Source organism: Zalophus californianus, chromosome 3, assembly GCF_009762305.2.
Source record: "Zalophus californianus isolate mZalCal1 chromosome 3, mZalCal1.pri.v2, whole genome shotgun sequence".
Lineage (NCBI taxonomy): Eukaryota > Metazoa > Chordata > Mammalia > Carnivora > Otariidae > Zalophus > Zalophus californianus.
The window spans coordinates 8,796,451-9,084,808 of NC_045597.1; the positions used below are offsets into that span (position 1 = coordinate 8,796,451).

General features: G+C 40.2%; 1 protein-coding gene and 1 long non-coding RNA gene across 3 annotated transcripts; one reads left to right on the forward strand and one right to left on the reverse strand.

The window, feature by feature from the left end:
• Positions 1-85,647: 85,647 nt before the first annotated feature.
• LOC113920741 lies at positions 85,648-205,703 on the reverse strand. 2 transcript variants are annotated; one of them, XR_003519359.1, is made up of 9 exons: positions 205,559-205,703; positions 203,586-203,683; positions 192,297-192,402; positions 192,014-192,161; positions 130,556-130,643; positions 119,916-120,034; positions 111,307-111,480; positions 89,785-89,906; positions 85,648-85,976 (listed from the first exon to the last, which is right to left on the reverse strand). It is a non-coding gene; the product is annotated as an uncharacterized LOC113920741 (long non-coding RNA). The 2 variants fall into 2 exon arrangements; XR_003519360.1 differs by lacking the exon at positions 203,586-203,683.
• On the forward strand, positions 142,666-162,685 carry SLC10A2 (solute carrier family 10 member 2). Its single transcript, XM_027591033.2, has 6 exons — positions 142,666-143,102; positions 149,736-149,854; positions 154,043-154,131; positions 155,252-155,427; positions 157,784-157,941; positions 160,593-162,685. Exons 1-6 carry the CDS (start codon positions 142,726-142,728, stop codon positions 160,718-160,720), a joined length of 1,047 nt encoding a protein of 348 aa, XP_027446834.1. The 5' UTR covers positions 142,666-142,725; the 3' UTR covers positions 160,721-162,685.
• Positions 205,704-288,358: the final 82,655 nt, after the last annotated feature.

The following is a 288,358-nucleotide window of genomic DNA, read 5'->3' on the forward strand; positions in this document are numbered from 1 at the left end:
TAAAAGCATTAGGAAAAAATGGGGTAATTTTTTTGACATATCTGAGTAATGATAGACTTTCTAAATAAGGTATATAATCCAATAACCATAAAGTGTGACATTTTGAGCTACATAAAAATTTAATATGCGGGCGCCTGAGTGGCTCAGTTGCTTAAGCGACTGCCTTCGGCTCAGGTCATGATGCTGGAGTCCCAGGATCGAGTCCCGCACCAGACTCCCTGCTCAGCAGGGAGTCTGCTTCTCCCTCGGACCCTCCCCCCTCTCATGCTCTCTTTCTATCTCATTCTCTCTCTCAAATAAATAAATAAAATCTTAAAAAAATTTTAATATGCACCAACACCTATCATTATACAGCCTGGGAGAACATTTTGATATATACATATATATATATATGTATATATATATATATATATATATATATATATATAACACAAGCAAGTGACCTATAACTATAATGTAAATATGGATTTTAATCCAAATCAGTATGAAAAAAATAATAAATTGGGAAAGTGGGCTAAAGCAATATAGAAAGAAAAATTTCAAATAGCCACAGAACATAGGAAGACATGCTTGAACTTATTAGCAAGGAAAGGGAAGCAAATTAAAACACTGAGATAGTATACATATATATATATATATATTTTTTTTTTTTTAATACCTTCAGATGCCTTCAGTCTGGGAAGGCCCCTGCTTTAATAGTGGTATTCTTAAAAAGGAGAGGAGACCCAAGAAAGAGACAAAGGCAGCCCACAACTCCCTTATTTTCTGCAGCATTTTATTGTTCATGTGGATGTATATTGTTTGGGCAATTGGATTTTATGTATAAATTTAATGGAAAAGTCATCATGGAATAATATAAATAATCAAGAGAGGCTTCATGGTACAGGTGACATTTGGGCTTGAGGGATAAAAAGGAGTTAGGGCAGTGGTTCTTAACTGCCAGAAAAGTTGCCCCTGAGGGGACGTTTGGCCGTGTCTGGAGATATTTTGTTGTTACTTACAAGGGGAGGGTTCCACTGACATCTAGTAGAGAGCCCAGGGATGCTGTTTAACATCCTATAGTACACGGGACGGCCACCCACGCCAGAGAATTATCCAATATGAAATATCAATAGCGTTGCGGTTGAGAAACTCTTACTTAGAGAAAGAGATGGTGCCTTTCTCAAAGGGAGAATGGCCTGAGCAAAGGCATGGGAAAGAGAATGCCAACAGTGTAAACACCGATTACACCAGTTATACTGGAGCAAAGGGCTCAGGTATTCTCAGAGGGCCATTCAATACACCACTAATATACTCCTAAGAATTTTATGCTCTTCAGGGGATGAAGCAGAGGGAAATGAGAAAAACAGCATTAAAGCTGCTTTGGTTGAGTTGCATTACTTCAGACTTATTCCATTTGATTTTATACCCCATGATTATTTAAAAGGTTTCCATTTTAATCAAGACTATTTACTGCATTTTAGAAATCTGTTCTGCATAAAATAATACCACATGTACATAATGACATTTTGAATGTTCAATTTGATGCTTTTTTAAAAAATGAGTTCCACAAAAAAAAAAAAAAAAAGATTAGCAAATGCTCAGTTCTAGCTGGTAAACTAGTAAAGCCTGGCATGAGGGGGAAAAAATGACTAAGAGAATAAAACACTAATTTTTAATGAAATTTCTAGCACAGAGTGTCAAAATATACCCTGGCAAGGATTACCATGCAGAAGGTGAACCTAGGAATCACCGGATCCAAAACTATTGCTCAGGAGATAAAGTGCCCTCCTTACTCAAACTCAAATAGATATTCCTGCAATTGAAGCCCCTCCAAGAACAAGGTTTTAGTCCACATTCTCTAGGCAGTTCCGCTAGCTTAACAGTGACATGACTTCCTCTGGCAAACATCTTTTCAGGTTCCGCTGCACATGAACGATTTGGTAGTAAAAAAGGGATCCTTTGGCCATACTCACATTTTTTTTTTTTAATGATTTAACCGGGGTTGTCAGCATACAGAGCATGAGACACAACTGTTTACATTTTACCAAGATATATCTGGGCCGTACTATGACCCTCCCAAGATTTCAGTCCCCAATTACCTAGCTTACTAGCGATACAGTCCAAAAAGCCTTGATTTACCACTGTGTGCCTGTACTTTGACAGAATGCACCAATAAATCACAAGGTCTGGGCTAACCTGGCAGATGCTCTAAGCAAATGCATCCCAATAGTCTAGTGGGACCATTTGAAACATCTTCAGTAACTGGAGAAAGAGAGAAGAGACATCCATCTCCCTTAGCTTAGGCAGCTACAAATGCGTGGGTCCTTAGTGCAGTTGAACAGAGCCTTGCGCTAACGAGACCAAGGTCACAGATCTGATCGCTGTGTGGCCCGCTTAATTCTCTTCTCTTACGTGGCCACAATACATACATAAGTAAAACTCCTTGGGCTCCATGGGACCCAATGGGAAATTGTAGAAGGAAGAAAACAAAAGCAGGACAAAGAAGATTATAATCCCTTTGTATGGATTAGAAATGATGGACGCACAGAACTCCATTAATTAATCACTTCCGACGTAACATTTCCTGAATCTTTCCCTACAAATCTGCATCCAAATGGTAAAAGTAGTCATTTTGTGGAAAAAAGACACTTTTGTAAAAACGGACAATTGAGTGAAAATCAAGTGTCCAACTTTCGTGCTACCATGAAGATGAGTAACTTTTGAATGAATTTTTTTCTTTATCATCGGCTTTTCTTGTCATCATAGGAAGAGACTAAAATGGAGAGTGAGATTTAGAAAGAAATGAGAGAAATCCCACAAACTCTAGGTTGTATGCCCCCTCCATTGGTTCTCTTCTTGGTAAAGAGATGGTGAATGAACACAGTCACCCTGCCACAGAATCTCGCCCACCAAAAATTCTATAGCACTGTCACACCTTGCTTCTCCAGGTGCGATCCCTGAGCCAACAGTGTCAACACCACTTGGGAATTTGTTAGAAATGCAGGATGTCAGGCTCCTCTCAGACATATTGATTCAAAATCTGCATATTGATAAGGTGCCCAGGTGACTCTTACGTCCATGAGAGCTGGAAAAGCGCTGTTCTAATGGAGATCCAGTAAATGACGGGCACTGTGGCTCATACAGGTCACATCTGTAGGGTCACCTGTCCTCAGCAGCCATTCCTTGATGTGCCAGTCACCTGCTTTACAAGGCTGACAGCACCTGGTGGTGTTTTGTCATTGACTTGTTTGATGAGAATCCTTTTCAGAGCTCAGTGGCACTTCACGTGGTGTCACAGTCATTGAGATGTCTAAAAGATCAGCATGAGCAAGCAACCAACAAAGCTTTCCCAGCTCATGTTCCTTCACATCTGAGTGAAAATCAAAGGCTGCCATTGAATACAAATATGACTTACTACGTAGATGTTGACTAACCAGTTAAATGTGAATGGCTTACCTGTAGTACCATTTAAAGTGGCCACAGAGTATAAGCTTGCCATTTGAACCTGCTGTACAGGGGAAAACATAATTTTGTGATTGAACTTGTTAGCTAATAAAAATAGTAATTATGGAAATACTGTAGTTTTTGATGATTTCACATGCAAGTAACCCTTTTCAAAAGTTTAGAACCAGTGATTACATATGGGACACAGGAAAGCCCATTAAATTTTTTTTTAACAAAAAAAGCCCATCTTTTTAATAAACTATTAAAGAATTTGTTAAAAATAATGTATCAAATATTCCTACATTTTAAAACCTAAACCCAAGAATGAAACAACTCTTAGGGAAAGGCATCAAGGTTCAAGAGATCAAGGGCACTGAACATAGAATTCAATATTTACACTCAGTACCTTTGTCTCAGTATTTAGTGAAGTAAATGTAAACAGTTAAATGTCACTTATCTTTGTGACACACATTTTTAACTTAAAATGCTGAAGGTATAGAACACGTTTCTAACGTAAATTCTGACTCGTTACTCTCTGTCCTCTAGTGTTTTAACACTGTTATGCTGTGCTATGTTTTTTTCAGAGACAGAAAAATTCAAAACAAAGGTCATAAAAAATAACAAGTGTGATTTCTTTGATCTGGCAACAATCAGTCAAGCTGATGTTGTTTTTTTCTTCTTGGGTGGTTGTCTATTGCAAATCGTCCCTTGTTAGGAAGACAGATTTCTCCATGTCCGTTCTTCTGCTCGGGCTTGGCCCTGTCTTCGGCCCAGACATCTGACTGTTGTGTATTGGGATATCAATATGTATGCACGAATGCTGCAAGTTTCCAGGGCATGGAGAGGGGCCCCCATGGCGCCAGGATGGAAGTACTTACTGAATAAATAAGCAAACGAGTTACCGTGAAAGCAGGCTAACAATTCAACTGGCAGGCTCACACTTTAGACCAGTCAGCCACACTCGGCACCACCTTCATCTTTTTTGCCACAGGCCACCAGCACACATTCCATAGCAATTTTCAAAAACATTGTCAGAGTAGGCTTATGTCTCTTCTGATTTGGCAGACACACTGTATATTTACTGCGATGAAAGAACGTTGTCATTAAGCCCACAAACAGCTGACAGTTGGAAAAGGAATTCCAAAGTGGAAATCCCCACTTGTGACCCTTTCTCATCATAAAGACGAGACCTCTGACTAATTCTTTTAGGGAAATTAAGGGAAAGGGAGATAAACTGGACTGAGCTTGTACTGATTATAGCAACCTGTAAAGCAAATGCCTATGTTGATGAGAAGTCCCCAAAATATTCAAGCAGATTCAGACTTTCTCCAGGAAAATGCCTTGACATAACTTTAGTGAGGTTGGTTTTTGGTCTTGAACCTCTGATATGATTTGAATATAAATCTCCTGAAATAAAAGGTTCCTCTAAACATGTTAGTCTTGACCTCATATTAGAAACTTGGAGGACAAGCGTACGTGTCCCTGAGATTCATCTCTTTTCAATATGCAGGCAAAAAGCTATCAAGTTTAGACCTTTGGAATTTATCTTCACTGTTTACAATTTTAATAGCTACCAGGTTATACAGAAGTTAACGGTTGTAAAATCCCCTTCCAACAGGCTCTCAAAGTGCGTTTCCAAGCTGAGTTGATACAACTGCTGAGGAAAACCTATTCCCCTTCCTTTACTTTTCTCCCCAGACCAAGTGTTGAGGCATTTCAAGTCTACAGAAGGTGTAAAAAGAAAAGTCAAGGTAAAGTTTATAAAATGCATCCATTCAAGTTTTGATATGGATGTGGTACTTCCAGGAAGGAATGTGCTGTAATTACCATTGTTGCTTCGGTTGTTTAAATTTTATGTTGGGGAAAAAAACTGTTTTAAGACTTTGGTATAATCTCTCACTCACATCAATAATGAACATAAATGACATTTGGTTAGAAAACAAACCCAAATCACGGATGCCAGCATGCTGTACGAAGTTATTTTTGCCTGATAATGTCACCTCGTATTGAATTACTGTCTATCAACAGACCCCATTTATAGACTTTATCCAAGAGTGACAGTACAACTCTCACACAGGCATTTATTTCTTTAGATTTATATCGCCAAGGCCTCTGGGCAAATGCACAGACAGAAAGTTCATGTAGTACCTTTCCAACAACTTTTCTCTGTGACATTCTAGAAAGGACTGTGGTAAAAGCAGTCTTGTCAACAAATTTGAGCTTCAATGTTTAATTTACATCAAAACCATCCATTTTCACTTGGTTTCATGTAATAGCGTTCACTAATCTCGGTGATAGATATTTACACAGTATTCTAACAAATAATTGTGGGAAAGAATCTATCCATTACCCACCAATGCAGAAAACCTAACATTTGTTATTGTACGTGTCTAAAAACATGTATTATGTCAAACTACAGAATCAACACAAAGGCCTTCAGTCCCATTAATATTTAGCATAATCGTTATTTTAAAAGACACATATTTAGAAATATGTATATTCTATAAGTATATTGTAGAAAATTTAGCAAATATCTTTTCATGACATTCTTTTTTAGTTTGACTAAAATGTTGATCTATAATACAAGTCATATAGTACATAATTTTGATTTGTTGGTATTAGCCAATCCTCTTATTTTAATGGGAATTTTCTTTTACTTACTTTACTGCATTTATTTTATTTTGTTTATTTTTTAATTTTTACTTGTTTTTTTTATGTTATGTTAATCCCCATACATTACATCATTAGTTTTTGATGTAGTGTTCCATGATTCATTGTTTGCATATAACACCCAGTGCTCCATGCAGAACGTGCCCTCTTTAATACCCATCACCAGGCTAACGCACCTTTCAAGTATGATATAAATGTCAAAAATGATGCTCCATGGAACAGATGTTATGAAATGAAGCTTTATCTTCTCAACATCAATAAAAAGAAAATTTAAGGCCTTAATATTTTGCGATGCCTCAGACACATAAATACAATTTTAGAGCTGAAAGACACATTTGAAATTCAGTCAGTTCAAGTTCATCATTTTAAAAATTAGGTCTAAGAGCTAGAGATGTTAGTTGACTTTCTCAAGGTCACAAGAGTAGTCAGAGACAGATTGGGACTTCAACAGCCCAGCCAGTCTGCATGTCCTTCCCTTCTCAGAGTTTGGCATTTGACCCTGCCACAGTGATATCTTTAAAGATGCACACACCTGGCTCCAGCTCTGTTAGTCTACTAGAAAGAAAAGAAGTGGCACAGAGGCCCTTTCATTGTCCAGGGTTATGTTTTTCAGAGACAAGACAGGTCTATGCTCTGTTAAGCCAGATGGGCTAAGTTGGGCCTGAAGCAGACGTAGATGTCAATCTATTAACCTTGGTATGGAATCACTTTGATGAAATATTAAAATATTGACATCTTCCTGGGCAAGTGTCAAGGAGGATTCAAGCTTCTGAGGTTTCTCAGTCCCGTGGTATCTGTGGGAACCTTTCAGAATCCAGGTGCAGTAACAACGTTATCCAGCAATCCAGTTAATAGGTAAAAAATGAACAAGAACAATAATAATAATAATAAACCAACACATTTATGACTTATGGAGGGTGTGGGACAGAGAAAAAGCAAGGTTAGGCCAGTGCTCTTTGCCTTTCCCAATAAACCTACACTTGTAAATAAAGAAAAATTTCTCAAAATCTCCTTTAGGGCATCTTCTCCGTATCTCCAGTGCCTAAAAGAATGCCTGTCATTTAGTGAGTTTATTGAATGAACTACTCATTGATGTTCGTTCATTAAGTAATGAACATATCAATACAAGAAAATACGTCCAATGCGACTTTAGGCAAAGACTGGCTGGTTTTGGGGGTATGAAATTTGTTTTATGGCTGGTAACTCAACTTAGATGAGAAAGCCCAGATCCAGGTACAAGGTCAGCCAGATCGGAAGGTTGTCTGGGATGTTTATATTCAGGAATCAACAAAACTAAGCACCATTAATAATTTGAACACAACTCAAAACCAGAGGTAAAAGAAAGAAAGAACTTTCAGCCAATTAGCACTGGCCTATGAAAAATGAATGGGTATCTGGAGATTTTGATTAGTAGGAGATGGAGACATAATCCCTCTCCCTGTTCTGCAGATACACATGTATTTAGAAATAACAGATGCGTTAAATATTCTAGGTGTTTCATCTGCTCTTTCTTTTTCTGCAGTTAAACTGAACGGTGCTGTAGTTGAGTTGTGTGAATCATTAAATTTCTCTCTCCAGCTCTATATCCAGATATGGCATAGGAACAAAAAGACAAGATTATAATGGATAAGAAATAAAGGTTCAGAACAGGACTTTTAAGAGTGTTGGCCATGGTTCCTTCTGGCAAGTCCAGTGAATTTCATAATAACACTTTAAGTGTGAAAAATACACACACATATAAATAAAAATATTTAATATAAATATAAATGTAATGCATATAATTAGTATAAAACATAAAACAATAAAATACTGAGAACTACGAAGGAAACCAATTATATTGAAATGCACATATCGGCATATGAAAATAAACTACTATGATTTCTCAATAATAACTAAGTAGTATTTCAAGCCTGCAACAACTGAATTGTGATAAAAAAAATCTGTGATTTTGTAGGTGATACAATCCACAGCCACTTGGATAATCCTGTGATTGTTTGCATTCATAATTAAAGAAAATGTTCAATTTCAGTCAGAGGTGAATGAACACAAACATGCAATTTTTTTCCCATCCAAGTTCTTGCAAACCCTAAATTCTTCCCACAATTCTTTGCAGACATGTAGATCCAGATTACAGACGCCTGATTTGGAGTAAGACAAATCCTGAGTTGGAAATCTAACTCTGCCATGGGCGATTTCTGTAAAATGGGTAGGCTGCTTACTTTCTAAGAGCTTCATAAAAAGGGAGGCATAACTACACATCATGCGGAGCTGTTGAAAGAAATAACGTATGTGACATGATTAGCACACTTTCTGGCATATATTAAACTCTCATTATGCTTTTGACATCCAGTGGGACAATCTTCCTTGCCTGATAGTGTGGTCTTTTACCATGAGTTCCAAATAAGCATATAATATTCCTTCTCTGTTGCTGAGGATTGCATTCCTCTTCATTTTAGCAACTTGATTCACAACAAATAAAACGGTGCTGAAAGGTCAAGGTCACAAGTGATTCTAGAAGGGTCCTAATACAAACTTGGCTAACCCTAAAATTAAAAGAATGTTTCATAAATAAAACAAAATAAAAAGTAAGCTTTCACATGTCCAAATTCACACAGTTGGGGAGAAGGTGGGCATTGAATTTAGGGCCCTAAATCCCTTAGGTGAATGAGACAATATGGCACCTCCAAGAATATATATATACGAATTTTGCATTTGCTGTTCTTATCAACTAGATATTTGTACTTAATTGATCCAAAATTCTTTAGTTTCCGAAAAACTAAGCAGAAGAAACTCTCTGAGTAGGTAATTTAACTTTCATAGGGAGCCTTCCATTTCTAGAATGTATAACCAACCAATGGCCACTGTCAATCTAACCACCACTGACAGCCATCATGTGGAGGCACAGTCTGGGGAAAAAAGAAAAGAATTTCAGCAGCTTCTACATCATGATTTAAGTGAGAAAATGCATGTGAAAGCATTGTGAAAGTTTTTTTTTTAATCTTCAATTCAAATGTATTTTCTTTAATGACACTGAGTTTTGCACCCTCAAATTAGAGCATGGAGAGTGGGCCAGCATGTTAAGGACTTTTTGGAAACAGTAAAACCTGTTATCTCCAAAAATAAATGGATAAAAAAATTACAGTTTTCTTCTCTCAGAGTTTTGGATGATGCATTAGTATATTATTTAGTGCTAGAAGAGATACATGAAAACTTCATCAGCATTGTTGTTAATTATAATACATTCAAATTTGGAAACCTTTCAGTGGGGGGATTTGATTTTCCTGAGACATAAATTATGCCTACAAGCCCTTAAAAAGTTTTACTCTTTCTAGAAAATGGGAAATATCCCCTTTAGCTAGTAAAGTAAGAGTGAAAAGTGTCCTTTTTATTTCCATGAATAATTTGAATCTTACTTGAATCTTACATTTACTTCAGACTTTCTTTTTTAATTTCTTGTCTACCAACCTTAAATTCCAAACTGAACGAACCTACAAAACCTTATATGCCCTAGTTGTGTGACCTTGGATAAGGTGTTTTATCTCTCTAAGACTCAATTTGTTCAACTGTGAAATGAAAATAATAATAGTAATCAAATAGGGTTGTTTGAGAGTTTTGAGTAAATCTGTAACAGGTAGCAAGGTGCCTGGCACATAGAAGTATCAGAAGCATTGATAGTCTTGGCTTCTGGGTAAAACAGCTGTATTGTTTAATTACATCTAATATCCTAAATGCCTTACTAATCACCAATCAGATACTGTCTCCATAAATCACCTAATTGAAACCCATGGAGAAAGTCAGGAATTTGGCTTATATGTTTTTATATATGAGTCAAGGAAGTACCTTTAAAAACCATATTGCAATTAAAAGAAGGACTTTTGCTTCATGTTCTGTGGTTCCAAATTTCCTTTTTGTATTTAATTCTATTTTTATTATATATTTTTTTCTCTGAATGGGGAAAAGAGTGATATAATTCTCCATGACTCATTGAAATTGCAAATAGAATTAGTATTCCAATTTTTAGCAAAATTATTGCTTTTTAAAAACTTTTGTTTTAAATATACTTTTCTAGCATAATAAATGATTTAATGTCAAAAATAATAATTACATAGGATTTTACTCTTTATACAGTTACATGTATAGAACAAAGTGTTATAAAATGTTTACCAGACACTATAGAATTTGTAACAGGGACAAGCATTATTACAATCATACAGATAAGAAAGTCAGGCTTCAGAGCCATTACATGATTCCCCAGAAATCCAGTCCAACAGCCAGTTAGTGGCAGAATTGAAAATGCAGGCATAGCAGGCTCTAAAGTGACTTTCAAAAGAAAAGATCTAATTTGTCATGTTTTTCAATACCCGTGGTCCAACATGGCCCACTATGGCCAATTTCAAGCCACCAATGATTTAACAATCAACTTGTAAAATTCCTGAATATTTAATAATTGGCTCTCTTATACAAAAGCACTTCTGTGCATCACTGAAGGCCCATCTCCTGATTTGTAGACTAGTACTCATTCCACTTTACTAAGCCATCTCCTCAACATGCATTGCTGTTATGTCCCCAAATCACGTGAGTGTGTGTGTGTTTTCTGCATTTTTATGTTTTTACATCTACGTGTTTCCTTTGTGGTTATGAACATAAGCTCTGGAGTCAAGAGCTGCCTCGGTTCAAATCCTGGGTTCCACCACATCCGTGTTGTGGACCTGACCTGTGGCAATTTACTTAATTTCTTTGTGCTCAATTTACTCATCTGTGGAATGATGATAATAAAAGCAAATAATAGCACTTACTTTATAGGGTTGTTGGGGAGCTTAAATGAAATATGTGCAAAATGCTTAGAACAGTGCCTGGAGGGGGGTGGGGGGATGGGTTAGCCTGGTGATGGGTATTAAAGAGGGCACGTTCTGCGTGGAGCACTGGGTGTTATGCACAAACAATGAATCATGGAACACTACATCAAAAACTAATGATGTAATGTATGGTGATTAACATAACAATAAAAAATTTAAAGGAAAAAAAGAACAGTGCCTGGTATACAGTAAGCACTCAATAAACAGTAGCTCACTGATATAAGCTACACAACTTGAAATAAATATAGAAAACATTAATATATATCAGTTAATACTTATAGCTTGTAAGTGACAGAACTGAGACTAGAGATTCCATACTCTTTACCAACATGTCATACTATCTCTCAAGGCATGTATTAATAAAATGAACTAATACATTAATAGGGAGAACCAATATATGGTAGGATCATGGGTTATATTTATCATTTTCTTTATGGTATTTTTCATATTTTCAAGACTGTTCAAATATTACTTTTACATATCCCTGAGGATGTGTGTGTACATAGACACACACATACACTTTTATAGGTAGAGATATAGCTGGCTTCCTAAAGGCAATCTCAACCCATGTTTATGTGTATGTTTATCTTAAGGCTCTAATATATAATACAATATACATTAATTATATATATCAACTTTATATAATCTCCTTCTACCTAGCCTTCTCAATAGACATACAACTCTACAAAGCATTAATGACAAATGTAGATTTTTCTGAAAACATTGATGGGAAGACATCACTTACAATAATCCCAAAACAAAAAATTCTTATGAGATTTCTTCCTTCCTCCAAAGTACCTCTCCAGCCCCATCTTCCCTCTCTCTCCCCTTCCTCCCATGGACTCTAAAGGCCACTGTTATGTGCTGAGTGCTTTAGATTTCAAACATCATTCAGCACCACAAAAATCAGTTCGGGCTCGGCCTCCCTCTGAAGCAGCTAACTAGCTATCTGTGGCAACTCCAGTGGGACCCTGAGCAGTTCATTTTCACCCCTACTCCAAAGCATTGATAAAATGTTCACTCAGCCTGTACCCCCCAAAGAAAGAAATTAAAAAGCACATGTCACATTGGCTGGAGGGGAATCTGAGACTAAGAAAATATGATTTGTTGGCTTTTTGCCCATTGAGAATACTACCAAACACCAAATTTCCCAAACTAACTTATATTTGTCATCAGTACTTCCATTTAGCTATCATCTTAGCCTTTAGCCACACAAGAGTGATTCAGATCATTTAATCAAGCACATTTTGAAGACTATTATGTCAGTCATTCATATTCAACAATTGCTTATTGGTGTCAGCTACAGCATTAGATTCTGGAGGCTGCAAACATGAATGAAAAATAGTCTCTATTTCAGAAAGCTTATAGTTTAATGTGCAAGATATTAAGCATACTCAGGATTCAAAAATGAGCCCTGGTTTCTCAACACTGGAAAGTAGCCTTCTGGAACTAAGAGCGCTTGTTTCTCTGGTTAAAAAGATACCAATGATTTTTTGGAGAATGAGCAAGTGAATGAATGAATAGATGCAGGAAGGGTATTTCCAGAGATATTTGTAGCTTGAATATATTTATACTCAGTGTTTGATGAATATATACAAGGATTTCTTGCTATCTCAAAGAAGTGTTTCCAATATCAGAAATATTCAAGACCAGAGGAAGGCAATAAACTGATTAGCTTTCAAGAGAACACAAAATTAGTCTGAAAAGGAAGGCTTTCTTTTTATTTATTTTATTTAGAAGACCCTCAAGAGTCAAAATTCCCAAAAAGAAACATTACTATTAGTTGGAAGAACTAAAGAAGGAAATATATAACTTAAAAAAAAAAGAGTTAAAATGAGTTGCAGAGACTGGCCAAAGAAGAAAATGACAGGGAGGACCTTGGTGACCTACAAAATAACCCATCTATGGACAGCAGGAGATGAGAAGCAAAAAGCTTCGACACGGAAAGAACCACACACGGTTCCAGCACAGGCTTTTGTCAGAGAAGATTAAAAAAAAAAAAAAAAAAAGGAAACCAGAATACGGGAACAAATACTAGGAAAAAAAAAAGCAGACTGCTTTATGAAGTAATACATCCCCATCTCTGAAAGCATCAAAAGAGGGCGTGGATAAGCAAGGATAAGGTAGAGGTGATCCAGTCATCAAGTACAGGGTTGGGCTAAGTGACACTGGAGCACTTGAGGTTCATTCTAATGTGGAGAAAAGTCTTTGTATGAATACTTTGAAACAAAAAAGCATGAGGGCATACAGTGAGAGCAAAAACAGAGACTTGGAGAGAAACTAAGTGTAAAAAAAAGGGGGGAAAGGGGGGGGTAGGGAAAGAACCTGTCATCCAATACAAAATGCCAATCACTCCAAGTTTTCCTTTGGAGGACACCTCTGCATGTCCAAGAACACCCACTCCCCGGGCTACTACAAGGGGAACTGTCTGTAACCTGGTCTGATGCAAGCCCAGAATAAACCCTGGTTCTGATTATGCCACAGCAGCTGCCAGGGGGCTCCACAAACAAACTGCCCCAAGAGCCCAGCCCTCGGGTTCATAACACGGGTTCTCAAGATGGGTTTATGAATCCCCTGGAGCACACAAGTAATTCACACCATTCTAGTTACTAGTCCAATAAATGCCTTTCCTTTGCTTAAGAAATTCACCCCTGCTGGGATTTGAACCATAGACCCTTAGATCCAGAGGAACTAGAATCAATATGGTGATGACCAGCTCCAGAAACATTCATTTAATCAGCTCCCTGTTAACTCCCCAAGTGTTTATAAGTTGCTAACTGAGAAAAGGTTCGTGCTCACTGAACATATTGCCTTGAACTAACTGAATAATCATGGCTTTGTAACAAAGAACTGACAGGGAGGCCAAAGATTCTGGTTCTTTCCCATTTCCCATTGTCCAAATACTTCCTCTAGCAACAAAATCAGATGCAGGGAATTAATTATTTTGTTTTCCCTTCATAGGGAATCTGAATTTAAAGTTTCCTTATCCTCTGAGATAATCGCTCTTTCTAGTAAGGTAATTTTTTTCCCTAAAAAACATTAATTATAGCTACTTTCTTTGGAAAACAAGTGTGTAATGTTTCAGAAATTGAGCGTTCATTTTTATCAAGAATTCAAGTTCTTTAAGAAAGATCAACACTTGCAAAATTAACATTATAAATTATATGGAGAGAGAGACTCTCAACCGAGTTACATTAAAATCCCTATTTCCTTATAAACTTCCAGCACTTATTTTCTTTTCTCTAATTTTATTACTCTAAAGTTCACTTTAATGCAGTTGTATTAGGACCAGGAAAATTAATATTAAACTACTGGAAATGAAAATCAAGACACTTTTGATTTAAGGATCTTTGTGGTTTGTTGTTGTTGGTTATTGTTTGGGGGTAGGTTTTGGGGTTGTTTTTTTTTTTAAACGGTGCCTCTGAATTTGTTTCCTGGCTGTTTGGCTGTTTGGCTGTTTATTATGTATCTTAGCAAGAACCAAACTTTCTTTCAACAATTTATACATAATTCAGAGGCTAGAACATGCCAAATGAGAATGATAATGTCCTCATTTAGTATAACTTCTTCCATTTCCCCAGACCCTACAATATTTTGAAACATTTTTACTGCAGCAGTAATATATTCAATGCAGAAGGTGCTATCATGCACCAACACAGAACGCGTGATATCTCCTGCAGTAAACACACAGATGATGCAGAGACCCTGCCCCGAATCCCTGTTTCTGCTTTCCACAAGGTCTGGTGGTCCTGCTAAGCCTGACATTAAAAACTTCATCTTTGTGACACTGTTTTGATTTTTAAGCCAGCTACAAGAAAAGAGCTCCACAATTTGCAACTTTGATAGCTTACTGATAATAAAATACCAATTAGTATTCCTCACTTTCTTTGAGAATAAAGATAGAGGATGGATTTCAAAAGACGACAGATTTTAATTATTTCCCTTTTGTGAAAACCCTTTTTTCAAAGTACAATAAAATGCTTCTAGGCATAAATGTACTATTTATGCCAAAAAGGAGATATAGGTAGATGTGGAAATAGCATCAACAAATTTTATATGTTGTGCACATTTTCCATTTGCCTGGTCTTCTGCTAGATTTTTAGGACATGATTCTTCATTGAGGAGAATATAAATTCACATAAATCTATTACAAATGAAATAAGGTGGTGAAAACTGTCAGAGGGGTCCAAAGAGATGTGATTTACATTTGGGGGAATAAGCAGAAAAGTTTTTTAGTGGAGGTCCTAGGTGAAAAAGGCCAGTTTCTCAGATGAGAAAGGCATGGAGAATGAGACAGGAATTCACACTAATCTTAAGAATATAGTGAGAAAATGTAAGGGATCAGCCACCAGTGAACGCTCAAGGCAGATTCAGGGAAAAATTATAGGCTTCCCTGATAAAGTAGAGAATAAGTATATGATGAAGCTCTGAATGTAGGATGCCATGGGTGCTTGATGGAAAGAGGTTATTAAAAGCACATACTCCCTACAGCCAGTTAGAGGTCAAAGGAAAGACTCAATACAAGAAATGGCCCCTGGGAACGGAAAGGTAATTTTCTCTCTAAAAGTTGAACCAGAAATATAAAGTGCTGATGACAGTATCCATATGGTGAAGTCATCATAAGGGAAGTATTATCTCAAAAGGAAGAAAAAAAAATTAGGGAATCCTGGCCATCTAAAGATGGATTCTACAGTAAAATCTATCAAAAACAGTATTTCAGTAATGGTAATAACCCAATAGAAGAAAGAACATGTGAGTAGAAGAAATGTTATTTCATTCAGAGAAAAGGGGCATTCAGAGATCTTGGCATATTTCACTTTATATGGGTCAAAGAGAGATGCTGAATCATTTGTCCATTAGGACAACATAATTCCTAAGGACAGGAATCATTACGTGTCCTGGCCAGGAGGAACCCGGATTTTATCTCCTCTTAACTTACTAAATTTAATTGTGCTTCCTTGGGATAGTCTATCCGGACTGTGGATGACAATATCAATTTGCAAAGCTTCCCATTGCAAAATCAAGAATTTGCATTCCAGTATATTCATTAGTTTCTCATAAGCAAGGTGAGCATCGGCCCTTAAAGGCTGATCAACATTTAGGACACTAAAAATTCAAACTGAGGTTTTCACTAAGATACTTGTGTCTTCATAAAGCTTGTCTGGGTCACAGCCCACTCCACTCTGTCATTTTTGTCATACCATTCTTTAACTTCAGCAAAGGTTTGGAGAGGCAAAGCCTATTAATGTTGTATGTATGTGTGGTGAGCAGAATAATGGCCCTTCCAAAGGGGTATGTATTAGGTTACACGACAAAGGGAAGTAAAGCTGCAGATGGACTTAGGTTGCTAAACAGATGGTCTTAAAATATGGAGATCATTCTGAATTATTGGGTGGCCCAAGGTAATCATAAGGATCTGTAGAAGTGGAATAAGGAGGCAGAAAAAGAGAGTCAGGTGAGATCTGATGAGGGAAGCAGTCAGAGAGATGCCTCCTGGTAGGTTTGAAGATGGAGGAAGAGGCCACCAGCCAAGGAAAAAGAGCGTCTTCTAGAGGCTAGAAAATTCAAGGAAACAGATTCTCCCCAAGAGCCTCCAGAAGGAACGCAGCCCTACCAGCACCTTAGTTACAGCCCAGTATGACCCACAATGGACTCCGAGTCCACTGAAAGATAATAGTGTTGTTGTCTTAAGCTACTGTGTTTATGACCATTTGTTACAGCAGCAATGGGAAACTAATACCGCATGTATATAGCAGAACCACATCACGATTCCATTGAGTTAGACTTAAGCAGGCTGTGTAACCAAGAATCTAAGTCACTCTGTCTACTAGGACAATTAAGATAATAGGCTTTGATAGGAGCAGAGTCTGCTTGAGGAGTCTGTCTCTCCTTCTGCCTCTCCCCTTCTCACTCTCTCTCTAACATAAATAAATCTTTAAAAAAAAAAAAGATAATAAGCTTTGGAAGTAGACAAACCCAGATGCAAATCCCATTTTGGACCATTTAACAGCAATATGAGTAAATTATTTAACCTCTCCAAGCCTCAACTTCCTCTCTTCTTCATAAAAAGAAAACCTACCTCACAGACTGTAGTGAGAATTTAATAAGATAAAGTTGCCTAGTCCAGTAAAAAGGTCTGTGAAGCACTCACATTTGGGAAGTGTTTGATAAGGGGAAGTTATGCAATGATTTAAAAGAACTAATTAGCACTCCTATTAGTTGCTGGGGCTGCATCAGTGAACATGTCAGACACTGAAAAATAACCACATGATTTTAACATCCTATTATAAACATTTAATGAGCATGCAGGAAGTTCTATTACCACATGAGGGGCACGTTGGCTGGATTTATACATCAGAGAACACTTCTTAGGGGAAGCAAACTCTAAATGGAGGCCTAAAGAAGAAAGGGGAAGTAGACAGAAATGAGCAGAGGGAGAATGGTAGAGTTTTCTAGACCAAGGGAACAATGTGGTCCAGGGCATGGGACTTTGGCAATCAGGGGAATTGGAAATAGCAGTGAGGGACATTCATTTCTGAGCTAAGCAGAGGCCAAAACATGAAGTGTCTTCTATCCTGATTGCCATATTGATTTCTTGCAATGTTTTATTTTTTCATTTTTATTTTTTTTAAGATTTTATTTATTCATTTGCGAGAGAGACAGAGAGAGAACAAGTAGGGGGAGAGGCAGAGGGAGAGGGAGAAGCAGACTCCCCGCCGAGCAAGGAGCCTGATGCGGGACTCAATCCCAGGACCCTGGGATCATGACCTGAGCCGAAGGCAGATGCTTAACCATCTGAGCCACCCAGGCGCCCTCTTGCAATGTTTTTTTGGGTTTTTTTTTAAGATTTTATTTATTTGACAGAGAGAGACACAGCGAGAGGTGGTACACAAGCAGGGGGAGTGGGAGAGGGAGAAGCAGGCTTCCCGCTGAGCAGGGAGCCCGATGCGGGGCTCGATCCCAGGACCCTGAGATCATGACCTGAGCCGAAGGCAGATGCTTAATGACTGAGCCACCCAGGCACCCCTCTTGCAATGTTTTAACTGGAGAAGAGACATGGATCACGATTGTGTTTTAGAAAGATCACTGTAGCCACAGTGTAGAGAATGAATTTGAAAAACTAAAAAGACAAAAAGTCAATGGGAACTAGTTGGGAAAGTGGTGTAATAATGCAGACAACTGACTATTGCTTTTATAACAAAGCATGTGAGCATTAGCAATGGACATGAGAGAAAGAAGCCGAAGGAGCACACGAAAGCAAACCCATCTACGTGTGTTTCATTGTAAGAAAATATCATACCACAGCACAAGAGAGCAAATTTTTGGAGACACAGGGAAATGGTTCCTAAGCTATTTCCAGACAAAGGAAGAGAGTACCAGGATGAGATTGGGCTATGGCCTCCAGACAAAATCTCAGACCCAACAAAAGACAAGACTATCCTAGTTGAGAGCAGCTCTGTGTCTCACTATCACTGGGCTCTCCCAGGAGAACTCCCCATGGAACTCAGGCAATGAAAAAGCAGGATGTGACTTGCCACAGAAAATTTCTGTAGAAATTTGGGCTTTGGAGTAAAGAGCCATCTTGAGAAATAACACTCAAACCCGCAAATACCTCAAAACCCTTCCTAATTCTGAGCCAAGGTGGAGGGACAGAGACTTCACTCCATTGGGCTGTTCTTCAGTCAGGGTTACCTGGTGCCCTCCAGGAAAAATGTATGAGCTGGAGCAGAGGTCCAGGGGAGCCCATCCAGGCATGCACACCCAGGTGCCTAGGGAAATGGGAAACAATACACAGGGAGCAGGAATGGAGAGAAGCAGGGCCATTGCTCATTAGCACTCAGATGCAACAAGGCTTTCATTAACAAGGAATCTGGCAGAAAATGTCCTTGTTTCAACAGGAAAACCTGTCTATGTCAATAAAACCTTTCTACATAGGCAAATAAATCCCTCAGGGACAAGGAAATGAAACAAACATGCTATTTGAGCAAAACTGAGAACCAATACTATAGGATATAATATTGGATAAAGGGCAATTTTCATAAAAAGGGTTAAAGCAGGACTCGTGTAGATATAAAAATGAACACGTGCTTAAGATGTTACTTAACACATGAATGGAGACAGTGATGGGGTGTTACCACCAATTCAAAGATAAAACAAACAGACAGAAACAGACGCATGTATAGATCAAGAATATGGAAATAAATGTGCACATGGAGACAAACTGGCTCCTTCCAGAATCAGAGTAGGGAAGTCGATTGAAATGAACCTCCACTGGACAGAATTGGTGTGTCTACAGACAAGTGGACAAGTGTTCTTGCTTTGCTATGAGTTATCCGCAGCTTACAGAGTTGTAAACCAGCACCCGGAGAATAGAATCATGTGCTATAGATGATCGTAGCTTTCCACCGAAACTCATTCCTGAGTGTACTTCAATCGGCATTTGTCTTCAGCAATTTACCAAAAAAATACTTGCAGGTGGTCATAGAATTAAAAAAAAGAAAGAAACCAATCTCCAGTCCACCATTTTATGCTGAGGGCAATAAAGAGAGGGAAGAAGAACTAATGAATCATTGAACTCCACATCCAAAACTAATGATGTACTATATGTTGGCTAATTGAATTTAAACTTAAAAAAAAGGAAAAAGATAGGGAAGAAGTCAGAGAGGATGATAGCAGACAACACCTAGAGCACCTTGCTGGTGCAACTCACTCCCGTAGCATTTTCTTAAAGATCTATTAATACTCAATGGTAGAGCGTGCCTGCTCCCAGTTCCTTGTTTCTCAGCTGGTTGTATTTTTCCCGTTGCTGAAGCATGCTGTAGACCTTGAGAAGGTCTGAACCTGGCCCCCAGTCCTGACACCATCCAAACACTAAGACTGGGTCTAGGAGATTCCCCAGCACTGACATGAAATAGGGAGAATCCAATCTGCCAGTTGTTTATCCATAACAGCCAACATGGAATCCATGTGCCATTTCCAGGGGCAAGGCCCAAGCCTCTCCTATCTTACTGAGGCTGCAGATGTTAACAGGATGAGAGCTCGGGGAGGTTGGATCCTGGAATACAAGACAATGACTGGAACAGCTTACAGACCAGAGCAACTCCACAGCCTGCCTTGGTAAGTGGATAATTTGTTCTGAAACAGAAAACAGAAAGCATGCAGGGCAGACAAAACAAAACAGTAACTTCCACATGAGGTTTATGAGAAAAAGTACATTTTAAAACTCCAGGGAACTCCCAGAACCTCAGATAAGAACAAACAATATGCCAATATGTTGTTTCAAAGGCTGTGGATTAAAAAAAAAAAAAAAAAGTTAAGTCTAGGTTAAGAGGCAAATTTTGACTCTAGATGCCAAAAGTAATTGTAACACAATATGGGATAAACATTGAAAAGTTCCCAGAAGCAATTTTACATACACAGGGTGGTCATTTCCAATCCTGTAGACGGAATGACAACAAAAAACGGCTGTAAGAAATGAGAATATAAAGTATCGAGAGCAAGAGATTTTAGTGCCCTCAGATGTGGATGGTTGTACACAATTTTTTTAAAAAAAGCAGTTTTCTTATTTATGTTAAAACTGTCTTTCAGCTGAAGTCAAACAAAATAAAGACAAGAGTAATATATTTATGAAACTTCGTAACAAAGAAGTAGCTACTTGTCTTCCAGGTTAGAATCTGAATGCTCTGTTAATGGAAAATCCATTATGGCGTTTGGAGATAATGCATTTTGTTAAAATAAGTAAGAATATTTCCCATCTCACTGACACCACTCAGAGTCCAGAAACTTTGCAAATATCAATGGTGGCACATTATAAGCTGACATATCATTAAGTCAAAAAGAGAAGGAGAAACAAATACTTATCAGAGTGGCCAGGCTTAGAGCTAAGTGTCCTCTCCATTATCTTATTGAGATTCAATCCTAGATACATACAGAGGAACATTTTTTAAAAAGAAGCAAACTCAGAACTGAACCCTAAATAATCATGGTTGCACCCGAACAATTAAGCTGTAGAGTTTGGATGCAAACCTGATTCTGACTGGAAAGGAATTCACGCTGCCCTAGGTGATGGGTGGAATGTAGTCCGGGTTATCTTCTTGGATCTGTCAAAGTGATACTCCTCTAGGACTCAACAAAAAATATTTTCAGCACATACTATATGCCAGACATCGTTCTAAGGTCTGGGGACACATCAACACACTAAAAAGAAAAAAAAAGGGGGGGGAAACAAGTGGAGGGGGACAAGAAGAAAGGTCTGTTCTAATAGATTTACATTATGTAAGGTATAGGTTTTCTGATATCTTTGGGGAGAGATAAAACATTTTACTCATTTTTTTTTAATTAACATTCCTAAAGCTTTCCAAAGGAAAGAAATTAGACCAAGCAGTAGTGTGGTTACATTAACAATACTATGGTTACACCCCCAAGCACGGTGAGGTGTTGCTCTTAGGAGCGCTCTTGTTCAGGTAAAACAGATGATCCCTTACCCACTTCACTGTGTGTGTGTGTGATGGAGTCAGAGGATAGGATGCCCCTTTTATGTGTGTTCCAGTCCCCACTCCTCCATTGACTAACACGAGGCAAATCATTCCAGATCTCTAGGGCCTAGTTTCTCCAGCTGTAACATGAGATAATATACCTCCTCCTAGGGTGGGTGCGAGAATTAAATAAAGCTCAAGCAGAGAACGCACTGGGCTTAGTACAAAGCACTTGTAAGCTTCAACAAATACTGTCACAACATGAACCAGACCATGACCTTCTACCTCTATCCAGTGTAATTGTCTTAAAAGTTAACATCTATGCAATACCATTAAAGCTTAATACTGAACTTACATGGTAATAAAGTACCCTTAACTCTATTAGCCATGATAAAGGACAGAAATAGTAGTAGAAATATTTGGTGTACACACACACACACACAAAACGAAAAGAAAATAATGTGTGTTCTTCACATTCCCAGTTCCTCATGCTCACCATTATCCTGCTTGGCCTATATTACATTTCTCAGAAGATGAAGTGAAGGATCAGGGTGGTTGATAATACAGCCAAGACCACAGAGCCCTTAAATGTTGAAATGTGAAACCTAATTCTCGTCTCTTTTATTCTGACACCTAGATGCTTCCAGCTCTACCATGCTTCTCTCACTTTAAGAGTTAATAATATTTAGTTCTGTATTCCCCCCCATACTTACATTTGAAAATGTTTTTCCCTCATATTCTGAAACTTCCCAATGCCTCCATCTAAAAGCATGAAGCCTCTCTGTGAAAATTGTTTATGTCCCTAGGAGTCCTTTATTGGCTAAGAATCCCTAAATCTTCACTCCATTTTAGGGGGAGGCGAAGCCATCTCTGAGATTGACAGCTCAGCATAAGAAGAGCTTTCTTCCTTCTCTAAACAATTTAGAGCCACAGCCTCAATGTGACTCATCTGTGATGATCTGGGGCCATCGGTGGATGAATAAGTGAATGAATCAACGAATAAATTGGATGTGATTAGTTAAGGAATTTATTGCTCAGCAATTACTGCAGATACTTAAGTTCTCCTGCTGTCCACCATCTTGCTAGTTTCTTAGTCTGTCCCCAAAGTGGATCAACAGAGATTACTATTTAAAGCACATTAAGTAAAGAGTGATAAATGTATGCACTTTCAAATGTGTCCTTATTTCAATGACTCTAATGTAATGTAAATATTTGTAAGCATATATTTTGTACATCGAATTGTAATTCAAGCAAGCTTTGTACCTTGAGAGTCACACGATTTGCTTTAAGAACCAACATTACACTTTCACTTCTGATTTGGTCATTTACAAAGCCACACACACAGTTCACAGTTTGTGTGCTTGGGATTTGCCTTGATTACCTAGAGAAGGATGCAAACAGAACTGTCCTTGCCAGAGGGCCATGGGCCCTCTCATGTCCTCCAAACACATGTAACCACCAGCCACATATAGGAAGTCTCCAAGATCTTCTGAACGTCGTTATTTTACCCATTCTGTTTATAATCAATTTCAGTTTTTAATTTCATTTTGAAGTTGTAGTTAATCAAAGGATATTTTACTTTTAGTACCACATTTTCATTTCCTTCCAGCCAACACTGCAATAACTGGAGTTTCAGCAACTTATTCCTCATTAAATGCCCATTAGAAACACCTTCTCCTCTGTATGTTTTGGATGATAGCTTGTACTTCTGATCCCTTTTGCCTTTTTTATAGTACTCAGAATTTTTCACTGATAATCATACATTGGTTCCTTTTCATATGAAAGTTGAATTTTTATTTTTCTTGTTTCATTTTCCTTGTCAACATTCCAGATTAAGTTTTATGTAAATGCCTCTTGGAAAATACATAAATATTACACCAAAACCCAAAAGTAGGAAAAATTGCATTCCAATAAAACGGTACTAATATATACATATAATATTCTGATTCGCTTTTACTAGGCTTCTAGGCATGCTAGGGGGAAAAAAAAAACCTACTCCAAAGTTGCCAAAATCTATATAGTTTAAAATATTAATAATTAATTAGCCCAAAGGTCAACTTTCTAATAGAAAATACTTGATCATTCTTAATAAAATATTTAAAGAGTAAAAAAATACCTGGAATAAAGCATTTTAAAAGAATTTGTGATGTTTAAGGTAATCAGCATGCTCTTCTCCTTGGGGGTCAATATTCAGAAAAAGCAGTTCATTTGATTTTATTGACAGTAGAGTGATACTTGGCAGGGTAGGTATTTTTCCCCTTTTTAAATTTTTAGAAATGTAGTGTTGAATACCTGCCAGATTGGCAGCACTGGAAACCTAAGTCACTTTGTGGAATTGGCTCTCCTATCACTGTGCTTCTCAGTTTAGGGAGGTAGATTTTATGGGGATTTTTTTCCCTCCTTTAATTACTTTCCCCCTATAACACAGACATTAATGAATCAGAGAAACCACTGGAAAAGTGATTGACCCACTCCGTCCCCAGTGAGAAATTATACTGACTTCTTAGTATTGCAGGAGAGGAATGTGAACAGAGAAAAGGAAGACTTGAGGCCAGGGAAAATGAGAAGAAGGAAAAAGAGAAACAGTTATAGATCATGCAGTCTTGGTTGTTAATATCATTTAATAGTCTGAGTGCATGGTTTCTAACCCCATCTGAGTGAGACACAGGAAATACCTGAGCTTCACAGAAGATCCTGCTTATTCCCATATGCAGAACTCCAGAAACTTCAACTCCAGTGGTTAAGGGAGGCTTGGGCAAAAATACCACTCAGAGCTAAAGTTTGCATCCCTTGTAACAACACATGCTTCCTGGGTGATCATCTGTTCTTCCAGGGACAAGAAACTTTGTATCCCCTAAGGAAGCTCCTTGGAGAGATAAATAGTCCTTTTATTGCATTAAAATGTCTCTTCTTCCTAACTCAGACTCTAAGTGGGGTGCTGGTCACTGTACCTAATGCTGTTCCTTGCATCCCGTTCCTCAGAAACGTATGTGTTGGGTGTTAGACTGTCTTCCTCTTTCTAGTCAAGTCAAAGTTAATAAGAAAACAATCGGTCTCATAAACTATCAGTACTTCTGTCTCTAGGCTTGTCTCCAAATGAACCCAAGCTACAAGACAGCTCTTCATTTTGCTCTTAGGGATTTGGAGTTTGTTTTGAAACCGAGGAACCCATTTTTATTTGCTTATTTTTTATTCCAGAAGTGTGTATCATTGTGTTTTCAAGTGTCCTTTATATATCTTTCATCCTGGGGAACATTTATAGACCATTTCCAAAGTGTAAATAAAATACATCTGTGGGTAAGGGGATATTATTGAAAAAATGCAAAATCCTGGTTTCACAAGAAAATGAGAAATTTTCTATTTACATGTCTAAACACATAAAACGCCAAAATAACTTCTCTCTAAGTGCTGATTATAACAAAACATGCTACAGTCCTCGGTGTGAACCGAAAAGCCCCTGTTCTAAGATGCAAACGGGCAATATCATGCAGAAACCTCCTCGGATGACTTTTTCTTCTAAACATATGGTCAAACCAAAATAAGCACATATATTAGCTAAATAGAAATTAACAGAAACCATTGAAAATGGGCTTCTGTTTGCACTCAAGGAAGTGCACAGAAAGGCAGGATGCATAACCAATTAAAGGCTTATTTTCTGATGTCTAAACTGTTAACATATACGCTATTTATAAAAAATGTCATAGTCCGTAAACTACTGCAAAATGATACGTGTGACAGTTGCACATTTTTGCCCTGTAATACATGTTGTTGATGATTAAAAAATTTACAAGAGTGACAAACATTAATGAATTCTGCATGTCATAAATAGTGAATTACTCTTTTTAGAACAAAGGCCAAAAGAGAACCGTGACAGAGAAGAGATTGGAAAGGCACATCTAGAGAATGTATACAATAGGCTCTCTCTGTTTACTGATGCCGACACCACGAGAAGCCCGCAGCTTCAAGGCTAAAATACCTAAATGCCTTCTAGCCTCTAAAATTTACATTGCCCACCAAAGACACTTGGCAATACAGATTCCATTTCTCTACAGCCCACATGATTGACCCTCTTGGAAAACAAAGCAGAAGTTGAAAGGAAGGTAGTCTGAGTAGAAGCAGCAGTTTCTGCAGCTTCTTCCAGTAATGGCACATGGTCTCACCTCCCCCCTAAGGATCTCCACAAATGCCTGAGACGCCTCCTCCCAGGGCCGCAGGCCTCCATTGCCACCAGCCAGCGCTCCAAAGGAGGTTGTGTCATGCAGGCTTTCCAAGCACGTGTGAGGACAAACGTCTGCGCTGGAGAAACCACAAACCATAGTGTTGGTCTGTCACTTTGCAGGAGCACGAACACCGGAAGGAACGGATGGACACCAACACCCCTTTTCACAATAAAGCAGGTCAAGTTCACTTAGCTCAAAATTAAGTTTGTGGCTAAATGTGACCATTTACTTGTCTTAAGTTCCTCAGATCCTTTGACCCAGTTGCTTCAAAAAAAAAAATGCTGAACGAAATGAATGTAAAACATCTTCCTGAATTCAACAGTTTGCCCCTTTTCTAATACCGTGGCAGGAAGATTGACATGCATTTTTTCGTGTATTGTATATTTTCAATGTATTGGATAAATTCATATATGTGAGAGACCTTCAAATTAATAGGATAATATAATCGTTTTTCAGTATAATATAATCGTATTTTCAATCGATAATATAATCGTTGAATACCCTCTTTGGAGTATTCAGAATATGAACCATCTACAAGGGATGTTTTTACAGTGCAGTTTGATATAGACAGAATGCCCTCTATAAAGATGAAGAATCGTAATTAAAAATGCAGTCTATGTGCTACTTTAAAACATTTTCTAGTAAGGAAGCTAATCCAAACTTACAGAGCAGAGATGAGTAAAGATAACTTCCTATCTACTGAAGACCTCTGGGAGAAAACCACTTCACTTCCCCTCTCTACATGGGTAATATTTTCACTAAAAAAGAAAAAGTTTCGTGTCTCTTCCCTATACCCACATATACTAACAGGCAAGAAGAAGTACCATAGATATAAGTCAAGGAAGAAGAAAAATCTATTGAGAGCTTATCAGCATCATTTTAATATGACCCTGGTACAGAGGACTTACTAAGAACAGATCAAAATCTTGTCCAGAAAAGGAAAAATAAGCAAACCAATGCTTAGAAATAAGATAAAAACAAACATGGAAAAAGTTGACAAATTAGTTTCCACAAAAATCCAATAAATCCCTCAACATACATAAATCTTGCTTCATTTGAAGGTCTTGCTTGCTTGTCAGGCAGAGGCTGCTTACAGGGTAAGCGATATTGACCATTAGTCCATATGCCAAGCCTTTTTTCCTAAATTGGATCTTCTACATTTCCATCACAAATGAAACCAGCATACCTACAGTTAGAATTTACTTCTAAAAGGAAGTGGAGTTTCATATTCTCTTTTAGTGACTCTGTAAATCATACAAAATACAATGTCATGTAAACAAAGCAAATTTATTCCCAAGGAACAGATTATAAAATATGACAATGTCCTTTGGGAGGCCGCTTACCTGATTCAGACAACTTTACCATAGTCTTTACATCACTGTACCTCAAATACCTTCCTTTAAATACTTTAGTTTATGTTCAAATAACCATCTGTTTTTCAAGTAACCAAGTGAACATAACCTGATCATGTGGAAGCTATTGACTTATATAGCCAGTAAATAGTACACAAACCAAGGAAGAGTAGAAGTTTATGACAAATGGCATTGTGTTTCCTTTTAGGTGTATTATAATACACCAAAATGATTGCCAATACTATACTTTAAACAACACAATTGAGTCTTTTCCAAAATAATATTTTTGACAACATATATGTATATATATCAAATGCATCATGAGGTAAATTGATTTGATTTTGTAGGCTACTTCTTCCCATAACAATTAGAAAAAGGGAAAAAGCACTCTGTCAAAATTAAGAACTAAGCAGAGGGGAAAAAAAAACATGGAAAATGCATTTGAATTAGTGGTATTTTAAAAAAAAAAAGTCTAGTAAGAAAGTCCAGGTTGGATTTAGAAATTTGCTCTGGAGGAACTGTACAGATGATCGTAGAATGCCTGAACCATAACTGGAAAGTTTACAGCTTGGATCAATTATGAGTAATTGATTCTCTCAGTTGCATTGGCCAATATGTGTGTGAACTCATTATCCATAACATAAATAGAATGTCTGTCTCTAATATAGACTAAAAGCAGCTACTTAGACAGGGACACTTGAATGACTATGCACATGCATGTCAGTATAGGAAAAGTGTCTTACAAGATACTCAGCATTTTAACAGGTCAGGTTGATTTTTTTTTTTTTTTTTTTTTTTTTTGCCCCAGCGATGTGCAGAGGGGGTTGGGCACCACAGCTGAGCCCTAGCAACATGTTTGCTGGAGAACTGACAAGATATCTTGGCCAAAGGGCGGCATCCCATTCTCTTGGCCTTTCCCAAATTCCTAAATTCATTTCTTTCTCTCCCAGAGAGATTCACTGAACAGCTAAAGATCATGCCTAATAGCCCTCTGATATAAGGAAAAGATTATATTTAATGGATTTAAATATCCTTTCCCTATCATGCTTAGCATTTCACAATTCAGGAACTTAATTGGTTTGCAAAGGTATAGGATGGGAAAAGAAGGGCTCTCTGGATTTTATATGTAGTCCTTTCCTGCCCCCTACTGGGACAAGTGAGCCTGGCAGCCCAACAATTCTAATTTTAAAGTATTTTCTGATTAATTTTTCCTATACATCAGCTCACAAACCCGTGTCTATTTCAAGAGAAAATGAAAGGTAGTAGAAAGGTGCAGAAAAGCCTTAATATCATTAGCTATGCATTTTATTGAAAAATAATTTCAGAAATTCAATTTGTTTAAAAAAAAAAAGAAATCCTCAGGAGCACAAAAGTCAATTTTCCAATTGCATAGTAAGAGTAAATCCACCATATCAAGTTGAACATTGGTGGAATTCTTTGTAAATAGAGCTTAAGGGGAGCTTAACATTCAACGGGATTTGCGAAAGATTATAAAGGAAGTATGTTTTCTGTTTTTAAATATTATTCATGACTTCTTGGGCACCAAGAAAAATAATTCCGTTAGAAAGGGTATTTCAATAATATCTTTATTTTTGAAAGCACACTTGCCGTTTTTCTTCAGAACTGTTTTTTGCCACAGAGCACCTGGGGCCTGTGGATCTCTTTTTGATCATTTTTCCTCCAGCAGTAAATTATCAACGTCTTCTCTTATTAGGATGATGACCATCCGCTATTTCTTGGGTATGCTTTTTAGTTTTCATGGTTCAAGACCTCTGAACATTTTTATACAAATACAGCTAATCACAAATTGAAATCTGTGCCATGATTTATGCTCCCCTTAGACCAGCATTCTTTTTTCATCAAATTCCAGTGGTTGTGAGGTTGATAATAAGTATGAGCGGCCATCAAACACAGAAGAGGTCACTGTTCCCGGGGTAGCTGCTGGGATGAGCCTCTCTGACTTTTTATGCCTCTCTAGGTCTTTCAGACAACACTGGTTCCCTCCTGGGTGTCAGGAACCTTTGCAAAGACTTCTCAGTCGTAAGCAACACGGAGCTTTTTACTCAGTGACCTTAATCTTTCAAATGACAGGTCACTTCCACGGTGTAGAAAATGTTCTCCTGCACTCACATCCAGCAGGGAATGGCTCACATGGGCAGGCGAGTGCACCCCATGAAGAGAAGGGACCCTTCCTTTCTGGCAGCTCTCCTTTGACACTGAATGTCTTCAAAGGCCACTTCTTAGTGTGATACCAAGTCAAGTGCTATGCCCCAAAGGCACCAAGCAGACACAGCTCCCCCCCAGACCTTCATTGGCAGCCTCTATCTAGGCCCTTGGTTTCAGTGTATGGAGGGTTCCCATCTCCTGGAGGTGAACATTGCACGGATTCCTCTTCTGCTTACCATTTTTCACGAAATTCTTTCCAAACAAAGAAGGAGCTAACCAGGTGAGACAGAGGAGGATTATTTTCTTTGATAATAGTTTTGAAACCCAAATTGCAAACATCTGCTCCAAGGCAGCAACTATCCCTTCCTGGTAAAAGGCATCCCTAAGGGGGCAGGGAGAGGGCAGAAATTCAAAGGTTTAGTTTCGCAGAATGCCTGAGAAGGGTCTTGAACCTTTTAGGGCGAAGTCATTCACTTCAGTTATGGGCACCAGGGATGCTTCCCCAGAAAAATTACCTGTTCCATAAATAGCAAGTGCCAAATCTCTGGGCTGACTTTGCTGTGACCTGTACAAAATGAGCATCTTCCAACAAATTTCCTAGCAAACAAGGATGTATATTACCTAACTCGGGTTAATAAAACCTCCTAACTCCTCCACAGTGGTAAGGTTTGGAAACTGGGGACACTCAAAAAGTAAACGTCTCAAGTTGAACCCAAGTGAGGCACCTGGGTGGCTCAGATGGTTAAGTGTCTGCCTTCAGCTCAGGTCGTGATCTCTGGGTCCTGGGATCAAGCCCCGAGTCCTGAGTCCGGCTCCCAGCTCAGCAGAAAGTCCGCTTCTCCATCTCCCTCTGCCTCTCCCCCTGCTCATGCTCTCTCTATCTGTCTGTCTTAAATGAATAAACAAAATCTTTTTTAAAAAATTTAAACCACCTATGAATAAACTCAGTTCATTTATTACTCTGCCCTATATCCTGCTACAGAAGAAGTGAGGGTCAGTTGTAAACCAATTTCAAAAGCACCAAAAGACCAGCCTTGTCTCAAAAATGTATCTTCCAGTCTTACTCCACCCTGATATTATTACATCTTTGTCAAAAGCCTGTATTTTTTCAACGAAATAATGAGAGCGTTGTAACATCATGTTTTTTGTTTGCTTTTGTCTTGCCTTCCAGATAATTTAGTTCAAAAACTTTGTCCTTGATGGTGGTTAATTTTCCTAGTGCATGAATTTTGATGCAAAGACTCTTTATTCCTTGAGTGATGCATTGTGCAGTGCCAGGCATGTAGTAATTGCTCAGTAAACACCATTTCCCTACTTGCCTTCATCACAGACGTTGAGCAAGGTAAGTAACCTAAGTCTGGGTTTCTTTATAAGTAAAATAAAAATACGAATATCATTTACTAAAAGTGTTATTGAAAAGATTTAGTGAGTTAATACCTGGAAAGTGCCTGCAAACATTTTTAAAGAGCAAAATAAGTAGCGATGTTATTGCTGCTTTTGTTACATTATTAAGTGTCTTTGTTCTAATGGTGGTATTGTATATTTGTCTTATAATCTGCTGCAAATCCATCTATGAGGTGGATACCATTGGTAGTAAATAAATAATATGTAGAAACATATCTAAGGCAAAAAAGTTCAAAAGAATATCCGATGGTGTGTAGTAATCATAAAGAAGAAAACCTGCCTTTATTGGAAGACTTTCTGAGCTTTCAGGGAAAAAAAATAGTACAAGGCTATTTCAAATTCCCGAGGTGGCCATCAAAAACTTGTATGATCACAAGTGGGTCTATTTTATGGCCTGAAGGCACCTAGAAGAAATTTCTGCAGGAGGACACTCTGGAGAGATCCTGGGAAGGTAGAAAGATGACCTGAGACATCCAGTTGTGCATTTACGTCCAGGGGCCAATAAGAAAGAGGCATTTCTAGGGGCGCCTGAGTGGCTCAGTTGGTTAAGCGACTGCCTTCGGCTCAGGTCATGATCCTGGAGTCCCGGGATCGAGTCCCACATCAGGCTCCCTGCTCGGCAGGGAGTCTGCTTCTCCCTCTGACCCTCCCCCCTCTCATGCTCTCTCTATCTCATTCTCTCTCTCAAATAAATAAAATAAAATAAAATAAAATAAAATAAAATAAAATAAAATAAAATAAAATCTTAAAAAAAAAAAGAGGCATTTCTAGGTATCTCCCTCCGCTGCTTTGGGACATCTGCTACAGAAAACACATAGAGAGTGAGACGTCTTAGACTCAGCAAGTCTAAATCTTAGCAAGACTTCAATGTTATTACTTCACCTGTCACTAAATTAGTCAATGACACTGTGAATAAAGGCATCGATGTGTCACTTCTTCGAGGCTACAGACATTTTCTCTTCCTATGTCCTTGCTCATTTCATGTTATTTTCCACACTGCTGGAGACAATAGTCAAAATTCCTGGTTTCATCTGATCTGCAGCTGAGTGTCACTGAAAAACCAGAATACCATCAGAAAACAAGAAAACAAACGGGCGTATCCTAAAATCAGTCTAAATAGCTGAAGGGTTTCTTCCTTCCCCAAACACTCATCTGGCCCTCCATGTAGGGTTTTATAGAGGACTCTCGTGGTTCTTCCCTATGATTGTTATCTGATGGAACACGTAAGTAAATAAGAACAGAATAAATGAAGGAAAAACCAGGAGCAATAGGAAAGAAATAAATTAAAAGGGCCTTTTCAAATTGGTATTTTTCATCTGAAATGCCGTGGTTCTTCCCCCAGTCCCTGGACCTTTGCCATCAATCAGACCCTTATTCACTTCACCCTCTAGCTTCTGGTTCTTTTTCCTTCGTGCTCCAATGCTCCCAGCCATTCGTTAACACAAGCTATTTACAAATATTAACTAAAATTCGGGGAAGCGGGTATTAATGAAAAGACAAACAACTGGTGTCGTCATTTACTAACTCATCATTTCATCTTAAAGAAAGCACTATATTGCCATGATTTCTAGATGATTCCTTCCTCCTTGGGAGAATCAGTGTTGTGGTTAAGCTGTTCCTTTAAAAAAAATAATAAAATAACTATGGCTTATTTCAGAAATAAAATATGAATAACTGAAATGAATTTTGATTTCTTTTGACTGCACAAATTATTTTGAAAGCTAACAGCTCTGCACATTTTAAAATAGATTCAATCATTCAAACTCAATCACAAATTTTCTACCCCATAATAATTTCTAATCATTTCACAGTGCACACACACCCGCATCTAAATGCCTTCTTCCACATGTCAAAATAAAATTCATATCTATTACCACACCTCTGAACCATCAAATCATTCAAAATGAAGATCACAAAATGAAGATATATGGAAATGATGTGTAATGCCACAGTGGAATGTATTCTGCAGAGGTGAGCTAGCCAAACTCCAATATTATACTTCTAAAACTCAACAACAGCATTTTGCCTTTGAAATAATTTATTTTTAACTTTCTAAATAGTCGGTAATATTTACAACTTAAGCCAAACTTTGCTGAAAAGAAAACAGCTCCAATTTTTACTGAACACAATATCACTTCCAAAATCATCTACAGGGTAAACACTATTGATATCGTTATTACTGTCCCTCATCCCATTTATAAGGATGTTGTAGTAATTCATGCAGAAACTCAGATTACAGGGGAAAAAAATAATCTACCCCAACAAAAATAATTCATTAGCAGATAACTAGAAAATTGTATTAAGATAGAATCATCTATCTACACTTCCCTTCCTCCAATAAATGACAATTACAGAATGAATTACCCCCTTCAGGATTTCCACTCCTGTACACACATAAAAACAAACACTGAAATTCCCAAGTACACACACCCACACACACCTGCACTTGCACAATATACACACCTTCACACACACACACACACACACACATGCACACACACACAGGTGGTATATCCAAATACCGCCTCTCCTGTCTTCTCCTGATTGATGACATACAATGAAGGGTGCCAGAGGCTTGAGCAGTCCTTCAACTGAAGGCTTCAGTGGCAGATGACGCACAAGTAGGGGAGTCACTCCTTTCCTCATGATCCATCCCATGGACCACTCAGGAGGACAAAACCCAGAACAGACATCTCCTTCCTCCCTCCTCCAGCTCTTCCCACACCATACTCCTGCTAACTTTAAGCCTAACCATGTTATTTCCCGTCCCCAACTCATGGACCACACCTCTCGGTGATAGAAGTGTCTCTTCTCTAGTATTTCGCTCTGTGTCTTACCAACTCAGCCACGTTGACTCTTCCGTGGAAGGCCAATAGTATCTTCAGCTGGTCTGTCCAACTTAGAGTGGTTCCATGAAAGGAAGTGCCAAGAGTGACTTCCTTTACCACAAACTAGCCTTGTTTAACTGTTCGTAACTTAGTCCATTTTCTTTCCATTTGGTCATTCAAGAATGCCCTTAAACTTCCACACATTTCTATTACACTTGTGCTACTTGAATTAATACAGCTTCTCAAAGCATCCTATTTGGGCACCCTCTGTGAAATCCTCTTCTTTTACAACAATATGACAAGATTGGAGGAATCATGTGTGTTACTGCTTAAATGAAATATTGTCTGATGCATCAATTAAAATAACCTAATTTTCATCTAGAATTTGCTCTTTCCCCTCTTAAGCTCTCCTAAACTCCAATCCAAGAAAGGATATGGTAGGGCTCACTTTGTGTTGCCTGATTCTCTCCAGAATCATCAAACAGTTTACCTTCTGATGGTGTCAGTAAGAAAAGGAGGCAGACTTGTATGCAGGGATATCACAGGGAATGACAAAGTCTACAAAAAGAATGTTGTTGTTTTTTTCTTTCTGAGCAAATTTCAGTATCATCATTTAGCAATCAGAGAAGATGACTTTCCTGGTTAACTGAACAAATGGGTAAGCAAAAACGAAAGGAAATAGTAATGACCAAATGTGCAGCCTTATGGAATTACAGGCAGAATGTATGTCTGCTGACCCAATCCCCCGAAATAACGTTTCCAAAATAATATGCTCGATAGCTTGCATTAATCTTCTGTATGAATCACCATGCTATCATTTACCTTTCCAGAAGGCATTTTAGCAAATAACTTCCTCTCCAATCAAACTATTTAGATGTACAAGTTTAGCTTCCCCTTGAGTTTCTTCTAAATCTAACTCAAACACCCTGCAGTTTTCTTCTTTGCATCTTTCATTGTCCTGGGACCTACTGAGACCAAGTTATACCCACACAAAACCTCTGTCCATAGCAGTATGAGCAGCAAAATTTCTAGCACACATATTTGTAGGAATGGATACTTGTTCTTTATGTCATTCATTTACTAATTCATTCAAACAGTATTTCTTGTACATCATCCATTGTATTGCACTCTGTTAAGAGCTAGGTGGCTACAAAACTGAACAGACTATATACTCTTAACCTTAATGACATTTCAGTCCTACAAGGGACTATAAAACATATGCACAGTGAAAACATAAACTAAGGTAAGTATAAATAAAATGCCTTGGAGTTCAGGAGAGGTAAAGGTGAATTCCATCTTAGCTATTATGATGATGGGTGATTGCACAGAGGACACGGAATTTGAACTGGGGCAGAATAGGTCAGATCCAATCATTTGAAAGTGGTAGAGGCAGAGTTGAAAGGAGAATGCCCTAGCAGAGGGAAGCGGACCAACGAAGGTGGGAAAATGGGAGGTATGGCCGCAGAGAACAGCACTCCCCTTCATTTGCCTGCAGCGATGGCTCATGAAGAAGGGGAGTGATGAGAAACACATTTGTTAGAACATATTGAAACTAGATCAAAGACAGCCTAGCACGCCAGCTGAGAAATTGCTCTTTATTCTAAAGGGAATGAGAAATCTGTGAAAGGTTTGGAGCATGTGAGTAAATAATCAAAGGTTGGTTCGGGAAGATTGCCAACTCTGAGTAAAAAGCAGAGTGGAACACAGCTGGAGACAAGACGGGTTAGGCGGCTAGCTACGGCAATGGACCGCACAGAAGGAGGAGACAGCCAAAGAGTGTGAGACAAACCGCAGAGACAGAGCCAAAAGGGCTTTAACAATCAAATGGATCTTGAGGGAGACGCAGGGAGAATCATGGTGCCCTTCATAGGGAACACACTGGAAGGAAACAGAAGATAGTAAGTTCATTTTTCATGTGTACAAATTTGTGTGGTATTCCTGCTGAGTTTAGGTGCATTCCCCCGACCCTGGAAGGCATGCCAAACCATCCAGAGAAGATATCTGCATTGGATAAATGTAACTTACGTTAATTCTAGGGCAGCATCTGCCCTATCAACACCTCAATATGGTTTCCACCTAATCCGCTTCTTTCTGACTTCCCAGCAACTAGTCTTTCCAACTGATGGTTGGCTTAGCCATTTGCCCATGGCTCACACCCTCCATACTGGCCATCCACTGACCTCAGACGGTACAGCCCCAGCCACCTCTCACCAGGGTTTTCCTGACAGAGTCACCAACTTAACGGACCCGTGCCAACTTAAGTCCTGGATGGCTGGGCCCAGACATAACCTGAAGTGTCACAGGGGATGACCAAATGAAGGTGGCTACCATCAGCTGGAAATGCAAGGTTGGAGTTGAGAGTTCTAAAGAGTTGGGAAGTCTCATGACAATTGTCTTCAGTCACCACCACAGTGACGATGACGGTGAAATGTGCCCGCCCATTCTGCGGGACAGCCAGGTGTCCAGGAGAACAAGGAGCCCTCCGAGGGACGGAGGACAGGAAAGCTCACCTGCCTGGTCTCCTACACACACCTTGGATGTTTTCGTAATAGGAGGATGGATGGGGTTTAAGGACTATTTTGTGGCATTGATTCTGCAGCGTGAATGTGCCCTCTGACAGCTCGTGGACATGGAAGGACCACTGGTGGCCCATTCTGGCATGAACAGCATGCACGCCCTGCAGAGTGGAGCCCTGGGGGGCTCTGAGGAGCTGAGGTGGAATGAAAGAGGTTAAACGCCCTTCCACGTACTTCTAAGTGACAGGTTCTAATTAAACATAATTCACACCTCAATTGATCCCCTCAGCTCTGCGGAGAGTCCAGGTTTCCGCTGTGGCAGACCTGAGGGCTGACAGTGGAGGAAGCATGAGAAAAGAGGCCAATGTGTGGATGGGGCTGGAAGGGTAAGAGCTAGGACTTGTATGAACTTGTGAGAATTAGGGGAGGAAAGAAAATATGCTAAAAGAAATACGCTATAAAATAATGTGGTTTTACTATACTTGGAGTGGTGATTTCTAGGTGTTCATTCTCTTTAAAAAGTAGCTCTATAACTTGCCTTTGTGAAAAAAATATCTTGTATCCCAATGTTACTTTCTTGCCAGATCCAAAAATTACTGAAAGATTTTTTTTTATTTTATGAATGCAGAAATATGATGGATGCAAGCATTCCCATTATATAGATTCAACTACCGACACTGAGAAACAGGGACCAACTCAAGTGGAGTATGGGGGCCAGAGTGACAATGGAAACTCTGATTCCTCCAAAAAAGCCCCCAGCCTGGCTCTAAACAGAGGACACTCTATCAAGACTAATGGCTTTTGCAATTCAAGCCATTCCCCTTTTGTTTGTCAAAGCTAAAAAATTAAAGACATAAAAAAATTATTCCTGCTAAAATTCTATTTCTGGGGTCACAGCTGCAGGATTAACATATGCTAAAGCTAGAACCACTGAAGGTTGATTGTGCACATCTTTTCAAGTGAGGCTTAATCGCCCAAGAATGCAGAATCACATTTCAGATGTATTTAAAGCGTGAAAAATATTTATATAATTATTGTCTCATCAGATTAATATTAAAATCCTGAACCACTTCTACTTAAGGTCCCTGAAGTTTTTGTGCAGACTCCTAACTCCATATTAGGCAGCGCTTCGCTGCTTACCAAAATTCTCTCCAGCCACACAGGTCCTGCTCAAATTCCTCATCCTCCGTGAAGCCCCTCCCAGTGCCCCAGCAGGAACTAACTCTCACCTCTGTGAAACCCCAGAATGCCTTGTCTCCCTAACGTGCCACTTATGTGCCATGGATGGCAGTTACCTGGACATGCACACAACTTATTTCCTCTCCATCCCCGCCCCCCAGCATCATGCAATCCCCAAGGGAAGGAACCATAAGTTACACATCAGCATATCTGCTCTATGAGCCTAGTGGAAGACATCCTGCTTAGGAGGTGTTAAATATATTTTGCAAATGAATGATGGTAGCACGAAAATTCTCCAGGGTCCTCAGGCTTCCCTTGTAAAGTTTTGTCTAGAATATGGAAAGCAAGCTTCCTCCATTGCACCTAGCCCACAGTGACGCCTTCTCCACTAAATCACAAATGAATACCATCTGCTGCTCCTCTCCACTGGCCCCTCCAGAGAGTCCCTTTAGGCTAATTGGTCACTCTTTTCTAGCTTGGATTTCTCTTAGTTCTTACTCCTGGGGAAATCCCACTTGGGCCAAGGGTCTAGGATGCTGGTTTCTAAGTTATAGGCTCAACACCATATGCTTTTCCTCTTTAAACTCCTAATTATTACTTTCTTTTTTGTTACCTTCATTTCCCCCCTCCTGAAATGTTCTGTTTCCAAGACTCTCCTAAAACTATCTCCTTTGAGCCATCTACAGAACATAAGGCAAGCAGATGGTACTCCAATTACACTGGTAATTACCCCCTGAGAAAAGCATCCTTGTTCCCAAAGCAGGTAATTTGGGCTAAAATAGAACTTTCGGCAGAATAACCCAGATAAGTAGGGCACTGAGCTATATCCATATATAATCATATTTTATATAATAGGAATCATTATCATTAGTTTTTGACAAAGCCACGCTGTCGCTCCCTGCGAAGAAGGGTGGCCAACATCTAAAAACTACAATGAACAGTTTTCTAAGGTTCCACCCACTTCCATACCCAGCTCTACCTCTACGATGGGTTTGAGGTGCCTGAATCACAGTTGAGAAACTCTTGAGATCCATTCTTACCAACCATCATTAGGCTGCTCCTCATATCTGGTTTCTAAGCACAATGACTTTATTTTTATTTTATTTTATTTTATTTTTAGAGAGAGAGCACGAGCAGGGGGAGGGGCAGGGTGGAGGGAGAGGGAGAATCTCAGACTCCCTGCTGAGCGTGGAGCCCTACTCCCCGGCTCAACAGGGGCTCCATCTCATGACCCTGAGATCATGACCTGAGCTGAAACCAAGAGTCGGATGCCCACCTGACTGAGTCACCCAGGCACCCCAATGACTTTATTTTTTTAATGATATTTATCTTTTTTAATTGCTGAAACGCAATTTCACCAGCATGTACATTATTTTGACTTTTTGGCAAAGCCAGTATCAAATCCTTGAAACTAGGCTTGGGTCAAATGAGATAAACAAAGGCTTCTCTTTGCTCCAGGGTAAACAGAATTCTGCCCGCACATTCATTGGTCTCTGATCGTAACTGCAGACGAGGATCTGCTGAAATTTTTCTGTAACAGCAAGACTAGCTAGAGTGCCTTCAGTCCCAAAACAGCGGACTCTATGTCACTTGGCAAAAATGGCAAAAGGTCATCCAAATGAACTTCACATAAGAGGAGAAGCAGTGAGAAATGGTAATTACCTTTCCTAACCCAGACCAGGTGCAATTACCATCAGTTCTTTGTGGTGGTGTTTTTTCCTGTCTTTTTTTTTATATCTTGTATAATAGTGTGATCATCCAAACACTGCAATTTAGATGTAAGATTCATTAAAAAAGAAGGTTGGATCTTAATATGTATATCCAACACAAAAGCTAGGTATTTATTGCACTTGGCACATGGCAGAGGTTAAAATTTCATTGAAAAGATTTTTCAGAGATTAACATAACTACATATCTTTTTCCTTCTTCCCTTCTCCTAGAAATGCAAAAGAGAGCAGGAAAAAATCCTGAAGGATTTAAAAGCTCCTGCTCAGCTTGTCAGCTTCATCAATATTATGGATAGATGATAGCCAATTTTATAATAAAGTGCCTGGGGTTTTTGTGTTAGCCTTTTGGATCTTAATTTAGAAGGCTGTTTTGTACTACTTGGTAATATTCTCTTCCTCTGCTTTTTCTGACATTACAAATCATCCAGACTACTTGTGTTTTCTGTTATTAACCTTCTAAACTCCCATCCACTCTGCAATAAAATTGCTGGGGAAAATTAAAAGTGGAAAAAGTGAACAGTTTTTTTTTATTATTATTATTCTACTTAAATCTCTTAAGGAAGTATTTTGCTATTTAAAAGTTACTCACCTATATCCATGGGAGAGAAAATGCATGTGGCCTGAAACAGCACCAGAAGCTCATAAGCATTCGCATTTCAAATAATACATAATCACCTCAGTCTGGTGACTAGGAAAAAAATAACTCTCTTGGTCATTCGTAAGAATAAATTTAAACCAAATAATTCTGGTTATGAGACTAGCTGATTCATGAAGTAGTGAGAAAGCCAGCAGAGATCCTTGCATAGAGGAAGTAATTGATTGATAAAGGATAATTAACCAATTAATATTATGACTAGTAGTCAGTAATTGGCTAATACCTTTTATGTACTCTGCCAATGCAAATAGCTTTATTTTCAACCCAACTGATAACTGTGCTTCACAGTAACTCAAATTAGTACTTTGGAACAGTCCTTGATAAAGTAAAGCCATGAGCTGCACCTCCTGTTCATGGTACTTTGATGTTATTTATAGAACAATTAACATGTTAAATCCATTTTAGATAGGCTACGTCATGCACTGGACACTCTGTGCGCACCCTCTAAAACCTGTACTTCGTGGGCGCCTGGGTGGCTCAGTTGGTTGAGCGACTGCCTTCGGCTCAGGTCATGATCCTAGAGTCCCGGGATCGAGTCCCCCATCGGGCTCCCTGCTCGGCGGGGAGTCGGCTTCTCCCTCTGACCCTCTTCCCTCTCGTGCTCTCTCTCTCTCATTCTCTCTCTCTCAAATAAATAAATAAAATATTTAAAAAAAAAATAAAAAAAATAAAACCTGTACTTAGCAATGTGTTCAATTAGGGTCTCAATTTGAAGTTCTGTTACGAACAGTGGTAACTCATTGCCTAAAAGGGAGCCTATGTTTGATAGGAGTTGGCCTTCAACAAACTGTAGACTGAGGCATTAAGCCTTCATACCCCTCAGAATTGGTGGTGTTTGTCAAAGTCTAAGTCCCCGCTGACCAAGGGACGACCTTCCCTGGAATACTCAGGGGCAGTGGTGCTCAAAGTGGAGTCCCCCGAAGAGCAGCAGAAGCATCACCTGGGAACTAGTGAGAAAAGGCCAACTATGGGGCCCAGCCCCAGACCTACTGCATCAGAAACTTTGGGGCTGGGGACGAGCAATTTGTGTTTAAGAGTCGCCTAGTGATCCCGATACACGCTTAAGTTTGAGAACCATTGTCCTGGAAAGAGATTGCTCTGCATGTGGCGGAAGCACCCTGGGCGTCAGAATCACCCAGTGCTAATTCCTGGAGCCTATCGCACCCTGCTAAATTACAGTATCCAACAATCTACACGTTTGTAGGCTCCCCAGGCCACTCGGTGCCCCAGAGAGTTTGAGAACCACCCAGTTGAATTTAAATGAATAAAAGATTCTTCCACAGAAATGCAAAGGGGGGGTATGAACCCAACAATTGGATTCACTGAAAATGTTTCCTATTTGAAGACATTGGCCTAAGTCTCTTCTAACTTGGGTGCAGGCTGAAAGATCTTCTGCACTGGTTAGTATGAGAACTAAAGTATGCCTTCTCATTGCAGCTTTTAAAAAGTCGTTAGCCAACGAAAAGAGCGATTATTATCTAACTGAGAAGAATAAAGCTGGAATAGAACCAACGCCTTGGTGTCCCCAGATCATTCTGCAACAGGAGGCTGCAAGTAGCCCAAAGAGTAGGCATTTTTTTTTGTAAATCAGGTTGGTTTGGGTTTTGTTTGTTTGCTTGCTTGTTTGGGGGGGTGAGATTTATGTTTGTCTGCTTGTTTTGTGGTCTAGAATGCTTGCTGGGACAATACAAAAATCCCACACCACTCATCAAGTTGCCACACCTTCCATCAGTACCATAAAGACTCTCCCTCTCCACCAAACACGGGCAGAATTAGTTAAAAAATACTTGCCAAAACTAACAAGTAACTTTACGTATGAGGGGGGGCAGCAGATATTGAGATGGGGGAAGGAGGAAAAGGAAAGAAAAAGGTATAAAGGCGACAAATTCAAAGGCAGAAGCCAGGCTCCATCTTAGCCTTAGTAAAAATCAATCCTCTCCCCCTTTATCCTTCTGACGGAAAATAAAAATATCTGCAAGAACATTAACATTCCTCTAACAAAGATTATAATCATGGCAGCAGCCTCAAAATCCCACCCTCTTCCTCTGAGCTCTCTGAAAATAAAAATCCACAGAAACAAAACATCACATAATTAAAAAGCTGCACAGTGCAACTGTTGGACCGATCAGGTTTTCCCAGCAACTTCATACATCACGGAGCCTTTATCAAGGCAACACTTGGATTTGGTCAAATTAATCCCTTTTAGCCTTATCATTGTAAATGTATGTGTCTACTCTCCAATAGTGCAAACAGCAACAAGAAACAGATGAATCTTTCAGATATTGTAGGAAACTGCTTTCTCACAGACAATGTGATATTTTGGAGAAAGCAAGATATTTGCAGCAGGAGGGGCTGGGTTCAAATATCTGTTCTCCCATTTAATTGCTATGTTAAGGGGAGCAAGTCGGTAAAACCAATCTGCGTTTCAATTGTCCCGTATAAAAAGGCTCTCTCAGAGGGTTGTATACCATATCAGATAATGCCTGTGAAAATTCCTTAAGTATAATGGGTTTTCAGGCATTTCACTAGACTCTAAGTTATAATACTAGCAATTGGGTCTTTTTATCCTTTTCCTTCGAATGTACAGAATAATACATGTTTATTTAATTAGTAGAATAATTAATTAGCTGTTGTCTGAGCCGGTCAGTGGGGATCAGAACTGGCCCCAGAAAACTGCTAGCCAAGTAGACCCAGACCCCAGGGTCCAGAGCCAAACCAAGAAAGGCAATTATCCAAAATGGAGCTGCCAGTTAGCACACACCCATGTCAGAGTTTGAAAGGGGAAGGTCCAAAAGCCGATATTAAATCTTCCATCGGGCCCAAGAGGTCTAGCAGATCTAACAGAGATCTAGCAGCTCTCCTTGGCAACTCTCTTAGCGGTGCACGTGGATCTGAGTTCCTTCCATCTTCTCATGCCACCATCTTAAACACACAGCTTTCTGGATCTTTAAAGAAAGAGAAGAGAGTAGGCGGTCAATAGACCACCTGCCTGGATGTGATTTACACTTTACCCACATCCCACTGGCCAAAATCCAATCACACGGTCCCAACCTACTATTATAAGGGAGGCTAAAAATGTAGTTTTTGTATTTGCCCAAGAAGAAAAAATTACAGTGGGATTCAGTGAACATATGAAATTACATTTGACACATCTATTTGCAAGTTGCTGTGTTGGATAGTAAGAGACAGATGTGTTCCTTTATCCTAGCTCCTTTCCAGGAGCTTCTAATCTCATGAATGGTGACAAACATATACATACAAAACTGATTAGAGACAGATTTGACATATGTTATTATAGAGGGTCCAAGCCCTGGAAATATTGAGCTACTGGAGCATATTGATAGAAAAAATTCAATAAAGAAAGGGATGAACTTCCATAAGCAAATAAGAGGAGTTTGCAGGTGAGGAGAATTTGAGAAAAGGAAATGTTCAAGAGATGGCAGGGAGCCCAGTGTGGCCAGCATAAAATGCATATGACATGTGATAATTTCTGAAAGGAAGGGCATGGGTCAAGTTGAGCAGGGTTTTGAATGTCACAGCTCAGAGTTTGAAATTTTCCATATATACAGCAGGTAGAAGTAGCAGAAGGTTGTTTCAAGAATGCAGTCAAAAGGGACTGAGGTTCTCAACTGAGAATATTCCCATGCCATTTCTTAATCCCATGCCCCTTGAAAGTGAGTACTATGTCTCAGTCAATTTCTTTTCTTTTTCATTTTGTGTTTAATATCCCTCAACACTCACCTAGGACATAGACTACTCACTTAGGTAGGTGCTGACTGACAAAATGGCTGCTGGGATAAATGTATGACAACAGTGGAAACCATAAGGACACTGATAATGCCCCCTGTGTAGGGGATTCATATGCAAACTTGAAGAAGGGGAACAAGTAGCAAATGGCCCATTGCTTGGGCTTATTTAAGAGTTAGGACCACACATCGCTTGTTCTGCAATGAAAGAGTATGATTCGTAGGCCAAGGCCCAAGAAATGGGAACAGAAAGTCATTTGTCTGTTCTTACTTTCGCATCTCCTGGGGTGAGAAGGGCCTGCATGCTGGTTGCTGGGAATGCTGAGCTCTAATCTGCCTCCGCGGGTTTCTGGATGATTAGCCTTAGACAAGCCCGTGCTCTTCCCGTTTCTCCATCCAAATGCACTGATGTGGACTGTTACCCAGATTTTAAGGAGGTAAAAGAAGATGTATGTAAAAGCACTTTAAAAAGATGAAAGTCCTAAATAATGTATAAAGTACCCATTTTGATGAAAAGTGTGGCCTTCAAGTAGAAAGAGCAAAGGGATAGAAGCAGGACACTGGTTAAAAGAGGGTTGAATTCTAAAGCTTTATTCTCCCCAGCCTATGAAACATCCAAATGCCTGGCCCATCTGTGACGCAGGCTTCCAATTCCAGCTGATTCGGACAGGTCGCATCCACATCAGCAACAGAACCAATTTCATAGCAGCTTCTGCCTTGGGCTTTGTAGTTGTGATTAACTTCTCTTATTTAGCATCCAGAGGGATTGGCTTGAACCACACCGTAGGGCAACTTAATTAAAGAATTAGATAAACAAAGAAATGCCTCCCTCTCTGAATCAAGCCAAGTGTCATGAAAAATAAAACAATTAAGCAGAAACAAAGACACCAATAACATATTAAAGCAGAACAAGTTTATACAGAAATGTAATGAGGGTTCATTACTACAAATCAGAAGGCTGAGAGGCAGCATGGTGAGCTCTCCATGGCTACCTTTATCAGACTTACCTGTAATGCAACAACAGTGCTGCGAAAGCAAAATGAACACTTACTCAGAAACAACAACATGCCCCCATCTGTGTCCTGCATTGAGATTTCCAGAGTGCTTCCATAGGCAACATCTCATTTAATTCTTACAGCAACCTCTCTGAAATGGGTATTAGCTTCATCTTACGGAAAATGAAACAAAGACTTGGGGAGTTTATGTGACTTGCCCAAGTTGCATAATGATGAAGTAACCACCGGAACACCAGCCTAGACTGGTCGCCTCAAGACTCAGGTGCTTCCCATTATGTGTCAATTAAATTCTAAACTAACCCGCACTTGCTTGATGGGTGTTATGGAAGGGAGCCATATTTTCTCATTCAACTAAAAAAAAAACAAATATTCAGTGAGCATCAGCTATGTTCACAACACTGTACTAGGTGAGAGAGAGAAGATAGTGGGGAAGTAGACACAGCCCTAGATCTCACAGAGTATACATCTCTTCTTAGGAAAAATTCAAATACTTAAAATTTTCTCTCTTGTACAACAATTTCTAAAATTAGGCCCAGAAATACTTGGTCTAAGAAATAAAACTACAATGTACCCCAACACATACCACACACACAAACACACATACACACAGTATTTTCTAGAATTCAAAAGTGAGCATCACTTGCTGATGTAATAAGATGGCCATATGAACACCAAAATAGAATAGAATCAAGATCACCAATAGGTTCTGACCAAGAAGGCCTTAACAGCATTCCCCTCAGCCTGACTGAAATTTAGACAGGTTTCCTCATGACTATACCACTGACCACACTTTCCCTAGAGCATTTCCTTTAGAAAACTTGGCAGTTGTCATTCTTTCTCTGCCCCTTTGAGATCTAAATATTCTACAACCCAGAGATGTCTTTCTCAAGGACCTGGGAGACATCCCTTTGATGTGTGAACAGGAAAGACTTTACCCTATCTCCCGGTCTCTGTGGGAGGGTAGGAGCTTCACTTCCATAAGCACCAGTCAACAAACACAGGTGGCCTCATCACGGTGACCAACCTCCCCTGATGTCCTCCAGTACTTTTCTAGGAGCTCAGCCCAGGGCTTAAAACCTTTCCACCTTTTGTTTCAGTGGAGTTGAGGTCAATCTCTCTCCCCTATGGTAACTGTCTTGATTCCATCAGTCTTAAATAAAGACTTCCTTGTTATTTAACTAGTCTGGGGCAATTTTCTTTTTATAGTTCCTATGTGCTAAGTAAGATGGAAGCTGCTAGTCTTGTAGATATGAACAGGACAGGCTTCTGCTCTGAAGAGATCAAGATACAGATCTGTGGAAGCACTACATCAAGATCTATAAGGAGACACCTGCAAAATAACTCCAGCTTTGATAACAAATCACCAAAGATTCATAAAATGTAACCTATAAAACATAGCCTTAAACTTGAAATTATGTACCTTGTTAACTGATAACTTCCACAGAAGAACCTAGAGATAGAAATTCTGTCAGGGGTGGGGGAGGAGAGGGAGGAGAGGTGAAAAGCAAGGAAAAATGGCAGAAACACCAACATCTTCCGTTCTCTTGCTTTTAAGAGATTAGGCTTACAAATCTCTGTCTGGGTGTTTCTAATAGCAAGAACAAGGTGACCATCAGGAGTTGTGTTTCCCCAGACCTGTGTCCTGATTATAGGCTGAACTTCCACCCTCCCCCTCCCCGCTTTGTGCCGACACTGGACCCCACATCACCACGATGATGCACTCCATTTGTATGACTCATCCTTGAGGCTACAATTTTGATGTGAGAGAGAAGAGATGAAATATAGAGCTGTTGTGACCTGTCAGAAGGCAAGACCTCACACTTTGTAGTTTGAACCATTAGTGATTCTTACATAGGAAATCTCAAAAGAGGTAGCAGATGCTATTAGGAAATATTTCTGGGCAAGCAAGGTCTTGAAACGTGCTGCAAGGAAGCATTGTCCATTTCTGCTCCTGAACCACCACCAACTTTGCATCTTACTCTGAGGCTCCTTCCTCTCTGCCAAGTACTGCTGACATGGGGGGCTTTGTTCAGTGATAATGGATGTGTATGAGTGTGAAAAATTGATAAATACTAACCTCAAAGGTAGTGTAATTTGTGAACTTAGAAAATGCCTTCTGCTGCCAGACCACGTTTGTTATTGCTGGTGTTGCTGTTGTTTCGCACTAGAGGAAATGGAGAAGAAATGCCAGATCTAAGACACTGAAGAAAAGGGGGGGGGCAGAATATGAAGATGAGAGATAGGCTGGTGGTGAATAGAAGATCTTATAAATGTGAGCATTCATGTCAGCCAGGACGTCAGCCTCATAACCAGGAGAATATGGGTATTGACGGCAGCAAATGGGAATGGTGGAGTCAATTTATAGCTGAGGTGGGGAATACCCAAAGGTTTCTGGAGACATGTAATCATGAGAGTCTTGAAATGTCGATGGTAACGGACATGACAAAGAGAGTAAAGGCAAAATCAGAAAAACAAAAGTCAAGTTCAGACTCAAAGGTAAAACATGGATAATCCATGAGAAAACGTAGAGAGCCAAGGAGAAAAGTAGTCAGTGAAGGGTAGCAGGATAAAACAAAGAAATCAAGAAGCAAAATCAAACCAAGAAGACAAAGATCCTCAGATCTCTATCAGTCAGAATCCCAGCAGGGAACTGATAGCATATTCACATTAGGATGGTGGAGGTGGGGGGAGGTGAGGGAGTGTTAATAAAAGAGCCCTTACTATATGGAGGCAGGGCATTGGGAAACCACACCAGAGAGTACAGAATTCCAGGACTCTGGAGGTCAAGGAGCTGCTCCCATTCCAAGGTCTGAAGGGATATGAAGAGGAAGTAGTGACCACATTCTGTATGGCAAGACTTACGGAGCACCATCTTGAATGGAGCCATGACCTTTGTTTGGTGAGCACAGCCAGCTTGAACTTACCCTGCAGGGCAGGTTCCTGGGGACTAAGGACTCCAACCCCACTCCCTTCTCCCTCTCAGATCTCTTCCTGGGGCTCCCCATTGGCCAGCTCCAACCAGAAGCCAGACAGCAAAGGTGTAATTCTTCAAGTCGCCTTCCTCAGCCACAGAGTCAGGAGCAGAAAAGTGGAAAGGTGCAGATGGAAGATGCCCAGCATAGAAGCCAAGAGGGCAAAACTCAATGCTTCTGACCCAGCATCTAACCCTGCTACAGACAGCTGAACGGTTTCTAGCTATGAAATCTGAGTGCAAAGGAGAGCACTGAGGGTCTAACTATATTTCAAAGCTCTGTGTGGAAGAACACAAAACCTGCTTCCTTTATCAATCATCTGCTCATCAAAATGAATATATATATATATATAATTTACTTTGACATCTGTTATAAAGCATATTAACACCAAGAATAGAATTTACTCTAATGAATCTGTTGAGGAAAGCAACAGAATATTACCAGGCAAAAATTCTAGTCCTTAATTAGTAAACACAAAAGGCCCTACCATGGTTTTCCACCATGAGTTACAGAGACCTTATTCAGCCTACAGGAATGAAGTCAGGCTCTCGGCTGCCAGCCCTCCGTGCTCCGGGGCCCAAACACTCTTTGGGCAGCCTGCCTATGTTCACCGCACCAACTCATTAGTAGTCTCTCTCCCTAAATACAACTCTCCCTCCCCCCACCCCCCACCCCCCTCTACCTCTTTCAGCCACTGGAGAGTTCTCTCTGGAACGTGGCATGCTGAGGTTTAGAAAATAAACACAGGCACTTTTATTTTTTACATGCCAAAGAATTATGGATACCATTATTGCTGTCCCACATGGCCACCGTTAGTTTGCAATGATCGTGCGCCTCTCATTTATTGAAGACTATTTGATTTAGAATGTAATAGTAAAAAAAAATGTTTTTCTACCTATGGCATCAATTATGCAGATTTGCTTTTCTGGGGGGAAAAAAGTAACGAGACATCATCAGTATTCTTTGAATTTCTGACTTAATTCACACAGTTACCGTGAGAGTATAACTTATTATTTGGTACCTGAGGTTGATGAATTCTCCACAGGCTGTCAGTAATTATTCTCAAGTATCTATTATGAGGACACAGAAAATTGCTATTATGTGCTGACTCAGTGGTGTGTGTGAGTACTCTGCTCCCTCCCTACTTGGTCTCTAGGCTCGAAGATTTCACTGTGATATATCTTAGCTGATTCACACTGGAAAGTTCTATTAAATTTCAAATTACCTAATCACACTACTGATGTTATGCTAAGATATAAATAAAAGGAAGTATTGACATGATTTATCTGTGCATGTCACCCGGTAAGGAAGAAAATGCAAAATGAAACCTCAGAATGATGTAAGTAACAACCACAAAAATATTTCAGGGGATCTCTGTGGTTGCCTCTTCTCCTTAGACTTCAATCTCAAGTTTCAGTGGAACATGAGAGGCCCAAGCACAGCACGGCCCTCCCTGAGACCCTGCTGAAGTTAGGACACTTCGGGTGCAAGTGAACACAACCCAGCTGGTTCCCAAGGAAGCAAAAAGGGAAGTGGTGTGGTCCCATAACTGAGAAGTTGGGCGACGCTCAAATTATGCTTAGGTTGCTCTCCTTCCACCTCCAAGATGGTGTATTGGTCCTCCTTTTCTTCCCTGTGTATTGGTTTTGCTCTTGCTTATTGCAGTGATATTTGTCCTTGAGGCATGAGGAGGAAAGGCCTGGATGGAAAGTTTAAGGGCCTGGAGTGGAGAGCCGAAGATGAGCCACACTGCAACTGACCACCCTGTCGGGACCACAGCAAGTGGGGAGCAGGCAGCTCCTCAAGGAAGACGAAGTTATTGCCAACTGACAAGCGGGAAGGAATGATCGAGTGGACAGGGTCAGGAAATGTCAGTGTGGATCCTAACACCACATGCCCTGAAGCCACCCCTCCAGACGAAGGTGGCCGGTTTCTGTGGGAGTTCAGGGAGGCAAAGACAGGATCCTGAACACATTCACTGAAAGTCCTGGGGCCTTGAATAATGGCCTTCAACCAAAGCAGTTGCTCACTATGTCCTTCCTTCCCCTCCTGTCCCAGAAGAGAAAACAACAGGACTCGTGGGGGAATAAACAGATCATGGAACAGGAAACCTGGAGAACCAGCACAAACTCCTCCAGGATCCTTTCCTCAGGCCTTTAGGTACAAATTAAACAAACAGCCCCCAACACAAACCAACCTAATTTTCTTTTAGTTCTTTTAGCCTTTTAATAAACATTCAGAACCTACTGGGAGCCTATATATCGCCTCATAGTCCTTTAACAAGGTAGAAGAACATAGGATATTTTGATTGGAACAGTTTATAACGGCTCTCCATGCTGATTTCTGGTTGTGGTTTTTTTTTTTTTTAAATGATGAACACCCTTTTGTTGTTGAAATGCTGGTTGTGTATTTAAAAGGTGGCATCTGATAGACAGAGTGCCCTTCCAGACTCCTCTCTCACTGGCAGACAAGGTTAGTCTGACACGACGAAACAGGCCCCGGGGCTCCTCCCTCCTATGAAAAGGAGAAAAACAAAACATGTATTTGCGGCCCTCTCCAGTTCCTGCTTCATTCACTCACCAATGTATTCCTAAAGCCCGCTGGGCAAAGAGAAATGAGACATGGCCCCCGCCCTCCAAAATCTGGGGAAAGACAGTCACAACCACCAATGAATCCTAATATGAGGGCAAGTGTGTCCGTGGGAGAAGCCCAGAGGTCAGGCAACAAACTGCCTGGGAAACCGGTGGGGGCTCCAGAAGAGATGATCCCAGGCCTTGAAGGACAGGAAGGACTCTGCCGAGCACTGTGAAGGGTATGTGGCAGTGAGATTGAAGCACTCCAGGCAGACAGATCTGTGTGGGAAGAAGCCTGGAAATGGACAAGGGCACAGTGTGGCAATTCAGATATGAGTACTAGGTGCTGACAAAAAGCACTGGAAGATGACACTGCTACAGGAGACTGGGCTGACAGGTGAAAGTCCATGTCCCAAGTGCATTAGCTTCCTAGAACTGCCATGACGATCCCAAAACCAGATGGCAAAACAACAATGATGCTCTCTCAGTTCTGGATGCCCAACGTCTGAAATCAAGGTGGAGGCTCTGGGGGAAAAACCTCTTCCATGGTCTCTCCTATCTCCTTGTTTTCCAACAGTCCTTGGAGTTCCTTGGTTTGCAGCTACATCACTCCAATCTCTGACTCTGTCTTCACAGGGCCTTCTCCCCTCCTGTGCTTGTCTCTGTGTGTTTTCTCTTCTTACAAGGACACCACTCATATTGGATTAAGAATCCACCCTACTATGGTATGACCTCATCTTAATTATGTCTTAATGACATCTACAAAGACCCTCTTTCCAAATAAGTTCACATTCATAGGTACCATACCTTTCTGGGGCCAATGCAACCCACAATACCATGGTAGTCGGTGTCAAAGAAAAATTGTACCTAACAAGCTAAACAGGTAAGGAAGACGTTATTCAAGATTATTGTAATAGAGTTCAAGACTATCATAATAGAAGAAAGAGCTTGAACTGGACCCCACTGAAACCAAAGGTGCGAGAGTTTTAAGCACTGGGGTGAGCTCGTGGAAAATACTGGAAGACACCAGGTGAGGTTGGTCACTGTGATGAGGCCATGTGTTTGCTGACTGGTGCTTATGGAAGTTAGGCTCCTACCCCCCCACAGATATTGGGAGAGGGGGCACTATCTTTCTTGATGATGTCATTTCAAAGGGATGGCTCCCAGGTCCTTGAGAAAGACATTTTGGGGCTATAGATCTACATCTCAAAGGGCAGGGAAAGAATTTACAGTTGCAAGTTTCTAAAGTAAATTCTCTAAGGAAAGGTAGGTCAGGGGCCTGTAGTCAGGAAGAAAGAAACCTATCTAAAATTCAGTCAGGCTGAGCGTCCATTGGTAACTTGGAAACCATTATCACCTTTGCCCTCTACAGAACAAGAGAAGGAAGAATGGGTGGGAAAAGCAAAGGAAAGATGGAGGTCTACAGCTGAATGACAATTGGAGTGGTTATTTTTCCAAACTGAAAGGCAGCACTCACTCAAAGACATCTTCAGCAGCTCTTGATAAACTCAAGAACCCCCAGGGACCATGGGTTTGTGAAATACGTGTTGTCTTCAGTCCACAGATTTTAATGTCCCTCAATTTTTTTTAAAAAACGTGATGCAATGAGCCTCTCTAAGAGTTCCACAGAGATCTCACTGAATATAACAATCATCTTGTCCTTTTCTGCTTGCAAGGAACTCAACTATTATGCATCTTAGAAGATCTAGAGACACCAAGCTGGGCAATGTTACATCATAACCAGTGTATTTCTAGCAAGGCCCAGGCTCTCAGTGAAGGGTTAGCAAATTTTTACTGAAAAGGGCCAGAGAGTAAACATTTTTGGCTTTGCAGGCCACATGGTCTCTGTCACCACCACTCAACTCTGTTGTTGTGCAAAAGTAGCCAGAAATAATGTGACAATGAATAGGGATGCCTGTGTCCCGATAAAAAAATTTATACACACTGAAATTTGAATTTCATATGCAATATTATTTTTCTTTTGAGTCTTTCCAATCATTTAAATATGTAATAACCATTCTTAGCTTATAAGTATACAAAAACAGGCAACGGGCCATATTTTGCCTGCAAGTTGTAGATCACCCACCCTTGGTCTAAATGAAAAAGCAATTGCAAATTCCACATATTCCCATTACATCTCATTTTCTTGCCTCACATCAAAATATGAGACAGTCATGGGGGGAAAATATCCCAGCACCCATGTCGACAACAAGAGAAAGAGGGTCAGGTCATACCATTGCTTTACCAGTATCCAGCCTCACAAGAGCCAAATACTACACAAAGCAATCATTAATTAACATATTCAATGCACGTTTATTGAAGGACTGCTCTAAGCCAGGCACAGTGCCAGACACTAAGAATATATACAGCAGTGACCAAAACCCTTAGCCTCACGTAGCTCACCCCCACACATAAGTAAGCGTTAAAGTCACCTCCATCAATTTCAAAAACCACAGATGGTGGATATTTTTCAAAATATTCCCCAGACCAATTAAACCAGAATCTTAAAGGTAGAGCCTCATCATTCTCAGAGTGTTTTGCTTTTTGAAAACTTCCACTGGCCACACTGCAGCCTCCAAAAGTGATTTGCTTGCTCTGGGGTGGGTTTGGGCACAGGTAGTTATTAAAGTTCTCCAGGTAACTCTAAAGTCCAATCAGGATTGTGAACACTGGCCTACCCCTTCTAAGTAGGCAAGTTTGATGCCTGAAACTCATGGGGCCCAAAATTTATGCCCACAGCTGAAAGCAGTCTGGGGAAGAGCCGCCCACACTGACACCCTCAGCCATGTCTTCACTTCCATGGGGCCAGAATGTTCAAGCTTTGGCTGGTCCCTCAGATCCCCAGACCTTCCATAACCAGGCTCAAGTCTTACAGCTTCTTACCTTGAGAGTCAACTTTCTCAACTACCTCCCTTGTTCCACGTGTTCATATCTCAGTTCCTTCTTTCTCAAAAAATATAACCTTTAAAACATAGCCTTCGTACTATTGAGATATGTGTAGTTCAGTGATTCTCAAAGGGTGGCCCCCAATCCAGCAGCATCCAGATCACCTGGGACCTCGCTAGAAATGTATATTCCTGGCCCCACCCCAGACCTATGAATCAGGTGCTGTGAGGGTGGGTCCCAGCAGCCTGTGTTGTAACAACCCCTCCAGGATGATTCTGAAGCACATCTAGGTTTTGAGAACCAATAGCACAGAGAAGTGAAGAGTATGGTGAATTTTGAAGATACCACCAAATCAGTTAGCAGGTTTTGTTTTTTTTTTTTTAATTAACCAATGGACTAAAATTTGAGGAGCTAAGTGTTTCAGAATTGTAGCTCTTGATCTCTTAGGACACTCAAACTTGAAAGATAACAGAGTTCTTTCAGCCTTAGAAAAAGGGAATCCTGCCATTTGTGACAATAAGGATGAACCTGGAGGACATTATGCTAATTGAAATAAACCAGATGCAAAAAGAGAAATACTGCATGATCTCACATATATATGGAATACATATTTCTTAGAAAAGTCAAACTCGTAGTAACAGCGAGTAGAATGGTTGTTACCAGGGCCTGGGAGGTGGGGGATATATGTTGGTCAAAGGGTACAAACATTCAGTTGTAAATTTTGCTGATCTAATGTCCAGCATGGTGACTGTAGTTAACAACACTGCATTGTATACTGGGAGTTTACTGTGAGAGAGGGTCCCAAGTGTTCTCACCATACACACAAGACAATGGTAACTATGTGAGGTGGTAGATATGTTAATTAGCTAGATGATAGTAATTGTGTCCTAACGAATATGTATATCAAAACATCACCTTGCATACCTGAACTATGTACAATTTTTATCTGTCGATCATACCTCAGTAGAGCTGGGGGAAAAAAATAATAAGGTTCTGTCAGCCAAAAACTGCAACTCATGGGGATCACTATCTCCAGAATTAGAATATTCTCTCCAACTAGATTTTATAAAACATATCACAAGGACGTTTCCATCATTTTTTTTAAGAGAGAGAGAGAGCAGGGGTGGGGAGGTGGCAGAGAGAAGGGGAGAGAGAGAATTTTAAGCAGGCTCCATGCCCAGTGCAGAGCCCGACTCAGGGCTTGATCTCAAGACAATGACCTGAGCCAAAATCAAGAGTGAGACACTTAACCGACTGAACCACCCAGGTGCCCTGGACATTTCCATCATTTTTAGGTCACCAGCATAGAACCTAATTTGGAAGTGGAAGATAGAGCTCTATTGCTTGCTGGAAAATTAAACTCCTGATGAAGGTTTGGGTTGGCTGGTGGAGTGGGCATTGGGTGGTGGCATTAGGCTTAAAGCTTCCAAGAGCAGGTCAGCATGGAGCTAGGGAGCTGGTAACCACAGGATTACTCCCCAGCCTCTCTACCTTGGGTCCTATCTAACCATGGTAGTGGGGTATGAAGCTCTGTTCCCTTTTGTTTTCATTGCTACCATGTCACAAAAATGGAGGCCTCCAAGGGACACAGAATATGGGTTCTACACAACCATTGTCATAGATAACAAAGCCAGGCAGTTGTTGAAGTAGTAAAGACAGATTTGAATCAGTGACACACTATTGCAATGGGGAAAGAATCCAGGGTGAACTCAACTTCAGTTTGTGCAGAGGTGACTAAGTGTTCTAGAGGGAGGAGAAAGGTATAGAGAGAGGGGACAGCAGGGGCTCCAGAAGAGTCAGGAAGTGAAAAATTACAAAAAGCAGGGGGAGGTGTTAGTCCCTAGGAAACCGTCCAGATTTGCTAACTGGCGCTTGTGGAAGTTAGGCTCCTACCCTCCCATGGAGGTGGGGAGACAGGGGCCCTGTCTTCAGGTGCCGGCTGGGACAAACAGTCAAATGAGGCCACCCTGTTTGTGCATTTGGGGGCATACCATCCCTATGTCCTGCAGTGTGTGTGTGTGTGTGTGTGTGTGTGTGTGTGTGTGTGTGTGTGTGTGTGTGTGTGTGTGTGTGTGTATAAAGAACGGTGCCAAAATCTCCCCAGTCCACTGAAGAAATGGTATCAGGGGGAAATGAGCAGAGTTAAGAAACCTTTCAAAGGTATTTTTATCTCAGAGAAAGTGGGGCTCCACCCACGGCTGCCTCTACCCAGGAGAGAGCCTGTTTAGAAAACGCTGATACACTGTGAACCTTAGAAGGGAGGTTCACAGAGACATTTCCTTTTTAACTTCAGAAAGAGAGACACAGCACTAAATATTCCAAACTGCTGCTCTAAATTTGTCAAAGAGACAAAAGAAACAGCCGAAGAGTTAAAGGCACGGTCATCTAAACACAACAGACAGTAGGAAGCCTGTCTCTTGGGGTTTGGGGGGAGCGGAATCTTGAAAAATAATCAGGGTACAACAAATATTGAGTGGAAAAAGCAAACACAGTAAAATACAGGTGGAAAATATATTCCCAGCTGTAACCAGGCTAGAAAACAAGACAAATAAGAAACTGTAAAAGACTTCGGAATATAATTAGAAGGGCAGTAAGAAATACCTGCCAACTAACAGAGAAGGTATGGAGGGAACATGCACCCAGGGTGCGTAATGAATGAAGTACAGGGAGAGGGAGAAAATATGTCACAGATTTTGCCCCTCATCCTATTGTTCCTATTAAATTCCAGTTGGAATCAAAGTTACACATGCAGAACAGCAGGCTTAAGAAGATGTAACATGAATAGATGTATAAAATTCATTCTTTACCCAAGAAATTAAATTCAATCACGATTCTCTCCAGTACTTTCCCCCCATGTTCTGTCCAGTTTTATATTTGATCACCCCTGTGCTCAGAGAAGCCCATACAAGTAAGGACATGAAGCATGATAATTGCTCTACATACCACCTACAAGGCTCAAGGGATACTACAAGTTAAAGGCAGCAGGTCACAGGCGGTGAAAACTTCCCACAGGTTCTATGGTTAAGTAGGGGCAAAAGGGGACCTCACAGCTGGTGCTTTGAACATTTTCCTAGCTCAGGTGCGGGGCATTCCCAGAACGCGGGTATGACCAGTAGGAGGGGTGCAGAGGGCAATCAAAGGAACAGCTCCATGAAGCAAAAAACAGATATGTCTGCACAGTTCTAGAGGGTATATGTAGACCAGTGGTTCTCAGCAGTGGTGATTTTATCCTCCAAGGATAAAATCTGGCAATATCTGGAGACATTTTTGTCACACTGGGGGAGGGTGCCACAGACATTTGGTAAGTGCAGGCCAGGGACACTGCTCACACAGCCCCCCACAAGGAAGACTTATCCAGCCCTAAATGTCACGAAGGCTGAGATCAAGAAACCACGGTGCAGACCAAGAAATAAAAATATAGTAATAATAATAAAAACTGCTGAAGAGTGAAAAGGATTTGGCTTGTGGCAGAAGGATCAGTATTAAATTTGGGGTGATGATGGAGAAATGGCAAATCAAATCGGTAGCATAGCATGCGGATGTTAGGGTGGCAGGTATGTTGAGCGAAAGAGACAAAGGCATTGGAACAGGATGAATAAGAAGTCACACTAGATCCTTTACTCAGTGCATAATAGTTGGACAAGGTTGCACTGGATGTTTGGGATTTCTTACGAAGTAAGATATGCAAAGAGTGCAGAATGAGGGGGATGGCCTGACCCCTGTGTGAGTCACATGAGGTAGGCTCTGAGAAGAGAGAGGTTAGTTGGATGGAAAGCACCTGAGTCGATGGCTGGCTGAAGAGATGGAAGGCTCACAGTCCCTCCCCGTCAGGGACCAGGTATGCAATCCTTAGATTGTAGATTTATAGGTTCTTAAAATAAACCTGTTTACATGGTTGGGAGAGCAGCTTCTGCCACAGAAGGAGGCTAAAAGGGGAAGTTTCTGAAAAAGTAGGACTTAGTCTGAATATATTGATTCTCCTGAATAGACAACTAGAAGCTAAGGCATCAGTAGCTTGTGAATATTCTATCAAGAGTTTCTTCCAAGATCCTTTATTTAAATATGGCATTTTGGGGCCTCCACCATCACTCTGAGACTCTGGGACAGAAAGCTCAACCAAACCCTAACAATTAAAAGCAGGACAACAGACCACATCAGACCAAAGCCATTCCCAGGGCTGGGTTTCATTCTGCCTCACGCTGACATGTCCTTATGGAGCCCAGGCCAACAGCAAATTTAATAAATCCCATAGATTGTGGTATTCAGTCCAAATCTAGTGTGTCACTCTAGAGGATTTTGTTTTATCATGCTTTAAGCAGTCTCTGTGGAACTCTCTGAGTAACTATGATTTTTTTTTTTTAACAAATTTGTGTTCACTGATCCATAGATGTTGTGATACCATCATAAATCCCTACAATACCAGGCACGCTTTCAGAGGTTTTATTTTTGGTTGCTCCTTATATTCTCATCTACTTTGATGTGAAGCAAAACCTTTACACAAAATTCAAAGGTCTACAACATTAAAAGGATTACAATGGCAAAATGTCAACAATTTTGCACAATGAGCTGAGAAATGTTTCTGAAAGCTGGTCTCTTTATCAAAAGAACATACACATCTAGTTATTCTGAATCTGTGCCAATCTTCTTGCAATGCTGTCTTTAAGAGCATTTAAAAGGCCTTTTGTTCCATTACTATGGCTAGAATGATTAAAAAAAAATACAGTTGGAAATGACACCTCAGTAAGTGAATTAAAAATGAAAGTGGGGGGACTTAATAAGGCCAGGACACATGCAGAGTACCATCATCTTTCAAAATCTGTTCACCTGGCTCTCCTAGATCGAACCACCAGAAAATGTCATATCAACGCAAAGATACCCTAAAAAATTACACTAAAATAAAAAAAATGGCTGCTTCAAAAAGTTTACATATATAATTTTTCTTTTTGTCAGAGAGTCTTTTTCAATAACTGTAACATCGTAACTTTCTTTGGAGAATTCCTTAGTTTTCATCAAATGCTCACGAGTGCCACTTCTTATAATCATTGACCTCAATTTTCTTTTAAAAATAAGTTCTAAGAAACACACATAAGCATGCCTTGGGAACTTAGTCTTCACTTCAGATGACCAGATAAAACCTATGAAAATGTTAAAGCTTGTTGCAATCTTAAAAAGTTTGGTTCTAGACAAGAGCAAAATTATATCCAACTTAGGACAACCTGCAGCCTGTGTTAAATAAATTTGAGTATCACCTATTTAATATTCTATTTCTATATTTACTTATATCCAAGTAATTGACATTAAGACAAATAATAATCATCCTAAAAACACTTCGAATCTACTGTACACTTTTATATAGAACTTTTTTTTAATATTTTATTTATTTATTTGAGAGAGAGAACACGAACAGGAGGAGGGGCAGAGAGAGAGGGAGAGGCAAACTCCCTGCTGAGTGTGGCTCAATCCCAGGACCCTGAGATCATGACCTGAGCCGAAGTCAAACACTTAACTGACTGAGCCACCCAGGCGCCCCTATATGGAACTTGTACCATATCATTTAAATATGAATCTTCACACAAATAAGTTCATATAAAAGTACTTTAGAGAAAATGTACAAAAGCATGATACTCATCAAGTGTGCAACAGGAAAGGATTAAAATATTTCCTATTTAAATAATGCTAACAAATGTTCTTTGGAAAGATCTATAGGCCAATGGATAAAAGTCAAAATTACAAAATATTAATTTCTATTTAGTACTGGTCTTAACTTCTTGATTTTCCAAAGAGCAAAAAGAGAAAAAGTAAAGGAGGGGAAAAAAACAACATTCTGGCAGCACCCATCATGTTCCAGACACTCTGCTTGGTGCTTTGTATCAATGACCTCATTCCATAGCAGGAGTAACCATATGGGATAGTGTCTTGCACACAAGAGTCTAAGTGTATTACCCTAACATACTCAATTGCTGACAGCTAAACTCGTAGTAAATACAACTAGTTTTCCCCCAGTGTCATACTTTTTTGACTATGCCAAAATTTTCCACAAAGACCTATAGGAAACAACACTATTTGATTTTACTTACTTCATCATTTCTCAAATTAATTTGACCACAGAACACTTTCATTTTCCTACAAATGACTGTTGAGGGAACATGGTGCCATACCGCTCTTTTTAGTGTGGGTAAACTGAGCATATTACTGGAAAATGCAAACTATACAATTTGTCAAGGACACTCAAAACAAGTCCATATGAAGGAATATTGATCTAGGTACAATGCTACTTTTACTTCTTGGCTGTTTAATACAGACATACCTCAAAGATATTGCAGGTTTGGTTCCAGACCATTGCAATAAAGCAAACAACACAAAAAAGTGAGTCAAATGAATTTTTGGTTTTATACTGCATGTAAAAGTTATGTTTACACTATGCTGTAGTCTACTAAGCGTGCAATAGCATTATATCTTTAAAAGTGTACATACCTTAATTTAAAAAAATACTTAATTGCTAAAAAATACTAATTATCATCTGAGCTTTCAATACATTGTAATCACTGATCACAGGTCACCATAACAAATATAATAATAATGAAAAAGTTTGGAATATTGTGAGAATTACCAAAATGGGTCACAGAGACACATAGTGAGTAAATGCTTTTGGAAAAATGGTGCCAACAGATTTGCTTGATGCAGGTTGCCACAAACCTTCAATTGTAAAAAAAAAAAAAAGTGCAATATCAGAAGCACAATAAAGCAAAGTACAATAAAATGAGGTGTGCCTGTATTCTAAGAATCTCAACTTGTCCCAAACAATTCACAATAAACTGTTATGGCATAATTGGCTACTCTCCCCAGAAATATCTGCACATTAAAAGAAGGGAATGGTGAGAATTCTCTCCTTTAACACAAAGGTAAGATCTGAAGAGCTAAGGGTTTCATTAGAGTAGCTAAGCTCTACTGAGCACCTCATATCTCAACACACTTAAGATGACCTGCTTGGCATATCTTGGGACAGGCACCCACTTGACCCAAATGTATCTTAGTTCCCTCAAGAAAATATGAGTAACAAGATGTTACTCTGCACAGACATACAGAAATACTTAACAAATAAGTGAACTGTTTGTAATGCAATTGGAGCCGCCCATACAAAACGTGTAGCAGAGAAGGAGGCCTACAAATGTAAAACACTCCTATCTGGTAAAGTCATTGATTAAACTTAAAAAAAAAAATAGCCTGAACAGTGAAATGTAAAACTTAGTAAATCCAAAACACATCATATGAAAATGACTTTTTAGTAAACTGGGAAGAAACTAAAAATATTTCTGACTATGAGTTCACTAAAGGATGACATTGTTACCATAATTTCCATATTTAAATATGAAATAAATGCATAATTTTCATTTGTCAAAGTGAATATCAGGAAGTCAAAGACAATTTAAATTGAAATAATCTCCTTTTTTTAATTTTCTTGTTACTGAGTTTTCACCGAAAGGTCAGCAGAAAAAGCGAGAATATATTACAGAATTTCAGCTCTAATATTTCACAGATTCTTTTATTTGTAGGGTATTTTTCTCACATTATTCTGTGTGAAATACTGTGCTAAAATGTGACTCTGAAAAATTCAAATCAAAGTTTTAGAAACTGCAGGGATTCACAACTCTCCAAATATTTACTTATTTTGCAAAATTAAAAACACACTGTTGCTATAAAATAATTCACATAGTCTAATGCCTGTATCCATAGGTAATTCTTTAAACATCAATTTTGGGCCCAATCTGTGCTAAAGGCACTGCAGGCACACACCCACACAAAAAGTTTATATAACATGGTCCCTGCCCTCACAGAAGTAAGAATCCAATTATGAGTTAAAGTAACAAGAATAATAATAACCAAACTCCTCACCACAGTAGAGATCCTTGATATTCTTGAGAGAGGCGTCCAGATTTCTTCATGGGTCCCAAAACATCAGGCTCTCCCTACAGCACTCTTGGTTTACTGAGATGGGTAACACATCAGCTAAGTGACTTTCAGAAGTTAAGCAAGAAGAGGAGAAATGATTAAGAGAACTTTCATAGATTCCCAAGTCTACTTAAGAACAATTATAAAATTGTGTGATACTGACAGTAATGCTAATTCAAAGAGGAAGGACATATACCACCATGTAATCACAACAAACATTATTGCACAACCACTATGTACCCGGCAGCTGTTGTTGGTTGATATAGTAGTCAATAAATATATTTGTAATAATGTATTAATAATATATATTAGTCAATAAATACCAAGACTATTCTCTTATGAAACTAACATTCCACTGGAAGAAGACAGAAAGTCAACTGATAAAGATTTAGTTTATCCACTTATGCTATGAGTGCAAGAGACAGAGGCAATGCTGGAAACAGGGATTGGTTACTAGTTATATAGAATGCTCAGGAAATATTTCTCTGATACTTTGATATTTGAGTAGAGAACTAAAAATGTCAAAGAGAACATGCCCAGGAAAGAGAAAAGCATGTGCAAAGGCCCTGAGGTGGCAGTGATGTTAGCAAATTTGAGTAACAGCGAGGAGGCCAGTGTGGCAGGAGTGAAGTGTGAAGGAGAGAGGTGGCAATGATGTTAAAGAGAGATGTGTGTATAGGATATGGGCAGCAAAAGTCAACAGTGCTGGCCCAAAGCAAACATGATGTGGAGTCATATTAGAAAGTGTCATAACACACGACACCTTTGCACAGACCTTGAAAGATAAATGAGATTTGTCTAACCTGAAGGGAAGGAAGTAAATTTTGATTTGTACTTAGACCTATTCGCTGCCTGATTTTTAAATATTTCTGATACCTTTGAGAACATTAAAAGGAAGACCAAAGCTTCTCCTCAGACTTCTATTCAAGATGACTCTTCCATTCCTGGCCATTTTCTCCCACCAGAGCATCTTCTAGGAGCCCACTGAATTCATCTGGCTAGTTTGTGGCTTTCTTACTTTCTTCACTTTATTCTGAAAGTCTCTCAAAAAAATAAGAAAGCATAATCAAACTACTCACATATGGTTCCATGTAAAAGAAAAACTTCTAAGAAACAATTTAAGTGTCTGATTAACATTTTTTAAAACTCCATGGTGGCCTCGTTGCTACCAGCTTATGGTAGCAGAAACTTTAATAATGTAAAAAAGGTGAATTTTCAGACTGCTGTCTGATAAAGGTGTTCAAGCATGGTTTGGGGGGAAAAAAAGGCGAGAACTAATCATGCAAGATGATCTCATCCTAAATATATATTAATTTATGAGGTGTTAACAGCATGGGAATTAACCTATGAAATAACTGCTCATTTTATTAAGCAAAAAGGATCAAAATGTGCTACTCTCATTATAACAGAAATATGAAATACATCATACCAAAGGACAACTAAATAATGACCAAAGTGGGTTTTATAAGGGCATCGTGCCTACTAAGTGCTCCAACCCCTCTCAAGTTCAAGATACTAAGCCAGGAACTAAATTTTCAAACTCACTTCTTTAGCCTGAACAGGCATACACAGGCAACTGGTGGCTGTTTCTGTGTTTCAATTTCCTTAGCTATTCATTGAGGAAAGTATCATTTCTCTCCTTCCCAAGGGGTATCTTTTAAAGTTGTTCGTGTCTGCCAACTGCTAAGTATAATGGTTTTCTCTACTGTGTGTCTGTAGACCTCAAAACAATTATTTGCAATTTTCAAAGCACACACACACACACACACACACACACACACAAATCAATGCATCCTAGTTTCATTTATTGGAAATCTAAAAGGTCATTGGAGTGCATAACCCAATATCCTGAACACCAGTTCCTTGGGTCTGAGATTCATCATAGAGTTTTCCGTTGAACTTATATAAATGAAAAAAAAGAAAAAGCAAATCTGAGCATTTAATTGGAAATGGGAGTTTTAAAATTCTGCTATCTTCCTAAAGCATTTCCCAATCAGCTACATAAAAGCCATGTCTCCCTCCTCTGAAATCCTGTAGCAATTGTGGTCTGCATTACTCATTTGTCAATATATTTTATACTGCTTTTGGTAGCTCTTCTATTTGTTTTGCATTTAAGTGTTACTTTAATATTTCATTGTTACATTTCTCCATACTTAGGACTTATTTAACCAGATTTTTAAGCCTTATAAGATTAAAGACTAAAAATTAAATATCTGTATAACCCCTCCTTTGTAGCTGGGCAATCAGGGCAATATCTGGAATATTGCAGTCCCTCCTGACAATACATTGATTAGATTTTTGATCTTAAATAAATTGTTGGAGAAAAGTCTATAGCGGCCTTGTATTAAGCATAGATATTGACTCCAAAGCAACTAAGTCTTCCAGAAAATATTCACTCAGGCCTGACTAAGTCAACTTGTAAAAATAATCACAATCTTCAAAAAATGAAGATATAAGAGGTGTGCGTTGAGGGACATTCCAGGAAGAAGATGGAAGAATAGGAAGCACCAGGGGATCTCTCTCCCCACCTAGACAACAATTACACTTACAGCATCTGTGTACTGTAACTATTTTGGAACTCCAGAGTCTATTGAAGGCCTGCAACTTCCAGAGGAAGACTTGGGTGGTAACTTGTGGTTAATTTTGGTCCATTCCAGCTCTTCACACGGTAGCAGCTACCCATTCCCTAACCCTACCCCTGTGGCAGGTAGCTCTCTTCCTGGAGCAGCTAGAGTACAGCTTGTGGGAGCCACATGGGGAGCACAAAGGACTCCTGTCATTTATCAAGGGATAAATATCCAAATACCAGAAATCTGTGCTGTGATTGCTAATGCTGCTTCTAATCACAGAGGGGCAGACCAAGAGGAGGACAGCCACCGCTGTTGCATCTCTCTCCACCATTGCAAGACCTTCCTCTACCAGTTGAAGTGACTTCCAGAGAACTTAAATGGTCAGTGCCCTTGGATTCACTTCCTTTTATTTTTCTCTTTTTCTTCTTTTGGGAACCAGACACTAAAGACTAGGGCATGCAAAAACAACTGCATAATGGGGAGAATTAAAAAGTGACTGCACATGCACAGAGAAGGCACAGGCTCAGAAAAGAACTGAGATTACCTTAACTTTACACCTCAGGCTGATCCTTGACACAAAGACAGCCTATAACAATCAAAACAACAATAAACAAATAAACAATAAACAAAAACAATGACAAAACCCAGCAAACCCTGGGGGACAGGGAGAATCTGATTCCCAGAGTTACCATTATATTGGATTCAAATATGTACCATTCAAAGGAAAATAATCAACAGAAACTGTCCTTAAAAAAGACCTGAGAGCAGATCTACTAGACAAAGATTTTTAAAACAACTGTCTTAAAAATGCTCCAAGATCTAATAAAAGAAGTTGTATAGAAAGTCAAGAAAATAATGCATGAGTAAAATGGAGATATCAATAAAGAGACAGAAAACCTAAAAAGAAACCAAAAAGACATTCTAGACCTGAAAAGTCCAATAACCACAATGAAAAATTCACGAGTGGGATTCAAAGGCAGATTTGCACAATAGAAAAAAGAATCAGCAAACTTGGAGATAAGAAAAGAGAAACTTTCAAGTCTGAGGAACAGAAACAAGATTGAAAAAAAGTAAACAGAACCTAAGGGACCTGTGGGACACCAGCAAACAGGTCTACATACACATTTTGGGAGTTCCTGTCAGAGAAGAAAGGGAAAGGGGCATAGAAAATATTTGAAGAAGTAATTACTGAAAATTTACCAAGTGTGATTAAAAACATAAATACTTACATCCAAAAAGCTCAGCAAATTCCAAGTAAAATGAACTCAGAGAGATCCACACTAACCCACATTATTACAGAACTTTCAAAAGCCAAAAATAAAAAAAAAAAAATCTTGAAAGCAGCAACAATGAAACACTCAGAGGAGATACTTAGAGAAATCAAAATCGTAGGCCCAGAAAGAAGACTGGTGGTTGCCAGGGGCTGGGGTGGGAGCATGCAGGGGAAGGTTATTGTTTAATTGCTACAGAGTCTCAGTTTTACAAGATGAAAAGACCTATGAAGATGGATGTGAGGATGACTGCACAACATTATGAATGCATTTAATACTGCTGAACTGTACTATAGTTCAATTAAAAAGGTTAAAATGGTTTTTTAAAAAAATGCTATGGATTGAAAAGCAGAATTCTGTAGAGAGCAAAACATATGCTTTGACCTCAGAGAAACTTGGGTTCAATTCTCTGGAGCTCAGCTTATTGCTTCTATGACATTGTGTAAGTTACAAAAGTTTTCTAAGGCTCCATTTCCTCATCTACATAAAGGAAATGATAATATCTCCTTTGGAAAATTATTTTGAATATGGGAGGAATACATTTAAAACACCTGGATAAGACAGAGGCTCAAAAAGCTGTCCACAGATATTAGGGCCCTCTCTGGACACTCCCAGGTAGCATCTGTCATTAGCCAGATGGTCTTAGAGACAGGAAAAAAATCTTGTAACAGAGAATATTTTCTCATTTAATCATTATTTTTAAGGAAATGTAGAGCTTTTAGCCCAACTTTATTACTGAACAAGCTCTGCTACATGCACTTCTGTGAACTAACTTTCCTTCTAAACTCATCTGACTTGTCTACTTCTGTTTTACTCAGTATAATATTTCTAATTATGTTGTGCTTTATTATATTGTATGTGTTTGTGCAGCTGTAAAATTTTTAAGAAATTTCCTAAATTTTTATTTGGGAACAAGGTAAATCAGCTAAATGTTGGATGTTGCTGGATTTCCTAAAGGATTACCTAGTTCAATTATTGTTTTTTAAGTCAATAAGCAAGAGAAGAAAAGAAGCTAAAAGCAAAACAGTCAAGTTTTCCACTTTTCAGTTGATGGTTGTGTCATTAAACAGAAAACCTGTGGTTCTGGCAGTGGCTTATAAAAGCAAATATTTTCATGCATTAAATTAAATAGGCTCTTACAAGAGCATTGCTGTGGTATAGGGAGAAATCACTGCAAAGGATTAAGAAGAGGATATCATGGTTTTCACTGGTTCCCTCTGTGTCACTCATCCTCCATGAATGTCATGATTTTCTCATTTTACTAGTTCAACAGGAAACCAAAAATTTCTGGAAAAGCTGAGATTTTTAGGTTAGCCCTATCACTTTATAAATGCTCTTAACAGCTTGAATCATACAATTTTGTATGCATGGGAATACCCCCCAAGTCACAGAGGTTGAAATTTTGACCTATGTCTCTTACTTAGCACAAGATATCCCACTGCACCTGGTCTACAAATTAATGTTTGTAAAAGTCCCCAACACCCCCCCCAAAAAAACACATTAACTTTTAAAATTGTGACTGAATCATTTCTTCGAGACTTTTTCAGAAAAATGCTGATCCTAACAGATTTACTTTCAAAAATCTGGATATGATTTCCATAACATTTTGAAGGCAAAATGCCAAATGCTCAGAACCATTAAAGACAGTGCAAATGACCAAGCAGACGTACAGAAAACGTTATCAGCTATAAAAGTCATTGACTGGAAAAGTTTCACTGTTAACTCTTGCATTTCTTCAGCTATGACTTTTCTGGATCAGCTTTTTCAGTAAATCTGATTATCCTTTGATCTGAAAAGGAATCACAGTGAATGGAGAGAAAATCCTTGGCGTAAAGTCACAGTTAAGGCATTACCACCTATATGTGTTCTCATGAGGGTTGCTATTTCCCCATTTAGGTAGTGGGTATGCTTTGCGAACATTTATAGAGCCATGTAATTATGCGTTGTGTGCTTTTGATATGTAAATTATAAAGATAAAAGTATTTTTAAGTGGTTCTTAATAAGTGATATTGATATGAGGCGAAGCAGTAACTTTATTTTTCCAACACATTTAGCTTTACCAAGACAAGGTTTATTCATCCATTTAATTGAAGAGATATTAAAATAGGTTAGAGATATGAATGTTTTATGTGCATGTCAACCTGAGACATATACTGAATCCTGCACGTTTTGAAATACATATCAAATTCATTACAAGCAGTAATGATCTAGTACAAGACAAGGAAAAGCTGGGATCAGAGTACCCTAACGTTTTGCCACCATAATGGGTAGACCAAAAGTCTCTCATTATAAAGGAAGTAAAATGTATTTCCCAGAGAGAAATGGGGATTGAGAATTTAGTGATTACCACTGGGATTCCATGATTCAGTCTAATGCTCACTCATTTGCATGATACTTGAGAAGTATTTGTAAATAAAATTATGACATCTACACAGTACCTATTGATAATTGTTTTATACTTGGATGTTCAGTCATCATTTACTCTGGATTTTCTCTTTTTTCCTACTCTGAATGTCGCGCCAAAGAACTCCCCTTGATTTCTTCTTCTGTTTTGGCTCCAGAAAGGATATGGCAAAGCTAATCAATCCTTATAATGATATTCGTATTCACTTTTAAAATGATAAAAATGGGGATGCCTGGGTGGCTCAGTCGATTAAACGTCTGCTGTAGGCTCAGGTCGTGATCCCAGGGTCCTGGGATCGAGCCCCGCATCGGGCTCCTTGCTCAGCCAGGAGTCTACTCCTCCCTCTCCTTCTGCCCCTCCCCCTGCCTGTTCTCTCTCTCTCTCTCTCTCTCAAATAAATAAATAAATAAAATCTTTAAAATAAAATAAAATAACAAAAATGCTATTCATTTTCAGGTTGATTTCCCAGATTCCATCTCCTAGGGCACTGGTTATAATAGCCCACATGTTTCTCTTGATCATCATGGGTTAAGAAATCTATGTATCAATCTGAATGATGGTATATATATTTCTCTAACCAAGAGTTCAGCCCATGTGGGATTTAGGTCTATTTATAGGAAGTATACATAAAAATACATCCAGTTAAAATGTGTGTATGTGGGGCGCCTGGGTGGCTCAGTTGGTTAAGCGACTGCCTTAGGCTCAGGTCATGATCCCGGAGTCCCGGAATCGAGTCCCACATCGGGCTCCCCGCTCAGCGGGGAGTCTGCTTCTCCCTCTGACCCTCTTCCTTCTCGTGCTTTCTATCTCTCATTCTCTCTCTCTCAAATAAATAAATAAAATCTTTAAAAAAAATGTGTATGTGCTCTATGTGTCAGAGAGAAAGAGACAGACACAGGGAGAGAAGCAAGAGACACAGGGAGACACAGATAGCAAGCACAAGAATGCTGGTTCTTGGAAACTGATCATTCCACACATCTATCACAACCTACCGAGTTCTATTCAAAAGCTACAGATTTTATAGCCCATTTTCACTGATACCCAACAAAAACAAATTACATACCTATAAAGCCTTTATGGCTATAAAGCACTTTTAATATGTATCGCCTCATTTGATCATTACGACCACCATTCTATAATGTAGGAGGACAGTCATTAGTCTATCAGTTCCGTGGGAAAGAAATTTTTCGGTAAATGCTTTAGAGAAAAAAAAACAAACCCACAGTCAGCATGGGAAGCATTGCTTATAATACAAAGTCGAGAACAATGGAAATGTCAAAACTCTGTTTAACTGAAAATGTATAAAATTGCTGAGAAGCCTGTTTAAACAATTCCACTTTATATTTTATCTGATTTTTTAAAATCTAGCAAATAAAACAGATTAAAATGTTCAAATCAAACCATTAATTGGGTTTTCAGAATATCTCCCACAATTAGAAAGACTTTTCTCTTCTTAAGATGGACAGCTAAGAACCTATGTTAATGGAGAGATGATAAGGTTGTTCTGAATTATCCAGACTGACTTCACTCACACCATATTCACTTATTACTGATTTTTCCATTTTAGATTATTATGGAAAGCAAGAGCAAAAAATTCAAGTCAATTTTAAGCAGGCAATTTTTTAGTATGTAAAAGTTCTATTTTAAAACAAGACCCCAATTTTTTCCAGTCGCATATGATAGTTTTCACAAAAGTGTCATATGCAGCATGAAAACTTAAATTATAAAGAATTACTTATGAGATTAGCAGATTCCAAGTTTTAATGGACTAAAATAAAGGTCATAACCTTGTCAGCACAAAGTGCCTTTCACATAGTTGATTAATAACAAAAGAAGGTATTTGGGACTTAATTTTTTTCTAGCTTCCCAGTGTTAGATTGTGATAGACTTATCACAAATATGATAGATATTCTTAATCAGCGATACTAGAGTTCTCATTAGGTACTCATTAAATTCCCGCATCTTAGGATAACCTTGAGAAGTGTATTAGATACTAATGAGTAAATGCCTTCATTACATAACTCTTATTAATGATAATGGAATGTACATGCCTGCAGTAAGCAAAGGTGGTATCAACTGTAAAGAAAATAGTGATTAGAATGTCATATCTCAAGACCAAAATAAATGATAAGTCTGTTGATTTGTTAAGATAAAATTGTCTGCATAAAGCCACACATGGGATACAAATTAGTTGAATGAAATAAAAAAACTTTAGTGTTTGTCTATAAAGATTTAAGATAAAACATGATTTTTTTAAAAAAATTAGAATGATTATTTAAAAACAAGGCACTCTGGGATTCTGCAAAATGTTACATTGAAGTTCCTTAACATATTAGTTAGCAAAACAGTTGATGAATTGATAAACCACTGACCTCCCTTTTGCCCTTTCTTTTTAATGTATTCTTATGGTTATTGTTTGTCTTATTTAAAACATCCCCATGCTCAAAACTAACAGTCTTGCTGTGGGGACAGACATCATATAGGTCAAATTAAACCATGAGTTGAAGGTAATATGAGCCTGCCTATTCACTTCCTCTTGATTTTGAACACAAGTAACAAAATTATTTTAATAAATGACTATCCAAACTATTTTTCAAGTTAATCTGCAATCGAGATTTCCATACACTTCTGACGGACCAACTCATGAATATCATTGTCTTTCAGGAATTTCTTTTTCCTTGCTACCTAAATTACCCTAATATACTTAAATTCCATTTCTTCTTGAATCCTCTCTGGAGATGAGAAAAATAAGAATGCCATCTTTGAACAGTAGAATCTCAGATCTGAAAGAACCTGAAGAGATATCTACCAAATAGTAATCATTCATCCTGCGCACCACTAGCTTTGAGACATACGTTTATATAAAAGGCAGCCGTTCCAATCGTTAAAACATTATTTCTTATAATGAGCTGAAATTTATTCTGCAGGTAATTCCTTCCCAAAAAGCCTAGCTCTGAAAGCTTAATGGAATAAGTTTAATTTTTTTCCACATAGCAGATCTCAGATACATGAAGGCTTGTTTCTGTGCTGATGTCTCTTTTTCCCACTGAACAACCATAGCACCTTCAACCATTGCTTATGTAAGATAGGGTTCATTACCCACTGACCTCTCCACAGAGATGTCAGAGAGATGCTCTCCTTCCTCAATAAGGCACCCAGAATTAATCGCAATTCGCCTGGGGTGGGTTTAGTAGTGCTGAGTGCAGGGAGCTTATTATCCTCTGTGAACTGGATACCATTCTTCTCTCTATTAATGCAGCCGAGGATTGCATTAGATCTTTTGTTGGCCTCATCACCTTGGATAACCCTCCATATCCCTGGATATATTACCAGGAGGGAATTGAGAGGAACTTTTAACAGACCATCTCATCTGCCCCCCGATCCCTTGATCAAATAGCAGTGCCTTTATAGCAGGCTATCTGGAAACCTATATAAATGGGTCACTAAAAACTCTGTAGTTTTTGAACCACTGAAGAACGAGGGGGAGAAAAAGATTGTTCAAATATCCCTTCTTTCATTCCTGTCCTCACAAATTCAGTATTTATTATTGAGCCACAACCATGTGTCTGGCTGGGACAGAGAGATGAAGACCAGACCCCTAAATCTCAATTCCCAGGTTTTCCAGACAAGCAAATCAACAATAACCTACTGTGCTGAGTACTGTGACGATGATTTGTAATACTGATGTGAGCACACAGAAGAGGAACACCCAACTCAACCTCAGAGGGTAGCCTCAGAGGAACCACCCAGAATCCTGCGCTGAGTTGCACCTTAATGAAAAGCGAGTGTTCTCCTGGCTCCCTCTCTTCTGTATCTTAGAACAGAGCCTGGGTGCTGAAAAATAAATGAGTAGAAGTATAAAATAACATAAATGAAAAAGGTGGATGAATTCATTAATTGATAGAATTATTGATCGATGAATTAATTAGAAGTAGACTGGCATAAGCAGTCACAGAGATGAGAGTTTAACCTATTCCTAGGTAGGGTAAGTGGTCTGGTTATGTGACAGCTTGACCTTGTAGAGGAAAAACAAGCGGGATCAGAGAAATAAGTAATGGAGAAAGGAACGTGAGGGGAATGACCGGCTGTGGGAGAACCGGCTAGTGCTTCTTTGGCAAAAGTCTGGGAGAAAGAAGAGAAGGAAAGGTGGGGCATATTTGAAAGATACCAAGGGCCAAATATATGTCAGAGGTAAGGGATAGAGATCAGAATTTCTTTGTTTCCTGCTTGGGCAGATGTAAAGAAGAAGACTGCATTCAACAATCTTTGGACCACAGGTAGCACAGGTGGGGAAGATGACAAATCCAGTTTTATTTGGATCGAATTGAAGATGGGGTACGCACAGGAGATACCCTTGGGCCACCTATGCCCCACCTCCAGGTGGGGAGAGAAAGCTACTAAACACGGTTAATCTGGCTCATCAGAGGTTTTAAGTAATAACTGAAGCCCTTGGTGTGGATAAGATTGTTCAGAAAATTGCCCGGTGTGGAGAGAAAAATGCCAAACAACAAGCACTCAAGAACATAAATATCTAAGGGGCGGCCTAAGGAAAAGAGTCTGCAAGCCAGACTTCAGAAAGCAGTAAGAGGCTTCCTGTGTAAGAGAGAAGGACTGAATATATTTGTATGCGGAGTCACAAAGGCCAACTGAGTAGAATTTGGAAACATAGGAAGGACAGAATAATTAATGGATCAAGGCTTCTTGCATTTATCCATGGTTCTGAAAAGTTCTACTATCCTACAAACTTTCATTATAAAATAAGAACTTTATTCTCAAATAATACATTTTTCTAAGAAATCAGCTAAAAAGGTGGTTTCTTAATTATTCATCACTTTTCCTTTGACATCTTTCTCATATTCAGAGTTTCCACTCAGCTACCTTCTGATGCTAAAAACTTCTAGAACCTTCTGGAAAAGTTAAGATAAGAAAGAAGGCTGGATCCAAATATGGGGCATTGAAATGGAGTTTGAATTCTAGTCTCTGTGAAGTAGGAAGCTCTGAATGGCTAACATTCAGCAGCTCTGGACTGCAGTGCCCAGACTTCACCAGTAGATGCTGACATCTAACAAGACACCTCTGCTTAGGCCCTCAGCCCTGGAGAACCCCAGAGATGTGGATCATTCTAGAGAGCTTGATGGTTTACCTCTTTAAGGAACCAAACTGCTGCCCACACTGCTTTGCATTTTGATGGATTTTTCCCTAACATTTGTCTACAAATATTTCTATCTTTAGGTCTGTTCTTTATCATCTTGTAGAGAGAAAATGGAAGCCATGAGGGGACTTCCTTTATCTCAACACCACCAAGTTGACTAGCCTTTTTTTTTTTTTATCTCTATCATTGTCTACCCTCCCTGTCTATGGCCTGGATCAAGTGGCTCAGACTATCAAAATCTACACCTCCTTCGGTGCTCTGCATCCCACCCTCACTTACTCATTTCACAAAGACTTTGCCTAGCTCTTATCAGAAATCATCTCATCTCCCCTCCCTTCTGCATCTTTAATTCTCCCTCAATACTAGAACTTTCCTTTTAAAATACAAATATACTATACATCTCCCACCTTACGATTAATACACAAATACCTTGACCAGTCAAGGTCCATGCTCCCCCTCACAGGACAACTTCTGAGTGCAGACCGTTCTGTCTCTATTTTCTCACTCCCATTTTCTCCACAACGGATGTTGTATCCCAATTTCCAATTTCGAAGTAGAATTCTGCTCAGATTTTCAATATTGTAATAGAGCTCCAGTTGGGTTTCTGTTCTGTCTATAAACTGACCAAATGAAGAACACCAGTGAACTCCATGTTGGGAGATCCAGTGGTCCCTCTTCAACCATCATGGTATTCTGCCTTATCCATGATAGGTGGCCACCCCTCCCTTCTTGGACCACCTTCTTCCGTTGTTTTCTATGACAACACTAGTTCCCCACTCACCTGACTACCTGCCCCGCCCAGCTTCCCTTTGTTCATTTTTCCTCCTCCTCCCATGACCTCCACTTCATGTATATGATGAATCTCACACTCTGCACTGCAAAACAAAGTCTGTGATCTATATGCCGAATCCTCTCTTGCTGTTCCCCATTGCAGTAAACACCACCACCAGCCAGTCACGCACACAGTTGCCTGAGTCAAACACCTGGAAATCTTCCTCCTTCCCTCACCTCCCTTCACTCCCCACATGTGATCCACCAGCAAATCCCAGCAGCTCTAAATTTTGAAATACACCTGGACTTCACCACTTCTCCCCACCTCTATTGCCTCCTACCTGGCCCAACGACCCTCCTGTCCTGCCTGGGCTTTCCTAACTACCTGACAAGATCTCTGCTTACACTTTTACTTCCCTGTAATCCAGAGTAATCTTCTTAACTGTTTTCAACTTATGTAAGCTTCCTGAATAACTCTCCAATGCCTTCCCAATTCATATAGACTAAATCCATATCAGGACTTTGTTTCTGGGCCCAGCATCCTCCTCTATTTCACCTTTTCCAGAATTCTCTCTACTCACTGTGCATCCCCTGAGACACATGAGCCCTTCTGTTCCTTGAAATCACAAAGCCCACCTCAGCCTCAGGGCCTTTGCGTTTATAGTCCCTCTGCCTAGAACCCCTTTCCCTGGTTGGCTCCTCTTCATTCAGGTCTCTGCTGAAAGCTCACCATTGTTTTTTGTTTTGTTTTGTTTTGTTTTTTTTAAAGATTTTATTTATTTATTTGACAGAGAGAGAGAGAGACAGACAGGAGAGAGGGAACACAAGCAGGTGGAGTGGGAGAGGGAGAAGCAGGCTCACCATTGTTAACAGCCTTCCCTGGTCTAGACTCCCCTCCCCCAGCCATAAGTTGGGTCTCTATCACATTATCCTGTTTGCTTCATCTCACTTTTCACTATCAGAAATTAATCTTTTCTTTCTTTTTTATAGCATTATCTGTCTCTCTCCACTAGAATATAAATTTAATGAAACCAGTATCTTGCCTGTTTAAGTCACTTCTGGATCTCCCCAGTGCCTAGCATATATGAAGTGTTTAATAAATAATAAATTAATAATAAACCAGGGATAAATGCTGCCTGGATTTGCTTCTGAGATACCTGATAAATCAAAATAACATTTATGGAGATAGTAGGTTTCTCTCTTAAATGTTAAAAACCTCATGCCCTAAGGTATTTGAAAACCTCTTATTTAAAATTGTAAAGATGGGCATGGAGCCTGAAGAATTTATTCTGACTTGAAATCCATACAAGACTGTGTAAATACATTTATACATGACCTCTCCCAATGACATCAAATACTTTTTAGAATTTTAAGCATTGCTGATTATTGTTTAATAGTAAAGGGTGAATTAAAACATGTTTAAAATAGTCTAATTCCATTTTCAAATCAGGAAAACAAACTTTGTTGAAACCACCCAAAGTAACATACACCAGTGTGAAGCAGGGACCTTGAAAAGTTTTAAAACTTGCAATTACTCACAAGAGAGAAGTAAGCATCTAAGTGGCTATCCGTTGCCCTCTCCTGTTACGACCCCATTATAACACCAGCCCACAAACTAAGACATAAAAGACAGGGAGATGTAGCCTCCAGCAGAAGTTGTCTTAATAGCGTGGCCATGGCCGTTAGGCAGTATCCCTAAGTTCAAGAGCTGCCTGATGTGTTTGAGTCCCTCCCCACCTATATTCCCAAGGTGATCCATGCTCTAGATTAGAACACAGGTGCCCTACACTTGTCTTAGGGGAGCGAGCTGCAGAGGGCCAGGTGGGGGCAGGGGTGGCTAACAAGGCTGATGGGGATGCTGTGAGCTTTACAGACAAAAGAACTGGTGAGAATCACTCAGTCCTCCAGCAAGAAAGGAAAGGGAGCGTGGGGATCCAATCTGAGTCTAACAAGCAGTAGAAACTAGATTTGCAGTAAAAGGGCCTGTGATTTCTCCACACTGCTCCGTCAGCCTTAACAACTGTGCAGAGCCATGGAAACACCCTCAGGACGCCCCTGTCCCCTCCTTGGCCTTGAACCTCAGGGAGTTGTTGCTTGACCTTTTGGAACTCAGCATTCTCATCTGTAAACATTTGTAATGGTCACTATTTTCTCACAGGCTTGCTGAAAGAATTAAATGATGTTAATAAGGCCATAGTAAAGACTTAATTGAGCTGTTATTATCATCACACAAGAGAACTAAAACCATGGCCTCTGTGTCTGCCTTCCACAGCTCTTTTGCCCCCATCTTTGCTTTTGGGCCAATATCTCTCAGAGGATCTGCTTTGGGTGGCTCTTTCCTACCCATCAGACTCATACTACTTATCTGCATAGGGTCTGGTTTGTCTCAAAACTGACAGTAAATTTATAATCTTTCCCCTTCGCTGTAAGCTCCATGAAGGCAGGCAAAGTCTGTCCTGTTCTCCCTGTACCCTTCCAACCTTGCTCTCCGTTGAAGCAGACTTCTATCTGACTCCTGACTCAATAAACATTTGTTGAACTTGCTGAGTGAGTGGCTAGAGATCTGGTAATCGGATCCATCATCCTAGTGATAAATGAGAATGTGAGTGACGAGCGGGGGGGGGGGCTCTTTTATGAGGAGCATGTGCGGGGGCGCCTGGGTGGCTCAGTCATTAAGCGTCTGCCTCCGGCTCAGGTCATGATCCCGGGGTCCTGGAATCGAGCCACTCGCTGGGCTCCCTGCTCGGGGGGAGTCTGCTTGTCCCTCTGCCCCTTCCCCACACTCATGCACTCTCTCTCTCTCTCTCTCTCTCCCATAAATAAAATCTTTTTTTTTTTTTTAAAGATTTTATTTATTTATTTGAGAGAGAGAGAATGAGAGATAGAGAGCACGAGAGGGAAGAGGGTCAGAGGGAGAAGCAGACTCCCCGCTGAGCAGGGAGCCCGATGTGGGACTCGATCCCGGGACTCCAGGATCATGACCTGAGCCGAAGGCAGTCGCTTAACCAACTGAGCCACCCAGGCGCCCCAAAATCTTTTTTTAAAAATTGTTTATGAGAAGCATGCATAAGCATTTGTGTATGAAATTTTTTAAAGATTTATTTTATTTGAGAGAGAGAGAGCATAGTGGGGAGGGACAGAGGAAGAAGGAAAGACAGTATTAAGTAGACTCCACACTGAGTGCAGAGCCCAATACAGGGCTCAATCTCACGACCCTGAGATCATGACCTAAGCCGAAACCAAGAGTCCGATGCCCGACTGATGCACCACCCAGGAACCCCATGTACGAACTTTTTATATAACTTCTCAGAGGCTTCTTTTCTTACTTCAGTGGAAAGAGCTTTGGAGAAACACTGCCTGGGGTTGGGGGGACATTTATCAGCCTGTGTCTCCACGCCAACTGACTACTCCGAGCCTGAATTAATCCGTCTATGAAATGGAGATCATCATGAACCCACAGGAATGTTGTGAAGACTCAGTGTGATATAGAAACAATGGGCAAACTTACTCTTAAGCAGGAATAAATGTTTTTTGAAACACATAGGACAAGAAATCCCAAGTTACAATGGATCCAGTCGAGCTTCATTGAGGACAACTCTCTGCTTGGTGCCCTGGGCAGTCCGCAGGAAACCTCGTCAGAAGCCAGAGCTCAGGGCCCACGCTGGCAAACCCACTGCCACCCAGGCTGAGGGAGAGTGTAATAGGCTTGCAGTAGATTCCCTTGCTCTTTTCCATTGCATTTAGCTGAGGTTGCTCATTGATAAATAAGTTATAGGTCAAAAATCAGTAATAGATGAAGTCATAGATCAGAGGAGGGAATGGGTGTGTGACTTTCTTCCAGTATGAAATTTAAGTTCTCCTCTTAGAACCGTACAAAACAAATGACCAGTCCTCTAAGTTTTCAAATTGTCGATATTGTATTAAAAACACTCAAATCATTAAACATAAACTACAGGCATAATAAAAAGAGCACTTGCACATGTCATCTAAACTAAATTACATAGATAACAGTGAGCCCCATCTAGGGATAAAGCAGGAAGCATTATTTGATCACATCATGAGCATGTCATGGTGCAGGGCCATTTCTAGTAAAAGCAACCAGCAAAAAAATATATATATGTATTTTAACAGCTACACATTGACTATGAAACACACAGGTGATATTCAGTTTGTTGTGGTTTTTTGTTTCCCCTCCATCAAGAAGAGAGAGGGAGAAAGAGCTGGTTCCTGCTGTTTTCTGGCAGCTGAACCCAGTCCCAGGATCAATGTGTTTGCTCTTCTCTCCTCCCCAGGCCCAGACCACTCGGCTCTGCCAGAGGATCCTGGGTCGGGCATAAGCTCTACAGTTTCTGCCTGTCACTCAGGGCCCAGGAATCTCATCCAGCCCCTTGGCTTCAGCCTTTCTAGAGGGGGGTTGCCATCCACTAATTTCATGGGCCTCCAGATAAAACAGTTCAGTTCCGCATGCACCCAGGGCACCGTGTATTAACCTTTGCATTTGTTCATCCTTCACTTTAGTTGACGGACCTTGGTTTGCACTTAACGGTGTTTTTACTCTGCCAGCAGGCATCGCTCCATCTATTCTGTGTACAAAAGGTCAGCCCATGGAGTCAACTTGGTGGGTGGTCTGTACGGCCTAACAAGAGTGTTGGGATGCCTTTTTTTCCCCCTCTTAGCTCATGGGAAGCTCTCCCAGCACCCCCATATGGAAATGCCTCTCTACCCCATAGGCAGCTCAATATTTGAGGACATTTCCTAGGAACGCAGCAGAGCGTCCAGCTAAAATATCCTCTTAGGAGACCACAACGCCCAACTTGAACAAGAACTCAAAAAATGACCTGGAACTTTATCTTTGTCTCTTATCCAAACCTGCGCAGTGCCCCAGAGAAGACATCCAAGACTTATAACAAACACATTTACATAATCTTTTGAGTTTCCCAGTCTGAGGGGGGAGAAAAAAGTGGCAGGAAGCCAGGCTTAGGTAAAGCCTACTGATGCTTATCATCTACCAGTTTAATTTTTTTTCTTTAAATTTTTTTATTCTTACGTTAATCACCATACATTACATCATTAGTTTTTGATGTAGTGTTCCATGATTCATTGTTTGTGTATAACACCCACTGCTCCATTCAGAATGTGTCCCCTTTAATACCCATCACCAGGCTAACCCATCCCCCCATACCAGTTTAATTTTAAAAGGAGGAAAAATACCAAGTGCTTATAAATGATTTCTTAAGGTTGCTTTGGAGAAGGCATCATAGACTATCATTGCTTCACTCCCTGCAATTCCTTTTATGCCAGGCAAGCATGGACCAGAACCAGCCAACCCTTTCCTTAGCAAGGCAGGTCTTAAAGTTGATTACTGCTTACTGCTCCCCAGGCTGCTCTGATCAGGAAAGCTGAGCTGCATGCTGGGGGCCCCATTCCAGCAGCAGACTCCTTAGCCAGGCTGTGTCAGGGAGCAGTGCCTGTGGGGTTAACACGCTGCATAAGAGACATAGTGAAAAGTGTCTGGGGACAACCAAGGAGGAGTCTATGGCCTCAACCATACAATACCAGGAGACCCACGCCATGTCAGAGACTGAAAGGCAGGGCCAGATGGGCCCTCCACCAGTGTGTCTCCTTTGCCCTAGACTAGCACTGCCTGAGCTTCTTTCTTAACCAAAAACAAAGAACAGTGTAAGAGAAGTCAGAAAAGCAGGGAAAGGAGATGGAGATGGAAGGGAGAAGCAGGGACCCATGCCCTGGGTGACTATGTGATTCCTAAGCAGAAGGCAGTTTTCCTTCTCTAAACTAGCCTCGTGTGCATGACCACAGGGGAAGCCTCATGGAGTCTGGCAACCTTATTCCCGACTTTATTTCCCCTTTCTACTAGTTGAACAGAAGGGAGAACCACTGATCCAAGGAAGAGCAACCAGAGACTCTCCCAGGGGTATGAAATTTGGAAACAGAAGAAATTCTAATTCTTTCTGGAGGCCAAGATCTGTGACATACTGGTTTAAAAACAGTTGGCAGCCCTTGTTCTAAGCACTTTAAGTGCAGGACCTGTTGGGTCAGGTGGGGAAGCATTTCCCACCCACCGACTAGGAAAGCAGAGAGCCACACTACAGACGCGTTAGAAATGAGGCAGATAGATGCACAGGGTCAGGGCCCAGACCACTCGTCTCCACAGGCAAGCTTGCCAGAGAATATTCCCACTCTCCCAGACTGCTGAATCTCCTTGTATTTCATGACCAAGTGGAAGTCTGCCCCATGCTTAAATTCTGAGCAGAAAGTCCTCCGTTCATTCACTTGGGAGTATTTGTTGAACGAAGCACTGTTCTAGGCAGTAGACAAACTGAACAACAACAGTAAAACACTGTGTCCTTTGTAGAGCTTACATTCTTGTGAGAACTGATTAAGAAAAAACAAGATGATACAGAAAGCCTATTATAGAGCCTGTCGGGCTTGTGGCAGGGGAGGGGGATGCTGTAGGACAAGAACCACAAGTGTTGGGGGAATTCTAAAAAGTTGAAATTCTAAGTTTCAAAATAAACATTTCCTCAAGTGAGAAAAGATTTTAAGGGAGTGAGGAGGGAGCCATGTGGGGATGTCGGGAAAAAGCTCTCCAGGCAGATGAAGCAGCCAGGGCAAAGGCCCGGGGGTGGAAATGGCAAGGGGGCCATTGCGGCCAGGTAAAATGGGGATGCGGGAGAGTGATTCAGTCAAGGTCAGGAAAGGGACACAGACTGTGTGGGGCCTTGCAGGCCATTGGAAAGACACTTTATTTTGCTCTGAAAGAAATCAGGAGCCATTGGTGGCCTTCACTAGGAGAGTAACATCATCGGACTTACACTTCAACAGGACAGCCCCCGAAGCTCCACGGAGAACACTGAAAGGGACCAATGACATTAACAGCGTCAGGGAAAGACAAGAAACGACAGTGGCTTGGATCTGGGTACTAGCGGGAGAGGTAGTAAGGGTTCCTCGACACTTAGATAGATTTCCAAGGTGGAAACAAAATTATTTCTTCATATTAATTTGGGTTATTATTTTTACATGATCCTCAATACTATGACCACCCATTTATTCGCTTTGCCTGATTGAGCATCTACTTTGTGTTCAGCCCAGGGTTAAGTTTTTAAGCAATGAAATAAGATTTAAAACAAGGATTCCAGACTCCATGGAATTTACAGTCTAGCTGAGAGACAAGAATGACCACTATTTAAATAATTATACTACTTGTGGGGGTGGGTCCTGGAGAAAGCAGTTTCACCGAAGACATGCCTCCTTGCCAGGGCAACCCAAGCTCCTTTCTCCCATTCAGGACAGCTCTGATGAGTCCTCCCAGCCTGAGCGCACCACAGAGAGTTGCCTAAGGCCTCACAGAGACTATGGCCTGGCCTGATTTCTCTCTCTGCCCAATCCTGCTATTTTCTCTTCTCTTCTGGAGGCGATGACCTCAAGAACACACCTGGACAAACTTTCTGTGCACTAAGCTCCTTCTCAGAGTCTCTCTCGTGATGAATACAACATGGAACACCTTTGTGTAACATCATCCAGTGAGCTAGATACATGGACTTCTATACTATGCTCCCATCAGCATCTGGCTCCAGATTAAAGTTTGTCCTGAGTGAATTTCTATGACTTATTTTGTCAGGAAAAACAACTCTAACCCCAAATCTTTCCTTTTTGTCTACAGCTGCCAGGAAACATAAAGCTAAATACAGTGATTGGTTATAAATAAAAACACATTTCTTCTGTCTGGAAGCATCTACTCCCTCTGATCCTATTTTTCAACCCAAGTGTCCTTCTTTCTATGATGTTTATTCTTATAAGACCCTCAAATCCCTTTGCAAGAAAATTGGCAAATAGTCTGGGAAAAGATATTTGCCACAAGGGTTAATCATTTTTTAGGTATTTCCAGCTGCCTGAACTAGGGCCCAAAGACCACTCATACAGAAAATACTTCTTAACTTCTGTAGCCTGAATGAGCTTTGGCTTCATCTTTAAAGATCATTCAGAAGAGATGCAAATCCAGATCAAAAACCCTTGAAGAGTAAAGCACATTTTTACTGAAGTTGAGGAAACCAAGTGAGCTGAGGTGACACCAAGGGTACAGAGCAAAACCTCTATAATCCTGCCATTATCTCTCATCTTGGAATAGTCAGGACTCTGTTGATTACAGGTTTTAGAGACCCAATCAAATTAACATGAGAAGATATAGAATTTCTTTTCTCAAATACGTGGAAAGTCCAGGAACGGACCTTCTCCTATCATGGCCGAATCCAGAGTCCCAGTGGTGTCATTAGGACTCTGCGTCTCCCTCTGTCACTAGGCTCATCTCACCTCTGCATTGGCCACCAGCTCCTGTGCGACTACATAGTCATCACAGCCACTTGATCCCAAAGAAGAGAGGCCCTTCTCTTCCCCCAAGAGTTCCAACAAATGGTCCAAAGAGCTCTATGACTGACACTCTTGGGTTCACATGCTCACCTCCATGATGGGGTGAAGATGCATCTACCTAACTCAAACCAAATGAAACAGATTTACTATAAGAAACAAGGGTCCACGGAAGTGGAAAAGGAAATGCACGCTGGGAAGACAAAATCCTCAATTTCTATAATGCTCAGGGGCTCTTCTTATGCTCTTAAAATTCTAGCACAAGGTCGTTTCCTCCCCATTCTTTAGTCCTCCCTTTGGATCAGCTCATCTAAATCCCCCCAACTCCAAGATCATATTTTTTCATCTATCTATTCCCTCCCTCTTCTTTGTTGACCATTGTCTCCAGTTTTCTAATGTTTGTCTTTATCACTCACAAGGGTCAACACAAAGGAGGCTACGTAGCTAAACAAGCAAAGACTCTTTTATCTTCAGATGGTAGAGAAAGACAAGAGATTGTGGATATTATGTTTTAATATGATTTGGACTTATTGTACCGCTGGGCCATATGTTTGTATCTATTGACATATTCAGCAGCTCTTGTTTCATGAGTGAGGAAGGACTTTGGGTTGGAGGAGAGGGTCCAGATCAGGCTTTGAGCCTGTAGTGAGGGGAGTAAGAAACAAAATTCAATGGAATAGTCCAAATAGAATTTGAATGACCCTAAGCTCCTGAAGTCTAGGAGGACCACGTGATAAACTGGGAAGAAGAACATTCCCCCAACCTCTGAACCTAGCAATGCTCTTATACCTGGAAAAACAGAAGTTTGGGAACATCTGGAGATAGCATCTGTGGCACAGCCCTGGGCATTCTTCTGATAGCCAGCAACAGATGAAGATTCTCTAAGGGGTCTCATGGGCATGGGCCAGAGAGCACCCCAAAGTTGTGTATCCTACTCTGTACCATAGCTGGCAACCTGGGCCATGGCCAACACCAGGTACGCCTTTGAAGATTCTAATGGGAGGCACTGAAGAGTGGCTGATTTCTGTCAGTCAAACCAAAATGGCCCCATCCATGCTAGAATTATTTCCAGATTAGGTCTTACTTTGTAGCCATAGGCTGATGAGAGTAGGAATATTTGAGTTTCGTATATAAAGAGTTCAAACACATTTCTAAGAAAACCACTGAGAATAGAATAGATAGATACACAGAAGATAAATTTTATAAATGAGGAAAGGTAAGGAACATTTTAAAATGTTCAACACCAATGGCAATAAATATTTCCAATCAAAGGAATTTTTTAACACAGAAACGTAGTAAAGACAGGTAACCCTACTAGATTAACAGACTAATACATTACCATTAACAATGAAAAGTGGCCAAAGTGTATTGAAAATTGATTTAATCATATGCATTAAAAGTTTTTAAAAGTCTTTTCCTGTGAAATATCTCTTCCTTACCTTAAAAAAGTCTTAAAAACATAAAAGCACTATGCAAAGCAATGTTCATTATAGAAATTTTTGTAATAAACACATGCACTCAATTAAACTTCATGCAGTTATTAAAAGTAAGGACTATGTAGGCTACATAATAGTTTATGGGAATAAATTTATGGGGCTAGTTTGTAATACAATGTAAGGTAAAATTACATATCCCATATAATTAAAAGTAGTATAAAGTTACATGTTGTAAAAGAAGAATATGTTAAAAAAAAGAAAGCAACACACCTAAATTCAGATCTGTAGGCAAGATAAACTATGGAAATATTTCCATTCTTTTCTCTATACCAAATTATATCATTTTTATAATGGGAACATGGGTCTGGGAACATTTTCTACTTGGAAATCGGCACAAAGTAAATAAAAATAATCTAATCTTCCTATACTCTTCTGCATTTATTTTGACTAGTTCTCATGCATAACTGAATTTTCTATATTTTGTAGGAGTGCAAGTGAATAATTAAATTGTTAACATAAAATGTTCATCATCAGAGTGTTTAGAATTTATAAAAGTGACTTATTTAGGATCCTTACAAAAGTGAGAAAGATACATGGCTTAATGCTCCAGATGGATATGGGATTAAATGTGTATGAGGTTTTAAAGGAGCATTGTAGGTATGCCAGTGACATGCTCCATGCATTTTTGCAACGTTTCTGAGGCCTCCTTGACTCTATCCTCTTGGTGGGAGTTAGTTCACCACATTCAACCAAAGAAAGGAAAGAACCCAGATGTTGCTCTTCCCACCCCACCATAGTGAGGGGAGTGGACCTCTTTTTGACCTACACCCAAGCCAGCAAAATGAGTAAGTTGTGCCAAGAGCAATAGCAGGTTGGAGCGCCTGGGTGGCTCAGTTGGTTAAGCGACTGCCTTCGGCTCAGGTCATGATCCTGGAGTCCCGGGATCGAGTCCCGCATCGGGCTCCCTGCTCGGCAGGGAGTCTGCTTCTCCCTCTGACCCTCCCCCCTCTCATGTGCTCTCTCTCTCTCATTCTGTCTCTCAAATAAATAAATAAAATCTTTAAAAAAAAAAAAAGAGCAATAGCAGGTTGGATTGTCTTCCCACTGCAGAAGTAGTAACAAAGGTACCTTGCGATGTAGTAGGGACAAAGAAGGCCTGACCATGCCCCGCTGGAGAAACACTGATCGTGTTCCCTAAGTCCCGACACCCTGCTCAGATGTTGTCTTGGCCACCATCATAATAAGAATTTATTCAGATAAAAATCATTTCTGGATCCTCAAGCGGCTGAGTGAAGGTTGGTGAGGAATAAGATATTTACAACAACTCTAAATGCCTTCCAACAAATTGTATACTAATCACAAAAGGGAAAATGGTAACGTTATTGTGGAGAAGCCACTGCGAAGCAAGTGATCAAAGTTAATGCCATGGATCACAGGAGCCCTCACCAGGCTGTGAGGCTGTAAAAAAGGCCCAGTCTTAACCACCGTTGCCCTCCCAGACTCCATAAAACACCACGTGTCGTAGCAAAAGTGGAGAGAACCAACATTTATTGGAGGCCAAGTAGGTACTCACAGTGTTCTGTCAGGTGGTAATTTCCCCATGTGATACAGGAAGAAGCTGATGGTCAAAGACAGCAAGGAACTTTTTCAAGGTAATTGGACCAGTCACATCCAGGATCCAAATTTGAGCCCAGATCTGCCTCACTGCAAAGCCCGTGTTTCTTCTACAATGTTTCTGGTATGAAATTTAACCATGAAACCATTGAATTCATCAGAGGAAATTTACTCATCACAGGAATCAAGAACAAAAATTTTGCAGAGGCAGGTGTCGCAAACTCAAATGCCATTGATTGGCCTCTTAAAATACAAAATGAGTGAGTTAACAAGAAAATGGTGCATGGCGAGGCTGGGGTGAGCTGACAAATGGACAAACCATCCAAACAGGCAGCTGCCTCCAGATCAGCTAGTATTTGTGGATGAGAACCCAGTGTTGCCAGCTCTTCTAATGTTTCCTGAGGGAAAGAAGATCTGGATGTGCTGGGAAACTTCCCTTTTTTAAACATCGGCAGCTAATTTTTAAAAAAAGTAAGACATTTAGCGAGCCAAACTCTACACATCTATGTGCCGTACTTGGCCTGCCGTCACCACTTCACGACCTCTGGTGTGGAGCATCGTCCTGACGACTCTTCACACCGTCGGCGGCGGGCCTGTCTTCCCACGTGATGTTGGTGTGGGGGCGTCTCCCTTGGACCCATCCTGGAACTGCGGCCACAGGAACACAGCAGACTGACTTGAGCCTCAGCAGAAGTCAGAGTGAACGTGGAACAGGTTGATGCGATGGCTGGTGTTTCCTAACCGATCATCGGGGGGGTGAGGAGGACTGGAGAAGAACCTGAATTCCTTGCTTCACAATGTCTCTCTCATCCCACTGATTGACATCTCCCACAGAGTCCTGTGGCTTTGATTTCGTGACCACCACCCCCCACCATGGGCCCTTGTAGGGACAACATTGCTAAGAAATAACAATATATGCCTGAAAAATGCGTATCCCAAGTATTTGTAATGCTCTGACGTTGTGTTAAATTGGCAAACAAAGTAAAAAGAAATACAATTGTCTAAAATGTTTGTGCACTCTGAAGAGAGAATTTGGAGCTTTCCTCCTTCATGTATCAAGGAAATAAAGCACAGGCGCCTCCATTCAAATCCAGGTGCTATCATTCATCACCTATGACCTTCGGGCAAGTTACTGAATCTGTTTGCTCATCTCCAATATGCAGGTAATAACAGTATCCACCTTAGAGTGTGGGTGTGAGTTTCAGATGGGGATCTGATGACACAAAAGCAGTATGTTTTATGTTGTTGTCTATTATTATTATTAAGCTTATAAGAAAGTGGCTGATTAAGAATAACGTAAGGAAATAAGTGAAGGTATGGCCATAAATTATAACTTGTGAGTCTTAATTTGATAGGAAAAGAAATAGCTTCTTACAAGTTTGTTTTAAATACAATAATTTATTAAGAATCTCTTTAGCAGTAATTGAATGATGATAGCTACCAAAGTCATTAGGATTCTGCATAATTTGAAAGCAGATAACTTTCTTTATAGATATTCAGGATGAATTAATAATAAGTGGAAGATGATAGAAACGGTGATAGATACTTTTCCCAGCATAAAAAGTCGATGTAACCATGACTCTGTATGGAGGTGACATAAAATATCACTTCAAGAAAAGGATGATAAAAACTTTTTTTAAAGCATTTTGTCGGATACCTCCTAGAACTTCTAAATTGCCTTTCTATTCTCAATAACATGAGTCAAAGGCCTCAAAGCCAGTATAAAAAAATGTGAAACAATCCATCTCTGAAGCAGCACCTGATAGGAGAAAACAGGGTTTCCAAATCAATTTGTCATGATCCAATATGGATTAAGCAGTTTATTTGTTTTGACATTTCTCATTTGCTAAGTCCAGCATGCCAAAGTAATCTCCCTGTGATACACACACAGACCAGAACATTTATTATTATTTATTTGGGGGATTTATAGCCCCTTTTCCTCCAGAGAAGTCATTTGAAGGCAAAAATACTTTGAAATTGGGCCTGCAGGTGGTTTCACCTGATAATAGTTTAATCTCGTCACTTTGCTCCTGCAGGGGAAAACCTTGGAAAACCTTTACCACCCTGGACAAAGTCAGAAAGACCTTCCAGATTTATGTAGTGAACACCACCACCCAGGGGTAGACTTGAACATCCACCCCTGACAAAAAGTGATGGACTGTCATTTGTATTCTAGAACCTTCCGAGTCCAGCATATTTTAATCCTTTCCCATCCTTCTTCCTGTCGAACTGGGACAAGTAGAGACTTAGAGACTGTTTATAGGGTCTGTTGAATAGAATTAGAACTACAGGAGCTAGAACAGGGGTAGTGAAATGATCACCTGATCTGGAATCAGACCAATTGGTGTTTGGACCCCAGCTCTCCATTTATTGGCTATTTGACAGTAAGCAAGTTACATAGTCTCTTGGAGCTTCAGTTCCCTCATCTACAGAATAGTGATATGATACTTTTCTCGTTAGATTACAATAGCATTGAAATCAAAGTCTATGAGTAAAATGGCGAGCACAGGGCCTGGACCCGGTACCTCAAGAAGTGCTTGCCCTCTCCTTCCAGCACCCCGGACTCCCCTGGGCCCTCATGTTGTGAGTCTGACAAGGTGGGAAGTGGGAGAGGAGAGGGGAGAAACAAAAAGAGGGAATGGACATTTTCCAGTGAGGTGCAGACTCACATTACTTAAAATGAATCCCAGAGGCCCCACTCCCCAAAAGGTTCTCTTCAGCCCACTTGAGGGAAGCTTGGAGAGATACACAACAGGTCATAGAAGATGAGAGAGAGAAGACGGAGGAATCAGAGCAAAATGACTAGATTAGTGTAGGGGCTTTGCCCTGACACAGGATAGTGTATCTCCTCGCAAGGGAAGAATGCCAGAAGAAAACGGGCATGTCCAGTGTCTCAAAGCCTCCTGTCCCAGGAGGGCTCTTCTTGGTGTGAACATCAGCTTACACAAACTGTTGCCACTTTCACTTGTGTGTATTTGTATTCTCTTTTGAACATTATGTGTGTTTATTATTTCTTGAACGTACTGGTTTGGGCGCACTTTAGAATTGCCATGTATAGTTTTACCCTGAAAAGAATGGGCTACAACACCCAGCTGGAGTGCTTCTGTCTTAAAAAAGGGTGTTGGGAAGGGAACAGATTCAAAACCCAGCATTTCCAAGTCCCAAAAAGTCAGCAGAATGAGTTAAGGGCATACCCACGTAGAAGCTGATCTCTACCTGGTAACCAGAGAGGGAAGTATAACTGGGGCTCTCCCAGACTGAGACCAACACCTCTCCCTCCCACACTCTGCATTCCAAACGCCAGCATTCTAGAAGGGTCTGTGTGCTGGGTACTGGGCTGAGCATTTTCCTGCACACACCTGTGTCTGGTCCCCCAGTGACCCTCGGAGGGCATTGCTGAGATCGGGAAACCCAGCCTTGGAGGTAACACATCCGTGCTGTCACTGAGGCTTTTCTAGTTCTGAAACCCACACAAAATTTTAAGTAAACCACCTCCATATCAGTCTGTATCCTGCAGGATGGACAGAAAAGACCCACAAAAGAACTAAGAAAGGAAATTCGAGAGGTAGCTATAAAATAGGGGACAACGAGAGGGCTTCAGACCAAGGATTACAGTCATGAACTAAAAGCAATGCTTAAAAAGAGTGACTCGGGGCTGAGGGGAAAAAGCAGAAGACGAACTCTAAATTCGGGATGAAGGTCGAGCTAGCCCACATGGGTGGTGCAGGCTCTGTTGGAAGTGCAGCATGCGGTGGTGGATCTTTGAGGTGAACGATCACTAACATCCTCTGGTTCCCAGTGGCTACACAACTTAGCAGCCAGGAGAAGTGGTTCCTGCCAATGGCGGTGAATGTGCCACCTGCTGCCACCTGAACCCCTGATCTTGCTCCAACCACCGCACATGAAAATGGAGCCTCTGGTCCTAACTCTCCACAAGGAAGTCATGATTCAGTACTCCTAGCTGCAAAAGGAAATAGGAAAGTGTGTGTCTGGCATTTTTCCTTCTATATAGTGGGAGGCTGCCTCTCCTCCACAAATACTCAGAAGATGGGGAATTCCCTAGGCACAGGCAGGGAACTCAAAGGAATAATAAAGCCCACTGAGGAATTGTTTCAAATTATGCCACTTTACTATGGCCTCTGAACACTTCACAGATGGTCCCAGCAGGCTCTCTTCACTGCATTCCAAAACTCCAGCAAGTCGCAAGATTCCATGGCCTCCTGTGGAAAGTATAAATTGCTTCCTAAGCCTATCTTGCGCCTAAGATTATCCATGTTGGATTTGATGAAATCTCAAATTCCCAGACCTACCACATTCTTCCCCGGAGTGGTTGGAAATGTCTCAAACCTCAGAGTTGTTTTGGAATGAAACATTCCTAAGGAAATCACAGAACTAAATGTATCCCAAGGTCATGCCACCATTCAGAACTATGCCCCTAAATGGTCCCATGGGGCCATGTTGCTGCCCTACCTCCCCCATCACAGACACTTTGCCCTATAGGGTGACTGAAATATTGAACACTCTCAATTCTGGGGAACCCAGTATATGGTGAGGCCCCTTTTATTTGTACCTACCTGGCCTCATTCCACAACATCACTTAAATTTAAGTATAGCTATGTTTTAGCACCAAAAGAAACAGTAGATTAAAAAACTATGTTGTGGTTAAATAGTGAGTCATAATTAAGAGTGCTTGGCTCCACCACTCACTAGATATATGATCTTGAGCAAACAGAACCTTTCTGAACCTTAGTTTGTTCATCTGTAAATTAGGGATGCTAACAGTTTCTGCCTCATAAGGTTTTTTGAGAGGATTAACAATACTACATAATGATGCATTTAAAATTACCTAAAATGGTTTCTGACATATTCAATGCCTTGAGAATCCTATTATCAAAATTGAGGCTTAAGAAGATTAAGTAACTCATCCAAGATTATACAGCTATTTATGTGGAGGAGTGACTTTTTCTAAATTAATTCCAAAGAATTGGCTGAAGACTCATGGAACTATGGAAAAATAAGTGAAAACCTAGAGCAGAGGATATAATGGACAACAACAAATCAAGAGGTCCAAACCCCAGTTTCTACATCTCTAAAATTGGTAGACTGAGCTTGATTTCCAGGTTAAGATGGCATTTGTGTGGCAATTCCTGGTCTTCTCCAAATTTCCCTCATTGAAAAAATTATAAAGAAATGGGAAAATTTTTAATATGCAATACTTCCAGGAAATTAAGGCCAATAGCAAATCATTTGTGGATTTGGGAGGAACTTCTAACATATAGAAAATGGTCAAGAAGTTAAAAATAGAGCTACCTTACGACCCAATAATTACACTACCGGGTATTTACCCCAAAGATACAAATGTAGTGATCCAAGGGGCACCCGCACCCCAATGTTCATTGCAACAATGTCCACAACAGCCAAACTGTGGAAAGAGCCAAGATGTCCATTGACAGATGAATGGATAACGAAGATGTGTATATATACATTTGTATATATGTGTATATGTATATATATATATACACACACAATGGAATATTACTCAGCCATCAGAAAGAATGAATACTTACCATTTACATTGACGTGGATGGAACTGGAGGGTATTATGGTGAGTGAAGTAACTCAATCAGAGAAAGACAATTATCATACGGTTTCACTCACATGTGGACTATAGGAAGCAGAGCAGAAGACCCTAGGGGAAGGGAGGGAAAACAGAATAGGAAGTCATCAGAGAGGGAAAAAAAACATGAGACTCTTAACCACAGGAAACAAACTGAGGGTTGCTGGGGTGGGGGGGGAGGGATGGGGTAACCGGGTGATGAGCATTAAGAAGGGCACGTGATGTGATGAGCCCTGGGTGTTATACACAACTGATAATTTGTTGAACACCACATCTGAAACTAATGATGCACTATAAGTTGGCTAACTAAATTTAAATTTAAAAAAAGAAAAGAAAATGGATAGAGATAGACTCATCAACAAAACTGCCGGCCTCCATATGTGTTGTTCTCTAAAGTAGAACATTATGTCATGCCCAGACAATGGTAGGAAAATACCAAACCTCATACCCACTATCTCACTGCCCGCTTGGAGTTAGAGGATCTGCAAAATCATAAATAAATAAATAGATAAATAGATAAATAAATAAATAAGTGCATCCATTCCCACCCACCTTGCCTCACCCTACCGTGCACACAACCTCGTTTTATGAAAGTTATATCCCCCCATGTGGCTACCACCATACCACCATATCCTCCACACACATATAAGCATACTCACTTAACAGACACTCTAAGAGACCTAGAATTTCAAAAACCTAATGACCAAGAAGACAGTATCATTTTGGGAAATAGAAGAAGACTGTCAGATGAGAACAGGCAAAGGCTACTTATTTAGAGCTTGCTATAATGAGAGAGGGAGCCACCATCACTTGGGTTTGGCAGAGACTCAAAGGCAAGCAGAGGATGGGAGAGCTTGACAGAGTTCAAAGGGAAGGTTCCAGGGGTGCCCTGATTGGAGGCTGCTGGCCTGAGGAAGCTGGGGGCAGGCTAACTAGAACTGGGGTGACGGATGTGATTGGCTAGGGTGCACATTTGGCTTTCTCTGATTGGTCCCAAGTTGGAAGTGAGTTAAAAAATTAAGGAAGCCATCAGTTATTAATTAAGCCCTGGCCATTTGGGGCCAAGTGTTACAAAGGTTATTGCATGGTTGCTAGAGATAGTGGTGGAACTTCGGTTAGGTTTGACTTATAGCTAGAATGCTGGCTTCCTGGACTGGATACTCTGGATAATTGGGCTGGTTGCTACAGATCTTTTATACATGGTCTGGCCATTTTCTTTTTCTATATTCAGCCTCCCAAATTTATTACATTTTGGGATGTGCACATAAAGGCAGAGACAGGGAAACTCTGGTTTCTGAATATGACAGAAATTCTAATTTTTCATATAAATGTTTCTGATTAGAAAAGAATCATGGACAGCCACAGGTGATCTGGGGATAGAGTTTCTCAATCCCGCAGGCAAATCACTTAAGCTGCAGGGAAGGAGAAAATCTCATCCTAGTCTAGGAGAATATGACTGGATAATTTCTGTTTTCAAGATACCAGACCCTGGTTTTGGTCTGAGATAGGTTTTCAACAAGGCAACTAAGTGGACACGGAGCACCGTTAAAGGAAGACTTTGTATTCTATCTGTTGGCAAAAACTGAAACTAGACCTATGTCTCCTAAATCTAGATGAAGACACAATAAAGCCTCATTTTCCTTATGAATGATTATTCTATGGCCTAAAGTCTTAAAGATTTCAGAGAATCAAATCTCTGAAAACGATTTGCTTTAATTAAAGGAAGAATTTTTAGAAAAATGTTTTCCTTGTTTGCAGAGATAAGCAAGAAATCATAGATTCCACTGAAAAAATAATGATATAGAATAGACTGCCCTAAAAAGAGACCAAGGTAAGACAAGAAGACAAAGGCTGAGATTTAATCTGAGATAAGAAAAGTTGTAGACCCTCCCTAAAACCACAAGGGCAGAATTAAAATCCAAAGGCAGCCATCTTTTTCCCCCTTTAAATTTTTTTATTGTTATGTTAATCACCATACATTGCATCATTAGTCTGTGATGTAGTGTTCCATGATTCACTGTTTGGACATAACACCCAGTGCTCCACGCAGAACGTGCCCTCCTTAATACCCATCACCAGGCTAACCCATCCCCGCACCCCCCCAAAGGCAGCCATCTTTAAAAAGAAGAATCTATACATATTTAGCTCCTACTTAAGGAAAAACTAAAGTTACCTAGAATGCAAAGGAAAAGATAAAAAGATTAGGAGTAGGTGATACAATGGAGGGGAAGTGGCAAAAGGAGCAAAAGAAACTAAAATATATATATTTTTTTAGAAATTAAAGAGAAATTCCCTGAGCTGAAAAAAAAAAAAAAACTACCTCTGTAGATCAAAAGGATTCACCTCATTCCAGGAAGAGAATATAAAACTTGAGAAAACTGTTAAATTTCAAAGGTCAAGAACAAAATTCCTGGTTTTCGGCAAGAGAAGAGATACCATATTAGCCTCATATGTCTCCTCCATCAGACTAGATTCCAGGAGAAAATGGATCTAGGTCTATAGAATTGGATAAGAAATCAGAGACTTTCCTACATCAAAATAGCTCGTTTATTTACAAGGGAAGGAAACATTTTTTCAGACATATGCTAGGAAAATGAAAAAATAGTTTTCATGTACATTGCCTAAAAAACATATATTATAGATGACCAAGAATTTAATCAAAATGAAAGGGCCAAAAATATTCAGGACAGCATAAAGAAAAATCTGAGAATGAACACTGAAAAAAAATTGAGTAGTTACATGTCTAAGCTTTTTTTTTTTTTTGGTAAATGAGATAAAATTAACATAAAATTTAAAAATTATCTTCTATAAAATAAAGCAAAATATTTTTTAAAATCCTGTACTTTGCCATTAATAATATGTACCAATAAATTTCAGATTTATTAAGAAAATGGTAAAAAATATAAAAGTTTGCTGAAAGCATGCTGAGTTTAGCTTTACATAGATCAGAGTAAGAAGTTATTATATTGCTGTTCATTGACAATTAGAAAAATTGACATTAGAGTGTGTTTTCGAAAAACTTAAAAGATAATCATTACTGACATTAAGAACAGGTTGCACACCTGTTTTCCAAATCATTACAGAACAAAAAAGGAAAATTCAAGAATCTGCAAAGAATAAAAATAACTAATATTAATTTAATTCACTCTATGCCGGGTGCTATACATACTTGCTTTTTTTTCCCTCATTATTCCTTACAACTATTCTATAAAGTAATTCTATTATTTTTGCCATTTTTTAAGGAACGAAATTGAAGGTTAGAAAGCTATAACAATTCATTCAGTGACAAATAGTGATAGAGCCAGTATTTTAACTCAGAGAGTTGGGCTTCAGAGTTAACGTTGACCCATTACTATGTGTTGTCCCCTCTATATGGTTACTGAGAGTTTATGATATGCCAGGAACCATGCCATTAATTCATTTAACATTTCAAGTTCTACAAGATAGACAAGAACGTTAAAAGGAGAAGCAGAAAACAAAGAGTTATCAAGCATATCAGCTTATTAGTGACTTAAAAATTTTATATTAGGGGCACATATTGTGGCTCAGTCTGTTGGAGGGTCTGACTCTTGGCTTCAGCTCAGGTCATGATCTCAGGGTCCTGAGATCAAGCCCCATGTCGTGCTCTGCACAGTGTCTTCTTGGGATTCTCTTTCCTTCTCCCTCTGCCCCTCCCCCCACTCACACACTCTCTCTCTGAAAGAAATAAATAAATCTTTAAAAAAAAAATCATCAATAGAAATTTGGCAAATTGATCTTAAACGTGGCCAAAAAAATCTATCCCGTAGTTTAAAAGGCAGAAGTTATAGAAGCCAGATTTTCGGATGATTAAACTATATTATAAATTAATTTGTTCATGTAATACAAAAAATTCCTTGGATATTAAAAAACTATTCAAATATTTAACAGACAAAAAAGAGAGAAAAACACTGTAAAATAAAATTATGAGAACACCACAAAATATTTAAAAGCTTAGAATGTTACATTTTTTAAATGAAGAAATTAATATAACTTAAGTAGTTATTAAAATATTAAAATTATGATAACCAGAATATAATACATTTGTGTATTATAGAAAGGAATTTAAAAATAATTGCAGGAAAATTTTATATTAATATGTACTAATACGGAGATTGCTTCTTAGGGAACAAATTAAATAACAGAAATACCCAATTAAGAAAAAAAATCAAAATTAGTAAAGAAAAAGTTAAAATAACTTTTAATATGGAATACTTTGTATCACTTCATGTTAACTATTTGATATATTTCAAAGAAAGGGACATTGCCCTGGAGCAATATGAAATAGTCAAAATCAATTACAAGGAAATAGAAAATGAAAATATATCTATAAACAAAGAATGCATGGGGAAAAGACCACTTCCAAATACATCTCTGGGCACATGGCAAATTATTTCAGAGTTTAACATCCTAAACCATTCTACACATTTATATGCCCTTTCAACACTTAGGAAAAAAAATAAGATGAGCAACTTATGAATCCACTATAAACCTAATCATCAAAGTCTGATAATGAACAAAACAGAAACTAGAGATCATTCTCATATATTTCTGTACGTATATATGAAAGTCCTAACTGAAATACTAGCAAATTTCTAATCCACTATAATCAAGAACAAATGCCTGGATGCTTTAATAAAGGTTTTAGCATTGAAATTATGTTAAGTCAAATGCGGGAAACCTTGTGGTTGCCTCAATTTGGGGTTAAAAAAATATTTAATAAAGTTTAGCCATTTTTCTTGATTTTATAAGCTTTAAAAAATCTAGGAATTAAAAACATGAGACCCAGCAACAATTTCATACCGAAAGCCATTGCCATTATTAAGTCAATGAGAGTCAATCTCATTAAAGGAAGGGTATAATCATCACTCTTTTTTAGCATTGTTCTGATGCTACTGTGAATTTAAAAAAAGATGGCAATAATTAGGAAGAGACAATAATGTCATTATTAATGACAAATGTGGCTGTATATCTAGAAAATCTACATAAATAAGCTGAAAAACCTCTAATTCATTACGAAGTTCAGCAAAGTGGACACACATAAGAGAAGTACCAAAAAATCAATAGTTTTTTCAATATAGCAGTAATAACCTTGCAGTAAAATTTGTAGGTTTTTTTTAAGATTTATTTATTTATTTCGGAGAGGGAGAGAGGTGGGGGAGGAGCAGAGGGAGAGGGAGAAAGAATCTCAAACACGGTGAGACTTCTTTGGTGTTTTCTTCCTTATACTTCTCTGTGCTTCTCAAAATTTTTGTAATATGATACACTAATATAATTATTACTTTTAATTAATCTTAAATAGAATGAGAGCTTGAAATAGATCATCTCTAATGGACTTCCAGTTATGAGTAATTCTATTGCCATAACAACATCACCATTCAAGCTCCCACAATTATTGTCTAGGTACAGGGAGCTATATGCACCTAAGCCATTTTTAAGGCTAGTGATGGCCTACCGTGAATTTTAAATCTCTGTATCCTTAGTCAAGCTTCATGGTATGTTTTTACTTTTCTTGTTTCAGTAAAGTTGGGTATGAAGAAAATTGTCCAGCTTATTCTAAAACTATATTAAGATGTAAAGAATGGGAATAATTGATTGCTTAGACCATATCTGAAAATTCTACAAATTATTTAGACTCTTCAATGAAGAAAGCAAGCCTTACAAATGAGCTTTAACAAACAAGTTTGAAATACCTGTGAAGGAAAGTTTCTGCATATAGCCTGACAATGCGGGTAATGTATAACGATGAGTTGAGAAAGACCCGTATCATTTGAGTTTAAAAAAAGAGGTGAGAGGGTAGTGTCTGTGACTTTGCTTAGACCTGAGAGAGACTTCTAACATCTGGATTTAAAAAGGAGAGAAAAGTGCTAAGATGTTGTCATCCCATTCAATTGTTCAGGTGAAGCAAATCCACCATAGTTACTCATCAATTCACATCTACTACTGCAGAACATGATCATTGATTTTGCCTCTTTTGAAAAACAAATAAATCAGTTTGTTGTCATTATTTATAGTCTTCAATTACACAGGGAAATAAATTTTTTTAAAGATTTTATTTATTTATTTGACACAGAGAGAGAGAGAGAGACAGCGAGAGAGGGAACACAAGCAGGGCGAGTGGGAGAGGGAGAAGCAGGCTTCCTGCTGAGCAGGGAGCCCGATGCGGGGCTCGATCTCAGGACCCTGGGATCATGACCTGAGCTGAAGGCAGACGCTCAATGACTGAGCCACCCAGGCGCCCCGGGAAATAAAATTTTAAGAGGGAAAGTATGCAGAGGATCTGAGTGGCAGTCCAACTAATTTGTGGCCCCCAAACGGGTTTTCAAATATATAGGACTCACACAATCGACTCAATGTATTTTGTTCTCTGTGCCTGGGTAGACACAGGCAAGAAAATCTTCCCTTCCCTTCCCTTCAGTAAAATAAAACTGAAGGTGCCGTTAATGAGTCTGCATTTCATCAAGCCTATTACCCTTATCTCTTCCTTATTTGAGGGTTTAAAACTGAGATTTCTTCATTTTCACGAGTTCACTATTCTTTAGGAATCTAAAGGGAATACCTTCAAAATTTGCTTACCCAGTCCCAGTAAAGGCAAGATTGCTTTGGGGAGAATGTTTCTTAGAATAGAAACTCCATTATTTCCCTCTATTGTCAAGATCATCTTTTACTACAGAGACAAATTCCCAATCTAATTAATCGTTACTCTGACTTTTAGTACCTAAAAATTAGAGGAATTTTGCAGTTTCCTGTGTATTTGTAACACTTGAGCTAGACGTAGCTAGTGAATTCAGTGAAATAGTTTCTGCTACTAACTATTCTCTGTGATAAACTGTTTATGTCAGCCACACATTTGAGTCAGTCAAAATACTGTGACTCGGGCCGCCTGGGCGGCTCAGTCGGCGAAGCGGCTGCCTTCGGCTCAGGTCATGATCCCGGGGTCCCGGGATCGAGTCCCGCATCGGGCTCCCTGCTCAGCGGAAGGCCTGCGTCTCCCTCTTTCTCTCTCTACCTACTTGGGCTCTCTATCTCTCTGTCAAATAAATAAATAAAATCTTTTTAAAAAATACTGTGAATCATTTGTTATTGAAATAATTTGATTAATCACTTTAAGTTTCAAGAATCAATCCATAAAATCCTTTTCTTATTTTCTTTCTGCCACCATCTGCAGTCTTCCCATTTACCTTATTCTGTGTAAAGCAGGAAGTCTGCAATGTATCTTAAATCATACTATTTTGTTTGGGGCTTCACGTCAACAGATACTTTGAAAGCATTATCCTGTCTTCAACTTCCTTTCTCCAAACTGTGAAATCCTTCAATTTCTTATATAACCTATTCTTCTTAACCCTTAATGCATTTTTTGTTCATGTTGAACACTGTTGATTTCAACCTCTTTCTAAATTCTGAGACTAACATTTTCTCTAATACATTAATTCATCGAGTGTTTCTACACTAATTGAGCATATGACATGTACCGAGTCCCATGGTGGCTGGTGGGGGTGAGTAGGCAAATAGCTTGAATAAGTACCCAAACGGTATGAAAGACCACATTCCCTCTCTCTCACTGGTATCACCTCCATACACAGGTCACAGCCATTTGATTTCTGTGCAGTGACAGTGAGTGCCTGGTTTTGACCTGATTATGCACTATCATTTGACTAATCCAGACATATAGTGGCTAGGTAATTTCAATATCCTTTAGCTGAGTTTGATGTTGGTCCCTACATATATACTTTTGGTTTCAAGACACAGTTCTTAATTTATCAAAGCCACTGTGCAGTCGACGTCACAGACCAAAATCTCAGTGTTTACTCCCATTCAGGAACTCGCATGCTGGACCTAGTTTGAAAAATAATTTCTGTTAGTCTTCAGGACTAACCCATTCGATTACTAATTTTATTCTTGAGACACACTATGCTTAGAACCCATATGACAGGTTGTGGGCCTTGAGGAAGTGGTATCTGAGACCTTGGGGAAGCAATTTCACCTACTTGAGATAGCAGGTTTTATCACTTCTTTTACCTCTTGGTCTTGCCAACCTTGGTTAGAACTCATCGAAATGGAAAGAGGAAATATTAAAACAACTACAGAAGCCAAAATATAGTTAAAACAGACCAGAGAATGGATGAAGAATCGATACTCCGGAAAAGTATCAACAGCATCAAATGGGCTTTCTTAGTCCCTAATATTTTCAGAATACAGTTAGAGACTTAGTCAGACCCTCTGTTTACTATGCTTCTCTCCTAATCAACAGTGACACATCCAACTATAATTCAGAATGGGCAATGAATTTGGTTTGAGCTTAAGGAGACAGAAAACACAAAATAACAGTGGCTGAAGCAAGAAGTAATTTACTCTCTCTCAGATAGACAAAGTATGATGGCTCCACAATCCGTGGGATCTCCGCTATTCTTGCCCCATGGCAGAGACCCTGTGGATCAAGATGGCTGGCTGCCTCAGCTCTAGCAACGTGTCCAGAAGGGAAAAGAAAAGGGCAGAAGTGTATCCTCCCTCCCTTTAAGGATCCTTACTGGAAGATGCCTATACCACTCTGTTCAAGCACTTTGGCTAGAATTTAATTATATGGCCATACCAGCTGTGAAAGAGATTAGGGAATTTCATCTTTATCCTGGGAAATGATGTTCCCAGCTAGCATTTGGAAGTTCTATGATTAAAGAAGAAGGTAGAATGGATATTGAGGAAAAACTATCATTATCTGCCAAGAACTAATTATTTTTGTTAAATAATGATTTGAATCATTTAATGACACATGAAATCTGACCACCTTTTTTCTACTTATGCTCTCAGTCCAGCTTTCCCTCCATAAAGTCTGATTGATTCATTTGCCCTAAAAAGCAGTTATAGCAAACCGTGATTGTAGAAGAGATATCACCAAGCGCATTATCTACATTTATCACGGATAACACAAGTCTGTATTCAGATAAATTAGACCAAATAATCTATGCACAGAATTTCACATAGAAAAATAAAATACATATTAAAGGTCATAAAAATTGATTCCTTAAATCTAAGTAATGTTTTGATAACACATGAAAATGTGCATCTCTTCCCTGACTGCACTTTAGCATCACCTGGGGAGTTTGTCTTGTTGTTGTTACTATTTGCTTCATTATCTTCTAATAATTCCAATGCCCAGCACACACTTGAGACTCATTAATCCAGAATCTGAAGGGTGTAGAGAAGGGAAGTGGGACCCAGGTCTCTGTATCTTTGAAAAGCACTTTCTCACGCTTAGGACTCCATCCATAGTAACTGCTAATGAAGTCTTAGAATATAAGCATTAAACAGGGCAGCACCAATGCTTTTAATTGCACTCAAGAGTATAGTGCAATTAAGAAAATCTGTGATGTGATTGATCTGTCTGTATATGGAAGATTTTGCCCTAAATACATTCACTAAGGTGAATTAAACACATTTCTGACTTTCCTTTGAAACCCAACATCTTTTTTTTTCCCTTACAAGTTAATTACACAAAGCTACTACAATGATGTAACACACAGTAACAAAATACAGTTTAAGTGCAGAAGGAGGGGAGACTAAGGCGCTAAACGTGATAGAAGATATAAGATTTGATTGAGATCCTTTAATGTCTTCACAAAACTGTTTCGATGCTACCTGTTGGTACCTGCTTCTCCTTCAGCTAGTCAGTCTTCTTGGTTGTCCCAGCATTCCTAAGTGGAGGGGACAGGGCAGAAGGACAAAGCCTTTCCCCTAAAAAATAATATAGGGGCAAAGCTCTATGACCAGGCATGAAAACACTTGGGTTCCAAGCTTAGACCTGTCCGGATTACCAATATGACTTCTAATAGCTCATTCTCCCTAAAGCAAGGTGTCCTCATCTGTGAAACATAGGCATTTGACCAGGGGTGTCCAGGTCCCCTTCTACCTCCAGAATCCAAAGTTTCTACCCAGCAGTCATCCTACTTGGAGAGAAAATTACTAATTCAGATTTCCTGTCCAAATAATTGCATCAGCCCTCCCTGACCAAGGTCATACCAGAATAGCAGCAATGACTAGAGGGCAAATCCTCAATCTGAGCCTCTCCCAGGTCCTCCTGACAATTCAAATACATTAAGTTCAGGGCACATGGTTAGAGTGTACTCAGAGTTTATGCACATAATATAGAAAACACTTGGCATGAGTCCCTCCTTTTGTGGTCTCCAGGGAGGACCACTGCTTAAAGCTTTTGAGACTTTCTAAGAGGTATTTATAGGTTATGGGATATATAGCTTTCCAATGGTCCAAAGAACACAGCCAACTTCAGAATGGGTGGTAGAAGGGCTGAGGTTGTAAGGGGCTGGATCCGATAAAAATTCAGATACTGAGGCTCAATATGAAAACATGGACTGGAAAACGAGGAGGCTAATGGGTATGAGACAAGCCTGGAATGTGTCTTGTTCCCAGAATGAAGAACCACAGATAGAGGTAGGGCAATGCACCACACAGCCCCGAAGATGGAGTCCAGATACTGAGGGTCTTGTACCAAATTACAGGCAACCTGTTAAGGAATAGGAGTGAGAAATGGCATAAGGTTAATGAGAAAAACACTGAGAGTCTAGGGAAGCATATATCAGAAACTAGAACACCAAAACTACCCAAAGGCAGGGCCAGATGAAAGAAGGATTGATCATTAGGCTCAGGAGGGGATTAAGTGATGACGGATATCTTGGGCAGATTGTACACCAGTATCCCTCCCATTGCTTCCGAAAGAATCCCAGTTTTGTTCAGGGCAGCAATCTGTGCTGCTGAAAATATTCTCACAGCCTTCCTTGCATGAGTAGGGGGTGCAGGGGATGGGAACAGGGTCACAAGATCCTTCTGACCCCATGTGAGGGAGGCAGAAACCCCTGGAGACGCCATCTCCTCCCCAATAAGGACAGATAGAGTCTCTGAAGGAGGCACGCGGCTGGCTCTCCCTCTCCCCCCAGCCTGAAGCATGAATATGAAGCTGGAGCTGGAGCTGGAGCCTCTGTCTTACAACCACGAGGTGATGAGAGGGAAGACAAAAACCGTAAGGTAAGGATGGGAGGAAAATGACGGGAGGAGGCTAAGACGGGGGACATCACAGAAGCACCAGACCATCCTGGACTCATGCTACAAGGGGAAGGAAAACGCTATTTGATGAAGCCGAATTACAGGCAAACTACAACATTCAATAAGCCCAACAGCTCATTAATTACAGTTTAATAATATCCATGACTCCAAAGTGCCAAGGAATCAAAAGCATGAAAACCAGTATAATAGAGCATATCCTGCTCTTCCAACATCTGCTCGTAGGAACCAACTAAACATCTCTTGTCGATAAGGTAATCTCCCTTGAGATTAAAAAGAAAGTTAAAACGTCTTCAAGGAGCCAGATGAACTCAGAACTCCAAGACACATGTGACCAAATGCTTTGCATGCTCCTACCAGAGGGGGGTGGGGGGGCATGCTTATGCCATTTCTATAAACAATGCAGAAAAGAGAGAAAGGGACTAAAATTAGAATCATGCCAGAACCCTGACATTTGAGATGATATTAAAACTACAAACTGGCACTTATAAGTGACGAGAAATTCACAGGAGACAGCACATCTGCCTCGTGTAGCTGATTAAAGTTTGAAAGGCAGCATTAAGACTCAGCAGTTACAGATAATGCCAGAAGAATTTCAGATTAGTTGAAGAGAGACAAATAGGAAAACACTACTTTTCTGGTTCAGGAAGAGGTATTGAGGCCTGAACACCTGGCTGCTGGAATAAATAAACTCCCTCGGGGCTGCATTGTATTTATTGCTTGAAGTGGGTAGCATCTGACTTCGGGATGAGCTAGCCAGAGCACATCGACGATGCAGCTAACAAAGATGAAAAGCACTCCATGGAAGGAAACTTGAATTTTAATTGTGCCTGTACTAGGTAGGTGAAATCACAGCAACACACTTGTCTCTGGAAAAAGGGGCAACGTGTTGTAAAAATGAGACAGACCTGGATTGGAAATCCAACTTTCCTCAAAGCTAGCAGTGTCCCGCAGAACACCAGGCTCTCATTAAAAGGGCATCACCACAACTCCTAGGCAGGGGCTCGGGAAGATTAAATGAGACAGCATCTGCAAAGCGCTTGGCACTTTGGCAGTTAGTAGAATTGTGGCATCGTTATCGACAATCTCTACAATGTGACTAATACTTCCTTCATGAGGAGAATATAGCTTCAAGATTAAATTCTATGATAAACGATAGTTAGTCCACTAAAAGGGGACTTCTGACCCTACATCTGAAAAGTACAAATCACCTCGGCATGGGAAGATCCTGGCTTGCTCCAAGCCACCAGCTAATTGGTAAAGACAAAGGTCTGCTAGCCCAGGAGGGTGCACTGCCCTTGATCCAGGGGGCGAACCCCCGCTCAAAGGAGCACCGAAGAGTGTATGTCACCAGACCGGGAGTCACCTGGGGCAGAGGTAATAAGGAGTGAGCTAGGATGGGACAAACCCATGGTGTGATGCAGAGTCGGGGTCCAGGAAGAAGAAGGCGTGGTTGGTCTGGCGCATGCGGGTTCTAAACACCACAGGTATCAGAACAACCATGAGCACTGTCTGCACAAAGATCTGGAGAGGCAAGAGGCACAGTACAAGCTCACGAAGTCATACCCATGACGGTTCCATTACTGAGCGCCCACCCTGAGCCCATCAAGTTATACTCACTCTCTCATTGAACCCTGACAATCAAACTATGAGCTAGACCTCATTCTCTCCACTCTCTATAAAGAAACACGCGTCCCAAGAAGCTCAGCAAAAGGTCAGGCAAAGTGAGCAAAGACGAATCTTTCCTGTCCGGAGTTTCCCTTCCCCTTTCAACTTCACTAGGAACCTGCTGCCTTCAGGCTGGTTCCTGGCTACTTAGGGTATCTTAACAGTGGCAGATAATTTGGGTCCTTCTATCTTGCTATCTTGGGTCCCATTCATTCTCCAAACCTTTTCTGATTCCAATTTCCTAAACATAACGTGCCTATGTCCTGCCTGGTTCTCTCATGGCAAAGGCAATCTGGTAACTGCATAATCTGATAAACATGGTGGTACTAACGTAAGCAAAGGTCATACTGTTCATTTCCTACTATAGATAAAAATATAAAGGTTCTCCAAGACTATTTTCAGCAACCCGGGAAGTCCCCAAGAACTTTAGCGGTCCATATGACCAAATCACTTTTATAATAATGCTGAGATATCGTTTGCCTTTCTCACTGTTCATTATTCTCCTTGAAGTGATTAACCTATTGAGCTCAATTTTTTAAGAAAATATCTGCCAAATACCCAAGTCTAAATAAGCCATAGTTTGTCCACCATTCTTTCAAGTCCACCAAAAAAAAAAAAAATCTCACAATTCAAACAACAGCACAAGGTCTTTTCCTGGGGATGACCATCAAATTTTGGTCCATAGCAAAAGTCAATATATGTACTTGTCCTTTCATTACTCAGGAATAGTTTTAAAAACATGTTTACTAAAGGCTGGAGATTTAATAAAAAATAATAATTTTTGCTATTTCATCATGAACCTGTTTAAATGAGAATGACTTTCGTTTCTTTGCTTCCGCTGTGTGGGATGGGGAAGAACGTCCAGTTTGCGGTCACGGCCACGATTCATGGGCAGGCACTGGCACTTTTATTCACTGCTGGTTTTGCACCGTTAGTGCAAGTGCCCACACGGGGGAAAAGGCAGATTTGTTGCCAGTAATAAAATTTGACCTTTCAAGAAAAAAATAGAAATTTAAAAATCTCATATTGTCAATGTGAGCTTTTCAAAACTTAGTTGTTGTGTTTGTTTTTTTTAATATTGGACCATTTTTTTTAAGATTTTATTTATTTATTAGTCAGAGAGAGAGAGCACAAGCAGGGGGAGCTGCAGGCAGAGGGAGAAGCAAGCTCCCCGCTGAGCAGGGAGCCCAATGCTGGACTCCATCCCAGGACCCCAGGATCATGACCTGAGCCGAAGGCAGACACTTAACTAACTGAGCCACCCAGGTGTCTCTAAAACTTAGTTTTTTTCTGATAAAATTAGCAGTGATATTAACAAGTGTGATTTTTTGACGTACTAAAAATTTGATAATTGGAAGATCTTCATAACTCTATGAATTAATATTTTCCAAATCATCATGAATGGGATTATAAAATCATGCATGAGTAAAAGATCTAGTCAAAGTGCAAGACCATTGGATATTAGAGTAATAGATTACAAAAAGCTCATTGATGTGTTTTCATATTCCACATTGCAATTAACCTTTTAAAAACCACCACCTGTCTCACTTGTCAAATTCTGGTGTAGTATCAAAGAAGTATACCCACAATTATCTATAATTGAAACACCCCCTCCCCCCCCATTTTCCAACTACATATCTGTGTGAGGCTGGATATTACACAGATACTTCAACCAAAACAGCATATTACAAGAAATTGAAGAATCAAATATGAGACTCAGCTGTCTTTGATCAAATCAGACAAAGAGATTTACAAAAATGTAAAGCAATGCCACTTTTCTCACTAAAATTTTGTTTTAGAAAATATGTTTATTTTTAATTAAAATGTTATTCATATTAACATGCAATACATTTATTATGGACACTTAAAATGAATTAATAAATAACTGTGTTTAAAATTTTCTGTTTTAATTCCTAATGCAGTACATATCAATAGATAGAGCCCACATAAACTAAAGTTCTTTGGGGTCCTTAAGAATTTTAAGAATGTAGAAAGGACCCAAGATGAAAAAGTCTGAGAGCTGCTGCCTCAAGTCAAAAAAATTCTAAGTACTCAAAAAAGCAGTGTTTGGGAAAATAGGTCTTTTTGTACCTTCCACAAATTATTCAAGTGCTAGGCAAATAATAACCCCCAAAGACATCCAAGTCTTATTTCCTGGAACCTGGGAATATGTTACTTTATGTAGCATAAGGGGATTGAGGTTGTAGATGGAATTAAGATTGCTAATCAACTGACTTCAACATAGGAAGATTATCCTGGATTATGCAGGTGGAAGAGCAAGGCAGGAAGGTCAGTGTCAAGGTGAGGTAACATGAGGACAACTCTACCAGCCATTGCTGGCTTTGGAGACTGGAAGGAGCCACAATCCAAGGAATGCTGTAGCCTCTAGAAGCTGAAAAAATTCAAGAGAATATATCCTCCCCTGGAGCCTCCAGAAGGGAACACAAGCCTGCCAACACCATGACTTTAATCCAGTGATACCCATGTCAGACTTCCATCTTCCTGAAGGTAAGATAATACATTTGCATTGTTTTAAGACCCTGACAACTTTGAATTTTACCAAAGCCCTGTCATCCTGAAAAACAGCCAATGTTGAAAAACTCATACTGCTATTTTGTGCTCTGGGAAACAGCAAAGAATCCCCTCTTCCCTGAGTGACTTAGATACGACACAAGGATACCCTTCTTGTTTGCCTGAGACAAGGCCAGACACGGACCCTCCAAATCCCTGTTCTTGGCCTCATACGTGATTGAGTGGACTGTTGGACCACATTGACAATTAGAGCAAAATCCACATTAACCAAACATCAGTTAAGTTTCTCTCCTTCCTCCATGTCCCTGAACTTTGACCCAGCCTCAACCAGACGCCCTCCTCAATGTCCTCTCTTAAGAATAGGCCAACCTCAGGGTAAAACCCTCTCTGATCTATTGTCCTATCACCCCACTGCACACACCCGGTTCTACCAATAGCCTTATTCACTCTTTCTTAAAAAGAGAAGTCTTCTGCTGCCTGAACTTGGAGATGCTTACAGATCTCAGGGACAGAATGTTCTCCCTATTGCAATAGTCGCTCCACCTCTCTTGTAATAATCCTTTCGAATAGAGTGCCTCCTTACCAAAGTCCACATTTGTTCCTCATTTGACCTCATTAAGTGTGTGGTCATTTGTTATAGCAGCAAGAGGAAACTAACACAACCATCTGGCTCCACTAATGCAGCTTACCAAGGAGAGCCATCTTGGGAGAATGAACAAAGCAGGAGCAGGAGAAAATGACCTCATTTCCCTCTCTGCCATATTTCCCATGGCACTGCTAGTAGGGCAGTGCTCAGAGCAAAGGTGGTGACAATTTGGGATCGAAGGAGGTCACCAAGAGGAGGATCTTTGATCAATCGGATCAATGATCCTTCCGTCCAGACTTGCAGGTGGCATAGCAGGAAGTCTCCAAGAACAGGCCTCAGTTCCTCAGTGGCCCAGAGTCCGGAGGATCATCACTATGGGGACTCTAGTCCAAACAACAGGGGTGCACTTGGCCTCTTAGGATGACCCCCTTCTCACCCACGTCTGTATGTGAGAACTCTTATCCCATTTCAAAATCAAAAAGTCCAAGTTGCAGAATTCAGGCAAATCATACCATTCCCCAGGGTAAAAAATGAAAAGAGAATCTTCTCTCAATCATTACACTGTGGAACCCTTGAGGGGTACCCCCAAACCTCATGATGGGTAGTGTTTACAAGGATGTTCTTTCAACAAAAAGGACTTTGTTTTCCTCTGTGCATTTATTTCGAGCGTTAGGAGATACAAGAGGAATTATACTGATCATTGTTGACATTTTGAAGGTGCAAAATGAAACCGTTTCGTTCTTAAGAAAGATATCTTTACCTCCTAAAAGTTACCCTGCTGAACGAGACGTTTGAGTAATATTGGGTGCTATTTTAATGTCTTAAGTTCTCATTCTTTTACTTGAAGACTTAAATGTGATGAACCCTGGCAGCAGAGAGAGCCTGGCAGGGGAACATGTCACACATGTACGCTTCACACACATGCAGGCACACTTCCTGGAGTCGTAGCATTCCAACCACAGACTGCTGGTCAACCCCCCCCCCCCAAATCCAGAGTTTACAAACTTTTATCTCCCCAGAATACTGACTACCGTGTAAGGAATCCCCGCTGTGCTAGAGACAACCACCAAACGTCCACCTGAGCTCCGTCCCCATACTTTCCACACGGTAGGTAGAATCTGAGATTTCTGACTTATCATCCTATAAAACTCAGAGCAGGCAATTTAGGATATCTCATAAAATAAAAAGGTTTTCAATGGGGAGGCCTACACACAGCTGCACTCCTGGCCATGTTTTATTACTATTTCGGAGCCCAGAAGCCTGGTTTGCATTTCCCCTGCAGCTTGAAATCTGCAAGAGGCCTTTCCCAGCTGAGTGGCCTGCAGCGGGGGCAATCGCCCCTCTCCAAGGAGCACAGAGGACGACACACGTGCTGTGTCCAACTAGCCACCTGACAAAACTGTGAACTGCCCCCATGTGAAGGTTGCAGGTTATGGAGGGGAGTCAAAAAAGCAAAAGAGAAAAAAGAAACAGCGCTTGTGCTTTAAACGAACTCGACATGTGCGTGGACCATCTCCCATCCCTGGTCTACCTTCAATCCCTGTGTATGCAAAGCGTTCCTAAACTAAGCTCCCCAAGAGGGTTTTGAGAGAAAGATGGTTTCCTGTTACTAGATGCAAAATTGTGCGGGGGGTGAGCAGAGGTGGAAACAGCTTTTATCAGATTCTCAATAAAAGGTTAAAACCCACCTCGGTAAGTTTAAAATTCAATTGAGTCAGAAACATCCTCTTTAAACTCTCCAGCACAGCTCAAACTATTAAAGGTAATCTCTCTCATATCTGTGTTTTTTTTTTAAAGATTTTATTTATTTATTTGAGAGAGAGAGAGAGAATGAGAGATAGCGCGAGAGGGAAGAGGGTCAGAGGGAGAAGCAGACTCCCTGCTGACCAGGGAGCCCGATGCGGGACTCGATCCCGGGACTCCAGGATCATGACCTGAGCCGAAGGCAGTCGCCCAACCAACTGAGCCACCCAGGCGCCCTCATATCTGTGTTTTAACTTCAGTTGTAACCAAAAGGAAGTTTCTCTTTCTTTTTTATTTTTTTTTTCAGTCTCTAAGAAAAGAAAATTAAGGGGAAGAAAGGGAAAAGCAAAGAAGAAGAAGAGAGGGGAAAAAAACAGAACTTGGAGTAGAAGACAAATTAACTTCTAGATAAAGAGAAAAGGTAAAGGTTATTCTTTTATGAAAAATAAGGATCAAGTAAGAAATTGCTACTGTCTGAGGATTTGAGAGCTAAAGGCATCACTTATGGGGCACCTGGCTGGCTTAGTCAGAAGAGCATTCGACTCTTAATCTCGGAGTTGTGAGTTTGACCCCTAGGCGGGGTGTTGAGATCACTTTTTTTTTAAATATTTTATTTATTTGACACAGAGAGATAGCGAGAGCAGGAACACAAGCAGGGGGAGTGGGAGAGGGAGAAGCAGGCTTCCTGCTGAGCAGGGAGCCCGATGTGGGACTTGATCCCAGGACCCTGGGATCTTAACCTGAGCCGAAGGTAGACGCTTAATGACTGAGCCACCCAGGCGCCCGAGATCACTTTAAAAAGTTAAAAATATATATATTTAGATGTCTTTGGGGCACCTGGGTGGCTCAGTCTGTTAAGACTCTGACTCCTGGAAGCCTCTGACTCTTGATTTTGGGTCAGGTCATGATCTCAGGGTCGTGAGATAGAGTCCCACGTGGGGCTCTTTGCTCAGCACGGAGTCTGCTTCTCCCTCTCCCTCCCCCTCTGCCCCTCTCCCCGCTCAAGCTCACTCTCTCATGCTCAGTGTCTCTCTCAAATAAGTAAGTAAATAATCTTTTTTAAAAAATAAAATAAAGGGATCCCTGATTCCAACACTCTCTTTTAATAAGTAAAAATAGTGATTTATCAGACCATCCAGCTAAACTTTTGCCTGAATACCCCCCCTTCTATCCCCAAACCAGCGGGCCGTGATGAATCCTCACAAAAACATCATCTTCTGGGTCACCAACAGGCTTTTTACCTGAGATATTTCCCTCTGGGTTTGCGTTTAAAGATATTATGAAGGCACAAAAGCATGCAGCGACAACGGGACCAACACTGAGCAAATTCAAGTGCAGATTTTTAAAATTCTATTTCGTATTTATTTGGTTTTAATACTTTTCTACTTATCACTATGCCCTAAGAATTAAAAGAACTGGATTCAGTAAACATTTTTGCATTTGCTGAACGGTTGATTTCCTTGTTTCATGCACTTCTTTGTGCCTGTGTGCATCTTATCATTTAAAGAGACGTTTCTCAAGAGCATTAAAAGATCTGGTCAGAACACACTGCGGCGTCAGGGCACGGTTCACGGATCCACAGGTCCTCCACTGTGACCCCCGCACACTTGGTCTCCAGCATTAGCCTTCGCCAGCTCACCTGCTGTGATCACAAGGAATGTTGCCTGGTCAGGCGTCTACACACTGTGGGCAGCAGGCTCACTCCTTCCTGGCTTTGACCCAGTCTGTGACCCTCTCTCCAGAATACCCCTCCTCTAGGTCACCTCTGTGGAAGAAAGCATTTCTATGTTTATTCTTTCCCTCTGATAATAGTTCAGAGGCTTCATGTTCATGATGAAAAACCTACCCTTTTCTTCTACCTGGGTAAGAATATTCTACCATTCTTAGAGGAACTCCCTTAACCATATATCACATCTATGCCTAATGAAGGCTTAACAATTTGATATTTTTAAAGTTAAATTCAAGTTAACGGAGGCCTGAAGATATTAGGTTTGGGGAGGGGAAGTACAAGAGAGAAAGGGAGAAAATTAAATATGAGAGCAAGAAAAATAGAAAAGATAATCAAATTTTACAGTAGGAGATTTCCTTCTATTTCTTTGTCTCAAAGTGAAGGCTAAGGAGAATTTCCCTTTATTCTTTAGAAAATCTGCAGCCGGCCCAGGGGGCCAGGCATGTATTCGGTTCCCACCTCCAGACTCCATTTAGAGCATTCTCCTATTTTTAAAAATGGATTTCTATAAAATGTTTCATAATGTGGATTGGTTTCTTTGGGGTCTGCCTCTGCACTATAGCTGCATAAAAAAAGACATTAATAACTTCTCCGTTAATGGGTTTTTCAGAGTCTCAAAAGACTCACCTTGTACATTATAACTTCCTCCCACTTAGCCCCCTGGCTAAATCTTGATTGCCCTTGTAAGACATCTTTAGGACATATTGCTGAAGTTAAAGATTGTCCTTAGGAGAAATAAGTTCTCCTGCGATGCACAACGCGCACGCTTACCAACCGGCCCAGCCCAAGCCCCTTCATTTCGTGTGTCAGCCTCCCTTCATCCCATGACACGCTCTGCTCTGGGAGGGCCAACCCTGCCTGGGAAATGACGAGTTTCAACTACAGAGGCCGCAGAGGCTCTCTCCCAGACCTGAGGGGGGACTTTGAACTAGTTAGTTCACATCGCTGTCCTTTGCCGGGACACTCCAGTCAGCTCACCCGACCACTGTTTCACAGGGTGGCAGGGGTGTGCCTGGGAGAAATGGGAGAGAAGCCTAGATGTATTGTATGTGTCCCGCAGTAGTGCTTCTACACACATGCATGGGAAGACCCAGACACTCAGGAATGTGTGTATAATGTGTGTGTGTGTGTGTGTGTGTGAGATATGTGTGTGTATATGATGAGTATGGGGATATATATGCTATAGTATATAGTTATATAAAGATAGCAAAGGTAGAATCCTTTTTTAATGGCTTTTAAAGATTTTATTTATTTATTTGACAGAGAGAGAGAGAGCACAAGTAGGCAGAGCGGCAGGCAGAGGGAGAGGGAGAAGCAGGCTCCCTGCTGAGCAGGGAGCCCGACACGGGACTCGATCCAAGGACCCTGAGATCGTGACCTGAGCTGAAGGTAGACGCTTAACTGACTGAACCACCCAGGTGCCCCACAAAGGTAGAATCTTGCAATGGATCTCGTATTTTGCTCCACAGGGGCTGACAGCCCAAGATGTAAATCATGAGAGGGCAGGAACTCTGCCGGCTTGTGTTTTCACTGCTTCTAGTATTTAAATTTTAGCTTTTTCTGATTCCAACAGGAATGGTGCCTGCGTCTCTCTAAATGTCTATCCCTGGGACTAATAATTGCTTTAGTTCAACAAGTAAAACCTGAATTCAGATGTGACAAGGTGTGGCTCTTCTTGTTGAAGCAGGAGTCCCTTACTTTATATAAGTTACAGACAACTTTAAAAATTTAAAAAAAAAATGTTTCCAATGGTACTCCATAGGTACATACACACACACGTTTGCATGCGATTTTTGGAAGACCATGGATGCCTAAGCTAACTTCAAGTCTCTACTCTTGAAAACACTTTCAAAAGCAGTTCGCCTCATCGCCTCCTATTTTCTCCCTTTTGTCTCCAGGCGGGCAGCTGTCTGCTTCACTGTGGTCTAGACTGTCTTCGGTGCCCAGAGAACACTCCCTACCTTCGTCGCTACTGAAGCTACCAGGTGACCGCCGTGGTGTGTGTCTCAGCCCACGGCCCCTCAATAAGTGACAGTCTGACTAACAAAGCTGGGTTTAGACAGATGACAAAGTGTTGGTGGCACTGCAAGCAGATTCAAAGCCAACGGCTGTCTCACGCTACTCACCACCCCGTCAGGGGACTGTCAGGGGCCACCTGTGTGTCCCTGGTGTCCCAGGATGCCTGGCCAACTGGTGCTCGGAGGAGATGACATGGATCAACAGCATCGGTCTCCACAGGCCTCCACGTGCTCCACCAGACGTTCAGACACAGAGCAGGATGAAGAAGAGATATGCTGCAGCTGAAAGGCAGATAATGAAATGTTGCTTCCAAAATTCGGATTCGTGGGTGTGATGCGGTATAACGTGGTGGCTCAAAGCACAGGCCTTGGGCTGCAGCAGACCTCCCCTAACATTTACTTGTCCACTAGTTACCGAGCCACCCTGACCCTCGGTTTCTCCTTATAGAAACTGACAGGTATAATAATATCTACATATTACGATATATCTGTATATATTATTATAGCTATTGGATGGGGGAGGATCTCCATTCTACAGAGAGAGAAAGGGAGAAGGGGAGAGCTCTCTGGTGTCTCATCTTATAAGGACAACAATCACATCAGATCAGAGCCACACCCTCATGACTTCACTGAACCTTAATTACTTCCTAAAGGCCCCATCTCCAGGTACAGTCACATTAGGGGTTAGGGCTTCAACATATGAATTTGGAGTGAGAAGGGACACAATGCTGCTCATAGCAAGAGGTAATAGATTTTATGTATTCTGAGCAACTTGGGATAAAGATCTCAAAACTATGATATTACATCTGATTTTGAAATTTTACAAATTTTGAGCTGAGGAAAAAAAATTTGAGAAAAAAAAAATCCCATATAAAAGATATTTCTTCTCCTTTAGGTTCAGAGGGAGCCAGACTAAGCATGGAAATTCTTCAATATTTGAACCTGCTGTGTGAGAATATTTGTACAAATTGAGCCAGATGTAGGGCACAAGGAACACTCCAGCAAGCACACAGAGAACACGGCCAGTGAAGAAGGTGGCTCTCCCCCACACCAGGCTTGCTGGGCTCAGTGAAGGAATTTGGAAGCCAGAGAGAATATCTAAGGTTCACATCACAGGCGACGCCTGAGTGGCTCAGTCCGTTGAGCGTCTGCCTTTGGCTCAGGTCATGATCCTGGGGTCCTGGGGTCCTGGGATCTTGCCCCAGAGTTGCAAGTTGCATAGGGCTCCCTGCTCAGCAGGGAGTCTGCTTCTCCCTGCTCCCCACCCACCCCGCCACGCCCCTGCTTGTGCTCTCTCTCTCTTTCAAATAAATAAATAAAATCTCTTTTTAAAAAAAGTTCACATCACAAAGAGAGTGAGGAAGAAGGAAGGGAATATTTTCTGAGGTGGGTAAAACCCACTTGGTTCTCTACAAAATCTGCACGGTTTTCTAGCTATCTGGGGAAACTAAAATACAAGAAAAAAGGCCTCCTGCATTTTCATGCTTCTTCCTGTGCCTGAATGCCACTCCTTCCTTCCCTGAGGAGCAAAATAGCTCCCCCAGACTCAGGGCAGGCAACACTCACTTCCTCCTGAGGGTCTGTGTTCCCTGCCTCTTGCCCCTACGCCCCAGCATACTCCCTGACCCCACACTTGCAACAGTGTGACCTTTTCCAAATTTCCTCACAGCCTCACGCCTCAGCCTCCTCACCTACAAAATGGGGATGACATGGGTGTATATCTCATAGATTTGTGATAATTACTGAAATCATGGTCTTCTGTGCTTTAGTGCAGACAGTTTGTATGGCTATTTTCAAGGTCTCTGACCTGGATTTCTGCAGGGTCCAATTCGCTAGCAAGCCCGTCGAGTTAATTTTGTATTTTGGATATTGTATTTTTTCAGCTTTCTAATTACATTTGGTTCTTTTTCCATCTTTAATTTCTATTCTTGCTGTATTCGTGTTTTCTTTTAAATCTTTGAGCATATTTCTGGTAGCAGCTTTAAAGTTCCTGTCTGTTACTTCCATCATCTCTGTCATTTCTAGACCTATCTCTATGGACTTCTCCCCCCCCTCCCCAATTATGGGTCAGATGTTTTTTGCTTCTTTTCGTATCTAATAATTTTTCACTGGATGGTGGATTTTGTGAATATTATGTTAGAGTATTTGGTTGTCTTCCTTAAGGAGTATTGTGTTTGTTCTGGCAGGTACTAAAATAGCAATTAGATCCTCTAGATACTTGTTTTTAGGCTCTACGACTGTAGATTCAGAATAATCTTAATCCTGGGGCTATTTTAGCTCTAGGGCTGAGGCAGGAACTCGTGGAGTCTCTGCTAAGGCAGGCATGACCTTCTGGAGCCTTGACCGAATGCCCCAGGTATTCCTTCTGACTTGTCAGAAATTCGATGTCTCCTAGTGCTGTGTCAGCTCTGGGAATTATTCATTCACAGTCTGTACTGGTTGTCCTTGGCCCAGCCTTGTGGAGTTTCATCCTTTGCCTATGCGGTTAGTGGTCAGCCAAAGATCAAGGACAGACCTACGTGCAGACTTCTGGAGCTCTTCCTCCCAGCACTTCCTTCTTCAGCAGTCTGCTCTACAGATTCCAGCTACCCCCTCCTCTGTCTTAGGTCAGCACACCGGGCACGTCCTGGCTGTATTCCCTCTCCCTGCACTGAGGTCCAAACCGCAGTCTCAGGCAGGAAATCTGAGACAACTTTAGGATTCACATTGTTAGCCTTCTTTCTTCCGACTGTGCTGCCTATTGACAAATAGCTGAAAACAGTATTTCCCACATATTGACCAGTGTCATAGTTGATTACAGAGGAAGGTGAGTCCCACGTCACTTTTATGCGCACTTGTATAAACAATTATTATACACCTTGTCATTGAAATAGAAGCATGTTTAAAATTACTCTTCAACACCCCACTAGACCACAATGAGGTGGAGAATTTTTGTCTTTCCTATTTGTAGAACCTGAATCTAGCAGGATGCCTGGTATGGAATGAGCATTAGCATGTAATACTTGTTGAATGGATACAAGGTTTCTTCTTCACTCCCCACCCCAGGCTACCAGCTTTCCAGGTGTGATTGGCCGGCAGAATTCAGTTTCTTTTTACTGTCGGTGTTCCCTCATCACTGTCCCTGCTTTCTTCCAATGTAGACCTATGTGGATTAAGGCCGATCTGGGAACTCTACCCTGATTCCTATTTACTTCTTTACTTGGTTTTTGATTTGGGGATTTTTAACTAGACCATATCCCAAGTCCAACTAGATTAGTAATAGAGCATAAAAGATGTGGACTTTCCCCCTTGGCCAGTCTACAAATCAGCATGCGGAAAGAACTTTCGCAATTCCTGGCACATAGATGGTAGCTAACAAATGTGTTATATTTCTATACTCTCAACCAATCAGTCATCACAGAGTCAGAAAGAGTAGTAAGAATCTAACACATTTGCATTCCCAAATACAAATTAAGAGAAGCATGCAGTGGTTAATTTGCCACTCTAATTACACACATGCCTTCAAATGCAAAATTATTAATCTGGCTTTGATCTCTATTCACTGTAAGGGCTTTTGTCCCCTCACTTACTAGTTTCATGTTTTGCGCTGTTGTCTATCGGTTCTTCAGATGCATGAGCTCCTGGCAGGCAGTAATATCAGGAATAGCCAATGCTTATCTACCACTTACTCTGTGTCACACACTATTGCAAGTATTATATGTCTATGAACTCATTTAAACTTCCTGAGGTGGTGGGTATTATTATTATCTCTATTTTAAAGATAAGAAAACTGAGGTCCACAAAGGTTATACGGTGTATGTAAGGTCACCTAACTAAGAAGCATAGGAGAGATTCAAACTCTAGAAACTAAACTCCTACATGCTGCAAGGTACTGCTTCTGCAAGGATAATCTTATATCTTCGGACAATGCTCTAGTCGTCATACACAAATATGGTGTGTCTTTAATTGGATACCAGACCAGTTTGCACATCTCCCATGTCCACTCAGCTCCATCTGCCCCTGGGTCTCAGCTCCTTGCTTCGTCTCCTGGCCAGAGTGGCTCCAGTAAAGACACATTTCTGCAGTCATCTCTAAACACCAACAAGGTTCTCAGCCTCTCCAGAGCACTGGAGTCAGGCCTTGTCATGGCTTCTGTGCCTTCACCATTGTAAGAACTACATAGTCCCAGTACCCAGAGCCAACATGAAAAGACCCTTGGAGAGTCTAGCTTTCCCAGTAGTTGTCCAGGGTGACAAAATGATATTACTAAGGAGTGTGAAGAGTTAACGCCCCATGGGAAGTACTTTGACCCAAGACAGACAGGAAGAAACTAGCAGATAAATTCCTCTCCCTTCCTCCCCACTTGATTGCTCTAAGGCACATTGGTATCATATCACCTCCCTGCCCTTCTGGAGACACCTCCTGTGACTGAGCCATCAACCATGTCACCCTAAGAAACTGGGGCCAACTTTGCTAAGCACCACTTGAATTTTTTCCTGTCTTCCTCACCTCACTTTTCTTTTTCCTTCACTCTTGCTTCCTTCAGGTTGTGTCTCCAATATACCAAAGGCATGCAATCTTGACTTTAGGCTCTGTTTTCTCAGGCTAAACCAACTTGTTTCCTTCCAATAATACAGATTAATTGGTGCTGACACATATATCCTCTCTTGGTATATTAATTAGTTTTTGTTGTATAACAAATTATCCAACACTTAGTGGCTTAAAACTATAAACATGTATTATCTCATGGTTTCTGTGGGTAAGGAATTCAGAAGTGACTTAGCTGGCTGGCTCTGGCTCAAGGTGTCTCGTGAGGTTGCAGCCCAGATATGATCCAGGGCTGCAGTCATCTGAAGGCTTGATGGGGGCTGGAAGATCTGCTTTCAAGATGGCACCCTCACATGGCTGTTGGCAGGTGGCCTCGTTTCTCATTGACTCTTGGCCTTAGAATGCCTTAGTTCCTCACCACGTGGATCTCTCCACGGGGCTGCTTAAGTGTCCTCAAAATGTGACCACTGGCTTTCTCTAGTGTGAGTAATCCAAGAGAGAGCACCGAGAAAGAAGCAATCCCTTTCAACACCTAATCTTTGAAGTCACACACCATCATTTTCACCTCACTCACTAGGTCTGGCCCACACTCAAGAGAAGCAAAATTTCATTTTACTTTTTGAAGAAAAAAGTGTCAAAGAATTTGTGGGAAGATTTTTAAATCACCACACCTGGTTTCCTTAGTTGCCAAGAATAAATACTTACAGGACAGATTGCTAGGGATGGAGTCTGTAGGTGAAATAGAGTGAGGCTAATAATCCTACAAAATCATTAAACTAATGACCATCACCAACAAGCCCTCTTATTGTATTATACTATCAAAAATGGCTCACACATGGTTTTAGATTTGAGTATAATGTCAAGGAAAGCACTTTGAAGTCCTCTTATCACCAGCTAGACCCCAAGACCTGACCTTTACTGCCCACCTGCTTGTACTCCCCAACCTTGGTCCCATGTTTTTCCTTAAGCTCTTCTTTCCAGTTTCTCTCTTAACTTGGGCAAATGGAAAATGAAACCGCCTCTCAAGCTATAGCAACTGCCCTGATGAAACCTCCAATGGGCTCAGACCACCCAGACCTGTTTGAGTTTAACCCCTGACTCCTGCAAGTAAAGTAACCTCTAGAGTGACCAGCACCTACCTTGACCTCATTATAATACTAAAATCTCCACCCAAGGAAGAACACAAGCCTCATTTACATAACATACAATGTGTGTACAGGCATGTTTCCATAAGGCATATGTGTGACCTTATGCCCGCCTCAACATACAATGACAAGTCTTCCCTAACTAAATATTCATCCTAACCCAAAATAAAAGAGGCCCGTCCTCCCTTGTCTGGGGAGTCATGGCTTTGGAAGCTATTCCCTGTGATCTCCTTATTTTGCTACAGATAAAATTCACTTTGTGTGATAACTCCACCTGGTGCAGCTTCTGACTCACCAAAAAGCGAACTCACGTCGGTTCAGTTACAATCTTAGTATATTATTTGTTTCCTCTGATCTGTATCTCCATATTATAATCAATATCCCAATATCTGGCCAATCTGACTGCATCTACTAAGAACATTGATTACATCTATTAGTGACTGTTAACAAAAATAAATGTTCTCATTTGTCAGTAATTGCAAGATTATTAGAAGAATCAAATAATTTAGCAGGTGAAAAATCACTTTGGTTTACTACTCGGAACAGTAGATGTTCAATAAATGTTCCTCTCTAAATCAAAACAAACAAACAAACAAATCTATACCAACCACCAATCAGCCAATAGCTCTTGACATTGCCATTTAAGTCACTGCAGCTATGATCACGAAGGCCCTAGATCATATAACCTGATTCTTTCCCCCGAGTCTGGCCCTAACTTGTGTAAGTAACTTGTCTTTTTCATCTGATATTTTATTGGTACAAGATATATAAAAATAATATGTCAATCTGAGCATTTTTCTGCTAACTGCCTTCTTTTCATACTTAGTCTCTCTCTTTGCCTTTAAGCTTGGTGAAACGTGAATCTCTTTTCACACGGTAGTTTTAATGAGGTTATTACCCTGCATATCCAATGAGATAGTGGCTTATGTCATAAATTTCATACTTCAAGGTATATGACTTCAGCTGTCGAATTAACCTTTTAATTGAAAATAAATTTTAATTGTTGATCACAACTAGAACTTTAGATGGATTATTAATAGTATTATTATTGTTTAAAATGAATATTTTACATGCAAGCAAGGTAAGCCTTGTGAGTAGACATTCACTAAAAACGCTTCTGTCTTATTAAGTTCCTATGTACAGCCGACTTAATTATTTGTGATGATAGGTAATAACATAACTGAAATTAATGATCTAATAACTCCATCCTATTTTCCAAAACCCTTTCATTTTCTCTTTACCACAATATCTACCACACTTAAATAACCTAAGTTTGATCCCTTTCTATTTCTACTACCCATGTTTATAGATGAAACGCTAAGAAACAGACAATCATCGAAATAGGTCAACTAGAAGAAGAAAAGAGATTAGTGTACCCAAAAATGAATATTCATTCCCTAAATAAAGAAGAATGAATTGCACTTCCTGTTATAACGAAGACAACAGGGAGACCTGCCACAGTGATAATAAGTGATATGCCATCAGATCAAGAAACAATGTTGTTCACTAAGCCAATCATTTTCAGCTCATGTCCCAACTGCAACCTAAGGTACATTATGCTAAAGCATTGCACTGGAAAGGTTTCCAGAGCCAAGGACATGCATGGAGGCAGGGCGGTGGCACATCTTACTCTGTCTAGGCTTTTGAGAACAGCCTTATTCATAATAAATTGCTTAAACCATTTCATATCCATCATGCTCACTTCATTTATATAAGCCTCACCTCTGGGCCAACCATACCTTCCATTTCTGGGATGTAGTTTACTGTTTAACATTGACTTCCTGCACCCCACCTCCACTAACCCAACTGCCCCTGTGGATTCTTCATGAATGTCATTCACTCCCGAAGGAGGATGGCAGCCGTGAGAGAATTTACATGGAAAGTTCCAGCGGGAGAAGGAAGTAGAGAAGAAAAGACAGCCATGCTCCATGAGAACAGAGATTATCACAGCTTTGGAAGGGACCTGTAATTCTTAAGGGGAAAGAAATAATGCAAGTTTGATGTCCCTGGAAATTTGCCTGGTAATTCACTGTCTTAAGGATGGTCCCAGGCTTGCCTTAAGGATCGCTACTCACGGACTAGAGAAGAGGGCAAATGGGCTTCCACAGCCGCCTTAGAGCTAGGCTCCACTGGTCAGTTCTGGAAGACATTTCTTTGTACAAAGCAGTAGCTTTTCTATAAAAGTCAACGTTAAATGAACATGCATTCAACAAGCATGTTTACCCAGTGCCTAGTTTGTGAAGGAACACTGTAGATGTATCGTTATCATGTACAGTTATCTCTGCCAGATGACACTCTGGCAAAGAACTTGACACTCCTGGGCCCTTTGGAGGTTAGCGCAAAGTACCAGTCCGGTTTATCAGGGAGAGAGAGTCCAACCGTTTCTCTCAAAGAACCAGGAAACTACTGCACAGTTACTTCTCTCAGACACGAGGATCCCTTTATAGTCACAGAGGAGCAGTTTCCCTCCCCTGGCTCGGCGCCCCTCCCAAAGCACAGTTATGCCCCAGCTGTCTTTGGCACCCATTTCTTTAATGAGCGCTTCGCCCTTACAGAGCTGACTCACACAGATGCACAAGGGCCCCGTGCTTGATGTGCCTTACATCCTGAATGTCCTTCCAAACAAATGCCCAGTAGCCAAGAGCCCATTTATTGAAGAGACAAATGTATTTGTTCCTGTTACAGAGCTGCAGGCAAAGTCTAGCTGTCTGGAAACAGGAAGAGGAAAAAAATATCTTTGTACTGTTATGGCCTAAGCATGACTTCAATCAAAGTAGCAAGGCCAACAAAGTCACAGGGTCAAACCCATTTACACGAAAGACCCCCTACACCAATTTTAACAAGCTCATGCATCTAGTTTGATTAAAAGAAAATCTGTTTCCAAGACAGAATCTTAATCTTGCAAATTCCTAATCTAAGTAACTATTCATTTATGATAATACAATGGGTGCTTGATGAGATCCATGTGCAATTTTTACCTGCATTTCTAAACTTTAATATTGAAATGTTGGCTTTGTTATTTTTTAAACTTCCTAGACTACTTACCTACATAATTCCCTTTTTTCCTATAGAGTTCTTCTTTGTAAGCTGAATTCCAACTTGACCACTTCCAGGCTATGACCCTGAGCAAGTCACTTCACCTCCTTCTGCCTCAATCTCTTCACCTATGGAGTGAGCATAAAACAGAAGTGCTGAAAGAACTTAAGTGTCGATACATTGAAAAGCACAGAGAACCGAGGCAGGCAATGACCCATGCCATTTTCAGGTTGAAGAAGGCCTCAGAGAGAGAGAGAAATTCAGTTTACAGTATCTGAGACTTCAATATTGCATAGTGAATATTAAATAAGTCTCAGTTATTATTATTAGCCAAAGGTCCCGTCTCAGTAGGACCATGTCCCAGGTGTCCTGATGCTGGACATTCTTTTTTTTTTTTTTTTTTTTGGTGGTTGTTTTTATTTATTTATTATGTTATGTTAATCACCATACATTACATCATTAGTTTTGGATGTAGTGTTCCATGATGCATTGTTTGCGTATAACACCCAGTGCTCCATGCAGTACGTGCCCTCTTTAATACCCATCACCGGGCTAGATCCTGGACATTCTTATCTCATTACATCATGTTTCATCAGTATCGTCCCCACCATTAGCTGACTCCTGACTTTTAGACTTTCCATCTTCTCTGGTACCCAGGCGTGATGACAAGTTTGACTTCCATGGTCCCCCTTCTCAAACTCTCCATAGATATGGTTTTGTACTTATCCTCTGGCTCAGATCTCTTCTAACTGTCTTGAGTAACTTCATGCGACACCCGTCCTCCAATGCCTCCCTTATAACACCTTTCCCAAAGTCGACTAAACAAAGATGCGCAGGTACCTGTGCACAGGAGGTACCTACTCCAGTGCATCCTGGGAGGGCATCCTGGCCAGGCACGAGGTAAATCAGCACAGATTCATCTTTGGAGCTTGTTTGAACTCAGTCTTTCTTCCATCACTTTGCAGTTTAAAGAATGACAAATAATATTTTTAAATGTTGCGGTCATGACATTCAAGTAGGAAGAAAATTTGCCACCAACTAGATGTGCCACCAACTAGAGCAGCCTTGGTATGTGCTCTACTCCTGTTCCACTTTCTTGCTTCCCAGAGAGCCCAGAACAGAGGAGGCATTTGGAAGAGAAATGATCATACCCCTAAATCAGAAGCAGCAATGAGTTGACTGCCTGAGTCTAGCCAGGCTTCCTTGAAAGCCAGCAGTGGGCTCCCGCATGGTGAACGCTCTCGGCTCTCCATGGCTACTACCACCAGCCTCCTTTTTGAAGGCCTTCAGAGGTTAGCCTCAACATACCTTTCTGGCCTGATCTCCTTTGATGACCCACACACATAACACACTCCAGCAAGGTTGGAGTATTTGATGTTCCCCAGTGATCTTTCTCAATGACTTGTGATCTTATTTCCACCAGAAAGTTCTTTCCCAATCTCTCCCCCAGCCTTGTTCCTTTTCCATATCAGATTTTACTTCCTCCCTCAGCACAATCGCCGTGTCCTCCAACTCTTGCAACAAGATGTAATCTCTCTCCACCTAACCTCTCCTAGCACCGTGGATGTACCTGTCCTTGGGCCCTTATTCCATCCTGCTCTGTATTATAATCATTCACATATTAAATTGTTTCCTTTGCCACCATCAAGCCATATTCACCTTGAGGGTAGAGACTGTGTCATTGTATCCCCTGCCAGGCCTAGAACAGAGCTTGGCATGCCGAAAGCACTGAGTAAATATTTTTCATGTTGAATTAAAGATTGTATTGTGGATAAATATCCTTTGATTTACTTTATATTTATTTAAATTTATTTTATTTTGCAAATATTACTGACTGTATCAACTTAATATTTCTTTTCCCCTGGTTTTGTTCCTGTTACTGGCAATGAACAGTATTCTCAATATGCTGTGTATGTGCCAAAAGCCAAAAAAGCAGAAAGAGCAACAAAAAATGGAGAACCAGGCCTTGTATTTAATCTTCATGTTTTTTACATTTTCAGGGGAAAGTCCAAAAGCACCTCATGTTCTCAGATAACCTGCATACTGCACGAGGCTATGGCTCCATAAGAATAAAATAAAATTTTAAAAGCCAGGTTATATTATTAGACTTTGAGACCATACTTCTCAATTATCCTTTGGTTTATCTCTAGTCTTTCATCCCCACAAAATTCAGCGTTCTCTCCCTTTTTTCATTGTAAACAATTCACTTCACGAATGTAGAATAATAAAATTAGGCTTCATAAGAAGAAGTTCTGGATGCTTATAGAAAATAAATCATATCTCTTTGTCCTCCCTGAGCCTGGCTTCTCAGTCTCCGTGGTTTCTTCTCTCTGGATCTGTGCCTCTTAAATGCCTTAAGGTCAAAAAGCAGGAAGGTGGATGGGCACCTGGCTCAGTTGATTTAGCATCCGACTCTTGATTTCTGCTCAGGTCATGATCTCAGGGTTGTGGTATGGAGCTCAGCCTTCGGCTCAGCGGGTGGTCTGCTGGAATCCTCTGTCTCCCTCTCCCCCTGCCCTCACCCTGCTTGTGCATGTATGCACTCTCTCTCTCCCTTTCTCTCTCAAATAAATAAATAAATCTTTTTTAAAAAGTGGGAAGGTGGAAAAGATGAGAAGAATGACTTTAATGAGGCCAGCTGGGTACCGTGACTTAGCAGTCACTATGTTAAGTACAAAGCAAAGGAATGTTCATTTGAGAGCCATCTCAAAGGTGTCATCTTGTTTCTCAACAGGAGCACCTAGAAGGATGTGCTATTTTTGTTTAAATGGATTTTTATAAGGTTCATCAGAGCCCAGCATATTATAATAAACAGATGATAATATAGACAGTGTGATAAAGATAAAAATTGTCAATATTTTTTGTTTCCTGATTCTTTAAAAGACATTGAATCACTGAACTAGTTGGAAAGAAAGAATAAAGGCAAGAAGAGAGGGAAGGAGGGAGGGAGGGAGGGAGAAATGCTGACCTTGGGAGAGTGAGCTCAAGCTGTCTCCTATAATAAGTAAACTGAAAAAGCAAAGGGAAGACTTCCATCTGACTTACAGAGCACCTGTCAAAGTCCAGAGTTGAGTCTATCTAAAGAAAACAATATGGTCGGTTTCTACATTAAAGAGCTCCAGTAAAGCCATCTGAAATGTCTAAATGGATGTTTATTGTAACTTACTTATTTCCTGAACTCATACCCATGTACCTATCTGTGATACAGTCGGTGACATTTAAGGTATACTTCCAGGTTCAATGACCAAAGAGTTAAGTGTCTTAGAAACCCTTTGTCTTCTACCTTAAATGGCACTTCCTTGCTGGCTGGAGGGGGTTGGGGGGGCGGGGGCGAGGAGGGGCGTGTGCAGAGAACAAGGTTAGGTGAAGGGTGTTTAGAAACTGGAATTTACATTTTTAAAGAAAATCAGCAAGGAAAAGGGACTATTTCAGGCACTGTCCTCTATCACAATTCTCCTTTCAGATATTCCTACTCGAAGACTCATATTTTCTTAAAAGCAAAATGCCTCCCCCTTTTTCTCTTGCCATTTCCTTAACTTAAAATTCCTTCTATTCTCTATTCCTCTTATTAGGATTGCCAGATATTGCAAATAAAATACAGGGCATCCAGTTCAGTTTGAATTTCAGATAAATATTTTTTTTTTAGTAATAAGTATATTCCATGCAACATTGGGAAATATGTACTAAAAAAGACTCATTGTTTATCTGAAATTCAAATTTAAACAATAAATCATTTTTCAGTATAAGTATATCCCAAATATTGCATGGGACATACTTACACTTGAACTCTTATTTGTGGTTTATCTGAAGTTCAAACTGAACTGGACCTGCTGTATTTTATCTGGCAGCTCTGCTCTTAGGTAAATTCTATTATTCAAGCCCAGATTAAATCCCATTTCTTCCGTGAATGCCCTCCTATCCATCCTATTTTGAAAGGATTCATGCATTTATTCATTACTCCCCAATCCAATATATATTGAACACCTATTTTCCTCCAGGAACTGTGCTAGGTACTGGAGAGAAAACAAAACAAACCAAACAAACAAAGTCCATAGCTCACAGGCAGAGGATCACCTTGAAGGCAGGCAATGATGACCCAAGGAATAAGTGTCATGAGAGACAGATGCACAGGGTGCCACGGAAAATCCATAAATAAGCCTCCTTGTAGGACTGCAGGCTATCTGTCCCTTTCATCTCCTCACTCTATCTTATATTAATTAACACTTGGAACTATATCTAGTACTTCTCAGCCTCTCTGCCTGGTGTCAGACTTTGCTTATAGTAGGTACTTATATTTCTTTTGTGTAATGAAGCCCTTTTATTTTCCATTCACTTGCTCTTCATTGGAGTTTTTAGAAAGATAACCACAAGATTGAGTTTGGTTTGTTTCAGTTTAACCACGGTGAGAAATCATGCATTTTCCAGTGTGCTAAATGTGTCAGTCATCACTTTGTGTGCTTTGCATAGTCCCTGAATCCTCACACCATCCCAATGAGCTATGTGCTCTTTATATCCCATTTTATGGAGGAGGAAACAAAGACACAAAACGGTTCATTAACTTTTCCCCCAACCGCACAAATAATAAAGGTAAGCTGAGATTCAGACACAGCTGACTGGCTTCAGAATGCTGTGTTGCCACTATGATGGAGGTGATTTTAAAAGTTAAAATTAAATAAGCTTCTGGAATTTTCTGTGGACACTTAATTTGTTCTTTTTTTAAATTTTTATTTTTAAAAAGAGTAATCCTTTTTATGTTTCTAAAGAGCCACAAATGAACCACTTAGCCTCAAATACAATTCAAGAGAAGAAATTTCAAGAAGGAAGCTAAAACAGTGCCAACTCACATCATGAAAGCATAAGGTAGTTCATGACCTTTCCCTTCATCATTATCTACCCCAATCCTGGTCTGAGCTATATTATCTACATCCCCAGTTACTACTGGACAACAGCAGATCTGATTGATGTAAGAAAGCAGAGTCATGAAAGCCTGTTCAAGGAACTGTTTAACTGAAGGTTAGTTATCATGTGGTTAGAAAAAGTAAAATCATTCTTCAACAGGTGGTAGAAAATTTAGAGAAAATCAAACATGGTGCCAAGAGACGTACTTAGGATGGAGTATTGTAACTTATTACCTGACTTGTAAAAATACAAACTTAACTGTACTGAATGTTCTAAATCTTATGACTTCCAAAATGTGACCTGGAGAAGCCCACTTGATGAATGTTAAAAATATCCATTTTTCTGTTTGCACAAAATGAGGATACTTACAACATAAGATTAATTTGGAAGCACTCAAACCCCCACTCTCTAAAAAGGAGACTGTCCCTTACCTCTTCTTGATGACTGAGACTTTTGGCAAATATGTCCTGCTTTAAATTTCAGCTACATGCGATACAAAGAGATTTCAGTCTTCAGGAAATCACCTCCCTCTACGAATAACAGAGGCTGTTGTGACCCGGTCTCAGTGTTTATGTCCTACTTAGTTTGGTGCAGTACATCAGGGGAAGGACAGCTCCGTGTAATTGTTGTTAATAAATTATGGTGTTAAAATAAGTAAAATTATTGAGAAGAGCTGTTAGTCCCTACATGGCATTCTGATGCCAAAGCTAAGACTTCATTAATATTTTTTTAAGGCTGTGAACTAAAATATCGTCTATGGCCTCTTTCACTTTCTGAGTCAGTAGTGCAGAAATGGGAAGTTATCATAGTAAATTATATTTAATACTCCATATAAATCCAAAAATTCAAAATCTCAAAAATATATGAAATTCTCTTACTTTGGGCAAATTTTCCACCATATAAACTAATGGGAGCTTCATATATAATTGATAATAGTGTGACATTTGGAAAAATATAAAATGTCAGACAGAGACATCTTGAGTAAACATGTCACAGAAGTCTGTGTTTATAACAATAAAAGATAAATCAGTTTGGGGGAATAATAGAATCTCAGAGGTTGAAAGAACTTTAAAGGTTATTGAGTTTACTACCCCAAGTTTTAATATACTCTCCAGCATCTTCTCCCACATCTAGGCAGTGCTGGCCTGAGTACAAGAGACTATATAGTATTACCCCGGAGTTTGTACCTACATTTCTATCAAAAACCATCACTGAGATTGTCTTACTGACAACAAGAGAACAGGGCCAAGATTGGGCAGGGATTTTGAAAGGGACCTGTTTCCACCTGTCCCACAACAAACAACCCTTTTCATCTTTCTTTTAACTTCCAGCCACTTTGTCCTCCAAGCCTTGGACAGAATTTGGGCCACCGAGGAAGCCCACATGGCTGAACTGAGAACCACAAGCAGGAACATTAGTATGAAAGGAGAGCAAGGTCAACAACAGGTGTGTGTGAGGGTCAGTGGCAACCATGCAGAGTTCTCAAGAGTAGCAGGTGTCTTCACCACCATCTGGAGCTGAGAAAAAGCCATGTGATCAGAGACTTCTTTTTTTTCAGTCATGGTCAAAAAACACATAACGTGATATTTACCATCTTTTCCAGCTTTTAAATGAACAGTGCATTAGTGTTAACTACAGATCTCTAGAAGCTTTTCATTTTGCAAAACTGAAACCCTACACTCATTGAACATCAACGCCCCTCTTCCCTTCTCCTGAGCCTCTGGCAACCCCCATTCAATTTTCCCTTTACAAGGGTTGACTACTTCAGATACCTCGTGTAAGGGGAATCATCATACATGGCTTATCTCACTTACCCGAATGACCTCAAGCCTCCTCCAAGTTGTAGCATGTGACAGAATTTCTTCCTTTTTTGAGGCTGAATAATATTGCATTGTACACATATGCCATCTTTTCTCTATCTGTTCATTCAATGATGGACATTTAGCTTGATTTCACCTCTTAGCTATTGAGAATAATGTTGTAATGAGCATGAGTGTGCAAATATCTTTTTGAGATCCCGTTTTCAATTCTTTTGGATATATACTCAGAAGTGGGATTGCTGAGTTATATGCAGTTCTTTTTTGAATTTTTTGGAAATCTCAAGGCTTCCCTTTTTTTAACTATTTGCTCTGTGTTCTTGTCAATTGCCAGTTCTTCCAACTCTGGCTCCTGGGAAGACACTCGGAACACTATGCCGGGACATCTGGAGACAAACTTCCTCTGACCCCGCCTACTCAGATTAGCGCCAATACTGGGAACAAGCCTTTCTGCATGGCTCTACACAGTCCTCCAAAGATAAAACCCAGCCCAGTTATTCTTATTCCTTTAGAATGGGGAATATGCAGATTCCTCTAATAATTGTTTCCCAGTTTTATTGCAAGAAAGCCTATCAGGGACAGAAACACAATTTCTATTTCAAAGTAATGATCTCTTTCCCCTCTTCTTTGGAGAAAGTAACTTAGATATTTTTAGTGAAGAAAAAAGTATTCTTTGGGAATATTTGATAGGAAATGTGTATAAATATGTTATTTATGTAGTATAGTAATTTATGAATGTAACTTACAGAATTAGGTAAAGCCCACCTAAAATCTCAAATTCAGGTGTCCCCTGTGAATTACATTACTGAATAAACACATCAGGGAAAAAGCAAGTTTTGATATTTCTAGGTACAACTCTGAAAAACCAGGGCCTACCAGCCCAATAAAGACTTGATTTGTGTATTAGTCAGGATGTTCCAGAAAAACAGAATCAGGACTGAGAGAAGTTATGAGGAATTAGCTAATGTGATTACAAAGACCAAGAAGTCCCAAGATCTGCCATCCACAAGCGGAGACCCAGGAAAGCCAGTGGTGTAATTCAGTCTGAGTCCAAAGACCTAAGAACCAAGGAATCCAATGGTACTAATCCCAGTTTAAGAGGAGGAGAAGATGGGATGAGATGGACCCAGCTTAATTGCAGAAGGCAGAGAATAAAAGGATGAATTCCTGTTTCCTCTGCCTTTTGTTCTATTCAGGCCCTCAAACAATTAGAGGATGCCCTCCCACACTGGGTGTCAATAGTCCATCTATTCAAATATGAATCCCATCCAGAAACACCTTCACAGATACAGCCGAGATAGTACTTAATCTGGGTACCCAAGCCCCACTCAAACTGACACATAAAATTAACTATCACAACTGGGTATCAAGAAAATTTTGCTTAATTGATGTAATCATTATTCTGCAGGAGAACTGTGAACATCAAGGAGCCAAAGAAAGACAAGTGCAAAGCAGAGAAATTTTCCAGTGTTTGTCAAGAATGATTCAGAAAAAAAGCAATACTGAACCCAAGGTAGGGACATGCTGCTCTTTCTAGAGCTGGAGAATCTGAAAAGCAGGGAGGGCTCCCCGGATTTTCCAGAGCCTGGAAAAAACAGCCCACAAGGTGATCTCTTTCTCTTCATTCAATATCAACAAGCAGAATTTTGAGTACCCTTAAGGTACCCTGATAGTGCAAAGGAGGTATCAGATTGAGATCACTGGAAATAAATTTTCTCCATTGTCAATAACGGTTTGTCATTATGTTCATACATCACTCTCTTGTGAATTGGTTTAAGGTGTCAGTCTCTGGAGCGTTGATAAACTCCAGCCACTCTGCACCAGCAAACCAGAAGACAAGACCCACTTGCAGGGGGCCTCTCCAAAATTCTCCACTAAAGGCACACTCCAGGAGTAGCTGAGACCTAGCGCAGGTTTATCTTCAATACCTAACTTCCATGCAGAGGCAAAGGATATCTACCTATCTGTCTATCTATCCAACCACTATAAAGAATGAAGCGGAGTGGGAAGATCTACTACAGGCTGTAAAGATGAAATTTGTCTCAGCCTGAGATAAAGGACAGAAACCAGACCGGGACAGGATAAAAGCTTAAGTTGGGAAATGAGCACAATAATTAAACCCAGGAAACCCAATAAAAATGAAGAAATAATTTCAACAGTCCCAAGCCATGACAGACAGGGCTGGACAGGCGCAATAGCACCAATCAGGACAGACATGACTTTGACACCCTTCAGCCCTCCTCCTTCGGTGAAAGAATCCTGTCTGCCATCCCTATCCATTATACCTGAATGAGAATCTCTCTTCCTCTCCCTTTTTAGGGGCAACTCTCAGGAATATATACAAAATCAGTCATTTACACCTTAACCCAAATGTAATTCTGCTTAGGGGTTCCTAGAGTGCCTCATATCTTAAGCCTCAACTTCTCTCTTTTTTTTTAAGATTATATTTATTTATTTAACAGAGAGAGAGACAGCGAGAGAGAGAGCACAAGCAGGGGGAGCGAGAGAGGGAGAAGCGGGCTTCCCACCGAGCAGGGAGCCCGACGCGGGGCTCGATCCCAGGACCCTGGGACATGACCCAAGCCGAAGGCAGACGCTTAACAACTGAGCCACCCAGGCGCCCCTTAAACCTCAACTTCTTATTAGGCGCCACGGTGAATTGAGCTTACGGTAGAGGTGTTGGAGTGACCAACTGGCAGGGAAACAGATGAGGTCATCAGTAGGTATGCTCAACCGAGGTAGGCTAGGTAAAGTTCAGAATCAAAAACCCAGGCATGTCAGAAGCTCAGATTATAAATAGTTCTGACCTCTCTGGCTGGATTTTGTAACAGACATCTGTCACTCACTCCAGCTTTTATTTCATTTTCTGGGGTTTTGTTAGTTTGCAAATTTTTGTTTGTCCAGTATCTCAGTGGTCACTGATGGGGAGGGGCAGAGGAAGAGGGTGTGGTATTCACTCTCTGAGATGAACAGAGATAGGAAGCACCAGGATTCTGAATTCTAGTTTTGACCAGGTATCAATATTTACAAGCAACTCCGAAAAGGCTGAAGGAACTCATACACACACAAAACACAAGGACACACAAAATTACACTGTATTTCTTTAACATTTTGGCCCATAGCCCTTAATCTAAACAACTCAGCCCCATTCTGATTTGCACCTAATCTAACCTTTGCTCTCTGTTTCTTCAAAAAACCACAGAAGGATGAGCCCAAGGGAAAAGCAAGCCAAAAGAAAGAAACAGTATAGTCCAAACACCTGCTTTGAGAAAATAAAGTAAAAGGCAAGATCCATAGACAAAAATTGGCCCACAGTTTGTTTCTCAGAGTCCATAGTCTCTCATGGTTCTAGAGGGGAGGGGGGTGAGGGGGTGGGTTAGCCTGGTGATGGGTATTAAGTAGGGCACGTACTGCATGGAGCACCGGGTGTTATACACGAATAATGAATCATGGAACACTGCATCAAACACTAATGATGTAATGTATGGTGACTAAATTAACATAATAAAATAAAATTTTTAAAAAATAAAAAATAATAAATAAATTTTTTAAAAAATTGGCCCAGGCCATTTATTTTACCTTTCTCTTGCCGTGGCTATCACCCTTGTTTTTACTTAGCATTGCAAGTTCTCTACCACTTCCTGACATATAGAAACCCAAAAAAGTGACCAACTACTTGGAATAAAGATGGCATTCTTACAGCAAAAACAGCAAAAAATAATATCTCAAAAATTATCCTGCCACGCATGCAACAAAAATTCAAAATGCTCTCCTCAATAATTATCAAATGTTGAGATAATCCTCAGTGGAACAGATGGAATAAATTATAGTCAAATATTTAAACATTTATTGATGCTGCAGCAACTTTCCAGACAGTCCAAAATTCCAGAGTAATATTCTTTAAGATGTGGCATAGATTTCTGGAGTTCTTACCACATGTGAGAAGCTCTGCTCTTTCTGTTAGGTCCTCAGGAACGGGGAAGGGCATTCTGATGGACGACTTCCAAATCGATGACATTTTCTGCTTGTGGAAACAAGATATGCCACAGGAAAATCAAGCCCATGTGTGAGTAAACCATGATGCCTCCACATCTCTTTATGGGAATTGACATCCATTGATTTTTGAAAGTGTACATTTTACCAGAACTCAACAATGTTTTTTAACGAGGCCTTCTTATACCGTATCATCAGCTTCAGTCACTCTGTAATTAGATTCAATTAACATGTCCCAAATGCCAGAGGGGTAGCAACAGTGACAACACAGAGTACAGTTAATGCATAAAAATTAAAATGTTTGCTCTCCATAGCATTAAATTACATATCATATTCCTCTTTGCTTCTCTAATGTTTCTTTGTAGGAAACTTGAGAATTATGGTTTCTCGTGGTGGGTCATTCATATCAACATATTTTATAGACGAGTTTACTGGTGGATTACATAGTAAGAAGACAAGACAGTCAACTCCTAATAAAAGTGAGAAGTTTCCAGTCCCAACCTCTTTCCTGTCAATTGTGGGGCTGAAAATAGGCTTCCTGTATGAGCTCATTTTTGAGGATGTGAGAGGGTAGTTGAAGAGATAAAATGTAATCTTCCTCAAGATATGCACTAGCCACCTCCAATTCTGTCAAATAAGGAGGATACGATAAAATAAAATCTAAATACAGTCATGCCTATAATATTTAGTGACTACATGAGCATGAAGCAAAATACAGTGATAAGACTGAAAGACAGCTGACAGCGATAAAAATAAATCATAGCGTCAGGTCTGAGGTGGGACTTACTAGTACAACAGGCTGCCACAGTATTTTTTTCTAAAGATTTTATTTATTTATTTGACAGAGAGAGACACAGCGAGAGAGGGAACACAAGCAGGGGGAGTGGGAGAGGGAGAGGCAGGCTTCCCGCGGAGCAGGGAGCCCGATGCGGGGCTCGATCCCAGGACCCCGGAGTCATGACCTGAGCCGAAGGCAGACACTTAACCGACTGAGCTGCCCAGGCAACCCAGGCTGCCACAGTATTTTAAAAACAAAGTTTGCACATGAATTCCAATTCCAAATTGATGAATTCATTGACAGAAATAAATTCACATATAAATATCAACCAATAAAAGAGAAGAATGAAAAGGAAGACTAAAGAAATATTTACTAATTTATCAACATAAAAGTACCACAGTTACCACAGAGTAAGCCACTTCAACCAACATCCCAGTGAGATTAAAATAGGTGTAAACACCTTTTTAAAAACTGCTTGAAAATATAAAAGCTAATAAGAGAGGAAATATAGAGGTAAAAGAGGTTAAGCAAGTGTGTGTGGGGGGGTGGGGGACAATTTTACCCAAGGTCCTTACAATTCTGGAGGAGAGTCAAAGGGATTAGCTGCACGATTAACAGCTTTTGAGGGAGGGAACACAGACTGGAGTCCAGCACACACTAAAAACCAAGAACTCAAGGATACGGGACAACCTAAATGAAATCCAGTAGGAGGGGGGAGAAAAGGCAATAGAATCAGGTCCATGGTGGCTCCAGATATTAGAAAGTCTATACTTAAAAAAAAAAAAAGTATTACTACTGTTTTCAATAAGATGCAAACAAAACTGATAGGTATCATCAGAAAACTAGACAATCTCAAAATAATGAAAATTCCAGAAATAAAAGGTATGATGACTGAAATTAGAAAGATATGAATGAGTTTAGCCGAATTAAGACAACTAAATGTAAAGAGTATTGGTGAACTGGTAGATAGGCCAGAATATTCAAAATAGAGGATAAAGAAAATACTATGGAAAAAAACATGAGAGAGTGAGCAAGTCAGAAGTCACAGTGAGAAGCCTACAGTACATGTAACTTGTGTCTGAGGAAAAAGATGGGACAGAAGTAACAGTCACCAAAACCATGGCTGATAGTCTGCCAGAATTGAGGAAAGACATGGAACGTATTTAAAAGTACTATGCAGTACTTCTAAATGAATCTTGTTCTCAAAGAAGAAATTAAAACAAAAATTAGAAAAAATGTTTAACTCATTGATACTAGAAATGCAACATATCAGAACTTGTGGAATGTAACTAAAGATGTAAAAATGTGTATGTTAGAAGAGAAGGGTTATATACCCATCTCAAGAGACGAGGAAAAAGCACAGAAGTTAAATGGAGAACCTGACAAAAATTTTACAAAATAAGAAAAGCACAGCCACTTTCATTCTTGCCTCACAAAATGTACTTGGAGAGCATTTCTGTAAGTATTTAAAATAATTCATCAGTGAAACCATTTGGGACTAGAGTTTTCTCTGTGAGAAGATTTTAATTACAAATGCAAATTCTTTAGTAGCTATGAAACTATTAGTATTTTCTGTTTTCTCCTGAGTTAGTTTTGGTAAGCAATGTCGTTTAAGGAATGTGTCCACTTCATCTAAGTTGTCTAATTTATTGGCATGAAATTTTTCATATTTGCTTATTATTATCCCCGTAATGTCCATAGTATTAGTAGTGATATTGTATCTTTCATTCCTGATCTTTATCATCAAGTTTTTTTCTAACTTGATCAGACATTCCAGTCATTTATCAACTTTACTGATCTTTTCAAAACACTAATTTAGCTTTCCCTAACATTTCATTCTCTTTCATAAATATCTTGTTAGTACTTACAGCATTTTGCTTTTTTATCTTCTTAAGATTAAAATTTGGATCATTAATCTTAAACTTTTCCTCTTTACTGCAAACATTTGAAGCTAGTAACATCACTGTTATGTGGAGTTTGATATTGTGTGTTTTCAATTGCATACATTTCAAAATGCTTTAAATATTTCCTGGGGCTTCTTCTTTGACCCATGGATAATTTAGAATTTTTTTTAACTTCTAAATTTTTGAAGTGTTTCCAGTTCTCTCATTGTTAGTTACTTATAATTAATATCCTGTGATTAGATCACATACTACAGAAGGTTTGATCTTCTTACATTTATCAGCACATTTTTTTTTGTCCTGTTACCTGATCTATCTTGTGACTGTTCCATGTGTACTAGGAAATAAAAACGTGTATTCTATTGTTATTGGGTACAGGGTTTTTAAAATGCCAATTAGGTGAATGTGGTTGATAGTATAATTCAGATCTACAACCTTACTTAATTTTTGGCTACATGTACTATCAATTAATTACTGAGAGAGATGTTAAAAATCACCAAGTCTTTATGGATTTCTTCCTTTAGTTCTGTATTTACTTCATACATTCTGAAGTTCTGTTAGGAGGTGTATACACATTCAGGATTGTTACATCTCCAGAATAAATAGAATCTTTACGATTATGAAATATTTCCTTTATTGATAATATTGCTCCTTTCTTGAGTTCAGTTTAAATGATATTAATAGAGCCAATGAGCTTTCTTACACTTGGTAGTCTGATACATCTTCCATCCTTCTACTTTCACCAATCTATGCCTTTGCATTATCATGGCCTGAAAATTTTTGTCCCCCCAAAATTCATATATTGATGCCCTAACCCCCAGTGTGATGGTATTTGAAGGGGATCCTTTGGGAGGTAATTAAGTGTAGATGAGTTCCTAGGGGGAGGGTGGGCTCTCATAACAGAATTAGAATACATTCCACCACAATTCAGTGGTGAACATTCATAAACTACTGTTCAGGTTAAGAAATACAATATTACCAGCACCCAGGAGCCTGTTTGTGGACCCTGCCAACCACTACTCCCTACCTCTCTGCAAAGCAGAACTTCACTTTCAAGGTAATCACATCCTTGTTTCTCTTTAATATTTTGCCACCCAAGTAAACCTCCTTAAAGACTAGAGTATGGTTTGGTTTTGTTTTTAAATAAATGGACTCACAGACTACTGTTTCTGGTAATGACAGAGGGGCTTATGGTGAATTCATCCTCTTATAGATATCAATTATAAATTCTGGCAAAAATATTAAAAAGAACTACTTGAAGGTAATGAATAACCACCAAAGGCAGAACAAAACTGGAAGGTATTTGATCCTTGATAAAAGAGAACAGCTCTGAGTGAGATCTATGATTACAAAGCTCTTCCCCTCAAGGCAGCCATCAGTCCATGCAGTGTGGTGTGGTAGAATTAAAGCAGAAAGCCACATAAGCTTGAGATGTCAGAGAAAAAAGTCTGCAATTGCCAGAGAATCTAAAAATCAAGGGAGAAATCCCAGGAAGAAGGAAGATATGAGGACATTCCCCAATTTTGCATCTAATTTTCCCTAAATCCTTGGCTGACCCCGGAGCAGCTCGTGTACAAGGGAGACTCCAAAGAGTAAAGCAGAAAGAAAGAGCTGAAATCTGAAAGAGTTGATCATAGATTTCAGCTCCTTCCTACCAGAGAAGACACAACATTGGATTTGAATTCCTACAAATTAGAGAGGTATTGTAAACACCTCAGGCTTTTCATGAAAGAAGGGCCATGCCTTGAGAATAAAATCTATGTCTCAGGACTAAGAATCTAACCATAAAACTAGACTAAGTGCAAAACCAAAAGTCTCAAGCTTACAGAGTGAAAAGCCCATACAAGTTCAGTGTAATAAGCCAGTAATTTAACCGCCCACTGAATCAGCTGCCATTTGGGTCATCTGCATGAGCTCCCACTCTTCAGAGGAAAATTCCTTAATTAGGGTCTCTGCAACACACTGTGTACAATGTCTGGCATATACCAAAGAAAACAAAACCTAGACATGTGGAGAAACAAGACAATGTGATCCGTACTCATGGGGAAAAGTAATGATGCCTAGGAGTAGACCTCAAAATGCCCCATTTTGCCTCAAAAAATAGTAAGGTCCAGCTCTCCCCCATGAAAAAAAAAAAATCATCTGGAAACAAAGAAGTGGAGATACATAACCCAAAGCTAAGATTTCAACATGTAGGACCCAAGGTAAGGAAAAGAAGACTCTAGATTCTGTTGTAGCAGGGCTCCTAAACCTGTTTCCCAACAGCTATCCCTTCTCTGGTAATGAGGCAGCAATATCCTAAAACTGGCCACTAATATTCCAATATATGGAACCAAGCAAGCTGAAATGATATCCTTACATTTTTACCTTCGGAATTTTTTTAAAGATTTTATTTATTTGAGAGATTGAGAGTGAGCAGGAGTGGGAGAGGAGCAGAGGGAGAGGGAGAAGCGGACTCCATGCTGAGCAGGGAGCCTGACACGGGGCTCGATCCTAGGACCACAGGATCATGACCTGAGCAGAAGGCAGACGCTTAACTGACTGAGCCACCCAGGTGCCCCCAGACTTTTTTAATCAAGAGAAAGGAGTGAATATGAGGATGTGAACCACTTGGGGCTGTGTCAGTACGTGCATTTTAGGATATATACTCTAAATATGCTGGAGAACAATCCACAGTTCAAGGGTAGAATACACTTTCCTCAGTAGGTGGAATAAATTCTGGCAAAGATATTTAGCAAAATCTGAAAAGTAAACAGAATTTATTGCACATGAAAATGTTAACAGTGTTGATGAGAGGAAGAAAGAAGACAGGAAAATATAGGAGAAAAAGAAGAGAAAGGAAAAGAACAGTGCATGCAAGGCATACGTAAAGAACCTAATCTGGAAGAAAATCTAACTCAAAGAACAGAAGAACATTCAGTGTGAGCACTTCCCACTTTAGAATAACTAAAAATAAATTCAATGAAATAAAATTTAACAGATTAAATATTAAAAATACAGACTGTGATGACAATGGACATTCCAGAACTAAGTAAACAGTTTAAGGACAAGTATATCATTTCCATGGTAAAAAATAATTTGGAAATGACAAGGAATCAAACAGATATATAAAAGACTGGAGATAATCACCATAAAGGAAAAGAAAGGAGGAAAACATTTTTAAAAATTAGAGAATAGATAACAGAAAGGGAGGATCAACATAGTTATTCCAAATTAAATAACTGATCTTTCCTTAAATATAAAAGCTAACATATGAAACAGGGAAAGTATCCAGAGATAAAATATAAGAAAACTTCCTAATCAAAAAGGAGTATTTGAATCTAAACACACAGAGTATATAGTGTTCTAAGACGTGTCAATATAGTATGACCAACCCAGAGTCACATTCTGATTGGATTCCTGAACTTCAAAGTCAAAGAATAGATTCTTCAAGTATTCAGGCAGGAAAAAAAAAAAAAGCTGAAGAAAAAAATAATCTAGCCTGAGACTTCCCTATGGCAATGTTCAGTACCAGAAGACAATATAGTAATGTCCATAAAGATCTAAGAAGTAATGTGAAATAAGAATATTTACCTTCCAAAAGGAAGGCAAAAACAAAAACAAAAACAAAAAACCCACATTCATAAATAAGAAAGCACAGGAATGGAAACTCCTAAAGTCTTTCTAGATAAAACTAGTCAGTGGAATACACACAATCAAAAATTAAAATTAAAGTTAAGAAAAAAACATAAGAGAACTCAAAAAAAATAGAGAAGTCATCTGTGGTGAATTAAAATTGGCTACAATTTTTTTTTCATTTTCTGAAAAGAAAGTTGGGAGTTTTCTCCTTCCACCTGGAATCTTCAGTGGCAATGGTACTGTGCCAGTTCTAGGCTCAGCCTTTAAGGCCTGGCAACCTTTAGGATCATCTGGAAGGGAGCTGTGAGAAGCCTTAGCCACCTGGAGAGAGGCAACATGTAATTGTTCCAGTGGCCGGCCCCAGCTGAGCTTCCGGCCACCGGCCAGCATGGACTGCCAGCTCGTGAGTGAGCCCTCTGAGAAGTTCCGGTCAGCCCAGAGAATCATGGGAAATAATATCACAGTTGTTTTAAATCACTAAACTCTGGGGTATTTTATTACACAGCATTAGAACACTGAAACACTAACATAGCAGGATTGATATTTAAGCACTAAATTCATTCTAAAAGACTAAACTTCTGTGAAGCTGATAGTTACAAAGCAGAATGTAAATATTATAATGATTGCAATGAGAAAACGCTAACTAACGGCTCCCATTTGACTCCTCCTAACGGCCTCTAGGGGATCTCTGTGATCGGGCCTTCCATCCTGGACACTTTCTTTCCCCTAATGCATTGCTCTGCTCTTCATCAACTCTACTCCAGCCGGCCAGCCTCCTGGCATTCATTCCTTAGGCATTCCTTAGGGATTCACTCTAGCTTTCCTCTACCTAGAATGGTTACCCCAGATACCTGACTGCCTCCACTCACCCTTATCTCCCACTGTGCCTTTCTAATGAATGATTGGACTCCAACTTTCTTCTCTTATTCCCGCACATGACACACTTGGTCTTTCCTATCCTCATTTTTCTATTTCTGCTTACTTTGTATTCCCTAAATTATTATCATATTTGCCTTCATTATTTATTTCCTGTCACCCCCTGACAACACTGTAAGTTCCACAAAGGAAAATACCTGTCCATTTTATTCGCAGATATATCCCAAACACCTAAAACAGTTTCTGGCTCAGAGTAGGTGCTCAACATCTATGAAATCATACAATTTGGAAGCTGGAAGGCAGGCAGGGAAGAAATGTGAGAATGTCCATTTTCCTCCCTTAAATGCTAGGGAGTTAACATTGCATAAAATTCAATATATGTTTTTAAATGCATTCAACATCTTATGCTTTCCATAATACTCTCTCAATATTTATCTGAAGCTATATCATTCCTTTATTTGATATTTTTCTGCTAAATTCATACACAATAATTTTAACACATCTAATTTTTACCAGAGCATGCAGACGTGATGCCAATGTCGTCAGCTTGTCTCCTTATGCTGACAGAAAGACCTTTTCATTCCCTTCATTTATCTGCAAAGGGACACATTTGGACTGACGCTCACTTAATATTAACAAAATGTCCAATCATCTGGACTTTTTTTTTACTTCTGTCTTCGAACCTTTTTGCATTAAGGAAAATTTTTGTAATAAATATTTATCAGTTGTAAAAATTATAAAGTGAAATTTACAAGATAAATTACTTACTTCCTTAATGAGTTAGCTCTACCCCAAATGTCCCAAAAGTAACTCATATTCAACATGTACCAAAATAAGAAAAGAAAAAAAAAAAAAAAGGACTGGCCTTAATCCTCTTTACCCCAACTTGATATTTAAATTTATCTTTGACTCCTGTCTTAATAAGGCATCTAGTTATCAAGCTTTCCCTGTTTTTAATTTTAATTAGCATCTCAAATCCAATTCTGCTCCTCAATTCCATTGCCATGCTCAAATACCCTATGCAGGAGGAAATCCAAATTCCTCCACATATCACTCAAATTATCTTGAGAATCTGCCCTTGATCGCCTTTCCTACCTCAGTCCCCATCTCTCCCCAGCCTCGGCACTGGGTTTGCGTTCTCAAAAGTCCAGACAACTTGCTCATTAGAGGCTCTCCTGCCTTTTGTTAATTTTGTTTTCTGCTCTCTTCATCTTTACCAAAGTTCCCTTCGAATAGCTCAACCTGTCTCAGAAGTGTGGAGGAAAACAAGGAAAGGCTGTCCGTTTTTGTTTGTTTGTTTTAGTTTTCCCTCGAGCTGGAAGTTTGAAAGGAGGTACAGTACACAGAGATGGTGAAGAGGCAGTGAACGTATGATCCTCGAAGGGGAACCAAAGGGATAAAATCTGAGCAAGGAAACACGACCAAAGGGCATATCCCACTGTTGCTTCATCTGCTTAATCAGCTGTCCTGCCACTTGGAGAGATCTCTTACCAGAATCCCACTGTTGCAGCTGGGGACGACATAGGTTTTATTAAAGAGATTATTACCCTGAACTTTGTTTTACGAAGTGCCATTGAACACGAGCCTTCTGACTTGATTGACATACAACAGGTGCACAGTGGTGGAGCCCTTGATCCCACTCGATGAATGGACAGGTAGTCTGGTCCTGGTCTATTCTCACCAGGGTATTTTTGCCTCCAAGACGGTCAGTGGAGATTCCACTGTTCAGCGTTCAAGAAGGAACGGGAGAGAGGAGCGAGGGAGTTCATCTCGGCCAGAGGGAACTGTTCAACAGAATCACTCAAATCCCAAATGACTGTTGATCTAAATAGAGCCACAATAGGAAACAGAAAGCTTGTCTTTCACATGTGATCTTCAGGGCAAACACTTTGTTTGGAAAGCTATTAAACCTTTACTACTCCAGTGTGATCCACAGACACCAAATGGAAGCCCGAGCAGTCGAACGGACCCACGACCTGCTGTGTCTCCACCCAGGAGGCCAGAAGCAGGAATCTGCTGCCGGTTTCTTAAAGATGGTCTGTACCTGAGCTCAGAGCATGGAGAAAATGAGCAGAAAAGATTGAGGAGGATGACAGTGGAAATCAAGCCCTAGCCTCTGATAGTGCACTCAGGTGTGCATCTGTTCCCTGATTCTGTGTTGTAATTAAAAAGAATGATTTTTACATATTTAGATATTTTCCATTTATCCTGGTCTGATGCCTGAATTTGAATGCAGCTGAAGTTAAGGGTACTAATTATTTGTGAATCACTCCAATACTCGAATATGAGGCCTCTCGAGCCTAATGTGCAAATTTATGTAAAAACAATGTGAAAATTAGAAATGCATTGGCACATTTTTTTTAACCAGAACTGTAGCATTCTGTCTAGTCAAACAGACTGCTCATTTGCAAGTTGTCTATATGCAAAGCGTTCTGCCCCTGGGAGCCTCAAATCTCCTTAGCAAGTCGTCTGAAATTTGAGAACAGCTTTGTTCTGAACCCACCTTCTAGTCTCTTCACTTTCTCTCCTCTGCTTCCAGCAGTGTGGACAAAAGGCTAAGTACAGATTTCACCTGGCAGCCAGCAGCAAGCGGGGCCCAGAACAGGAAGCCCACCCTGGGACCAAGCCAAATCACCGGCCAGTCCGAAAGCCTCAATTTCCCCTTGCAGATCAGACCCAGTGAAAGAGGTTGTTTGTGGGTAGGTCCTAGGCCAGCTCTCCGACTTTCTCAGGTCATGGTTGAGGTTAAAGCAGGGCAGGTGCTTTGAAACTCCATCACCATTGCAGTTGCACGCAGCCTCACCCGGGCTTCGCGGGAAGAGCCCAAGCTGAGAGGTGCCACGGTGCAGCGGAGGGGGGGTGTTCGGCTCCTCTGCCCTCAGCTGCCTGGCACCGGAGCCAAGAAGTGGGCCAGAGGTCAGTCCCAGAAGATGCTTGCAGGGGGCGGGCAGGGCAGGGCCAAGTCACTCCACGTATGGGAGTGGCAGGGGAGCCCTTATGGGAATTACCTAGCTAATCATTTAGCTGTGGGAGCAGAAAGGGTAGTGACAGAGATGGGAGGATTTCCCAGGAACTAGCATGCAGCCAGGCAGAGCGAATGGCAACCCACCCATGCCAGCCATGAAGCATGACCCCGAAGAGGGGCACTCCTGGAATAGGAGCTGCACCAACAATGAAGGTGAATCACTGTCACCCCTTAGGGACATTGCACAATGTTTTCCCAGCAGCACAATCCCAGACTAAAGGGAGAGCATTGCTAGGCCCCCAGCGGGGGGAGGGGGGAGGAGCGGGGGAGGGGGGGACATCTGACATAATTGACTCCTCTACTTGGTGTCCACAGCCCATGTTTACTCAAGGTACGGAAAAGGTAATTCCCCATATTGAGTTGCTCTGTAAATGCTGCTCTCAGTTGTAACCAGGAAGCTCAATTTCCACCAGCTTCGGTGCCATGGTCGTCATCCTGACATTGGTATTCTATGGCCTCGATACAGTGTGGTCCCCTGGATCGGCACCGTCCCTCTGAGCTTATCGGAAATGCAAACATCCTAGGGCCCACCCTAGACTTCCAGAATCAGAATCTGCACTGTAACAAGATCCCTGGAGGATTCGTGTGTTTTGAGAAGTTCTGTTCTAAGGTACTTCTAATTTTCACCAAGCCAGACTGAGTTTCGCGGGGTCCAGTTATCAGCTGGGTAACTTTGACTAAAGCACTTCATTTCCTTGACCCTCAAGTCCTCATGTGTAAAATGGGCATGCTCATCCTACTTAATTTAACATGATTAAAGTAAACAACAAATTAGAATGTCCTATAAACTGAGAATCCTGATCGAAATACTCAATTTTATTCTTATGCCGCATCTTAACTCAATAATTGGATTATAAGCTCCTGAGAACAGGAACAATCTCTCCTCTACCTTTTTTTTTTTTTAATCTTCCTTACACACCGAGTACAGTTTTCCGCCTATAATGAGGTTGACTATTTGACATTTACAAAAATCAACCTCCCTTGGAACCTCCAACCACCACCCCCACCACAAAAAAAAAAAAAAAAAATCTGATTTCAATTCCTGACTCCAAGCACAAAGAGCTCCTGTCACTCTGACCTAATCCTCTGAGGTTCATCCCTCTAAATAATTGTATTGTCTCTATCTAAAACAGCACTTTGTTACCATGGTGACACACACATAATCGCTTGTGTAATTGAGGGTGGCTCTACTAGTCAGGCCCCTTCCCACCAGACAACATAGAAAACATTCTACCCTCCTGCATGTTACTCTCCCATAGGTTTGCAACAAGGCCCTACATGTTTCTCAAACTTACATATACTTCATGAACACTATAGACCAATAGGAGCAGACCGATCATTACGGTAGGAAGATGATTTGGGGGAGGAAATTGGAGGTCTGGGTTCCAGTTCAGAGCCTGACACTATTTTGCAATTTAACTTGGCAGAGGACACTCGACTTTTCAGGACCCAAGCCCTCCCTATTTAAACAGAGGTGAGGGAACAGCGTGCTGGCTTAACCCTCCAATGTTCTGTCATTTTCTGAGTTGTTTCTAAGTGTCACTTAACTGACATTACTTAACAAACCTTCCCAGCATTAAACATTAACACAGCTCTTTTTCTATGGTGCGGTTCATTATCATGCCAATAAATGATTAATTATAATTCTCTGACCGGACCAATAATTTGGCAGGACTTGTATGATTCATAACTTGTACTGTGTTGTAATGTTACCTCTGAAAACTGACTTACTAGCATTTATTGTGTTTTATTGCCTCTCCCAGGTGGCTTTTGAAAGAGAAAACCAAGTGACACATGTTTAAGAAGGGTTTAAAAGTTGGCTGTGGTTGGATTAGGCATTATTAATCTCGTGAGGAGCAGAAGACTGGTACTTCTGTGGACGTCTGTGGCCATCTGAGCAGCAAATCCAGCAATGAATAATTCAACGGGCTGTTCAGCTAATGCAACAGTGTGTAATGGTACATCCTGTGTGGTAACTAAGAAAAATTTCAATGAGATTCTCAGTGTGGTACTGAGTACTGTCCTGACCATCCTCTTGGCTATGGTGATGTTCTCCATGGGATGTAATGTGGAAATCAAGAAATTCCTAGGACACATAAAGCGGCCGTGGGGCATATGCATCGGCTTCCTCTGTCAGTTTGGAATCATGCCCCTCACAGGATTCATCCTGTCAGTGGCCTTTGACATCCTCCCTGTCCAAGCCGTGGTGGTACTCATCATGGGATGCTGCCCCGGAGGAACCGCCTCCAATATCTTGGCCTATTGGGTCGATGGCGACATGGACTTGAGGTAAGATATCTAAACCTCTGCATACTGCAATCACATTGAATTAATCTTTTTTTTAGAAGCCTATGTCACTGTGATATACATCTGATCTGCCACTGTCTAGGGTACAACTGAGGAATTAAACAGAAGAGAAGAAATGGATTCACTCGCCTTCCTGTACAACTGCTTAGCTACTGGAATTTGGGGGTTACACTTTGTATTTGTGCTTTTTAATCTCACTCAGCTAACAGAGAGTTGGATAACTGCTGTTTATCTTTGGGAAAAGATTCAGAGTTTTTCAAAAAAGAAATTCTTTCCGAGCCGCAAGTGTACCCGAGAAAGTTTTCCTTGTTGGTACCAGGAAAAAAAAAAAAAAAAAAAAAGAACAAAACAAACCAACCTTTCTCTGTGGTGATGAGAAGCCCTGAGTGCAGTCATGAAATCAAATTGTTCATTAAACAGTAGAATCTGTGCTGAGACAATGGTCAACTCCACAAATATAGCCAGTTCTTTGAACAAGCTTTTTCCTGAACAAGCCTAAAGAAGAATTTGTACATTTGCTTCACTTCTACTGGCATCAAAAGGAAAAGAAAAAAAAAAACCTACAGCAGCTTTTTAATCATGCTTACCTTACTATAAACAGAAAATGGTTTCTCTGCTTCCCACAGAGTAATCTAAATTGCAATGTTTGCCCAATTCATCCCATGCCAGTCTGAACTAGCACTGAGGAAAAAAAAATTGATGGAAATAAGACGAAGCATTAATGTGATGAGACTGAGAATTTTAATGCTTTGAGTTGAATAGAAAAATGTCTTTTTCCTTACCTGACAATTCCTCATTTCCTGGGAAAGGTATGCATTTCTGCAAAGCCTCCAGGTGTTAATGTAACGAGTGCTTATTAAATACTATACAGGAGGCAATCAGCTCTGTTAATCACCAGCTACTATACTCAGAAGAGAGAAGCTTAAGGTATAGAACGTAACCACCGCAAAATGTAAAACTGTATTCCATGTTGATCCGGTGCCTACTGAGCAATTGGGAGCCTGCCATCTCATCTCAGCTGGTGCTGATCCCCCTAAAGCTTTAGAAAAGCCATACAAACTATGTGTCTGCACTTCACATATTTTTCACTTAAGGAAATACCATATCCTCCTTGTAAGGGATTTTTTTCCCTAAGGAAGTCCTATAATGAACAAAGGATGGCAAGAGTTGTTCAGGTTTAGTTAATCTGTGAACCACCACATAGCAATAAGGTCCTTTTAGACTTCAACCTAGTTTGATCTGGACATAAGCGCTCAGAGGTGACAATTCTCCAAGCCAGCACCCACTACACCAAGGGGAGTGACCTGAATTGAATATGGGACTTTGACACCCGCTGAACAACTTTTATATAATATTTGTAACTTTCCAGCAAAATGGAAGTCTTCTACCTCAAGATGATGCCACACGTGTAATCATTTTGTAAGATGGGAAAAGTATGCGTGATGCTTATTTGGCCGTTGAAACAGATTTCTTCCTGCAGGCTAAAACTGTAGGGCCCTAATCTAAAAGCTGCAACTTACACTTTTCTGTGGTCTTAAGGAAATCTTATTTGTCTTGAAACAGATGACTATGTAATCCTATCCACCTCATAAACAATTCCTGTAAAAAATAAAAATATTAAAAAATAAGAACCAAAGTAGAATTTTGAAACCTTGGTAGAAAATATCCAGATGAATCAGTATATATGAATCGTTCAGCAAGTCAGAATTATCCCCGAATGGGATATATGGCATTGAAATTTTTAATTTTCGTTCTAGAAAGTGTGTACTCCACAGATCCCCCTTGTCTTGCAATAACAAAATAACACCAACGGCTCTCTGGTCCAGCAGTCACCTTGCTAGGATTCCACCTATCCAGAACTCAAACAAGACCCAGTAAAAGACTTTACACAGCACAAATAAATCCTGCTTAATCTCATAAATGTTCCTTACACAGGACCTTCTTGATCTCCTAAGCCTAGAGCTCTGTTGGGCTATTTCCCAGCACCGAGGATGACAATAAGAAGTGGGGGCAGGAAATGAGGCACCAGAGGGGCAGGCCTGTGTCTTACAGCAGCACATGGCCCAGAAAGCCTGGCCTCAAGAGAGAAGACCCAAAGTGCCTACAAAACAAAGAAGGCAACTCACCAGACCAGCAGCCTCTGCATCACTTAGTCTAGAGCCCAACAGCTCTATAAACACAGCCACCCAGAGGACATTGCTGTATTTTAGCAAGTAATAACCCCATCACAATGGCTCATAATCATTGAAAGGAGTTGAATTAGGCCACTATGTAAGATGATGGCATTATGCATCGCATATGTTAAAGGAAAACTGTTCGAATTATTTCTTTAAAGCAAATTAAGAGATTATCACCTCAGCTATTGGGAAACGGTTTTCCAACCCTTTCTATTCTTCTGGAGTCAGTTCTGTCCTTCTAAGAACTTAACCTTCTCCACTTCCACTGGAACTCCAGAAATGGCAGCCAAGACATGATTGTTTATACCAACAGGTATCTGTACTGCTTACCAGTTGCTCGAACAGATAACCACACAATGCCAGCAAAACTACTCCATCTACATCAACTTTCCTGGATGTGGTTTCTGGGAGAAGAAACTAAATCACCCTCCCCCCGCCCCAGGGCCCCCTTTCCCCCCTCAGCCCCACCCCATCCCCCCTCACCTTTGTCTCCCCCTCTCCCCCTCACCCTACCATTTCTTCTGAACCTGGGAAGCCATTGCATTTTGCAATCTCTAGTGAAAAACAACAACAACAACAAAGCAGACAGTTTTCCTTAACGAAATTATAGACCTTGCTCATTGAAATATAGCAGGTGATATTTCAGCTCCTTCTCAGATCACTCCAGCCTAGAAAACTGTTGCAGGAATCTGATTAGTGTACAGGTATTATCACCTGGTCTAGCTGTGCTGTGGGTATCCTGTGCACAGAATGCTTCTGGGAGAAATGAAGGCGACAACTGTGGCAGGACCCATCGTTCAGGGGACACAGAGAGGTCTGCCTCCTTTGTGTCTGCTGTATCCCCAGAGATCCCCCATTTTCAAACCTCCTTTCTTAGCAAAGACCTCAGCCACACCATGCAAGGACTTTTCCTTATTTTCCTTTCTTTGACTTCTTCTTTGGGGAATACTTGTTTATGCATCCTTCCCTCCACTTCCCCCAATTCCTTCACTACCATCTGTTAGCTACAATCCCCTTAACTATTTTCTCGTGTTAATAGTTTCTGGATTTTCCTTCCACGTCCTTTGTTCTCTGGCTAAAGATTGTCGCATTTTTCATCTTCCAGGTCCGTTTTCATGGTTATTTCAGTTGTTCAAGATCCCCAAATCTCTGGCTTATCACAGATTTGAAGCAATCTCTCCCATTTAAATCACATAAATGTCCAGCTCCTCTCTACTCTAAGAACTAACCTAACAGTATTTTTCTGTTTTTCCCTCTAAGTAACCAAGTTCTGTTTCTCTCATGTTGCATTTATTTTTATTTTATTTACTAGGTAGTATTGACTAGGCACTAGTAGGAGTCATACACAGGACCAGTATTCCACATACACTGGTGTATTTAACCCTCAAGATAATCCTCTTAAGGTCAGTACTATTATTTTCTGCCTTTGACAGATGATAAAATTCAGGCTCATAACCTTCACCAAAGTCACAAAGGCAGTGTATGTCAAAATCAGAATTCAGACCCAGACCTATCCACTTACCCCTATCCAGACTCTTAATCTCTGTTCAACATTGTTTCTATCACTTATCACACCCCCAATTTCTAGCACCACCTGTATACACTTTGTCCTGATCTTTCAAATTTGGTGTTTCACTTCTAATATGAATGTCTTTGCACTCCTCATCACTGATGTCACCAAATTCCTCAACATTTACTGAATTCTCATTTATTGTTTTTATTTCTAAAAAGAAAACAGTTATCCCTGGTGGTTAATAGAGCTAAAGCCAAAAATTGCAGACAAGAGAATTTTTTGCTTTTCTTACGTTTTTCCTCATTCCAATATAAACTCATGGTAGTATTTCTATTGTTGAATGTACACTATTGTTCTATGCTTCTTATAAAATTTCAGATTTCATTCATTTAAAATGTTTTTTCTCTTTTGCTAATCTATTCCCCTACATTACTCCCTAAAATTATTATCTGTGAATTGTTTTTCATCTCATTTTGAGTGGTTTGATATTACTCTCATATTAGTTCAAATGGCAACAACTTCCAGGCCATCTAGTCTCTTGTACTTCTGCAAAGCCTCACGGTCAAGGTGGCCCACTAAAGCTAGACAATTCCCTTCTACAACTGCTGACTTGCCCTTCCTCATGGTCTTCAAGAAACTACTCTTGCTAAACTCAAACCATGACACAACTTCATAAATTGCCTTAGCAATAATTCAAAACTGAAGCTTTCCCAAAGAAATTTGAAAGAAAAAACAAAGAGACAAGCAGACTTCTTCTAAACGTTGTTCTCATAGTTTAAAACAAAAAACTCTTGGCCTTCTCTTTGCCATATGATCCAGCTAGTGAACACTGCTCCCTTCATGCACCCCTCCCTCCTGTCCTCTCCCCTCTGGAAAGTGCCTCAGACATACTGAAATAAAAGTGATTTCATTATGGTGATAACTTTAAATCCATTCTAATTTATTTTTTAAATAAAAGATAAAAAAGAGAATGTCAAAGGAAGGGAGAGAGTTTACAAACTCCAGTATTTTAATTGTAAGTAGGACTATTCATGAAAAGTATTATTCTGGTTTTGGATTCTGCCTTAGCATCCCTTTTTTGTATCTAAATTAAGATAGACCTGCACAAAGATGGGTATGTGTCTGTGTCCATCCATCAGCCTAGATGCTGCTACCACTGGAACGTCTTTTGTGGGACTTCCTAATCACGAATTACACCATGAAGCAAGCTCTACCCCTAGAAAGCCCAGGTGGATGAATCAACCTGCCCGTTTCCTTTCAGCATCAGCATGACGACATGCTCCACACTGCTTGCCCTAGGAATGATGCCGCTGTGCCTCTTTATCTATAAGTTAACCTGTCACCATAATAGATGGTACTTCTTGGAAATGTTTTACATACATCTCTAGCATTGGTTGTTATATTATTTCAGCTCCACTAAGACAAGTATTTTTTCCTAAAATCTTTAAACACATTTTAAGTGAAGCCATCCCCAGTTTAAAAAAAAAAAATTGTTATTAGGGAAGTTTAGTCCCCTGATAAACATTACTGCCCTGACCCTTTTTTTTCCTGCCAAAACTGCACTTAGATTCATTAAAACAAAATTCTCACCTCTAGCTGTTTTCCTTAGCACTGTGTAGTGTGGGTTGTTGGTGTTTGTGGGGGGCAGCTGGAGGGGGTGGGGCACAGGTGATATAAATAATTTCACATTTTCCTTCAAGTCCACGTACAATACCTTTAAGAAATTACTACTCTGATAGTCTCCAATGCTACAACTTTTGGAGGAAGACCTTTCAGAAAAATTTCTCCGGTTTCCTGATTCTGTATTATGCCAAACCCCGCCCCCCCCACACACACTATGGCTGGATGGCTAATACAGTAACTGACTTTTAATAAGAGCTTTGCATTATTCTAAGTACTGGACTCATTGGATCATTAGTCCTCACAGCCTATGAGGTGGCAACAATTTTATCTTCATTTCACAGATACGGAAACTGGCAAAAGGAAGTCAAGTAAATTACCCAAAGAACGTAGTACTTATGTAATAAGTGGCCACACTTGCTTCCAATCCAGTCGGTGTCTGACTTAAATGTCTGGCCCGAACATTTAACAGCTCAGTTGCCCAGGAGGAGAATGTGCCTTTGTGCACATGGTCCTTTAACGGGACCAGGAAGACCCACTACCCAAAAACCTCTCTTCCGTCCACTGTCACACTGTTGAAAATAACACCATTCTGTATAATTTCTTCCACGTCAAAAGCCAAAGTTCACTTACCCAGCCGGGTCTGCTCACTAAAACACAGATGCTCTCAGGAGGAATAGTACCAAACCCTGGTTCTTCTGAACACACATTTGGTAAATTTCTTAGCGAAAATAGAATCCAGGCCTCCCCTGCCGGCTTGCATGTTTTCATTCATTTTTTAAGTCAGCTTCCTCTTTCTTTCTCAAGCCACAGGCATTGGGGCAATAATCTGTCTGCCTTCAAAAAAGACACTGAGGCCCCCTCCCTTGGACATGTGTTCTCCCCCAAGGGCCCAGGAAGGCCCATCTCAGTACAGACAGATGCGGCATAGCCCCTAAAGTTTTGGCTGGTATAGATGTGTTTGCTCTTCTCTGATTGGAGGTCCACAGGGTGGCGTGTCCAAGCACCTTGTACCTTTTTAAATAATGAATTGAAACAGGCATTAACTATCTTCTCTGATCCTCGAGAACCCTTGGGGAGGGAGGAATGACCCAAGACAAAGTAGAAAAACAAACCCAGATCTCAGCATTTTGCCCAAGGCCAGGACCTGCACAAAGATGGGCACGTGTCTGTCATCCATCAGCCTAGATGCTGCTGCCGCTGGAACGTCTTTTGTGGGACTTCCTAATCACGAATTATACCACGAAGCAAGCTCTACCCCTAGAAAGCCCAGGTGGATGAATCAAACTGCCCGTTTCCTTTCAGCATCAGCATGACGACATGCTCCACGCTGCTTGCCCTAGGAATGATGCCGCTGTGCCTCTTTATCTATACCAAAATGTGGGTCGACTCTGGGACGATCATCATTCCCTTTGATAGCATAGGTAAGTAAGTCATCTCTCCGCTAGAGTTCTGAATATCCCCCTCCTATTCTCTGTTTATCTTCAGGCCAGGCTCAGACCCAGCTCATATTTACCTCTTGCGCCAGTCCAATTGGGATCTCATTACAAGTCATGCCTGCGTTTCAATGCAGGTTGGCAGAATCTAAATGCCAAACCTTGACCCCAAGGGAAAACTTGCTTTTCCTCCATTGAAATCAGCAGGAAGAGGGGCTGACTTAAAGGAAGCCAGGTTTGCTGGGGCACAAGAGACTCTGTCCTTTCCTCAACCCACAGTACAATTAGTTCATGGGAACATGAGTTTGCTCCCAGACCCTCAGATGGAAGAAGTATTAAAAAAAAAAAAATTCCACTACTGATTTAAAATGAGGGCACCTAGTAAGCAATCATGAGTGTGGCACTGGGAAACTACCAGAGGAAACGTACTGTAGATAACACACGATTGTGAGCCCCATCTTGATTCAGAAGGTGATTTACTTCCACAGTCTCTATACCGTGCCCTAGGAGTCAAGTCTGCGAGTCGGGACTCTATCTCCACTCATTTTGCTCCCAGATGTTCACCCCCACCCCAGAGGGGCTGTTTTTCTGTTTCTGGGACAACAGATGACAGCGGAAAACTAAGTTGTTTGTGTCACATGGGATCAAGGGTAAGATGAGACAGTTCCTGGCTTTCCCAAACCAGGCATTTCCCACAGGGCTGTAGTCATAAAAGATGAGAGGCAGGTGAGATCGTACATATTACCAGGTATGTGGCATGCTGCATAGTCATTATTCAGCTGACAGGCTGCCTCAGGAGGTGTGGGTATCCACTGAAGGGAGCTTAGTGTAAGCGAAGCTAAGCGATGACTCAGAAGGATATTTGTAAAGGAATTCCTGTTGGCATGGGAAGCTGCATCTAAAATCCTTCCCATTTCTACGAAAGATTCTTTCTGTGATAAAAACAGGTTTGGGGTCTACACAACTAAATTAGAGCAAACTTTGAAAACACTAATCGGGGACGACCTGTATCGACACAAATACTCAATATGGGATTTCTCTGCACAAGGCCCTTCTAGTGATCTGGGGAACTCCTTCATACCAGATATAATCTCCTGCAAACAGGTTTTAGGGTGACCCTGCAGAATCAATCACCTGCTATGCCTCAGGCTCCTTAACTCTCAGTCTGCTGCCTTGGAGAGCATCTTCCCTCAAGTCAAACAATGTAGACTGCTTGAGTGGTGTGCATTGTAGGTCTCTCAAAGAACCTGTTGAGTAAGGAGTTTAATTCTGTATTACTTATTGTTTTAAAGAATAATTTAAGCTATTGAAATATTCTCCTCTAGATATTCATTCCTGTCTGGAAAACATTCCATGGCAATATCGAATAATTCGAACTATAGTATGAATGACTTATGGCACATCCTTTAATGTGAATAAGTTTTGAAAGGAAAAGAACATGAGAAAGAGTAGCACCTCAGTGGAGGTAAAGGTCATCAGAAAAGAGGTCAGGGCAAAAAAGAAAGAAAATAGAAAAAAAGGGGGGATTAAAAACTTTTTAATGAGTTTGAAAAACAAAGATATTGACTCTGCTTATTCACTATTTTGCCCAGGCTTATTTTCCAACCTAACCTTCTTGCTATTGGTTTGTCTAGCCCTTTAAGAAAACAAACAACCTAATTACTTCACAAGTTGTTCTCACTACTTTTTAGATGGGGAAACTAAGGCCCAGGGTAACGGTTTAATTTGTCCCAGCTGAGCAGTGAGCCGGAAGTGCCCCCCGGGGCTACGCATGCTCTCTGTGGACAGGACTGCCAAGCCCGGGCTCCACACGATGCCCACCTAGCTCTGAAGGGGCAACACTCTCGCTGAGCCCTTCCCATGGGGGCGTTTGGGTGGAGGCGGGCAGCCGCAGAGCTGGCGCCGCTGAACACAGCTGCAGCAGGTGGCCATCCCTGCCCTGCCTCCGCCGTCTCTTGGAGGGTGTCTAGCACCATGAACTGTGCACCTACCTGCCTTATCACCTAATTCCCACGGCAGCAGCTGAGCTAGACGTAATCTACCCACTTCACAAACGGGGAAACCAGAGAGCAGAGGGGCTGGACAGTTTGCACTGCCCCCACAGTCTGTAAGGTTCCACTCTGAGTTGATCATGGCTCCAAGACCACCCCGTGACTGCCCGCCTCTCGCTTTTATCCACCTTTCCTTCCTCCCATACGTGCTCTGTGAACTTGATTACGGCCAAGTTATGGTTCACATGGTGTAACTGCAAGCAGGTGCTTTCCGGTCTAACTGGACAGGCATTTGAGAAGGGGTGGGGGGCGGGGGGGGGGGGGCGTTTACAGGCACTTAAGGAAGAGGGAAAACAGCCCTGAGAAGGAAAGAGAATCTTTACCTCACTAGGGAGTCAAGAGGCACACCAACCCACCTCTCCAGGTGGGAGCCACACACTCTGAGCAGGAGGGAGGGGTAAAGAGTGTCTTTTCCAGTCAAGTTCTAGTCCTGGAAAAACTGTCCCTGGCTTCATCTGGTCAGGAGAGGAAACACAATTTGGGCAGGTGGTCCTGCTTGCATGCTTATCCTGTAGCCTTGGGCTGCTCGGAGGAGATGAAGACTCTTAGCATGAGGGGCCCGACCATGGTGGGGGGGTTAGGGAGGTCGCTCCTTTCATAGAGCCAACACATTAAAAATATATAGTACCCGGGCACCTGGGTGGCTCAGATGGTTGAACGTCTGCCTTCGGCTCAGGTCATGATCCCGGCGTCCTGGGATCGAGTCCCACATCGGGCTCCCTGCTCCTTGGGGAGCCTGCTTCTCCCTCTGCCTCTCTCTCTCTCTCTGTCTCTCATGAATAAATAAAATCTTTAAAAATATATATATATATAGTACCCAAGCCTAACCACACTGACATCCCAAGCACAGTATTTGCACCGATTTAAGCTACCACACTACAATCAATGCGTATCAAGATGGTTTTAATTTAAGGCCTACAAACTTCACAAAATTTAGGGAATAGTCTGGACACCCTGGGGAGGAAGGCTCCTCCCACAGTAGCAGGATGTAAGGATACCCAAAGGGGATTTTTCTAGGGGGTCTCACCAGCACGTCCATCAACGACTCTTCCATAGGCTGCGTTCCTCCATTTTCTCCCCATCCTGTCCTCCCATACTTTGTTTTTTTCCTGCTGTAGATATTCCTGGCCATGACTTAATCCCTTCGAGTAATTTCTGGGAAAAAGTAACTGCTGACCTTTATATTGCCAGGAGGACCAGAAGTAATTATGTTTTCATCACTGTTGTGTTCATTTTAAATTCATATTTACAGCCCTGAGATCTAGAATCCATTTTCCAGTCTTCATTGAATCTACTCCAGTGCTAAGCAAAAAACACTCTTTCATTATTCAATTCCACTTTCTCCTACTGCTTTAAAAGGATATTTGAAAAAGAAACAGCCCATCAGAAGTTCAAAGTTGCTGGTACTATATTATATATAAGCAGTGATTGGACCAATGAGTGTTAAGTAACATGGAGAAACAAACCACCTGTCATGGGAACAGCAGTAAATTTAACACAGGGAAATTGAAGTATGACTCTTTTATCTGGCTGGGTGAGCACGTTCTTGCAAAGAATTATAATTACTTGAGAAGTCGCCAAATATATTTATTATCTCGCAGAAAATTTAAAGCACGCTTTTTCAACCTCTTCTCTCACCTCTCTGCTCTAGATTTGAATAACCAAGCTCGGTCTGAGCCAGAAGTCATTAGCGCATGGAATGCCTGGAGAATTTTGAACTTTTTGTTTTATTTCTACTACTAGGAAGTAACAGGGAGATGTAAAATGTCTGTGTGTACCCCCACAAACATAAACATACACACAAACTTTAAAAAGGTATTTTTACTAGGATATAAAGATCCAAAGACCAAAGCAGCCCAGATTCTGACAAATTGAAACTAAAAAGTGTCAGTATAAAGGGCGCTAAAAAGGATTTATATCATCCGTATTAGCAATGCTCTGCCAGTAATACGAAATTATTTACCGGAGTGGGTAAAGATGGAGAGTTTTGTTGTTTTGCTTGAGTCTGTTTTGTGTATTCGAGAAGGGAGACTGATGAAGCTTTTATCGAGCTGCTTACTCTCTTGTTTTCCTCTCTCCTGTGCTCTGTGTTCTGCTGATGAAATGCCTCTTCTGTCATATTTAGGTACATCTTTGGTCGCTCTTGTTATTCCTATTTCCGTTGGAATGTTTGTTAATCACAAATGGCCCCAAAAAGCCAAGATCATACTTAAGGTAAGTGTCCCATGCCATAGGTTGCAAAGTCAAATGCTCCACGGTGTGAATCCAATAATAGGTCTATTCCAGCTACTAAATTGGTTTTCTCATTATATTATAAACCTCCATCTAGGGGGACTTGATGTTGTTAGATATGCTGTCCATTCTTCTAGAACACCCGTCCCGGTCCCATCTACAGGGCAGAATTCTACGCCCACTTAGAGACACCCAACTCAAACACTGCCTCCTGCTTTTACTCTACCCTGTACCCCCACAGCACTTGGCTCTGATCTCTGTTCTGCGGGTCTGTGTTATGAAATAGACCTAGAGAGCTGTTTTTGAAAATAGATCATGTGTTCCTTATCTCTGAATCCATATAGCCAGTTCAGCACCTGGCAACTGGTAGATATTAGTACCCATTAGTAATTGGTAATCATTCATTCCCCTTCGCCAGCTGTATTCTAGCGAGGTGAGATGGGTATGGATGATAGCAGGGAAAGACACAGAGGGTATAAGTATCCAGACATTAATACAGATAAAGATACAGATAGATACAGATGTAGACATACATATACCCCACTGATCAGGACGCAAAATAAGCCAGCCAGTGTTCTTTGTTCCTCTGGACCAAAAAAAAAAAAAAAAAAAAGTTAGAATCTTCATTTTTTTTAATGTGAAAAGGAGAAAACAGTAACAACAGTGGTTTTGTTTGCATATGCTTTTTTAACTTTTGTAGAGTTTTTTATCTTTTATATACCCTTTTCTCGCTATCATCATTATGAAAGGTGTCTAGGGCAAGATTTTATCCTCAGTTATAGATGAAGAAAGCAGGACTAAGAGAAATTGTGTGACTCAAAGAAGAAAGGAGAGCAAGAAGAATTGGATCTGGAGGCCAGGTCTTCCAGTTCTTGCTGATTGGGGTTTTTTTTCCTCTCCAACAAGGATAATTTGCAACCTAGAACATCTTCTTCAGGCTAATGGAGCGTGAACGTTAGAGGTCCTGCTATTTTCTTAAAAATGAGAACACAGGACAAGCACCAGAGTTTCTGGTGGGCTGACCACAGTCATCAGGAGAGGAATACACAGCACGGTGCCTTCATGATCACAACTGTTGGGTCTGCTTCATTCTTCCTTCCAGATCGGATCCATCATGGGTGCAATCCTTATTGTGCTCATAGCTGTCGTTGGAGGAATACTATACCAGAGCGCCTGGATCATCTCTCCTGAACTGTGGATCATAGGAACACTATTTCCTTTGGCTGGATACTCTCTAGGGTTTTTACTGGCCAGAATATCTGGTCAGCCCTGGCACAGGTATGGTGCTTTGCTAAATCAGACCGGGAATTTTCTTCCGTAATAGCTGTAGTATGCATTTGTTAGGGCTGCTGTAGGGAAGTACCCCAAACAGGGTGGTTTAAGCGACAGAAATCTATTGTCTTACAGTTCTGGAAATTAGAAGTCCAAAAATCAGCATGCCAGCAGTATGGTTCCTTCTGAGGGATGTGAGGGGGAATCTGACCCAGACCTGTCTCCTTGGTTTGAGGATGGCTGTTTTCATATTGTCTTTTTTCTATGAGTGTCTCTGTGTCCAAATTTCCCCTTATGATAAGGACACCAGTCATACTGAATTAGGGCCTACCCTAATCACTTTACCTTAATTAAGTATATTTGCGATGACCCTATTTCCAAATAAGGTCACACATTCCGAGGTCCTGGGCATTAGGACTTTAGCATGTGCATTTGGGAGGACGCAATTCAACCCACAACAACTATAAATACTGATAACAAATTCAAAATCTTTCACCTATAATAACATTCACCCCATTTCTGAATATGTCATTATATAGACTCATTCATTCCTAAATTATACAAGCCCCCCAGAAAGAAAATCCTGACCACCTCTCTGTTGCTCAAATGCTTGGGGACCATTCCCCACACAATGCAGATTGAGCCAATGTCTCCCATTCTTATTCTCTAAGCAGAATAACTTCAGCAAGAGCACTTAGGCTGGCCTTGTCACACACAAGGCCTCCTCCAGCCAGCAGCAGGATGGACTCATCATCCCCAAGGCACTGGTCATAGAACTGGGGTTAGCATGTGTGAGTCTGAGGTTCTGAGTAGAAACTTTTCCTCTTCCACCAGCCCATGCGAATCCATGGGCAGAAAGAAAAGCAGGTGTCAGCACTGGAGTGCGTATGAGGTTGGGAAAGAGGTGAGCAGCACCGGGTAGTGGGGAGTGTTATATGTCGTCAGGCCAACCTAGGACTACCACTTACTGATCTTGGGACCTCAGGACAGGTGTTCACTCTTCCTCTGACTTTTCTCATCTGTAGAATGGGGGCAATAACACCTACGTGGCAGATTTTTTATCAAGATTTAGTCGGAAAAACAAATCCAACTTAAAAATAAAGGAACTCTAACAAATACTTTGAGTGTTTTCTCAGCCCCTGCTCTGTGCTCTGCACTGTTACCAAGGGCATAATTGAAAAGAGTGAAATAAGCCCACTTTGAATTTATGGAACACTAACATAAATGATCCTGCTCTTTTCCTATCTGCATTTTTTATTTATAAATATCTGCTTTAAATGTATATGTATTATTCAATATGTAATTTCATTTATATTGAATATATTATTAATAAAGATTATGACATAATATAAATAAATATTGTCTTTATATATAAGGATATATACATATACACACATATATACATATATACACACATATATAAAGATATACATGAGCATATAATATATATATATATATAGACACACCCATATAGATCTATTCTGCTCAGGGGCCAAATAAGCTAGTCGGTGTTCTTTGTTTCTCTGGACAAAAAAAAATGTTATAATCTCTAAATTTTTTTAATGAGAAAACAGTAACAACAGTGGTTTTGTTTGCATATGCTTTTTAACTTTTGTAGAGTTTTATATCCCTTTTCTCATTATCATAACAATCATAAAAGGTGACTAGGGCGGGCGCCTGGGTGGCTTAGTCGGTTAAGCATCCCACTCTCAATTTCGGTTCAGGTCATGATCTCAGGGTCCTGGGATCGAGCCCACGTCGGGCTCCCTGCTCTGCGGGCAGTCTGCTTGTCTCCGTCTCCCTCTGCCCCTCTCCCACCCACTCTTGCTCTCTCTGTCTCTCTAATGGAAATATATATCTTTAAAAAAAGAAGAAAAGGTAACTAGGGCAAGATTTTGTCTATGTATATAGAAAGAATACTTATGTAGTATATAATAATACATACTAAGAAGTTATATATCTATGTAGTTTAAGTAAAAGTACATGTTGAATAAATGTATACATTAAAAGCAGATATAAATATATACACATATATGTGCTTGCTCTCATTATATCCGCTTTTTTTTTTTGAGAGAGAGAGAAAGAGAGAGCTCATGTGCACATGCATGAAGTGAGAAGAGGGGGGAGGAGCAGAGGGAGAGGGCGAGAGAGAATCTTCAGCAGACTCCACAACCAGCACGGAGCCCAACGGTGCTCGATCTCATGACCCTGAGATCATGACCTGAGCCAAAATCAAGAGTCAGATGCTTAACCGACTGAGCCACCCAGGCGCTCCCACATTACATCTGCTTCCAATGTTATACAATAACAAAGCAAAAAATACTGACAATAAAAGCATAAATCATCTTAACATGTCTCGTAGGTGCCGGACAGTTGCTTTGGAAACGGGGATGCAGAACAGTCAGCTGTGCTCCACCATTGTGCAGCTCTCCTTCACCCAGGAGGAGCTCAACCTTGTGTTTACCTTCCCGCTCATCTACAGCATCTTCCAGCTTGCCTTTGCAGCAATATTCCTAGGAAGTAAGGAACAATGCTAATCACATGTCGCTGATAATGTTCCTCTTTGAGAAATCCTCGAGTTGCTAAGATGGCATTTTTTTTTTTAAATAACCTTTTTGTGGTGGTGAATTATATAAGTTAAATTAAATTCCCTTTTTCTGGCAGTAAAATAAATGGGTGGAAAAAGCCACCTATAATGTTATCATGACTTCCCAACTGCTGATGAGAAGATTGCAATTTTATCAGAAGGTTCTAGTAAAGATTATTTATTTTTAGATATTTTATATATTTACATATATTTTATATTTATGTATTTTATATATTTATTATTTTTAAATAAAAAGTAATAGAAGTCGATTCTCTCCACCAACTTTCTTTTTCTCAGTAATTAGGCATATTAACCTGTTAGGACCATTTTATTGTGTGCTTTTCTACATGCTTCCAGGAACCCCAAACTGGTCATTTTTTCCAGATCATCATCTTGATATGCTTTGTAAATATAGGATATTTATCCAAAACAGTGGTATACAAGGGATATTTATCAGGCTAAGTTACACTGGAAGACAGATATATGTGCATGTACATGTGTGCATATACTAAGTAACATCCATACAATCGAAACAGTTAAAGCAAACACGTTCCTTATTTCAAGTCCTAGGGATAGCTAACCTGATTTTTAATTTTCCTCTACTGTAGCATACAGCTCTGATCCTCATCCCCTGCCACCTGCTGGCCTTCACCTAGTTAAAGCTTTCCTTACATTTTGTTCTCCAAGGACTGATATGCTTAACCTCTATTTTTAAACTCTATTTTTTTTTCTAAATAAAGACTGATGTCTTAAGCTCATTGATTTTTAAGGGAGGTTATATAGTGAAGGTGAAAGACTCAAATAATGGGAATGGTAAGTTAGAGAATGCCCGGCGGTCCAGTGTTATTTGGGTTTGGTTTTACTTTTGTACTTCGCTCCAGTAGGTATTGCACTTGCCTGTGGGCACTAATCCTTACTGTCGGGAACGCTGTTGTCAAAACAAAGTTTTCCTTCTTGTATAAGACTCTCTGGATCTGTTCGAAACTTTCCACTGATTTATCACTCACACAGGAGACGGGGGTCCATGGCCTAATTACCTTTTGTCGTGCATGATAGACATACACCCAATTTGGTACACTTTGAGATTTTTCCAAATAATTAGCTAGTGATGTCTACTAGAAAGCCAGAGGAAGCAGACTGGTTGATAGAACAATTAAGTGAATTTACTAGTTGAATAACTAACTCAAAAGGGACTCATAGATAAGCTGAAGGAATGATGGGAAGGCAGGTACTGGTATTGGTCTTATGCTTTCCCACATTTTTACCAGCAAGAATAAAGATGAGGAAGTCATCCTTATTAATTACATGCAATGCCTGGAAACATATTTTGGTAAAAGGATTGGAAGTCTAAATAATTTGGAACACGGAAAGAAGGACTGGGAAGGGACAGAGGGAGGAAGAGAGGAAGGAAGGAAGGGAGGGAGGGAGGAAGGGAATAAAAAATTTGATTAAATGAAATAAGTGGTGTGTGTTGAAGAAATCCCAGCTGAAAACAGTTTATAATAAAACTGTTGGGCTATTTTAATTAACCACAAGCTCAAGTCAATAGATTCAATAGCTCAGTGGCTTCAAAATTAATATGTTGCTAAAGGGACCAACAAAGAGACGTGGATCATGACATATCAAGATCTCTGGAGCAGGCCACTGTCTCTCTCAGCTGCCTATCATGAGAGTTAACATTTCCTGAGCTGTAACTATTCTCCCAGGGCCATACTAGGCACCTTACTATTTTATTTCATTTAATGTTCACAATTCCCCTCTGAGATAGACAATATTACTATACCTATTTTAAGTGTGAAGTTCCAATAAATAATACTTTCTCTCCCTCTGTTGACTTTGGAACCAATTGAGAAGTAGAAGAAAAATCAGATATGTAGATAACAAAACAGCACTCTCATCACAGATAAAACTTACGTAGAAAATATGGCTCAAAATTGCGACCCCATGGGCTGATTCATCCCTCTCCACTGCCCCATACATGGACACATAGCACATATATACACACATACACTGCTCATCTCCCATTGCCAGAAAGTCTGCCCAGGTGGGCTGAGCTCACAAAGATGCTGAGAAATGGCTGCCGCCAGAGACTAGCAGCCTCTCAGAAGAGAGGAAGGCTGATCACACATCAGCCAGGGCTCCTGCTTTGTGGGAAGGAACGAGGTCAGGGAGAGACGAAGTGTTATTCCAGCCCAAGTCCCCCACAGAGAGCACTAGACCAAGGTCCTTGATACTGCGCCTTAGCATGTATCGTATTTACTGAGGGCTTCAATGACCGGGACATGGTAGGTACAGATTAGGGGCCAGCTACTATTATTGGTGGGCACCCCCTGTGGGGCTGACGCCTGCCGCAGTCATGTGAGCAAGCACCCCTGCGGTCGTGTGCCCGGTCTTCCTGAAGTACAGCCATCCCTCTCACCATGGCTGGCTGTGAACTAAAGAACACCTTCTGCTTTCTCCAAGCAACCTGCAGCCTACAGAAAGTGCAAGCCGATTTTGAGCTGTAGATTGTAATCACTGTCCAAAGCAAGCTTGCAGCTAATTGTTATGAAAGTCCACTCATCTCCTGTGTATTGCTTTCTAGTGTATGTGGCATACAATAAGTGTTATGGAAAAAGCAACGTGGAATTGCCAGAGAGCAAAGACAACGAAACGGTCTCCGAGTCATCGCTCCATAAGGTGAATGAAGGATTTCAACCAGATGGAAGGTAGACACCAAGTGGACAAAAGAGAAGAATTCTAAAGTCCATGCTTCTGTGATAACAAGATTTGTTTGTTTTGATGGGATATTGGGCAGGAAAAAGTTAAAGTGAACATTTAAATTCCAATTGAATCCATACATTAGTTTTGGTACCAAGTGACTGGTGGTCCAAATCCTAATGTGACAAATATCTATACCTATACCTATCTATCTATGTATAGAGATATATATACTGTCTTTGTTATCCTGAACCGGATTCTTACTCAGAATCTCATAACCCAGAGATGAGCACCTGACTTTTTATACCTTAATATAGACGCAATGATTTATTATTATTATTATAAACTGATCAAGATTTTCTTCAGTATTTATGATTGTAAAAATATTGAAATGAACATCTTCCACTGACATATTAATTATTACTTTGAAAATGTTGCAACTTATTTATTTATATAACTTTGTAGTGTAACATGGACAAATATCTGACTTCTTGTATCTAAAAAAAAAAAAAAAAAAAAAATCAGCCTTCTCCAGTGACAGTCCAAAAGCAAAAATAAGAGAAAAGAGTTACTAAATAGAATTCAATCACCAAACTAGAATCAGGCCCATAACTCATCAGTGACATTATACATTGGTTGCTTTGCCTCAGGAGTCCAATGACGCCACTAGATTTTTTAGGAAAAGCAGAATTCTTTCCTATGGCTTGAATTTGACAAAGAGCTCTTCAAGCCCTAGGGAGGGACTTTCTCAAGGTTTGCCTGCAGGAGGCAGGTCTATTCAGCTCATGGGAAGTCCCTACGGTAGGCATCATGGAGCAGGGAGGTGGGCAGGAGGCTCAAAGACTGCAGAAGGACTGGGTAAAATATCCCTACTCTAGTGGGTGAATTCAGTTCCATGGGAGATGATGGGAAATGCAAAGAAAAGCACCAATAATAAAGGCCTCCTTGAAATTCATGATAAGAGTCAGTTAGATGTTATCAAAAAAAGAATGAAGTCAGGGAGCCATGAGGGAAGTGAGTATTAAACAGTATTTGAAGAAGAAGAGGACATGCCCAGGGCCCAGAAGTGGGAAGGGCATTGCCAAGTGAGTTCTCTGCATGCTGTGAGTAGGTGTCACAAGAGGCAGCAGGGAGGATTTGATCAATGGCAGCAGGGCTTAATGTCAAGGGGGAAACAATTGGCCATGTGTTGGATCTAATTGAATTTCTTTCCCTTCATTCTGTGGCAATAACAGGGCACATTCTTAACTCAGATCATAGTGGTTTAGTTCTGTTTTCCATTTGGACATTTTCCCTGCCTCATAGATTTCCTTTCGAATGTTTGGGCTCCAAAGGGCCTTTTGCATTTGGATGATGTGAGTTCGGATCCTGCTGGTGTTTCTCAGCATTAAAAGAACATGAAGTTCAACTCTTAGCTTTCAACAGAGGGTGAGGGAATCTGCTTTAAAAATTGTAACATTTATGCCTTTTTATATGAGGGTCACATTTACAATTGAATAAAGCTCCTATATTTTTTTTCATCATTAGACAAATATCTTAAAAGGGACTAAAGATTTTTATGAAAGGCCAGTAGGGGAGAGGTGGTACAGATTTTCCATCAGGGAGTTTCAAAGAATACGCTTCCAATGGTGCAAAAGGAAGACTCTGGGTCTGTTAGGTACCTCCTATGCTTTCCTCATCAAACAGAAAACAGGCAGGTGTACTAAATTCACACTGTGAATTCAGATCATCATTTCAACATACCCAGAGTCAAGGGCCTGGATGCCAGCAGCTGAAGCAAGCAGGCTTTTCCTCCCTATGGGATCCAGATATGTGAGACAAAACTTGGCTTTCTTACATAGTATGGTATCTTGTGAGCTGTGTTTTTTTTTTTCTAATGTGCTAGAGGGAAGAAAAATAGCTGAGCTTCGTAAAATGACAGCTCTCTATTTTTAAATGAGTTTAAAAAGCCGATTAAATTATGTATTTTATTGCCTCTGTGAGTATCCTATTAAATGAATATTTTATTTTAAAGTCTTGAATAAATGAAAATAATTTTTGTAATGTTTGGTCTATTCGAGTTTTTGTGACAACTGTCAAGGTTTTTTCACTGTTCAGTTGTAGAGATATAAATAAGGTGGAGTTTCTCTAATATTAAATTGTTCTCTGAAAAGTGCCTGAAAGAAACTCTTAATTAAATACTCTAATAATTAGGTCTCCCACTGATACAGATTGAGGTGGTCCCCAAGCAAATCATACTGGGGGAACATTAATCAAAGACTTAAAAACAGTGTGACAATGACAACTGATTTAAAATAATAATAAAAGTATTACATGTACTTATAAATAAGACTACCATCACCTTTTATGAAAAATTTACATATCATAGAGTAACATATAAATATGAAAATGAATATATATGAACATATATATATTCACTATGAAAAAATATATATACACACACATATATATTTAGAGAGACACAGAGAAAGTGACTTCAATTATGGTACCAGTGCATTAAAATCTCACCAACAGGATTGAAGAAATTCTGGATATGAGCCCCATCTAAGACATCACTCTATTGTCCCTCTAGGAAACTTGACTCCATTCCAGCAGGTAACAATTTATCTTTCTTGGAATATTTGACAACCCATTGCCTCTCAAGCATTTACTTCTTCAAAAACCACATTAGTTTAGCACAAGAGTCCTCATACTATGTTATGGATACTCCTGGGAGTTCATGAAATTGTCCAAGGAGTATGCAGGCATGGATAGTGAATCAGTTTCCATTTCTTCAATTTCCATATGTGTACTTTCCCAAAACTCCCCTGCTTGAGATGCCCCAGGGCTCCACTTGCCCTGGGTCGCCCCCCCCACCTCCCCTTTCCTGGCAGGGCTCCCCCCTTGAAAAGGAAACCTACTCTAGCCACCCCTTCATCTACCCATGGTGAACAGGTCCAGGGGGAGAGACTTTTGAGCACCAACTAAAGGAATAATTCAGAATATTAGTGTCTGTGAAAGGCTTCTTATTTTTTTAATTGATTACATACGTATCTATTTAAGACTTTAGGACCGGGGTATTTTTTACCTGTGTCGGAATAGTTTGGATATAGAAATACCATAGAGTGGGAGTGAAGACAAATTTCCATGAACATGCTAACACTTCCATCTCCAACTTTTTACCCCCCCCAAAAATCCTTACTCTTGAGGATAATCCAAACCCATATTGGTATATTTGTAAGTATTGAAAAATGAAGTCAGATTTTTTTTTCTGACAGAAAGTCTGATTCGGCTGATTGGTGTAACAAGGGCCCCTGTTTTGTCCATTATAAAGTATGAAGAACATTTTTCATAAATTAGATGAGCTAAATCTGCAACTCCAAGGTTTTAAAAAATATATGTAAAACATGTGATAATACAAAAAGCATATTTTAAAAATAACCTAGAATATATAAAGACTCTTATAACCCAATAATAGGTAAGTCAGTCAATTTTTCAAATGAGCAAAAAAATTTGAACAAATGAGCAAAGAATAGCCATAAAGCAAATAAGCACATGGCCATGGCAAATGAATACATAAAAAGATGCTCAGCATCATTAATAGTTAGATAAATACAATACCACAATATGGTACTACTTAAATACCCATAAAATAACTAAAATGAAAAATTACTGATAATAGCAAGCATTCATGAGAATATAAACAGTAACTCCCATAGATTGCAGGTGACATGGTCACTTTCAAAACTAATTTGCAGTTTCTTATGAAGTTAAGCATCCACTAACCACATAACAGCAATCTCACTCCTAGATATCTACCCAGTTACTAGAAATAGAGCACAGTAAGAGAAAGCTCAAGGGCCAGGAATTTGCAAAGGGGCTTGACTACAAGAAGCACAAGGGAACATTTTGGGGGTGATGGAAATGTTCTACATCATGACTTTGGTGGTGGTTACACAACTTCAACCACTTGTCAAAATGCATAGAATTGTACATTTTAAATTGGTGCATTTTATTCCATGTAAATTATACCATTAATAAAGCTGGTTAAAAATATTATTGTCCAAGATGTAGCAGGGAAATTCACTACATTTTTCCTGACCCCCTGAGAATATTGAGTTAAATTTGGAGCCTCAAAGTGAAAGAGTAACAGGCTCTAAGAGCTGTCAGACAAGACTACTAAAGCCTTTTGTTCGTATACTTCCTAGAAATTAAAAGCTCAAGTTCCAGAAACATCTTGAAAAACAGGTACTTCCAATTCTTTTCTTGCAACAAAACTGAAAAAGTTTCTCAAGGAGTTGCCAACACTTGCATTTAAAAAAAAATGTTTTGAGGATAGACCACTGTGATTTTTTTAGCGTATAACTTGGAGGAAGTTCAAATTTGAGGGGCTATAGATACCCAAAGTCCTTCCATTGTCATCTACCTCTTTATGTGAAACAAAGTTGATCAGCACTTAAACCTAGAAAAACAAAAGAGGGGAACAAAATAGACGATGAAACTTAGGCACAGAGAGTTAAAGAAATTTCTCCATATCACACAGCTGGTAAGTGCAAAACTTGGTTTGAACTTGAGAGATTTGGCTCCACATTGTACTGTTGACCACAGTGCTACGTAGATAATATTCATCCACATACATGGAATTTCAAATATTTCATAAATGTGTTACTTTAGAATAAAACTCTACAGTAGAAATGGAATTAAAATATAAATTCAAGTAGAAAGAAAAATAATGTGAAATTCCCAAATATGAAAGCAGAACTTGTCCATGTTTTTTTTTAATTGGACAATGGGTATCATACCCATGAGGTATGCAACTTCCATTAGATACATTTAAAAGTGATGTAACAATTTAATTTAAAATTTTCAGTATTTTTCAGGGGCACCTGGGTGGCTCAGTCGTTAAGTGTCTGCCTTCGGCTCAGGTCATGATCCCAGGGTCCTGGGATCGAGCCCTGTGTCAGGCTCCCTGCTCCGCGGAAAACCTGCTTCTCCCTCTCCCACTCCCTCTGCTTGTGTTCCCTCTCTCACTGTGTCTCTCTCTGTCAAATATATAAATAAAATCTTTAAAAAAATAAAATTTTCAGTATTTTCAAAATTGTATTTGTAACTATTATCAGAGATTGAATTTGCATCTATTTAATCTTATTATGAGAAATGCCAAATGTCACCTAAAAATGTACAAGGTATACACAGGTTTTTTAAGTTATTTGGAGTGTATGCAATCTAGTTTCCTTTTTTTTTTTTTTTTTTAATTCCGGTGTTCTAGCCTTCTCTTAACTTCCTAAGGATTGCTTTTAAAAAGTCTGGTCAGTGTTATAAAGATGGTAGGGGAAGCTAAGGAATGATTGTCATTTCTGGAGATAAAATATACAGACATGCAAACACAACGATATATCTCAACTATAAGCATTCCTAACTTATAGACCTGGTGATTACTATAACTGGAGATGCCTTGGGTAAAAAGTCCCCCACACAAACATCTGAGGAAGTAGTGATGGTGGGCAAGAAGAGGCTAATAGTTGTAGGGAACGTCAAGACAGTTTCTTCATCTAAGTTTTGCTCAGGGCACAAGGTGGCAAGTTCCATAAAAGCAATGACTATAACATTCAATTTGCCATATCTCTTACCACAAAAGCAGCTCAATACATACTTGTGAAATTGGAAACATTGGTCCTGAGTCAGATTATGAAAAATATTGTTCATTTTCAAGCCAAAAGAATCTTCCCCATAAACTTAAATCTGAAAGTAATAAATAGAAGTTGTTGATATAGGGAAAAGGGAATTTTTAAAAATTATTTCCAAATAGTTATTCCCACATTATGCATTATAAAATATTTCACTTTGTACCTGACAGGATCATGATTTTTATCAATTCTCTCTAGATTATTAAAAAATTTTCTTATCTTTTTTGTATCTTTTTATTTTTTTAAATTTTTTTATTAACATATAGTATTATTTGTTCCAGGGATACAGGTCTGTGATTCATCAGTCTTACACAATTCACAGCATTCACTATAGTACCTACCCTCCCCAATGTCCATCACCCAGCCACCCCATCCATCCCACACCCCTCCACTCTAACAACCCTCAGTTTGTTTCCTGAGATTAAGAGTCTCTTATGGTTTGTTTCCTTCTCTGGTTTCATCTTGTTTCATTTTTCCCTCTCTTCCCCTTTGATCCTCTGTCTTGTTTCTCAAATTCCTCATATCAGTGAGATCATATGATACTTGTCTTTCTCTGATGGACTTATTTTGCTTAGCATAATACCCTCTAGTTCCATCCATGTCATTGCAAATGGCAAGATTTCATTTTTTGATGACTGCATAATATTTCATTGTATATATACACCACATCTTCTTTACTCATTCATCTTTTAGATTATTAAAAATTTTAATGGATAATTACACTATTCACTATTTGCTGTAACAAAAATGAAATCCTGCCATCTAGCAATCAGGTGGAATTGGAAGGATAGAAAACAAAAATTAAAATTACATAATTCTAGCATGGAGTAGTCATTTTTAAAGCTTTTGGATACATATTTATTACATTGGGTTTCCAACTGCACATGGAGTCATCATTCAGACTACTCTTTGACTATTGAGAAAATATGTATTAGGTGTGATTTTTAGCACTCATTATTATTCAGCCAACCAGAACAAACCCATTAAGAGTAAGTCTATCTCAAAATGAAATCTTGCCATTTGCAATTACATGGATGGAACTAGAGGGTATTATGCTAAGCAAAATAAGTCAATCAGAGAAAGACAAGTATCATATGATCTCACTGATATGAGGAATTCTTAATCTCAGGAAACAAACTGAGGATTGCTGGAGTAGTGGGGGGTGGGAGGGATGGGGTGGCTGGGTGATAGACATTGGGGAGGGTATGCGCTATGATGAGTGCTGTGAATTATGTAAGACTGTTGAATCACAGACCTGTACCTCTGAAACAAATAATACATTATATGTTTAAAAAAAAAAAAGAAGAAGATAATAGGAAGGGAAAAATGAAGGGGGGTAAATCAGAGGGGGAGGCGAACCATGAGAGACTATGGACTCTGAGGAACAAACTGAGGGTTTTAGAGGGGAGGGGGGTGGGGGGATGGGTTAGCCCCGTGATGGGTATTAAGGAGGGCATGTATTGAATGGAGCACTGGGTGTTATTCACAAACAATGAATCATGAAACACTACATCAAAAACTAATGATGTAATATATGTTGACTAATATAACATAATAAAATAAAATTTAAAAAAAGAGTAAGTCTATCTGGTTTATCAAGTAGATTCTTAGGAATGTGCTTAAATATTATATTTATTCATCAGACCTCGCTAGAATCCCAAAGTCATGTATTCATTATGTCATAGACTTTAATGTTCTGTGTCAAATGATGTTCTCCAAAATGCTGAAGTGATAAAATAGGATTAAGTTTATAACCCAGGTGTTAATTCGCATGACATAAAAGGGCCATGAATGACTCACCAACATTATAAAGAGCTTTGCTATTTTTGGTCTCTAAATGCCCCATACATTGTCTTCCCAAATTTCCAGCTCCCGCCTCTCCATTCACACTAGAAACAGTCCCTTCTTCACGTGGAAATTCTCCTGTTAACCTGAGAAAGTTTCCTCAAACCAAACAGTCATACCTCCTGCAGGCCACTGGACAAAGTCCACTGCTTGAAGCTGCTCTTAAATCCAGCTTCCCTTTGGGAGAATTCTCCATCTACTTAGAGCCTGAGGAGGTGAGAATAAAAGCACTTGTCCACCATGAATTGGCATCTCTAAGGGAATCATTTCATCTTACATAATACTCATCACCTCAACTAAGATGGTGAAAATCATTTAATTTCCAGACTTGGTTATCTCCTTATTCCACTATACTCTCACAGTTCTTATGATCTGCACTATCATTTGGCACTTCCCAAAGACTTGTTTGGTTAGTTTTCTTTCTCCTTCTCCAAGCCACATGAAGAGTTAGGGTTTGATGAATATTCATTGAATAATGGATATTTTAAAGTATTATAGATCTTTAAAAAGATTCAAAGTGACTTCCTTCTCTTTCCATACCACCTGGCCAAAGATTTATTTCGGTGTTTCAAAAACCATTAGTCCTACAACATATTATTTCATGACTCACAAAATATACCCTGGCTCCACACATAGGTATCAGCAGCCCACTTACAGTTATACCTTCTTGCTCAGTGTTTCCTGGCTAAACAAACAAGCATTTATCTACAGCTGATACCTCACACTTAACTGAATTACAAAATCCTTGGAAAGACCTACAAGAAATGACAGTAGCTACCAAAGGGCAAGCTGTGTGACTATGCATTTCATGTGTCTAATTAGTACAAACAGGATCCTGATATTTTATGGGGAAGATGTCTTCCATGAGAAACAATACTATCTTTGCAAAGGCAAGATACATATTTGCAAAGGAAAGACCTTTTGATTATAACTTTAGTATGTGTTGTTGTCTTCTGAAGCTTGCCTCCCATTGTTTATTACATTCTGCTCTGACAATTCAGAAAAGGCCATGTCTTGTAGTTAATATCTAGTCAGCAGCTTCCTTCCCAAGGTAATATGCCTTAAGTACCTATTCCCTGCCCCACCTCTTCTACAACTCCCTTTTTCAAGGACTTGAGCATTTTATAGACTTGTAAAGAAATTGTATTATATCTAATGATGATGATGTACATCAGTCATAATCCTAAAGTTCTGCTCATTCCACACTCCATCTTATCTCTTTTTTATGACTCTATTTTATTGTCATTGGGATTACTGAATCATAAACCTAAGGGGGAAAAATGTTCTGTTTAAAAATATCTTTTATACTATTTGGGGGTTGTACCCATATTTTGAATCTTCATAACATACTGCATATCAGTTCTTTAAAATGTCTATGATTGTATCACATGGCATTAGAATATTCAACCTCCCTTTCACTCCTCCCATCAATACGTACCCTCCATGAGGTCAGGGATGTTAATACTCAATACTATGTAGCCTTAGTACCTAAAATAGTGCCTAGCTCATAATAGGTACTCAATGATGTTTGTTAAATAAAAGTTTATGAAAATCTGTTGTTGAAAATATTGGCATGTGAAACTTTTTGCTTTTCCCATTTCCTCCAATTACTCTGCTCCTTGTGAGTCTTCTTTTCATCTTTCCATGGTCCCCTATACCAGCTGTGGCCATCTCCAATATGTATTTCTTGACTCTATGATCTTCAACTACAGTAAATAAGTAATATGTCTCATTAAGTTAAATGTAATGGCTTTAACTTTACAGTGTTGACAATTCTAATGCCAGTATTTCCAACCCCTAGCTCTAATTTGAGCTCCAGTCCTGTATCTCTAATAGCATGAAGGGCATGACCACTTTATCTATTTTAAAAATTAATTAATTAATTAATTAATTAATTAATTAATTAAAGTGATGTCTGTGCTCTTCCTACTAAAGTTGATCCACTTCCCTAACACCATTCTTTCTGTCAGTGGCATTCTCCAAGTCAGCCCCACTTGAAAATTTACTCTTCCCTTTCCTTTTTCCCCTATAGACAACTAGTTACAAAGACCAGTTCAGTATTAATGCAAAAAGCCTCCTAAATCCAGTCCCTCCTCTTCGGTTCTACCACCATACTTGAACACTGGCCTTTATTTTCTCATATTTGGACAACTACCCTAGCTTCTTGGTTTCCCTTCCTCCAGCTTCTTTTCCCTCCATAATTCTGTACACCCAACACTTGACAGCATGTCCAACAAATATTAAATGGAGTCAAGCACTATTTTTTCAATGAATGGATGAATAGATGGATAATGGATACATTCTCTATCATAAAATTGCCTTAGATATTTAGTTCATTACAGTCACCCCTGTCCTAATATGTCCCAACTCAGACTTCAAATCTATCTACAATCTGACTCCAACCTCTGTCTACTATGTCCAAACTACCGCACTGTCTCCAGTAGCTTTCCAGGGCCAAGTTTCTCTAGCTCTGAAAGCACCCCTCCCTTTTTTCATACATGCAAAGTTTGCCCTATTACCTCCTGAATAGATGTCTAGAATGACTTGTGTCCCCCATTAGCCATCCATCTTCTCTGAATTCCTATAACATTCCCTATACAATAGTAATAAATTTCAGCATTCTAATCTGCATTGACACTTCACTATTTCTTGCACATTTGTCTTTTTCCCTCAGCTAGATTTACATAATCCTGGAAGATGGACACTATGTCTTAAGGTCTTTACTTGACTGACTACAATGATTTAAAGGACAAGGCATTTCTTTAACTCTCTACACATTTCATTTTACCTTTGTATAGTTCCTGTGAAGAATAAAAAGGAAACAAATTTTAAAGCAGAACAAAATCTACACATAACAGGCTCCTGAAAGGAGAGAAAACCGCACGTTCTACACCAATTGATTAACATGCATATAACCCAAGAGGACCTTTATAAGTAGAGTTTCCTAAATGCTTACATTTATAGCCAGGAAATAGAGTGGAAGAGCAAAAAAATCAAAATTAGAAGCAGAATATTTTACTTTTTCATTATTACTTCCTGAAAAGCCAAAATTGACTTACTATTTATTAGCAGTCGGGTTGAAATGGGGAAAAATATATGTAAACTTATTCCTGTTCTTGTGTAATACATATGTAGAGAAGTTTATTTAATTTGATGGCTTTCTATGTACTTAAGAACAACAAATCTGTGCGACCTGTTTTTTAAAAGGATTCAGTAATAGTAATGTCAAAAGAAAGACAATAAACAGAGATAGAAATCAGATATCAAAGAAAGCACCATATAATTTTATTAAGGATGCTTGTTCCTGCAACTCAAAAGTTGAAAATGCTCTTATCAGATAAGTTTCAAAGATAAGAAGAATGACTGAAGAATCAAGTTTATTTTTTGACCCTCCAAAGTCTAGTGGGTATTTAGTAAAGTATTAAAAATAATAAAGGAAATAACTCACATTTTTTGGCCTCAGGAAATACCCTGTTGTTTATGGAACTAATTCCCCAATCTTTATCCCCTGTTTTTTCAGATAATTATTTCAGCATTCATTCAGCTTTGTTGCTTAACAATAAAATAAGAGTTTTTGAGAAGGATCCCAACAAAAACATTAATATGTGAACAGAGCCACCCCCAGGCCATCCTGAGAGGTGAACTGTGTATAGCTTCTCCTTCCTCTGCATTCTGCTGCCCTCCTCCTGCCAGGTGCTCCCTGTGGTCATTACAAATTTCTAGTCTTATCTTCCATCACTTTCCCAGCAGAAAACTTATTCTCCAGAAAGGTCAATCCACTCAACATTTCACAATCCCTCCTCATAGCTACTTGACTCCACACCTCCATGTGAACCATTTCTGTCACCTCCAATGTGTTCCTTTGCCTCACTACCTATGCAGATTTCACCCATCCTTCGAGCCCCATTTCTTCTGGGGAGTCTCCACTCCCATCATATTAGAGTCCTTGGTAATGCTGCAGAGCTGTAGCATTCATGCAAATGCTACGTCTTCTCTCAAACAGGTGTGTTTGTCCTGGTGGAACGATACCATGTTTTGTATTTCCGAGGACAAGTGATTTGGGCCAAAAACATGGGCCCACCCTGTTCAAATGCTTACCTATCCCTTTACGTCTCTCCTCCATTTTCCTGTAAGGGGTCCTCCTGTTAAGTCTTCACATCTTGCTTACAGCCTTTCATTTTGGTTAGTTTGTGTACAGACATTTCTTATGTCCTTGACAATAGAACCAGCTTCTTAAGAACAGGGCTATGTCCTATATTGTGTGACTCAACCACAAAGACGAGCAATATTATACATATGCCAAGAAATAGGAGGGCACTCAGAGATCTGTTTCATAAAGGGAACAGAGGGGTCTAGAGTTCAAAGACCTGGAATCAAATTACCATTGTGTTACTGACTGGTAGCAGCAGTGGGACACTGACTTTGTTGTTTGCTCTCCCCCAACCTTAGTTGGTGCTGTGTTACATGTAGTATCATCAGCTGTTTTCGGTATTGTTTTTGGTATTGTCGGGGTTGTGATGTTGCCAGCAGTCTCCTTTAATCCATAACCCAAAGAATGGCCATGTCTGTGATGAGAGACAACTCTTTATTTAAGAAATCTTGACTGTCCCATTAACCTCTTGGCAGAAATTCACTGACTCTTATCACTGTATTTTTATGAAGTTTTTCTTCCAAACTCATAAAAGGAAAGTACGGGAAGGCAATAAAAATAAAAGGAAGGAAACATTTGTAATATATATGTTCACTCCTAAAAACCCAAACAAATGATACTGCAAAAGTCTTTACTGTCAAATATCACTTTGTAATCGTTGATGGGCATCCGACCTCAGTTATGAACAATATGCTGGGTTCTGGAGACGATTTTATGGTTTGTTGCAGTCTTGGTCAAAATCTTTAACCTATGACACTTGCTTCAGTGAGGAGGTTCAAAAGCACATTCCGTCATTTCAAACCCAACAACATTTGCTTGCTGTTGGAAGGTTTCTGCAGCATAAAGGTATACCCAAAAGGGATGTGGGCAGCCAAGTGGCAGTCCTCTGGGATACTATTTGCATGCCTGAGTGACTCTCTGATTCTCACATGCCAAAACATTTAAAGAAGCAGGAGTGGGCTAAAAATTGTGAGAAATTTTTTTCTTTCTAAGTCATCACCCACAGTTCCTATGCATAATTTGTTTTCCATTACACAGACTTTAACATCTTGATTACTACCACTCAGATGGAGTGTTTCTATTTGGAAAAGTTTCTGAGTTTCTATGAATTGATTAAGAGTAGGATTACAAAATATAAAGAGTAGTAATTATTCAGTGTGTGTGACAAACGCTCATGCCCAGGAGGTGAACTTACTCCGGAGCTCTCGTTCATCTAAACATTACTTAGGGTTATTGAGTGAATGTGATATTCCAGGCAGTGTGCTAGGCATTGGGAGTAGCTCAGTTTCTCTGCTTCAGGATCCTCCATATTGTCTTTTACATTTGCAGTTCTTAATTAAGATGATCTGATTAACAAATCAAAGAGGAACAAATTGCCACTCATGAAAATCAATCTGAACTGAAGGAAAAGAGTTTAAAATCAACCTTGCAACAATGCAATATGGTCAAATGAACTTCCTGCCCATGGTCATCGAAGGTGTTCCATAAGCGCGCCTCTCCATCATTCTCTAACCCTCCCCAACTTCCAAGACATCAAGTATATTATCCTCGTTAAAGTCAGTCAATTCATAGCCTCTATACCATAAAGGCACACTTGATTTAGCCCTTTAAAACTTTTATTTCACTATTTTTTGCCATCCTCCCCCTCCTTGGAAAACGTTCTTTCTACTCTGTCTCTGCCAAATTGGGACTGCTTTTCTCAAATTCAAGCAACAGATTCCTTTCTCCTATGAAATCCTTTTATACATAGTTTCAGTCACAATGTTCACTTGAATAAAGGACATTCCAATCAATCTCATGCAATAGCTAGATTATTCTAAAATATAAATGTAAATATGCATTTACGATGCACCTTACACAGAGCAGCTATATAATTAATATCTGAAGAATGCATAAAATTTCCTTGAAATTTTCATCTCTCTACATGAAGATCTTTCCAGTACACTATCATTCTCTATTAGTGTACATTTTGGCACACCAACAGTTTTGCTATGAAGAGAAACCAATTATACAAAGTTATAAGACTTTCAGCAATACTAGGGGTGCCTGGGTGGCTCAGTCGTTAAGCATCTGCCTTCGGCTCCGGTCATACCCTGGGGTCCTGGGATCGAGCCCCGCATCAGGCTCCTTGCTCAGCAGGAGGCCTGCTTCTCCCTCTCCCACTCCCCTGCTTGCGTTCCCTCTCTCACTATGTCTCTCTCTGTCAAATAAATAAATAAAATCTTAAAAAAAAAAAAAAAGACTTTTAGCAGTACTAGAAAAATTGTGTGGGCTATGTGGAAAGAGAAAATAAAAGTTTAGTCATTTAGCAGTGTGAGCCACTTCAAAGGGGTCTTTGATTTTTAGAAGTTAGTCCTGAATAATACAGACTAAGACTAATATAACAGATGCTTAACAAAACTAGCCGCAGCTTCCTAAGGAAAACACACACACACACCACACACACACCACACACAAAACAATGACTGGTCAAGTCATAAATTGGTGTCGTCTAGGAATTTCAGTAGTAGACAGATAGATCCAGGAAAGTCACACAGAGAAAAATAGCTTTCCAAGTTAGTCATCCAACAGACATGGATCAGCAGAGCAGTTACCATTCTAAACTGGCCTCCCAGAGGTCTCCTTGGCCAGAAATGGTGGAGACTAACAGAAACTTCTCAAATTATGTCAGAATCCTGGGAATGACCTGGAACAGAACCATAGGGAAGCTGGAACAGAAGCTGTTTGTTCATTTGCCAACATTTTCCTCAGCATGAAACTGCCAAATAAAAAGTGCCAACAAATTTTTAAGAGAATTACCCTTAGCTACACAACGTTAAGAAGGCTGAGCAAAGAGTCAAATGCACATATTTATAGCGGCCTCTCCTAAGCATTGAATCTTGCCTAATGTCTGACAGTAAAAAATATCATTTCACCAGTTTTGTGTCATAATTCACCCCAGGGTAAGATCTTAAATCAGACCAAGAAAAGCAGCTTGGACTTTTTCTCACATAGGCCCAGCAATGGTGAGAAACATAAATGTTAAAAGGGAAAAGAGCAATTTGCAGGACCTAACCCCAGAAAACAAAAGGGTAAATATATAACTTAACTTAGTAAGCTTTATGTTCCTTTCAACTGAATGTCTTGTTAAAATAATGGTAAAGTATAATGACTTGGTTATTGGCCCAAAAATACCATTTTCTATAAAAATGTATCTCAGTATGAGGTCACTTGGGATAGCAGCTCACAACTGGGTGCTTAAGGGATTTCAGTAAAGATGCCTTCTTTATTGCATTCCAATAAAAATTTACAAGTTAATCAAATGCCATGAAATTTTTCCTTGATAATCTATGCAGCTAACAGCACATTGTCGAGTAGCTATTTAAATTTACAACTTCAAAGCAGAGGAAGTTTGCTGACAGGTATGACACAGAACATCTTGGTCGGAAAACACCCTTGAAAGCATTTTTTTCATCATGTTCTCAACATCCTCATTCCCACCTATGTGTGCAGCCCCAGGAACTGCCAGCTCTTCAGCAATGACATACAATCTGTTAGCTTAGAGCACTGAGGAAGCTGAACGGGAGCCATCTTTGGACTCCACTGCATTATCTGTCTACGGCAGGACTCTTAACATGGGCCTTCTTTTTTTTTTTTAATTTTTTATTGTTATGTTAATCACCATACATCATTAGTTTTGGATGTAGTGTTCCATGATTCATTTGCTCCACGCAGAACGTGCCCTCTTTAATACCCATCACCAGGCTAACCCATCCCCCCAACCCCCTCCCTTCTGGAAACCTCAGTTTGTTTTTCAGACTCCATCATCTCTCATGGTTCGTCTCCCCCTCCGACTTACTCCCCTTCATTCTTCCCCTTCCTGCTATCTTCTTCTTCTTTTTTTTTTTCTTAACATATACTGCATTATTTGTTTCAGAGGTACAGATCTGTGATTCAACAGTCTTGCATTAACACGTGCCTTCTGTGTCCCCTTACTCAGCTGTCCCCTTTTAAGCACACCTGCTTCACTATATATCGGCAGTGAATCAGTGAGGCTGAGTTCAGGAATTCCCCCAAGTAGCTTCATTGTTGACCTTACCCAATACTATTCTACTCAGCTCTTAACTGTAAAGGAGACCAGAAAAAAACAAACAAAAAAAAAGAGCAGCAGTATGTCCTTGGTAGTCTAATTTCATTGTTATTTCAGCACATTCTGTTCTTTTCCGTATTTGGCTTTTATCTTTCACTCTTATTAAACTTAATAATCTAACACCATATCTGATTTTTTAAATTCTATATATACACACCAAAAAAAGGAGTTGAGGGGGGAGGTCAGACACATAAAAGTGTGATATCTCCAGACAGAGCCAAATTCCTAAAGGGTTAGCCTATTCAATGGCCAAGCAAAATAAGACACAATCAGCGCTAACTTCATTTTCAAAAGTTCCCACGTGCAGGTTTATAAGTGCCCAGAGGGATGAGTTACCCTCAATTGTGTCTTGTTTAATTTGGCCATTGAAAGGACTAACCCTTTTCTAACTTGGCTGTGGTTGCAGATATCACACCTCTGCATGTCTGAACTTGATTCTTAACTTGGCTTTTTCAGTGCACATTAAATGTTTCTGATTTGGTATCACTCTAAAGGAATTTGTAAGTGGTTTCTTTGCACAAATGTCTGGACGGATTGGGGTCAGGTGTGATTGGTGGGCTTCCACTATTAAATTATTTCACACCCCCTCACCCCCACCTAATGACTATAACCTCAGAGTTCATCTTCTGTGTGGGAGGCCAAAATATTCTGAGATCATGCACTGGAGAAGTTAGATCTACATGTTGCAATTATAGCAAAACAAAAATGATATATTGCTTTGTTGAATATATGTGCTGTCTTAGCCAAGAGCTTCTCATTAGCAATTTTTACTTGGAAAAAATAATGAGGGATTGCTTAATCCAGTAGATAGTATACAGAGATTAAGTCCTGTTTCTGTCCATTTCTTCATTTATTAAATAGGAAGACTACTATTCATCACAGAAATACCTAGTTTATGATTTAGTGGAAAGAATCTCAGTTGGAATTAACTCTGATGTCTTTCACGGAAATTCATTTTTCCCCCTGAAAAAGAATAAAATTCAGCCTATAGAGATTCATAAACTCAACAAGATAACCTAAGTTAGAATGAGGGAGAAAGAAGAAAACTCAAGCAAAGATTCATAAAATGGAGTAAGGAATGAGTGGATAGACCATGAATCTTAAGAGTCACAAAACAGCATTGCATTCCTGACTTACTGGCTTTCTTACCAGTGGTAAGCCATTTAACCTCACTGAGCCTCAATCTTCTTACATGTAAAATAGAAATTACAATAATTTCTACCTCCCTGGGTTTTTTAGAGAATCACATAAAACTATAGATATGTAAGTACTTTGTACAGTATACATCCCAATAAGATATTTCACTACTATGATAAAAGAATTAAAGAATGACTAAGTGCTAAATCATGGTGTGACTATAAGAGTTCAGAGAAAAGGGATATTGTATGAATTGTAGGAGATGAGAAAGTGTTCTTGGAGCAGGTGCAACTTGAGGTAGACCTTGGAGGATGTGTCCAATTTGAGAAAGTACAAAGGAAGTAGAAAGTCTTCTGGATGAGAGAAGTAGGAAAGGGTTGGGGAAGGGAGAGGGCTGAGGGGGCAGCAGACACAGGAGCATACAGATAAAAGCACTGGGTGCCAGGAGTGAGGAAACTGGAGGTGAGGGTACACCTCAGGAGAAGCAGAAGTGAGGCTAAAGAGACTGAAGGAGCCCTACCAAGGACTGAATGTTGGCATCCTCCCAAAATTCACATGTTGAAACCCTAATCCCAGTGTAATGGTATTTGGAGATGGAGTCTTTGGGAGGTAGTTAAGGTCAAATGAGGTCAAGATGGTGGGACTCTGGCCTGATAGGTTTAGTACCTTTATAAGAAGAGACACAGAGAGTTCATTCTCTGCCCGCATGAACACAAAGAGGTCATGTGAGCACTCAGAGAAAGAGCACCACCTCTAAGCCAACAGAAGAGACCTCAGAACAAAACCTCTTGCCGGAACCTTCACCTTGGACTTCCAGCCTCCAGAACTCTGAACAGAAGCTCTGCTGTTTAAGCTGCCCAGCTTACGGTATTTTGCTGTGGCAACCCATGCTGACTAAAACAAGCTCCAAATATGGAAAGCCTCAAAAATTAGACAGAGAGATCTGGCTGTAGTTTCCTGAGGGTAGTGGCAAAATGAAAGGGCTGTCTTTGGAATATTATCTTGGTAATGGTGTATAGGGTGGGCAGAAAGGAATGAGGCTGAAACAGAGAGGAAAGCCAGGAAACTATTTCTACAATCCATATATAGCAATGACTGGAAACATAGCACTGAGAGGAAAAGAATGAATCCAATGGGCAATTTCTAAGACATGCACAAAAGTATCCAGTGATAGGGAGTAAAGGGAGGGAAAGAGTCAGCTTGAATCCTAAATTTGGCTCTTGTCTTCGTATTTTTTTTGAATGGATGAGGGCCTTAGAATGAGCAGGTTGAATTGCTCAAAATAAGAAACTCAAGCATTTTTATGATAATCATCTTTTTCTTCATTATTATATAGAGCACTAAATCTTTACTCATGGGCTGGCCAAAGATTAGGAGGCTAGAACTATGCTCAATTTGGCTTAATTCCAAGTCCTATCTCTAACTTCAGAGTTACATGCTACATGCTCCTGTTTCCACATCTAGTAAAATAGGAAAAGTGGAACACTCCCTTCTTCAGCTCATAAGTTTATTTGTAAATGAGTGAAACAGCATTTGTGAATATTGGGAGTCCTGCAAAAATATTATCACACAAACATAAAAATTAGTATGCTGAGACACACAACCATTATGAATTAGTATTCATGGTCAGCAGAGCAATTAACCTTTAAAATTTAAGCATTTCTGATCAGGAACCTTACGAGTCATAACTCAGAATTTCATTTTTGGGCTATACATCGGTTATTCAAAGAATAAAGACTTTTTTTCTGAGAGTCTGTGTTTTTGTTATAGCCATTCAAATATATCTGAGATGTAAGCAGAAGAAAATGTTATATTCAACAGAGAAAAGAAATTACATTATCATTTCTTCATTAGTAAAAACTTGGTGAACTATTTATTCTTATGTATGTATACACATATGCATACATATACACATATGCACATACATTCATATATATAGTAGAGATAGATATACAAAATCTAACTCAAGACATTAGAACTAGAAATCATTTTACAGGTCATCTAGTGTAGTGTTTTTATTTGACAGATGAAATAACTGAGACCTAAGCTTACATATTCATATCTCACCAAAGAAAAGAACTGAGGTAAGAGAGTTAAAGGAATTTCACAAGGCCATCTCTTGGGTAAGCGGCAGAGCTCAGACTAAAGCACAAGTCCAGGTTTCAGAACCTGTCCTTTCTAAAGCCTGAACCCATGATCTTTTCAACATGTCACGCTGTCTGCCAGGTTTTCTTCCCAACCTATAATTCTGGAGGCAACATTAGGAACCCAAAGCCACCCCAGAAGAACTGGATAAGGCCACTGGGGGCCTAAAAATTCCCAAGAAGCTGCAAGCCAATCACCTGTCTCTTCTCTTGGGTTCCAAGTGTGACAACCTAATTGTTACAAAACAGAATTTCCCCAAACTGTGTTTCTCTGAACAAACAAATAAAAAGCTTCTCAAGTTTGAGTAAGTTTTGGAAATTTTGTTGACTGTATTCCTTTCTTGGAGATTCACTCTACATATACTAAAGCTTTTGGGAAATGTATAACTAAGAAAAAGAGAAGAAGAAAGAGAAAGATGTGGAGAAGGAGCGAGTAGAGGAGGAGGAAGAGGAGGAAGGGATGGGTAAAAGGTGGAGGCAGGGGGGGAGGAGAAGCAAGGTAAAAAGAATTTGTTCCTATTTAACCCAGTGTTTGCAAAACTTATCTAACCATAGACTCCTTTGTTTACATATATTTCTCAGAGATAATAGTCTGTAAGATATAAATTTAAAAAATTTTGCATTTAACGTCTTTATACCTGTTGGATTGGTGTGTTGTTTGTCTCTGCTAACATTTTGTAATTTAATTTGAACTTCCTAGAAATATAACTTAACCCAAGGAAACACTCCCTGGGGGAGAATCTTAGGCAACTGTCAGTCCCTTGAGGGAGCAGTGAATGGCAGAACTTTTCCAGCCCCAGAAAATGTCACTAGGAACTACAGCCAGCCTCACACAGGTCTCCTGCAGGCCCTCCATGCCTGGTCCATGGTGAACACCTGTCAGGGAGTTGGGGCTCATAGTGGCAGAGCCTTTTTTAAATCACATTTTTCCACATAAAAGCATATGGATATAAAATCCCTGAGGAGAAAATTGAAATGATACAGTTTATCACACAGTTTTCTTTCTGCAGCGTTTATTGAAAAAGGCATTATCACATGGAATCCTTTTGAATTGCATTTTGATTTTGTAATTTTATTTATTCGTGGTTTTCTGATGTCAAAGTGTTGTGTGAGCTTAAAATTCTATTTCAGATCCATCTAATTGTGTTTGAAAAGATCTATGAAAACAGTCCCTACCATGTGAATTATCTGTGTTGTCTGGGCTCTGGGTAACAGCCCGCACAGCTTCCTGCAGGACTCAGCCCCACGGGCAGCCTTTTTTCTTACCACCACATCCTCCCCACAACTTGCTCAAACTGAGCTACATAAAGCCTGAGCGACACACCTCAGGAGGACCTATTCCCCTTCACTTATGCTCAACTACCTATTTGGAAATGATACCGCTTCTGATGTTTTCTTTATAATCAATGCTGGAGGAAGCAAAGTCCATGCTAACGTGCTCTGTTTCTCCTCCTCCAGTTTATTGTCTACAGTCCTAACCCATCAGTTACTCCATCTATTACTGCGACTACTCCTGCAGCTTCAGTGGTCGATGAGCTGGAGCATAAATAGAGGTGACTTTCCTTTAAAGGTGGCCTCATTTGCAGCAACAATGGGAGAGGAGAATGACAGTTGCTTGCTGAAGCTTTGGACCAGCTTGTGATATCATCTATTTGCTTCTTTCTAAGTCACCTAACATCCATTCATTCATCAAAAAGAAAAATCAAGAGCTTGCTTGGCGTATGATGAGGGCATATGACAAATCACAACCCATAGTTATTTCTCACACAGACTTTTCAGTGTAGTTGGGTACACAACCTTATCACAAACAAAATGTTAATAATGACACAGTTGCAAAACAACAATGCAAGCATGGTATTTTATTCAATAAATTCACTTTTTAAAAAAGCATTATTTAGCTCCTACTATGTGCCAGACAATAAGCTTGGGGCTAGGGATGAATGAGTTGTCAGGGTGCTCACTGAGACGGGCGCCTGGGTGGCTATGTTGTTAAGCGTCTGCCTTTGGCTCAGGTCATGATCCCGGGGTCCTTGGATAGAGCCCTGCATTGGGCTCCCTGCTCTGCGGGAAGCCTGCTTCTCCTTCTTCTACTCCCCCTGCTTGTGTTCCCTCTTTTTTTGTGTCTCTCCCTGTCAAATAAATAAATAAATAATCTTAAAAAACAAAAGTGCTCACTGAGAATCTAGGGAGAGAGAGAAAAAAATTAACCAGCACCCACAATACAGTGGGGCAGGATGTGAGGGCGATCTGGCTGTGATATCTATCACCACACTGATCACCAGGGTTGATTTGGCTGATCTGGCCAGCTAGGCAGGTGTCCCCTTCCTCCCTCATGGCTCCATGTGCATCCCTCCCAAACCTGCATGCTTGGTCAAAGAGAACAAACTTCTCTGATAGAGGAGGGCCATTCTTTGGTCAAGGATATCTTGAGTAGCTGCACTCCCTTGCTAGAACCTCCAAACAAGCTCTCAAAGACCATTTGTAGGAGAATGTAGGGTAGTCAAGCTTCCAAGACTCCAGATACATCCAAATGATGCGCTGTATGTGGCAGTCTGCCTTTCTTAAAAAAAAAAAAAAAAAGGACAGTGGGGCAAATGCTTTGAAAGAAGTATTTCAAGAGTGCGGTAAGAAAATAGGAATTCTAGCCAATGAGAATCTAGAAAACAAGAAAGACACCATGGGGTGATTTTTGAAGACAAGAGGAATTTGGCCAGGGGGGTAAAAGAGAGAAAAGCATTTAAGGCAGAAGGAGCAGGGGGGCAGCAAAAAGCCTCAGAAGTGAGGGGGGAAAATGCTGAGCCCAGGAAACTGGGTTCATTGGCCATGGACGGAGCCATTTGCTATACACTGGGTATCAGGTCACAATGACAAGAGAGCAGGCAGCAGTCCAACTACAGAGGGTCTGGAATCTGGACTTTGTTCCTAAAGTAAGGGAGGGTCATAGTAACATTTCAGACAAAGAAATCATACCATTTAATCTGAATATTACAAATATTACTGCAGCAGCAATACAGGAGGAATTCGAGAAAGAGTTATTGTGAAAAAAGAGGCAGCCTGAACCAGGACAGAGCAGTGAGGAACGTAGGGTAATTTCCAAACCTGTGGCTTCAGAGAATGGGGATGTTGATGGCTTCATTCACTAGAGAAGAATATGTTTAAGGAGAAATGAATTTGGTGATTGAGTCTGGAATGAATGAATTCAGGTTTCCAGGATATTCAAGTAGAAGTGTCCAGTGGGACACCAAGGTTCTAGAGATAGACTGAAGATAAATTTGAGTGTTTTCTGGATGTAGGTGGCAATGGAAGCCATGGGAACATGAGTTTGTCAAATGGTGCCAGATCATCCAAAGGAGATCCTGAAGAAGAAGGGAGCAGAGAGGTGCAGGAGCAACTCTAGGCAACTCTGACATTGACTAAATGAGTAGGAGACAGGAAATGCAAAGTGGCTGAGGAATATAGTCCAGAAGGAGCTGGAGAACCAAGTTATTAAAAAAAAGGTGTTAGGGAAGCAGCCCCCTCACACTGCTAGCCTAAGTGAAAGGGGGATTCTTCACACGATATAGGCAGCAGGGACCTTCAAAGGACTGCATATATCCTTTGCTCCTTTTTTTTTTTTTGCTAGCTTTGTAGTAAATCAGTGTGAAAGCAATCTGATTCATCTTATCTACCTGCAAACAAGGAAACATTTCTATGGTCTCTCTGGCCCACTTAATTACCACTTTCATTTTACAGATAAGGAAGAGGAGACTCAAAGGTTGAGACTTGGCTACAAGTACAGGTAACAAGAGTTAGTGCCAGCCCTAAACCCTAAACTCTCACCTGCCTTCAAATCTAATCATTGTTCACTGGATCCCACTGGTTCTGATGACATTTCCCCATTTGTTCTCTTTTTGTCCTTTCCAATTCTTTCTTCCAAATGAATCAAATTAAAACTAGAGACTCCTTACAAAATTTGACCTTGCTGCCTGCACATAAATGGGAATCTCATTGCATATTCTAAAAAAATGGCTTATAAAAAACATAAATCAGTAAAGAGTTTTAGTTTTCCCCCTGTGTGAATGCTCATTGTTTCTATCCTGTTCCCCTTCTGCTATTTGGGAAAAGCAAAAAAAAAGAATGAATGAATGAATGAATGAAAACTTCGACAAATTTCAGTCAGGAAAATAACTGCCTTAAGAATACCACTGATCAGATTTTAATGTGAAAGGAACCTGAGGGAAAATAAAAATCAATCTAGGTGAACATATATAAATGGTCTGCAAATAATATGCTAATAGAATTTTCATGACTATGTAACATATCCAGCATATCCAGGAATGAGTCCCAGGAAAACTCTAAAAGACAACTGGTCTGAGGTTTAATATTTTGTGAGTCAAGACCACAGTAATCTCAAGTAAAATATACTGAGAATGGGTTGCTGTGTAAGATGAGGTTGGATTAGGAAGGCTATCTTTGTTTAATCCAGGAGAGAATGACTTTTTTTAAAGGTTTCAGAATGTGTCTCCAGTGATTAAATTACTATGCTGCAATGAGGAAAGAAATTAGGTCAAAACTCATTATCAAGTGGCATTTCCACAAGCAGCGAGGGAATACACTGTTTCCTATCAGACATTACATCCAAAGTCTGGGTAGATTTCTTTCCTGAACCTGAGCCTAAAAGACTACTTCATTTCCTCACCTTTTCCCAGCATTTTTAAGTATGCAAGTTCCAAGAGTGACCGTGAATAGTAGACAAACTATTCCAATTCCCTGGGCTATAAAACTTTCCTGAAAAGCAACTTGTAAATTCAGCAACTTGCTTCAGTTTCTTCCTGCCAAACAATATTGGTCAAACATCCCCATTCTTATGGACAGTCAGAGAGAAACTATCACAGTCAAAAATATTTTTTTTAATTTAGAATAAATCATTTTTGGCACAACTTTGCTTCCATTTCTTCCTCTCTGGAGGATTGTTATTGTGGAGTTTAGTACTCCAGACTTGAATTATCAGCTTTGGTTTTTGCTTTAGGGTCATAACTGTAAGTTACTGAGAGCATTAATTGTGGTGTTCTTTGTTCTACTGGCATCTTTCTTCTGAGAACTCCAAGCTATACTGTTCAGTGTTTTATCTCTTGAATCCTCACAGAGGCCCTGGAAAATAGAAATACTACAATGGCTAATCTACTTTTTAAAAATATGTACATCATTCTACCCAACGATGTAAGATGCCTCCCTATTTTTGACTTTATTAATCAAATGAGAATCATAGTCTATTCCTGATATTTAAGGCTTTCCCAGAACAGATATTTTATATTATTTATTGGATGGGTGGGTGGGTGGGTGGATGGATGGATGAATGGATGGATGATTAGTTGGATGGGTGGATGGATAATGTATGAATGGAAGAATGGATAGGGGAGAAGTGAGTGGATAATATATCTTAGAAGAATTGAAATAAATTAGTTCCATTCTTACCAACAACAACAAAGTGAAGAAATAATCTAGGTGAAACGACCCATATTATTTATATGACACTATATTTGCTACAACTTGATCTCACTTATTCTATCTTAACCTATATATCCTATTATCAATGAAGCCACCTAATTGATAACTTAGATGATAACTTAATGAGCATATTATGATTTGTTAAAACTTGTAAAGACATTTATCTCTTTCTATCCTTATATGACATTCTTAATGGCATCTGATCAAAATATTCCTTCTAGTGGACCCCAACAGTGCGGTCAAATCACTTTTTAAGACTGTGATATTCAAGATTGTAATTTTCAAAATGAATAATATGTTCCATAACTTCAAGAGAAAAAACAAGGTATATACCCTTCTTTACTGCTATTTTAGGATGATCTCTAAAAGGCCACTTTGAAATGACTACTGCAGAATCACATGGTCATTCATTCCTTCAACAATTACTTTGAGTGCATGCTCTGTGCCAGGCACCATGACAGATAGCTCCTGCTTTCAAATACTTTATAATCTACTAAGGAGACAGACCAACAAATAATGAAAATGTGATGCGTGGGACCATAAGGAAGTGTGCAAAGCATAGTGGAGACATAAAAGGACACCTCAGTCTGCTTCAGGGCGTTAGGAAGAGATTAATCGGAAGAAGCCATGCTTGAAGTAACACTTGAAGAATGAGGAGTTTGCCATTCTCATTAGCAGGGCAAGAGAGTGCTTGAGAGAATAGTATGTGCAAATGTGCAAAAGTGCAGAAACATGAGAGATCCTCATGTGTTCAGAGACTGCAGGAACTCAGGTACGGGAGGAGAGAAAAGCGCAAGTGACAGAAGACGAAAATAGGCACATGGGAGAAAGGCAGATGATGCAGACTTGTTTTCCTTGCAAAGAAATTTGGATTTGGTTCCGCAAACTAAGAATTGCGAGAAGAGGTGCACTGTCACTGCATCTGCTTGTGAGGAGCTGCTGCAAGGCCTAGCTCAGGCCCCTGACTGGAGAAAACTGCATCCAATCATCAGAGCCTACAGAATATGTAGTCTTTCTCTATGGAGATGCCAGCTCACCATTACTTCAGTAGCCATATTATCAGCATGGTCACCTTAACTACAAAGGCTGGTTGAAGACCCAAACAATCTGAGGGAAAATCCGTCCCAATACTATTCTAGTATGGTTAGCTGGTCCCTGTGGTGTATGAAAACTTGCTCTTGTTTGAACAAATATTGTGTGCTAAATAACCTAAGTTCCTCAAACTGGGATACACAGTTGTATATAGGTATGGAATATTTTCCTGGTATGGCAAGTTTGCTCAAAACTGTGTGGCAAAAATAAACATGTAGGTATTTCTCAAAATCAACATGATATTTAAGATTAAAAACCTGCCATTCAAATTTGTCCCCAACCTCCACTCCCAACACCCACCCCAACCCCCTCTCCGAGGGGACAGTCATTCCTCGATACAGTTCTGGGCAACAATGTGAAAGTCTGAAAATCCAGTGCTCCCTAAATTATGTATGGAAAAGGCTATGCCCCTTAGGAAGAAACATATTTGGGGGAAGGAGGGGATCATACATATTTTATTCTTTGCTATGATTCAACATTAGTCTGTATATAAGTTCACACCAAACATTTAAAGACAGGAATAGTGGCATGTTGGATTTTCTCCTCAACTGTTTAGCCTCTTTCGACAGCCCTGCCTATTTCTCAAGGTTATTTTAAGGATTAAATGAGGAAATGAAAGCACTTTGTAAACTGTAAAGTGCTACCCTGATGTAATGTTTCATTAACAAATTAATTTACAAATGGCTAGGACAAGGTGCCTTCTGAATGATGGTTCTGTTCCCACATGAACTAGAAAAAACTGCTCTAGTGTGGTCTGCTAAGCAAAATGAAGGGCTGCGGCATTCCCTGATGTCATGGCACAGATGTGCAGAATTCTGATTGTCTACATCAGACAGTAGCAATCAGGCCGCGTGTGGAAACCCATCTGGTTCTCATATTGTCTGAATGAGGTGGTGAAGTGGAAGATTTTTACTTAGCTGAATTTGAACAAATCCTCCTGAGCTTTTACCAAATGATTAAAGACAGTGCAAACTGTCCTCAGCCTGGTCCCCATTCTTTGATGTACTCTGTCAGCAAACCCTAGGCTATCACATAAGACAAAAGCTGAAGTGGTGGATGTCAGAACAGTAATTCCAGAGTTCCTGAGTGATTTTACTGAATTGTCACTGGTTCATTCAACTCAGAAGTTATACGTGAGACACTGGAGGTGAACCAGACATAAACCAGACCTACCCAATTTTTAATGTTCTCAGCTGTGTATTTGTGGGAAATATATTTCTTGGAGGCTTGCCACTTCTTTGTTGAGTGCCGTGGCTGGGGTTTCTGCTTAATGGTTGGGGGGGTGGGGTGCTGCTGGTGACAGAAATGCTAAAGCCAAACATAGAAGCCTAGCTAAAGAAAACAAACTTTCTCTCAAGAAGACGCACATTTAGCTCCATGTGTTAAAAGAAGGAAGTTATTAAATTTTTTAGTTGGGCGTCCATGTCAGATACAACATATTTTACTTTAACCCCTTCTAAGACCACAGTTTGTTCTTATTAACAGATTATTCTGTGGAAGTAAAAAGATGGGACACTGATGACAAATGAAGAGACACATTGACAAATTTAAAGGATTAATCCTGGTTCGTGGGTGTTTAGTGGTTTTCACCAGGGTGATCCAAACTGAATCCAGAGATGTAAAAATAAATTCTTATGCAGACCCTGAAATCTACCTGATCATAATACGTATGTCGAGACCTACTATACATAAAAAAGGGGGTTTCCTTATTTATCCTATTTACCAAAATGTGAGCCTGGTAAGTAGCTGAGGGAGCTAATATGGTCTTTCTAACATGAAATATGGTTGGGGACATCTAATGACATTGAAAATGTTTCTCATTTAAGTAAAGTAGATGTCCTACATGAAGACTGATCTTTTGAACCCCAATTGTTGAAATGTCATATCCTCCAAGTTACCTAAACTTCAGACTGAGATCAACCTGAGGACTCATCCAAACCAGGTAGAGATCCCCTTATCTTGGAATTACATACACTTGACAGCAGTTCTGGAATTTGGTTTCACACAGCAGTTTATCTTGACATTAATTTGGACATACCAACTCCTACATTGGAGATCTTTCTTAATTCATATATCTGATTTGTACTGGTTTTTATGTGCATAAATGATCCTGATCAAGATGAATACCTGTGGTTATACTATGCCTGCCTTAAAAGCTCGCTCTTGCACTCACTACACACAATCAGTATGACATCTATATTAAACTGAGCTTCGCACAAGCCTGACAAGTGAAGGAGATTAACATCTAAAGAAATAGATGTTGGTGTTTATGTTTGGTCTAAACAAAATAGCAGCCTAAGAGGACACTTCCATTCCTCAGCAAGACTAGGTCTATCTCAAAGACTCTCTTGATCAGCTTTTATCAATATTATTATTGAGAATAAGAATAGCTAACTCTTTAGAAGAGATTCTATTTTACAAAGCACTGTAAAGCACTGTACATGCATATTTATTACTTTAAAAATCTTGTAAAGTAGACATTATTAAAATATTCGTTTCACAGAGAAGAAAACTCAGTGCACATGAGGTGATGTGACTTCCCCAAGAACATACAATCAGCAAGTGACAAAAGAGAGATTGACACTCAGATTTTTATTCCCAATCTCAGGGGTTTTTCCACCATGCCCATCTTTCTCTTTTTATGTCACCATATGTCATTCTTCTATAGGTTACAGAGTAGAGGAATACAGGAATGGCCTTTTAAACTCTGAGACTTCAATGAGGAGCTTCAACTGCATGAAGTGTTTTCTTGCTGTAAAGCAGTTGCTGACCCTGGTCTTTCTCATCAGTCAGCTCACTTCTAGTTTGGCTATTTTCCACTGACAAGATCATCATTCCCTTTCTTATCACTCTCAAGAGACCCTAGCAGAAGGGCAGCAGGAAGCAAAGAGGTGAGTGTTGTGGTTTCTGGTCCCTAGATTTTGACCCCATCACTTACATTGCTTCCCACACATTTCATCCCATAGGCACTTAATATATATTCCTCCTTAGGAACGAACACTAGTTGATTAAATTTGCTCACAGGATCATAAATGTTAAACAGGAAGTCCAAATTGAACAATTAAGTTGCCTGCTTATCGGGAAGTCAACATCTTTCGACTAAAGAGTATGGGACAACATGACTCATACACTGAGAATCCCTTTGGCCTCCCATTTCATAAGGAAAGGTGAAGAAACCAGATGCTGCCTGACATTCTATGGGCTTATCTCTAAGAACAGAGATAAGTAAGGAGGTATAAGGAGAGTGGGAATCCACTCCCAAATTCTTCACCCAGTTCTGCCCCCTCAAGATTGTCTGCAGGTTGGGAACTTCACAGTGGTCTTCAACCAGCATTAGCAGGGGAATAAAGAATGAACCTTGCCAGCTTGGCTGCCTTCAAAACCCAGATCTTCTGAGACCTGTCTACAATGGCCAGAAAGGCCAAGTAAATGTCCCTCATGCAATTGGGGTGCTTCTATGGCCCATAAGAGCTACTAATGACCCTCATCCTCTTTATATCCAGTATCTATGACTCCAAGTCCTTATGAAGAGACTTTCAGAACTTAAAGAACAGACACAAACAAGCCACCCACAGATTATGTGCTAAATCTTGTACTCATTATAGAGAAAAATGAGCATGAACTCATGAACATTCCCCACATCTCAAAACAGATGCTTTAGAAAACATGTCAATCATGGTGCTAGAGAGAGGCTGGCCACTGGTAGCTTTGGAAATTGTTGGGTCTATTATTCCATGATCAATTGTTTTGTCTCTATTTAATCCAATGTTGCTTTTTTTGGTATATATTAACACTTAAGTCTATTCATATACTTCACCCAAGGATCCTGGCAGGCTGTTGGACAAAGTGTCCATTTGATACTTAACAACCCTCTTATCTCAGATTTGGTAATTTGGTTTTAAACATCTGTACTATTTCAATAGTCACTTGATATCTGCTCATAAACCATAATGAGAAAAAAGCCTTGCCTTCAAAATTATCAACGGCACTAAAGCCTGGAACAGAGTAGCTATTCAATAAATATTTGTTGAGTATAAGTAAGATGAACTTCCCAGGCGGGATTTAGATCCGAGTAATGATAGAGAGGAGGCATAGACAAGCCTACCAACTACCCGAAGTGGCATGTCGAACCTCTACCTTACCCAGTAGACAAGAGTTGCTCAACATAGGCTCAGATGGGACAGATATTTCTGTCAGAACGCTCAGCAGACAAAAACGCTCTCTTTCACCTCAAAATTTCACATTTCAGTTCTCTCCCCAGTAAGGCAGATCTTTCTGGGAAGTATTTATAAAAATTTTTTCTCGAATCAGAGGCCTCCTTCAATTATTTGCTTTTCTAACAGAAAGTTTACCCAAGAGAACACCCATACTTTTTTCGGTCTTTCGAAAGACTGGGAAAGTACGTAAGCTTTATTAAAAGAAAAAAAAATCTCATTTGGGTGAAGGTTGAGGAGGCAGGCTGGGTGTTCTTGCCATCTCAACAAGAAGTATCCTTGTTTTCCTTTCCCTTTTTCTTTTTGGGTTTGAAGTTCTGTGATATTATGAGAAACAACAAAAGGCTTTTACATAAATCATCTAAGTGCTAAGGTGACAGACGCGCTGAGGAGAACAGAATTAATGTTTTTGGCTCTCAAGCTTCAACAGAAGGAAACCTTTGTTAACTTTCGGCAAGGATCCTTCTGTAAGCCACTGTCCTACTCTCAAGCACTCTTCTCCAGAAAAATAAATTGTTAACACTGTTTAGACTCTAGATACCTTCTAAAACCAGAGCAAAAGTCATGCTTTATGAATATCTTCAAACACTGTTTATATGAGCCTACTCTAGGGTCCTTTGAGCATTCCCTCTGGAACCTCAGGAAGACCCAGGGCTCTAGCCTAGGCCGGGGGTCTCAGGAGCTGGACCTGTCTTTGCCAAGGGGAAAAAAAGCAGGATAGAGTGGATAACAAGAGCAGTTGAAATCTACAGGCCACAGAGATGATCTCCTTCTACTGTTGTCCCAGGAACACCCTAAAGCTTCTGGCATAAGCAGCTGGTGTTGATGTACTGAGAAAAGAACCAGACATGACTCCACGGCCTGGCCCCCTTCGTGTACTAGGTCTTCCCTAATGGCCTTCAAGATCCTTCTAAGACACCTGTATTTCACCCAGGTCCTGGCTGCCCTCCAGGATATTGATAGCGTTATGAAGTAGGAAGAAGGAATGGGGTGTAATGCCAAAACAGTATCTGTATGGATGGGGTGCATCTAACATGTTATTTTGTGGTAAATAGGTCAGCAATTCAAAGGTATTACCATAATAGGGATTTATCAAATACCCATTTTATGTGCTGGTTTGGGCCATTTTTTATGGTTGGGGGATGGTGAACAATAAATACAAATGTGGGAGGCCTCAAAGAGGGTCCTGCACCATCAAGAGACCAATAGGCTTTGCTGTTTGAAACCTGGGCACACAGTCCTGGAGTGTGGAAGCACTCACCGAATGCATCTGCTGTGACGGACACTGCAAATGAAGTGTGTCTTCTGAGTAGGTGTCAACTTCCACCAGAAAAACACACCATGTGGGGGGTATGAATTTCCATCCACAAAATCAATGGTGCAAGAAATGGCACATATCTTAATTCTCTATCAATCAAGTTAATTGCAATTGTGAGCCTACCTTCTTGGAGGAAACCTTAGTCACTCCTGGGGTCCCCCTTGCAGTCCAGGGCTGTACATGGGTCAGTGCCTCACCCAGGAATCCAGCTGAGAAGTGCCCTTCATTTCTGCATGGTTCTCCAACAGACTTCCGCAGCTTCTGTGCCTGCCTGGGGCGGGGACACAGAGGAAGCTGTTTATGAGTTCTCTCTGCCAAGACACCGCAGGCAGCCATTTCTTTTAGGAGACATCCTCTAAGTGCTACTCAGGGGATCATGAAAGTTCCTGCTGCCCTTCTCACTCACCAGCTTTAGGAACTTCTTGTAGTCTGGGGAAAATTCTTCTCTGGTCATATTTCTTCCAAGCCACTCAGCTGCATTCTGTCATTCCGTCCCCCTGGGGACTTTGGCTCTTAGAAACAAACAAACAAACAAACAAAAATCCCAGGAATTTTGTAGATAGCTTCTGCTTTCCACCTGCCACAGAATTTTTCTGGGACAAGAAACATAAATGTAGGCAAACTACACTAGGGTGTTAGAACCATGGAGAGAAAATAAATAAACCAATATTTAGCTATACATATAAGAGCGATAGACCAGAGAAAAAATCCAGATTGACAACATTCCAAAGGTGCTTAGGAAATCAGATTTCCTCATTACAGGCCCTTATCCTCGACACAGGTATCAAAGGTGCTATACAATGCAACATCGCCAATTTACCATAATATAGGGCTGACAGAACTCCACATGGCCGTGAATATCCAGTGGCCTTGAATGCATAAGTGGCCACAGTAACTGGCCAGGTTATAATCACCCACCTTGCAGAGCAGGCCTTGCCAGGATTACGCCCCTCTCCAGGGGCTACCTGTGTGAAGCTGGAGCTGATTGTGCCAACCACATGAATGGCTTTTGTTCCCTGCAGTTGAACTGAGTAACCATATTTTTCCAGATAAGCACCTGCTGAGGGAGGCTGTATTAATTTCCTAGGGCTGCCACAACCAAGTGCCACAAGCTGAGTGACTTTAAATGACAGAAATTTTTTCTTCATAGCTCTGGAGGCCAAAATTCTGAAATCAAGCTGTCAGCATGATCATGCTCCCTCTGAAGGCTCTGGAAAAGAATCTTTCCCTGCTTCTTCCAGCTTCTTATGGCTCCTGGCAATCTTTGGTGTTTGTTGATTCGTGAGTGCATCACTTCCAATCTCTGCCTCCACTGCGCATGGCATTCTCCCTGTGTGTCTAAATTTCCCTCTTCTTATAAGGGTAACAGTCATATTGGATTTAGTGCCCACCCTCATCAAGAATGGCCTCATTTTAATTTGATTATGTCTGCAAAGATCCATTTCCAAATAGAGTTCCATTCACAGGTTCTAGGTAGACATGAGTTTTGGGGGAATGCTATTCAACCCAGTACAGAGGTTGGAAACTCAAAGCAATAGGAAAGGTTGCCTTCTTTTGTTATTAACTGTGTTGTCCAGTTTGTTGTAGCTCCCTGGGGCTGCAACAGTCTGAGTGCGCTGTCACTGAATGTCAGCTGTCCCTGGACTAGCCTCTGAATCTCAAAAGCAGCCTTGAAGGTAAGCAATTTTCTACTGTTCATGGGACTGACTTTTGGGAGAAATTAATACAGGGTTTAGGATTTTCAGACTGGGATCTACCAGTCACTAAGCCTCCTTCCCACCCTTGCATGACAGAGGGGGAAATTAGAAGCCCCCCGAGAAGTGCATGTTACCAGCCACAACTCTGTCCTCCAGTGGTTGGGGGAAGGAATAAGGCTTGGATTCAGAAGCTCAAACTTTCAGTTATAAGTTCTAGGGATCTAATGTATCATGTAGCAATGATAGTTAATAATACCATATTATATACTTGAACTTTGCTAAAAGAGTAAATCTGGTGTTCTCACCACACACACACAAAACATAACTATGTGAAATGATGGACAGGTTAATGAACTTGATTGTAGTGATCCTTTTACAACGTATCCATGTATCAAATCATCATGCTGTGTAACTTTTAAAAAAATGCTGTGCAACATAAATATATACAGTTCTTATTTGACAAACATACCTCAGTAAAGCTGGAAAAGAAAATAAATAAATAAATTTTTTAAAAACTCCAAAAGGAGCTCATATCCATTCATGTCACAGAATAGCCTCGAATAATTCCTGGACTGGGGCCACAGAGGTGGCCATTCCTCTCCAGCACGAGCAACTCTCCAGAAGCCCACATCCCAGATCTCCCCTAAAGGTCCGGTTCAAGAAAGTAACCCTAACTGTTGCTCAACACTCTGCAAATCTGGTACATCATACGGACTGACACAAGCTCATTTTCAAGAGAGTAGATGCAAAGAATAGGGCCTCTGGGTCTGCAGTGGGACAGTTGATGCAAAGTCTGCTGAGTTCTGATCGATAGCAGCAACTTTGCCTGAAGGCTCATGGCAACACACAGTGATCAGTCATTTGGCATGAGTACGTGTGCAAAGGGCCAAGATCTGGACCACGCTGGGAGCCATTGCTATTTTGCAATTAGCCACATAGAACACAAGAGCAAGGTGTCGGTCGACAAACCTTTGATGAAAAGGGTATCTCCTTTGCCCTTGAACAGTTTGTACCCAGCCCCCCAGGTGTGAATGGGAGTCTAGGCTACAGAGCACCAAAGAAGCAGAGGCAGCCTGATAGCGCCATCTCAGGCCCCAGGACAACCACAAGCCATTACGAAAACCCAGCCTTCCTTCCCCGTCACCTTGGACGGTGAGACTCCAACAAGAGGTAAGGTCTGAGATGGCAGTGGGCAGGATGGCCCTGAGACTGCAAAGGAAAACCAAAGGCCAAATCCCAGTTAGGGTGGCCTCCGGAAGCAAGAAGCCATTCAAAAGCTAGGAAGAATGTAGGGACCAAATACATGACACAAGGTTCCTAAAGGAATTCGCACTGTTGGGAGAAAAAACTGAGTGGAAGGAGACGTCCTTTCTCGCTGTAGCATTGGCCCAGGAAGGGGAGCTGAGGGCAGTTTGTAGGAGGTCCAGACTCAGAGATGTGTGGAGAAGCTGAGAGCAAGACCGGGTACCCATAAGAACTTCTCTCAGTTTTATATGGAGTCGTTTCTCAAACGTAAAGGTTATTATGATCAACTAATCAGTAGTAGGGGAAATAATGTATTGATTTTGCCCTATATAGTTATCAAAATATGTGCATCAGCTTACTCTGCCGACATACTTTATTAAGATGTGGCAAGAAGTAGTGATTCTGGTTCCTCTAAAATGCCATTCCTTCACGTTTAACTAGTACACTGAAGTAAGGAAAAAGAACAGTGATGTGATTGTTTTTCATTGCAAAATACATTTTTTCCCTTCTCTGCTTCTTGATTCTTGGGAATTGGTTCCTTCCTGCCCCCCCCCCCCAGTGAATTATAATTCGTTTAAAACTTGAGTCTTCTGTCCAACTTAAGGATTTCTCTCCTCTACGGGAGTTAGTCTTCTGAGACCCCAAATGTAATACCAGCTGGCTCAACAATCCCTCAGTCGTGCACAAAAAATTGATAGAAATCTATTCACTACATATGAAATCATGTTACAGTTTAATCCCTTCCTATCTCTGTGCCAGGTGCTTCACATGGTAAAGCTGGACTCAAGAGCCTCCACACAAGTGAGATGTGATTTTTGGTAAGCCAGGCAAATCGAAAGATATGATAAAGAGTTCTCCCTCTACTCAACGAAGAATATTGATAAGGCAGCAGTTTTCTGTTAATGCTGTCCAAAAGCATGACTTTGTTTAAATTCTCTATAACTGTCCAAAAGGAAATGCTGATGCAAATGAATATAATGTGTTTCTGTTAAAATCTGCAGTGTAACTTTGTAGGAAATGTAAGCTTCATAACTTAATCAAGTAAAACATCAATATAGCAACAAATATTTATTATGCATTTCTGTGCCCTAAGCACTAAACGAGGCCTGTTTATGGAACAATCCTAGAAAAATTATATACCACCGTGTCCAAACCCTCAAGGAGTAAATTTTTTTTAAGTTGCATGAAAAGATAACTAGCATAAAAGCAATGGAAGAAATCACAAAGGAAAAGATAGACTGAATTAACTGCATGAAAATGCAAACCTTCTATTTTTCAAAATACAAGCTTATCCGATGATACAAAACTAAGTGAAATATTTATATAATTATATTGCACCAAAGATAAGCTCCGTGATATATAATGAGGTTATGTAATAAAATACGCTAAGATCCAGTAGATAAATGGTCCATGGACATGACATTCACAAATGGGGACATATAATGGCTTATACATATTTGAAAAAATTAACCTCAGTAATTAATCAAAGGAATGAAAATTAAAACAGCAACAAAAAACAATTTACCAATTTATCCAAGACATTTTTAACAATTGGGGCGCCTGGGTGGCTCAGGCGTTAAGTGTCCGCCTTCTTCACCTCAGGTCATGATCCCGGGGTCGTGGGATCAAGCCCCACATCGGGCTCCCTGCTCAGCAGGAGGCCTGCTTCTCCCTTTCCCACTCCCCCTGCTTGTGTTCCCTCTCTTTGCTGTCTCTCTCTGTCAAATAAATAAATAAAATCTTAAAAAACAAAATAAAAAATAATAATTGAGAAAATGCAATCATTCTTGCCTGGATCTTAGAAGTGAGGAAAAGAAACAAATGACCCCTTCTATCTCCCAAGTAGAGCAACAAAATGGGAGGGATAAATCCACATCAATAAGTAAAGGAAGAGAGAATGTCTGAGAAAAAAATAGTTTTTTAACTGAATAGAGTTGGAGAACTGAAGGTATTTGGATGACAGCAGATTGTAACCTGAAAATCTGTTCCATCTACTGAGAAATTAGGGGAAAAAATTTGTCAGTGGGGAGCTGGGAAGAACATGGGGACATGGAAAAGGCTTTGTGTCATAGTGTCATATTAAGCAGGATATTCAACTACATCCTTACTGTTGAAATAATTGTAAGTTTCAAATGGCTTTCTTTTATGTTGGGCATCATGATAGGCTAAGAGTATCATACCAAAATTATAGTAAAGCAATTCTGCAGAGGGCTAGTACTTGGAGGTCTGGGCACCCAGCTTGCAGCTGATGTCACTTAACCTGGTAGATTTTAGAATATCAAAAGGAACAGATGGGCTGCAGAGTCTTCAAAATCCCCCCAGTTGAGTTTCTAAAAAATATCAAGGCAGTCAGTCTGTGTTCCTTAGGTACAAACCCATATGCCTTCCCAATCATGCTGGGGGTAAAGCTGACATTCCTTCTGAAAACAGTGGAGCCTCACAACGATCCATGTTTGACGAGAAAACCGTTGCTTCTCTCTGAGATGAGCTGAGGCATAACTGCAGGTAGGACCAAGAGTCTCCTTAAAGGATTATTATGAATCATAAAAATAAATGAGCATCCCAGAACCCAAAGTTCTACTCCCTTCTCCGGCTCACAACATTTCAGGCTAGAAAGCTTTCAGAGTGGGTATAATTCACCGCACTCAAAGAAAAATGTCAACAATGTACCCAGACAACATCTTACTTAGAGCAGTAAGAAGCATCCTCCTAAACAAGCTATAAAGTGAACACTCTAGTGTATGCAATTCTTGTTGGATTATTTCTTTGTGGGCCAATTAAATGTTGGAAAGCGAGTACTCAAAATAGTAACTTTGGTTTTAGAATATGGATCTGTGGCCCTTCTTTCTAGTGATAATCGGCTTTAGGGTCATTATGTATCTTCCCAGGGCACTCTCATTCAAGATAATAAAAGCCTAAGGCTATGCAAGGCTTTGTCTTCTACAGGAGAAGGGAAATTATCCAACCCATTCAAAAGGAGTACATGCTCTTTAAGAAACTAATTAAAAAGACACCAGAAAGCATTCCTTTTTAACACACATAAAAAATTTTTTTTTACATTTCCATCTGGCAGGATTCCTTAGCCTGTTTGAATACAACTAAGGGTTTATATTCATGCAGTTCATGCTGTTTAGTCCGAAACCAAAACCTACAAAATCAAAGCCTGAGGAAAAGTCAATAAACACCACATATATCCATCATTGATTCCAGATTATTGTTTTCCAAGGAACTGAAGAGGATAAAGGGAGATTAAGATAGAATCAACATACCTTAAATCCATATATTCCTCATGAAAAGCACTGACCCAAGAAAACCAGACTTGTAGTTTTTTAAATAAGCAGCTAGCATACTATTAAACTGAAATGTCCAGCAAGCAAATGAGTCTGTAATCTGACAGGATAAAAAGTATACTGACTTTCTAAATAGGATAAACTGCATTTCAGATAAACAATTTATTGAAAATGGAATCCCACCACTAGGTAATTCCTCAAAAACTCTATCTACAGAACATTAGCTCTTCCTGAGCACATTATTAACTTGATTTTTTTTTCATGAACAGTATCTCACACTTTGCACATTCCAAACAGTGTTCCTTACCTCTTCATTTCTGTCTCCAAATATGCTTCTCCTCCATCTTTCAGATCTCAGGAAATGGTGCCATCAGCCCCACAGTTGCTCGGGCCAAAAACCTGCTCTCTTACCCCTCGAGCTCCACATCCAACCCCTCAGCAAATCCTGTTGGCTCTACCCTCAAGATCTAACCAAAAGCCAACTTTTTCTTATCATTTCTACCATCTTAGTCAAAGATACCAACTCCTCCCACCTGGACCATGAAATAGTCTCCTAACTAGATTTCCTGCCACTTTTGTCCACCTTCAGACAAAACGATCCAGTGCCCAGAGCAACTTTTTAAAAGCTCAGATAATATTATGTCACTCTTTAGCCCACCAAATCCTCTGTGGTTTTCTATTACTCTAATAATAAAAACCAACTCTTGACCATGACCAACAACAATATACATGACCCATCCACTGCCCATCTCTGTAATCTCATATCCAACTACTGGCATACTGTACTCTAACTACAATATTCTACTCCCAGCTCTTCACACCCAGCTCACACCCTCACTTCAACCAAGTCTCCACTCAAATGCTCCTTAAAAAGGCCTTTTTCTAGCAACCCTCTCTAAAATACCCACCTGCAACCTCTACTCTGTTACTCTCTCTGCCTTACTACCCTCTCTGCTTTGGATATCCTCATCCTCATAGCCCTTACATAACACATGTATTTGTTACTGTCATCTGTCATTCCTGCAGGGTGTTAATTCTATGAGTGCAGAATCCTGGTTGTATTCACAGTTATATTCCCAACCTTCCAGGAGGTACCCAAAACACAGTGTCCATTTAACAAATATTCATTGAAAATTCATGCAACTAATGAGGACAATTACAAAAAGTGGGTGAGATCATTGCAAGCCTTACTGTTTTCAGCTAAAATCCATTCCACATATAAGATGTACCTTGATCTAGAAAGAATGTGAAAATAAGTACCAAAAGACTACAATGTTTCTTATACCTATCTCATTACATTATGGTCATATATTGCAATTTGTGTGTAATGTAATTAATATATACAATGCCGACTGCATTATATTTTCAATATCCATAGCTATCTCTTTACTTTTTATAACACATTGTGTATGTGCTGGCTCATTTGAGCCAGAAAAACAAATGTTTATTTTCATATTGACATAATGAAATATTTATCCTCCTTAGATTTGGTATTTCAAGTTCTGGGAATTTGTCTTAAGGCAACTTTTCAAAACTTGAGCAAAATGTAAGCATAATGGAAAAAAAATGTATGAACAATTACAAAAGAAAATCTAACAATACCTCAGAGGTTTTAATCTCCATCCTCAATGAGCTAAGATGTCCCAACAGAATATTAGCCATTTTAACTGGTCAGGGCAGTCCCCAAACTGTTAGATCAATCCCTGATCATTCCACTGAACCCAAATCAGAATATCTATGTCTTTCTCCTTTCAAAATGTACATACACATGTGTTTAACAGGAAATGAGAAAATGTTATACCAGGAGTGCATGAGGGAGGAGAATTCTAAAGGGTTTGTTGTTGTTGTTGTTGTTGTTGTTGTTGTTGTTGCTATTCAAAGAAGAAAACAAAAATACACAGAGATATTAGTGCCTATTCAAGAGAAAAAGTCTCACAAATCTTGGGAACAGTTACTAATTGGTAATAACCCAGTTCTGACTAAAGGCTAACATGAAAATATATCCAGAGCAAAGATATGTAAATAGTTCAATGCAACAAAAGTAAGAATACAGAAATAAACCTTTACATTTATGGCCAATTGATTCTTGACAAAGATTCCAACCCAATTCACTGGGGAAAGAATAGTCTTTTCAACAAATAGTACTGGAACTACCATGTGACACATAATAAATTTAGGACTTTAATTCACACCATACACATACACAATTTGCACATTTACCATCTACTGATCTTCCACAAGGGCAACAAAACCCACAATAGGGAAAGGACAATCACTTCAATAATGGAACTGGATATCCTCACGCAGAAGAATGAAATCTTACACCACCTACAAAAATTAACTAAAAGTGTATTAAAGACTTAGATGTGAGACCCAAGACTATAAAATTACTAGAAAAAAACATACAGAAAAAGCTTCCTGGCATTGGTCTGGGCAATGATTTCTTTGGATATGATCCCAAAACACAGGCAACAAAAGCAAACATAGACAAGTGAGATTTCCTCAAACTGAAAAGCTTCTGCACAAAAAATGAACTATGGGACTTCATCAAGATAAAAAGCTTTTGCACAGCAAAAGAAACAGTCAACAAAACCAAAAGACAACCGACAGAATGGGAGAAGATACTTGCAAATGACATATCAGATAAAGGGCTAGTAACCAAAATCTATAAAGAACTTATCAAACTCAACACCCAAAGAACAAATGATCCAATCAAGAAATGGGCAGAAGACATGAACAGACATTTTTCCAAAGAAGACATCCAAATGACCAACAGACACATGAAAAAGTGCTCAACATCGCTCGGCATCAGGGAAATCCAAATCAAAACCTCAATGAGATCCACCTCACACCAGTCAGAATGGCTAAAATTAACAAGGCAGGAAACAACAGATGTTGGCGGGGATGTGGAGAAAGGGGAACCCTCCTATGCTGTTGGTGGGAATGCAAGCTGGAGCAGCCACTCTGGAAAACAGTATGGAGGTTCCTCAAAAAGTTGAAAATAGAGCTACCATATGACCCAGCAATTGCACTACTGGGTATTTACCCCAAAGATACAAATGTAGTGATCTGAAGGGGTACGTGCACCCCAATGTTTATAGCAGCAATGTCCACAATAGCCAAACTATGGAAAGAACCAAGATGTCCATTGACAGATGAGTAGATGAAGAAGATGTGGTATATATATATACAATGGAAGATTATGCAGCCATCAAAAGGAATGAAATCTTGCCATTTTTGCAAAGACATGGATGGAACTAGAGTGTATTATGCTGAGCGAAATAAGTCAATCAGAGAAAGACAAGTATATGATCTCACTGACATGAGGAATTCTTAATCTCAGGAAGCAAACTGAAGGTTGCTGGAGTGGTGGGGGGTGGGAGGGATGGGGTGGCTGGGTGATAGACATTGGGGAGGGTATGTGCTATGGTGAGCGCTGTGAATTGTGTAAGACTGTTGAATCACAGACCTGTACCTCGGAAACTAATAATACATTTTATGTTAAAAAAAAAAAAAGAAGAAGATAGGAAGGGAAAAATGAAGGGGGGGAATCAGAGGGGGAGATGAACAATGAGAGATGATGGACTCTGAGAAACAAACTGAGGGTTCTAGAGAGGAGGGGGTGGGGGGATGGGTTAGCCTGGTGATGGGTATTAAAGAGGACATGTACTGAATGGAGCACTGGGTGTTATACGCAAACAATGAATCATGGAACACTACATCAAAAACTAATGATGTAATGTATGGTGATTAACATAACATAAAAAAATTAAATTAAATATTTAAAAAAAAGCTTCTGCACAGCAAAGGAAACAACAGATTCAAGAGACAGCCTACCTTACCGAATGGGAGGAAATATTTACAAATCATACATCTTATAAAGGGTTAATATCCAAACTACAAAGGAACTCAAACAACTCAACAGAAAAAAAAATTTATTAAAAAATGGATAAAAGATCTGAATAGACAATTCTCTAAAGAAGACATACAAATGGTCAACAGGTATATGAAGGGTGCTCAACATCACTAATCATCAGAAAAATACAAATCAAAATCACATTGAGATATCAACTTACACCTGTTAAATGACTATTATCTAAAAGACAAAAGATAAGTGTTGGCAAGGACACAAAGAAACGTGTTGTGTACTCTTGGTGGGACAGTCATTATGGAAAACAGTATAGAGATTCCTCAAAAAATTACAAATAGAACTACCACGTAATCCAGCAATCCAACTTCGGGTATATGTTCAAAAGAAATGAAATCAGCAGAGCTATATTCACTCCTATGTTCATTGCAGTACTATTCACAATGGCCAGGATATGGAAACAACCTCAGTGTTTGTCAGCAGATGAATGGATAAGGACACGAAATTTTTAATCCAGTCTTAAAAACAAGGATATCCTGCCACTTGGGTTAGCATGGATGAAGCTGGAGAACATTATGCTAAGTGAAATAAGCCAGACACAGAAAGACAAATAGTACATGATTTCACTTATATATAGAATCCAAAAAGTCAAACTCATAATATCAGAGGTAGAACGGTGCTGGCCAAAGGCTGAGGGGAGAGGGAAATGGGGTGATGTGGGTCAAAGAGTACAATGTTTCAGTCATGCAGCATGAATAAGTTCTGAAGATCTATTGTCCAGCATTGGGACAGTAGTTAATACTGTACTGTATACCAGAAATTTGCTAAGAGAGTAGATTTTACATATTCTCACCACACACACACACACACACAGAGAAATAACTCTGTGAGGTGATACAAGTGGTAATTAACTTGATTGTGGGGACCACTTCACAATGTACACATGTATCAAATCATCACATGTACACTTTAAACATATACATTTTTGTCAATTATACCTCAATAAAGCTGGGGAAAATAGGAAATGAAATGATCACCAAAAAGTAAAAAAGAAAAAAAATGATAACAAAAATGGTTTCTTCGTGTGAGCCGCCAGAGCACCTCATTTGACTCTCCGAACTTGACTTGGATGTTCCTATCATGTATTTAGTGAAGTAGAGTATAAACTATTCATCTCTGTTTGGCTGGTGCTAAGGAAAGAACTAGGGTCCAGATCCAGCGGAGCCTCCTCCAGAGGAGGCTTTGCCGTGTAACTGCTGGCCGGCAGGATGAGGGTGAGAGTAACCCAGCCCTTGAAGACTTGAAGTGATGGAGTACATTAATTAGGACCCTGCCAACTCCCTTATCACTTATGTATAATGATAAGGAACCACTCTAATTGTTATGATTATCGTTAGTATATCTCAGATATATTTTATGTTTCATTTGCAAATAAAAACTTGTCAATTGGTATAATTTACCAAGTATAGATGCTTCCAGTGGAGAGAGCTCAATGCCCTCACAACAGCCACTCGATCTACATTTAATGAGATAATATCGGTAGAAGCATTACCAATCATGTAGCCATATCATAGAATGCCATTATTTATACTTACATTACAGACCAACCCCAGCAAGATACAAGAGGATATAGTTTGCTGCTAACATGGCCTGGCTCTTTCCTCATATGGCTGAGTCAGCAGTTCAAAACCTTCTGCAATAGAGAACATGATGTTGAGGGAGTATTCTAGACTGCCTATCGGGGGAACCAACCCAGCTCAAGACAGAATGACGAAGTGATATGTGACAGCCTGATATTCAAGTCAGCACTAGCAAGAATATGAGTTCTGGATCAAAATAAACTATAGAGTCTCCATAAAACTGAGCAAAAGTAGGGACTGGTCCTAGAACCTTTCATGCCCTAAAGAAAGTTAAGAGGATCCTTTTTAATCTCTCTATCTCTTTTTATCTAGAGACAAAGCAGAATGCTCTGATATGGACAATATGACACAGACATTTCAGTGCTTCCATATTTGTGCAGTTGTATAAAAATGGACATGACAAAACGTTAAAAATACTATTTCTTTTTTTTTCACTCAATAATGTAAATAACAGGAATTGAGCTCCACTCCATCCCTGACGCCATCCTCAATCCCCAGCCCAGGGGACAGATTCAGTAATAGGATAAGGATCAGGGATAGAGTAGTGATGTCTGTTTTGCACATTACTTAGAGTAATTTTTTAAGTGGAACATTTCATGAGTTCTTTTAAGGAGGCTGAAAATACCTGCAAACGGTCACACTACAATGTTACATAACCAACCATAGGACACACTCCACAGCCACTCTATCAGAGACTGAATCTCAGAATTTCAGGATGCGATATCAAATCAATATTCACCTTGTAACCTTGTTCCAGCTTCCTTCCTGAGCAAGGGATAAGACATTTGAATTTGGTGGAATGAATCAGCAATGAAGACAACATCACCAGAGACAGATGCTTTGTGATTGGATTAAACAGTATCACCTGCCATAAGCTAAAAAGGCTTATCTGATAAAGCACAGGATTCTGATATTGAAAGATGATTAAGGAAATCAGCAGCACGTTAAATATTAAGCATTTCTTGGAACATGATCACTGTGCTAGAGGTTACCGCTTCATAGGAAATGAATCTTAAAAGGACCTAAGGTCTTTGGCTCTAAGACTCTGCTGAAGTGTAAAAATGTATCTAAATGGGTTCCAGAGCTGGCGCTAGAAGGAAACACAACTGCTTGAGGGTGCTTTACTTCTCAGACTCCCAAATATTTTCTATCCCACCTCCAATGCTGTTGCCCTCAAATACCATCAGCTCTTAGGGAAATATGGGTAAATGCATCATCTTGGCAACCTTCAAATTAAGATACTCTTTTGACTTTGTATATTGTTCCTATTTGAACAATTATGTATTGTTCGTATTTGAAAATTTTGCTCTCCCTCCTCCATAATATTTTCAGACTCTCTGGCCTTCCATGATGCTACAACAAATGCTCTACTTATTTTTTAAATACTTCTTGAATACCTACCATGTGCCTAGTTCTGTTTTAGGCATTAGAGAGGTTAATTCATGATTAGCAGGCCTTGTCACCCTTTGTGAAATGATTAGAGCCATGACTTCACCAGTATTCCATTTTTCCTGCTTTAAGTCCATGTGTCTCCTCCATAACATCAGGGACTGTCTTGTTGCCCACCACTAGTATTCTATAACCCATATTCCTCTCGCCTGCAAGGATCTCCACACACATAGCACCTGATTGCTGCCCCTCCTCAAACAATAATGGTCAAAGTTATCAGTTTCCAGTCAGAAATTTCCATTCTCAACTACTAACCAGTGTAACCATCCCCAGTCCTCCAGGTGCAATGTCCAACTTGCTGCCCAACTTCTCAGATGTGCTCATTTCAGCTTTCCACCATTGCAATCGCCACATAATCCATGATAGAATAATATTAGTTTAAGGCACAAAGCTCATAAATTATGTTATTTATAATTGACCCTAATAACACTAATAATATGACCATCCACTTGTGGCTCAATTTATAGAAAAATGCTTACCTGCCACTTTTACAATCATTCAAGCACTCTCTTCTTTTCCTTCTTCTTCCTTTTCCTCTCTTCCTCTTCCTTTTCCCCCTTCTTCTTTTTCCCCTTCCTCTTCTCCTCCTCCTCTGTCATCGTCGTCGTCGTCGTCTTCTTCTTCTTCTTCTTCTTCTTCTTCCTCCTCCTCCTCCTCCTCTTCCTCTTCCTCTTCCTCTCCTTCTCCTTCTCTCCTCCTCCTTCTTTGAGAACATCCCGAAAGTCTAAATTTTCTATAAAAGTTTTTAACACTACATTTAGAATTATTTTTTAAAAAACAGCATTGTTATGGCATCAACACACTCTCCAAAACACTTACATTTTGAAAATATATTTTATGTGTTTATATACCTGAAAGAGATTTCCATGTTTCTGATACTAATTTTAAGTGCTTACATTCATTACCCCACTCCATAATAATTGTAGGCAATTTCTTGTAAGATTACGTAGTAAGTGGTAAGTGGTATTCATTACTTGAAGCATGATAGCTAAGAAAAGGACACAAAGGTAGGAGAGGGCAGCTGTCTGCCTATTCTACCACTTCTATGGAACATGATGACTTGGAACATAAAAGAGACTCTCCAGAAGAAAGAGAAAAGAAATTAGCAAGTGAAGATTTCTCATCTTGGTTTCAGTTGGTGTTGGATTGTTGGCTTTAGGGAGAAGGGAGTTGGAGGGATTTTTTGACAAGTGACAGGTTCTTTTATTTCTTCTTATGACCCAGAAAAGTTGGGTTAAGTCATGGATGATCTGCTAGGACTTGGCACCCTTGAGAAACCACTCCATATCTCCCCAACTCAACTCATTTCACATGTGAAGTGAAAGAGTTGTGCTAGGCGACTCTCTGACCTCCGCAGAATAGGACTGTTATTCATGGTTTCCTGCAAACTGTACAACTTACCTGTATAATGACATAGGCAGAAAGGTCTGCCTACATCATAATCGCATCTCCAGTTGGTACCTACTGATATTCCAGGAGGTGGAAGATGTTCTGAGGCCTTCAGAATACTCCTCCAGTGATAAGCAGTAACAAAAAGCAGTATGAAAAAAGGGGTTTGTTTCATTGCTAAACCTTGGCACATACCTTACGAATCACCTAAGATAATATTGGAAGCTCTACTTAATGGACAATAAATTACATTGCATTACCTCCTAGGTAACATTAACAATGTAGAAAAACCCAAATATTCAGAATCAGAGATATTTGCAGGACAGCATGTTATCATCATTTAGAATCTATATGTAAGTGGACATTGAGGACATTAAATGTTACTTCAAGTTTTCACCTAGTTATTATATAGGGTCAAAAAGGCAACCAAGACAAAGAAGAGGGTGGGCAGGTGCTATAAATTACAATCCTTGCTTTAAAGTGCAATTTGGATTTAGAGATACAAAGGGAGAGAATAAGGTATTTATGTGGAGGATGTATATGTTGAAAAGGTAAGGAAAACAGAACCAGTCTCATCTAAGGGTATTCTTCAACTGAGAATTTAGTGAACACCCACCATGTATAGGCACAAACCCTCCACTCCCACATAGAAGAATGCCCAAAATATGAGTCCATACGTTCTGTGAGTTTATAGTCAAGTTGGTGAGAAAATGAACTAGTACTCAACCCACAGTTAGGAAAACTACTAAATGCCAAACTCTTGGAGACTCATAAATTCATATAAACCGAGAGAGAGAGAGAGATAGAAAAGTTGCCTACAGTCTGGAATTACTGGATTCCTTAAAGAATAATGGGGTAAATCAAAGCATCAGTATTGGAACTCTGACTCTAATTGTGCACTTCCCTCTTTAGTGCCCTGGGTTGCCTATCTGATAGAATGGACATATTCAAGAAGCCCAGACAATTTCTATATTGCAAGTGAAGCATATTAACATACAAGTTGAGTACATGAACATTTTAAGTGCTTATGAAAGAATAATATAAGTTTTGGTAATAGAAATGTTGGTAACCAAATGAGAAAAGGGTAGCCATTTTGCCATGAAGAATTTCAATTTAGGATGGTTTTAGTCTAGCAATAATGTCAGGCTCTTCCCACAGTTAAGAGACAGATTCAATTAAGAATGTGCCCTGTGGGCATTAGGTGCAATTGCCATCCTAGGGACAAACTGCACTCCATCAGCACAGAAAGAATTGCTGCTGTGCATCAAGCTTACAGCTCAGTTCACTAAACCAGTAAAAGCTCCATAAGGAGCAGCATCTAAAACACAGGCAGATTCCATTAACAGTTGGATCAGACACATTAAAAAGTATTAAACTTTATAGTTATTTGTACTATGCAGAGTCTAAAAGAAGAAGGAGTGTTGCATTTGCTTTAGAACCATCTTCCAGCTATCTCCTTCTATGTCCATTCCCCTGAATAACCAGAATGGCCTCCTAATTGGTCTCCTCTTTCCCATCCACTACACGCCCAAACCTTCAGTCTTGCTGCTGTTAGACTAATCTCCCCAAAACATAGCTGTAATTCCTCTTCTTACCCCGCTCAAAAGACTTCCACGATTCCCAGCCCACCCTATGGTATCTAAATTCCTTCCCTCTGCATTTCCTATCTTGTTTCCCAAATAATTTTAGTTTAAAGCTCACGTTCTCTGCACAGATCTCTAAATTTTGGCCTTTGCCTTGCCATGATCTTTTCCCTTCCTCAAGTTGGATGCTCTCTCCTCATCTTCCTCAGTCCCTTTGTGAAGGTTTTAAAAATACGTCCACAAATCTTTGATATTCCTCCCTTTGAGAGGTGGGACCCAATTTCTCTCCTCTTGTATTTAGAACAGACTTAGTGGTTCACTTCTAACAAACAGAATGAAACAGTAGTGATGGTAATGATTCCTGGCCCACCTGCCTAGAAATGTACCTAAAATCATGTAAGGTTGGATCTGTACCTGTCTTGTAGAATTTCATATCTCTATTACAGTGATACATAAAACTTGCACAATTTTTCCCTTATTAAAGATTAAGCTTCTTGAGGAACTGGCTCCAAATTATTCCTCTTATAACAGAAGTTAGGAACATTAAAAAAAAAAAGACAGTAAATATTTGTTGAGAGAATGAGCAGCTAGATTCTGATCTAAAGCTTCTTTTGTTATTTAAAAACCTATTAGTGTTTATTGTTGTGATTTTCGTAAGGAGTTACGTACAACTGAAGAGGCAAGACACAATATAAGAAATACTTAATTCTTTCGGGGGGTGGGGGGATGGGTTAGCCTGGTGATGGGTATTAAAGAGGGCACATTCTGCGTGGAGCACTGGGTGTTATGCACAAACAATGAATCATGGAACACTACATCAAAAACTAATGATGTAATGTATGGTGATTAACATAACAATAAAAATTTTTTTAAAAAAAGAAATACTTAGTTCTTTCATAACTCTGACAAAAGGAGAAAACTGCTCAGAGAGAAATAATTAGCATATTCAAATTTACCAAGCAGATGAGGTAAATGGAATTAAAATATCACCATTTTGATGTTAGTCCTTGTCCAAAGTAAGGTAGGAACTTAGAGGCATGGAAATCAAGAGACAACCATATTCCTGACCAAATAAAGTGCTCACCAATTTTTCTTCCAACTGAACACAGAAACTTTCCTCTTTCACATTGTTTGTGAGCTGACATCATCCCCTAGACCACTTCCAGGCTCCTTGCTGTGGCATCCGATTTGCTTTGTACAATATTAACTAAGAATCAACAGCAACGTATGAAAAGTGAATAACCATTTTTGATTGTTTGTATCTAAAATCCAGGCTTCCCCCTTCCTCTGAGTAATGGAAAATGTGAAAACTGATTATGAACTGAGCATAAAATGTTCAGAGCATTTGGCTTTTAAAAATGAAAGCACAAAAATCATTATGCTTTGTTGGAGCTCTCCAGACATAAGTATATAAAGGGAAGGATTCTTCCTGCCAGCCCTTGTCTTTGCCATTGGTAGAACGACATGCTGTCAGAGCCGTCTCTCTGCTTCTTTTGACATATTTCTAAAGTGTCTATTATCAACCAATGTTCAGCCATCAGGGAAGCTCAGATTCGGGCAGTAATAGTCTAAGTAGGCAAACCGTACCTATCTCTTATGCAACTAGATTTGATCCTTGATCTGAGGCAACCACAATAAACCTATTGAGACATTTTGTACAGGGATAATTGTTTTTATAGTAAATCAGTATCCATTTACAGATTATTATATATTGTAAAACAAGAAATATGCTGTAGATGTGTGGACTATTATGCATTCCTGACGTGTAAGACATCAATTCAGCTGCCTCCCCTTTCCTAAGCAACAGTGACAACAAAAAAAAACAGTGAGTTCCTGAGTTTCAGTTGTTCCCAGCTTGCTTTCAAATGCTAAAATAACATTTTTTCGGTTCAAAGGTCTAATAAGGTTTTTTAAAAAAGTGTAATTTTCTTAGTTTCCGAATTTCATCCTAAGGTTTTTGACTACTACTATTCCTACCCTCTGCTCCTGAAGTGGGGGGGAGAATTTTAAGAGACTGGAAACCTTTTGAGTAGCATTATTCCCACTGCCAAGCATCACACTATAGAGCACCTCTGCATTATTTTCTACACTAGATAAATGAAATAAAGATTTAGGCAATAATTCAGAGAATTTAATCAATGTTAGCCGTCCACATGGGTGATTCAAGACAGTATAATTTTAGACCTTGGTAGTAAAAGTTTTCAGCCTGGATTTTCCAGATAAATAACTCTATATTTCTCTTCGTCAGTATGGACAAAGCTTTAAGGTAAAACTTTGCCTTTTCCTTTTTCAGTAGATATACCTGCCATTCAAATTGCCACTCTTAAAGCAGCATATTCTATTCAAACCAAACTAATGGACACTAATGCACTGTTGTTAATTTTCCTTATGGATAGTGAAAATAGGCTCTCCCACATCCAGCATCTTGGTTATTTTAATCAATCTCACCTCAGGCCCTATTGAATTTTAACTGGCCAAAGAACATCAGTAACAGCATAGCTGTAGATTAAAGCCATGCTCATAATACAACTTCCTGAAATGGAAATGTGAAGAGCCAGGACAGCAGAGAAACAACCACACAAAGAGTTTTCAGACAGAAGTCAAGAGGAAGAGAAAAGTCGCAGAGGAAATACAAAGAAACTCAATGTGGTAATACAACTTCCCTGTAGGTGTGTGGAAAACACCGTAGGAAAGCAACCATGTGTACTTCACACACAGAATAACAGATGTGGTTCTCAGACTGGGTTTTTTTTAATCAGGCTTTTTGGAAACAATAAACCTAAAATATTTTCAGGATAAGAAAAACTTCAGCATCCTATTGATCTGTTGATTGCTGCACACATAGATAAGTCGCTATCAGAAGGGAGTATATTTGGCTTGCCTGGGATCATAGCTGCTGTCCTGAATAATAACAGTGTCACCTTTCACCCTCAAAAATTATCTGTTTAGAAAACAAATTATTATCTTTAAAAAGGGGGGGCGCGCCTGGGTGGCTTAGTTGGTTGAGCGACTGCCTTTGGCTCGGGTCATGATCCTGGAGTCCCGGAATTGAGTCCCGCATCGGGCTCCCTGCTCAGCAGAGAGTCTGCTTCTCCCTCTGACCCTCCCCCCTCTCATGCTCTCTCTCTCTCTCTCTCTCTCATTCTCACTCTCTCAAATAAATAAATAAATAAAATCTTTTAAAAAAGTTAAAAAGAAAACAAATTATTTGATCACTGTAATTTATAGTGAGTTAATATTTAAGGGAAAGAATAATGACATAATAAATACATGTATAGTCTTAAAACCATCTCATGTACCTCCCTCATTCTGATGTTCCATAGACTTGGTGAGAATAACCAGTAAATATACTGTTTCTCAGAAGCCTTCAACCTGACCCTTCTAATCCAGCTAAGACACACACACACACACACACACACACACACTTTTTGGTGCTGCCTTTATGGAGTTGTCCAAGCTATTCCTCAAACAAGAATTGGCTCTTTTCTGCCAATCAGTGTATCACTTGAGCCAACACCAAGATTAAGACTCACTGGCTCACTTTGTTTTACTCATCCCACTTCATTCTACCTCAGTAGAGGTAGATCCTACAAGTAGAAGTACATTATTCAATGTTCATTACATCAATTTGCTCAGAAATAGCTGTAAGTTGGATTGAGTATAGACAAACAGTGACAGAATGCATAGTCCACACCCAGGTGTGCTTGCGAAGACTCTGGCTATTGGCTGGTAGCTCCAGGGCACTGGGCTGCATAAGCTTGGAGAAGACTTCCATCCCAGCGGCTCACAATATCCCCACCCCTCCACTTGAAAGGCACTAGATACTATCAAGTTACAAAGAAAATTTCTTGGCCTCATTTTTCTTATCTATTTTTAATTTCTATTCTTTTTCTATAAACTCCTGTGAGCCTTGTTAAATCCTTCTGCCACAGCATGCGAAACACACGAACAACCAAAGATGTTCTTGCCTGCATAGATCTTAAAATTTAGAATAGGGCAAACAGAAACCATGGAGCTAGAGTACAGAACGTGATCTAATAACCACTATGAAGTAGAGACAAAGTGCCATTACAGTTCAAAAGAAGGAAGAAATCATTTCGCCTGGGGGGGTGAATAGGAGAAGAATTGGTGCTGGATCATGGATAGCGCTGAAACTAGGTTTTGGGAGGTTGTATAATGAGGTTAGAAAATGGCAGAGACATTGAGGAATGGGAATAGGCTGTTGGGTGGGAGCAGCGTCAATAAAGGTCTAGGGGTTGAAAAGTGTACAGGAGGATTGGGATAAAACTGTAACTCGAACCAGCAGAATGACTATTTAGGGGTAAGATCTGTCCCATCTGATATGCCTGTTGTACCTGGGGAGACCAGACCAAGAAAGGGTCCGTAGCATTGGGGGTGGGGGAGGATACCTACAATTTTATCGAAAATGTACATGATTACTAAATGCTCATAAAAGTGCAGGCACTGAATAGCCTACTATTGCATACATTCGTTCACACAACGGCTGCTTTCTGCTCAGAGAAAATCAGCTGGGAGCTCCAAAGAGACCCCTCTCCATCACAGATGCAAACTGTGTGAGAATCAGAAGACGAGCAGCCCCGCATCCACACTCCTGTAGAATCCTGTGCTTGTCCAGGCAGCTGTGATCTAGGATCACACATCCCAGCTCAGATCAGTGGTGTCTGTGGATCCGATGCTTAGGAGAGAAGCAGAGGATGAGACAGAGCATAGGCTCTCCCAGCCTCAGTGACAGCCCCATTTTCCCCACTCTAGGTCTCCATCAGTTTGATCGACACACAGAACTGTTCATGTCTCCCCTCCCCAGGGAGAGGAGGGAGGAGAGAGTGCAATATTGTAGAGTGAAGAGTGGTTTTATACGCATCATCTTAATTTTCAGTGATGGAGAAAGAAGAAAAAGAACAAGAATTCTAAGCAGCAGAGAAAGGTTCAAGGTTAATTTGATTGGCAATATATGAAATGCCACTTACCTCAGGCCATTTCAAATTGCCCCTCGTTCTCTCCACAGTGAATGAAATGATTCTTTCCAAAGACAGGGGCATCAACTGGTAATGGCTGCTATTACATATTCATACACCACTTTACATTCTGTAGCTTACTTGGCAGGAATTCTTACAAGTCTCTCCTCACAGATGTCATGTCAGAGGTGAGGTGGGGGTGGAGAGCGCTCTCGCAGGCACTTGCTGTGGACAGAGGAACAGAGACTGGACAGCACATGGGGAGGCGAACCACACCTAGAGTGCCGGTGGGCTCTATGGCCCACCCTCCCTCCCCAACACATACTGGGAGATGTATTCTCCAGAGACCTGGGACTTTATACATCAGTAAGGTCCATTTGCAGAACACACTGTTTTAACAACAAGGAGTACTTCTCGGTACTGGGAGAAGGATGAAAAACATCATTTTGTGTCTTGAAGAATTTTCTTTCTACATTACAGATAATTTCCTCATCCTAGAGGAACTGGGTTTTTTAAGGATTAAAAAAAAAGAAGAAGAAGAAGTCATATCGTGTGTTGCTACATACGGTTGAGATCCCCAAGTTGCGATGGAACCAACACACACTTCTCTGGAGCCCGAGCCCAGTGAAATAGAGCTAAGTCAATTCTACCCACATTTCCTCTCTAGTGAGCAGGAGGCACAATATTGGCAACTTCCATCCCCACACAAGTCAGTTTACCCCACACAAAGATACAGCCACAGAGTTCCTAAATAAGCCCATGGAAAGCTGAAAGGAAAATATAGATGACTCAGCACATGCCCATACCACCTTTGAAAGAAACAAAGCACAGGGGCTATTTACACAGAATCATTAGCGTCACATTTTTAAACCATACTATTTCTCTTTGTCTCTGTCTCTGTCTCTCTGTCTCTCTCTCTCTCTCTCTCTCTGTCTCTCTCTCTCTCCGCCCCCTCTCAGTTATTTAGTGACACGGCCAATTGCTGAATTGCTTTTCATGATTAACTCTCTTCTTTCAAGGTCAGTGATTGCCCTTAGTGTGATGACAGTGCTCAAGGTTAACACACAATTCAGATAAACCCTGAAATGTTGACCTATCATAAGTTCAGTGTAATTAAAAGGTGTGCCTATGCCTGAGCCAACGGTTTGAAACATGTTTTCTAGAAACCTAATGTCTCTGAACTTACCCAGACATCTGTTCCTGAATTTCCTTCACAGGCCCATTGTTCAGAGCAATTTTCATAAAGCACTAAAAATCTGCATGAAATTAATGACAGCAAATGAGCTTGAGCTTACTTTTTTTTAACTAACTTTAAATAACAATTTCTGATCTAAAATTAGGAGGAAAGGACTTTCTATTTACATATGGCCAGAAGATAAAAGGTAGATTTGAATACTTTAGAGTAAATGACTGCCCTGTTAGTAGATTCTGTGTTTTGGCATGCAGTGGCATTTCTTGAAGGATTGTTCCTTAGAGTTATTCTGACCACAGCTGTTTTGAGTGTGACTGATTTTTTTATTACTGATGGGACTGGTGCTCCCAGATATATAACCTAGAGAGAGATGATAAGAGAGAAAGAGCTATTCCCACTGAAACTATTCTAGAATAGTCTTTCCTCCCTGCCTCTGAGCATCATTCCAGGATGCCAGGATGCATTTTGGCCATGTATGGGTCAGGAGGTGCTCAGGGGCATTGCTAAGGAACAAGAGGCAAAATCCTTATGCCAAGAGAACAGTTGATTCATCCAAGTTCAGCAGTACATCAGTGTGGAATGGTTGAAATTGAATAAGGAAACATGCTTATGAGAACATTTTCCTGAGAAAAGTGTCTGGATAAACTAAATTCATTTTGAAAAACAGCTATCAGATTGTAATTTCAAATATAGAAATACCTAAAATAACCAAGTCATCCAGAGGAAGGCCAGGAACTAGTGGCCAAATAGACCTAAGTTCTGAGAGAAAAGCCCACCCAGGTAGTGACTATGGCAATCTATCCTATGTCCATCAGACCCAGGGGCAAGGAAGGAAGCGTAATGACAGTTACCAAACCCATTCTGGAACCTCCAATGCATGAACTCGATGGCAGAAACAGTGTTATCTTTCTGGCTGTTTGCCAATTTTTAAAATACTGTTACCCATCTATAAAATGAAAATCGTCAGGCCTACCTGCTATGGTCACCGTGGGAATTACATGAATAGAAAGCTTAGTGCCAGGCCGGACATGCCATGAGCTGTCAACAGATGTGGTTGCCATTGTTGCCACACGTCTCACTTCTCACTCTTCAGCATTTAACCATGAATGGATTTTATTGGAAAAGACATATGTTTGATCATAGTCCTTTTTTTCCATTCACCCAAAGAGTATGTGTTGAGTGCCTTCTCTATTCTAGGCCCTGGGCAAGGCAGAGGGACTGAAGTCCCAGGTGATCAGAGTCAGGCAGGTGCACGGTTCACCTGGCCAACCAGTGTCAACTTACAGGTTGGGAGGCCCTGCCGGCCCAACCTTTAGACAAAAGTGAGTTATTTCGGCAAAATGTAAATAAATAAAACTTTGATTTTAGTAACCTAAGTATAAAGTCTCTCTCAAAAGGATCTAGGTGTACTCCAAGGAAGTATGTGCCGAACAGGAATGTAATCAGTCAGTTTGGGAGAACCTATAAGCATCTGAAAGTCAGGAAAATGAAAAATATAAACTCACATAATGGAAAAAGAGCCTCAGGCAACACTAAGCCATTAGGACCGATAGTTATTCCAGTGCCAAAGACTCAAATGATGAGAACGTCATCTTCCAGCCCCGTCCTGGGTTCAGTCACTTGGCCCACACCCACACCCCCTATTCACACTGGTTCGACTCCCAGGCTGTCCTGCAATGCACATTTGGCTCAAATGTTGATCCATATGTTGCCTCATCGAGGCCTTCAAGTACATGTGCGGGTTCTCAATGATAAGCAAGTGCTTGCATTAGCTTTAGCTAACACGTTAAGCCTTAAAGAAAAAAAAATGCACGACTAGCTTTTGTGGTCTTTAATCCTGACAATGTTTCTCCTGCCTTTAAAACATTCTTTTGCTATCACTCCCTAAAAGAGCCCAATTTTATTCACAATAAAAATTTGCTATACACAATACCCTTGTCTCCTTATAATTATTCACAACATTTTGGAATAATTTTTGTTACTTTTATCACGATGCTAGCCTTCCCAACTTCTCATTTTTACATTTTGAATATTGGTACAAATTTTAAACTTATTGAACCACTCATGTCTGACCACAGCATCGCATTAAAAAGCTTGCACCTTCCCTTTACATCAGTTTACAATTCTTTGTTTTGTCATTTGAATGTATCCCATACCTTTTTAAATCTCATCCTTCATCTGCATTAGTACTAATTTTTCCACTTAGATTCCGCTTTTGTAAGTACTCAAGGAAAAAAAGCAAAACTCCATAGTAACACCAGGGCAGGAGCTCTCTGTGAAATGGAATGTTACCAATAATGTGGATGAAAAATGGAATTTAATAGTGAATTGTAGGACTTTGTAAGTACCAGGTAGGAAGGGAAGCACTTTACACATATTATCTCGTTTAATCTCTAAGACAATCTGATAAAGTGCTGGTGTCATTACACCCATTTTATAGATGAGAAACTGAGGCTGGGAGACACTAAGCCATTTGACAAACGTCACAAAACTAAGAAGAGACAAAATTCAGAGTCCCATCTGTCTAGCTCCAGGACCTAGCCTTTTAAGCATTATACCACGTGTAGAGAATTTTATGTGCACTTTTATGCATGTGTTTTCATGCAAAATAATTTTCATTGTTGAGGCAGCCAAAGGAAATCCCTACACAATGGATTAAAGGCTTTGGCACTTTTCAGCCTCTTTCAACTTTCATTTTTTGCCTCCTAATGGACCCCTTGCTATTGCTTGGTTTCCATTCAATCACAGTTAGAATGTCATAAAAGAGGTAATAATACAAATGATACTGAAGGGACACATGCAGCCCTAGCAAAAATCCATGGGGAAAACAGAACAACAGGAAAGTCTAGTCAAAAAGCCCTCACCTCGTGCTGGCTGCCACCTGCCCGGCACCCTGGCTTTGCAGCCATCCGCCGCACATGGCAGAACGAAAATTTCCATCTCGAAGATGTCATTATGAGCCTCCTAGAACAATCTGTGTAAGGTCATATTTGCATAAGTCAAGTGTTCCACAGTCTGTACAGTGTCTTTACCTAATGCAGGATTAAATCACTGGCGTGGACCATAATTAACCCTCCAGATTGCCTTAAATGCCAGCCAGCTTTCACTTGGAGAAGTGGCCAGAACACCGAAGGCATGAGGTGGAGAACTGTAGTCAACACACAAAAGCCACCAGAGCTCAGAAGCCATTCAAGAAATACCCTTCTGTGCACCCATGCCCTTTTATTCAGTAAGTTAGTACAAACAGGGGAAAAGTTAGTGTGTGAGTTGGCAACAGTGAGGACTTCAGAGGACCAGGCATGAAATTGCCAGATTGTCATCAATGCAACACAGACATCCTTTAGGCCAGTGGCTTCCAAACTAAATTTCCAGAAGCCCTGGCTTCCTGCCTCACAGCTGCTTTAGGAATGAGAGTAAAAGGCCCAATCCGGCGGGGGGGTGGGGGGGGTGGGGACAGGTCTTCAATGCCTCCCTCAACCAGTGTGACTTCACTTCTATCTGTTGGGCATACTGAGGTTTCATGCATGACCTGACTGGAAAGAGTATCTAATGCTAAATATGAAGTTGGAACACCGCTAATTCAGGGCAACTTCTACCTCACCTACATGCAGATGGTACTGGTGAAAGATTTATTACCCTGCCCATTGAGTGAAGGCTGGAGAGTGGCAAAACCTAGACTGGAAACTAAGGATTTGAATTCCTGCTCCAGTGCTCAACTCACCACACCTTGAATCCTCTTTCATGACTTCTGTTCTTTCTACTCCCTCCCTGGGACATCCATAGTTATCTTTTCCAATTGGGGTAAATGCATAAATGTGAGAGGAACACAAGGTGGTTCCTTCATCAAACCTTTAAAAAATGGACAGACCTATGACCCATGTAAAGGACATGATCTTTGGAGCAGGCGTACCTTTGGTGAACCTTGCGTGCTTGCAAATCCTATGTTACATGTCTGAGCACATGCATATGAATCTATCTAGCCTTATTCCTTCAGCCATTACACTGTATAGTGTGCTAAGCTTTACCAAGTACATGTGCATATTTCGTCTCTATGTAGAAATTTGCCCTTTTGCAGAGAAGTGGGGAATTATTTATCCTACTGGGAATGTTGAAATGTACAGTTAGATAGGGCTTTACAGATGACCTGATCCAACTCTTTCAGTCTATGAGGAGAAAACTGAAACCCAGAGATGTTAAATGTTAAATCAAATGATGTCATTAAGTCAACACTGAAGACCAGATCAACTGATTCCTAGCACCCTTCCCACTGTACATTTCAGTTGTGTGCAGTCATACCTAGAGATTTCAATGGGCCTTAGCATTCCTTGAGATTTTGTGGTCCTACTTATAGCTGAACACATTACCTGGCACACGGATACTTGATTGCCCAAAGCAAAGTTATTTGCCTCATTGTATGAGTACCTCTAAGGACCTGTAGGGACCTTTCCTATAAATTTTCATAAATCCTCATGATTTCCTCCATAGTACTTATCACAGTTTTGTGATATTCATTCATCCATTCATTCATTATTTAAATGCATTTATTTTTTTTTAATTCTTTAATTTCTTAGTACATATTAGGTATTTTTCTAATTAGTACCAAGGTACTACTAGTCCTGTTTCTTTTTTTTTTAAAGATTTTATTTATTTATTTTACAGAGAGAGACACAGTGAGAGAGGGAACACAAGCAGGGGGAGTAGAAGAGGGAGAAGCAGGCTTCCCGCGGAGCAGGGAGCCCGATGCGGGGCTCGATCCCAGGACTCTGGAATCATGACCTAAGCCGAAGGCAGACGCTTAACGACTGAGCCACCCAGGTGCCCCGCATTTATTTATTTAATGCATATCTACCTTTCTTCCTTCCTTCTTTCCTTTCTTGTTTGTTTCCTTCCTTCCTTCCTTCCTTCCTTCCTTTCTTCCATGCCTTTCTCTCACATGAAAATATAAGTTCCGTGAGGGCAGTTGCTAGTTCTGTCTTGTTTATCATTTTTTTCCAGACGCTAGCACAATGGCTAGACTACTGCAGAAGTTGAATGAGTGAGTGAATGATTAAATGAATGAATTTCCCAATACCCTAAGAATATTTGTATTGCTACACTTCTAATATAGTATTTAAGCCATGCATGCATGGTTTTAATAAACTAGGAGCTTCTTGATGGTAACATTTGTGCCCTGTTGTGTTGGCAATCCCTAGCTTATGTCTTATCAAAACAAAAAAAGATGTCAATAAATATTTGTCAGATAAATAAATTTATTCATTCATCAATAAAATCTAACAATCTTAGGTATATAATAGCTACTCAAACACACTTGCTGATTGCTTAACTGATTAGTTGGTTGGCTGATTGATTGATAAATCTCCATAAAAATCACATGTTTTCAGTGTAGTGTCTTTAGGGAGCCATCTTACCATCACAAAAAAACCTAGTGTTTTCATGAGAACAAAAACATGTTTATTTGAAATATGATTCCTCTGAATTTTATTCTTCTACCCTCCCCTTTACTCTCTACTAGTTAAAACAGAAATATATCCATTTTGTGGAATAAGTTTTTACTCCTATTCAGGACACTGTACAAAGGTAAATCATTCAAGAGCAGGTTAGAGCAGTTTTCCTCATATAGACGTCACTTCAAGTTCATTGAATCATTACTTCAAAAACCAAAAAGGGGCCAAAGTTCAAGGTAACCACTTATGACTGTGAGCATCACAGCATGTAATAAAACAGTCATAGAGCTACTGTTTATTGGATTGGAGAAGGTCATTCTGAGTAGGACTCAAGGCTAAGTGCCTAAGTGTATCATGGGTAATGCCTTGGATTTGTCAGTACCTTTTTTTTTAAAAGATTTTATTTATTTATTCATGAAAGACAGAGAGAGAGAGAGAGAGAGAGAGGCAGAGGAAGAAGCAGTTTCCCAAGGAGCAGGGAGCCCGACGTGGGACTCAATCCCAGGACCCTGGGATCATGACCTGAGCTGAAGGCAGACGCTTAACCATCTGAGCCACCCAGTACCTTTTAAGAACATCTTTGCAAAGCAGATGATAGCCATGGAAAACAGAACACACACACACACACACACATTCACATAGATCTTTCCACTAACATTTTGGCTTTTCTTTTGAAATTTTACGTCTATTCTACAAAATGCAAACATAACAGAGACAGTTTCTCAGCAGCTATTGAGGAATGAAGAAACAACAGGAGTTGGTCTTTGATCTCTCCACCATATTCCAGGTGGAATGAAAAGAACATGCTCTACGTGGCAATTGGTGTGTATGTGGACACACAAGCTCATACATTATTGCATCTGCTGTTAGCCCTGCGCTCAGGGGAAACCAGGGATCAATTGGTAATTGAGATCTGCCACTGATTTCAAACATTTCATTTCACGTAATCATTTTACCCTCTTCCTTCACTATAAGCCTTGTTAAAATGTTATTTAAGCTGCTTTCTCTCCCTGTTTCTCCCCATCTATTGATAAAGGAGTTTTAAAAGCAGGAACTCACCAAAAGGCAGGCTCCATGACATAATAACAGCAAAGGTTAAATAAAGGTCTACATACTACACAAACCGTCCTTCAAAGCCTGCATCATCAAAGGCTACTCTTATCATGGCTAGGTCACCTACTAGATGGTTCCTACATGAAGGGTACAATATCCAGCATGCTCAATACTCCATATATTTGGGGTCCCAGCAGGAACCTAAGGTAATAGACAAATGTGTCTGGGCATGTTCAGTGAACTGGTATGGTGAGCCCATCAGGAGCTTATTTGGAAGAGCCACTAAGGCACTGCCTGTTAGAAACCTCACCAAAGAGAAGAGGAGGCAGGCAGAATGAACATGACCTGAAGGAAAGCCTCAGCATCAGAGTGTTCTCAGTTGGACTGAGGCCTGCAGAAAGAAGGCACTTTTTGCGGGGGAGGAATGAATGGAAAAAAGCTGTTTCACTAAAACCACACTGCTTAGGAAAATACCCCTCTTCCTCCTCTCAGAAATGATGATGATGATGATGATGATGATGATGATGATGATGATGGTGATGATAAAGATGGGGAAGAATTGATCCACAAGCCAAAGGACAGCTGTCATTCTCTACTTCATATAAAATACAATGTAGCTCCCATCACCACAGAACTCTGATCTGTAAATATAGCAAAGCCCAAAGGCTGCCTTATTAAAGTGGAGGAGTCAAGTTGGCATCTGGCAGCAATAGACACACCTATAAGCACATCTGGGGAATTTCTGAAGTATTCAAAGTCCTGTGTGAGCATCTTGGGACAAGTGAAATTTGGGTCCATGTTCACATTAAAGTGCTCCCATTTGTACCCACAACACAGGAAGGCTGGAGGAGTCTCAGGACATAATATATCTCCCTTTGTAACAGCGTAGAAACTTAAATGACCATCAGATATATGTGAGTTGGGATCTATAATCCACATGATCAAGTGCAGATTGCATTTTCACAAAATTTATTAGCTGTCCACTACATATGAAGACACTGTGCTAAGTGCTCTAAAGAATTTAAAAGATTTATAAAATATGGTAGTTTTTGATACTGAGCATGATATATTACTGATTGTATATTTGCATGCAGTCATATATAAAAACCCCACCTCCCCAACTTCTATTTTGATGTCTGGAAACTCTAGACCTTCAAGTCACTTCCACCAACCAAATAAGTCAGTTACAAAGGAAATTGTTGTCAATAAGCCCATGCACTTTACTCTCAAGAGGAAGAAATGAAGTCACCCTCAAGGGAGAACCGCAGGCTTAGTGTGATGTACAAATTTAGGGTCATTGATTTCAAGTTTAACTACCTGCCTTCCGCTGGTAACCAACAGTATAAGAAGTGACAACTGACAGCAAGGGGGGACCAGGCTGAGAAACTGAACACTATGACAGTCCCATGTCCTTGTTTGAGGTGATGGGCTGAGGTACCTCCAGGACCCCAAGGGCACATACATGTCAAAACATGTCAGCACAATGTCCCACGTTCGGCTAACATCTCTAAATCATGCCAAGGAGGTGGGGTGCCTTCTGTCTCTTTTGGTGACCTGGGTGACATATGGATATACTACCTTTAAGATTCTTATCATTTCTCTAAAAAGGTGTCCAACTAACTACTTACAGGCTAAAACCCAGGATATCCCTCACAAAAGTACAGTGACATGCAGAGAAACGAAGACCAAGACCACCTGGCCTGAGTTAAACAGCAAGTTAGAAATAACACCAAATGAGAATCCAGGTTCTGATACCTGAGTGGGATGTGAATGGCAGTGACAGAGCTTAGAATCTGAACAAGATTTTTATCTCCAGCCTCACATCTGGCAAATGAAATAACTGAGATCTAGAGAGAGAAGCGACTTGCTCAAGGTCACAATTCACTGAACGATAGAACTGGGACAAGAACACAGGTCTTTTCATTCTTTTCATCAAAATATGCTCACTCTTCTAAGATAGTTTAATAGAACTTCCATCCCACAGGCTAAAAGCTGTCATTCAGGCTCCCTCTCACAATTGGCATACTATTTGAAGTACCTACTGCTCCTGCTTGCCTTCATCTAAGTAAAACCAGAGTAAGGAAATTGGCTGGATTAACTCACTATAAGCAAATGTAGAGTTTTCAATACCTGAAGCAGATATTTGAAACAACTGCTGCCACATATGTCTCGATTTGAGAGATTTAATGAGGAGAAATTATGCCCTACCCACAACCTATGAAAACAAGAGTCTTAAAGGAAATGGGAGACAAGCATATACACATCTTCCTTTTCCAGTGTTCAAACATTTATTAAGAACCTACTACGTATCAGGGCTCTGCCTAGAGTTCAAATAAGCTAAGATCTTAAACGGAAACGGCTCAGAGTCTCAAAGGGTGACCCCAAGTCTTCTAACAGAGCCTGTGAAATTTAATAATTGGGAGGCCATCACCAAATCTCATTTATTGCTGCTTTAAATGAAATAGATCACAGTTAATAAAGAGCCTGCAAATTAAAGTAACCCAGCAGTCTTAACTAGCAATTAAAATGACTTTTTTTTTTCCTATCAAAGGTGAAACCATATGCTGGAGCAGATTTTGTCACGTACAAGATAAATGAGCAGTTTGGCTCAGCAGGGAATAATTCCAGTTCCATATTGAAGGATCACTTTCAGTATCAAAATCTTGTTCTCTCAATGTCAGGACCCTGATAGTGATTGCCTGAAGACACAGGGGCTCAAGAGCTTTCCCTGTGAGGATACAAGCACAGGTATGCACTCCCCTCATTCTTCCTCACACCCTCAGAGTAGGAAAGTAAGAAATGGAAGTCTGATATCATCTGGGTTGTGTTCAGAATCTAAATGCCAGGAAAAGCTTCACCTTCCTCACTGCTACTTATGGGAGCACCCAAAACCATTACAGAAGTACGTAGGAATGAGGAGCAGCCTGGGAGGGAAAAATGCCTGCCAACATCTAATCCAGATGAATGCCCATTTTATTCAGCCAAAAGATCCCTAAGAACATGATGGAAGGAATAAGATGAGCTCTGGGATGTGCCAATCATCTTCTAGGAGAGAAGAAGATAGAGGCCTATGAAGCTGGACATAATGCACACATAATATTAATACAACAGCATGCAATACGTTGTGAACTCAGCTGTTTGGAACATTTCTTCCCAAGAACCTGACTTGCCTGTATGTCTTCACTTTTCCCAGGTAGGAAAGAAAGTAGAAATAGTGGAGGTGGCCTGCCTGATGGAAAGACAGGAAATGATTACTGATAGAAGAGAAAAAGAAGAGTTATGTAGAAGAAAAAAAAAGATGATAGATGGACAGATGGATGGATGGATATACAGACAGATTTATACACAGGTACACATAATGGGGATGGGATGGATGGATGGATGGACCAGTGAACAGTCAGTACAAAAGAAGAAGACATCCTTGTTAGACTCCTACTTGGTTCTTGTCACTGAACATGGAGCTTCCTGTGCATCGTTTCATGTAAACCATCTGTGATGGCATGGCTATTTTGCCTGTTTCACACATAGAGAAACTATCAACACAATCAATAACACTGTCAGGGTTAGAGTTAAAGTCTGGTTCTATGTAGCCACAAAACCTTTGGGTTTTCTACTCCCCACTTTGCTTCTCATTCAAGGTCATGCTGAAATTCGGAAGACACTATATTAGAGAAAAGAATGCAAGCCATATAGACTTGTTCTGTGAGTGCACAGTCATAAACTACACTGTCAAATCGACCCAATTATTGAACACATGCATCCTACTGAACGTCCAGATAAGAACGCAAGAGAACACGTGGGGTTCCTCACAAACCTCTCCCTCCTCGATGGCAAGCGGGTGAGAAGCGCATTCCCGTCCAACGTTGTCTTTCACCATCTCTATCCTCCACGCCCATTTTTCACCCCAGCAGTTTTCACACTTTGATGTATAGGCAAATTGCCCCGGGGTTTTGTTAAAATGCAGATTCTGGTTCAGAAGATCTAGAATCTGAGACCCAGCAGTACTGACAAGTTCCCAGGTGATGTCAATGCTTCTCGTCTGAGGACCACACTTCCGGTAATTAACCTCCACTCTATGCCCCATCATTAGAGAAAGGCAACAAGGTAACTATAAAAGGATATTTAGCATCATTCTCTGGGCACTAACAATATTTAATACATGTAATAATAAGAAATGTGATGTGGATGGAGATTCGGGCTGTCCATATATTTAAAGGAAGAGCATCTGTAAGTCGTAGAATCCCTCCAACTATTCCCTCAGATTAACCAGCTGCAAGTTTATAGTAGTAAAACCAAAAAATGCACAGTAGAGAAAAGACATCATCTTGATGTTATTTAAATACATATTTACTTCTTATTTACGATCTTTCACCCATTTAATTTTCTCTGAGAGATTATTCAGGTCACTTTTCAAATGGGTTTCAATGTTTCCAGGGCTGCAGCTCATTATAAAAATGTTCACAGCAGATAGAATCTTGCTTCAGCACAGCACTATTTTCAAGCTGGCAGACACAGAAATCGGTATGCAGATATTGTACCATAAACATTAATTTAGTATTATGTGGAAGGTTGATTGATTATTAAATACATAAGCCAGGAAGCCTAATTTAACTCTTAATTCCCTTTTTTTTTTATTTCACAGAGAGGGAAAAATTAATCTAGAAGTGTTGATTGATTGAGAGTTTTAGTCTCGTCTAGACAGCAATGGAAAATGACTATGAACCTGGGACTTTGCAAACTGCATCATTTGCAAAATAAACCCAATCAACAAATTTCATCACACGGTGATTGATGGTCAGAAAGGAAAGGCTGTAGTGATCATAGAGGAGAAGAATATGTAATCATCCGAAGAAGCAGCTCGCTGTACAGAGTGGATAAAGGACAAAGAATTAGCAAATATTTTCAGCTCAGAGGTGGACACAAATGAAAGAAAATACACTTGAAGTTTTTTTTTAATTAATGAGCATTAGAACATTCCAGTAGGCTGGGAAATTAGAATTAGTACACTGCATTCTTAAGAATGTACAGAATGTAAACGTGTTTTAGCTGTGTGGTCCCACAGCAAAGACTGCATGATGTAAAGAACTGACTTACACTCTTACTATGATCAAAAGGTCACATTTAGAACCAAATGTTCTATATTGAGATTTGAATAGTGCTAAATTTTTTCTAAAAACAAGGGAAGCATGTTCATTGTTCTCTTTTTGAAGAGTAGCAATTAAGCTGAGCAAGGCAATCGCTTATAAATTAGACCTGCATCTCCTTCCCGTGATTCTGGTTTTCCTTTCCAGCTCCTATTTACACAGTGACAATCAAGGTCAAGTTCCAAGCCCTAAGCCTCAGAAAGCTGACATCAGAATCATCAATACTGTTTGCATTTAGTGTGTCCATGGAAGGAAGGAAACAAGGTAACATCGGAGGACCTACTATAATAAGAACTGTTAAATATTCTACCAGAAATTCTGATCAAAGTTCTCACATCAACATTTTGTTTTGTTAACCCCATTTTACAAATGAGGAAACAAGATCAGGGATGTTAGGAAGATTGGCCAACAACACAACCATTTGGGTTGGGTTTTCTACATGCTCTAAAGTATGCTCTTTCTAGTGCATGCATCAGAATGAACTGCAGAGCTTGTTAAAACAGATTGTTGGGCCCTATGCTCAGAATTCCTGATTTGGTCAATGTATTTGTTTCCTATTGCCACTGTCACAAATTACCACAAAACTAGTGACTTTAAAACACAAATCTGTTAGTCACAGATCTAGGAGTCAGCACAGCTCAAGTGGGTCCCCTGCTTAGGGTCTCTGGGGGCTGAAATTGAGGTGCTGGCAGGACTAAATTCTCTCTTGGAGCCTCGGGAAAGAATCTGCTGCAAAGGTCATTCAGGTTATGGGCCAAATTCAGTTCCTTGTGGTGGTAGGACTGAGGTCCTCATGGCCTTGCTAGCAGTCCGTCAAGGGCCAAGCTGGCCTCTAGAGGCTGCCTACATTCCTTCCCGTGCTTTCCTCACAGCCCCCTCCAGCAAGGCCAGTCCCTCTCACACTCTGAACCTCTCTGACTTTCCTTTCTACTGAATCTCTCTGACTTCAGCCAGAGAAAGCTCTCTAATTTTAAGGACTCATTGTGATTAGACTGGGCCCACCGGATAATCCAGAATAATCTCCCTATCTTAAAAGTTCACAAACCTCAATTGCAACTGCAAAGTTCCTCTTGTATATGATATACTCATAGAATCCATGGATTAGAGGGTGGACATCTTTGGTGATCCATTCCACCTATTGTAGTCAGTCTGGGCTAGGGTCCCAGAATTTCCATTTCTAATACATTTCTAGCTGATGCTGATGCTGTTGGTCCAAGACCATGCTTTGAGAACCCCTGCCCTAGCTTCTTCTACTCCAAGCATGGCCCATAACACCAGCATCATCTAGGAGTTTTTGAGAAATGCAGAATCCTGGGCCTCATCCCAGAATTCATGGATAAGAAGCTGCAGTTTAACAAGATCCCCAGGTAACTGTGTGCACATGGAAGTTCGAGAAGCACTGCTGGAGGGAAGTAAAAGACAGGGCAAAACATGGGAGTAAAGTATATGTTTTATTTATTCCTAAAACATTTTGGAAAGATACAACTCCTCCCTTGCCCAGTTATTGCCCTTTATGTTTTCTGGGCAGGAATGGAGTAAGGTATCTTATCTATGAAGTTATACTTGTAGCGAAATCCTGCACTTTCTCTCTGAGTGGCTTTAATTTGCCTGCCCCTACTCCCAATTTTAATTCAACAGAGGAAAAAATATCTGCCTGTGAACTGAACCCCAGGAATATTTGGCAGCCTGGAAAAATTACAGGTTGGATTCAATTCTTCATCGGGCAGCTTTGACAGGGACATCTGTCCTTTGGTCATATCCAGGGTTTGATGGGAATAGATTTCCAATGGCAATCAGATGGGGTCCAGGAGGAAACATGGTACTGACCATCACCCTTGACCAGAGACAGGGTGAGCACCGATAGGCACAGCGTACTCTACTTTTACTTTGCCATTAATAGGAGTTCCTCAGTCTTGGAAAAAGATTCAGCAAAATCTCAGGGCCCCAGAGGAGAAGGAAATATCATTAATCCTTTTATTGAGGACGTTATTGGTTTTCTGTGAGTTACCATTAGAGGAAAGTGACTGCAGTTAGAATATATTGAAGAAGACACAGAGTGATGCAGACAGCCTGGGACAAAACACTCAGCTAACTTCTATCTCTGGCTCAAAATGCCTTAATGTAATTACTGAAATCTAATCATTAGACAGCCAGAGAATAGTGGAATATGTTTCAAGAGGTAGACATTAACTGAAAATTAATTATCTCAAACTCTCCTGCTTTTTCTTAATTTAAGGTGAGATAAAGAGAACACAACAAAAATGGACAGATGTTTGGGAGTGAAAATAAGAATATATGAGTACAGGGAAGTGCTCTGAAGTTAACTCCATTGGCAAACCACAAACTGACAACCTCTCTCCCTCCCCCATCTCTCTCTCTCTCCCTCTCTCTCTCATTCACACACAGTGCTGTTTCTTTTTTAGTGTGCCAAGATCCAGGTAATAGAGACCCATATTGTACACTTAAATTGGCCCTTTATTCCAGAATGAGCGTGAAGAATCATGTAAACCATCTCTCGTTCCCAGTGCACTCTCTATCCTTGCACACACTCCTTTTTGATCAGATAAGGAGACTGTGGCAGCATTTCCAACATTAAACCAATCCTCTAAAACATTACTAAATTCTCTGTGGGTACTCAATAATAAAAGTGTCATGTATTGACAAAGGATGTCGGCAGCCCAGAAATGCTTAATGAGGTACCCGAAAATGTATGCAAATTACACCAGCCAAGAGTCGATAAGGCAACAGGCCATTCAGGCAAGATATGGGACAAAAGCCAAAGAGATGATAGAAACCTTGAAGGGAAAAACAGTTCCCACCTCCCTGATCAATGCCATTCCCCACCTCCATTTCTGGAAACTATTTACCTCAAGAAGCATTTACAGAAAAAAAAAAATCAGTTTCCTGAAATCTGAAGAGTGTTTACCTTTGAAAACCACCTGGCAGGATAGCTTAGCTTTCAACCCTTCGATGATGTGCTAGGGTTCTTTTTGATCTGTGTTTAATAGGATTGGGAGAAGAAATAGGAGAGAATCCAGATCGAAGGTGGGATCTCTCTGGGGCCACTGCGGGAACACAAGATGCCCCTACCCTGGATTTCTGACCCGACAGGCAGTCATCAGGGCTTGGAAGACAGCCAACAAAGCTCATGATTTTTGCCCTGTATTTGAGTTTGGGCAATATCCTAATTCTGTTTGACAAAAGGTTAGTCTAATGTATCTCTTCTTTAAAGCCTAGGACATAATATTTGCATTTGTTTTGAATATTGCTATTCAAAATGCTACTATTAGCAAGTCTCTCCTGGATCTTCATCTGTGGGCTTCACTGCAGTGGAGGTCAGCACTGCACTCTTCCATATAAGCACCGTCATGGAAAGGATTTTCCAATCCTATCGTGACCATTCCTCCATTCCTTCCAGCTTTCCATCAGCCTAATTGTTTTTTCTCTTCCCCTTCGCATCCCAAGCAGTTCATTCCAGAAGTCATTAACTGGGGCAGAGCAAGGTGAGAAACTACAAAGATGGGGATGAGACAGGACCTCAGTAGCCTGAAGTGAACTGTCCGAGCCCCAGCAGCGTCAGGAGAGTGCTTACCCAGGTGGGGTGAGTTAGCACAGATGTGGGAGTGGAGCGGGGGAAGGAAACTACAGTGGTGACAGAGATCATTTCATACTGAGGGATCAATCGATACATTGATGTAGTAAGAGTAAGAGGAGCCAGGTTTCTCACTGTTTGAGAAGGGGATTACAAACACACAAAGGGAGAAAACTAAAATGAACACTACGTGTGGGATTGGAAGTGGAAATATTCATGTTAATTCATGTTTTCCATATATAAAGATGGATTTTACAACATAGATGAAAATGTATAGGGATGTGTGTGTGTATGTGTGCGTGTGCGTGTGTGTGCATGTGTGTATATGTGTGTGTGCATCTGTGTGTGTACATATGCATTCCCTAGTTCTAACCATTGAGATAGCTCACAAGGAGTAAGATTCCAGCAGCAATGAGCCCACTTGGCACCCAGATCCTGACTTCTAAATACCACTCTCCAGCGGCACCTAGGTGGCTCAGTTGGCTAAGCGTCTGACTCTTCATTTCAGCTCAGGTCATGATGACTCTTCATTTCAGCTCAGGTCATGATCTCAGGGTCGTGAGATCGAGCCCTGCGTTGGGCTCTGCACTCAGCGGGAAGTCTGCTTGTGATTCTCTCTCTCCTTGTCCTTCTGCCCCTCCCCCACTTATGCTCTTGCTCTTTCTCTCTCTAAAATAAATAAATAAATCTTTAAATAAATTAATTAAATAAATACCATTTCTCCACCAAAAAAAAAAAAAAAAATAGGGCTCCTTGAAGAAATGACTAATTCTAGGGCAGGGCCCAGGAAATTCCAAGGTGAGCCTGTGCTATCTCATTAGATTAGTGAGCAATGGAGCACTCAAAGAATGCTGGGGCCAGATCAAAAGAATACAAGGAAGCTTGCCTGAGCTATTACCAGCCAAATCAGAGACAGTTTGAGCATCAAAATAAATAATTATAATAACAGATTATAACTCTCTGAATAAAAGAGGAAACCCATGAGTTCATACTGATATAAAGTAAAAAAATGAGAAAAAGTTTGGTAAGGAATGGGTTATTTCCATGATTTCCAAGTACCTGCCCAAAGTACTTATTCTTTACAAACGGCAAAATGGTAACTTGACAGTAGGGAAGTTTGGCAGACACCACCTTAATCAACTGACCACTGTGAATATTATCAGTAATGGAATAAGTATGAATCATTCATAGTCTTGTAACACGAAATGAAAAGACAGCACCACTTCCATGATCCACTTCCCTGCAATGTGCAATCTGAGTCTAAGGATAAGCATGGGACAAGCTCACATAGAGGGACATACGACAAAATAGTTGCCTTACAATCTTCAAAAGAGTCAAGGCTACCGAAGTCAAAGAAAGGGTGAAAACTCCAAAATGAAGGAGAGAACAGAGCCAAGACAACTAAAGGCAACATGTGATTCTGAACTGGACAACTTTTCTCTAACAGACATTATGGGGAAAACTGGAAAACTTGAATAGGATCTAAAGATTTGATGGTTAAAAAAAAAAAAAAAAGGAGGAAGAGATTCTTTGTACCATCCTTGCAAATTTTCTGGGAGTTTGGGTTCTTTTCAAGTAAATAAAAATATCTATGAAACAATAAAATAAACCATTTGAATCTTAATAATTCTCTTCTTTGGTGATTTCATTCATTCTGAAGTCTGCACAGTCTTCCCCTACCCCATTTACAAGATGACTTTCTGCATTAGTGACCTGTTGGTACATGACAAACAAAAGTCTATGCCTGGTATCTACCAGGGCTTTAATAAGGATTAGCCATTCTTATCGCCTCCTGGGCCCAATCCTTTTCTCATCAACTCTGCTTGCTGCTCCCTTGGTCCAGACCCTCACCATCCTCTGGGGCACAAGCGCCATCAGCACCTAACTGAAACCTAGCCTCTAGCATGGCCTCCTCGAATCAATCCTCCCCTATCTGCCACCAGAGAAACCAGTGCAAGGGGAAAAGGCCCGGTCACTTCTCTCTACTAAAAGCCTCACGTATAGCTGTCTTCCCAAACTATTTGGGGTTAAGAATCAGTGCATTTCACAACCAAAGATTAACAAAGAACGTATCTTTGTAAAACACAATAAAAATTAATTATTGGAAAATACTCATGTAAGAAACAAACACAAAATACAAGCCCAAGATTTCTATTATTAGATCTATTTGTTAGATTAATAGGCATAAATGCTCCCTCAAATTACTTTGACAGTTTCTAAACACTTATTCCCAATTTCATTCATCTCTCTTTGGGCTCATGACAAATAGTTGCTGAACTCAGAACAATACTTTCTCCCTTCAGAAGCACTGTCAAGTGTCCTACACTACTTAGGCTCTGGCTAGTCTCCTGTTGAATTACCCCAACTCTTAATATGTACATATACATATGTTTTATATAAATATATATATAATCCTTGGGGTTTCCCCAACATACAACGTTTCTATCTCTACGCTTTCCTGCATGCAATTCCCCTTCCCATCTTTGTATCCAGAAAACTCCCAAACATCTTTTGAGATTCTATGAAGGTGTTGCCTGGCCTGAAGTCTTGCATATCTGCTGTTGGTATTGAGGCTCTGTTCCTGGCACCGTGGCTGATTGCCACCACTGTCCTGACCTGCTTCTTGTTTGAGTGCCAGCACTCCAGTCGCTATGGTCCCACTCCGTCTTGATAGTCATTGATTCCTAAGTCCTACTACCTCCCTCAAAGGTTCTGCAGTACTAGTGCTTATGTATTAAAAGAAAACTTTCCCCCGAGTGACTAAAGCCATTTGAGACTTTTAGTGAATCCTGCTTATTCCATTTTTCTGTCCCTTCTCCTAGGATAGCTGGGGCAATAAACTTGAAGACCTATTCAGAAAATATTTCAAGGACACCTGCCTGTATATCAAAAGCTTTGCCAAATGCCTACTCTGTACCTGATACCCAGCCGGATGCAGTAAATACAGAAGTAAAGACAAGTTCCCTTCAGAAAAGTAATGTGTAGATCAGTTCAAGAAGTGCTATAATCACAGAATGTACAAGTGGTTACAGTAATTCAAGGAACAGCACATACGTGGTGATAAAGATTTTAGTGCTGGGTCTGCATGAGTCTCATTTCTGCACATATTCTGCACAGAGGTACTGACAACTTTTTCTCTCTTTTCAAAGGTGTTTGCACAGTGAACAGCCTTGGAAGATAGAAATAATGTCTCCTTCTAGAGCAGAGGGAAGAAATGTTTGTTGTGCAGTATAACAAAAATAGTTTCTCCCTCCTGGGCAAAAGTTAGGCAGGTTTTCTGGCATCCCATTTATTGAAAAGAGGTTTCCTAAGGTCAGGTGTCCTCAGGTTGAAGTAAACCCAATACATACACAGCGTCCAGGACCATGTGTTGCCCCATGGTGCTTGGGTGGCAGGGGTGGAGGGGGGGCAAAAGTAACTGACATGAGCATGAAGTGCATACTGCTTTCTCTGTGGGAAGTAATAAAGTCCTTGGTCTCTTACCTGGGAGTGTCATGCCTTCTATCAGATCCATGAAGCTGCGGTGGACTAACATGTTAGCTTGAAAGTAGGACAAAATCAGAGTCTTCAGAGTTCTTGATATTTAGATGGGGTCAGGGAATTATTTCAGTGTCCTAACACCTACTTGAGCTAGACATGTAGGTTTTGTGTAAGTTAGCCTCCAGTGCATTCTAGAACACAAAGTAAAGACCATATAGAAGGGCAAAAGGGTATAACCACACAGTGCATTTAGGAAAGTTCAAGCAGAACAGTTTGACCAGATCACCATCAAGGGTTTTACAAGCAGTCATGAAACTAAATCAGCATATTCAATTTAGCCTTAAGGTCCATTTTGAGATAAAACTTGTAACAATATTAACCAGAGCCTTTGAATTAGCTAATCCTGTACTTCCCAACCAAACTGATGAAGAAAAACTACTCTGTGTCATGTTAATTGCTGTGCCAATAAAAATAGACTTTCCCTACACAATTTAGTTTCTTAACTGCAAGCAAAGTTCAATAGGTTTTGGTGTTTTTGTTTTTGTTTTCATTTTTCACTGAAGCCCTCCTCAATACTTCAATATGGAAAAACTTTTTTGAATCACCGAAGGGGAAAGTTAGCATACGGGGTAGGCCAAGCTAATCTGATCAGTTATCCTTTGTTTGAGAAACTCTGAATAACATTTCCCAGAATCATTATTCCGCTCTTCCTGATACGAGTAATGTCCGTATAATCCGTTTAAAAATCACTATGGCATTATAAGCAACAAATGAAATGATAACTGAATAAAATTAATCTTTGGCTAGATTTGCTTTAACATGTGTCTATGGGGGGCGCCTGGGTGGCTCAGTCGTTAAGCGTCTGCCTTCGGCTCAGGTCATGGTCCCAGGGTCCTGGGCTCGAGCCCCGCGTCGGGCTCCCTGCTCCGCGGGCAGCCTGCTTCTCCCTCTCCCGCTCCCCCTGCTTGTGTTCCCTCTCTCGCTGTCTCTCCTTCTGTGTCAAATAAATAAATAAAATATTTTTTTAAAAAAATGTGTGTATGGGATTAGGATTCTGTGGTCCTAAACCTCCATAACCTAAAAAAAAAGTGAAATTCCATAAAGGCTTGTGTGCATCCGTTCTCTGCTCCAATGGCCTACAAATTAATAAATCATTCTATTAATTACACAGGAATATTTAAATATTTCAGTCATACATCCTCATCTCTAGCTGACTAAACTATTCCAAGATCAATTCACACCATATATATATATATAGGAAATCTACCCTATATAATTCAGACATTATTTACTTTGCCAAAAGAATGCACTTGGATTTTTATTATGCTCCAGGTCACTGAAAATGGAGCATAGCATACTCGCATTATTTCAATGTTGAAAGATATATAATATGTATATATATAATATATATCATACTATGTATATTATATATGAATGTATATATATCATATATATACATTTCAGAAACACCTATGCAAATTCTTTCAACTTAAAAGGATTAAGAAACCAAGTAAGACAAAGTTGATAACCCTTTAACTGTTGACCACTTTATAGCTGAAACAATGCTTTAACCATTGCTACAAGCACACATTTCCTTAAAGTTGTAGGGAAAATTGCTATTTTTCACATTGAAAATGGCCAAATATATTTGGAAGATTTGTCATCATCTATCGAATGGCAAAGATTCAACATTTTGGCTCTCTGCTGTCTATAAATTCACCCTTGAATTGCCCCTAGCATGGAGCTATCATACAGAGGATAGTCAATCAATATTTATTAAATAAGTAAATGAACTTTTCACCTTTTAGTTGATACAACTAATATTATACAATTTTAAGTACATTTGCTGATTTCTATGAAATTCTCTACCATCAATCCATTTCATCCAAATGGATTAAAAAGTTCACTAGAAATGAAGAGGGGGAAATTGGAGGGGGAGATGAACCATGAGAGACTATGGACCTTGAGAAACAAACTGAGGGTTTTAGAGGGGTGAGGGGTGGGGGGATGGGTTAACCTGATGATGGGTATTAAAGAGGGCATGTATTGAATGGAGCACTGGGTGTTATACGCAAACAATGAATCATGGAATTCTACATCAAAAGCTAATGACGTAATGTATGGTGACTAACATAACATAATAAAATAAAATTTAAAAAAATTAAGCAATAAAAAAGTTCACTAGAAAAACAGAGATATGCAAAAGAAATGTTTAAATGGTTTATCAGAATAATAACTAAATTACTAAAATTCTGAGAATTACATGAAAAATTAAACAAAACAATATAGTGAACATAGATAATATCTGCTTATATAAGGTATACATTTAAGTTGAAATGTAAATATGTTTGTCACCGTAGTTTTTTAGTGAAATCATTAATAGAGCTTTACAGTGTTCATTTATTTCCATTTTTTGAGCTTCTTATGGTAAGTAGCATTTATTTCATATAATCTTCTGGATTTTATGAAGTTTGGGGGGAGTTGTGGGTTTTTTAAGATTTGATTTATTTATTTTGAGAGAGAGAGTGAGCAACCATGAGTGGGGGGAGACACAGAGTGAGAGGGACAAGCAGACTCCGCACTGAACACGGAGCCTGACACAGGGTTCAATACCAAGGCCCTGCAGTCATGACCTGAGCAGAAATCAAGAGTCAAATGCCCAACCAACTGAGCCACCCTGGTGCCCCTAATCCTCTGGATTTTAACAAAGTAATATTTTATTATTTAAATGTCATGCCAGGACACCTGGGTGGCTCAGTCGTTAAGCGTCTGCCTTTGGCTCAGGTCATTATCCCAGGGTCCTGGGATCGAGCCCCGCATTGGGCTCCCTGCTCAGCAGGAAGCCTGTTTCTCCCTCTCCTACTCCCCCGCTTGTGTTCCTTCTCTTGTTATCTCTCTCTCTCTGTCAAATTAAAAAAAAAAATCCTTAAAAAAATGTCATGCCAAGAAGTTAGAAATTTATGCTAAAATCAATAAAAGACTTTAAACCACATAGGTGACTTTTCTGTCCCTATCTCCAAATGACTTCCCTGTCTCTCTGGTTCATGGGCCTAGGTTCTTCATGTGTGTGTGAGTGTTAGTTTTGGTGTAGCCAGGATAATTTTCAATGGCAAAGCCCTCTTCACAAGTGTCCATGTATGAGGACTCACTGCCACACATATCCCTAAAATAGTTGTGCTTATTAGGCTCACATCTGTCCTACAGAAAGATGAAAATCAACAATACCCAACTTCAATGAATATATGATCTCTATGAGAAGACAGTCATACACAAAATTAACTGTTCTAGATTCTGGGGAAGATGGCAGAGTAGGAGCACTCTAAGCTTACCTTGTCCCACAGACACAAGTAGCTGACACCCACATCAGTGTAAATAATCCAGAGAAAAACCCAAGGACTAGCAGAACAAACTCTCCAGAGCTAAATGTAGAGAACAACCCACATTGATGTGGAGCATTCTTTCACGTGTCTGTTGGCCTGTATGTCTGTATGTCTTCTTTGGAGAAATGTCTGTTCATGTCATCTGCCCATTTCTTGACTGGATCATTGATGAACCCCTACCATTTACATCCATGTGGATGGAACTGAAGGGTATTATGCTAAGTGAAATAAGCCAATCAGAGAAAGACAATTATCATATGGTTTCACTCATGTGTGGAATGTAAGAAATAGCACAGAGGATCATAGGGGAAGGAAGGGAAAACAGAATGGGAAGAAATCAGAGAAGGAGACAAACCATGAGAGACTCTTGACCTGGGAAACAAACTGAGGGTTGCTGGAGGGGAGGTGGGTGAGGGGATGGGGTAACTGGGGGTGATGGGCATTAAGGAGGGCACATGATGTGATGAGTACTGGGTGTTGTATGCAACTAATGAATCACTGAACACTACATCTGAAACTAATGATGTACTATATGTTGGCTAATTGAATTTAAATCTTTTTAAAAAGGCACAAAAAAAAAGAAGAAGAACAGGCACATTGAAAAGGGTAGGAAGGATGGAGGCACAATTGGGAGCTAAATGGCCTCACAGGACTGTTTGCAGGAGGAAGAAATGCCAGGATGGAGAGGGGAAAGAAACAGACACCCAGGCACCCCAGGCACAGGGAAAACAAACCCTATAACATTTGGCTTTGAAAACCAGAGGGGCTGGAATTTCAAGAGTTCTTATAATCAGCAGGGCTTAACACCTGGAACTTTAAAAATCAGCAGCCTCCTGGAAGAGCCAGGAGGATGAGAAGAAACAGAGTCCCCACCCTTAAAGAGACAGTACAACAAAGAGCCCTACAGAGAAACAGCATAGAAGCAGCAGTTTGAAAAACGCCTGGGGTATACAAGAAGGAGATTTGTTGACTAATCTCAGAGCATGTGCTGGAGGGGCAGGGATCTTGGGAGACTTCTCCAGGAACAAAGGAGCTGGTGGGAGCCATTTCCCTTCCCTATACCCCAGCATTGACACAGAGACACAGCCAGAACTAGTCAGCACTTATACTCACTACATAATTTGCTAATAGCCCACCTGATGCCCACATTCTCCTACAGACATGTCCCCTCCAGCCAAGTCTCTGCTCCAGGTCCCCTCCCACAGCAGACCCACACAAACTTTGCTAACACCACGTGTCCCACCCCCCACATAGCTTCTGCAGATCTACCCCCGCCAACCTGGCCTGTCTCAGCCCCTAGCAGTCTCCCTCCCACAAGCCCAGACCTTGCTGGTACCACAGGCCCCAGCCCAGGTTCTCCTACAGACCTGCCCCCTCCAATATGCACTTGGCCAAAACCTATCCAAAACAGTGCCACAAGCCTGGCCGTGTGTAAGCAACCCCAACAGGGGCCAGCACCACTCCAAAGTGACCCCCAGCCTGGAGGAGGGAAAGATAACCACACACACAGGTCTGACTGAGGGCCCACCAGTGGGCTGTGAGACCGACATCTGATCTAACTGCAGGCCCCGCCTCCCAGTGAAAGCTTCTCAGGGGGCAACACAGGGAAAGTACCTTGCAGTTCAGTGATGCATCTCTGGCAAACACCTGGTCTGACTCAACTCAAACCCAACATGGCCCCAGACTGGCCCACAAACAACACAGGCAAAGACAGCCATTGCAGAGGACTGGGTTGAAGAGGAAAGCAGCTCAGCCACAACAGCAGGGCACAAGCAACACACACAGGAGACAATCCTAAAGCACCAGCTTCTGGATAACAGAGGATATCACACTGCAGGGTGTAAGAGAACCTCTTCTTCATAAGGCCATTACTTTCAAGAGCAGAAGATATAGCTGATTTTCCTAACACAGAGAAACAGACACAGAGACTTAGACAAAATGGGGAGACAGTGGAATATGTCACAGATGAAAGAACAGGACAAAATCAGAGCAACACAGAAATAAATAATATTCTTGATAGAAAATTTAAAGTAATGGTTATAAAGATACTCTTAGATTTGAGAAAAGAATGGAGGACCTCGGTGAGACCCCTAAGAAAGAGATAGGAAACATAAAAAAGAACCAATCAGGGATGAATAATTCAATAAATGAAATTAAAAATACACTAGATGGAATAAATAATCGACTAGAAGAAGCAGAAGAAAAGATCAGTGACCTGGAGAACAGAGTAATGGAAAACAATCAAGCTGAACAAGAGAGGAAAAAAATAAGAAGAAAAAATAAAAATACACTTAGGGATCTCAGTGACAACATCAAGGATAATAACATTCACATTATAGCAATCCCAGAAGAAGGGGGGGCAAAAAATGTATTTGAAGAAATAATAGCTAAAAACTTCCTAAATTTGAAGAAGGAAACAGAAATCCAGATCCAGGAAGCACAGAAAGGCCCCAAAAAGTAATCCAAGGAGGACCACACCAAGACACATAGTAATTAAAATGGCAAAAATTAGTGATAAGGAGAGAATTTTAAAAGCAGCAAAACAAAAGAAAACAGTTACATACAAGGTAAACCCCATAAGGCTATCAACTGATTCTTCAGCAGAAATTTTCTAGGCCAGAAGGCATGATATATTCAAAGTGCTGGGGGTGGGGGAGCCCTGCAACCAAGAACACTCTATCCAACAAGGCTATCATTGAGAATAGAAGGAGAAATAAAGACTATCCCAGACAAACAAAATTAAAGGAATTCATGACCCCTTAATCAGTCTTACAAGAAATGTTAAAGGGGATTCTGACTGGAAAGGAAAGGCCATAAGTAAGAGTAAGAAAAGTGGGAAGCACAAAAGCAGTAAAAATAAGCATATCTGGAAAAATCAGTCAAGGGAGTCACAAAATAAAAGGATATAAAGCATGACACCACATACCTAAAACGTATGTTTTAGGAAGAGAGGAGTAAAGAATGGGCTCAAACTTAAGCAACCATCAACTTAATATAGACCCCAATATGCATAAGATGTTATATACAAGCCTGATGGTAACTACAAATCAAAAGCCAGTAATAGATATGCAAAAATTAGAGAGACAGGAATCCAAGTATATCACTAAAAAAGGCCAGCAAACCATGAGAGAAGACAGCAAGAGAAGAAAGGAACAGAAAATAACTAAAAAAAAAACATAAAACAAGAAACAAAATGGCAATAAGTATATCCCTGTCAATAATTACTTTCAAAAAAAAATTATTTCTAATGTAAATGAACTAAATTCTCCAATCAAAAGACCTAGGGTGACACAATGGTTAAAAAAAGCAAGACCCATCTATATGCTGCCTACAAGGGATTCATTTCACACCTAAAGACACTGCAGATTGAAAGTAAAGGGATGGAAGAACATTTATCATGCAAATGAATGTGAAAAGAAAGCCAGCATAGCAATACTTATATCAGACAAAATAGACCTTAAAACAAAGACTATAACAAGAGACAAAGAAGGACACTGTTTAATCAAAAAGGAAACAATGCAATAAGAAGATATAACAATTATAAATATGTATGCATCATCATGGGAGCACCCAAATATATAAAGAAGCTAATAACAAACATAAAGGAAGTAATTGATAGTAATATGATAATAGTAGGGGACTTTAACACCCCACTTACATCAATGGATAAATCATCCAAACAGAAAATCAACAAGGAAACAGTGGCTTTGAATGGCAAATTGGATCAGATAGATCTAACAGAAAAATTCAGAACATTCCATCCTAAAACAGCAGAATATACATTCTGTTCAAGTGTACATGGAACATTTTCCAGAATAAATCACGTATTAGACCACAAAACGAGTCTTGACAAATTCAAAAAGACTGAAGTCAGAACCTGCATTTTTTCTGAACACAACACTCTAAAACTAGAAATCAAGCACAAGAAAAAAAAATCTAGAAAGAACACAAATACATGAAGGTTAAATAACATGCTACTAAACAATGAATGGGTCAATCAAGAAATCAAAGAGGAAATCAAAAAATACATGGAGACAAATAAAAATGAAAATACAATAGTCCAAAATCTCTGGGATGCAGTGAAATCTCAAGTTTTAAGAGGAAGTTTATAGCAATACAGGCCCACCTCAAGAAGCAAGAAAATTCTCAAATAAACAATGTAACCCTACACCAAAAGGAGTTAGAAAAAGAAGGGAAAAAAACCCGAAAACCAGTAGAAAGAAGAAAAATTTAAAAATCAGAGCAGAAATAAACAAAATAGAAACTAAAAAAAAAAAAAATAGAACACATCAATAAAACCAGGAGCTAGTTCTTTCAAAAGATCAACGAAGTTGATAAACCTTCAGCTAGACTCAAAAAAAAAAAAAAGGAGAGAGGACTCAAATAAACAAAATCAGAAATAAAAGAAATAAAAACCAACACCACAGAAATACAAAGGATTATAAGAGAATATTATAAAAAATTATATGCCAACAAATTGGACACCTAGAAGAAATGGATAAATTCCTAGAAACATATAACCTCCCAAAACTGAATCAGGAAGAAATAGAAAATTTGAACAGACCAGCAATTAAATTGAATCAGTAATCAAAAAACTCCCAAGAAACAAAAGTCTCGGACCAGACAGCTTCACAGGCAAAGAAGAGTTTTTAAACTTCACATTTAAAGAAGAGTTAATACCTATTCTTCTAAAACTATTCCCAAAAATACAAGAGGAAGGAAAGTTTCCAAATTCATCTATGAGGTCAGCATTACCCTAGCACTAAAACTAGATAAAAGGGTGCCTGGGTGGCTCAGTCGGTTAAGCGTCTGCCTTCAGCTCTGGTCATGATCCCCGGGGTCCTAGGATAGAGCCCTGTATCTCACTCCATGCTCAGCAGGGAGCCTGCTTCTCCCTCTCCTCCCCATTTGTGCTCTCTCTTGCTAAATCTGTCTCTATCTCTGTCTCTCTCTCTCAAATAAATAAGATATTTAATTAATTAACTAATTAAACCAGATAAAGATACTACCAAAAAAAGAGAGAGAGAGAAAACTACAGGCCAATATGTCTGATAAATATAGATGCAAAAACCCTCGACAAAATATTAGCAAACCAAATCCAACAATACATTGGCCAAAGCAATCTTGAAAAAGAACAAAATTGGAGGTATCCCAGATTTCAAGATATACTACAAGCTGTAGTAATCAAAACAGCATGGTACTGTCACAAAAATAGACACACAGATCAGTGGAACAGAAAAGAGATCCCAGAAACAAACCCATGATTTATGGGCAATGAATCTTCAACAAAGGAGGAAAGAATATGCAATGGGAAACACACAGTCTCTTCAACAAATGGTGTTAAGAAAACTGGACAGCAACATACAAAAAAATGAAACTGGATCACTTTCTCCCACCATATGCAAGAATAAACTCAAAATAAATTAAGGATCTAAATGTGAGACCAGAAACCATAAAAATCCTAGAAGAGAGGACAGGCAGTAATTTCTCTGACATCAGCCATAGCAACATTTTTCTAGATATGTCTCCTGAGGCAAGGGAAACAAAAGCCAAAATAAACTATTGGGACTTCATCAAGACTAAAAGATTCTGCACAGCAAAGGAAACAATAAAACTAAAAGATAGCCTACTGAATGGGAGAAGATATTTGCAAATGACATATCTGATAAAGGATTAATATCCAAAATATATGAAGAACTTATACAACTCACCAAAAAAAAAAATCTAATTAAAAATGGGCAGAAGACATGAACAAACATTTCTCCAAAGAAGACATACAGATGACCAACAGATACATGAAAACATGCTCAACCTCACTAATCATCAGGGAAATGCAAACCCACAATGAAATATCATCTCATAGCTGTCAGAATGGCTAAAATCAAAAACACTAGAAACAACAGTTGTTGGCAAGGATGTGGAAAAAAAAGGAAACCGTGTGCACTGTTGCTGAGAAGGCAAACTGGTGCAGCCACTGTCAAAAACAGTATGGAGGTTTCTCAAAAAGTTAAAAATAGAATTACCATATGATCCAGTAATTCCACTAATGGGTACTTATTTACCCAAAGAAAATTAAAACACAAATTCAAAAAGATATATGTACCCCTATGTTTACTGCAGCATTATTTACAAAAGCCAAGATTTGGAAACATGCCAAGTGTCTGTCGCTAGATAGATGGATAAAGAAGATATGATGTGATATAGATTGATGATAGATAGATAGATACACACACACACAATGGAATACTGCTCAGCCATAAAAAAGAATGAAATCTTGCCATTTGCAACAAAATCTATAGGGTATAATGCTAAATGAAGTAAGTCAGTCAGAGAAAGACAAATAGACAAATACCACAAGATTTCACTCATATGTGAAATTTGAGAAACAAAACAAATGAACAAGGAAAAAAAGAGACAAACCAAAAAACAGACTTCTAACTCTAGAAAAAAACTGATGGTTATCAGAGGGAAGGTGGGTAGCGGGATGGGTGAAATAGGTGAAGGGGATTAAGAATACATTTATCATGATGAGCACTGAGTAATATATAGAATTGCTGGATCACTATATGGTACACCTGAAATTAATATATAACACCGTATGTTAACTATACTGGAATTTTTTTTAATTAACTGAACTGCAGAATGGAATTCATTACTCATCCATTCATTAAGTCATTATTGATTCATTCAGCAACATTTATTTAACACATATCATGGCCCAGGTCCTGCAGAAGGGACCACAGATACAGAAACTAATAAAATACTGTAGTCCACTGTAATGCTTCTGACTCCCCTTACATTACTTCTGCCCCACCTTTGTCTAGGCCCTATAGCTCAACAACCCGAGACTACTGTCTACGGTTTTCTCCAGAATCTCCAGCCAACAGGCAGTTGTCAAGTCCTCCTAATGCACAAATTTGTTTAAGTAACTTCCTTCTTCAAAAGCTTTTAGTTGCATCCCCTAACCTATGCAGTAAATTACAAATTCCCTAAATGACAACAATTTAAGGATCTTGCTATCTTGGTCCCAATATATCTTTCCAGTCCCAAAAAACTAATACATTGAGGAGTGATTTACATTACCCCACACCTTCCATATATATTATTTCATATATATTGCCCTAGCCTTTTCACATACATTATCTTCATAATAACACCAGAGATTCACAGAGCACTGTTGTGTGCTCCCCCAGCACATTTCATTTTCCTCCTGAGCACACCACAGACTTGATATGTAAGACCCAAGTGCTAGGTGGAGCCATGTGACTGGTTCTGGCCAATGGAAAGTGAATAGATTTCTAGGCCTGATCCCTAAAATATCTCCCACCCTCTTTCTCTCCCTTCCCTTCTGCAGTGAATGTGGGGACTAAATATTGACGACAATGGCATCCCAGGGGGAATCTCTCACGGTCATCCTACAGCAGAGCTTCTACCCCCACCCTGCCTCACTGCAACCTCCAAAACTAAATTGGACTAAGATGTTAGGAAACATTCGATTTGTATTGTTTTAAGTCACTGAGATTTCTGAGTTCATTTGTTGTTACGGCATAAACTATTTTATCCTGACAATGCAGCCAGAAATTAATTTTATAGCATTTTAGACATAAGAAAACTGAGATTCCAAAAGGCAAGTGACATCCAAACTCATATAGTTAATAAGTAGGACTATAAATTCAGGTCTCTACTTTCTGTGATGTTTTGTTTTATACGTCAACTTCACTGGGCTAAGGAATGCCCAGATAGCTAATAACACATCATTTCTGGGTGTGTCTGTGTGGATGTTTCTGGAAGCGATTAGCATTTGAATCAGTAGACAAAGTAAAGATTATCCTCACCAATGCAAGTGGGGACCTTCCAGTTCCTTAACGCGTGAATAGAACAAAAAAGCAGAGGAAGAGGGAAGTTGCTCTCTGTCTGAGCTAAGTCATCTACCCTCTCCTGCCCTTGGACACTGGAGAGCTGTACACAGGGTTGGGTTTACATTACCTTGCACATAAGTCACCCAATAATCATGTTGAATGAATAAATGTGATGGTTTAACTGTTTAATCTATCATCAGTACATACATAGACTTACAGCAAATGTCAATGAAAGTCACTTCTTATAGTAACATGGAAGGATAATATATGCAAAGGCTCTTCTCGACAAGATGTCCACTTTGATCTCCTTTTTAAATACAGGACATTAGTTCTGATTTTTAAAAAGTGTATTTTGAAATCTTCTGATCTTCTCTAATGAGCCACTTGATTATATAAGGCTGTGCTTCATGTTTCAGAAATGAATTGGTACTGTCTGTGTTAGCCAGAGCTGGGTGTAGGAAATTTGAATAGTGGAGCAGACTATTAACAAGCAGTTATTCCTGTGTTACTTTTGTTGCCACAAACCAATTTACTTCAGCAATTTTTACCTACTTAAAAAAAAAATTACACAAATTAGAGCATATCTTTAAAAATAAATTGCTTCTAAATAAACCTTAGATGCAATTAGAATTATGATACTTATTATGAAGAGCTGTGTCTCCTTCCATTTGGCGCTAGTGACAAAGGTTAAAAATGCCCTCCTATAAAATACCACATAATTAAACAAAGCAATTTTGTAATTACCTACTACACAATTGGATAAATTCCAAGTTTTGTAATTATTTTAACCTATAGATGATCTACTTGTACAAAAAAAATAAATAAATAAGTCCAAAGGATAGAAGAATAGAATTTTTCTTCAGGACTATTTAGTTTTGTTTCCATTCTCTCATTTGCTAAGCTTCTCTTTTAAAAAAAAATTTAAAAAAAACAGCAAACAGTTTCTGCTCCTTGTGTTTCCCTCCTCAAGTAACTATGCATAGATATGTGTGTAGAATGTCGAGCTTTCTGCTTGAGAATTTTTAAAACCTAGCAATGGAAATGAGACATACAGTGGGACATGGCATATTAAAAACTCAAGCCCCACCATCAGTAGGTGTCATAATGCCTCAGGAGAAGTTGAAGGAACTCATTATAATAATCTGATGGAGACAAAACTCTGTAAAACACAAATCCCTGTTTCCCTAGGATCAAATTACACCACTATGTAGGCAAATTCCCACCATGCCAACTTCCTGTGTTGAGCTTCTAAGTTTCAGCCTAAATTGCACACCATCTCCTCATCTTTTCAAAGTGCCAAGGGGGACAGTCTCTCTCACCCAGCTCCAGATAAATGTCCAGCTACCTCAAGGTCCACCCCACTTTCCCTGTCACACTAAGATAAAGCATATCACCTATGGGTAATTCTACAGAAGGAATCCATTCTGCACAATCCACCACACTCTGAGATGACAAAGGGGAAAAAACTCTTTTTTAAAACCATCCTTCAGAATTTCCAGGTCACCGGATGATTTTAAAACCACAGTGATGACCAACCACTTTCATCAAATATCCATGATACACCTTAGGCATTTTGCAAAGTACTAATCCTAATACCCTCACCAAATGTCACCATGGAGTAGGTACCCTTGTTAATTACTTAGTCATTTTATTTTGAAAGTGGTATTATTGCTTTAGGCTCAGACCACTTCCCCACAGTATATTGAGCAATCCCCAGGTTCCAGGAGGCTGGGTGGAGTTTCTCTAAATGAAAAGTCTAAAAACTGATAGTATCTGATGAAGTTGCATTCAGATCTCACTATCAGAGCTTGATAATAACTTTTCTGGAAGGCCACTTTCACTTTCTGGAAAAGTGCACAACAGGGGCACCTGGGTGGCTCAGTAAGGCTGAGCATTGGACTCTTGGTTTCGGCTCAAGTCATGATCTCAGGGTTCTGGAATCTAGCCCCACATCAGACTCTGCTCAGTGGGGAGTCGGCTTGAGGATTCTCTCTCTCTCCCTCTGCCCCTCCCCCACTTGTACTCTCTCTCTCTCTCTCAAATAAATAAATCTTAAAAAAAAAATAGCGCACCACAGAACATGTTAACCAATGAGTCACAGGGCCCAAGTTCAATGTTCTTAGAAACTCATCTCCCAGTCTGAGCATTCAGACTGCGAAAGAACAAGGGTCATCACATGAGTACAGTGGCCCAGACAATGCCGCCTGGATTTGTCCCTCAGCCTCCCCTCTTTCCGAGTCTTTGTATGAGAATAGATGTCTAAGTTATCTGATCTCCACATATATTGAACACCCAGGGTAAGTTTCAACTGGAAAACAACTTGGAGCAATATAAAGAAAGCATACATTTATTCATCACTTCTTATGCTAGACACCTTGCTAGGTGTCTTATAAAAATTATCATTTTAAATCCATACAACAAGATTTTTTTTTTTTTTTGCTTGAGAACTCTGAGGTTCTAAGAATTTAATGACTTTGTCAAGGTCACCTAATAAGAAAGTAATATAACTGAGCATTATCTCCACAGCCTACTGTCTTTCTATTATAGCATGTTACCTTCATGGATTTTAAGTTCAAAATTTTGGGTTTATGTTTCTTAATCTCTAAACCTTATTTTTTTCTGTAAAATTGTAACATTCCCAAAATCACACAGCTGATAATTGACAATGATGGGATTTGAATGCTGGCTTTATGTTTCTTTCCGACATACCACATTCAAAACAAAATGAACCTTTGGTCTTCCTAGGCTAATTTTCTTTTTCCTCTGGCCTCCCTCTCAAAATCTGGGATCATCTTGAAAGCATTTTTTTCTCTCAGTGACATACATCCTACAGCTCAAATGGATCTGGCAATTCTACCTTCAAAATCTTACTCAAACCCATCAGTTCTCTGCATCTCCATCTCCACCTCCAGAACTAGTGTCCACCATTTCCAGCCAAGCATAAGGGCTCCCCTCATCTATCCAATCTTTCCAACAGAGCCAGAAACATAAAGGAGGCTGGTATACTATCTCAGCACTTAAAACCCTTCAATGACCCCCTAAATTTCATTTAGGATTACCCCTGGTCATTTCTTCCCTGCTTCCTTCCACATTCCTTACTCATTCTTTCTGTTCTTCACATGTATCAAGCCATTTTCTTTTTCCCCTCCAATAAAATGTTTTATTTTATTAATTAACCATGATTTGAATATGACTGAACATGAGAATATGACTGAATATGACTGAACATGAGATGGCCAGATATTATTCTATATCCTATGAGCCAACCATATGATCTTAGTTGGTACAGATCCTTGTAGGTCTTCTGTAAAGCATCTTGCTTCCCCTGGCATTTTTTAAGTATAACTGACGTATAACATTCTGTCAACTTCAGGTATATGATATAATGATTCCATATTTGCATACGCTGCAAAATTATTTCTACAATAAGTTTAGGGATCGTCTGTCACCAAAGTTACAAATTTTTTTTCTTGTGATGAGAACTTTTTAGATTTATTCTCTTGGCAACTTTCAAATATGCACTATGATTTTATTGACTTAGAGTCACCATGCTGTACATCCCATCCCCATGACATTTATTTTATAACTAGAAGTTTATACCTCTTGACCTCCTTCACCCATCTCACCCACACCCCCGCCTCTGACAACCACCATTCTGTTCTTTATATCAGTGAGTTTGGTTTTCAAATTTATCAAGTCCTTGTCCACTTCAGGGGCTTCATACATGCTGATCCTTCTGCCTGGAGCACTCTTAGTCTTCATTCTGCTTCACAGATACTTCTTCCTTGGAGATTTCCTTGCCCTTCCTCTCCCATTTCAACTGGGTTCCCCTCTTCCCTCCCCTTTCATATTTTCCTATATTTGGGCACTGGCTATGTTGCAATAACAAAGGACTCCAACAAACAATGGCTTAAATGAGATGGAAGTTCATTTCTCTGTCAATTATAATCCATGAATCCAAGGCTTTAAGGGAGATCCTGCCACCTTCAAACGCCAGCTTCCATCTTGGAATCCAAGGTTTTCATTTTAGTTCTCATTTCCAGCCAGCAGGAAGGAGGAAAAGGCCAGGGAATACACATGATTCCCTTTTAGGTCATACCCCAAAAGTGGTTTGAAAAAAAATCCCATTGGCCAGAACTTTAGTCATGCGGACAAGCTATAAGAGATGGTCAGTGTTTGGTGGTGTTCCTAACCAAAATTCAAGCATTCTATTATTAAAGACAGGCAGAATGGACATTGGTGAAAAACAAGCAGCCTCATACTTTCTCTTCACAGGACATACTTCAATTAATAATTACATATTTATTTTGTTCCTGATTTGTTCAATGTCTGTCTTCTCTTTTGACCATAAGCTTGATGAGAGAGAAACATTTTACCTGTTTGGATCACCACAATGTTCCCCATGCCTAACACAGTTCCTGAAGTATACTAGATGAGTCATAATTGTTTAGTGATTGAGTGAGTAGACAAGAATGTTTTAAGTGTTGTGCAAACTAATATGTCTACCTTCCTCTATACTTCTCAGAGCATAGAATATATGCCCTGTGTATGTGGGTATGTGTATCTGCATCAACCCTGCCAACTCCTACGCTGTCTCTGCTCTTCAGCACCTGTTTCTTCCTTGTACACCTTATCTGGAGCTTATTAACACTCCACTGAAACTTTTTCCTCACCTAGTTTGCATTTGTCACTGCTGATCTACTCCCTATTTTTCTTATAATTCTTTCTGTCTTAGTTTCTCCTGCTAAGCAATGTTACTTCGGACCTCCTACCCAAACAGGCCAGCTCTCCTCTTCCATGCCTCTACCACAGTGAGGCTCTGCTCATTGCTACCGATTCCTTCTTTCATTCAACAACTATTTGAATCTCCAGTCTGCTTACTACGCTGGTCACCAAGACACAACATATATAATATAACCTCATTTCCCCAAAGAATCTCCAAGTCTGTTTGGGAGGTAGACTAGAAAATAAACAATTTGAATCTAAAGCAACAGGTGCCATAAAAGAGGCTTGCTTAAAAAACCAAGGGAACACATTTATTGAGTACCTGCTACTACCTCATTGCATCTCATATTAGTATCATCAGATCATCCAAACTTTAAAGATAAGGAAGCTGAGGCTCAGAGAGTTCAAGTAATTTGCTCAAAGTCAGACATCTTGGAGTGAGAAAGTAGAACTGCCAGTTCAAGGCAATCGGATGAAGTCACCATCTTCTCCCCTCCCACAAACTCTAGTACAATTCTCGTCTAGTATACTCTGCTCTATTCTAACCTAAGTTCTTAACATGGCTCTCAGATCTGTGGTCTTCTCCTTGTCCATAAGCACCCAGCTCCAAACAGGTCCCCATAGTACCCTCCATACATTAGGGTAATGGCCTCTTGTGTTCTTTGCCTCAGTCTAGGATCTTGTCAGAGCAGCAGGCACTACTGGATGCTAGACAGTACCGAGAGAAAAGACCTCTGTTTGCTGATGTGCCAATTACATCTTGCTGCAAACAATCCCATACATTCAAACAACAATGTACCCTTATCTCTCATGGTCCTGAGTGTTGACAGGGTTCAGGTGGGTGGTTCTTGCTCAGGAGTTCTCATGGAATTGCAGTGAGATGCTGGCTGGGACTAGAGTCATCAGACGACCTCCTCACTCACATTTTAGGTGCCTGGGCTAAAATGGCTGGGGAACTGGGGACTGGACAGACCTTTCATATGTTTATCCTAGGTTACCTCACAGCATGACAGTCTCAGAGCAGTTGGACTTCTCACATGACAACAGGCTTCCCCAAAAACATGCATTCCAAGAGGTCTGGAAGAAAGCTTTAGGCTTCTTTTGATCTAGCCTTATAAGTTCCAGAATATCACTTCTGCTGAGTGCAGGTAAGTCTGATTAAGTCAAAAACATCAGTCCAGATTCCAGGGAGGCCAGTTAGACTCTACTTCTCCATGAAAGAAGTAGCAAAAAAACTGGTGGCCTTCTTAATCAACCTCATGTGGAGTAACACAAATCTGGGTTCAAATCCTAGCTGTGCCACTTACTAGCTGTGTGTCCTGAAACCAGTTACTGAATCTCTCTGAAATTCAGTGTTCTCACCTGTAAAACATTGAAAACAATATTTATCTCACCAGGTTGCTGTGAGAACAAAGAGAAATTCAGTGTGTGAAATGCCCTGTGCCAGGCAGGTGCTCAGTAGGTGTTAGTCTTCTTTCCCATCATGTTCCACCCTCACTCCAAAGCAGGTGGCAGAATAGGGTTTCCATAAACATTTCCTAAATGAATGAATGCATGAAATTATGCAATACACGGAGCATCCAAAGTAATCTCCTGACACTCTATTCCTCATGTCATTCTCACGCTTAAGAATACAAAGGATCTTTCAATTACTGCAGAGTATCCCAAAGTTCCCTGCTCAGTGTCCAGAACTCTGGGACCTCCTAACCTCTGCTGACCCATGACCGATCTCAGGGCTTGTCTGGGCAGCTTCTCAGACCTCCTGCTAGCACAGAGCACAGCACCCACATGTAGCCTGCACTTAAGAGTACCCCTTGCTGGAGCAGAAGCCAATTGAAAGAGCTCCCAGTTGCCAAAGCGAAAGCAATCTAAACAGGAAAATGAGTAAAGTGTATTGGATTATAACCCAAATTATAAAATAAATATTCCTGACACCATACAGATGTAAATAAATGATTGAATAAATTAATAAATGGGGAGAAGAGACAAATATCCTATGCAAAAGAATTCCAAACAATTTAGGTAAATACTCCCATCTCAAGAAATGGAGCATAATCCCCCCCACCCCCGCCTCAACTGTGGACTGAGCATAGCAACTTCTTTGTGAAGAGTGTAGTACAGAAAGGGAGAGACCTGACCAACTCTACCTCAGCCAGGTGATCAAGGTCAGCTTCAGGAGTTATCAGTCACGTTGATGGTATGTACTCTTGATATGATGCAGTGAAAATGGCACTTCACCTCTGTGATCTTACTCCAAACATCCACAGGCCCAATCCAACCATGAGGAAAACATCACACAGATCCTGAGATGAGTACTTGACCAGTACCCCTCAAAACTCTCAAGGTCATCAAAAACAAGGAAAATCTGAGAAACCATCACAACCTCAAGAGGAGCCTGAGGAGACATGACAACTAAATATGATGTGGCATCTTAGATGAGATCCTGGCACAGAAAAAAAGGACATTAGGTTAAAACTAAGGAAGTCTGAAAAAACTACGGAATTTAGCAAACAATGTATCATTGTTAGTTCATTAATTGTAACACATGTATCATACAAATTTAAGAGGTTAATAATTGAAGAAACTGTGTGGGGAGTACTGAAAAATCTCTATAATATTGTCTCCCAATTTTCTATAAATCTGAAATTGTTCTAAATACTAAGTTCCTATTGAGAAAAAAAATAGCCCTTGCTAAGCACTGAAATGACTGATGCCTTCTGGGATGCTAGGGTCTTCGTGGTCCTGCTAGGGGTGGGTCCTGCCCAGAAGTCGACGGGTTTCTGTATCCGGATTGAGTTGGAATGCAGGCTCCCCAGTTTGTAATCACATCTCACGCTAACCCGACACACTTGATTCCTGCCTTCCCTTTGTCCATGGCATAGCCACCTCCCAGCTCCCTAAGTTCAGGACCTCAGAGTCAGCCTTTCACTTTTTTTGTCCCACGTTCTAAGTTCAGTTGCTTCCCATTCATAATTTCATCTCCAATCCAGTACCTCAACTGGGTACCACTGTCCGAGTTCAGGTCCTCAGCATCGATCATCCACATGCCTTTATGATTCTTCCTGCCCTCAGCCTCTCTCCAGCTTCCATCCTCCAATCCATCCTCCAGGGTCACCAGAAATGACTTCTGCACAAAGGTATTTGATCATGCCAACCCCTGCTCAAAAGTTCTTCACTCCCTTAGATAGAATGCAGCCTACTAGCATTCATAGAAGGTTCTTCTTTCTATGAAAGGTTAAGAAGTTTAAAGTTTAAAAAGAAACTTTCTAGAAAGTTTCTTCTTTCACACTGACCACAACCCACATTTCTACTTTCCTTCCCTCCCCTCCTGTAATACTTCTGCAGTCGGACCAGGTTGCCACCACACTTCCCCATGTGCATCCTGGATTCTCAGGCCTTCATGCCTTTGCTGGTCCTTGGAGCTCCACCAGGAAAGCTCATGTCATCCCCTCCCTGTGCTTCCTCACTTGGTGAACTCCTCACCCCACAAACCTCATCTCAAATGTTACCTCTTTCAAAGTTTTCTCTGACTCCCCAAGCAGAGAGTCTCCCCAATAGCACCACCCCTGTGTGATTACACTGACTTCCATGAGAAGAGTCTGTCCTGGGAGGACCACATGCCATCCACCCGTGTCCTCCACACCTACAGCAATGCCTTATGCCTTTCACATGTGGGTAGCCAGGAAATGTATGCCAGATGCTTCTATTCTTGTGTGTGTGTTATGGATTTATTGTGGGTTTATTTTTTTAAGTTTTTATTTAAATTCCAGTTAACTCACAGTGTAATATTGGGTTTAGGAGTCGAATTTAGTGACTCATCACTTACATATAATACCCAGTGCTCATCACAATGAGTGCCCTCCTGAATACCCGTCTAGCCCATCCGTCTAGCCCATCCCCCACCCACCTCCCTCCACAAACCCCCAGTTTGTTCTCTATAGTTAAGAGTCTCTTATGGTTTGCCTCCCTCTCTTTCTTTCTCCCTTCCCATCTGTTCATCTGTTTTGTTTCTTAAATTCCCCCATATGAGTGAAATCATATGGTATTTGTCTTTCTCCAACTGACTTATTTTGCTTAGCATAATACACTCTAGCTCCATCTACATCATTGCAAATGGCAAGATTTTGTTCTTTTTTTTTTTTTTTTAAGATTTTATTTATTTGACAGAGAGAGAGAGTGACAGCAGGAACACAAGCAGGGGGAGTGGGAGAGGGAGAAGCAGGCTTGCCGCTGAGCAGGGAGCCCGATGTGGGACTCGATCCCAGGACCCTGGGATCATGACCTGAGCCGAAGGCAGACGCTTAATGACTGAGCCACCCAGGCGCCCCAAGATTTTGTTCTTTTTGATGGCTAAGTAATATTCCTGTGTGCGTGCGCGTGTGTGCATGCGTGTGCGTGTGTGTGTGCATGTGCGTGCATGCCCGTGCGCGCCACATCCTCTTTATCCATTCATCAGTCAATGGACATTTGGGCTCTTTCCATAATTTGGCTATTGTTGAGAATGTTGCTATAAACATTGGGGTGCATGTGCCCCTTCAAATCATTATTTCTGTAAACTTTGGGTAAATACCTAGTAGTGCAATTGCTGGGTTGTAGGGTAGTTCTATTTTTAACTTCTGGGGGAACCTCCATACTGTTTTCCAGAGTGGCTGCGGTTTGTATTCCCACCAACAGTGCAGGAGGGTTCCCTTTTCTCTGTATCCTCATCAACACCTGTTTTTACCTGTGTTTTTAATTTCCAGATGCTTGTTCTATGACTCACCCCAGCTGTTCTGGGCCACACTCCCTGGGGTCTCCTTGCTCCCATACACCATCACCAGCGCCCACCCCCATTAGAACTTTCTTTCCCAGATAGTGGTGTCCCTGTTTGTTCAGCTGAGGATCAGTCAGGACTCTACAGCAAAAGTCAGCAGAATGAGAAAAGAATTGGCACCTTGAGCTTAATCATGGGCAGAAAATCAGGAGGCAACCCAAATGGTGACAGGCTCTCTCCTCTCATGTGAAATATATTTCCTTGTGTCATTGTTATATCCTGCTGACTCGAGATGAAGCAGCTGCAGCCATCAAGGGGGCAAGGGAACCTGTTTGCTTTCCCTAAAAACTATAGCCCCCCATCACTTCCTCCCTGACTAATCAGAGTCATGGATTCCAACAGAGAGCATGAGAGTCCCCCCTCCCCAGTCCCAAGCCCATAGGCTGGTGTCCCACTAGCCTGGATGACATGTTCGAGTCTCAGCCCTCAGAGTCTGTGACACACTCCCCTAAAGCAGAGAGAGATACCATAGGAACACAGGTCCAAAAAAATGAACACTGAATCATTAGAAACCAAATTAATAAGACAGAGGAAATTATAAAAATAAATTTCCTCAGATAAATCCTACAGAAACGCAAACACATTCACATAAATTAGTGCTAAAAAATAAACTGAGGGTGCCTGGGTGGCTGAGTTGTTTAAGCATCTGACTCTTGATTTTGGTCCAGGTCATGATCTCAGGGTTGTGAGATCGAGTCCCATGTTGGGCTCACACTGGGCATGGAGCCTGCTTAAGATTCTCTCTCTCTCTCTCTCCCTCTGCCCCTGCCCCCACCCCGTGCACTAGGGTGCACACATGTGCATGCACGCTCTCTCTTTCTCTCTCTCTCTCTCTCTAAAATAAATAAATACATCTTTTTTTTTTTAAGTAAACTTAAATTTGGACCTCTGGCCACTGAATACCAAATGAATATCAAAAGCTACATCCAGATGTTTTCTAAAGTTCTTTTCAAAGAATTCTATTTTATCACAAGGAAGCCATTTCTTCATTTTGGTACAGTTTGTCTAAAAATTTAAATTATAAATCACGTGAGTTTTTCCTCTTGTTTTTGTTTGTTTTTCATATACATTATCTCTTCTACTAAATAGTAATTCTTATTCTTCAAAACACATAAGACCAATGATGAGGGATGGGGGGCACAAAATTACTGGAGACCAGTGCTCCCGTAGTGGGGACCCAACTATGCTGCACATCAGAAAAATTTCTCTCTTGCTGAAAAGCACTAATTTTTTTCCACTGGAACCAGACCTGTTCTCCATGATCCTAACACCAAATGTGGTTCTAGTACCAAAGCAGAAATTCAACAAATGTTAAAATTTAGCATTGTTATATGCTATAATTTTTTCTTAGTAAATCTTTATCACATTTTATAAATAAGTGAAGAGTAACTAATATACTAAGAAGAATCAAAATCACAAAGACCATAGTTTTTTACTTTAATAGGTCTACGTTTGATCATTAGCTAGCAGTGATGTAAAAAGTTTCCTTTTTTTAAAAAAATTTTCCAAACTGATATTTGCATCAGAGTTAGCAGCTGATAACAGAGAGATTATGAAAATTCTGGCTAAAATTAAAATGCCAAAACTGGATCTTCTGGATAATGAGAAACTGATTGCCTCTATTACTGGAGAGGAAATGAAAACAGCAATAGAAAAATTTGCAAGTAGCGAGCCTCCTGTGGTGATGAGTACCAACTGGAATAGGATAAAACTTTTGAGGGAGAATCAAAAGATCTGTGATGCAGGATTTATGAGGACCGTCTACTTATGAGACCCATGAAAGCCCCAACGCAAGAGCCTTTGTTCTTATAATCTGTCAAAAGTACCAACTTTGGTCCCGTTTGCCTAATTAATTGCACTGGGGAAGAAGAAAAAAAAAAGCCTTCCAGGTAGGAACTGGATGAAATAATTCAAGTTGAGATCAGTGGTGGTTTCTGGCACGGTTGCACTTATTAAATGTGCAAAATTTCTAATTTACAAGTGCCAGCAGATAGATTTAGACCTCCCTTCTATTGCACGGAAAGTCTTTATCATGTAGAAGAGGAATATTTACAAAAGCTTTTAAAGAAATTTCATTTTCAAGAACTTTAGCAAATGACATATAAGTCATGAACCTGTTTGTGACTACCGCATCAGTTACCAGTGAGAGCGTTCATTCCTCCAGAGGAAGAAATGTGTGGTATATAGGTGCCTTTTTGCTTCATTTCATCTGTTGACAAAAGTTTATGTTCAATTCAATAGGGAAGTGATTCAAGGTAAAAGTTAAAAGTCAACCAGTAGCTGAGTACTTCATTTTAAAGTAATCACTCCACTTTTCAAATTACTTTACAAACCTCACCTCATCAAAACCTCCAGAATCTACAAGTAAACACTTAACACAACGACCAAAAAAGACAAAGAGACAAAGCAATTGTGCTCAACAGCACTTAGCAAGTGATAAAGAACAAAATCCAAATCTCTCCAACTACAAGTAACTTTTTTGACAGATGATATCCAAAATTCCTCTTGTTTCTTCTCTTTGGTTTTTCTCAAACTAGAGCCCCACACTGCCTGGGGGTAAAGGAGAAGAGAAACCCTCATGTTGTTTCAGTTATTTGGAAATCATCCGATGAGACCGTACAAATAAACAGCCCCACAGCATACACCTGAAGGACCTGCTAACAGAGACACCCGAGCTTCTCCCCCATTTCTCAGCACCTGTTCTTTCTTCTTGACCTGAAAAATCCTTGATGCACACCAACAGGTTCCACTTAAGGCAAGATTTTCCAGATTGGTAGCTTATTCGACCCAAAATATTTTCTTCCCCTTCCTTTTCTTACAATTATTAAGTTATTTACTATTGTAATTATTAAGTTATTTATGACTTACTTCCCGATGAAATAAAAGGTAACTACAACATATTAAAGAGTCAGGAGCACCCCCGTGTTTACTGCAGCATTATTTACAATAGGCAAGACATGGAAGCAATCCTAAAATTCCATCAGTGGATTAATGGATAAAGAAAATGTGGTATAGAGACACAATTAGTCAGCCACAAAAGAGAATGAAATCTTGCCATTTGCAAAAACATGGATGGACCAAGAGGGCATTATGTCAAGTGAAATAAGACAGAGAAAGACAAATACAATATGATTTTACTTATTTGTGGAATATTAAAAAACAAACAAACAAGCAAACTCATAGATAAAGAGAACAAACTCGTGGTTGCCGAGTGGGAGGAAGGTATTGGGCAAAAAAGGGGAAGGGAGTCCAAAGGTACAAACTTCCAATTATAAAATAAATAAGTCTCGGGGATGTAATGTGCAGCATGGTGACTGTAGTTAATAATACTGTGTTGCATATCTGAAAGTTGCTGAGAAGGGAAATCTTAATAGTTCTCATAATAAGAAAAAAAATTACAACTATGTGTGATGATGGATGTTAACTAGACTCCTTGCGGTGATCACTTTGCAATATATACAAATATTGGATCATTATGTTGCACACCTGAAACTAATATAATGTATGTCAATTATATCTCAATAAAAAAAGAGGAATTAGTAACACTAAGTATACTTAAGGGTACTTACTGAAAGAATCCTTTAAAACATTAACAACCTTGTTATAACACATATTTGACTTATAAACTGTTTTTTTGACATTTTCTTATCCTCTGTTTGCATGTGAAATTAATATCTCTACTTTTTGAATATCAAAACCAGGCTAACTAAAGAACCATTGTAGATTGTTATGATTATAGAAATACATTGTTATTTTGCTTTGCCAAAACTATTGCAGGTTCCTGGAGAAGTCATAACAAGAAACAAATTGCTAAGGAAGCTATTAACTATTTAGTATTTCCAGACCATATGGAAATACTAATATTATGTGTCCATGAGGATATGATAGGCATACTTAGTATAAAATTAATATTCTCTCAGTGCATTGTTTTGGGTATTTTGTGTTTTTGCTTTTGTTTTTAGTATTTTGGTCAGATTCCCATAAATGCTAGTGCCTTTCAAAGTTAGCACAGTTAGGTCTTTCTCATGATATATCTGTATTTGGAAGACTGCATTCCAGAACAATTTATTACAGTTGTGAGAGCTGTTTCAACTCATTGGCTGACCCATCTAAGAAGGCACTTGCCAGGCATGGAATGGTAACAAGCCATTGCTCAAGGGGAGGCCAGCTTTTTAGGAGTTCTCTAGGGTTTCACTGAGCCCCACACTTATGACCCAGAATTATTGGGCTCCAGCGCTTATTGAGCCAGACCTCAAACCTAGATTCAATCTAAAAGGACTCAAACCAGGCTGAAAGCAGACACAAGAGGGCCGTCATCAAATGCAAAGTGTTGGGGGGAGGAGGTGCAGGTGCGCATTGTGTGTGTATACACAGCGTTGGTGCCTAAGTCTGGCGAAAGGCAGGAAAGGCCAGAAGAGGTGACAAGTGAGCAACACCTTGAAAGGTGACTAGGAAGATGTCTTGTGAATAAGGAGGGGAAAAGCATCTTGTAAAAGGGAACTGAGGAAAGGTACAGAGGCACAGAGATCTGAGAAAGTCCACGGAGTCAAGGGACAGGGAGATGCTCACTGGGGCTGGATTGTAAGGTGCAAGGTGGGGAAGGTAGTGGTGTCATATGAATTTGTGGGGCTTCCCCTGGGAGAGCAGAATGATTCTGGCCAAGCATCCTCCAGGAATGGTGTAGAGACACCAGCCAGGGTATGCGACCATTTAGGTTTTGAAAGGGTGACTGAAGAGCTCAGAATGGTATAATGTCAGCAAAGACTGTAGCTCAGATACTGGAGTGTTCACATCCTGGCTTTGCCCCCTTCCAGGTTTGTGACCTTAGGCATGTTACTTACTCATCTGTAAAATGGGAATAGTCACAGAACCTTTGTGTCCTTGGGAGGATGAAATGAGTTCATTACATGTAAGGCATTTTGCATGCATCTGGCAAAGAGTAAGCATGACTTACGTGCTAGATAAATAAAGTAATGGCTGTAGCCATTAAAGAATCAGCTCTTTACCAAGAAAACCTGCTCTGGGATCCAGGCTTAAAGGGAGCCATATTTATTTACAAAATGATATTCAGAAGATCACCAAGGTCTCCAAATCTAGAATCCTAACCCAATAACTTGCACTAAGGAAGAAGTCCAGTCTTGACCCAGGTGTTAATTGAACTGAGTCTTATGTAACAAGTTATGGAGTTCATCCTAAAGGGGGTAAGTATTGGGCTCCCCAACAGAAATCAAGTATGAGTCTCTTGGTTTGCTTTAGCAGGCAGGGGAGAACAAAGGCAACAGATGGATGAGTGCCAAACAAAGCCAAGGGAAGAGATTTGTCCCCCTCAGGGCTCTGTGATTATCCTTCGCCTCTCTGAAAAACAATCATTCCTTTTTATAGATTCTTCAGAAAGAAATACAAGGTTATTAAGAACATTTTTTAATTGACATAGCCCAGATATTTTTGGGTAACTATGTCATAATTACTGAGTTATGTGTCCAGATTGTATATAAAATAAATTGCTGTATACATATGAGCAAATGAAAAATGAACTACAATATTCCTTATAATTGCAGCTACAATCACCTAAATGGATCATTAAAATTTTTACAGGAACACTCTGGGTACTCTGTCTTCAGCTTGACATAGGGTCATCAAACCTCTTTCATACAAATAGAAATACAGAGTCATGTGGGACAATTTGCTTGCTAAATTCTTTTAGATCTCTATTGCAAACTACTGACCTCTACTCAAAATAGTGAAAAAGAGAATATGCCAGTTTTGTCATAATAAAATAAACGCATATATACATGTATGTAACACGAAAGGCTGACTTTTAAATTCAATCATACTAATTAATAATATGTCAGGACCAGAGTTTATTAAAAACTAATTCTTATAGTTAACAGTGTTAGAATAAAAATCTCTTTCAAATGGTTACAACTCAGTCACTGAACATTTCTTTAAAATGCAAATTAATTTGAATGTGCAGCATATGTCTCCCCCACCATACCATTACCCCTGCCTAAATATAACTTTATGTATAAAAATAAGGGGTGAGAAAACCTGGATAAAATATAATTTGTATGTAACTTGGGCTGACTCATGAGAAACATGAGAGTCTATTATAGCTTTCTATGGGACTTCTGGAAAAATAAATGCTTCTGAAAATGTTTCATTTAATTAAATAATAAATTTTCTTTAAAAAAAAAGTAAATGAAGTCGGGGAAATAAAAAGAAGAATGCTTTCTAAAAGAGACTAACAAAAACCTTCTGACGTCACAAATTATATTACCTTTCAATACAACTGTGCTCCCTAGTGGGGACTTCTAAAAGGTTTAGTTTAAATTTTTTAGAAGTTTGTTTCATGTAAGCATCACCACATATGCCAAATGATCCATTAAGGACGCTCCATTATAGCTTAAAGAGTTTTGAGTTAAATACATAGGATATCATGGCCTAAGATGCTAAGAAAGTATGCAGCTCAATTTCCATTTGATGTAACTCTGCAGGAAGATATTACCCACGGAATATTTGCTGCATTAAGGCGAGCATTTATACAATGCCTTCAGGACGATTTGGATGCTTCTGACCTCTCCAGACAAAGTCCATCTGTCTTAAGATTGTGGAAAGTTAATCAGTTCCCATGGTTCCTATATGGGATCTGCATTTATAGAGTGTGCATTGCAAGCATGCCTAGAGATCTAAATTTTATCTTTGTGTTTTCACAAGGACTTTATTCCACAGAGCCAACCCACTTTCCTGGCCCACACCCCCGAGATCTTCTATCTGGGGTCTTTTTCAAGCTAGCAATTTCAGAGTTTAAAGTAGGGACTGTTCAAATTTTTCTCTAGTTATCCTGCTCTCATATGTACCATCCCACTGATGGGTAAGTGTCCTCGGAACACCTTTGAGACCGGAATTACATAAGTTGTGCCTGCATACTTAGAAAGAAAACTGATAGCCACAAGTCACTGAGAATGTCCTGGACTCCAGACCATGAGCATGCCCTGAGAATGTTCTACCACAAGAGCCCCTGAAGTCTGTTCAAAGTCAATGGTGCAAAAATATCCCCATTGAATCTTGAATGAGTGCTATGTTGAGAGATGGAGCCATTTGATGCTCAACAGGCCAAAGCAAGAGATACAGGTTCAAAAATACTCATTTCTTGGAGGGAGATTTGATCACTTACTTCAGGAAACTACAGTTCTTCCACACTGTCCTTTTATAATTTGCTTTCTCTCTCGCCAGAAATCACCAAACCCAGTTAGATATTATAGACAGAAACCCAAGAACCCCACTGGTCTGAGAGAGGTTGAAGAGTGCTCAGAGAATACTGGATGCAATAGGCAGGATTCCATGCGAGCATTTATTTTAGACTTTTGTGTAGGTGGAGGGGGGTGAAGGAAGTCATTCTTAGTGGGTGATAACAAAATGAACAATTCATAAAGACAGGAATTGCTATGGAGTATTCAAGGAACGGGGGGCACACTTGCTTCACTGGGTCCCAGATCTGTGTTGGGGATAATGAGGTCAGTTGGGGCCAGATAGTAAATGTTCTTAAATATCAGCGCAAGTGGGTTGGAATCTACCACACAAAAATAAGAAGTCGTTAAAATTTCATCGAGATCATGAAAACCACATTTCAGCAAGATTTATCTGATGATGATGATGGGCAGAAGAGACTTGGAGGTACAGGATGAGTTATAGAAAACTGGAAAATGGGGAGGATCGATATGTCTTAAGCCAAATCTCTCCCTTTAGCTCCATATGGTGACTTGATCTCAGAAGGAGAAACCCAACAGAGGAAAACTGAACTGCTTCCCTCATCCAATCTCACTGTCTCTCCAACCCCCAGGGCTAATCCAGAGACATCTGCTAGACCAACACCCCAGGGAGAGTCCCAAGTCTAGCTCTGCGCTCCTCCCCTCTTATTCACTTACGGAAGACACACTGCTAGGTAAGGAGAAGTCTTTCCTTTTAAGGGAACTGGATTCTCCTTAGCAGATAAGGGAGCTTTAAGATCAGTCAATCTCCACCTGGGACAGGGCCAACGGAATAGATCTGAATTGCCCTGGATGAAAGGCCTCAGTCTACAGAGGCTCCCTGTCAAAGCTACTAATCTTTCTGCGTATTCTTCATGCTATTCCAGCCCCGTTGAAGTTTTCTGCCACCCGCCTATCAAGTTTTAGGTCCAGAATGCTGCCTAATGCCAGACCAGACCTGCCAGTCTCATTCTCAGCATGGCCTATCTAACCTTCTCTCCAGAGAGACCTGCACTGACCTCAGCTTGCTTGACCTGAGCTTGTCTCTCCAGCACTGCTCATCTCTAGCTGCCACCAGGCCCCTGAGCCACTCTCCCATAGGGATGCTGTCACCTCAGGAAGTCAGAGGGGGATTGCAGCCAGCCATTCATAAGATGGTGAGGGTCTGAAACACACCGAGAGCAGTGGAAGGGAGCGGAAGCCATCCGCTAAAGCATGCCTGATTTCTCCTATCATACACAGTAAGAGGGCTATAGGCCAATTCGCTCCAGAAGACCGCACAACATACAGATCATTCCCATGGCATCTTGTGATGGTCAGAAACATGTCAATGAAATTAAATCTCAAAATGCCTTTATGGCAGTGATACTGAGTCCTGAGGCCTAGGCGCTCAGTAAGTATCTACAAAGAGGCAGAATGAAAAAGAGACTTACTTCTTACCTTCTCTTCCTTCAAAGTGATTTAAATTGGGTCACTGAAGAAAAACTCAGGATGCTGGCTCTCAAGCATTCTTTATGACTAAACCCAGGTCAATTTCATCCCTTTTCTATAATACAAATTTGAAATGTTTTTGTTATCGTTTGTTTTGTAAAATATTTACATTCTAAATGAAGATGAGAGAAGGCCAAAAAAAAAAAAAAAAAGGGTGGGGGAGGCGCCTGGGTGGCTTGGTCATTAAGCGTCTGCCTTCCGCTCAGGTCATGATCTCAGGGTCCTGGGATCGAGCCCCGTATCAGGCTCCCTGCCGAGCAGGGAGCCTGCTTCTCCCTCTCCCACTCCCCCTGCTTGTGTTCCCTCTCTTGCTGTCTCTCTCTCTGTCAGATAAATAAATAAAATCTTTAAAAAAAAATCAGGGAAATGGAATTGTTAACAGAATGAGGGGGGTGGAGGGATGGGTTAGCCTGGTGATGGGTATTAAAGAGGGCACTAACTGCATGGAGCACTGGGTGTTATACGCAAACAGTGAATCATGGAACACTACATCAAAAACTAATGATGTAATGTGTGGTGATTAACATAACATAATAAAAAAAAACTAAAAAAATAAAAAGAATGCAATACAAGATAACACAGTGACTGAGGGACTCTGCTGTGGTAACAAAATACCACAACATATAAACAGCTTTCTACAAAGTAAGCCGAGCCCAAAGTCCTCAAAACACAGATGATGTGTCTGGCAGTGATAACCGGGAATGTACAATGGAAGGCCTGAGTTTGTTCTTTCATCAAATAGGTATAGAGAATGTCCTATATACCAGGGACTTCTTAAACTTTAAGAATATCAAGGGAATTTCTTAAAAGTATTTTTTCAATAGTCACAAAACAATCTCCTGTGATAAGTGCCATAAGCACAAAATGCCGGAGAAACACCCAAAAATGGCACTGAATTCCCAAGTGGAGTCGGGGCGGGACTTCCTGGAAGCAGTGACTCCCAGGCTGCAATGCTGAAGATGAGTGGGAGCTGACAGGGCAGGTCAGCGGACCCTGCAAGGGAAAGCAGCTGCAGCTGTGAAGGCACCGCGCTGGGATCCCGGGATCATGCCTGAGACACACGGGCAACTGGAGGTAGTCCCTGCGGCCAGGGCATTACGCTCAAGGAAGGAAGTGGGAAGAGAGGGGCGGAGGACAAAGTAGACAAGGCCACCGCGGTAAGGATTTGAATGTTGTCAGGAAGGCAATGCAAGTCCACGAAGGGATCTTAGAGGGAACGGACGTATCGGATCGCTCTGAGAACCCCCTCAGGCTGGCTTCAGAACGGAGGGTAGAGGTGGGGTGACAGCCCTTACCATAAACTTCTGGAAATTACTGAGAATCTTACTGTTTTGATTTCTCAGTCCGGGGTCGAGGGGGACCTCATTTCTCCTACTCTTCTTCTATTTTGTAAACATTTTCCTACCCCAGATACATCTATTTTTAATAGCTTTTAGTACAAAACATTGTCCACAACTTTTTGAAAAGTCCAAATATTGTCCGCTACCATCTAAACTCCCTCAAAATCCTCTAATAAATTACTCAGATGGGATGCTCTTGACCAAATCCAGGAAGGATTCCTTCCACAGAGCCTATGAAATGTAGCCAAAATGACTAACTTTCTAGTACGTCTGGTGACTCAGTAGTAGTTCTTTTATAGGAAGAAGGCTCGTGTGAAACAAAGCAAGACTTCAGTCTAAATGGAGCTTATGCATTGTCATTACCCAAAAGCCTCCCAAATTATTCCCCATATTAAGACTTCCATAGAAGCATTTCCAGAACATTCCTGGGTCTTATGTTTCAGGCCCCATTTGACTAGGATTAGGAAAGCACCATTCCCTGAGCAGCTCTGACGCAAGCCTGGGCTGATGTCTATCAAGCCCCTTCTCACATGGCCCGTGCACCCACCCCCCCCCCCCCCGCCTCCCGTGGCTCACCGCAGCCTCTCCCCTCAGCCCCCAGTGCTCATTCATCTACTCTCAGCCCAGAAGCCAGGGAGCCTCTGAAACCACTGAGCCAAATTACGGTTCTCCTCTGCTCAAAACCCTCCAATGGCTCCCTCTTTCATCCAGAGAAAAAGGCGAAGTCCTCAATGGCCTATGGTGCCCTGCAGACCTGCTCCCTTCCTAACTCCTTCACCTTCATCCCCTGTGACGTGCCCCCTTGCTCACTCCACTCCAATCCCACTGGCTGCTAGACCTTCGAAACTCCTGCCACAGTTCTTCCCTAGGACCTGTGCCCTGGCTGTTCTCTGTGCCAGGAATGCAGACACACATCAGGCTCATTCACCCCACATCTTCCCATGACTGTCACCGGCCCACTGGGGTCTCTCCTGAGCACTCTATTTCAAACAGAGGCATGCACCAGTCTTGCCTCAAAATCCCAAAGTCCCTGACACTGCTCTATTTTTTTTATAACACTCGTTTATTTATTTATTGTATTTGCTGATTATTTGTCTCCTCACACTAGAATATAAAGTCAGAGAGAAGAGGGGGTTTTTCTTCGGTGTTTTGGTGTTTAGTTTTGGTGCCTGGGACCATGCCTGGCACCTAATGGGCACTCAACAGATATTCATTGAATGAATGTGAGTGCATAGTAAGTGAATTCTTTATTGCCAACAGGAGTTTTCTGTGTTCATGTCTTATCCAGAAAGAAAAATCTAAGGCCAGAGAAAGAATAGGTAGGCAGGCTCAGGGACTGTTCTCCAAAACCATGCACCAAGAGCACACGTTGGGGTCCCCATCAATGACCACACTTCAGATCTCAAGGAAAGCAACCTTTCATTCTTCCTTTCAATGATTCACTCATTTCTCATGCGTGCATTTTCAGAAATCTTTGAGTAAAAAGACTTTTAAGTATTATACACTTTAATGTTGATATTTACTCACAAACAACTTGAAAAAATAAAAAACGCATTAACTTGCTTTTGTGCTAGACATCATCCTAGACTGTACAGAGGGTTTTTTGAAGATGAAAAGGTCTGGTTCTGGTGCTCAGGGAAAACCCAGCCTGGGTAGGAAGACCGGAAAGTGATTACATCTGACTAGGGGTGAGCTAAGAGCCTCTTCACAGAGAAGGAATTCCATCTCAGTCTTAAGCATGAGAATGAGTTTGGCAAGTGGAATATGAGAGGAGAAAATTTCAGAGGGAAGAGAAAGCATTAAGGCCTAGAGGCATAAAGAGGCAGGAATCTACGTCAAAGTTTTCTTAGCCACCTGTCTATGTTCATTTCAATGGAGGTAAATGACTTTTGAAAACTATAAAGAAATGAACAAATGTAAGGAATATCATAGTTACTTTTATCCTTTGGAAGCTTGATTTGTACAATCTGTATTTCATTCCAGAGATATAAAAAATCACACAGGATATTAGGGGCGTTTTCCCTTTGGTTGACCGTAGAGGAACTTAGTCGCATTTTTTCCTACTATTCCCTTCTCTTTCTACAGCAGTTCTCAATTTTGGTAGGTTCTGGACTCTTCTGAGAATCAACAAAAGTCATAGACACTCTCTCCAGGATATTGCACATATGTACTATTGGTCAGAGCTCCAGCCAAAGAACAGAATCCATTCAGGAATTATGGTTTGTATCTCTGCCCCCAACACAATATGAGAAGACACAGTGGAAGGAGGGAAGGAGGTAAAAAGGCATAGGAAAATCGGTGGACAGAAAGCAAACACACATGTAAACCTATTCATGGGCTCCTGACTCAAAACTTCCCCATGGAAATAGAACCCATAAAACACCAAGCCGGGCACCAGAGATAAGATGAGTAGCACTCTGCACTGAGCCCCAAAGAAAAACAGAAGTGCCTACGTTCTCACTCAACCTTTCCAACTTACAAGCCACCCTGCAAAGGCCGAATCCTAAAACCAGCAGGAGACAGCAAGGTCAGAGGATACAGTCATGTGACTTAATCTTCAATTTCCTCATCTGCAAAATGGGTATAAAAACAAAATCTTATCCCTATCTATGCTGTAGCATTGCTGTGAAGATCACAATAGATAGCATACATGGAAAAATTCATATGCTCTCAATGCTTACAAATGATGGCTATTATTATTATGTCTGATTCAATATAGAGATCACCCTTAAGTATCGATAGTGAACTTCTGTAACTCACTGGAAAGGAAAAGCTCTTACCTACTGAAGTGCTCTAATCAATTAATAATAAACTGCATAATAAAATCAGCTGCTTTGATACTAAATACTGTCTGTTGACCAAGTAGCAGTTCCATTAACAAACATCCATCAAACCCAGGTAAGTCAGCAATGTTATTATGATGTTGAACAGGCATATAGAGAATGCCAGATGGGCCAGAATATGACTCAAAGGAAACAAGCGTGGGAGCTCACATTCAGCTTTCCTACCAGAAATGCACCATAACCTCGAGAGATCCCACCAGGACTCACGTCCTCTCCTCTGCCCAAACATCCCCCTTGCTGCTTTCTGCTGTCACCATTCCCAGGGTCCTGTCCCCCTGGCTGATTTTCACCTCCACGTCCTCTCCTCCAGCACGCATGCTCAGTGAGTAGCAAATCCTATTACCTGAACCCTGGGTTTCTATCCTCTCAACCCAGCAATACTGTTTTTGTCTAGACCACATTCATTTCTTGGAGAAATGATGGCAGAATCTTCCCTGGTGTGAGTTCTTTATATTGGGAGCAGGTACATTAGATCAAGCTTTTTAACTTGTTGCTCAAATCCACTATAACCTTACCCACTTTTATATTGTATGATCTAACAATTACGGGTAGGAGTGTGCTACAAATCTCCCACCATGATGCTGGATTTGTCAACTTTGCCTTGTAATTATGTCTGTTTTTGCTGTCGAAATATAAGCTGCATTATTAAGTGATTTACAAGTTTAGAGTTGTTAAATTCTTATATTTTCCTCCTGAATTGTTCCTTTTTGTCAAAATGTAGTAATCCTCTTTAGCCCTGACAATGCTTTTTGCCTTAAGACCCATGTTGCTTGCTATTAATATATTAAACTAGCTTTCTTTCAGTTAGTTAGCTGGTATATCTTTCTGTACCCTTTAATTTCCAATTGTTTTCCCCTTATTATATGTCTCTTGTAAATTATGTACAGCTGTCTTGGTGTTTTATTTTTGCCTTTTGACTGTAAAGAATTTTTTTAAATATTTATTTATTTATTTGAGAGAGAGCAAGAGCGCAAGTCGGGGGGGTGGGCAGAGGGAGAGAGAGAATCCCAAGTTGACTCCCCACTCAGCAGAGCCTGATGTGGGGCTCAATCTCATAACCCTGATATCATGACCTGAGCTGAAATCAAGAGTCAGACACTCAACCGACTAAGCCACTCAGGTGCCCCACCTGTCACGAATTTTTAATCCATTCCAGGGGTACCTGGGTGGCTGTCGTTAAGCGTCTGCCTTCGGCTCAGGTCATGATCCCAGGGTCCTGGGATCGAGCCCCGCATCGGGCTCCCTGCTCGGTGGGAAGCCTGCTTCTCCCTCTCTCACTCGCCCTGCTTGTGTTCCCTCTCTCGCTGTGTCTCTCTCTGTCAAATAAATTTATAAGTAAATTTATTTGACAGAGAGAGAGCACAAGTAGGCAGAGAGGCAGGCAGAGGGAGAAGCAGGCTCTCCACTGAGCAGAAAGCCCGACGTGGGGCTTGATCCCAGGACTCTGGGATCATGACCTGAGCTGAAGGCAGCCGCTTAACCGACTGAGCCACCCAGGTACCCCTAAATAAAACCTTTTTTAAAATCTTTTTTAAAAAAAAGAATTTTTAATCCATTCCGGTCATCTCTGGATAGTAAGTGGTAAATTTAATGTAATTATATTTATTGTGCTTACTTCTGCCATCTCACTGTATTCTCTCTTTTCATCTTTTTTCTACCTTTTTTTCCTCCTTTCCAGCTTTTTATTGTTTTCATCAAGTTTTATTTATTCTTTTTCTCTCCTCTACTTGGAAGCTACAAGTTCAGTTTCCATTCTTTTAGTGTTTAGTGTTTTAGGATTTTTGAAAAACTGTCCCCATTTCTGGGTACACAAAAATAGGGGGGTTAATTGGGGTAATGGGAGTGGTATCTAAGACAGCATGTGAGGGCAGATGTGAGGTGGTCCACTTCCAGGCCTGGCCACACTCATCCTGTGTGACACCCCGGCCTCTTTCCTGTCTCAGTGTGCAGAGAAACCATGTGCTAAAGGCTGTGCTGTCCCCAAGTCGAGGAAGGTGGCTTGCTGAGTCATCACCTCAGAGGAAATCACCTTGAAATTTCAGGGCTATTTGTTACCTCAGCAGAGTCAAATGCATATTTAAGGTCCAAAGATAATCAATATCTCCAACTTTAGACAACGTTGGAATGATTTATGTCCAGACACTCCCTCCCCACCTTTAATGTTAAGATTGTGCAGTAATTTCAGTCCATCTTGAATTTTCCACCCTTCAAATTCATTGCCATGCTTGTTGCTTATACATATTTACCCACATGCTCACCACTCTTTTTTCTTTCTCTTTTTTCTGAGATGGTGGGGATGGGGGAGTAAGCGCCTGAGCAGGGGTGGGGCAGAGGGGGAAGGGAGAGAGAGAATCTCAAGCAGACTCCCCACTGAGCGTGGAGCCCGACTCGGAGCTCGATCTCAAGACCCGGAGATCATGACCTGAGCAGAAACCAAGAGTTGGATGCTTAATTGACTGCACCACCCAGGGGCCCCTGCTCACCATTCTTTCTTATACTCCTCACTCCTTCCTTCTGGGTTCCATTTCCTTCTTCCTGCAATAAATTTATGCCGATGTTTTTGATCAAGAGTTTTGTGGGTCGCAAACTACTCAGTCTTTCTCTACTTCTAAATGTCTTTATTTTGCCCTGTCCCTTTAGATACAGTTTAACTGAGTACAGAGTTGTTGCTAACCATTATTTTCCCTCGGCACTTTGAAAATATCGCTCTGTTACATCCTAGCATCTGTTTCTGCTGAGGATAAGTCTTCTGCCAGCTTAACAGTTATTCTTTTACAGATGAGCTACAGTTTTTCTCTGGTTGCTTTTAAGATCTGTTTGCCTTTGCTGTTTTGAAATTTCATCAGATTGTGTTTTGGGGTGGATTTATTTTATTTATTCAGCTCAGTACACATTGAATTTCCTAATCTGAAGATACACATCTTTAGTCAATTTTTCCAAAGTTTCAGTCATCAAATCTTCAAATATCTCCTTCCCCCTTGCTTCTCTTCTTTCACTCTACTAGAAATACGCCAGACCTTCCAGTTCTGTCCTCCGCATCTCTAAACTTCTCTTAACCTAACTCCACCTCGTACTCTTTCTGTGCCCGTGTCCTTGATAACTTCCTTAGATCAAGCTTAGCTTCCAGTCCACTAATTCTCTCTTCATCTGATCCCTACCTTTCTTTAGCTCTACTGGACTTTATTTCTCTTACCTGCTGAGATTTTTATGTTGATAAACTATATGCTTTCAATTTTAAGAAATTCTATTTGGTTCTTTGTCAAATCGTTCTGGACCATTTTGATAGTATTGTTCTCACTTTGATCACATGTTTTATGCCTTTAACGCCAGCATACTTGCTGTTCGGTACTTCTAGCACCTCACGTACGTGGAGTCAGAGCCCACTGCTTGCCTTCTTTGCTCACTCCTCAGGATATACCATTTTCTAACAGGTTTGAATCCTGGTTCCATAACTGAATAGGCATGTACCTTGAGTTTCACGAGTTACTTAACTAAATTCAGTTTCCTAATCTGTAAAATGGAATGAAGAGGTAAAGCATCTCTCCCACAGTAGTGTTGCAAGTAGCAAAAGAGATAATACATATAAAGCTCTATGCTCCAAAAACATAACTTTTGTTACTAGCCCTCAGCTCTGGATTTTCCCCAGTACCTATCAAAGGTCTGCTCCATAAATATTTGATGGAATAAAACAAAATGTAGATGAAAAACTTTAAAACTTAAAAGCACAAAATGTAGATGAAAAAAACTGAAAGTTAAGTCAGTTATGGTAAATTTTACTCCAGATGCTAGTTCTCCTTGGCCTATAAATGCCTAACTTATGTCTCAAACATCCATCCATTCATTCATTCTCTCTACAAGAACAGCCACTGTTCTAAAGATGAGATAAATGGCAATGAATGATACAAAGTTCCTGCTCTTACAGAGTTTGCATTCCAGTGGGGAGGAATTGACAATATATAGATCATCTACCAGATAAGGAAGGAAATAAGGGAGGAGGGAAGGAGGGAGGAAGAGAGGAAACAGATTATGATTAAGACTTAGAGAATCAGGGGCGCCTGGGTGGCTCAGTTGGCTGGGCAACTGCCTTTGGCTCAGGTCATGATCCTGCAGTCCCAGGATCAAGTTCCACATCAGGGTCCCTGCTCAGCGGGGGGTCTGCTTCTCCCTCTGACCCTCACCCCTCTCATTCTCTCTCTCTCTCATTCTCTCTCTCTCGAAAATAAATAAAATTAAAAAAAAAAAGACTTAGAGAATCAAACTAAATTGATACATTTTGGAAAGTCGTTGGGTTAATACTTTAGATGGAATGGACTTACTCTACAATGCCACTGAGCTGAGACTTCAAGAGGAGGGAACCAGCTATCGAAGATATAAATAAGAACATCCAGGCAAACAGGACAATGGATAGATACAAAGGTTCTTAGGGAGCAGGTTCTGTTCTTTCAAAGAGCTCAGAAGTTAGTTTGTCTAGAATATAGTCCGATTAGGGGACTGATAAGGTCGGGGCCATATCTTGTAGCCCTTTGTAAACCAGGGTAAGGAGTCTGGGGTTTATCCTACTGGTGCTGAGAAGCCATTGGAGAGTGTTGAGCAAGAAAATGTCCTCATCTGAGTTCCATTTCTAAAATCTCACACTGGTTGATCCATGTTTGAGGTGGAGAACTGTTTGAGGAGATGCTCAGCACGTGCATACTTTCTGCCTGATCCCCAACCTGCCCTAAAACTGCAGTTGCTGCCACCAGCACTGACCACACCAGCATCACTGGGTCTTCTGGTCTCGTACCGCCATCTGGTGGCCATCATAGGAACTGTCTGGGCCATCATAGGGTCTAGCCTCTGAAGATAACCCTGATGTTCCCAGAAAATCCCCCGGTCTTCTAACTTCTCAATCTCTAATCAACTGCTTTCCAGCCCCACTTTTAAAAGTATCTGTTATTCAATTTAGTTCTTTTTTGTTTTCATAAATAAAATATCAATAGGATCTCTTATCATTTTTCATTGTAAGTAAAACAAAGTCTGAACTAGATTAATAGATTAGGTTATAATCTTAGCAGTGAAGTTTATTATTAATTAAAATAGGTTTCATGGAAAATGTGAGTATCAAGTTGTCCTCCACCTTACAAATCACTAACAAACACTTCTAGAACATAACTATGGAGTAAGTATGATAATTTGTGATGTTACTTTACTCAAGAGATTGGGAAGTCAACCTCCTGTACGTATTTTTAGTTCACAATGTGGTCCTAGATGTGTAATCATAACATCTGGAACAGCTGGTATGAGCTGAAAGAAGTTCACCATTTTTTTTCTTTCCTTAAGAAAGTAGCAATTTGAAAGATGAGGCTTTGTTTCAAATGGGAAAGCTATTTATAACTGGCAGTTGGCAATTGTTGAAGCTTGCTCAGGATATATATATGAAACAAACTGCCTTTTTCAGCAGTATAATGGTCAAATCTGAAATCTGAAAACTCTCAACTTTTTCTTGCTAATACAAAGCAGCTCTTCTTATATTAATTTAAAAATATGACGCCAGGGCCACCAATCCCCTTTGAGAGGATTTTCCACTTGCAATCATGTGGCTAATTGCAATGATATAAGGAGACCTACTTCGCTACAATGATATTTTCTCATCCATCAAGTTGAAAAATCTTAAAAGAAATGCTTACTGGCTCAACTTTATTCAGGAAACTTTGACACATTATACCAAGTCTGTTAAACATTTATTTCGCTGGGCATAAAGATGTCCTGCTGCTTTGTTAGGCGGAGTTGAGGCCCTGAATTTTTACCCCGGATATAATTAGATTGACTCTTCCTTTGGGGATACTTTTGGGTCCTTCTACATCAAAGTCAGATCTGGATAAGAAGGAGCAAAAATTCCTTTTTCTGGGAAAATTAATTAAAGTGTGATTTCAGTAGCTGTTAGTGTATTATAATGAGACAGGCCTGTTGAAAACCACTGCACTCTTGGTAATGATCTTCTCTCCCCCAGCCCGGCCTTATTGCTATATTATCCCAAAGTACCTCCTCTCATGGGCATACTCAATACGAAATGAGTTAGGGGTCTTAGCCCTCTTCTTAGCAGAGACTTGTCGCAGAATCTTTCACCACCATCGGCAGCAATTAGCACTAATTGGTACCCTGAGCAGCAGTCGAAGGGAAAGGTCAGTGATGGAGTGAGCAGGCAGAAGGAATTACCCTTTCGCCTCTGGAAGTGAACTTATTGGTTCTGTGTGGAGCTGCTCTCTTCCTGCTACCTCTGCCGGGCCTGGGAGGTGGATGAAGGAAGGATTTATTCTCTCAGTCTGTCAAACAAGAGTACTGGGGAAGGTCAGCTCACTGAGCGGGCACAACAAAGCTGCTGAGTTATGACAACTTAACAGCCAGAAATAGGGCTCCCCTCTGCACCCCACGTTACCTCACCCCTTCCTATCTCTCCCTCTTGCTTTCAGTTTCTTCCTATAATATTATAAATCCAATCAAAGCAAGTGCTCTGTCAGCATTTTCCTCTCCCTTGCCACAGAGCCTACACCGTTTCTGCTCATTACTGTGCACCCAGGTCACTCGGTGGCTGGGAAGAGATGTCGTCATTTGTCTTAGCTTTGCTTCTCTATATATTCATCCTACCCACTTCATGAGGGATGAGGGGGATGAGGTGAAAATAAGTAAAATAAGGCCAGTGCAAAACTTTCTCTTTATAGAATATTAATTCTACTAAGTGCCTTTGTGTTTGCCATTTGAATCTCCTTACCATAGCTACTTTAAGTCAGTGGTTGGAGAAATCCTTGAGAGAATTGTCAGGGAACAATTAATAATCTTTCCTCTGCTACAAGTAGCCACCACATAACTTGGCATCACTTACAAGACAACAGAAGGCAAAGGAACGTTGGCATTCTGCCACCTTATAAAACTTGCCCCTCCCGTTGACTTAACTCAGATGCCAGTACTATTCTGAAGGCTGAGCAGACAGGAATATAGAAAAGGGAGTGAGCATTTGATTAACAAAATCACAACAAGTGAACTAGAATATCAGCATATAAGTCAATGCCCTTCTGTCTCCTAAGAAGGAATCTGAAATTCAACAAAAACTAGGCACTGTCCACTTTGCAGTACCTAGAAAATACTTCTCATCTGACTTTTTAAGCGTTCGCTTGGAGGAAAGAACCAAGAAATGGTTGACCTAGAAATAATTCAGCCCTGCAGAGCTGCCTGAGCCCAGATGTGAGCCAAACCCAAGAGGAACCTATCGGGATCGTTTATAACTAGATCAGTATGTCAACCAGCCCTACCCTCAACTCACTCAAGTGTTTGTTGGAATTGAAAGATTAGCCCGAAAATGAAACTGCCAGAAGAAGCATGCAAGGAAACAAATTTGTTCCACTTAGTCCTCTGTTCCCGTCCTAGAAACAATCCAAAATGAAGTTAATGAGGTACCTGGTCTAGACATCATTCTATTCTCAAAGGCTGGCAAAACACCAGACAATAGTAGTATTCACTACTGTTTGTGATATGAAAGATGGATACATAACTGGATGGTCACTTAAAAATCTAGTAGAGGAGTAAATTTTATGGCAACTAATTGACTTCATTCCATTCAGCCAAACTGATGTCCTTGGCCAAAGTCCAGAATTAAAGTGCCTGGAGCAAAATGAAAAATGTGTGACACTAGCTAAAGAGGTGACATGCTTTCATTTATTCAATCAACAAACATTTATTAACACGATGTGGCAGACCTGTGCTAGGCACTTGAGCACAATCGACTCTGCCTCAGTTTAGCATTCAGTCCATTTGAGAGAGTAGAGATGGAAGCAAATAATGACAAAGCAAGTGGTATATCTATCCTCGGCTGCACCAGCAGATAGAGAGAGGGGCTACCAGCTCTGGGGAGTTGATACAGGAAGAACATTTGAGCTGGGTCTTTAGAGAGGGAACAGGAAACCAAGATAGGAAAGGGAACAGTGTTCTGGGCTGAGAGCAGGCCGAAGAGCAAGGAACGGACTGTGAGAGATCATAGCAACCCTGGGAAGAGCAAGCAGTTGGGTATCAGGTCCATGAGGGAAAGAGAACAGGGTTGAGAAGAAAGGAAGCAGAAGAGAAGGAAGGAGAGGGAAGGGAACATGGTGGGGACTAAGCGAGCATGCATGGGAAAGTCTGACAGGGGCCCACATGCTACCTAGAAGCAAGTCTGGACTGTAAGCAGGTGCACGAAAGAGCGAGGTAGGGAAGTGACCTGGTCAGAGCAGCTGAAGGACAATTCACCCGGTTTGATCAGTGCTCCTTTTGCTCCCCGTTCACCCCCTGTGTGTCCTTCTGGATGCTCTGAATAAATAAATGTTTGCAGAGAGATACTGTAAGACTCTGGGATTTTTTTTTTTAAGATTTACTTATTTTTTTAAGATTTTATGTATTTATTTGACAGAGAGAACGAACACAAACAGGGGGAGCCACAGAGGGAGAGGGAGAAGCAGGCTCCGCACTGAGCAGGGAGCCCGATGTGGGGCTCGATCCCAGGACCCTGGGATCATGACCTGAGCCAAAGGCAGACGCTTAACCGACTGAGCCACCCAGGCAACCTATGATTTACCCATTTATTTTAGAGAGAGAGAGAGTGTGAGAGGGTGGGGGTGAGGGACAGAGGCAGAGGGAGAGAGAATCTCCAGGCGACTCCCCACTGAGCATGGAGCCTGACTCGGGGGCTCAATCTCAGGACCCTGAGATCATGACCTGAGTTGGCTCAGCAGGCACTCAACTTACTGAGCCACCCGGGCACCCTATAAGATTCTGTCCTTTAAAACAACACAGTAGGGGCACCCGGGTGGCTCAGTCGGTTAAGCAGCTGCCTTCAGCTCAGGCCATGATCCCAGAGTCCTGGGATTGAGCCCCATGTCCAGCTCCCTGCTTGGTGGAGAGCCTGCTTCTCCCTCTCCCTCTGCCTGCCTCTCTGCCTACTTGTGCTCTCTCTCTATCTCTCTGTCAAATAAATAAATAAAATCTTTAAAAAAAAATAAAAACAACACAGTAGAGGAAATCATCTGGAGTAGAAGAAAAAGCCAGGGAGACTGCTGTGTATTTTAAGGGCAATATTTAGGAGGTAAAATTGATAAGCCTTGATGATTAAATGCCCCACAAGAGAGAAGATGGATGAGGTTTCTAGAGGGACAATGGGGTGGTTGAAGAAATGCTTACCAGAAGAAGACCAGAACCTCTATTTTTAACTCCAAAAAAAGAGGCACTTGGCCCTCAAAATAGTCTCAAAATTTCCATCACTATGTTGAATGACTGTATGTTTAAAGGCATGAGCAAATGGCATGTTTCCTATTCATGCCAGAAAATAGCAAAAAATACTTTAACCCAGATGAGACTCACAGAGATCAAGGGAAGTATTATCTTAAGATATTATAGTTTCAGGAAGGTATAGTTTGTGCTTTAGGTACCTACGGTTTATAAGAAAGCAAATGTGACATTTGGAGTTAAGAACAAAAACACGTTTCAGTGAAAAAATCCCCATGTTCGTTCACTCCTAACCTCCTGATTTTAAATGCAATCTCAAATTTATCCTCATCTGAGAAGAGTATGCATTAGTTTTCCTATTAAAGTTGGAGCTCAGAAACCAGTGCCACTGCCCAAGGTCCGGAAATAATGAACAAAGGATGGAGAGGTGAACCACATTTGATGTGCATCTGAGACAGACTACGAGGCAGCAGGTCTGGGCCCGGGGTGAACCCCTCCCTCAGCCTTGCAGACGTTTGCCTGCTCTGCCCCCCATCTTCGGGGATCCAAGCCTGTCCATTATTCATTTTGCCTTTGGCACCCAGAGCACACACTTTCAAATACTCGGACAGACGGATGGACACAGCTATGCAGTCTCCTCCCCGTTGCAAAATGTACCTGAAAATCACATTTTCCCAAGCTTCCCCTCGGGCATTTTAAATACTCAAAACCAGGTAAATTTTTCCACTGACTCTGAAGTTAACAAGTCCTCCACTATGCAGGAGTTTTACTCCATTCCAAAAGGAAAGGGTGTTTTTTTTTTTTAAGTTATAAGCCACTTAAGTATGGTTTTGCACAGTAAGTTATTTCATTTGGTATTTAATCTTTATCAAAACTACGTGGTAACATTATTACTACTTCCTAGCTGGTCCCAGCAAATGTTTTATGTTCCGTTCCTACTCTTTCTTTTCTTCACAATCCCAGGAAATTAAGGATAAAATGCGTGTTAACGAAATTCGTTACAAATGTACACACAGGGAAGTCAGAAGACATCTGAATAAGGTTCTGAAAGTCACTGTAATTCATCCATGCTGCTCTCATGCAAAATCATACTTCCTTGTCCTGGTTTCTAAATATATAGTTTACTGAGGAATGCATCTGGGTGGGTAAATCCCTGTTTGCAAAGAAAAATCTTCATTTTTACGTTTGTTGACTTAAATTTGTAATTCAAAGAAACTGAACTACTAAATTGTTTTACCTGTACTCTCAGTGAAGAGCATAATTTTCCTGATTGTATAGCTTGGTAACACCTATCAGGACAGTTGATCAAATCAACTATTCATAATCTACTCTGCCTCCACAAAGCTATGTCTTTTTTCTCTCCAATTCACTCTCTGAAACACACCAAAGATGATCTGAAGCATGAGCGAATTTTAATCCTATAGAAATGGTGCCTGGCATTTGTATTTCGCCTTCATTTTCAAGAAGAGCTTTTCTGATGAACTCTCTTACAGAGACTTTGAAGAAAACAGAAACGAGAGGTACCACACTGAGCAGCCTGCGGAGAGCCTCTCTACCAGAGGACCGTGGATGCTGTCTTCTGACTCAGTGCTGCCTAGACAGGATTTGTTAGTGGCAAACAACTTACTCTTCCCGAGCCCTGCATGAAACATTTTAAGGATCTAACTCCCAAGACAACAGATTACCTGACATTGAATCACAGCTACCTGGTTGTATTGCTGCTAGTCTATTAAAATTCCAAATCAGCTTATTACTGTCTTTAAGTATTTCTTCAGTGAATAAAAACAAGAATTCTAACAGAACTGTCTTTTTAAGTCAATAACAAAGCTGGAAACCATCAAAATGATAAGGCCCAAAAGCCTGGAGAATTCATTTTAAGTCGCTATCAAAGGAAAGGAAAATAAAAAATGTAGAGGTCTCTCAACATAGCAACAACCTCTCTCCTAATAAAAAAGAAAATGCCATGCGTGCAGACACTGACCAAGACAAAGGAGCAAAGTTATGTCTGTTAAAGATTTTCACCCAGACGGCCATTTTCATTTGATCCTGAGCATTGTGAGAAAATTAAGTAGATTCGAGGCATCACACCTGTACGTACCTATTTCCATGAGAGACTCAAAATAGTTTAAAACAAGATGATGTGGTAAGATGATCTGTCAAGACAAATAATTTCTCTAGAAGGAACTGAAGTTAGAAAATAAAAGTTTCTCCCCAACGACGTCATGGGGACCTATGCTCTGCTTGGAAACTACATTGTCAATAGAAATAGAGCGACGAGAGGTGTCTGCGACAACTTGACATGGACTAGAGACCCCTGGAATCCCCGGCAAGGGCTTCCGGGACTTCTGCAGAAGTCTCAGGAGACTCAGAAACCTCTCCCAGTTTTTCAAGACCAAGCAAGCTTTCTTGAGCAATCCAAAGCGTAGAGCCATAATAAGACTAATATTCTTCTGCTAACCCTGGAGATTAGAGAATACCAATTTGTTCTTAATCTTTTAAAGTGGGAAGCAGAAGTATTTTTTTTTACACCAATATTATGGTTCATGTTTGTTCCATAGTAAAATATAAACAGACCTAGAAAATTCAACTCAAATGAAAAGTTGACATGAATATGCCAACTCTAGGGGTCAGTATGCCTGTCTTTGGCTCTATGCTATTTTGAAATGATGAGTCTGTGTTGAATGGTAAGTAGGATTTCTTTTTAAAAGGAAAGTTCCAAAACAGGTTTATGACTGTGACTTGAGCTTCCTGAAGAAAACAAATAGTTAAAGAAAATATTGAATGTGGCTTTCAAATTCCCTGAAATATATCTACATAGATAGGAAAAATGCCTCATGTCAAATATAAAGATCACACCCCTTCCTGACCCTTCAGTTGGGAGCCAAGTTCAGGGAGGTACTCGAAATTTCCCGGCTCTTCCCGGACAGTGCTTACTCCCTCCCACATATTACTCAACTCCTGCATGGGTTTGGGTAATGTCATCAGTTATCCAAAGGGAAACACTGAACCCTGATCTTGCCAAGCAAGTGATTCTTTGAGTGTATAGAGGGCAGGAATTTCCACAGGAAATCCCAGGTATCATACTCTCTCGGGTGGACCCAGCCATGAACACCAGTGCATTCCAGAACTGTTATTTCCTACAGACTGAAGTCAGATTCCTGGAAGCAAGAGTTCTCCATCCCTACCATAACTGTGAATTTCGACCACTGCCTGTGTGCCATTGGTAAAAAATTAAGTATTTGTCTGGAAAAAGTGCTCTCTGTCTTGGCCAGGCCACCTCTGCAGCTCTGCCTCAGGTTTTGGGGACAACAATTTAAAAGGAGGTATTGAGTGACTGGAGTATGCCAAGGGATATACTCAAAATTCTCAAAGTAATGTCCGATGACAAATGATCGAAAAAGGACTAGAGATGTTGAGCCTGAAAAAGACAAACTGTCTTATACGCTTCTCATTACAATTTTATAGAAAAGGTTTGTTTAGGAAAGTCTTACTTTTTTGTTGGATATGAGAGGCAAGCAGATTTCAGCTCCATATAAGGAAGTGCTTTCTTATAATTAGAATATACTGCCTTGTCAGAGATCAGGGTCCCCTCCCTGAAAAAAATTCCATTCACCATCTGCTAGCAATACTTTAGAAGACTATTTTGCACTAAATAAGAGGTCATACTCCTAACCTCCAAGGTAGCTTGAAATTCCAAGTTTCTAATACTTTATGTACTTGGTTAGTTCATAATATACTTACAAAAAAAAAACTTTTTGTGCATGAGAATTCTGAATCATTTCTGGAACCAATAGTTTCTTCTAAAGCAGTTCAATAAGCCAAAAACATTTGATTTGATGCCAGTAGGTATGATTCCCATTACCTTACAGATGGGGTAGGAGATAAAACTGTGAAAGCGTAGGCTTCAATATTTGACTAAAGTTCAAATCCCTACTCCACCATTTGTAGACTATTGTGACCTAAGCAAGTCTCTTAAGCTCACTAAACTTTAATTTCCTCATCTGTAAAATAGGATAATAGTATTTAGCTACAAGATTGTCGTAAGGATTAAATGGGATAATGAATATAAAGAGCTTAGCAAAGTCCCTGGCTCAAGGAAACTCAATATAAGGCAGCTGTTATTATTAGACAACTCATATGCCCTTCACTAACCCTGTGCCTGAGCATTGCACTGTTTGCAGACTTTTCCGCCACATGCCTCCTAGACCTCCACATACAGAAGAAGGTGGATGGGGGAGGGAGAGGACAAAAACTTGTCACGCATGTATGGGTGTGTACATCACCCATATATAAACAAATACATCTTAACATACATGTCTTTTAACTTTTTGAGATAATTATGGGTTCACAGGCAGTCGTAAGAAATAATACAGAGACATCTCATGTGCTCTATACACATTACATGCCCTTTTATGTAATGTTTTTTTATAAAGTTAGGCATTGTTGTCAGGTCTTTTTTCTCCATCCAACTTACTGACGCAGAGTAGAAATAATAAACGTTGCTGAAAGCCCAGAGAACCTGGGATAGCTCCCACCCTTGGGACCTGTGCATTCACTTTCGATTTTTCCCTTTAGCTTGACACATCTCACTCCCTGCTGAGGCTTCCTTTCTACGTAACACCAGTCCACAGCTTTGCGAAAAACAGAACCCCTGTTCTGGGAGACTGAACTCGGGATCTTAGAAAATGGTGGTGTTGTGGCTCATTGAGCAAAGGATGTAGCTTTTGTTTAACATGGCAATATTCCAATTTCTATTGATTAGATCAATTAATATTCCAGTGCTGAGGTGATGTAGTATGTTTTCGCTCATCCAAAAACAATTAATTAATCTGTATTGACTGAGCTCCTGGGGAAATGTATCTTAGGATATGTCTGGGGTTGGTTTCAATACAGTTAGAGGCATTCATGTGGAAAATTCTCTATTTAGCAATTACATGCAATGAGAAAAGTTGAAATTCATAAGTAGCTCAAAAGCCATGAAGAGTGTGGTAAGAGCCAAAGAGGGACAATCTGGGCATGAGTCAATACACCAAACCAATAGTTGCCCCCAAATGGCCAATCAACAGAATTGGGAATGGGAGGTTTTTAAAAATACAGATTTCCATACCAAATGCACCCATCCCAACCCCTGAGGGTTCTTATCCAATGGGTTGAGGCAGGGCCAGGGAAACATTTCTGATTGACAGCCAAGGTTGAGCACTACTGCTCTGAGCAGGCATATTTCAACATGACAAGTGTGTGCTCATATTAGGAAAGTGAAAACACACTTCCTTCCACCCCAACTTCCAGAATTTTCTGATTGCTTTTATTTTTAAATTATTTTTTACATTGGGGATGATGAATTGCAGTTACTTCATGGACATTATCTAGTTGGAGGTATTAGTATGCCAATTTAATGGAAGAATAGGACTCTAATTCATCACAAATTTGAAAAAAAGAAAAAAATATTATACCCTACTACCAGAATAATTCACTTGTGGTTAAAAAAAAAAAAAAATCTGGTAAATGCCAATATCTACCTTATCCAGCATGCGGTGATGGTAGATTTGTGACCAAAGGGGTGCTTAACCAGGTACAATTTTTTAAAGATTTTATTTATTTATTTGAGAAAGAGAGCAAAAGAGAAGTCACGAGTGGGGGAAGGCACAGAGGGAGAGGGAGAAGCAGACTCCCCTCTGAGCAGGGAGCCCGATGCGGAGCTCGATTCCAGGATCCTGGGATCATGATCTGAGCCAAAGGCAGATGCTTAACCAACTGAGCCAACCAGGCGCCCTGGCCAGGTACACTCCTACAATGAGAGAACAAGAACTCTTCTTGGCTGAGCTTGCCACACCCCAACCTCCTCCTGACAAACCCCTTAGCACCACCACAGATCCGGCCCCAAATGCTATCACTATTTGTGTGTACTGGAACTTTCCCTATAAAGACAATATAAGGGTTGGGAGTCAAATCTCTAGTATAGGAGCATCAACACATTGTTTAATTAAAAGCCCATCTGAATATGGAGCTATTACATGCTGTAGCAATAAAATTAAACATTGTCACTGTCTGTTCTTTAATAGCTTACAAGCATTTTATATTCAGAGTCCCCAAGCTAGAATTTCCAGAAATATCCCTTTAGTCTTTGACTGTGAAATAATCTCTGTGCCATTTTTCTCATTCCCTCTTTACTTCAGTCTATTATAACTATGCTTAAAGTGTTCGACTCAAAATGGACATAAATGGTGCATAGACATAAAAGAACATTAAGTGCAAGCAAAAAAGATTAGTCTGTAATCTGCAATGTTGAATAAAGGTGTCCTCCCAACAACTTAGAAAGGATGGATGAAGCCTTCAGGGATTTACCTAGGCGGGGTTCATGGAAGGTTTCATGGGGAAGAGAAGAGTATTCATTCCAGGAAGAGGGTGCATTTTAAGATATGAATCATCAGATACAGAAGATGAATTGAATAGAAATACATAGAACAATTAGATGGAGGCATCTCCCTTATATGTCAAAAGGCCCTAGTCTCAAATGAAGAACTCCAAACGTTAGAATATAATGTATGACAATAGTGGTTCTCAAGGTGGGGTCCCCAGACCAGGAGCATCAGCATCACCTGAGAACCTGTTAGAAATGCAAGTTATGGGGCAGGGGCGGGGAGGGTGCCTGGGTGGCTCAGTCAGTTAAGGGTCCGACTCATGATTTCAGCTCAGGTCATGATGTCAGAGTCATAAGATTGAGCCCTGCATCGGGCTCCACGTTCAATGGGGAGTCTGCTTGAGATGCTCTCCCTCTGCCCCTCCCCCCACTCTCTCCTCCGTCTCTCTCTCAAATAACTAAATCTCTAAAAAAAAAAAAGAAAGAAAGAAATGCAAGTTATCAGGCCCCATTCCAGGTCCACTGAATCAGAAACTCTGAGCCCAGGTTTGAGAACCAATACATTATAAGAAATCAAAATCTGGCAAGTCTGGCCAGGTATTTTCTCCCCGCAGGCTGCAAGAATCAGAACCTGCCCTCCCCCTGCGGTACAGTCTCTTTCAGCTACCCCCCCCCACTCTTCTCCTCCCTCCCCGCTCACACACCTGCAGAGACACACACACACAGCCAGGTGAACACCTGTACAGCATTCAAAGACCTGGAAACCAGCCCTTACTTTCCTTTTCTTGGAGAGTTTATTTCATAACTGTGCACAGTGTTGAGGCGAAGGGTGGCATTTAAACAATCCCTAATTAAGGAGGACGGCACCACATGTTTATCACATTATACTGTTGTGTATTTACCCCTTGCCGCTCTTGATGCATTTGCATATAATCTTTCATAATTCAATTCACTTGTTTAAATCATTTCTTTTATTCTCACTTCTTTATTCGGAAGGGAACGCTCATTTTTACAGAGCACTGGGGCCCCCCAGTGGCAATCTTAGGTAATTTCAGACTCGGGTTTTAGTCTGGAAGCTTTGGAGGAATGGCATCCAAATCCTTAACTTGTCACCTACTTGTTAGAATAGGGTGGAATCAAATCCAGCTTTTTGTCTGAGGTAGATTATACGTCCTCGGATGTTGGGCTCAACTTCTTGCATCTATCAGACTCCTCGTTGAGTCACTTGTTTACTAGAGACGTCCGGCAGCAGGCGTCATTTCGTCCCGGTGGGTGTAAACCTCCACCAGGAATACATCCAACAGAAAGACGACCAGAGAAAAAAGTATCCTGCGATTCGTCTTCCACGCTAACTTGAGGTTTGCTCCCTAGAGTTTCCGTTCCTATCATCCTGCCTTTGAAGCTGTGACTGCCCAGAGAAGCCGCCTCCCACCAGAAGTTTCAGATACATCGTTTTCCCTCCTCTGGACCCTGGAACATTCCGCGGCTACCCGGGCTCACATCACTCGTCAGTGGCAATCGGCACGGTTCTCTGAGCTACACCCTCACAGGACGGCCTCTGGGAGCATGCCCTCGCCTCTGGCATCATGGAAGCACACACTGAACCACAGCGGCTCACGTCCCGCCACCTGTCCAGGCCGCCAGCCAGGGTCTGAGGCTTAGTCAGCAATCTCAACCTCCCAGAAATGAGGTGCCTGTCACCAGATGAACCTCGGGCCATTTCAACAGAGACAAGCACTTTGCCACGGAGATGCCGGTAAACTTCCAGTCTCCCTGTCAGAGTCCCTTTGCCCTCTCTTTGGCTTCAAAACCACTGCCTGAGTCAAGACTGCCCTCACCCTGAAAGACTGCTGAGAGGTGGTTTCTGGGAACTGGTGTGCTCGTCACCCCAGGGCTTAGCTCTGTGCTGATGCAGCGAGGGTCACCACCTAGTAACAGACCTGTAAACACCCGCATCAGGGACAGACAGATCGGATGATGTTTGAAAGTTCAGCCCCACCCCCTTGGCCTCTCCTGCTGAAAAGTCACCCGAGGGCATCCTATACTTCCTTCCCTTCATTCGGCCTGTGCCATCTTTCAAGAAAAAGAACAGCTTTTGCTTCCCCCTTCAAGGCACCTTTTATACAAGAGAGTCTTTTCTTTAAAAAAAAAAAAAAACTTTATTTGTCAGAGAGAGAGAGCATGCACACAAGCGGGGTGGGGGGGTGGAGGCAGAGGGAGAAGCAGGCTCCCCGTTGCGGGACTCGATCCCAGGACCCTGGATCAGGACCTGAGCCGAAGGCAGATGCTTAAACAACTAAGCCACCCAGGCACACAAGAGTGTCTTTTCTGACCCCCACACTGTCTGTTTGAAGATCACTACATATCTTTAATGTAATATTTGTTCAATATTCCTTGCAAAGAAAAAATTAAGTACTTGCTGGGTATATACATACATTTATAAAATCATACTCTTCTTGATATATTGCGAAAGGGAGTTCATCTTGGTAGTGTTCCACTAAAGCTAATTTGTGCTCAGGAGGCAAATAAAGACAATATTTAGTAAACTGGATTGCTCTGAATTAGCTAAAATAAAATTCAAATTTGGGATTTTCTTGCAGGGCTTAGAGTGGAAAGGGGGCACGAAACAATACCCTGAAAAGAGCACAAGCTTTGGTGCCACAGGGACACAGGTATAACCTTGGAGAAGCTGCTCACCCCCACTGAGACTCAGTTTCTTCATATGTAAATTGGGCTAATAACTCGGGTATTAAAGGTTCAGTGAGTTGCCATATGTAAAATATCTAAAACAGTGCCAGAAACATAAATGGAGTTATTTCAGCTAGGGACAAGAGAGGCTACCATTTTTCCGGTGAGTATTGCACTGTCTCTAAAGTTTCCCACATGATGCTCCTTCTGCCCAGAATGTGTCCCCTCTTCCTTCTATCTCCTTTGTCCATCTATTCAGTTTTCTTCTCTAGGAAGCCCTCGCTAACTCCCTGCTTGTGGATTAGGTCCCCTCCTATCAGGACGGTCCATTTCCCCTCCCCATGCACTGATTTCTCCATCTGCCCAGTCACACCTAACCCTAGGTCTCCAGGAGGAGTGGCCCATCTACCTTATTCACCGTGTGTCTACAGCCCCTGCTTGGCATATTGTGGGTTTTCAACAAATACTGAATTGATGAGTGAATGAATGACAGCCATCAGATGCCTTCCTAGAGAAGAATAAAATCCAAAGAAAGTAAAACTAGTTGCATTAGCTATTTTGCCTTTTTATAATTGCCTTTAAACCTCCTTGAGTTCTTTCATAAATACAGAATCTGTTCCCGACCCATAGTAGCAGCTTGTCCTCTCTACCCCAAGAATGCTGTACATTCTTATTATATGCATTTATTATAATAATTGTATAATAGGGGCACCTGGGTGGCTCAGTGGGTTAAGCATCTGACTCTTGGTTTGGTTTTGGCTCAGGTCATGATCTCATAGGTTGTGGGATAGAGGCCCTCGTCGGGCTCCACATTAAGTGAGGAGTCTGCTTGAGATTCTCTCTCTCTGCCCCTTCCCCCAGTTGCACATGCTCTCTCTCTCTCTAAAATAAATAAATCTTAAAAAATAATAATTGTATTATTATAAATAATTATAATTTTATTATAAGTATTCCTCAATTCTTCTTTTTAACACATGATTATGAAATGTGTTTATCATGTTTGACATCTTTCTAATTCTTAAATTGACTATCTATAAATCACAGAACTCCTAAGGAAGGAGGAAATCCTTGGTTAGAAAAGTGTTAATAATTTACTAGATGCAAAGTGTACTTTTACCTCTGAACATCAGGTGGGTAGAAAACATTACTCATGTTTTTTAATCTAAGAATTTCTTACATTTTTATGGCCTGTTCTTTGGGCTTATTTATGATGGTTTGTGACAAAGAGACAACCTTTGCTATCATGATTTATACTCTTCCAACAAAGGAAATACAGAAAGAGATAAGAAACCCAAATTAAATCATGGCACTAGATAAGAAAACCCAAATTAAATCATGACACTAAAAAAAATCCAGTGAAGGTAAGGGGCTACTCATAATTTAAAATTATGGACAATGAAAATATGAAAAGTCTCAAACCCTAAACTACAAAATCTAGCATTTACCAACTAAGTAATTTTCAGAAGTCTCGTGTCCTATATTTGTGGCATTATGAAATAACATCTGGCTATTAAAACATTTCTTTAAGGGACTGTTTTAATTTTATTTGGCTATGCTTTTGTTTGGAAAACCAAAGAATATTTTTTTGGTATGGTAAAGTGTTAGTAGTTGACAGCAGATATCCTGTATTCTTCTATTTTTTTTTTTTTTTATTAATGCCATTTTCACAAAACTGACCTGGACATCTGTTTTCATTTTTAATGATGCTTTTAAATTCCTTGATGTTCGAGTGCCAATTCTAAAACTTGATTGGATTTCAGGGCAAGACAACTGCCTTAGAATCAAAGAAACTAGGAGAATTGAGAAGAAAAGAATCCTGCCTCTGAGCTATACCAATAAAAGCACTGTTCAAGGCAGAGGCCAAAGGTTAGTTGGGTAGAATAGACAGCCAGTGGTGTATGCCCAGCAACCTAAGTACTACACAGGTATACAAAACCTGCGTACACACCGGTGTCCAGCCTGGGCCTTCTTCGTAGAGGAACTAATAGGAACTAACTGACACTAACTAAGGCCACCGAGAACACAATTGCCCCATTAATTCGGCCACATAAGAATACAGAACACAGTCTTTGATTTTGTGTGGAACTCGGAAGCAGAGCAGACATTGAAAGTGGGCTTGCAGGTAAATACTCTAGACTGAATTTCACGTCACAAACTCAAAAATACCAAAACCTGGATGTGGAAATCATTTGTGAACTATTTCCAGGCTTCATAAAGACTTAAAGAATTAGAAACACAAACATACTCACAAATGTCTATGGTTTTTAAATTTACTTTGCCCCGATCGCCTACACTTTGTGAAATTATTTATCTGTTCCAGACCCAACTTTGTTTCTTATTATAGCCCTATAATTTGGTGAAGAAATAAATGCACGATTTTTTTCCTCTCCATGCAGACTTCACTAAAACTAAGTTAAAATGGAGTCAAAAGAGGAGGCACAATATATGAATTTCCTTCTAAGCTTATCAATAAGTATCCTTAAGTAGATCAGATACTTTTATTTCTAGAACCCAAGGTTCCCAGTTTGCCTTCAAAATTAGTACATGTAAATCTTTTCTTATATGAAAATCCTACCCAGTGGACATGTTTTACTTCCAAAGGATATTTGGAAATGATTTACCTGCCCATACACCAACAGCAAGTGGGAGATGGTCTTTGTCTCTAAAGTGGGAGATGGTCTCTGTCTCTAAAGACCAGGCATTTACAGAGAACACCATGCTCCTGGAACCCAAGGATTCAAAAAAATAAAAGAACATTCTGTTATGCTTCCTCTCTTCTTTCTTCCACAACAGTGAATTCATACTCTTGGCTCCAAATCTGTTAGGAAGTTACCCAATGTCACAATTCTTTACCCAAAAAAGAAACAGAATGAAAATATGGAATAAAAACCAATTTTTGAAAAATTCTGGTTGACAAAAATTGGCACAAGTGCAATAGATATATTAGTAAATTCTAAGATAGAAGATCTTAGTACAGTATTGTTTCCTAGAGGCGATTGATACAGTCTGGGTCACAACAACTTTTGTGGTTATGTGTGTTAACATGGACACTTTAAGCTGCAGAGTATCACTAGCAAGTTGGTATGTCTACTGTGAAGTCAAAACTATTCTGTGATAACTTCTATTAAAACCTTGACAATCAGTGTGTTTATTCTATTAGAAATCTGGAAAGTTACTCCAAGAATTGGACCAGGTTCTCAGCACAGTTTAACTTGTCAAAAAAAGAACACACACACACACACACAAAGAGAAAAAAGTGGAGTAAAGGGAAAATTCACAGTCAACTCTTTTGGACTAAAGGTAACAAATCAACTAGCCATAAAATAAACTTTTAGGGTAGAAAAAGCCTACTCAAATTACATCTTTTGAAATTAAATTATTATGAAATTAAATCTAGACAAGTGTGGAGACCCTAGAGCAAAAAGATCAAAGATGTGCACACAGTGTGTGG

What these genes read in the sequence shown, in the direction of transcription:
- SLC10A2 (XM_027591033.2), top strand. Translation starts at nt 142,726, where the DNA reads ATGAATAATTCAACGGGCTGTTCAGCTAATGCAACAGTGTGTAATGGT. An exon ending in AAGCCAAGATCATACTTAAG is followed by an intron (nt 154,132 to 155,251) that starts GTAAGTGTCCCA and finishes TCTTCCTTCCAG; the next exon opens with ATCGGATCCATCATGGGTGC. An exon ending in TCTGGTCAGCCCTGGCACAG is followed by an intron (nt 155,428 to 157,783) that starts GTATGGTGCTTT and finishes CATGTCTCGTAG; the next exon opens with GTGCCGGACAGTTGCTTTGG.